This window comes from Panthera tigris, chromosome D3 (assembly GCF_018350195.1).
Source record: "Panthera tigris isolate Pti1 chromosome D3, P.tigris_Pti1_mat1.1, whole genome shotgun sequence".
Lineage (NCBI taxonomy): Eukaryota > Metazoa > Chordata > Mammalia > Carnivora > Felidae > Panthera > Panthera tigris.
The window spans coordinates 32,672,069-32,950,936 of record NC_056671.1 but is presented as its reverse complement, the minus strand read 5'-3'; the positions used below and the strand labels follow the sequence as shown (position 1 = coordinate 32,950,936).

Here is a 278,868-nt window from a genome sequence, read left to right as displayed (position 1 = left end):
GATGGCTGTGCCTCACATTGTTCAGCCCTGCCCTGAGCCCGCAGCAGTTAATAACCAGCTTTTGTCCTGCATTGCACTTGGGACAAGAAACCCAGGAAACATTTTTTTTAAATAGGGGAAAAAACAAAAACAAAAACATAATAATGCCAGAAAACAAAGAAAAAACGTCTGATGTAAGTTGATATACTAAAGTAAAGCCTGTCTGCAGAACAGACAGAACAAAGACGCTTGCAGACAGCAGTCGGCTTGGGAGCCTAACCGTGCCACCAGGCTGCCTCCCCACGCTGGGGTCTGGCAGAGAGAACGCACCGGAGTCAGGCAGGCTCCACAGAAACACCAACACAGGATCGGGCCAAAAGCTTCACGAGGCAGAGGTATAAACATGAATCAACAGACTCAGGGCTGATGTATGGGACCCCTCGTGAGAATAACCTGGGAAATGTGCTCCAGCAAAGGGAATGCATATTTCAGGGAAGGAATTAGAAGGAGGAAGGTTTACAAGCTAGGAAAACATCTCCACTACATAGCTCGTATTCCTTTCTCCCTCATCACGACGGTGTGGCTGAGGGCCACTGTGTGCTCCCAGGTGCTAACGGGGTCCAGGTAAATGAAAGAGCAGGCAGGTGCTGTGCAATCTGGCAAGACACAGCCGGAACAGCTAATTGCTAGTACAAGTTTTTGCCCCACAGAGATCCGTCAAAACAGCTTCCGAGGGGAACAGATTTTGCCCGATTGTTTTGGCCTCAGATGTCGGCTTGCCTTTTTTGAGACAGCATGGGCTTAGGAAAGAGCCCAGACTTTGAGGTTCTGGTGCGGGATCCATGTATGCTGGAGTAAATCGGGAATACCAATATGTCTATGGCCTCACAACGATAGCGTTAGGGTAAAATGAAAGCATGTACATCAGCAACAAATAGCTAACTAGTGCCAAGTCCTGTCAGTTAGGGACGATCGCCAGATGGAGGAAATTTATGTACCCTTTTGATCAGTAATTTTATCATTTTTGGTAGAGATAAGCATACAGAGCCAAACGACATAGTAATAAGTGGACCTAATCATATCCCCTTCAAAATATAGAAACATGATTGCAAGGAGAAATTGATAAAACCAAAGTCCCAGCCATAGTGGGAATTGATCCTACAGCTCTTTTAGAAACTTACAGACCAAGTGCAATAAAAATAAGATTTGAACAAGGCAGCTCAGAAGTTTGAGTGTGTCCGTTATTTATGGAACAAAACCATCTACAGATAGAGAATATATAAACTCTCCAAGGACCCATGGAACAGTTACAAACCAAGAGCGCGGAGCCTTGCAAGGCCACAGTGAAAAGGCAACTTTCCTCCTCCCCTCCAACTCAGCACATTCAGTCTTTTTTTTTTTTTCCCACCCTCAGCCCATCTGTAAATGCTGGTAATTTTCTAAAGGACTTTAATAATATGAATACACTTGGAAAATCAACGAAGAAAAGTCAAGTTTATAAAGTTTAGGTTTCCTGCCCTGAAATACCTAATTATTGCTTCTTGCTTGGATTGTTCACCATGAAAGCTTAGCTTTCAACATCTCTAATGACTTACCCTTAGTTTACCCCTCCCTTCCTCCATCAAAGACCCTAGCAGCAAGAGTCACACGTTCAAATCACTGCGGGGCCAGGCAAGAGACGGAAAGGGGTCCAGCCATTACCCGTGGCAGCCATCACCCAGCAAAGAGGTCCATTTTTGGCCTGTGCACATACATGCCCCAGGCTTCCTGGTCTTCTGGATTTTTCAAGGGAAGTCAGAAACACATATTTTTGTGTGGAATGCCCCAACATTTAAATGTCTTTAGCCAATTCACACTTTCTTAACATACTCTGTGAATCAACCAACTCATCTCTGCTGCTCGGGTGGACAGGTGGGGTGCCAGCTTACGAATTGCTACTGAGGCCCCTCACGTTGCCTGTGGTTTAGGTTGTTGGGCACCCACACACTTCCCCACCCCAAGGGGGATGATTTTCCTATGGTAGGAACTGTGGGAGTCCATTCCCACAGAATCATGCAATTGAAATAGGGATCTATTCTGTCTCTCTTTTAAGAGATATTGAAGGCTTGTCCTGAAATTTATTGATCTTATTTTCATTCAGACTAATGTTTTTGTTAATGTCTTCCATAGAAAGTTAAGAATCCCACCCCCTTTGTTTTTCAGAAGGATGGGGAGCAAGGTGGTAGCAAAGGGGTAGATAAGTTTTAGTTCTAAATTACAGCTCCCAAAATACAGGTGTTTTAGGACCACAAAATTCTTCTAATACCATTGTAAGATGAAGGACGAAAGGTTGTCCTTTTCAGTTCAGTTCAAGGAATATTGATTCTGCTCTTACTACCACGGGCCTAAGTATGTGCCCCAGGACTGCCCCAATCTCAGGGAAGCTCACAGAGTCACAGATGACTTCTGACCCATCCAGCCACCACGCGACCTCATGTCATACTGGTGCCGTGGGAGACTCATTCCAAGGCAGGAGGAGGACTGAGTCCTAGAAGTTTTTTAAATGTATCCCGATGGATTTCAGAATTGCTATGGGCCAGTGACTCCCATATAGCCCCCTTCTCCCCGGTTTTTGGACAGGAATGTCTATAGCAGTTTTCCTGCACCTGCTGCCCCATCACTGAATGTTGGGTGTGAGAGGCAAATAACTTGTCTCTTTACTTCACAGATCTTCAGACTGTGAGGAACTGGGCCTCATTTCGATAATGAGACCCTGGGTTCTTGGAGGAGATCCTTGGGTGGGATGAAACCCTTAGGGGGCCTTGAGAAGAGAGGTGTATATTGCATGTGCAAAGGACATGAGTAACATTGGGAGGCCAGAGGGTCAACTTCGGTGGCCAGCCTCCAAGATGGCCCCAGTGCTCCTCAACTCCTGGTGTTCATGCCCTTGTGTCTTGCCATTTCACAGTGAGCAGGCCCTGTGTGTGGAACCAGTAGAAATCACAGCATATGCCTTCCAAGACTAGGTCATCAAAGACAATTTTGAGTTCCCCTGAGCTCTCCTGTAACACTCATTTTGAGGGAAGCTAATGACCGTGCCATCAAAACGTGCAAGCACCCCTGAAGGGGGGTCCATATAGCAAGCAACTAAGGGCTCCAGCCAACAGCCAGCCCCCACCTCATGGTCATGCAAGTGAGACACCTTGTTGTTGTAAGCATCTAAGTTTTGGGGTAACTTCTTACACAGTCATAGATAACTGATAGACTTTGGAACTCAGTAGTAGGGCACTACAGAAACAAAAACCTAAGATGCAGGGGCAGCTGTGGATTTGGCAGTAGGCAGAAGCTGGGTCCTCCACCCCCTCCACAAAGCTTTCTGACAACTGCAGGGCTGGCCCGGGCCTTGACTACACCTTGTGAGCAATTTCAAGCTAAGCCACTCCCAAATCCCTGACCCCTCCCCGCAAATCAGTGTCAGACAATAAATACACCCCTGAGCATTGTTTAAAACCACTGAGCATTGGGGTAATTTTTCATGCAGCGACAGATAGTACGTCTCATAGGAATCATTTTACAAGAGAACAGCTTTACTGAAATGCAAGGGAGACGTAGAATAAAGTTGGGAATCAGTAACAGAGACGGGGCACGTGGGTTGCAGACTTGTTTTACACAAATAAGATCAAACTGCACTTTTCTATTCTGTAGCCTAGCGTGCACCCGAAGCTTCTGTGATTTTTCAGAGGAGAAGGACATGCTACGTCAGTTGTATGTTTTTGAAGAAAGCAATTTTTGAAGGAACGGCCACTGAAAATTATATTCTGGGTGGTTTGCAAACAGAAACACTTGCTCCAGTGAAAGAAGAAAAGAAGTGTGGAGTGGGATGCCCTACCAGAAAACAAAATGGAAATAGGACTTCCACTCATCACCTTAAACATACCATAATTAATAAAATGAATCCGTTAATAGTTTCATTTTATCAATAATACAAACTTTGTAAAAATCTATCTATGTGACCATGGCACTGGTAGCTTCATCTCCCTGTATTTCTTTCCAGATTTTTACTCAAATGCATATAATTTTCAGTGGTTAAAATCAAATACAATGTGTATTCTTTGCTCACTTAATATCACATCCCATAGGGTTTTTTTGTGTTGATCCACAGACTATATTTATTGTTATCATGAATGTATATTTTCAAGTATTTTAAAGGCCCTTTTACAAGACACTTGTCTTGTAAAATGTATAAATTTCTCACATCACACTGACGTGTGCAAAGAAAATGTGGGGTTTTTTTAATCTTCTGAAACTACTTGAATATTCTCAACACGCTACACCTCCGTGAGAACAGGGACAACTTTCAACCTGACAATTTATGTCGCCACGGTCCCTGCCCAATGATATGAGCTCTTGTGGGTGACTTTTGGGGGTGTATCAGAGTGACCATGTTCTCCCACTCCCTTGCTCTTATCCAAGAGGGAGTCAGCACTTGGAGGGGTCCTGGTGCCCTCATGGCATCGGAGGCCTGCCCATGCCTTCACCTCGGACTCCACCTTGGACTGGACGTGCTGGCTGGGGTGCACATTGGGGGGGGGGGTCACTTAGCAGGGTGGGCTGGTCTGGCCCCTAGCATCCAGCTGGGAAAATGAGCCTTTCCTTCAGCGTGGGCATTCCTCTCAAAGGGCCTGTCCACTGGCTCATGCTGATACACCCCTGTTCAGCCCTTGCTGGCACTAGGGGCCCCTTGGGGTCCCCTGTCACAATTACAGTACAACCCCCACCCCATCCCTTCTCCAGGCAACTCACCCGGCCACCTTCATCTACAGGGCCCCTTCGCCACCCCCACTTTGGCAGCCGTCGCGCCTCTGTGGATGTGGGTGCATGTCTGGGCCCCAGCCCCCTAGGCCACACAGGAGCTGACGGGGTGCAGGCATGCTGACTGGTGCTTTTCCTATTCATACACCGTTCCATCCACCCTAATAAATGTCCCCCGACCCTCCACCTACAGTTTGGAACTGAAAACAAGGCCAAGTTCCCTCCACTTTTGCTTTTTATAGCCAACCTACCCAAGACACCTTCCTCTCTGCTCTTGCTTCCCCCTCCTTCTGTCCCCGTCTCAACAGGAGAGGGTGTGGAGCAAACCAGAAAAGCATCTAGGACAGAACCCAAAGGAAAGACGAAGGTGGCAGGACCCCAAACACCAGAAATAAACAGCCAAAGAGAGAGGAGAGAAACCGGTAGCATCCAGTGTAACCATTAGTCAAGCGAGGAGAGAGAGGCTTGCGGAGGGAGAGCGGAACCATCTAGCCTTGGGAAGACAAGAAATGCCAAGTATCCACTGGCCTTAGCAACATGGAGGTCAGTGCGGACCGTTTCAGGGAGTGGAATGGAGGGAGAAAACCACACTGAACAGGGGGTGAGTGGGGAAAAGGCCCTCAGGGAGACAGTGAATGTAGACACTGCTTTCAAGACATTTGGCTGTGAACGCGAGGAGACGGAAGATACAGAATGGGGATGTGTCCTCCAGGGAGAGGCTTATTATTTTTTTGGATGGGGCAGACATGAATAAGTTCAATACTAGTGGGAGCGGGCCAGCCATGAGAGGGAGGCTGGCAGTGTAGGGGCATTCTTTACCAATAGCTTCTGTCTTCCTCTGTGAAGCAGGAGGGAGGCAGATTCGTCTGTGAAGAGTATGGTAACAGGCGACAGGATCAAAGGACTGGGGCAGGGAAGCTTTGAAAGAGCTCTCTTGCTCAATGGAAGGGAACGCTGTGTAGGGATGCACACAGGAATTGGGAAGGAGTGCTGGATGCCCAGGTGACCTCAGCCAACGTTGAGTCTATAGGATCAGTGACCAGGAAGGAAGCATGTGTGCCCGCACGTGTGTGTGTGTGTGTGTTCAGTCACAGACGTGGCCATCCATTCATCACGTCAGATCACGTCACCCAACCAGCCATGCCAGGCCATGCACGTGCTTTACCGCAGTAGGTCCAGTAAATGTGCTACTTGGATTATAAATTCCTGGAAGGCAGGGATGGTGCTGCCTCCAATAGACACAAAGCTGGAAGGATCCTTAGAAATCATCTAGTCAAACGACTCTATTTTTCACAAGGAAAAACCCAGCTTAGGGAAGGAGCCAGGAATCCAAGGCTGACCTCCCCACTGCTAAGCCCAGGACCCTTTCCTCAGCACCAGCCACCCCCGTTTCCCTCAGGGCACACTGCCCCTGATTTGGCTTCTAGGTAAGTGTGGCTTTTCAAAGGACACCTTCGCTGAGTGCCTGGGTCTGGTAAAATTGTAAAGCAGAAATACCATTTGATTTCTAAAGCAACACGGCCTCCCCCAGTCATGCTACGCGACTTACTAAAATAAAACCTACAGCTTTGGAGAGGCGGCCCAAGGGACATTAACCTACGTCTTCGCATTCCCAAGAGGCTAAGTTTCTAGATTCATGAGAAGCCATTTCTTCTTCCATTAATGTGACACAGAGCGGGTTAAACCAACCCTCTCTGCGGTTCTGAGTGATGCCAGCAGAGGGCGCTCTACATCGCTGTGTATTACCTTGCCAGCACCTGTTTTCCTCCAGGATGAAATCATTCCCTTGGCATGGGTCACGCTTTATACAGATGGACCGCACTTCTCGGCTCACCTCTTATTAATTCAACAGTAGAAAGGTGATGGAGAGGACAAGAGGAGAACGGGCGAGCTGGGTCTGGACAACGGGAAAATTACGAGGGTGCTGCTCTTTATCTACTAAAAGCTGATAGAAAAGAGAATTTGCTGATGTCACAGTAAAAGGGAAATTTTGTTAGCAAGTTCAGTGTCTGGTCTTTACAGCTGAGCAACTCTTCTGAAAATCCGAGGAGTTCCGTACATCCAGAAAGTACTCAGTGGGAAACCCTGGGAATACAAACACATAGGAGGCGTTGTCCCACTCTTCAAGGAACTGAGGACGTCAAGGGGAAAGAAGACATGGGGTCCAGAGTGCTCCTGAGGGCAGTTCAAGGCGATTCTGCCTCATCTACTCTGCAGAGCTAGAGTGGAAGTTTCCCTGCCAGGAATCAGAGGTGAGACCAGCCCCGTTGCGAGGAGTCGGAAGTCAAGAGGGAGCCTGCAGCAGTGATCGTGTTTATGAATAACTATTATCCTTCTATCTACTCCCTAATCGTAACTCCGAGGCACAAAGTTTATATCCCTCATAAATGAATTCACTGGAAGTCCCACAGCACTAAGCCACAGCTTCCAGATCAACACTACTCCCTCCCACAAGGGCTTCAGGCCCACTAGTGGGGCATCTCAACCAGACACAGCTCAAAACTAGGCCATTCACCAATAGAGTGGTTTGCGACAGATTTTATTCCAAACTTCTAAATCCCTTGAATCTCTGTTTTCCTCCAGGATGAAATCCCAGGAGGGGATTCCTTCCTAGGAGGGCCAGTGTCCCTTAAATAGCTTCTCATAGAAAGCTGTCTGTGAATGGCAAGACTTCATTCATTTTTGCAGCTGAGTGGTTTTCCAGTGTATATATACCACTTCTTTGAATTTAAGAAACAAAGTAAATGAACGCAAGGGGGTGGGGGAAGGGGAAAGAGGCAGACCAAGAAACAGACTCTTAATTGTAAAGAACAAACTGATGGTTACCAGGTGGGGGGTGGGGGGGTGGGAATGGGTGAAATAGGTGATGGTGTTTAAGGATGGCACTTGTTGTGATGAGCCCAAGGAGATGTATGGAATGATGAATCACTATGTTGTAGACCTGAAACTGACATTACACTGTATGTTAACCAACTGGAATTTAAATAGAAATTTGGAGGAAAAATTGTCTGTGGTTTGTCCAGGTATAGAGCACATTTAGCAAACTCAAGCCTCCAGGTGTGGCCCAGAGAATGTTACCATCTTTTCTACAACAAAGGAGCACAGACAAGAGATAGGGCCAGTTTTCCCCTCTGATATGCATGCATTTGGGGCCTTCCTGTGCCAATGAAATCGAGCTCTGCCTCCCACCCCTCCCCACCCCCATCCCAATGTACAACTACAAAAAACAAGAAAATGTACTTTGTTCTAAAGGGTATGGGGGCGCCTGGGTGGCTCAGTTAAGCATCTGCCTTCGGCTCAGGTCATGATCTCACCTTTCATGGGTTCAAGCCATGCTGTTCAAGCTGTGCTGACAGCTCAGAGCCTGGAGCCTGTTTCGGATTCTGTATCTTCCTTTCTCTCTGCCCCTCCTCCACTCACAATCTCTATTTCTTTCTGTCTCTGTGTGTGTGTCTCTCTCTCAAAGATAAACATTTTTTTTAATTAAAAATAAATAAAAAATAAAGGGTATGGGCTTTGTCGCTTCAGCTATGAGGTCATGGGCATTCGCAGAAAGCGATTTCTTTTTTTTAAGCCAAATTTGAGATCTCTCAACAGGGGGCAGAGAAAAGTAGTTTGTGAAAACGTTTTGAACGGAAAAGCTAAGAAGGTGGGAACAGTGTCTCAGCTGCTCATTAGTATACTTGAGCCCAGGACGACCTTCGGTGATAAGGCAGGAACATTGTGCCTCAAATATCTGCACACACTCTTGAGAAAGTGACCACCGTCTGTGCTGCTGGTTGAGGTGGCCAACTTCTCAGGGAACATTTAGGAGCTGGCTAACTCCTCTGGGTCATCTTTGTATCATGGAACCTAGTAAATACCTCCAAATCTCCCCCCACCCCTCCAGCATTTCTTGCCACCATGTAGTGGGTGAACTTATCTCAGACGTTTCATCGGAGGCCACCAGTCAGGAACTCCATCAGATCCTGCCCACCACCTTATCCGAACAAAAGTGCGGCCGTTTCTTGTACACCCTCAGCCTCTCCTTGCGAGCTCTCTTCCCAGCAGCCTGCGGACATTCTCCTGTCTCTCCCGCCGTGCGCCTCCCCAGTGGCCCCTGCCGCCAGTGCGACATCCCCATCTCTCCTGTCTCAGCCTCCGATTCATGCCCACTCCCCGTTTGCTCTTCCTCAGCCCCCACTACTTCTCCCGCCCTCCCCAGTCGGCCTGCCCTCCGCTAAAGTTCTCCTTTAGGTCAGCAATGACTTTGCCTCTTGATAAACCTGCTGCCTGGAGGGTCTCGATCTTCTGGACCTCTCAGAAGCCTTGGGCACCGTTACCCATTTTGTTCCTTCTTGAAACACTCTTCCCCCGGCTTCCTGAGTGACCACTCTCTTTGTTTCCCTTCTGAATCTCCGGCCAGTGTTTCTGAGTTTCCTCTTGAGAGCTCTTCCTTCTCCTCCAAAGCTTTAAACATCGGAGTTCACCGAGATGCTGTCCTAGACTCCTTTCTCTCTAGGGGCTCTCCTTCGAAGGTCGAACCACTCCCGTGGCTTCACAGAGATTCATAATGTCCCGATCCCTAACTCCAGGCCAAATCTCTGCTCCATTTCCAGTCCGCCCCATGAGCTACCTAATTTGCCTCTCCACGGGAGGATTGCACATCGCCCCAGCCTCTGCAAATCTAGAACGCACACATGGCTGGGTCTCTTCCTTGCACACAAACAGCTCCTCCCTCTCCGCCCTGCTCACCTCCGTGAAATGGCAACTCGGTGCCGAAGCCCTTCGCGCTAAAACCTGGAGCTCATCCTTGACCCTTCCCTGTACCTCCCCACTTGCACCCAACAGGTCAGGTCGTTGAGCTCTGCCAGTCCTGTCTTCTAAATATCCCCAACCCGTCGACTTTTCTCCATTTCCGCCCCCTCCGTCCTACCCAAAGCACCTGTAACTTTCACTGTAGGACACTCCCAGAAACCTCCTAGGGGTTTTCCCCTGTGCACATGCTGCCACATGGCAGATGGTAGTGAGAACCCAGCTTCCGTTTCAATCACCGAAGACGTGATCCTTAGCATGGTGCCGGGAGCAACCTGGCCCCAGCCTCCACGTGCTCTCACGCCCATCTAACCCTCCCCTTGGGTGCCGGGCCCCAGGCTCACGGCTGAACTTCCTGTCATCTTGGACACCAAATTCCTCGCAGCCAGGAGTCTTCTGCCATGGCACCTGCCCTGCCCAAGACACTCTTCTCTCCTGCCCTGCCCCTTCCCTCCTCCCTCCTTCATGCTTTCCTCCTCTGCCCAGCCCAGCCTGGCCAATTCCGCTCACACTTTAGTGTCTCGCCTTTAACATTACTCCCACAGGGACATTTTCCTGATTGCCACTAGCCCCAGAAGACATTATAACCTTCTATATATTTACAGCATTTCTCCACAGCACCAGACGGGTAATTAAAAAGTTACTTAATAATTGCGAAGTGGGTATGTGCTCTCTTAAACTACAGACTCCAGGAAAGCAGAAACCTGTGCATGGCTTTGCTCATTCCTGTCTCCCTAGGACCCAGTGCAACACTGGTATTAGAAGACACTCAATAAATATTTGTGGAAATGAATGAATGAACCCTCAACTCACACTATCATGTGGATGAGAGTCACAGCAGAGCCTCTTAGGCACCTCTTCAGAGCCTCGAGACCTCGTGAGTCCTGGAGCCTGCTCTTCATGGGCTCTGAGGAGGATGGGCATGCATCCCAGTTTGCCCAGAACAATCCCAGTGTATGCCTGATGTTCTGACATAATTATTGTGTCCCCTTTCACTCTCAAAGGGGTTCCTGGTCTGACCTTTAAAGCCACGATCAGCAGTACACCAACCATCTCGATGCAGGCACAACCTGACAGTGCTGCCCACATGCCTCTTGTCCCCAACCCTGGAGAGGTCACTGTTCTATACCACCACGCGTCCACACCAACACATGAGTGGCTGGCGCCCAGAGTGTAAGGGAGCTGTCCCCCCAGTAGGAGACCCAAACCAATGCGTGGATTCTCCCCCTTTCTCATTGCCAACGGAACATCCTAGGGCTTGGCCGGCGTAGCCCCTCAAAAGCATGGTCCTGTGGACTGGGACATCAGTCATGATCAAGAACAAGTTCCCGGCTATGGACTCCCTTGCCTCATTCCTCTTTATCCTCGGCCCCTCTTCCTTCTGCGTCCAGCTTTGATCTCTAGAGAACCCAGGCTATTTCCACGGTGCCCCAAAGGGAAGAATTAAATTCAAACAGCAGGGAGAGAGCCAAGTATGAGAAGATGCATTTGGGCTGAGTAAAAGACCTGCCTAACACCAAGCTTAAGCCTGTCTTTCTTCAGAGGTAATGAGTTCTCTGTCATCAGAAGTGTTCTCAGACAGAACACCAGAAGGGAATTTCAGCACCAGGTAGGGCTGGGCAAACGTCTAGCTGCCTTCCTCCCCGAGAGCCCCGTGGTTCTACATCGAGTAAAAAATTATCTCCCACGTTTATGTGGTTCGAGACAGTGTGGATAAACAGCTCTTTGGTTTGCAAACCTTATCCACAGAGCTGGATGTTTTCCACAAATATTCGTGCTTACCGCGGGCCCACGTAAAAGTATAATGGCCGAAAGATCCAGACTTTAAGATAATGAAAAACACACATAATTTCCCAAACACTCCCAACTGGCATAAACATGCACAATCCATCTAAAAAACAGGATCCTGACCACCCCATTGGCTGATGGGGTGGTAACAATTCAACTTTTTTTTTTTTTTTTCAATGTAACAATCCTAAAGTCGCCAATTCATTTCATTTTTAAGTTCGTTTGTCTCAGGCCTCGGACCGTCAAACGATAAAGTTCAAGTCAACCTCACCTACGACTAGTGAGGCGTTTGGGATCGCTTTCAAACGTGAGGTTAATTTCCTTTCCCGGGGAAGGTTCGCCCTGAAGCACAGTGTGGATGCGAGGACAGTTGCCACGTGGCCTCAGCGCCTTGAACTTGGGGGAAGGGAAAGGAAACGAGTCCTGAGAGTGCGCTGGCGGCCACGAAGCCGACCCCCCCACCCTCTCCCACCCCCCTCCCCCACGCCCCCAGCCCCCCACCCCAGCCTCAGCCAGGGAGAAGTGGTTGGCTGCATCTGTCAGGAAAGGACCACTGCACTGGGGGGGCGCGGTGGCAGCGCTGTTGTTTACACAAACGGCATTCGTGGCCGGACTCTGACGGCAACCAGAGGGCGGGGCCCGCACGGTCCTGCCAAGGGGACCAAGAAGTTAGGCCAGGGCGTCAGGATCCGGGGCCAGCGGCGTGTGCTAGACAGGGAATGGGAGGGAGAAACCTACTTGAACAAGACGCCATGACTTGACCTGGGGGCGGGGAGCACCCAGCACCCTGGATAGAAGGCTCACCAGGACTGTTTCAGAGCCCCCAGCTGTGACCTGAGAGCACGCTCACTAGCTGGGCCCCCGGGGAAGATTCGCCAGGAACGGAAGGAAGAGGAATGAGTAGGTGGGAACCAGCAGAGGCACGGTGGGAGCAGCTGAGGAAGGCGCGCTGGCACTTTTTCCAACCCCAGGCACTTTGGGCATGTGCCCGCATCTTATTTTCTATCCATGTTCACAAGGAATACGACTTAAAGCCATCCAGAAACACACACACACACACACCCCCTTAGGAAGCATACGATTCGTGCTTTTGAAGGGTATCGGCTGAAGCATTCGTTCAAACAATTTCGGGAATCAGCTTTTCCTTTCCCTCCACGGAGTCTGTGTTGAAATTGTGCACCACGATGTGTCCCGGAATTAAACTTTTACTTTTGTCTTTTCTTTTTTTTTTTTTTTTTCAGAATTAAACTTTCTTTGCAGAATTAAACTTTTTCCCATCGGTTGCCCTCCTCACCTCCATCACCAGGTTGCTTTTCAAGGTCAGTTCTCACGAATGAACGATACGGCACGTTGAGAGCATTCACTTGAGCAACCAGCAGGGAACAGCTGGGCAGGACCCAGCCGGGCACCTCTGCTCGCCAGCTACGGGGTTCTTCTCTTGCCTACACCTCCGGACCCAACTTCTCAGTGACGTATCTATGCCTCTCGCCTTTGTACCCGTTCTCTGTCCTGGAAAGAACAATGCTTCCCACAGCATAGGATTAAGCTACCAATATCAGTGAATATTCAAAGAACCAAGGGGAAGAGACCTGATGAGGGGATGTGCTGGCCTCAAAGGACGCAGGTCAGAATGTAGAGCTGGGAGGGGGCCCAGATCCTCCCTCACCTAATTCCCATATTCAGAGGTATGAGAACTGAGGGCGTCAGGCTAGGAGTCTCACTCCCTTGCAGAATACATGAAAATACTTCCTCAAGAATGCACAGCTGGCTAGTGGTAGCAATGGAACTAGAAGCCAAGTCAAAGCTTGCCCCGTGTCACATGCTCCCAATCTGTATGTGTACGAGCAACTTCACAGCACCACCGGGAAACTTGTTACCCAGATGCCTTCCTCTCCACCAACCGGTGTCCACCAAACGAGAGCCAACCACGTTCGATAACCTATGAACGAATGCATGCTCACCGGGCACTGCCTGTGTGCCAGGCACTTTGGAGAAGGAATCAAAGCAAGGGCAAGCTGTTCCAGTGCTCAAGAGCTTACAATCTAGTTGGAGAAGCAAGACATTTGTCCCATAGGGTTTACTGAGTGATTACGTGCCAGGCACTGATGCAGGCACCGCCGGAGAGAACTAAACCAGACCTCTCTCTGCTTGCCACCCCACAACGGGGGAGACGGGGCAAAGGCGGACAAATAAGACGGGTCAAGGCGGAGATGATGAAGGCCGATGCGGTGGAGAGCATCTGCACCACTCTCAAAAGACTGGGGTGCTGAACACCATCTCTCCTCTGAGGTGTGATGCGTGAGTTGATGGAGCTCATTACCACAAGGGGAATGGCCTGAGGGGAGAGCTTTCCCAGGGACAAGGACGCACAGGTTGGCATGGCCCACATATAGGCCAAAGGCCAAAGGAGAAGGTAACCCAGGAGAAGAAGAGTCTGAGTTGACCTCAAAGAGTCAGGCACAAACCAGACCATGCAGAGCCCTTAAGTCCAGGCAGGGAATTTGGATTTTGTGTAGGGGAAAGGGCATCATCTGACCCTACAGTCACAAAGTCAACCGAATAGAAACCAGCATATGTACCGTGACAAAGGCACCTGCCACGTTCAGGGGAGGGACTGCGTGGAGGTGACAGACTGGCTGGCGACGGGGCACTGATTCCAGCCACAGGGAGCAAAGCCAAAGGCGTCGGAAGTAAAGCGCACGCCTGTCTGACTTTTGCAACGTACAACACACATTTATTACCGGTTTGGCAGGGAAGGGCAGCTTTTTATGATCCCCTGTCAACTCTACATACAGGACTTACATATACAGGTCGAACAATTATTTTCACTTTTTGTTAGAGGTGGTAGCACCCGGAAGAGGTTGCATTTGGGAAGAAGAGGTAAGCGGCCTTCTAAAATGTGAGGAGAGCGTGTGCAAAGGCACACTCAGCAGAGGGGCCGTGTGCGGGGCGGGGGGCGGAGGTGGTAGTGAACCGGAGAAGCGGGTGCACTGCCCAAAGTCCACAGCCAGGTTCCCACTGAAATATCCACCTGGGCGTAAGGGGTGAGGTACGTGTGTTCGGATATCATCGTGGCCGTCGCAGAGGCGACTGGGCCACCTGAGGCAGGATGGAGTCAGTGAGGGCCGCGAGGAGGCAGAGCTGTGATTCAGGATGGAGTCAAGGAGGTCTGAGCTCAGGCAGCTCACAGGTAGTCAGTTCATCGCACCCTCAACCACCGGAATATCCCACTGCTTGCTTCGCGCGGGTCCCCCAAATAACTAGTACGCTTTGCACAGCCACTTGGGACTCTTTTTAAAGCACCACCTGGCACTTATTGTCCCCTTTGCTGTTCAAACAACCCTGTGGGGTAGAGAGAGCCTGTCCTTACTCATGGTTTGCAGGCAGAGAAGGAGGCCGGAGCAACAGCCCCCCCCCGCCCCCCCGGCCCCCCCGCCCTGGGGAAGAGCCAGGCCCCGGGCCTGTTTGACAGCTAAAGCACATTTGGACTGTCCTCAACAAAGACGACGACTGGCAGAATCTCAGTGGGTGAGACTGACACTAAACTCTACTTTTAAACGAGGGGAGGAGAAAGCCTCTACAATATGCTGGTGTTGCCACAGGGTTTCAGACAACAGGACATGGGTAGCGTGGACACTGGACCACCTTTGACCCCCTTCCCCGGCTTCCTCGCCGACAACCACCCTGACTTCCTTATTCTTTCAAACCCCGAAAATCAAGAGCAAATGTGACAAGCATTAGCAGAAGGCGGCTTCGTACATCTGCAACGCCCTCTCTGAGACGACAACCTCACAAGACAGACCTGGAACCACATCCCATCCCCCGCCATCCCTTCAAACCTACCACAGGTTGGAAACCTAAGCCTCCTAACGCTCGTTTGTGGAGACTCCCAGACAAGTCCCTACTTCGCGAGTGCTCATGCTGTCTGCCCCTGTGGTCCCCATGCCCCCAGGGTCACCCCACCTTCCCCCCACACCCCGCCAACCCAAGTCATGAACCTTAACGTTTTCCCCAAGCTGCCCTGAAAGAACCAACTTACACAAAAGCCTTGGTGAGCCATATGGATTCCATAAACTATTCCTCTGTAAACATGGGAGTACGATCTTGATAGGAAACCCAAGGCCTTTGTTCTAAGCCCCTTCTCATTCCCTCAGCACCCAGTCTGGTAGGCTCCAAAGTCTTCCCTTTCCAGCCCTAATGCAGAGCCCCCCAGCCTTCCCATTCCCTCAGCCCAGGGCCACACGTGAAAACCCCACCATCCATGCAAGACGCACCGGGGTCCCCTCCACACAAGGCAGTTGTGGTCTTACGTTACAAATAAAGCTTCTAACTTTTATTATCCTATTTTTGCCTCTTTTTATACGCAGAAATACAGGGTTCGCTTTATTTCTTGCCCAAAAAACAAGTCGGCACGTGGAGGTCCATGGCTACAGAAGAACACACAAAGGCTAACAGTCAGATCATCACTTGGCAAGTCGTATTTAACTGTCACTTCTCCTAACTAGGAGGAATTAAGGCCTTCCAACTCCAAACCCAAGGGGTCTGCTGAAGGGAACAGGCCTTCGGGGTTCAGGAAATTTTTCTATTGTTTCTCCTGACCAAAGGGCAAGTTGAGATTTCGAGAAGTCAGACAGGAAAGAAAAGTGAGTGGGCTTGAAGGGCCTTTGGAGAAAACATTTGGAGAGAGACCCAGAAGAGGCGTGACAGGGATTTAAGAAAGAGCAAGACAGAGAAAGGGGTGTTAAAAGTGAGGGAGTCCCTTCATTTCTCCTCAGAACCTAAGTAAGAGCCAGATTGTTCATCTGGCTCAGTAAATGTTTGTTCTGCAGAAGCAAGAACACACCAGATCTGCCCTGAAGGTGGGCAGCGGGTGCAGAGTGGAGGCAAGGAGGGTGAGGCCTTGCGCTTCCCTAACAGGAACTGTCCCTGAGCAAACAGGACCGGGCTACATGTGGGGTGGCGTTCGCCTGGGATGGGCACCGGTACCCATTAATTCACCCACACAAGCACTGAGCTAGGATTCAATAGCAGTCACTAAATGTCCATCCGGGGCTAAGCCAAATCTTGACCTATAAAATTATTTCAAGGTTCTTCCTGAACCGCGAAATTAAACCGTTACACCCTGAATAAGTGAGAAGTGAATTCCCAAGCCATATTATCAATCTCTTCTCTTCTAAAAAGTTTTAAATAAGCTTGGAGTGCTCCCACCACAGCACATACACCCCTCCCCGCTATGAAAACATCTCAAAATCTTCCTAAGAACACGAAAAAAGGAACTTCTTGCCTCCGTTCATCTGAGCTTCCATTTTCCCTTCGGGTTTTCTTTCTTTTATATCCTTCTCTGCCCCAGTCTCCACCAACCAGGTTTTCTCTCTGACAAATGTGAATAAAGGAAAACTGACCAAAAAGAGAGGCTAAGAGGACCCTCACGTCTCCAGTGGCAGGGAGCAAGGAGGTCGTGTGCGGCGCCCCCTGGCGGCTCCCTGGATCCTTTCTGAACCAAGAGTGCGGAGCCTTGCAAGGCCACAGTGAAAGGGCAACTTTACTCCTCCCCTCCAACTCAGCACTTTTGGTCTTTTTTTTTTTTTTTCCCCACCCTCAGCCCATCTGTAAATGCTGGTAATTTTCTAAAGGACTTTAATAATATGAATACACTTGGAAAATCAACGAAGAAAAGTCAAGTTTATAAAGTTTAGGTTTCCTGCCCTGAAATACCTAATTATTGCTTCTTGCTTGGATTGTTCACCATGAAAGCTTAGCTTTCAACATCTCTAATGACTTATGCTTAGTTTACCCCTCCCTTCCTCCCTCAAAGACCCTAGCAGCAAGAGTCACAAGTTCAAATCACTGCGGGGCCAGGCAAGAGACGGAAAGGGGTCCAGCCATTACCTGTGGCAGCCATCACCCAGCAAAGAGGTCCATTTTTGGCCTGTGCACATACATGCCCCAGGCTTCCTGGTCTTCTGGATTTTTCAAGGGAAGCCAGAAACACAAATGTTTGTGTGGAATGCCCCAACGTTTAAATGTCTTTAGCCAATTCACACTTTCTTAACATACTCTGTGAATCAACCAACTCATCTCTGCTGCTCGGGTGGACAGGTGGGGTGCCAGCTTACGAATTGCTACTGAGGCCCCTCACGTTGCCTGTGGTTTAGGTTGTTGGGCACCCACACACTTCCCCACCTCAAGGGGGATGATTTTCCTACGGTAGGAACTGTGGGAGTCCATTCCCACAGAATCATGCAATTGAAATAGGGATCTATTCTGTCTCTCTTTTGAGACATTGAAGGATTGTCCTGAAATTGACTACTGATCTTATTTTCATTCAGACTAATGTTTTCGTTAATGTCTTCCTTAGAAAGTTAAGAATCCCACCCCCTTTGTTCTTTAGAAGGATGGGGAGCAAGGTGGTAGCAAAGGGGTAGATAAGTTTTAGTTCTAAATTATAGCTCCCAAAATACAGGTGTTTTAGGACCACAAAATTCCTCTAATACCATTGTAAGATGAAGGACGAAAGGTTGTCCTTTTCAGTTCAGTTCAAGGAATATTGATTCTGCTCTTACTACCACGGGCGTTATGTGCCCCAGGACTGCCCCAATCTCAGGGAAGCTCACAGAGTCACAGATGACTTCTGACCCATCCAGCCACCACGGGACCTCATGTCATACTGGTGCCGTGGGATCCTTTAGAGCTCCTCACCAAGATGACCTGTTAATCTTTTGCTTCTAGAAAACACCTTATTTATTTATTTATTTATTTTTAACGTTTATTTATTTTTGAGACAGAGAGGGACAGAGCATGAATGGGGGAGGGTCAGAGAGAGGGAGACACAGAATCTGAAACAAGCTCCAGGCTCCGAGCTTTCAGCACAGAGCCCGACGCGGGGCTCGAACCCACGGACCGAACTCACGGACCGCGAGAGCATGACCTGAGCCAAAGTTGGCCGCCTACCCGATGGGCCATCCAGGTGCCCCAAAAACAACTTTTTTAAATAGTCCCTCCAAATGGAGAAATTGACTGAGGTTTCTGGAATTCACATGTCTCTTATAGAAGTGGTGTCCTCATCTCAGCCAGACCCCAGCCATGAGTGACTCCTTGGCCTGTCACACATCTGCTTTAGATCTGGTGGGGTGCCTAGACCCAAGATGAGAAGCTTTTGAGAGCCCCCAGTCATCCCTGTGGGCTCCCTCCCCTGCATGGGCTACTCTGCGCCTTGCTCAGAATCATGATGTGCTAACTTATTTAAGCAGCAAAAATAGGGTGTTATATCTTGACTGAACAGAGATGTGGGCTTTATAAAGTGGACAAAACATTTAAACCACTTAAGATAAGTTCATTCACTCACACAAACACTTGGGGGCATACCATTTATATATTAGTTTAAATTCTTAAATATATGACCTTTATCCATGTAACTATTTGATTTTATGAAAGCATTCTCCCATGCATAATCTCATTTGATCCCCACAAAACCCTCTCAGGTAGAGGAGACTGATGGGCCCACCGCCATCTTACCAGTCGGGACAGAGAGGTGAAATGCCCAAGCAGCAGTTACCCAGATGTGAAAACAGAGGCCTAAATGTGACCCCCAGGCTTCTGACTCGAGAACTCAGGCTTTCCCCGCTTCACTGGGCAGTCTTTGGACACAAAATGGCACCAAGCTTGTTCTTAAACGTTTATGAGAAAATGCACTGACCCCGCTTGCAAAGAATGTCTGTCCCACGGTTTGTTGCTTCTCAACAAACACTTTGGGAGCTGAGAGAACAAAACACCTGAAGGAACACATGAGGCACCACAGGATGTTAAGCCCGTCCTGGAACCTTGGGCACCTCTGCCTTCCTCCTCAAATATCAAAACAACTATAACCTACGGTGCAAGAGCATCTCCCATTCCTGGGGGGTTTGAGAAGAGGCATCAGATTCATTAATTCTATAACTAGGGATGTAACCACTTTGCCCAACCCCCATTTGGGGACCCGCCCCCTTCCCATTTAATAGTCCTTGTGCCTTTGGAGTGGCTGAGCCCCCTGCTCAGTGGATGCGTGCTCCGCCGGGCCCCACTCTACCCTACCCCCATGTTACGGTTATTATAAATGGCCTTAATCCTTCCTATTAATAGAATTGTTACTAGAAATGTTGTCTTGGTAAATTAGGGGAGCATGATTACAAAAATCATGCCTCAAGCTTGGCTGTGCAAAGAAAAAACGTCTTTCATCTCACCAAAGGAAGGAAGGAACGGAGGCAAGATCGGGAGTCAGTCCTTCGTGGAAAGGACAGATTTTATATGAGGACACTTTTGGTTGTGCACGAAAGGGGGATTGGTGGCCAAGCAAGCTTGGGAACCTGTGGGGCATCATATCTGCCAGTATGTTCTATCAGTAACAGACAAGTACTCTGGATGCACAAAGATTTCTCTCCGAACTATCACCAATAAAGGAGGCCCTAGGCTGAGAGATGAGCTTCTCTGCCCAATAGCATTCATGCAACCATTAGCTCTGCAGCGCGGTGGCCCTTCACCCTCCGCTGAGCCTGCCACCAACAAAGAGTATCAAGTCACCATCCCAAAGAGGGTAAGATCAGGTCAAAATGCATCTGCTACCTAGAATTTCAGGGATGTGAAATTAAATCACAGATCAGTAGAGCTGAAAGGGAGGTTGAGGACCGGCTATTCCAACTCCCTTACTCTACAGGAAACCTGGTCGAGAAGTGTCATGTCTGAGTGAATTGCGCCAGTCACAACTCTAATGCCATACACTTAATCGTGAAATTGGGGCGCGGCCTGTCACAGGGTAAAGAATTAAATTTAAAATACTATATTCCTCTTTTTCCCTGCTGCCTTTCTTTTGTAGATTGTTTTAATTAACTATGTGCCATTCTGCACATGGCTCACGTCCCCGAAATCTTTGGAGGCCTCATCTTCGCTACCTCCTGGTGGAACCTCAAGGCCTAAGGTCTGGTCATCAGCTATATAGGCCCAGAAACTCAATTTTAAGGTTAGCAAGGGCTAACTTCATGTCTTATCTGTGCATTATGGACTTCTGTACTTCTAAGTCCCTGAGGTTAAGCTTAAGGTCCCGGTATGTCTTACTGTCACCCCACGGTCTCAAGGGTCCTGGATCTCAGTCCAGATATTTTTCCACTACCACAGGGTCACCTTCAGAAGGAGCTTATATGATCCAGAAATAAACTCCCCAAAGTTAAAACTAGACAGAATCTAATATAACCCCCTCATCTTCATGAGGCAGGAGAGTGCCAGAGAAATTAAGTTCTTGGTCCAAAGTCACACAGCTGGTTCACCACAGAACTCAGTCTGGGACAGGTCTCCTGACTCAGACCACAGTGCTTTCTCACGAATCCCATTCCCCCTCTCCACCAGACTGTGTTAGCTACACACTACTTGCCCATCGGCTTATAATGTTGGACTGTAAAGCAAATTTCTATAACCAAAATGCTACTTTTTCATTGTCCTTTTTGACAGAAATGGCAAAGCAACGCTGTTAGCCGATTCGACATGATCGAGATGAGCTGGTACATTGAAGGGACATTCAAAATAAATCAAAACTGTGGAATGTTACTTCCATATTAATTTCTTATTATTACAAAATATGAACATTTTATGGGATAAGGATATTTTCCCCACCACATTTTAAAAGATTAATTCATTCAACCGATACTTATTAGTGTACCAGGCACGACTCAAGGTTCCAAAGATACAAGAGCGATCAAAACAGTTTTGAAAATCATTTTTTTCATGCGACCGCATGCTCTTATAGTCCAGTAGGAATCACATTTTTTTTTTGTTTTCCTAAATTCAAGGTTTTATTGAGGTTTGATTTGCTTGCAAGCACTGTGAAAAGTACAAAATTCATAGCCTTTGCCCTTTAAAAACTTAAAAGTACTGGAGGGAAGATAGACAAAGCACACAGTCACAGAAATAGTTATCAATGAGTGATATGTGACTGGGCCACCAAAGTTAATGGTCTCAAAATGAATCCTTAAAATAATTCAGAGGAGAGGACATCAGAGAGCAAATTTTAGAAGCAACAGGCTTGTCAAGGGAAGACAGAGAGGAGTTCAATATGGGAAAGGCACCGCCAGAAGACATGGTCTAGAAGAGCTAGCTCGTTCAGAGAGGGATGGGAAGATGTCACCCCTCTCCCCAGCCCAGCGGGCCAGAGTGGGAAGAAACGCCCGGACCCCTTGCAAGCCTGACTGAGACGCTGCAGATTCAGTCTGTAAAAATCAAGGCTGCCAACACTTGTAAGCACTCGGCTAACACAGGAGTGGAGCCTTCCTCCTGGCAGAATGCATAGGTTGTAACGTAAACAGGAGACCCAAGAGTCCGGGTGCCCCCTCATCAGACACATACCGTGCACGCTGCGTGCCGAGTGCTGGCTGAGAAATCCCGTGTGACGGCCACCGCCTCTAGGGACACAGACTGAGCAAATACACGGCACACCTGGTGAGGGGTGAGAACAAATTAACAGGACACCGAGACAGAGCCTCTCAGGGAGACGCTGCCAGCTCGGTCACAAAGCCTCTAAGGGAGTGGTGGTTTTGCGGGGACCCAGACGAAGGGTGAGGAGCCCCAGACAGAGGTAAGGAAGGTTTCCGGGACAAGGCAGCAGACTTGGAGGTCTGAGGCAGGAGCAGCGGGGTGGTTCCATCAGTGGTGGACAGCCCCAGACCACCGGGGGGCCACGTCAGACCTGGCCTACAGGCCCCATGGGCCTAAGAGGACGTTAGGGAGATTTGATAGGAAATGCCAGGACTGCTTCTTGGGTTTTTTGGTTTGCTTTTTGATGTTTAATTTTTTTTTAAGTTTTGAAACTATTTTGTAGAGAGTAGATTGGAGTCAGGAAAAAAAACAAAACAAAACAAGAAAGAAAGGCAGTAGATATATCCCCATAGAGAAGTGCGTAGAGCCCAGGGATGGCTGGGAGAATCAGGGAACGGTGGGTTTGAATCACCCCCGTGGCTCTGGCTCCCTTTTGGCCAGCCTCATGAGGAATAGAGGCCAATGCTAGAGTCCAACACACCCAACAGGTGCTGTTGTCCAAGCCGGGAATCTCTCTAGAAACGGCTCGTCTGCCTCTTCACTCCACTGGCCAGCGGCGCTGGGGGTGCAGAGAGCCGGCCTGATGGTGAGAGGTGAGAGAAGAGGGGAAACTTGTCTTCTGAGGCCTTCACCCCACCCAAGCCCTGCCGGCTGCGTGGCCAGGAGGAACTGCCTCCCAAGCCTGTGACAGTGGCAGGAGCGCTCTGCTCCCGGTTCCCCGCCGCCCCCCCCCCCCCCCCGCACCGGCCCCCAGCCCTGCTCTTTCTCGGGTCCTTGCAACACCAAACTGTGAGTCAAAGACTGTAAAGCGCAAAGAAGGAAGAGTCAACGCTCTGCCCTCCGCCTCTGCCCAGCCCAGCTCCCCGCAGGCTGCTTCTGGCCTTGGAACCGCCTCTCCTAACTGCCTTGGGGTTCCAACGGCTGCCCCGCCCATCAACCGCTTCCACCAACTGCCACTGACTCAACCGCCTCCGGATCCTCGGGGCCCCACCCCGGACCAGCCCCGCCCTGGGCTAGCTCACTTCCTGAGACGCTGTCAACCCTGCCCGGCACTGGTGATTGTCTCCATCCGAGCCTGGAGCCTTTTTTTTTTTTTTTTTTTTTTTAAATATGAAATTTACTGTCAAATTGGTTTCCGTATAACACCCAGTGCTCATCCCAACAGATGTCCTCCTCAGTACCCATCACCCACCCTCCCCTCCCTCCCACCCCCCATCAACCCTCAGTTTGTTCTCAGTTCTTAAGAGTTTCTTATGCTTTGGCTCTCGCCCTCTTAACCTCTTTTTTTTTCCTTCCCCTCCCCCAAGGGTTTCTGTTAAGTTTCTCAGGATCCACATAAGAGTGAAAACATATGGTATCTTTCTCTGTATGGCTTATTCACTTACCATCACACTCTCCAGTTCCATCCACGTTGCTACAAAGGGCCATATTTCATTCTTTCTTATTGCCACATAGTACTACATTGTGTATATAAACCACAATTTCTTTATCCATTCATCAGTTGATGGACATTTAGGATCTTTCCATAATTTGGCTATTGTTGAAGGTGCTGCTATAAACATTGGGGTACAAGTGCCCCTATGCATCAGCACTCCTGTATCCCTTGGGTAAATTCCTAGCAGTGCTACTGCTGGGTCATAGGGTAGATCTATTTTCAATTATTTGAGGAACCTCCACACTGTTTTCCAGAGCGGCTGCACCAGTTTGCATTCCCACCAACAGTGCAAGAGGGTTCCCGTTTCTCCACATTCTCTCCAGCATCTATAGTCTCCTGATTTGTTCATTTTGGCCACTCAGACCGGTGTGAGATGATATCTGAGTGTGGTTTTGATTTGTATTTCCCTGATGAGGAGTGACGTTGAGCATCTTTTCATGTGCCTGTTGGACATCCAGATGTCTTCTTTAGAGAAGTGTCTATTCATGTTTTCTGCCCATTTCTTCACTGGATTATTTGTTTTTTGGGTATGGAGTTTGGTGAGTTCTTTATAGATTTTGGATCCTAGCCCTTTGTCTGATATGTCATTTGCAAATATCTTTTCCCATTCCGTCGGTTGCCTTTGAGTTTTGTTGATTGTTTCCTTTGCTGTGCAAAAGCTTTTTATCTTCATGAGGTCCCAATAGTTCATTTTTGCTTTTAATTCCCTTGCCTTTGGGGATGTGTCAGGTAAGAAATTGCTACGGCTGAGGTCAGGTCTTTTCCTGTTTTCTCCTCTAGGGTTTTGATGGTTTCCTGTCTCACATTCAGGTCCTTTATCCATTTTGAGTTTATATTTGTGAATGGTGTGAGACAGTGGTCTAGTTTCATCCTTCTGCATGTTGCTGTCCAGTTCTCTCAGCACCATTTGTTAAAGAGACTGTCTTTTTTCCATTGGATATTCTTTCCTGCTTTGTCAAAGATGAGTTGGCCATACGTTTGTGGGTCTAGTTCTGGGGTTTCTATTCTATTCTATTGGTCTATGTGTCTGTTTTTGTGCCAATACTATGCTGTCTTGATCATTACAGCTTTGTAGTAGAGGCTAAAGTCTGGGATTGTGATGCCTCCTGCTTTGGTCTTCTTCTTCAATATTACTTTGGCTATTCGGGGCCTTTTGTGGTTCCATATGAATTTTAGGATTGCTTGTTCTAGCTTCGAGAAGAATGCTGGTGCAATTTTGATTGGGATTGCATTGAATGTGTAGATTGCTTTGGGTAGTGTTGACATTTTAACAATATTTATTCTTCCAACCCATGAGCATGGAATGTTTTTCCATTTCTTTATATCTTCTTCAATTTCCTTCATAAGCTTTCTATCGTTGTCAGCATACAGATCTTTTACATCTTTGGTTAGGCTTATTCCTAGGTATTTTATGCTTCTTGGTGCAATTGTGAATGGGATCAGTTTCTTTATTTGTCTTTCTGTTGCTTCCTTATTAGCGTATAAGAATGCAACTGATTTCTGTACATTGATTTTGTATCCTGCGACTTCCCTGAATTCATGTATCAGTTCTAGCAGACTTTTGGTGGAGTCTGTCAGATTTTCCATGTATAATATCATGTCATCTGCAAAAAGGGAAAGCTTAACTTCATCTTTGCCAATTTTGATGCCTTTGATTTCCTTTTGTTGTCTGATTGCTGATGCAAGAACTTCCACCACGATGTTAAACAACAGCGGTGAGAGTGGACATCCCTGTTGTGTTCCTGATCTCAGGGAGAAAGCTCTCAGTTTTTCCCCATTGAGGATGATGTTAGCTGTGGGCTTTTCATAAATGGCTTTTATGATGTTGAAGTATGTCCTTCTATCCCGACTTTCTCCACGGTTTTTATTAAGAAAGGGTGCTGGATTTTGTCAAAGGCCTTTTCTGCATCGATTGACAGGATCATATGGTTCTTATCTTTTCTTTGATTAATGTGATGTATCACGTTGATTGGTTTGCGAATGTTGAGCCAGCCCTGCATCCCAGGAATGAATCCCACTTGATCATGGTGAATAATTCTTTTTATATGCTGTGGAATTCGATTTGCTAGTATCTTATTGAGAATTTTTGCATCCATATTCATCAGGGATATTGGCCTGGAGTTCTCTTTTTTTACTGGGTCCCTGTCTGGTTTAGGAATCAAAATAATGCTGGCTTTATAGAATGAGTCTGGAAGTTTTCCTTCCTTTTCTATTTTTTGGAATAGCTTGAGAAGGATAGGTATTATCTCAGCTTTCAATGTCTGGTAGAACTCCCCTGGGAAGCCATCTGGTCCTGGACTCTTATTTGTTGGGAGATTTTTGATACCTGATTCAATTTCTTCACTGGTTATGGGTCTGTTCAAGCTTTCTATTTTCTCCTGATGGAGTTTTGGAAGTGTGTGGGTGTTGAGGAATTTGTCCATTTCTTCCAGGTTGTCCAGTTTGTTGGCATATAGTTTTTCATAGTATTCCCTGATAATTGCTTGTATTTCTGAGGGATTGGTTGTAATAATTCCATTTTCATTCATGATTTTATCTATTTGGGACATCTCCCTTGCTTTTTGAGAAGCCTGGCTAGAGGATTATCAATTTTGTTTACTTTTTCAAAAAACCAACTCTTGGTTTCATTGATCTCCTCTACAGTGTTTTTAGATTCTATATTGTTTATTTCTGCTCTCATCTTTATTATTTCTCTTCTTCTGCTGGGTTTGGGGTGTCTTTGCTGTTCTGCTTCTGTTTCTTTTAGGTGTGCTGTTAGATTTTGTATTTGGGATTTTTCTTGTTTCTTGAGATAGGCCTGGATTGCAATGTATTTTCCTCTCAGGACTGGCTTCGCTGCATCCCAAAGCATTTGGATTGTTGTATTTTCATTTTCGTTTGTTTCCATATATTTTTTAATTTCTTCTCCAATTGCCTGGTTGACCCATTCATTCTTTAGTAGGGTGTTCTTTAACCTCCATGCTTTTGGAGGTTGTCCAGACTTTTTCCTGTGGTTGATTTCAAGCTGCATAGCATTGTGGTCCGAATGTATGCATGGTATGATCTCAATTCTTGTATACTTATGAAGGGTTGTTTTGTGACCCAGTATATGATCTATCTTGGAGAATGTTCCATGTGCACTCAAGAAGAAGTATAGTCTGTTGCTTTGGGATGCAGAGTTCTAAATATATCTGTCAAGTCCATCTGATCCAATGTATCATTCAGGGCCCTTGTTTCTTTATTGACCGTGTGTCTAGATGATCTATCCATTTCTGTAAGTGGAGTGTTAAAGTCCCCTGCAATGACCACATTCTTATCAATAAGGTTGCTTATGTTTGTGATTGTTTTATATATTTGGGGGCTCTCGTATTCGGTGCATAGACATTTATAATTGTTAGCTCTTCCTGATGGATAAACCCTGTAATTATTATATAATGCCCTTCTTCATCTCTTGTTACAGCCTTTCACTTAAAGTCTAGTTTGTCTGATAGAAGTATGGCTACTCCAGCTCTCTTTTGACTTCCAGTAGCATGCTGGATAGTTCTCCATCCCCTCACTTTCAATCTGAAGGTGTCCTCATGTCTAAAATGAGTCTCTTGTAGACAGCAAATACATGGGTCATGTTTTTTTATCCATTCTGATACCCTATGTCTTTTGGTTGGAGCATTTAGTCCATTTACATTCAGTGTTATTATAGAAAGATATGGGTTTAGAGTCATTGTGATGTCTGTAGGTTTCATGCTTGTAGTGATATCTCTGGTACTTTGTCTCACAAGATCCCCTTTAGGATCTCTTGTAGGGGTGGTTTAGTGGTGATGAATTCCTTCAGTTTTTGTTTGTTGGGGAAGACCTTTATCTCTCCTTCTATTCTAAATGACAGACTTGCTGGACAAAGGATTCTCGGCTGCATAGTTTTTTCATTTATCACATTGAAGATCTCCTGCCATTCCTTTCTGGCCTGCCAAGTTTCAGTAGAGAGATCCGTCACTAGTCTTATCGGTCTCCCTTTATATGTTAGAGCACGTTTGTCCCTAGCTGCTTTCAGAATTTTCTCTTTATCCTTGTATTTTGCCAGTTTCACTATGATATGTCATGCAGAAGATTGATTCAAGTTCTGTCTGAAGGGAGTTCTCTGTGCCTCTTGGATTTCAGTGACTTTTTCCTTCCCCATATCAGGGAAGTTCTCAGCTATGATTTCTTCAAGTACACCTTCAGCACCTTTCCCTCTCTCTTCCTCCTCTGGAAAACCAATTATGCGTATATTATTTCTCTTTAGTGCATCACTTAGTTCTCTCTGTAATTTTCCCCTCATACTCCTGGATTTTTTTTTATCTCTTTTTTTCTCAGCTTCCTCTTTTTCCATTGTTTTATCTTCTAGTTCACCTATTCTCTCCTCTGCCTCTTCAATCCGAGCTGTGGTCATCTCCATTTTATTTTGCAGCTCATTTATAGCATTTTTTAGTTCCTCCTGCTGTTCATTAGTCCCTTGATCTCTGTAGCAATAGGTTCTCTGCTGTCCTCTATACTGTTTTCAAGCCCAGTGATTAATTTTATGACTGTTATTCTAAATTCACTTTCTGTTATATTGTTTAAATCATTTTTTGATTAGTTTGTTAGCTGTTGTTATTTCCTGGACGTTTTTCTGAGGGGAATTCTTCCATTTCGTCATTTTGGATAGTCCCTGAAGTGGTGCGGGACTGCGGGGCACTTCCCCTGTGCTGTCTTGAACATCCTGCGTTGGTGGGCGGGGCTGCAGTCAGACCTGATATCTTCTCCCAGCCCACCGCTGGGGCCATAGTCAGACTGGTGTGTGCCTTCTCTTCCCCTCTCCTAGGGGCGGGATTCACTGTGGGGTGGTGTGGCCATCTGGGCTACTTGCACACTGCCAGGCTTGTGGTGCTGGGGATCTGGCGTATTAGCTGAGGTGGATTGGCAAGGTGCACGGGGGCGGGAGGGGCAGGCTCAGCTCGCTTTTCCTTCGGAGATCCGCTTCAGGAGGGGCCCTGCGGCACCGGGAGGGAGTCAGACCCGCCAGAGGGATGGATCCGCAGAAGCACAGCGTTGGGTGTTTGTGCGGTGCAAGCAAGTTCCCTGGCAGGAACTGGTTCCCTTTGGGATTTTGGCTGGGGGATGGGCGAGGGAGATGGCGCTGGCGAGCGCCTTTGTTCCCCATCAAGCTGCGCTCTGTCGTCCACGGCTCAACAATTCTCCCTCACGTTGTCCTCCAGCCCTCCTGTTCTCCAAGCAGAGCTGTTAGCTTATAACCTTCCAGATGTCAAGTCCCGCTTGCTGTCGGAACACACTCCGTCCAGCCCCTCCACTTTTGCCAGCCAGACTCAGGGGCTCTGCTTGGCCGCCGGGCCGCCCCTCCACCCCGGCTCCCTCCTGCCCGTCCGTGGAGCACGCCATGCCCCACCGCCCTTCCTACCCTCTCCCGTGAGCCTCTCGTCTGCACTTGGCTCTGGAGACTCCATTCTGCTAGTCTTCTGGCAGTTTTCTGGGTTATTTAGGCAGGTGTGGGTAGACTCTAAGTGATCAGCAGGACGTGGTGAGCCCAGCGTCGTCCTACGCCGCCATCTTCCTCGTGAATCTCCAGCCTCGAGCCTTTTGAAGTCACGCTTAAATACTTTTGTCAAAGACTCAGGATCACACAAAAGCTATTTCTTAAATACTTTTGTCAAAGACTCAGGATCACACAAAAGCTATTTCTTAAAAGGTATTTCTTAAAGAAGGAATCCAGTGCTGCAGGGCTTTTTTCTGGCTAGGCTGGCCACCCAGACGATTTGTCTGAAGTCTAGTCCTGGGCCTGCCATTCCCTTCGGCCCCAATTCCAAGGTGGTGACATCTGGACTCAGTGTCCAGAAATCTATCATTTCAAATTTTGCACAGTCAGAAATGGGGCTTCCAGGTAGCTGTGCTCTGCCACGGTGCCACCAACTTTCCCCAGGCTGGACTCACCTCCTGGCCATCTCTGTGTCACCGACCCTCCACCTTCACCCGGGTACTACATTCTCTTTCCCACACAGCCAGATTTCTTGAAAATTTTGCTCAGTTTATTCTCCCCTTTCCTTGCACCCCTCCTGACCTCTGTTGAATCCACTGCATCCTGGCCTTAACCACGTGGCCAACACCAGCTTCTGTCAAAGACACCAGTGAGCTGCTCATTGTCAAAAGTTATGGATACATTTTGTCCTCATCCTGGGACATCCCTTGGGCCACTTATTCTGTCAAGCACTCTGTTTTAAAACTCTTGTTTGACCTCCTCGTATTGCCTAACTCAAGAATACACAGTCGGGCTACAAAGATGAATTTAAGATTTAGGCCCCTTTAAGGAGTTCTGAGTCTGGTGGGAAACACAGACTGTTTTGTGGTAACACAGAAGGGGAGCAGCAGACCCAACTTAGAAAGGTCTGGGAGGCTTTTCTAAAGGATGAGGAGGAAGTTCTCAAATAGAGAAAATGGGAGAGACAAGAAGGAGGGCTTTCCTTGCACAGACAGTGGTCTGTCTTCTAGACCCCAAAGCCAAAATCACAGCTGGGCCTCCAACAGGTCCTGGAAACAACCTCTGAGAAGCCCTCGGGCTTCTCCGATCTTACCTGGGATCCTTTCTGAACGTCTGTTATGCTCTTTTCTTTCTGCAGACTGGCTTCCTCTGACTACAGGTCCCTTGGCTGCCTTGAATCAGCACATTAGATATCAAAACAGAGAATGGCCATCTTTCTTGATACTAATTCTTGACTTTGTCATTGACTCATCCAAAGTCAAGGCTCCACACAACCCGTTTAGGCGCGGAAAAGGGAAGAAATCACACGGTAGGGATGTGCTGGCCAGAGCCCCCCGCCCCACACCAGTGGAGGGGGGACCACGGCCCACAAGCTAGGGTGACCAGAAACTAAGTCCACCTATTGAGGTCAATGGTAGACCAGAGCTACCACCAAGTAGGTTTTGAATTGATCTTGTTGCTAATGCAATAAACTATCTCTTAAGGAATAGAATTAAGCTCCTATGCCTGTCACCCGCTCTCACTCTTGAGTCTTCTTGGCCAGCAGTCACTCCTGGGAACCACTATGTTAAGAGTGAGCTGAATCTCTGTTCGGTTCCAGGGGCCTGGGTTCTTCTTGATCTCCTCCTGGGAGTCTGACTTGATTCCTGGGACCACAGAGTCACTCAGGCAGCAGTGCTGTGGTGCACGGGGACAGGGAACCTTCCCAATATCTTTGCAAACCTGCTTCCTTGCAGCGGAGTTGCTGTAGGCTAAGGGTGCGGCTGCTATCAACAGCAATTCTAATTCAGACCAGAGCCATCCTGGCTTCCACAGAGAGCCCGGCCATGAGTTTTCCTTTACCATGCCCCACGCCGAATGGGTACTCTGCTCTTGACAGCTCCCAGAATTCTGCCAAAGTATGCCCTACCCTGCAGACCCGCCACAATGCAGACTGCCCAGGCTCGTCTCGGAGTCCCCCGGGGCCAACTTTTGCGGCAGGATGCGTTTCCTCTATATTCCTAGGGAGTGGGTTTCTGCCATGCTCCTTCTCCCCTCTGGGCTCGTGTGGTCCCTTCCTAAAATCAAAACCCACCTGTGCCACTGCAACTCCCCCAGCACACACACACAGGTGCTTCGGGTAAACCTGTAATCTTCAAGCATGCTACGTGTCCACATGTTGTAATTGGTATCAATCTCCATCCGACACGTTCAAGTGGGCATTTATGGGGCACGTGGAAGTGTGGGGGTTGGGGGTAAAGGAGGAAAAATGAGATAGGGACCTTGCACAGAGGTAGGGACCTTGCACAGACCAGTGACGTTAATGGGCCAAGAACCAAAGAGGATGAATAAATCAGTCTCGTCTTCCAGGTGCTACCCTGAGTAGGTGCTCTGCTGCTCTGACTATATCCTCAGGACACAAGCCTGTCCCAGCTTCTGCTTCTGTAAGCTTCTTCAGAAGATGGACTTTGGGCTACTAGAATGGCTTCATTAGACATGCTGATTGCTAGAAGTACCTGGGAATTTGTGGCCCTCTGAGCAGCTCGTGGCCAGTGGCTGATCACTGAGGTGCAGGAAAGCCCCCCAGGCCTCAAGGCAGGAATAAGACGGTGATGCGACATAGGCTCCAGGGCTTCCCTTGGGATCAGGCCAAAGATGAGCCATCACCTAAAATCCCACCTGGCCCGGCTCCTTCCTACCTCACTTCCCCTGCTCTCTAACCAGCTTCTCCGGAGAGCACTGCCTTAACAAATCACTTGCATCCAAATCTCTGTCTCAGGGTCTGTCTGCCGTTGGGTAACCCCACCGAAAACGATTGCCAAAATGAAAATTGCTATCACATGCTTGCAAAGAATAACAGGTATTTTCTTATAACCCAATGAAATTTCTATTGGGAAATTCCTTCATTCGACCCAGATTGAAGGAATTCCTTGGTCAATTACTGGTTTGTTCCCAGTGGTGTACAAGTAAACCAGGATGTCCAGGAAAAAGAAAAAGCAAAGGTCTTGATCTCTAGCATTTACTATTTTCCATGATATAAATACTCCCATTATGACCAATCCCAGCCTCCCAATATGATGTCACTGAGTGCGAGCTGGAAAAAGCCCCACAAAGTGCTCTCACCTGCTCTCACGGAGGACCAGCCTCGTGCCACCTTTCCATCCCCACCTCCTACTCCTGGGGTTTTGTCCATGTTACTGGGAACAAATATCAAGCTTTGATTCCAGGTGTGGTGGCTACCTGCCCCTGAGTGCCCTCAGAGACTTCTCACGTGTGGCCACCGAGTCCCTTGGGTCTGCTGACTCTGTCTGAAACTTACAGACAGAGCTGTCTGTGGCCCTGTTTTCAAACTGCAGCACCACCCCGTAACTCTCTCCCTCTGGGTTTTGCTGGCATCCCCGAGTTGCAGCCAGAAAGCAGGACACTTCTCCTAACTCCTCTGTCTCTCCTTCTCCATGCATGGAGAGTCTACTCTGGGGATGGAAAGTGAGGAGTAGGGGCAAGGGCACCCCACTTTCTTTCTGAATGCTCCTCAGTGCTTTCCTCCTTGTCTTCTTCCTTTGAGACACTGTGGTTAAAACAACTCTAGTTCATTCATTCACTGACCTAGACACAGGGGATACAGGAAATTAGAAAAACTGGCTTCTTCCTCCCACAGAGCCTACATTCAGTTCCCATTCCTTACTCCTGGCCATTCAGCGATGCTAGCTAGTGAAAGGGCGGGACTATGCCGGCCGACTCCATCTTGTTCTGTGTCCTTCACCTTGACCACACCGCCTCCCCTTGAGTAACCCCCCCCCCACCTGCCTAACAGGACTCGGACCCTTCCCCAGGACCCTTCCCCAGCCAATCGGCTGAGGCCATAGCCATTACCTCACCAACTGCCCCTAGGCCCCAATAAAACCTTTGTCCTTTTGAAACTCGCTCTCTCTCCCTGGTATCTCACCGCTGCGTCGGTGCAGGTAGGGGATTGAGCTCGAGCTAGCTCGAATAAAGGCTCTTTGCTTTTGCATCGGACTCGGCTCCCTAGTGGTCTTTGGGGATCACGAATTCTGGGCATAACAGCTAGTAGCTGCCTGGGAACGCTATCTAGGCAGAGGAAAGGGCAGTTGCAAAGGCCCTGAGGCAGACATGAACTTAGTGTTTGAGGACCAGAAAGCCAGACACACTGGAACTGCGCATGTTATAGGAAAGTAGTAGAAGACGCAGAGAGGTAGGCAGAAACCAGATCATGCAGGGCACATAAGTCGGGGCAAGGAGGTGGGAGCTTTACTCTCAATGCAAAGGGAAACCACTGAAGGCTTAATAGAGTGACATCACTGGATTTATGTCTTTAAAAGATTGCTGCCGCCACATTGTAGTGGAAGCCAGGAAATCATTTTGATTAGGCTCCTGCAGAAAACCAACTGAAAGAAGGCAGTTGTTTGACCCAGGGTGCAGGCGGTGGAGACAGAAGTACTTGAGGTACACGTGAAGGTAGAAGTGACAGGACTTGATCACAGACCGGTGTGGAGCATGAGGTAGAGGGACAGAGGAGGCCTCCTTAGTCTCTGTCTTGAGCAATGGTTGGTCTGTGGTCTCCTTATCTGACTTGGGGAGGACAGAAAAAGGAATCCGTTAAGGGGGCAGGAGTTTCATTTTGCACAAGTTAAAATAAGTTGACTAGTAGACACGCAAACACAGTTGCTGAGTAGTTCATTAAGTGTTAGAACCTGGAAGTCGGGAAGAAGGGTGAGCTAGCACTAGAAATCTGGGGTCACAAATGTGGAGGAAGGATTCAAACCGTGGGCTGGATTTTTTCAACGTTTTTTTTTTTTGGTTTTTTTGTTTTTTTTGTTTTTTTTTTTTGTTTTCGTGGGCTGGATTTTAACCACTATCTGGGAAGAGAGAAAGGGCTGAGCCTGAGGACTCACACCGTTTAGAGATTAGGTAAAAGAAGTAGGGATGGCAAAGGAGAGTGAGACAGAGCAGCTAGAGAAGAAAATTGGGAGAGAGTAGTCACAAAAGATGAGAGAAGACAGACTCTAAGAACTGTATCGAATGTAGCTGAACTCGATGTTGACACGGGAAATGCCTGATGACTGTGTTGCATCCACACGACTCCTGAAACAGAATGCTACGGGCACCAGTGACAGTCACAACAAAGTTTATTGCAATGAGAGGCAAGGCCGACTGATCAGGACCAACAATCTTGATAAGAGTGCGGCCGGGAACAGCCGGAGTACAGAGTTTTTATGGCCGATCACATCGTTTTATCATCACCTGGGAACAGAACAAACAGTTCCCACATGAGTTAGAAACAGTTGCCGGATGAGGTGATTATTTTAAGTTGCAACCAGTGGATCTCCTTGACCTTGCCTCTGATGCTCTTTTCTTTGAGCTTTTGTTTCCTTCATTGGCGAAGCCTGATTTACAAGAGTATGAAGCGTGATTTACAAGAGTAAAGCAAGGCTGTTACCTTTTGACCTTCAGAGTCAGAACAAAGCCGTTATTTTTTAAGCTACCAGTTAGCCCTACACTACAATTTAACCCTAACAACTGTAGCAACAAGCGGGTCCCTGCTGACATTGGCCAGAGCTGTTTTCAGTGGACAGTGGGCACAGGTGCCAGAAAGCATGGGGTCAGAGAAGGAATTGGACCTGAATTCCTACTGAGGATGATTGAGTAGAAAGCAAGACATGCGGTGCAGGAAAGAGAGGCGATAATTGTGGGAAAGATGCTAGAGGGCGTGAGAAGGGAGCAGACACAAGGACCTTGATAGAAGCAGACACCCCTCCCGAGGAAGAGAGGAAGCACAGGTATCGATGAAAATGGGTTTACACCTTTGTCCGGGAGAAGATGAGGCTTCTGTTCATTGTTCTCTAGTTTCTTGGTGAAAGGAAGCAAGATCTCAGAATTCATCGTTCTCACACAAAGAAGGACCTATGAAGGACCATCTTTAACAGTAGAAAAGTCCTTCTCCCTTCCCTGTTTCCTCATCACCACTGGCACCTCACTCAAGACCTCCCCAGGGTAGTCGGCAGTAAATGTTTACTGAACACACTGCACCTGTGCTAATCCACAGAATATATAGCTGTAGGTGGGCCTAAGGTCACTGTTTCATAAATCTGAATATCATTTACGCATAGGTTATTGTACTATTTCTGGGTGAACCAAACTGGCCCCATAGCCATGATTGTGAGGACAAAAGCTATCCTTGACTGAGTTCACTTCACAAGTTAAAAGGAGCAAGCTGGGTCTGACTGATATTATTGCCAGATGAGAAAGTCTTTTTTAAAAATGGAGTCACAGGAAGGCATTCGTCAAAGCATTACATGTGTGTGTGTTGTGGTCCAAGGTGCACAGAGAATTTGATACTTGCTCATTTTTATCTATATTTTGAAACTGACCAAGTGTGCTTAACATCTGCTGCCTCCCTAAACTCCACTAGGCTGAAATAAAAAAAGAACAAGACAGTGGGAGCAAAGAAAACAAAACTTTGGAAGCCAGATCAGAGGGATCAGCTCAAAGAAAGCTGTACCATAAAACAGCAGTGGGAAATCAAGGAAAGCACCTGGTTGACGTCATTAGACACCCAAAGACTCAGGAATATAACAGACATGAACATAAATCTAGAAATGAGGGTAATCTTAGTGCTAAAAAGTTTTTAAAAAGCAGTAAAACCCTTGGAAGGCCTGGGTGACTCAGTTGTTTAAGTGTCCCCACTTTGGCCCGGGTCATGATCTCACAGCTTGTGGGTCCAAACCCCGCATCAGGCTTTGTGCTGATAGCTCAGAGACTGGAGCCTGCTTCGGATTCTGTGTCTCCCTCTCTCTTCTGCCCCTCCCCTGCTTGCACTTGCTCTCGCTCTCTCTCTCTCTCTCCCTCTCTCTCTCAAAAATAAATAAACATTAAAAAAATTAAAAACAAAAAATCAGTGAGACCCCAAATCCTCTCCCCCACTTTACACAGTTAAACAACTGCTCCTCACCCCTCCTGGCAGAGGCCTCAAACCTTGTTCTTTGCAGAGGGTAAATCAGGACATCTGACCTGGGCACAGCTGAAAGATGGATTATGGAACTGAAAATAGGGAAATTAACTGAAAGTTTACACACTGAATGATAAGATTTCCCACTCAACCATCACAATGCCAGGAGCCAAGCTCAAGCTTAGACCCTCTGGGAAAAACATGGAAGAAACTTCTGGAGAATCTAATCATTCAGGAGAAAAGGCCTGAAGATACTTAATTGGAAACTCCCCCCGCCAACCCCCATAAAACGTTCCAGCCACATCACCCTACAGGCAAGACAGCACAGTTGTATAGTAATGCCCATGTGCACAGAGATTCCAATACACTTTTAAGTTCAAAGGGTGACCACATAATTTGGAGGAAAATATACAGAATGAAAGACACTAAGGCAAATATATGAAGAGAAACATGGAAAAAAAAATTCAAGACTAAGAAAACTTTGAGCGCATCTGGGTGGCTCAGTTAGTTAAGCATCTGACTCTTGATTTCAGCTCAGGTCATGACCTCATGGTTCATGACATCGAGCCTCACGACCAGCTGCACATCGACAGCATGGAGTCTGCTTGGGATTCTCTCTCTCCTCTCTCTGCCTCTCTCTCTCCCTCTCAAAAAATAAATAAATAAACTTCAAAAAAAAAAAGCATGTGGAGAAATTGGGACTTCCATATATTACTGGTAAGAGTATAAAATGGAGGCAGCCACGGAAAAAAACCAGTTTGGCAGTCCCTCAAAAAATTAAACATAGAGTCACCATATGACCAGCAATTCCCGGGAGAAATGAAAATGTGTGTCCACACAAAATGTGTACAGAAATATTCATAACACTGTTATTCACAATAGCCAAAAAGTGAAAATAATCCAAGTGTCCATCAACTGATGGATAAATAAAATATGGTGCACAATAGGTGGAATGAAGTAATGATACATGGATGAACCTTGAAAACAGTATGCTAAATAAAAGAAACCCACACAAAAGGCCACATATTATATGATTCTATTCATATGAAATGTCCAGAATAGGCAAATCCATCGAGCTAGGAAGGAGATGAGGAGTGGTTGCCAGAAGCTGGGAGGAGAGAGGAGCAGGGAGTGACCTCTAATAAATACACATTTCTTTGGGGGATGATGAAAATGTTCTGGAATTAGGAAGAGGGGATGGTTTTACAATTTTGTGAATATACTAGAAAAAAACACTGAATTATACAATTTAAAAGGATAAATTTTAGGACATGTGAGTTGTATCTCTACGTATCTGTGTATTTTTTTAAAGCAATGAATAGGGAGTTAAAACTCCCACAAAAAGTAAAGCAAAAAGACAAATAGATGGAAAATAAAAGAGGAATGGGGTGCCTGGATGGTTTAATCATAAGCGTTGGGCTCTTGATTTTGGATCAGGTCATGATCTATCTCACAATTTGTGAGATGGAGCCCAGTGTTGGGCTCTGAGCTGACAGTGCAGAGACTGGTTGGTATTCTCTCTCTCGCATTCTCTTTGTTCCTCCCCTGCACTCTCTCTCTCTCTCTCTCTCTCTCTCTCTCTTAAAAATAAACATTCAAATTTAAAAAAATAAACTGCATGCCTTAAACATTCTAAGAAAAAATATTTCAAATACGGAATTCTATATCCAGCCAAACTAGCAATTAAGCATGGTGAAGAAGCCATTTTTAGATACACAACTGCTCAGCAAGTTTACATCCAACGTACCTTTCTAAAAACGCTATTACCAGATGTTTTCTACAAAATAGAGGAAGTAAAGCAAGAAAGAGAAATTCATAGCATCCAGAGAATAGGGAATCCTACATAAAAGACACATGATATCACACAATTTAGCAATTTTGCTCCTTGGTATTTTTACCCAAAGGACTTGAAAACATGTCCACACAAAGACCTGCACACAGATGTTTATAGCAGCTTTATTTATAATGGCCAAAATTTGGAAGCAAGTAGGTGAATGGATAAATAAACTTGTGTATCCAGACAATAGGATATTATCCCGTGCTAAAAAGAAATGAGCTATCAAGTCATGAAAAAACATGAAGGAAACTTAAATGCGTATTTCTAAGCAAAGAAGCCAATCTGAAAAGACAACACACTGTATGATTCCATCTATATGAAATTTTGGTAAAGGCAAAACCACAGTCAGTAAAAGGATAGTACTTGCCAGCAACTGAGGGAAAGAAGAAATGAATAGGCAAAGCACAGAGAACTTTTAGGACATAGAAAGTATTCTGTATGGCACTTAGTGGTGGATACATGGTTGTTATATATCTGTTAAAGTCCACATAAAGTACAGCACCAAAAGTGAACCACCATGTAAACTATAACATATAGCTGATAATAATGTGTCAAAGTAGGTTCACCAGTTGTAACAAATGCATCACTCTAGTTAAGATGTCAGTAATGGGAGAGGCTACCCATGCATGGGAACAGGGGATCTATAGGAAATCTCTGTAATTTCTGCTCAGTTTTGTTTTGAATCCACAACTGCTCTAAAAAATAGTCTTTTTATAAAGTTAATTCATTTCAACCAGTAACACTGCTTCTAACGATATTTCCTAAGGAAAAAAATCAGAATGATTAAGAAAAATAATATCCATCGGGCCACCTGGATGGCTCAGTTGGTTGACTGTCTGACTCTTGATTTCAGCTCAGGTCATAATCCCGGGGTTGTGGGATTGAGCCCTGCATCCACACTGAGCATGGAGCCTGCTTATTAAGATTCTCTCTCTCCCTTTGTCCCTCTCCCCTACTCACAAGTGTGCTCTCTCTCTCTAAAATAAAATTTTTTTAAAGAAAAAAGAAAATGAATGTATGTCTAAATGATGAAATGCTATGTAATAATCTTTGTTTTTAAACATTATGTAATAAAATAGGGGAGGGGAGGGGAGGCCAAAAGAAGTGAAATAATACCTGGGCTGAGGAATTTTCTAGCAAAGGGAAAGCCCCAGCAGTACCCAGGCTGAGAGAGAGAGAGAGAGAGCAACCAGTCCAGATAGAAACAAACAGTGGAATTGATAACACTAATATGTTTGAATGTGTTTGGAGGTGATTCCTACAATGGAGGGGAGAGGAGAGCAGAAGGTAGAGTGGAATTAGTGATGAAGATGTAGAAAACCAGAGTAGACAGGATTATGCACTCTAGAGGAAATATAACATCATACAGAAATGGAAAAGTGATACTAGTATAGTCAAGTGGCTCAACTATAAAGAGAATTTACCTAGTCATAATGATGTAAATGCTAAATACTGACCTAAATTTTAATAAAATGCTATGGGATTTTTGAGAGGGAATGAAGAATGGTGAAAATATATTTGCACCCCCATGTTTGTTGCAGAATTATTTACAATAGCCAAGACATGGAAGCAGTCTAAGTGTCCATGAATGGATGAATGGATAAAGAAAATATATATACAGTGAGATATTATTCCACCATAAGAAAAGGAAATCCTACCATTTGCAACAATATGGGTGGACCTTGAGGGCAAAATCCCAAATGAAATAGGTCAGATAGAGAAAGACAAATACTGTCTGATATTACTTATATGTGGAATCTAAAAAACAACAACAAAACAAAACAAAACAAACAGGAAATGCAACTCATAGATACAGGGAACAGATTGGTGGTTGCCAGAGGTGGGTATTGGTAGGGGTGGGGGGCGAAATGGGTGAAGGGAGGCAAAGGTACAACAGGCCTGGGGATGTAACATACAGCATGGTGACTGTAGTTAGTAATACTGTATTGCATATTTGAAAGTTGCTAAGAGAGCAAATCTCAAAAGTTCTCATTATGAGGAAAATAATTGTAACTGTGTATGGTGACAGATTTTAACCAGACTTACTGTGGTGATCCTTTTGGAATATACATACAAATTGCAAATCATTATCTTGTACACATAATGAATGTTACGTGTCAATTACACATCAAGTCTTTTTTAGAAGAGTCAATGTGAGGGGTGGAGGGAGCAGGCAGGGGGTGTTAACAAGAGCTGAAGTCCCAACTTCCCTTCTGGGAAGCCCACAGACTGTGCCTGAAATTGAACAATCGAGGAGTAGCAGTGGAAATTACATATGTAAATTACAGGAATAAGATAAATACTAAAAAAAAAAAAAAAAAAAAAAGCTAAGAAAGTTGAAATTGGCTGCCTCCTGAGAACCAGAAATGGGTGGGAAGATTGGCAAAGGAAAGCCGTTTTTCATAAATTAGAGAACAATTTCCCTCTAAAGTATGTGTATATGATTTTGATAAAAATAAAACTAAACAAAAAGGAGTTTCTGAGAGATGATGTGTCACACACAGATGGCACTGTAGTGGATAAGCACAAATGCTTCCTGAGTGCTCACTATGTGCCAGGCGTTGCTCTAGAGGCGGGAAGCAATCACACACTCACACACACTCTTCCAGAACACATATACATACACGTATTATCCAGTATGTTCACACCGTGGATGATGAGCCAGTGGTTAATCCTGTCTGTTGCATTGTTCAATGATTATCTTCATCAGACCCAGCATATTCATGGCTGAATGTTTACAGTCAGTGGTTACATTTGAAGACGGGTAATCAGTGAATACCTCATTTTATGAATGCAGTGCTTAAGTAGTATCTTCATGCACAATTCAACCAGATAATCTCGGAACAGGCAAATGAAATTGCAGGAAAACATCTCATTTGAGATTGTATTGTTCTAATGTTTTACCAATCATTAAAGGACAGTATGGTAATTATGTTCTCCCTTTATTTCCTGATTTCTTTCTTCTTGGAGCTCTAGAGTTTGGTCATTAGTTTCAGTTTTCTAATTGTTGTTTTCTCAGCTGTGTCTAAATATGAAGAATATCAAGAATATAGGTCCATTTCCATGAATGTCCTTTGATGTGAGTGACTTCACTTCTTTATGCTTCACTTTATCCATCCATTACCCAACTGCAGAAGACTGTTGAACCATTTGGGATACTATTTTAAAACATACAGCTATTTTGTGTAGGAAATACTATTGGCTTTATTATTAGAAATTAAGTTGGCTACATGTGGGTGTTTTAAAGGGGCATCAAAACTGCTTGTAAGATACAAGCTATTCCACTTAGCAAGATACACTTGAGCTCCATTCATGTCACTACAAATGGCAATATTTCATTCTTTTTGATGGCTGAGTAATATTCCATTGTGTATATATGTGTGTGTGTATATATAAATGCATCTTCTTTATCCATTCATCAGTTGATGGAAATTTGGGCTCTTTCCATACTTTGGCTATTGTTGATAATGCTGCTACAAATATTGGGGTGCTCATATGTGGAATTTAAGAAAACAGATGAGAACAGAGGAATTTGGGAATATGGTGGCGTAGGAGGACGCTGGGCTCACTGTGTCCTGCTGATCAATTAGATTCCACCCACATTGGCCTAAATACCTAGAAAACCGCCAGAAAACTAGCAGAACAGATTCTCCAGAGCCAAGCGTAGAAAAGAGACCCACGGAAGAGGGTGGGAAGGATGGAGAGGCGGTGCATGCTACAAGGACTGGCGGGAGGGAGCCGGGGCGGTGGAGGGTCACCCGCCCGGCAAGACAGAGCCCCCAAGTCTGACTTGCAAAAGTGGAGGGGCCGGACAGAGTGAATTCTGACAGCCAGCAGGACTTAACATCTGGAATGTTATAAGTCAACAGCTCTGCTGAGAGAGAGGGAGGGCGACAGAACAACAGGAGGGAGAGTTGTTGAGCCCAGGAGGCCAGAGCTCAGCTCGGAGAGGAACAAAGGGGCTAGGAAGCACCATCTCCCTCATCCATCCCCCAGCCAAAATGCCAAAGGGAACCAGTTTCCGGCACCGAACTTGGATTGCACCACACAAACACCCAATACTGTGCTTCTATGGATCGTCCCTCCAACGGGTCTGCCTCCCTCCGGGTGCCACAGGGCCCCTCCCGAAGCTGACCACTGAAGGCAAAGCAAGCTGAGTCTGCCCCTCCCGCCCCTGTGCACCTTGTGGATCCACCCCGGCTCATATGCCAGATCCCATAAAGCCGCACCACAAGCCTGGCAGTATGCAAGTAGTCCAGACAGGGGCCACACCACTCCACAGTGAGTCCAGCCCCTGGGAGAGGGGAAGATAAGGTACACACCAATCTAACTGTGGCCCCAGCGGTGGGCTGGGGGCAGACATCAGGTCTGACTGTGGCCCCGCCCAACAATGCAAGTGACTCCAGACAGCACAGGGGAAGTGCCCTGCAGTTCCACACCACTCCAGGGACTATCCAAAATAACGAAACATAAGAATTCTCCTCAAAAGAAATGCCACGAAGTAGTGACAGTTAATGAATTGATCAAAAACGATTTAAGCAATACAATGGAACAAGAATTTAGAATAATAGTCATAAAATTAATCGCTGGGCTTGAAAAAAGCATAGAGGACAGCAGAGAATCTATTGCTACAGAGATCAGGGGACTAAGAAACAGTCAGAAGGAGCTAAAAAAAATGCTATAAATGAGCTGCAAAATAAAATGGAGGCGACCACAGCTCGGATTGAATAGGCAGAGGAGAGAATAGGTGAATTAGAAGATAAAATTATGGAAAAAGAGGAAGCTGAGAAAAAGAGAGATTAAAAAAATCCAGGAGTATGAGGGGAAAATTAGAGAACTAAGTGATGTGATAAAAGGATTCCAGAGGAGGAAGAGAGAGGGAAAGGTGCTGAAGGTGTACTTGAAGAAATCATAGCTGAGAACTTCCCTGATCTGGGGAAGGAAAAAGGCATTGAAATCCAAGAGGCACAGAGAACTCCCTTCAGACGGAACTTGAATCTATCTTCTGCATGACATATAGTGAAACTGGCAAAATACAAGGATAAAGAGAAAATTCTGAAAGCAGCTAGGGATAAACGTGCTCTAACATATAAAGGGAGACCAATAAGACTAGTGATGGATCTATCGTTTGAAACTTGGCAGGCCAGAAAGGAACGGCAGGAAATCCTCAATGTGATGAACAGAAAAAAATATGCAGCCGAGAATCCTTTATCCAACAAATCTGTCATTTGGATAAGGAGAGATAAAGGTCTTCCCAAACAAACAAAAACTGAAGGATTTGGTCACCACTAAACCAGCCTTACAAGAGATCCTGAGGGGGATCCTGAGAGACAAAGTACCAGAGATATTACTTCAAGCATGAAACCTACAGACATCACAATGACTCTAAACCCATATCTTTCTATAATAACACTGAATGTAAATGGACTAAATGCTCCAACCAAAAGACATAGGGTATCAGAATGGATAAAAATACAAGACCCATCTATTTTCTGTCTACAAGACTCATTTTAGACCTGAGGACACCTTCAGATTGAAAGTGAGGGGATGGAGAACTATCCAACATGCTACTGGAAGTCAAAAGAGAGCTGGAGTAGCCATACTTCTATCAGACAAGCTAGACTTTAAGTGAAAGGCTGTAACAAGAGATGAAGAAGGGCATTATATAATAATTACAGGGTCTATCCATCAGGAAGAGCTAACAATTATAAATGTCTATGCACCGAATACGAGAGCCCCCAAATATATAAAACAATCACAGACATAAGCAACCTTATTGATAAGAATGTGGTAATTGCAGGGGACTTTAATACTGCACTTACAACAATGGATAGATCATCTAGACACACGGTCAATAAAGAAACAAGGGCCCTGAATGATACATTGGACCAGATGGACTTGACAGATATATTTAGAACTCTGCATCCCAAAGCAACAGAATATACTTTCTTCTCGAGTGCACATGGAACATTCTCCAAGATAGATCATATACTGGGTCACAAAACAGCCCTTCATAAGTTTACAAGAATTGAAATCATACCATGCATACTTTCAGACCACAATGCTATGAAGCTTGAAATCAACCACAGGAAAAAGTCTGGACAACCTCCAAAAGCATGGAGGTTAAAGAACACCCTACTAAAGAATGAATGGGTCAACCAGGCAATTGGAGAAGAAATTAAAAAATATATGGAAACAAACGAAAATGAAAATACAACAATCCAAATGCTTTGGGATGCAGCGAAGCCAGTCCTGAGAGGAAAATACATTGCAATCCAGGCCTATCTCAAGAAACAAGAAAAATCCCAAATACAAAATCTAACAGCACACCTAAAAGAAACAGAAGCAGAACAGCAAAGACACCCCAAACCCAGCAGAAGAAGAGAAATAATAAAGATGAGAGCAGAAATAAACAATATAGAATCTAAAAACACTGTAGAGGAGATCAATGAAACCAAGAGTTGGTTTTTTGAAAAAGTAAACAAAATTGATAAACCTCTAGCCAGTCTTCTCAAAAAGCAGGGGAGATGTCCCAAATAGATAAAATCATGAATGAAAATGGAATTATTACAACCAATCCCTCAGAAATACAAGCAATTATCAGGGAATACTATGAAAAACTATATGCCAACAAACTGGACAACCTGGAAGAAATGGACAAATTCCTCAACACCCACACACTTCCAAAACTCCATCAGGAGAAAATAGAAAGCTTGAACAGACCCATAACCAGTGAAGAAATTGAATCAGGTATCAAAAATCTCCCAACAAATAAGAGTCCAGGACCAGATGGCTTCCCAGGGGAGTTCTACCAGACATTGAAAGCTGAGATAATACCTATCCTTCTCAAGCTATTCCAAAAAATAGAAAAGGAAGGAAAACTTCCAGACTCATTCTATAAAGCCAGCATTATTTTGATTCCTAAACCAGACAGAGACCCAGTAAAAAAAGAGAACTCCAGGCCAATATCCCTGATGAATATGGATGCAAAAATTCTCAATAAGATACTAGCAAATCGAATTCCACAGCATATAAAAAGAATTATTCACCATGATCAAGTGGGATTCATTCCTGGGATGCAGGGCTGGTTCAACATTCGCAAACCAATCAACGTGATACATCACATTAATCAAAGAAAAGATAAGAACCATATGATCCTGTCAATCGATGCAGAAAAGGCCTTTGACAAAATCCAGCACCCTTTCTTAATAAAAACCGTGGAGAAAGTCGGGATAGAAGGACATACTTCAACATCATAAAAGCCATTTATGAAAAGCCCACAGCTAACATCATCCTCAATGGGGAAAAACTGAGAGCTTTCTCCCTGAGATCAGGAACACAACAGGGATGTCCACTCTCACCGCTGTTGTTTAACATCGTGGTGGAAGTTCTTGCATCAGCAATCAGACAACAAAAGGAAATCAAAGGCATCAAAATTGGCAAAGATGAAGTTAAGCTTTCCCTTTTTGCAGATGACATGATATTATACATGGAAAATCTGACAGACTCCACCAAAAGTCTGCTAGAACTGATACATGAATTCAGGGAAGTCGCAGGATACAAAATCAATGTACAGAAATCAGTTGCATTCTTATACGCTAATAAGGAAGCAACAGAAAGACAAATAAAGAAACTGATCCCATTCACAATTGCACCAAGAAGCATAAAATACCTAGGAATAAGCCTAACCAAAGATGTAAAAGATCTGTATGCTGACAACGATAGAAAGCTTATGAAGGAAATTGAAGAAGATATAAAGAAATGGAAAAACATTCCATGCTCATGGGTTGGAAGAATAAATATTGTTAAAATGTCAACACTACCCAAAGCAATCTACACATTCAATGCAATCCCAATCAAAATTGCACCAGCATTCTTCTCGAAGCTAGAACAAGCAATCCTAAAATTCATATGGAACCACAAAAGGCCCCGAATAGCCAAAGTAATATTGAAGAAGAAGACCAAAGCAGGAGGCATCACAATCCCAGACTTTAGCCTCTACTACAAAGCTGTAATGATCAAGACAGCATAGTATTGGCACAAAAACAGACACATAGACCAATAGAATAGAATAGAAACCCCAGAACTAGACCCACAAACGTATGGCCAACTCATCTTTGACAAAGCAGGAAAGAATATCCAATGGAAAAAAGACAGTCTCTTTAACAAATGGTGCTGAGAGAACTGGACAGCAACATGCAGAAGGTTGAAACTAGACCACTGTCTCACACCATTCACAAATATAAACTCAAAATGGATAAAGGACCTGAATGTGAGACAGGAAACCATCAAAACCCTAGAGGAGAAAACAGGAAAAGACCTGACCTCAGCCGTAGCAATTTCTTACCTGACACATCCCCAAAGGCAAGGGAATTAAAAGCAAAAATGAACTATTGGGACCTCATGAAGATAAAAAGCTTTTGCACAGCAAAGGAAACAATCAACAAAACTCAAAGGCAACCGACGGAATGGGAAAAGATATTTGCAAATGACATATCAGACAAAGGGCTAGGATCCAAAATCTATAAAGAACTCACCAAACTCCATACCCAAAAAACAAATAATCCAGTGAAGAAATGGGCAGAAAACATGAATAGACACTTCTCTAAAGAAGACATCTGGATGTCCAACAGGCACATGAAAAGATGCTCAACGTCACTCCTCATCAGGGAAATACAAATCAAAACCACACTCAGATACCACCTCATGCCAGTCAGAGTGGCCAAAATGAACAAATCAGGAGACTATAGATGCTGGAGAGGATGTGGAGAAACAGGAACCCTCTTGCACTGTTGGTGGGAATGCAAACTGGTGCAGCCGCTCTGGAAAACAGTGTGGAGGTTCCTCAAATAATTGAAAATAGATCTACCCTATGACCCAGCAGTAGCACTGCTAGGAATTTACCCAAGGGATACAGGAGTGCTGATGCATAGGGGCATTTGTACCCCAATGTTTATAGCAGCACTCTCAACAATAGCCAAATTATGGGAAAAGCTTAAATGTCCATCAACTGATGAATGGATAAAGGAATTGTGGTTCATATACACAATGGAGTACTACGTGGCAATGAGAAAGAATGAAATATGGCCTTTTGTAGCAACGTGGATGGAACTGGAGAGTGTTATGCTATGTGAAATAAGTCAGGCAGAGAAAGACAGATACCATATGTTTTCCCTCTTAGGTGGAATCTGAGAAACTTAACAGAAGTCCATGGGGGAGGGGAAGAAAAAAAATAAAAAGAGGTTAGAGTGGGAGAGAGCCAAAGCATAAGAGACTCTTAAAAACTGAGAACAAACTGAGGGTTGATGGGGGGTGGAAGGGAGGGGAGGGTGGATGATGGGTTTTGAGGAGGGCACCTTTTGGGATGAGCACTGGGTGTTGTATGGAAACCAATTTGACAATAAATTTCATATTTAAAAAAATAAAATAAAACAGAAGAACGAAAGAAAGAAAGAAGAAAGAAAGAAAGAAAGAAAGAAAGAAAGAAAGAAAGAAAGAAAGAAAGAAAGAAAGAAAGAAAAAGAAAGAAAGAAAACAGATGAATGTAGGGGAATGGAAAAAAGAGGAAGACAAACCATAAGAGACTCTTAATGATAAAGAACAAACTGATGGCTGCTGGAGGGGAGGTGGTCAGAGGATGAGCAAAATGGTTGATGGGTATTAAGCAGGGCACTTGTTGTGATGGGCACTGGGTGTTGTATGTAAGTAATGAATCACTAAATTCTACTCCTGAAACCAATATTACACTATATGTTAACTAACTAGAATTTAAACAAAAATTTGAAACAAATAAAAAAACCAGCTATTGAACATGTGGATTTAGGTGAGCTTAGGGTAGAAGCTCTCCTGATTTCTGTTCTACCTCCATCAGGTTGGGGACAGTCCTCATGACACCAGTTTGACTGTGGCTGTGAGCAGCAGACTAATCTCTGTTCAGGGACCAGCAATCAGAACCCCATGTCATTTCAACTCCCCACCAGAGACCCACTCCCAACAGCCCAGGAAGACCCCACCCACTTCCCTGGGCCTCCCAGAGTGACCAGCAAAGAGATGCCCAAATGGCATAGCCGGCCAAATATCCTCTAAATCAGTATCTCCCAGTGGTTTTGTTCCCCCAGTCAGTGAAAAAATATTTCAATTCAAACCTTTGACATGTGCATGCTATCAGTCATACTAATATATCATGATCATTATAAAACACACACACAAAACTGATATTTAAAAAATTGAGATATAAAATACAAATTTGGGGGGCCACCTGGGTGGCTCAGTTGAGCGTCTGACTTCAGCTCAGGTCATGATCTCACGGTTTGTGGGTTCCAGCCCCGCATCGGGCTTTGCGGTGAACTCTTTGCTCAGAGCCTGGAACCTGCTTCAGATTCCGTGTCTCCTTCTCTCTCTGCCCCTCCCCCACTCGCGCTGTCTCACTCAGTCTCTCAAAAATAAAGAAATGTAAAAAAAAAAATTTTTAATACAAATTTTTAGAGATGTCTTTTTTTTTATTTTTTTATGTTTATTTATTTTTGAGAGAGAGAGAGGATGAGAGGTGAAGGGGCAGAGAGAGGGAGACACAGAATCCGAAGCAGTCTCCAGGCTCTGAGCTGTCAGCACAGAGCCTGACGCGGGGCTCAAACCCACAGACCATGAGATCATGACCTGAGCCCAAGTCAGAAGCTTAACAATCTGAGCCACCCAGGCGCCCCTAGAGATGTCTTTTTATTTTCTCCTGGAATTCCAGCAAACCACTGTGCACACTCCATGGGTATATTAATCCACTACAGGCATACCTGTCTTACTGCACTTCACTTTATTGTGCTTCGCAGATACTGTGTTTTTTACAAATTGAAGGTCTGTGGCAACCTTGTGTCCAGTAAGTCTGTCAGCACCATTTTTCTGACAGCATTTGCTGGCTTCATGCCTCTATGTCATATCTTGGTAATTCTCTCAATATTTCAAACTTTTTCATTATTATCGTATTTGTTATGGTGATCTGCGACCAGTGGTGGCCACTTGGTGAAAGGTCAGATGATGGTTAGCATTTTTTAAAGTTTTTTAAATTTATTTATTTTGAGAGAAAAGACAGTGAGAATGGGGGAGGGGCAGAGAGAGAGGGAAAAAGAGTGAATCCCAAGCAGGCTCCCCGCTATCAGCACAGAGCCTGATGTGAGGCATGAACTCACCAACCATGAGATCATGACCTGAGCTAAAACCAAGAGTCGGATGCTCAACCAACTGAGCCACTCCGGCGCCCCAATTGTTAGCATTTTTCAGAAGTAAAGTATTTTTAAATCAAGGTATGTACATAATTCTTTTTTACATAATGCCTGTGCACACTGAATAGACTACATTAGAGTGTAAACATAATCTTAGATGCACTGGGAAACCAAAACATTTATTTAACTCAAATTTTTGCCATATTTGCTCTGTGGTGGTCTGGAAATGAACCTGCAATGTCCCTGAACTCTAATTCTCTCAGTAACCTAGAATCTGGTTAGGAGAAGCAAATACAGTAAAACCTTGCTTTGCGAGCATGATTCGTTCCGGAAACATGCTTATAATCCAAAGCACTTGTGTATCAAAGCAAATGTCTCCGTAAGAAATAGTGGAAACTCAGACGATTTGTTCCACAACCCAAAAATATTCAGATAAAAATGATCACAATACTGTAACAATAGTATAAAATAATAAAGAAAATACAAAATATAAAGAAAAATAAATTAATCTGCAGTTACCTTTGAAAACCTTCGTGGCTGGTACAGGAGACCAGAGAGAGGAGGGTTGTTGTGTAGGACTATTTTCACCATCACTAATGGATGTTGACTACAATACAGTATTAATAAACTCTTGTAATACACTGTATTTAATGTAAGTGGCAAAAAGGCAGCTGAGGAAAGGGTCTATAACTGCAGGCAGCCTGACCTAGAATGAAGCAAAGCATTCCTAAGCTTACTCTTGCATAGAAAAGCAAAGGACTGTCCATAGGTGCGTCGAAGTGACAGAAAATACACTCGTACCAGTTGTGGGCACCTTCCAACATTCTGAAAAATCACTGATTTCTGCCAAACACCCTTGCGTGAGACTGAGCATCTGAGCATGGGAGATGATCACCCACAATCCCAAAGAGAGAGAGAGAGAGAGAGAGAGAAGTGTGAGGGAGACAGAGAAAGAGTGATCATGTGACGTTCAGCGGTACATAGTACTTGCATTGCAAGACATCACTCCTTTATCAAGTTAAAATTTATTAGAAATGTTTGCTTGTCTTGCAGAACACTCATAGAACAAGTTACTCGCAATCCAAGGTTTTACTGTGCATACCTCCTGGGTCTTAGGTTCACCTCAGGGCCCTTTTCTGCATCAATAAAGATACAAAATAACCAAATGCCCAGACCAACTTTGGATTGAACTAGATGTCAACTACCTACATGAATTACAAGAAAGATATCAATAGAATGATGAAGCTATACATGCTCACTGAGGGGGGGTGGGGGGAGAGAGATAGAAAAGAGCACAAATAACAAAAAATTACCTGTAATTCAACTATTAAGAGAACATTGCTTACACTTTAGAATGTAATTTTTCAGTGACTTTCTATGCACTGAGTTGTTTCTTTTCACAAGGTGTTGCTGTAGAAGTTCCTTTTTTTCATTTATAATATTTGTGTGTCTTAAAATTTGTCAACATTTTTCATTGTCATAATGTTGCATAATATATTTAATCTGTATCTGTTCATGATTTTTAAACATTCTATTATGGAAATTTCAAACATACACAAAGTAAAGAGAATAGTATAATGAACCCAAATGTATTCATCACCCAACTTCAATAGTTATAAACATTCTGCTATTCCTATATTATCTGTATCTCTACCCACTTCCCAACACTCCACTAGACTTTAGGGGTTTTGTGGAGGGGTGGGAGGTGGGTTGTGTGTTTGTTGTTGTTTTGGAGAGACAACACATGAGCACTTGAGGGTGGAAGGAGAGGGGGAGGTTTGGAGTGGGGCAGAGAAGGGAATCTTAAGCACGTTCTATGCCCAGCACAGAGCCTGGAGCCCAACACGGGGCTCAATCCCTCCACCCTGCGATCATGACCTGAGCCAAAATCAAAGAGTTGGACGCTCAACCAATGAGACACTCAGGAGCCTGATTTTTTTTAAGTAAAATTTACATACAATGCACTCTCACATCTTAGTTGTACAATTTTGAAAGATGTATAACCCCACATCCCTATCGTATTGAACCTTCTTCATCCCCCTGAAAATTCATTCAACGCTGTCCAACAGAGGCAACCATTGTTATAATTTTTTTCAACTTTAATTAGCTCTTTTCTAGAACTTAAACTAAGCAGAGTATGTGGTCTTTCGTGTTGGCTTTTTTCACTCAGCAAAATGTCAGTGAGGTTCATCCACGTTGTAAAATTCATTAGTAGTTTCTTCTTTTTTTTTTTTAATGTTTATTTCTTTTGATAGAGATAGAGAGTGAGAGAGAGAGAGAGCACAAGTGGGCAAGGGGAAGAAAGGAGAGAGAGAGAGGGAGAGAAGCCCAAGCAGGCTCTGAGCTGTCATCACAGAGCCCAACATGGGGCTTGATCTTACAAACTGAGAGATCATGACCTGAGCCAAAATCAAGAGTCAGTAACTTAACCAACTGAGCCATCCAGACACCCCTAGTAGTTTGTTTCTTTCTAGTCAAGAGTAATACTCCATTTTATGAATATCCCACAATTTTTTTAGTAACCATCCTGACGATGGGTATTTGTGTCAAGTCTTTCTGTGGACACAATCTTAAATCTCTTTTGGACGAATACCTAGGAGTGGAATTACTGGCTTAAAAGATAAGTAAATCATTAAGTTTATAAAATAAAACTTCAAAACTTTTTCTAAAGTGATTGGACCATTGTAGTTTCCCACTAGAAAAACATTAGTGTTCTGGTTTCTCCACATCTTCACCAACACTTGGTGTTGAGTATCTTTTTAATTTTAGCCATTTCAGTTGATATGGGCTAAATTATCATTTTGTGGTCGACTAAAGATGTTGATCACTTTTTCATTTGGTTATTGGCCAAACACTCTCCTTCATAGAGTGTCTAAGTATTCCACACATTTCTTAGGAATCTTATGTTTGTTAGTTTGTGGGAGCTCATTGTCAATGTAACTATTGCAAATACTTCATTTACTCACTTAATAGCATCTTTTGGTGAGCAGTTTTTAATTTTTTGAAGTCCAATTTTTCTTTTATGGTTTATTTTTCTTTGTCCCACACAAGAAATCTGTCTACCTGCATGTCACAAAGATATCCATTTATGTTTTCTTTTTAAAAGGCTGTAGGTTTTATACGTAAGTTTACATTTAATCCCCATTTCTTTTGTGTATGTGATGTGAAGTAGGGAACAGGGCCCATTTTGTTCTAATGTGGACGTCCACTTGTTCTGTCACTATGTGTTGAAAAAACTTGTTCCCATTAAATTACTTTGGCACCTTTGCTGAAACCCAACAGACCATGTGAATGTGGGTGTATTTCTGCTCTCAGCATTCTATTTCACTGATATATTTGCCTGTCCTTGTGTGCTACACTATCTTGATTACTGTCTTCTTACAGTGAGTTTTGAAGAAAGGTAGTGAAAGTCCTCCAGCTTTGGTCTTCTTTACCAAGATTCTTACGGACAATCTTGGTCATTTGCATCTCCATATCAATTTTATAATCAGCTTATCAACACCTATAAAAATGGCTTCTTGATTATAACTGATATTGCATTGAACCTATAGACCAGTTTGGGGAAAATAACAATACTGAGGCTTTCATGTTGTGCCTCTCCATTTATTTAGGTCTTTAATTCCTCTCAGCAACGTTTTTATAGCTCTCCGTGTAGAAGTTTTTTACATCTTTTATCAAATTTATTCCTATTTTGTAGTTTGGGGTTCAACTATAGATGGAATTTTAAAATTTCATGTTCCAATTGTTGTTGTTGTTGTTGTTGCTGTTGTTGTTGTTAGTATATAGTAATATAATTTATTTTTGTATACTGATCTCATATCCATAGACCTGGATAAACTCACATTTTAGTTCTAGAATGCTTTTAAGATTATTCCTTAGTAATTTCTATGTAAACAATTATGTCACTTGGAAATCCAGAGAATATGTTCAATCAACGTTTCAGCATGGGGATAAATCCCACTCGATGGTGACATATTATTTTTCTACATTGCTGGGTAAGATTTTGAAAGCTTTTTTGCATTTATACTGATGAGCAATATTGGCCTAAAATCTCCTGGTCTTATATAAAATCTCCTACATCTGTCAAGTTTTTGTATCAAAGTTGTGTTAGCTTCAAACAAGTCACAGAGTTTTAAATGTTTTTCTTCCTCTTATTGTGAGAGAGTTTATTTAATATTGGTATTATTATCTTCCTTAAATGTTTTGTAGAATTCACCAGTGATCAGTACTCGGGAGTTTTCTTTGTGGGGACATGTTCAGTAACAACTTCCATTTATTTGCTAGATACACCACTATTCACATTTTGTTTCTTCTTGTATTGATTTTGTTAAACTGCATTTTTCAAAGAATTTGTCTATTCCACCTAAATTGCCAAATGTGTTGATATAAATTTGTCCATAATATTCCTATTTATCATTTTGACATATCTAGTTCCTATAGCATTTTTCCTCCTTTTTTACCTGGTATTGATAATTTGTATTTTCTCTACCTCTTGCTAGGAATTTATTACCCTTATTGAACTAGTCTAAGAACTATGGCTCACTCAAAAGTTGGTTGTTTGATTTCAAATATTAGGGGATTTTTAGATACCTTATTGCCCTTCTGACATAATTCCATTGTGGTCAGAAAGCACGCTCTAGAAGACTTTTAGTGTTATAATTTGGTGATAGGGTTTTTGGTCTAGTTCTGGTCTATCTTGGTGATCATTTCACTTGAACCTGGGAGGAGCATTTTGCAATTGTTGGATATAGTGTTCTATAAATATCAGTTAGATAAATGTGGCTTGGGATGTCATTAGGACCTTTCAGTTTTTTCTGTTAATGAGACAAGCATGTTCACCTAAGATTGTGGATTTTTTACTTTTCTATGTTTTGTCAGCTATAACTTCATGTATTTTGAAGCTCCGTATATATATTTATATTTATGTCTTCCTGATGTACTGGTCCTTTCATCATGATGAAGTAGTGCTCTTTATTTTCAGTGAACCTCCTTGTCTTGAATGCTATGTTGTCTGGTATTAATGTAGCCATTCCAGGTTCCTCATGACTCATATTTCCATATGTAGTGAGTTAAGCAGTGTCTCTCCAAAATTTGTGTCCCCCTAAAGCCCTAGAACATGGCCTTAATTGGAAATAAAATCTTTGCAGATTATCATTAAGGGAAGGATAGAGATCAAATCATATTAGATTAGGGTTGGCCCTAAACCCAATGAGACCATGTTTATAAGAGACAGAAAAGGACACTCAGAGACACAGGGCAGAAGGCAAGTGAACACAGAGGCAGAGACTGCACAGTTGCTGCCACAGTCAGTAGGCACCAGGAGCCACGAGAAGCTGGAGGAGGCCAGGAAGGACTTTGCCCTAGAGCTGCAGAGAGAACGTGGCCCTGCCAACACCTTAAGTTTGACTTCTGACCTTCAGGACTGTGAAAGAACGAACATCTGTTGTCCTAAACTTCTCAGCTTGTGGTAATTTGTTCCTGCAGCACTAGGAACCTCACACACCATCTATACATTTTCCCTTCTTTTTACTATCTACCTACTTGTGTCTGTGTTTACAGTGTGTTCCTTATAAACAGCAGAAAGTTGGATCTTCTTTATTCACTCTGACATTCTCTGTCTTTTAATTAAAAGGTTTAGTCCACTTACATTTACTACAATAGTTGGATTTACATTAGCCATTTTGCTACTTGTTTTCTATTTGGTTCATTTGTTTGTTCCCTTTGTTTCTTCTTTCTTTGGGCTTAATTGAATACTTCTAGGTATTTCAGTTTGTTCCCCAACTGGCTTTCTAGGTATCCTAATTTTCACTATTTTTTACTGGTTTCTCTAGCGCCACGTTGTGCAAAATGGTAGCCACTAGCCACATGTTACCATTTACATTTATTTTGATAAATTATTGAAGTATAATTGACGTACAGTGTTCTATTCGTTTCAGGTGTACAACACAGTGATTCGACAATTCTATACATTATTCACCACGGCAAGTGTAGTCACCATCTGTCACCATACAATGTTATTACAATATTATTGACTATATATTCCCCATGATGTACCTTTCATCCCCATGACTTATTCATTTTATAACCGGAAGTTTGTACCTCTCAATCCTCTTCTCCTAGTTTGCCCATCTCTTCACCCCCTTCCCCTCTGGCAAACATGAGTTCTCTGTATTCAAGAGTCTGTTTTTTTAATTAATGAAAATTAAAATTGAGTTCTCCAGTGACAATACCCACATTTCAAGTCTGCAGGAAGTAAATACGACTAGTGGCTACCTTAGAGAGCAATGCAGATATAGAACATTTTATCAGTGCAGAAAATTCTATTGGTAGTTTATCATAATCTACTTATGGTTAATATTATACTACTTTCCATAAAACATTAGAACTTTGTGAGAGTCTAGTCCCTTGCCCACCCCACTCTTTGTAACATTTCCATAGATTTCACCTGAGTGCATTATAAATCCACAATACACTATTAATAGTTTTCCTTAAATAGGCGTGTTTATAAAAGAAATCTTAAAAAGAAAAATACAGATAGTCTTCATATTTACCATTATGCTGATCTTTATATTTCCTCTGGATCTGAGTTATCATCTAGTGTCACATCCCTTTAGCCTGAAGACTCCCATTTGGCATTTTTCCACAGCACAGGTCAGCTGATGTTTAGCCTCTCTTATTTTCTTTAATCTTATTTTTTTCACTTTTATTCTTGAAGTAGAGCTTCAAAAGATATAAAACAGTCAGTCGGTAATATTTCTCTGTATTTCAGCACTTCAGCCATCCTGTTCTGCTGCCTTTCAGCATCCACCATTTCTGATGAAAAGCCAGCATTTTACATATGCTGCTTTTTATACATAATGTCTCTGTTTTCTTTGGCTACTTTTATTCTCTCATCTCTCTTCATATTTGAAGGTTCACTGAGGTTTCTTGGATTTGCAAATTAATGTTGTCTCATCAAATATCAGAAGTTTGGGGCCATTACTTCTTCAGATATTGTTTCTATCCCAATTTCTATCTATTTCTAGGACTTTAATTGCTCTTAGTTTAGACCACATAGTATTGATCAACAGTTCTCAGAGGATCTGTTAGTTTTTCTTCAGTTGTCTTTTCCTCTCTGTTCTTCAGATTGGATCATCTCTATGGATAGATTTTTAATTTCATCAATGTGTTCTTGTATCTTCAACCGGCTGGTAAGTCCATCCAGTGATTTTATTTCAGTTGTTGTACTTCTGAGTTTTATTATTTCCATTTGCTTCCCTTCTACAGTTTCGGTTTCTCTGTTTCAATTCTCCATGGGTTGCTTCATGATGTATACATCTTCTTTTAACTCTCTGAACATGTTTTTAATTGCTACTTTAAAACCCTTGTCTGCTGATTGTTACATCTGGTTCATCTAGGCATCAATTTATATTATTGCTTTTTTTCTTAACTATGGGTCACATTTTTCTGTCTGGGTGCTTGTCTAATGCTCTTCATTGGATGCCAGGAATTATAAATGGTATCTTGTAGAGACTTTGTTTTCTGTTGTATCTCTCTACTGAGTGATTTTTGTTTTCTTTTGTTTTGTTTTGTTTTGTTCTATAACCCAGTAATTGTGTTGGACTCAAACTCTATCTGTCCTGAAGAAAGAAGACCATGAAATCTTTGCTCTGTCCCTTTGTATATTTTAGGTGTTTTTGTCAGGCCCCCAGGGTCTCCTCCTGCATTATTGTTTAATAGTCAGCCAAAGATTTGAGTGGATTTTATATACAGATTTGTGGGGCTCACATTTCTAAAGTTCCCTCCCTTCTAGGATTTCACTACTAACTTTCTGGCTGTTTCCCAAATTCTATTCTCTAATATCTCAAGCCCATAAGTAGGCCCAGCTCCACAGGCAAAGTCACACAGGACTTCAGGCCTGGTTTAATATTCTGTTATTGTCTTCTAATTAAATTTGCAACAAGTGGCATAGGATTTTCATTTTGCCCTGGGCCCCATAATTGTGGCTTTCTGCTGCCCACTGATTACAGATTGGGAAATGTCCTCAAGCAAAAAGCCTTAAAATCGCAAATCTTATCCATCATATTTATCTTTCAAGGGTAGGTTCATTCTGGTTACTCTCTAGTACATTCAAATGGGAGATATTTTTAATTGATTAGTCCAACTGAGTTGGTTCCTCTGCCATTCTATTGCAACCATGGTTTTGAACAAGGGGCAATTTTGCCTAAGTACATATTTAGCATAACTGGAGACATTTTATTGTTGTTGTCACCATTGAGGAAGAATCCTACTGGCATCTACTGGGTCGAGGCCAAGGATGTTGCTAAACATCCTACAATACACAGGACAGCTCCCCGCCACAACAAATTATCTAGCCACCAAAGTCAATAGTGCCAAGGTTGAGAAATCTTGTATTATAGGAAATTAGTCCTCTTTCATTTTTAATGGATACATTATTACCGCATTCTTGAGGATGTATCATTGTTTAATCAATCCTCTATAATTATACATCATACTATTCAAATATAGCTCCAACTGGGGTGAGAAATGCCACTTTCATCAACTGAACATAATTTCCATACAAAGACCTTAGACATAATGTTTCACTACATCTAATTTTGTTTGCTCTTAGGAAGTCCGGAGGAAAATGGATTGAGACTGAAATAATCATATTGGCATCAGTTAAGATTAAACATAAAATTACACCCTAAATTAACATGGTATAATTTTACATTTACTTTAGAGTCCCCTCATAATTTCTATTTTCAGATTCACAATCATTCTTTGACATTAGAAATTGCTTACTGATATGACTCAATTATTCATGAATTAAAAATCAGCCTTGCATTAGAAAACATTAAATTTAATTAACAGTGATATATAAGTATTAAATATTCTAATTGATCTTATGCGGAGAACATGTAATCAATTTTGTATAATTGATATGTAATTAAAAGTGTTGAAAGAAATTGAAATGTGGGCACAATGGGCACAACAGTTTTTCCTAAGATTCTTTTAATAAGAGTTCAAGAATTATTTTCAGTTTATAATATTGGGTACCAATAGAAAACATTGTCTTCTAGCTCTTCTTTTAAATAAATTCTTAAATGTGAGTGAATTCTCATTTAGATACAAATTAATTTATGTAATTTAAAAATCTAGGGGCACCTGGGTGGCTCAGTCAGTTGAGCATCTGACTTCAGCTCAGGTCATGATCTCCTTGTCAGTGAGTTCAAGCCCGGCATTCGGCTCTGTGCTGACAGCTCGGACCCTGGAGCCTGTTTCGGATTCTGTGTCTGCCTTGTTCTTTGCCCCTCCCCTGCTCACGCTCTGTCCCTCTCTGTGTCTCAAAAATGAATAAACGTTAAAAAAATTAAAATATATTTTCTATTTTCACCTGCCTTAAATATATAAAATGTTATCCGTCTCTTGTGATACTAGTTGACAAGGTTTAGCTAATAAGTCACAACAGGAAAGGAATTGGTATATATTCCTCAGGTCTCAGTTCAAATATCCCTTCCTCTGAAAGGCCTTCCCTGTATCATACACAAACTTTTTTTCCCTACCAATTTTTTTTTTTGAAGTATAATTAACATACAGTGTAGGGTCACCTGGGTGGCTCAGTCAGTTAAGTATCCAACTCTTTTTTATATATGTATTAAGTATAATTTATTGTCAAATTTGTTTCCATACAACACCCAGTGCTCATTCCAACAGCTGCCTTCCTCAATGCCCATCACCCATTTTCTCCTCTCCTCAGCCCCCATCAACCCTCAGTTTGTTCTCAGTATTTAAGAGTCTCTTATGGTTTGCCTCCCTCCCTCTCTGTAACTTTTTTTTTCCCTTCCCCTTCCCCATGGCCTTCTGTTAAATTCCTCAGGATCCGCATATGAGTGAAAACATATAGTATCTGTCTTTCTCTGCCTGACTTATTTCACTTAGCATAATACCCTCCAGTTCCATCCACGTAAGCATCCAACTCTTGATCTCAGCTCAGGTCTTGATCTCAGGGCCGTGAGTTCAAGTCTCATGTTGGGTTCTGCATTGGCCGTGGAGCCTACTTTAAAAGAAAAAAAAAAAGAAAGAAAGAAAGAAAGAAAGAAAGAAAGAAAGAAAAGAAACACTGTCATATTAGTTTCAGGCGTACAATATAATGCTTTAACAATTGTATACATTATCCGTGCTCATCATGGTAAGTTTATTCTTCAATCCCCCTCACCTATTTCACCCATCCCCACCATCATCCTCTCTACTATGCCCCAGTGTGTTCTCTGTATTTAAGAGTCTGGTTTTTTGCTTGTCTCTTTTCTTCTTTGTTCATTTGTTTTCTTAAGTTCCACATACGAGTGAAATCATATGGTATTAGTCTTTCTCTGATTTATTTCACTAGGTCTATCCATGTTGTGAATGGCAAGATCTCCTTATTTTTTATGGCTGAGTAATATTCCAGTGTGTGTGTGTGTGTGTGTGTGTGTGTGTGTGTGTGTGTGTGTAGTATTATTTTTCTTGAAGTTTATTTTTAATTTGAATGTTTATTTTTGAGAATGAGAGCAGAAGAAGGGGAGGGGCAGAGAGAGAAGGAGACAGAGGATCTGAAGTAGGCTCTGTGCTGACAGCAGAGAGCTTGGTGTGGGGCTCAAACCCACAAACCATGAGATCATGACCTGAGCCAAAGTCAGACGCTTAACCAGCTGAGCTACCCAGGCACCCTAAAGTTTCTTTTGAGAGACTGAGAGAGAATGAGTGGGGGAGGGGCAGAGTTAGAGGGGAAGAAAGAATCCCAAACAGAGTCCACACTATCAGCACAGAGTCCCATGGCCTGGGGGGGGGGGGGGCTCGAACTCACAAACCCTGAGATCATGACCTGAGCCAAAATCAACAGTCAGACACTTAACTGACTGATCCACCCAGGAGCCCCATAATCTGAGTTTTTATAAGAGGACCAAAGGAAAGAGTGGAAAAAAATGTATTTGGCCTTTTGATTCCTAATGCTGAGGAAAAGTGAAGGGGCGCTTTTTTTTTTAAGTATTTTGTTTGTTTATTTGAGAGAAAGAGAACATCCCAAGCAGACTCTGTGCTGTCAGCACAGAGCCCAATGTGGGGCTCAATCTCATGAACCATGAGATCATGACCTGAGCTGAAATCGAGAGTTGGATGCTTAACTGACTGAGCCACCCTGGTGCCCCATAATTTGAATTTTTAAAAGAGGACCAAAGGAAAAGAAGAGTGGGAAAAAAAAAAAAAGCTGCATTTGGCCTTTTGATTCCTAATGTTGAGAAAAAATAAAAGTTTTTTTTTTTTCAAAGTATTTTGGTTTTGTTTATTTTGAAAGAGAGAGAGAACATCCCAAGCAGATTCTAAATGTCAGCACAGAGCCCAATACGGGGCTCCATCCCATGATCCATGAGATCGCAACGTGAGCTAAAATCAAGATACATATATGATATATAGTATGAAAATATATATGTATACATACATAATGGAATACCATATATTATACTGTATTACTATATAATATATATGTATATATCTATTACAACTTCTTTATTCATCTATTGATGGACACTTGGGTTGCTTCCATATCTTGGCCATGGTAAACAATGCTGCTGTAAACATAAGGGTGCATGTATCACTTTGAATCAGGGTTTTCCTTTTCTTGGCCTCCCTTCCCAATTTAAACTGGGCCTTATAACTTCTTAGAGAACCCTGTTCTTTCCCTTGACAGCATTTGCATAATTTGAAATGTATAATAAATGTATTAAGTTGTGTGTGGATGTGATTGAACATATTTCTACCTCACTAGTGTATAAACACAAGGACCCATGTCTTTTGCCTCACCAGATACGAACCAGAATGCCTAGCATATTGTCAATGCTTGCTAAATACTAAATAAGTGGATGGATAACAGGGAGGATGGGTCAGTGAAGGAGTAGTGAGAATGACAGAGATAAATTTTTTTTTTTGTTTTCTCAAGTTAGATTTTCTATAGCCTCTTTCTTCTACTACTCAAAGATCTAAAATGCAGCCAATTTTGGGGAAATTGGGGGGTTGTTAGATCCAAAACATTACATGGTATATACATTTGTTATTAATGGGGCCTTGAAATAAATGTGAATCTAGATCTCCCAATTTCCTGCTTTAAAAACTTAATCAAATGTAATATTTACACCGAGTGCCAATTGGTACAGCATACGCTTGTTACATGCTGTGTCGCATTTAGCAGACCAATCTGCTGTATTAACGGGATTTATATTAGATATATTTAACCATCAGTTGTAATATTTCATGTCATTTTGCTAGAAATTAAGGACCACATATTATAGCAGAGTTCTTAAAAGCTAACAGAAATCTTCATCCGTTGCAAACGATCTATAAGATGATGGATATTAAAGGGGAAACAATGGAAACTGGGGATTTCTGGGAGGTTGTAGCCATAGGAGGCCTGGAGAAAGGGCACTCCGTCTGGATGTGCCTCTGCTCCTCTCTGCCCTATACTGTGGATCAACAAATAGTATACAGAGTGCAATTTCATAACTCATCTTAGCAAATAAAAATAGCATATGACAATTACATGTTCTCCTTTTCAGTGTTTTCTTAAGTGTAGTTGTTAAAAATGATGTCACGGACCTCCTGATTTGGAGATTTTGTCGACACCAAAGCCATAATAGAATTACGGTAAGGACCAAAAGTGTGTAGACATGTCTGCATGCGTGTAAAATGTAAGTGAGCAGAAAAAGGCGAGGCAAGGTGCGGCAATCTCTGCAGGGAATACATCCGGCAGTTCAAGATCTGAAAGCTGGCATCTCCATCCCTTTCTCCGGCTTCCCGTTCTCTTTTACCACTATCCCAGATTTTAAGTGCTGCAATGGCAGCTCTGGGTGGTGACGGCACCACCACCGCCACTGCGGCACTGTCCGCAGCTGCACTCCGGACTCGGGCAACCGTATTTACGGTATCGAAGTCCCGAGCGCGAGGCGGTGCCTGCCGTCTCGGGGGCCGGGCCAAGGCGGCGATATTTACCGTAATCAGAGTGGACCAGGCGGTAGGATTTACGGTGGAACCAGCACGGCTGCAGTACTTACGGTAACGAGGGTCGGCCCTGGCGGCGGTATTTACGGTAACGGGGGGCCGGCCCCGGTGGCGGCTTTTACGGTAACGGGGGACGGCCCGGAAGGCGGTATTTACGGTAACGGGGGCCGGGCTCGTGGAGGCCCGTCGGCGCGGCGGGCTCGCCGCGTTATCAGGTGATCTCCAGCCCGGGCGGCTGCCACCCCCTGCACCCGGCGGAAAATGCAAAATGGCCCTCCGGGACAGTGAGGGGCCGTGGCCCTCGGCCCGTGCCCGCCGCACCCCCAGCCCGCAGCCTGCGGGCGGTAGCGCCGCGCCGGGTGCGGGTGCAGCCCCCTCCCGCCCCTCCGCGGGGGCCCCGGCCTGAGCCCCGAGCGCCCCGCGCCCTCGCGCCCACATGGGTCTGTGCTACAGTCTGCGGCCGCTGCTCTTCGGGGACCCGGAGGACGTCCCCCACGCCGCCTCGGAAGCGCCTGCGGAGGACGCGCGGCCCGGCCCGGTGCCGGCCCCGACCCCGGCCTCGGCCCCGACCCGGCTAGGGGGAGGCGCGGCCCAGACCCCGCTCCCTCGGGGCGCCGGCGAGAGCCCGGCGTGCACGCGGCCCAAAGCCGCCCCGAAGAAGGAGCGGCGACGGCGGCCGGAGCAGCTACGCGCGGAGGAGCGCGAGGCGGAGCGGGAGGCGAGGAAGGTCAGCAGGAACATCGACCGCATGCTCCGCGAGCAGAAGCGCGACCTGCAGCAGACGCACCGGCTCCTGCTGCTGGGTAGGTGTCGTCGGCGCGCGCCGCGCCCCGGCCGGGCGCGGGGCCCGGGTCCTTCCGCACCCGGTGGGCTACGGTCGCAGACGTGCGCGGGGCGGGTGGTCGGGCTGAAATCGTCGCTAGGTCGACTTTTACACCGACAGTATTTACATCCGTGATTTGGCCGAGAACACACTGCCGGCCTTAGCTGCCTTCCACACCTTGTGATTTGGGCCATTTGCCCATTTATTACTAATTAATGAGCTTCTCTGGGAATTTTCCCCCCTCAATTGATTTACTTCCCCGGCCTGTGATCCACAGGGATGGCTAACGCGAGCATCTCATTTCCTGCAACGGTGTAGTCACGCTGCACTTTGTTTTAGGAACACAAATGGCAGGAGACTGGAAGGCCTTTTAGCGTGACCGCAAACCTTTATTCCAATCGCAGAATTAGGGCAGAGTTGTCGGTGGGTGTGGCTTGTAGAAGTAACTTCAACAGCTGAAGATGTGGCACTTCTATTTCATTGAGTAATTGCAGCCCTAGTGCTCTCGGAACGTTTGCTTCTCTTTCAGAACCAGCAGCAGAATAGCGTGGCAGGCTCCCCGAGAGCTGTGCGTGGTGCTAACTGCCTGCAAGAAAGCGGGCACCAAGTCACCAGCGTTTTAAAGGAACAAACTACTACACGGTTTGCTAGGATTTTCTCAAAGCTTTAGCTGTAGCAAGCATAGCAGTGCTTCTCCAAGTTAACACCCGGAAAGCATTTTCTATGTACTCTACTGGAGAATAAAAATAAATAAATCCTTTAAAATTTTTAAAAAATCATGAATTCCTGATGCGGCTTGACACCTTTTAAATGTTAAGGCAAGGGGCGCTTGGGTGGCTCTGTTGGTTAAACCTTGAATCTTGGTTTCAGCTCAAGTCATGATCTCACCCTTTGTGAGTTCAACCCCGCGTTAGAGCAGAGCTTGCTTGGGATTCTCTCTCCCTCCCTCCTCTCTCTCTCTCTCCCTCTCTCTCTCTCTCTCTCTCTCTCTCTCTCTTTCCTCTGCCCCTCCCCTGCTCGTGTTCTCTCTACCTCTCTCTCTCAAAATAAATAAATAAAATTTTTAAAATAATGTATGTTTATTTAGTTTCTGAGAGAGAGAGACAGAGTACAAGCAAGGGAGGGGCAAAGAGAGAGGGAGACAGAATCTGAAGCAGGCTCCAGGCTCTGAGCAGTCAGCACAGAGCCCCATGGGGGGCTTGAACTCACAACTGCTAGATCATGACCTGAGCTGAAGTCAGGTGCTTAACCAACTGAGCCACCCAGGCACCCCTAAATAAATAAACTGCTTTAAAAAATAAGTTGTAAGGCAAAAAATGTAATTAATATGTGGGCTTTTGACCCAAATTTTATGAGATAATAAAGAAAAAAAACTGTTTACTTCTGTGCTCTGTTATGCATAGGAAAAGAACCCATTCCATGACTTAAGATACCTGGTTATAAATGAAGGTGGCCTTTTTAACATTTAGAGAACCAATTAAGTCTTCAATTTGAAAGAGCTCACTTACTGCAAGAATGACTAGTTAAAACAAGTTAAAACAACACAGCCCTAGCTGCTGTATCCTGGTGAGATATCTGAATTCTAAAATAAAATGAAATGGGGGGGGGGGGGGGGGCGTGGTTGGTGAGAGAGAAACAGAGAAGAAAAAACTAAACAAGCAAGCAGGTTACCTGAACAGGGTAAAGGACCACATCAGAAGCAGAGTTCTCATCAACAGTGCTAACTTCTACAATATGACAGAGCAGCGTTTCCAGAGTTCCGAAAATATGGAATTGTAATCTTAGAATTTCATATCTCATTAAACTGTTGTTTGTGTATGAGGGTAAAATAGATTTTCAGAAATGCAAGTGCTTAAAGCATGCTCCCACCCACTTATTTGTCTGGAAGGAAATTGATTTGAAATTGCTCAAGCCAAAATTTGTAAATGCATCAGATTAAGATAACTCAAAAAGGAGAGGATTGTGGTCGCAAGAAATAAGAGAAGAATAAAATAAGGTCTAGGGTTGTGGCAATGTAATGTTTTAATGTGAATGTGCAGTTGAACAAATTTTTTAAAAAATAAAAGGATAGGTGAAGCAGAGCTTGTCTGATATATATAAAAATGAATAAGCTTATGATTCTTTGAAGAGAAACTGGGAGATCTATCTAATGAAGGGGTTGATGTGCGCCAAAGAACTAACTTCTAGTAACACATATTGAATGCCTATCCTCTTTAAAGATATTGTCTCATAGCCTAATGTAACTTGTATATCAACCTCATATTGAAAATGGTGTTGAACCAAACTACTCACCCTTTGGGGGAAAAATACATTGTATCTGTCACCCAAAGATGTCAACATTAAAACATATACTGTTGCATCAGGTTGACATGGTTTATCAGATTTTGTATAGATTTGAGTTAAACTGAGAAAGGTTCTTGGTTTTGTTAGGATTTAGAATGGATTTAGCTGGAAAACTTTGAATCAAAAGCATGTCCTCAAATGTTTGTTTTGCTGCTATTGTGTTGAGTAGCCATTTATCTTGCTTGCAGACCCCATTTACTTATTCCGGAATGTGCATCAGAGAACTCACAGGCTCAGGAAGGACACATGCACTTCAGGGCCCTTCCTTACTCCATGCTCCCTGGTCCAAGGCTGTCCCATCTTCCATGTTGATATCTCCTCCAGGAGACATGCCCACAGTCCTCCATGGGAATAAATGTTTAACTCACTCGTGTCCATATTGAATTCTATTTGCATCTCTTGTTTGGCACTTTGTTACAGTCCACAGGACTTCATGGGTGCTTTGATGCATGCTGATGCCCCCCTGGGTCCGTGCCAATGACCTGGGCTTTGTTTCTTGCACAGGACTTAGCACCCCACATTGTGCTAAGAGCACTAGAGTCTGGGAGCCAATGCGACCCGTGAGGGCTTAACAATAAGAGGGATGTAATTCCATTGTAACCTTTAGATGGAGCATTCTTTCAGGCATGGGGTGGCTGGATTTTAAGAGGGTGCAGCGACGGTGTGGAGATAAGATGGAGGTTCCAGTTAGCAGGCCACAGATCCAGAAGGGATCCTGGAGTCAGAGCTAGAGCAGTGGAGCAGGAAAGGGGAGGGAATGGTCTCGGAGAAGTGGGCATATGTCAGGTGTGTAGGGTGGACCATGGGGAGGAGTTCTCAGAGAACTCTGTTCTCCAGAGCATGAGCTGTATGTGAGTAGGCTTGAACTGCCATAACAAGTACCAAACAACAGCCATTTATTTTCTCACGGTTCTGGAGACTGGAAGTCCAAGTCTGAGGTCCAGCAGATTTTGTTTCCTTTAGACCTCTCTTCCTGGCTCGCAGATGGCCACCTTCTTGCTGTGTCCTCACATGGCCTTTCTTCTGTACACCTGTACACAGGGGAGATGGAAAAATCAGATTAGAGACCCACGCTATGACCTCATTTAACCTTAAGAACCTCCTTAAATGCCCTGTCTCCAAATATAGGCTCTTTGGGGTTTAGGGCTTCAACTTATGAATGAGAGGTAGGGGGAGGGGCACAATTCAGAAGGAGGTTTCAGAGACAGGCCACGCTCTGACTACAAGGGACAGTCGTGTCCTAGCTTCATCCCACTGTTGCCTTGTGAGAACTCAGGCCCACTGTTGCCAGGTCTTCTGAATTTCCGAAACAAGATGAAAATGCCCATTTTCATCTGACGCCTACTTATTTTTAAGCATTGGCTCAAATTAATAAAACACAACCTATGTGCCTGATGCAGTCCACAGGCCACCAGTTCTTATCTCTGATCTCTATCCCAAGCAACACAGACGTTTCTAGTCTCCAGTGGTAGCGGCCCTGGGTCTACACCGATGAAAACACAGTCGACAAAACTGAAGGTAGGATCAGAATATTTATCCAAACACCTTGAGCAAGGAAAGCTACATTCACCATTGTCCGAGCAGATTTTTCCACCACTATGCTCATGGGGTTATCATATAGTAGATGCCACTGTCTTTTCTTCCACAGCTTTTGTTGACTCTGATGTGAACCTTGTTCACCACATACCTGTTGGGGCAGAGCCGTCATGTACGACCCAGCTACTCATTTGATACTATTCCTTTTCCAGATTGTTACTCAATTTTCCAATTCTCAGTGGTGGGTAGGATTTATGTTTTTTGCTGTATTCAACTGTTTCCTGTTCTGTTTTTGTATGATTGGTACTTCTGTGCCAGGAATACACCTTTCACCAGGGAAGTGATCCCTTTGGGGCATTTGCTGATTTCCCTCTGCACCCGGCTGTTAGTACAAACCAGAATGACCTCAGTCCAAGTGTTCAGTTGCTCCAAGAGGAGGCGCTTGGTATAGTCACAGAAACGTGGAATATTCTCCACTGTAGGGTTTTGATCACTTGTTTTTTTGTTTGTTTGTTTTCAAATAAATGGCTGGGATTTTTTTTTCTTTTTTGTAATAATTTTTGTTCGTGTTTATTTATTTTTGAGACAGAGACAGAGTGTGAGCAGGGGAGGGGCAGAGAGAGAGGGAGACACAGAATCTGAAGCAGGCTCCAGGCTCTGATCTGTCAGCGCAGAGCCCGACACGGGGCTCGAACCCACGGACTGTGAGATCATGACCTGACCTGAAGTCGGATGCTTAACCGACTGAGCCACCCAGGCGCCCCTGGGTTATTCCCCCCCCCCTTAATTCATGGTAATGCATACAGTGGCCAAGATAGCCATTGAGTTGTGCAGTAGACTTGAGGTTCGTGGCTGTCTGCAGCACATCCTCGTCAACTTGCTGCCTTCCTTTTGCCCCAGCTTCCCGTAGGAGCGTGGCTCTGAAAGTCAGTAGAAGTCCCAGATAACCTGACTACACCTTCACTTTCCTAAAGTCACAGAAGCGTCACACTTCCTTACAGCCTTGGAAGGGGATGTCATGCCCTTATGGTATTTTAGTCACAACTTCTGTATCATTCTACTGTTTAATTCATTAACTACAGTTTTACAGGCTTGACACTGACATTGTTTACATGAAGCCAGATTTCATTCCCAGAATTCAAGCTGTTCTTTGACCTGTCAAAACACCGGAAGGTCAGAGCACTCAGCCAAAGCTGCTTTCTTTGACTTGGGTCGTAGTCAGCTCTGGCTGCGATAACACCACAGACAAGGTGGCTTACACCACAGAAATTAATTTTCTCACAGTTTGCAGAGGCTGGAAATTCCAGGTTCAACATCCAGCAGAATTTGGTGTCTGTGGAAGTCTCCCTTCGTGGCTTGCAGATGGCTGCCTTCTCGAATGCTCTGTCATGGCAAGAGAGGGCACTGGTCTCCCTTCCTCTTATGAGGACACCAACCCTATTGGATTAGGGTGCCACCCTTATGACCGCCTTTAACTTTACTCCTAAAAACCCTGTCTCCAGACAGTCACGCTCAGAAACACAGCTTCAACATATGACTTTTGAGGGGACACCGCTCAGTCCATAACGACTTGCAAACCCATTCATGTTTATACAGATGATTAGTACTGGCTCTGAAACTGGACTCAAGCTAGATGTCAACTACTGTGATTGTGTCACTGGAATATGTAAGTCTTTTTATGAATACTCTCAAAACTTGGGGATATACTTATGATCCACTAAAAGATGCATGGTGTTTAAGAACATGGCATTGGAGTCAGACAGAAATTTTGTTTGAAATCCCAACGTACCCATTTACCAGCTATGCGACCGTAGGTGAGGGCTGCAGTTTCCGTATCAGTAATAATCCTGATGCCACATGCTTACTGACAGGATTAATTGAAATTAGTTGAAAAAAAAAAAGTATGTAAACTTACTTGGCATAGAGCTTAGCACCTGGTGAAGACTCCATAAATTGGCACAATCTCTGAATTCTATATTCAGCGGAACCACTCCTCCCTGTGATACCCATACTCTAAATTGTAAACTAAATAGTAACACGAGATCACACGGTCTAAAAACACTAATCCCATTCCAGATTCACACAACCTCTGGAGCCCAGGATTCCAACCCAGCAGTCTGGCTTCACTGCACCACACTGGTAAACAGCCAGCTGGAGAAGGTTGCAATGGTCCAGTCAAGAGAGGTGAAGAAGTGAATGCAGGCCGGTGTAGTAACAACAAAGAGGAAGGGCCAGAGGCGGTCGAGATATAGGCAAAGTAGAATCCACCAAATCTGGGGACCGAGGAGGTGGTGGAAAGGAGGGGCGGCGGGCGGGGGGGTGGGGCGAGTCTTGGTGAAATCTTAGATTTCTCTCTCGGGCAATATGGCAATGGCACCCCCCACAATAGGGGACTTAGGAGGAAGAGAGAGGCGGAGTGAAAGAACAAAGAGTTGCGCTTGGAATGTGTTGAAGGTGAGTCACCCATGAGAAGCCGGTGGGCATTGTCTGGGAAGCAACAGGCCCTGGGGGAGGGGATGCCACCCCAGGAGAATATTCAGAGTAGGAGAAGGGCCCAGGACAGGGCCCCAGATCAGAAGAGTGTTGCAGAAGGAAAGGTATAAAGAATAATAAAGACATCTGGGAGAAGCCAAGGAGTTTCAGCTGGGAGTTCAAAGATAATTAGGACCAAAAAGGAATCCCCAGCGTTTTCCACTTTATGCAAAGTGGTACAGGAGGCTGGAGACAAGAACGCAGGAACAGTGCAGCTGTCACAGAGCCCATTCTGGGGAGGACAATACAGCAGTGACCACAACTTTCAACGTGGGCCTTAAGGAAAGGGTTTGGAAGGATCCAAATGAAATTGCAGGATGTGTACAGGTGATTGCCTCCTGCAGGTGAAGAGAAAGACGTGGGGAAAGGAATGATCAGGTGTTTGTGCTCACAAGGGTTCCTGAGAGAGCCCGGGCTCGCCTTGCACTCCCATGAGTCTGCTGTCTCGCATTCAGGTGTGTGGGCCCTGCCCACCCCCACCCCCCCACCCCCCCCCACCCCCCCACCCCCCCCACCCCCCCCACCCCCCCCCCCGCCTCTACCCCAGGTAACTGTTCTCTTGACATTGTCAGACACATTTGCAATCTAGAGTGAAATTCTTCAGTGGCAAGCAGGTTGTTCAGTTCAGTTGAAACCAAAAGATCGAGCAAATTCTCTAGCTAATTCGGTCTATGAAAAGTTTCCAAGTATAAGCATTTTCAAAGGTAAGACCTAACTACGAGGGCCTCAAATCAGCTCATGACTTTCAAAGATAAGCAGGAGCTTGTCAAAACCCCACGACATCAACAAAGCAATTGGAGTAAACAAAGAACCCTGAATGATTGTTCCTTACCCCACAGCACCCAGAATAATTGACTTCATGTCTACATTTATTAATACTCAGTTATTTTTTTGGTTGGTTTCAAGCCAAAACAAACTCTTTAAACTGAAAAAAAGAGAAGAGAATCAGACTGTCAGCTGAAGCAGTGGTTCTAATTCTATTTAGGGACAGTGAAAACTGCCTAGTGTTTTAAAATTTCCTTACTAGGGATGAATAGACAGAGCACAGAGGAATTTTAAAGCAGCTAAACTACTCTGTATGATGCTGTAATGATGGATACAGGTCATTATCCATTTGTCCAATGGATACAACACCAAGGATATACAACACCAAGGATAAGCCCTAATATAAACTGTGGACTTCAGTGGATCAAGATGCATCAGTTGGGTCATCAGCGGTAACAAACAAACCACCCTGTTGATCTAGGAATGTCAGTGATAGGGGAAGGCTGCGGGGAAGGCGGGCAGGGGGATATGGGAAGTCTCTATACTCTCCAATTTTGCTGTGAATCTAAAACTACTCTAAAATTAGATCTTTTTTTAAAATTCCCTTAATAGAAAAGGAGAAAAATTCTCATCCCTGAATTAGGATCCCAAGAGGAAGAGCCCAGGACCACAAGCATCAGGCCCTCCTCTTAAAAAGCCCAAAAAGTTGACCAAAGCAGGAGAGATCGTGTCTCATTACCAAAAGCTATGGCTTATGAATAAAAAAGCACCACTTGAATACATTTCCTCCTGCAGTACTAGGGGGTAAATTATTGGCAACCAAGAAGGCTTTTAGAATGCAATCCAGCCCCTCCGCAGTGTGGAGAGTAGCATGCTGCGCCCTAGACCTCCAGGCGGCCTCGCATCTGCTCTGTAGGGCTGCCCGATCTCTGTGTCCTAGTCAAGAGCAGTCACAGCATCATTATGCTGCTGCTGTCAAAAGGGGTCATACCCAGTGTCACTGAAGACAGGATGTTGGGGGCGCCTCCCATCAAGCCTTCACTTGCTGCTGTGAGGGCAGTGAAGATGCAAAGCTGTCCCAGGGTAAGTGTGGGCCGCGTGCCCAGCACAGCTGCAGCCGGATGGTGGGTAAGGACGTGTGAAAGCAGCCCACTGGGTCACCTTCTCTTTAATCCTAACAGAAGAGACAGACCTAGGGGAGGCCCGCATCCCTATACCTTGTATTAGGGCTCACTCGGTGTATTTTTCTGCAGCAGAAAAGTGAGTTTTCTCTCCCAGGAAGTCAGATATGCCCTAAAAGTCGTCCAGGACGAACTCAGCCAGAGGACATTCGGCGTGAGAGGAAAACAAGGAGCAATTGTGTCGATACCCTGAGCCACGAGGGAAAAGGGTGCTTTATCCATTGAATCACTTCTACTGCTCACTTACCACACACATTTCTTTGAGAGCCTACTGTGTGGCAGTTGCTCCTCTGGGTAATATCACGGAGATTCCAAGGGGCAGAGGTACAGTCTCCGCCCAGAAGATACTCACAGTGTGGTCAAAGAAAAAGGGCATGAGCCTACAAAAGAAATAGCAATGTAAGCGTGCGCGTGCTATGTGCTGAATGGCAACAGCATGGGTGAATAACACCAGTAGTAGGGGTCACACAGAAATCTAACAGTGTGATAGGCTTCCCCCTTCCTTAGGATGCATCCTTAGCAGGGGAGCACAAGGAAGGCAGGAACTTAATTGCTTGGAGGAATTTTGGCGTTTGCACATAAATGTGTATAATGCTGTTACAGATCCTGAAAGCAGACCACCAGCAGAAGCATCCTGAAACCCGCTGGGAGTTTACACCTGGCAGCCCGGTTTCCGGTTTCCCTATTCATCGTAGAGCCACAGAAAGAACCCAGAGGTGCTCAGGAGGTAGCGGAGACCTGGGGTACTTACCAAATAGGACGGATGGTTTGAGAACATGAAGAAAGTTTGAAAGGCAGTATAAATGCAGTGTGAAGTGAGAGGGAGATGGCTCCTTTTACCCCCAACCATCAAAGTGCTTCATAAATCAATACTAGAAGCTGCATCTTGAATTACACCATCGTGGGAGACTGACTGTAAAGAGGCATGAAGAAAACAAAAGTTTATCTTTTTTTTTTTTTTTTTAATGAAGAAACATATTCATTGTGAAGTTCAGGGCTGTTATTTGACCCTCAAAAACGGTCCACATTTAAGCAGTGGACACTGTTTATTTACTACTGTCATAAGGACACCCTTCTTTTTTAATGTTTTTAATGCTTATTTATTTTTGAGAGAGAGAGAGAGCACGAGCAGGGGAGGGCCAGAGAGAGAGAGGGAGACACAGAATCCGAAACAGGCTCCAAGCTCTGAGCTGTCAGCACAGAGCCCGATACGGGGCTCGAACTGATGAACCAGGAGATCGTGACCTGAGCCAAAGTTGAGAGCTTAACTGACTGAGCCACCCAGATGCCCCAAGGACAACAGTTTTTAAGTTTTGATGAAAGTGGTTTTAAAACGTGCGCAGGTGAGGGGAATAGCTTACCCAGGATCCAGGCACTGGCAATTCTTCCCCCCGCCCCTGCACAGTGGGGGGTAAGGAGTTTTTGATGGTATAATTCTAATTAACTGTTGTTTTATAGTTTGAAAGAAAATAACTGTAAAAATAAATGCCAAGCCATAATGTGAAACCTTTAACTTCACTGCAGAGAAGCAGTTGTGTTTTGCAGGAGCTTCTAGAAACATCTAGAGAGTATAATTTGGCATCTCCATGCATGCTCCAGCTGGGAGGCCAAGACCTAAATTTCTGATTCTTCTTTCCCCACAAGTAGCTTCTCAGTAAGAGGCATCAGGTCGAGTCAGAATCATGAGGCACACGTGCACTGAGACCCAGATTGTATTTCTTTCTCAGGGGAAAGACAATCAGAGGTAGGCCAGCTACCAAGATCTATGTAGACACAAAAGTCGCCATTCTGAATGAGCAGAGCAAGACTCGGAAAGTGGATTAGGGCCCACAGCATGAAGCAGGACAGAATAAGAAGGTGGGTGCTAATCCCTGGGAGTGCTTGGGCCTCACCCTACCTGAGCCCCCAAGGGTTGGTCGACCTTAGAGACCACGTAGACAAACCATAAGGCCACAGCTCCCTGAGGAGGAAACCTAGAACAAGGCCAAAGCCAGCATATCCCAGAGGAGTGTAGGTTCCAAATCAATCAGCTCTTTGACCTTATTTGTTTGAGTCACTTGTGTGCTCAGAAGGAGGTCAGTGCTATATGATGGGCCACTCCTTCATTATTTCGATCACAGTCAATGGTACCTGCGACCTGCCAGGTCTGCCAAAGGCTGGCATACGAGGTCATCCTCAGAAACTCATGGCTTTGTGCAGGAGACAAGGATATAAAGCACCCGAATGACACAGCATAACCCAGTACCCATGATGCACTGAGGACAGAGGGACGAGGCCGTACAAAGGAGCTTCTGGGCAGAGGTCACCCAAGTCCGACCTCCAAAGAGCTTTCTCACTGAAAAATGAAAATACCCTTGTTGAATATTTCCGTTTATAAAGTTAAGGGATTTGCTTTCTATTTTGAGGGGTTTGTTGGAATAGAGTATATTAAGGTTCCACTTAAAACAAACAAAAAGTAAAAAAATCACACGTTTTCCAGAGGTGCATTAAAACTCTGGGTCCACTGCAAAGTTCAAAGTCCAGTTCAGATACATTGTAATCGACATATGTGACATTCTTGGGACATGAGAGAGTAACCCTCTCTTTTTAGTTATTACAGGTTTTCGTTGTACTAAGAAACCCAATGTGCTAAAGAAAACCAATCAGATGCCATGAGAGGAAGACAGCCATTTAATACATTTCTTTCCTTCCTGGGCCAGTAATGGACAATTACATAATTCTTTATCTCTGAAATTATTTTAACTGGTACTTCATTGTAGAATTATTTTTTAATGGAACAGCATGCTGAACATCAACTATTTATATATGCTGCATAGAAATAAAAAGCAGCCAGAGAGGAAGTTGGTCTGATATACTTTGCTGTGCCTAATGGAGAACGTTTCTTTAATATTCAGATCCACTTTCCTCTTCTGGTCTAATGGTATTTTCTTAGAAGAAACCGCTCCCATTTGGGCTTGGAAACAATAATGAGCTCATAACAGGGTGCAGGGGGACAGGGTCAATGGTCTCGCACGGGCGCAGACGCAGGAGTTGTGTGGCCCTGTGGATGGAGGGAGAGGAGGGATCTGGTGTCAGTGAGTCACCAAAGTGGACACAGGGAGGCGTGCTTCCCCCGATACTGCCCCATCCCAAGGAAGGCCTTTTATTTCTGCCTCAGCTCTCCCTTGACGTAAATTCCTATAGGTTATCCTATGTGTAAATAGTCCCTGATTTAAATCAAGCATAGCTGAATGTTCACTTAGGAATATAGATGATGGGTTTCAAAATCCTGTTATTCAAACCAAAATGGAAAAAAAAAAAAAGCAGCAAGCCATTCTTCAAAAGAACCTGAACATCATGGATCACTGTGGGTCACACGGTGGGTCACAGCCTGGATCACGCAGTGTATTGGGAGTTACTCTTTTTTTTTTTTTTTTTTTTTTTTTTGACTATTGTAGGTTTTCGCTGTGCAAAGAAATTCAGTGTTTTGAGGAGAACCAGTTAGACACCACAGGGGAAGACAGCTTGGAGTTCTGCCAAGGAAGTACTAAGGAAGTACTAAGGGCCCAGGCTCTCAGGGCAGAGGGTGGGAGCAGTGAGGACAGGGCTAGGGACAACCAATGACCAATGAGCTGTGAGGACATGTTCCCCCACATGAATATGCACCTGCTCCTGTTAATACACAGGTGCAGAGGGACAGCTCCAGCTGCCTGATCCGCTCACTAGCTCCCTCCCCGGCCCCCAGAACCCACCAAGTGGCCCGCGCTAGGGTCTTTGGGCTCCACTCCTCCATTTTTGCCTCTCTTCCCCTTTCTTGATTATCAGTATTTGCTTTCATTTTCTCCGTACAGCACCTTGCTCTTAAGTGGGGCATTTTAGTCATTCCTGTCGCGTTATTAAATGAAGATTAAGTCCATTACCAAGGATAACATTTTACTACTAGAGAATTGTAATTCAATTGGAGGCCAAAGGATGGTACGAGATTATTTGTAATTTTTTCCATAGAGTTTCCAGTCCAATTGGAAATGCCTGGTCTCCCTCCCTGGTCTACATTTACCCCTTGGCCCTCCCCAGCCAGCGTGGGCTCTGTTACTCAGTTTCCCCTCCAAAAGGAGGGGAGGACTCAGCCGCACCCGGTCAGGGCTCCAAAGGAGCACAGCTACAGGGTCAACAGACTTTTGCACGGCTGGTATTAACTAGCTGCCTTTTAGAGACTCCATTCCCTGTGTCTTCACTGAATAGTCTGTTTCCTGCATCTCCCCCTGCAACCCACCCCCCAGGCAGGGGTGACAGAAGCGGGGAGGGAAGGACCCCCATCCCAGGTTGCTGGGAGCATCCTCTCTGAAGTTCCCAGCCATGGACACCGTGGAACCCAGACTGAATACCGCTTCTTGCGAGACGCTGCTATACTGCAGTCCTTCACGCTAACCAACAATTTTATCACCCCAAACCATCCACAAGCACTGTGTACCCAGAACTCAGCTGCTTCTGTGAACCCACTGTGGAACTTCATGGTGACCACCCAAATGAGCACGAGCAGAGGCTGTTCGTTCAGACCCTGTGACAGCGGGAGAGTCAGCCACCGTCGCTGCACCTGGCAGGCTCAGAGACAGAGGCAGAGGAGCCAGAAAGCTTTTCAGTGGAAAAAAGGAAAGGCCTCAGGTGGAATTCCCAGCAGAAGCTGCTGGTGAGGGGAGGCTGCAGGTGGGCTAACTAGAAAAAGGGCATCCCATCTGATTGGTTAGGAGTACCTATTTGCCATTCTCCAGGTGGTCCTAAGTTGGAGGTTGGGGACAAAAATTAAGGAAGCTGTCAGTTATTAATCAAGTCCTGGCCACTTGGGACCAATTGTTAAAGGGTTATTGTCTGCCTTCTGGAACAAGTTGCTTGAGATAAGGGTTTCACTTCCCGGGCTGGTTAGTGCAGAGAGTGGGTTGGCCTCCTGGGCTGGGTGCTGTGGGTCGGAGTTGGATCTTTACATATGGCAGAACCATTGTCTATATTTTCTGTCTTCTGCATGCACATATCCATAAAGAAAGCAGCTGTGTGAACTAACAGAGAGCCCCTGCCGTGTAGGCCCTGGGAGGTACTCAGCACCTCTGAGCTTCCTTTCCTTCAGTATAACATCAAGATGAGAGTACTTTCCAGAAGGATCATTGTGAAAATTCAAGACACAGAGAACGCCGAAGGCACTTTCCTGCCCCCTGTTCCTGTCGTCCCTTAATTCATACCATGGCTTAAGGGCAAGGTCTTACGTGTTCCCTTCCCCAGGAATGTCTGCACCTTACAGGGGACAAAGCCCAAGTTTTATCTAAATAAAGGAACATCCCAGAATCAGGATTTTCTAAGGCCACCCCCAGTGCCAGCAACTAAACAGAATTGCAAAAATAAGTGACACTAGGATTTTAGCTCTTCCCACCCTTTCTATAACCACTTCTCTTTCCGGGGACCTGCCCACTAGGCACCTCTGCTGTGCCTCATCATTGCCGCCACCTAAATGACATCCGATGAGCACAGGGATTGCTGAATGAGCACTGGGTTGCAATTTTAAATAACTTGTTCAGGAAGCTTTCACTGAGAAGATGGATATTTGCACCAAGCCCTGAAGGAGATAAAAGATAGGACCAGGTAACTGTATGGAGAAGAGCATCTCAGGATATGGAGAGGCGAGTACAAAGGCCCTGAGGTTTGCATGAGCCTAGCGTGGTCAAGGAAGAAGCCCAGCCGGTGGCCAACCACGTAGGAACATACAAGACACTAAAAAGATCTTGGATTTTACTCTGGCTATTGTAATAAATCAAATAGCCAGTGGAAGCCTGGAACGGGGTGGTAGCAATGGAGTGATGAGAAGTGGTCAGTTTCTAGACAGATTTTGAAAGCAGATTAACAGTTGCTGATGAATTGGACATGAGTGAGAGAGAAGGCGAGGACTCGAGGATTATGGTTATAGTTGGGGTGGGTCAGGGGGAGGCCAGGATTATCGTTATAGCTGGTGGGGGGGGGTGGGGAGGGAAAGCAGAGCTACGACTTATTGTCTCTGTGTGTGCTTTAAATTCTCAAAACAGAACATCATAACCAAATATGTGATGCTGTTATATCTGAATTATATGATTATGGGATAAAAGTATTCTAACAATTTAAAATAAGACACCCGGGCCACTATTAAGAAGAAATAGCCTCGGGGCACCTGGGTGGCTCAGTTGGTTAAGCATCTAACTCTTGGTTTCAGCTCAGGTCATGATCTCACAGGTGCAAAGCCCTTGTTTCCAGCACATAAAAAGGAATCCTACAGACTGACATAAAAAGATGCCCAATTAAAACAGGCAAAAGATCTGAAGCAGACATTTCACGAAAAATGATGCATGAAGAATCAGTAAGCTGCCAACATCATTGGTCATCAAGGAAATGCAAATTAAAATCATGGAGATAGCAGTCCACACCCCCAAGAATGGCTTAAAATCCAGCAATACCAGATGTTTATCAGCATGCAGAATAGGGGTCAGCAAACTCTCTCTAAGGGGCAGATGGTAGATATGTTTTGCAAGCCATAGGATCTCTGTGGCAGCTACACAGTGCTGCGTTGTACCAAGAAAGGAGCCACAGACCACACAGAAACACATGAGTGTTGTGTGCCAATAAAACTTTATTTATAAATACTTAAATTTGAATTTCATAGAATTGTAAAGTGTTGTGAAGTATTATTATTCCGATTTTTTTTTCCTCAGCCATTTAAACTTTTCTTAGCTCATGGATTATATACAAACAGATGGCAAACTGAAGTTTGCTGAGCCCTTATCTAGAGCCTAAAGTCTCACTCTTTGTTGGTGGTACAAGTAAAGTTGTACAATTACTTCAAAGAATTATTGGATTTCTGTTGTTGTTGTTGTTGTTGTTGTTGTTGGGGTTTTTTTGCGAAGTTAAACATATACCTATCCTAAGACTCAGTGATACCACTCCTAGGAATTTACCCAAGAAAAATGAAAACATGTGTTTGCACAAAGATTTGTACGTGGGGTGCCTGGGTGGCTCAGTTGGTGAAGTGTGGACTCTTGATCTCAGCTCAGGTCGTGATCCCAGCCTCGTGGCATCGAGCCCCACATCAGGCTCTGCACTGAGCATGGAGCCTGCTTGAGATTCTCTCTCTCTCTCCCTCTGCTCTCTCTCCTGCTTGTGCTCTCTCTCTTTCTGTCTAAAAATAAATAAAATGAAAAACAGCCTTTAAAAACATAAAAATTAAAAATTAAAAAAAGATCTATACAGAATGTTTATATCAACTTTATTCAAGATAGCCAAAAACAGGAAACAACCCAAATTTTATCAACAGGAGAATGAATAAACAAATTATGTATCTTCATGCAATGAAATATTCAACAATAAAAATTACTAATGGAAAACAAACAACATTGATGAATTTTTAAAATATGTACAGAGGGTGGGAATGCAAGCTGGTGCAGCCACTCTGGAAAACAGTATGGAGGGTCCTCCAAAAACTAAAAATAGGACTACCCTATGACCCAGCAATTGCAGTGCTAGGCATTTATCCACGGGATACAGGTGTGCTGTTTCAAAGGAGCACATGCACCCCCATGTTTATAGCAGCACTAGCAACAATAGCCAAAGTATGGAAAGAGCCCAATGTCCATGGATGGATGAATGGATAAAGAAGATGTGGGATATATATACAACGGAGTATTGCTCGGCAATCAAAAAGAATGAAATCTGCCATTTGCAACTATGTGGATGGAACTGGAGGGTATTATGCTAAGTGAAATTAGTCAGAGAAAGACACAAATCATATGACTTCACTCATATGAGGACTTTAAGGGACAAAACAGATGAACATAAGGGAAGGGAAACAAAAATAATATAAAACCAGGGAGGGGGACAAAACATAAGAGACTCATAAATATGGAGAACAAACAGAGGGTTGCTGGAGGGGTTGTGGGAGGGGGGGATGGGCTAAATGGGTAAGGGGCACTAAGGAATCTACTTCTGAAATCATTGTTGCACTATGTGCTAACTAATTTAGATGTAAATTAAAAATTAATTAATTAATTAAATTAAAAAAAATTTTTAAATATATGTACAGAGGGGCACCTGGGTGGCTCAATCTGTTGAGCATGCCCCACTCTTGACTTCAGCTCAGGTCATGATCTCATGGTTGGTGAATTTAAGCCACCATCAATGTGAGCTGACATCAAGGAGCCTGTTTGGGATACTTTCTCTCCCCTCTCTCTTTCTGCCTCTACCCTGCTCACACTCTCTCTCTCTCAAAATAAATAAATAAACTTAAAAATTTTTTTTAAGTATGTACACAGCCCCACACTGGTTTCTGTGCTTGGGATTCTCTCTTCCTCTCTCTCTACCCTCCCCCAAAATAAATAAACTTAAAACAAATTAATAGGGTGCCTGGGTGGCTCAATCGGTTGAGCGTCCAACTTCGGTTCGGGTCATGATCTCGTGGTTTGTGGGTTCATGTCCCACATTGGGCTCTCTGCTGTTAGCGTGGAGCCCACTTCAGATCCTCTGTCTCCCTCTCTCTCTGCCCCTCCCCTGCTTCTTCGCACTCTTTCTCTCTCTCTCTCTCTCTCTCTCTCTCAAAGATAATAAATAAACATTTAAAACAAAATAAAATAAAATAGGGGCGCCTGGGTGGCTCAGTCGGTTAAGCATCCAATGTCAGTTCAGGTCATGATCTCATAGTTCATGAGTTCAAGCCCCATGTTGGGCTCTGTGGTGACAGCTCAGAGCCTGGAGATTGCTTTGGATTCTGTTTCCCTCTCTCTCTCTGCCCAACCCCCCCCCCACTCCTGCTCTGTCTCTCAAAAGTGAATAAATGTTAAAAATAAATAAAAATAAAATATTATGCACATATATAAAAAGTGTGCTGAAATAAAAGAGTGTCTACTTAGGATTCTATTTATATTTAATTCAACAACAAGTAAAACTAATCTATGATGATAGAAATCACAATAGTAGTTTTGGGGGGCAGATTTCTGGAAACAGTCATGAGGCACCTTTCTGGGGTCATGGAAATATTCTATATGTTGATCAAAGTGGTAATTCTACAGGTGTAAATATGTGTCAAAAGTTATCACACTATACACTTAAGATCTGTGTATTTCACTGTAGGTAAATTTTGCTTTTTTTAAATGAAGTCCTTAAAAGTGGTGCCTGCATGTACTTGGTAAAAAGGTAGTAAATGTTTGCTATTTTAAAAAGGATTTTTTAAAGGATACATTAAAATTCAACAAAGACGATTCTAACTGTATAATGAGATCATAAATTACGGCTTGCTGCATCATACCTGAATTTAATATGTTTAATGCAGAAAAAAGATCTCCACCTCTGGCTGGAATGAGTTCTAATGATCCCAAAGATTAAACACCAGACTCTGAAGTGGGACTTTGGTATGTGGGAGGGGGCGAGAGTGGTGTAGCTAATCTCTCTGTCGTGTACTCAGGATTGAAAGAGGAGTTTTGTGTTCAAACTAACTGCCTATTTGGACACTTTCGGAGCTCCTACATGATGCCAGCCATCGTGGCACCATAAACTACTTTGTTATCGGACCCCCTACTGCTTTACTCCTTTTATGCTCTGTTCCCCTCTGTCTTCGCTCTACATCAGGACCCCTAATTGAAGTTACAAACCTGAAACTCAAAGGCAGAAAGCCTGATAAGAAGCCATTCATTGGGCCAACTGTGTGAAGAAATTGCACATTGCTTGTTTTAATCCAGACCCTTTCTATCGTAGTGACAGAATTCCAACTCAAACGTGTAAGTTACAGGGAGAGGAGTAGCGTGGAACCAGGAAGTCCACGTGTCCTGACGGCATTGTCATCCACACTCCGTCACTTCCAGGGCTCCATTCTGCCTGTTCTGGCCACTATTTCAGATATGCTACCAGTGATTCCAACATCACAGTCTTTTTTTTTTTTTAACGTTTATTTATTTTTGAGAGAGAGAAAGAGACAGAGCGTGAACAAGGTAGGGACAGGGAGAGAGGGAGACAGCACAGAGGCTGACACGGGGCTCAAACCCACGAACTATGAGATCATGACCTGAGCCGAAGTCGGGCACTTAACCACTCAGCCACCAGGGCTCCCTCCAACATCACAGTCTTAAGAGCCCAGTGGAAAGAGGTGGAACAATTCTGAACTGGACAATTCAACTGAGAGTTTAGAATTGTTTCTAACTGGCATTTGTTCTCCCAAACCGCAGGATTGCTTTTTTTGAAAAGCCTGAATTAACATACAACATATTACACTACTTGCAGCTGTACAGCAGAGTGAGTCGACATTTATATGCATTAGGAAGGGTGCCTGGGTGGCTCAGTCAGTTAAACATGCAACTTCGGCTAAGGTCATGATCTCACAGTTGGTGGGTTCAAGCCCCACATTGGGCTCTGCTGACAGCTCAGATCCTGGAGCCTGCTTCGGATTCTGTGCCTCATTCTCTCTCTGTCCCTTCCCCACTTGTGCTCTGTCTCTGTCTTTCAACAATAAATGTAAAAAAAAAAAATTATATGCATTATGAAATGATCACTACACTAAGTCTAGTTACCATCTGTCACCATACAAGTTACTTTTTAAGATAAATTCATTTAGTATTTTCTAAAATTATTTCTGACCTTAATTTCACCACAAATCTTTGGTAAGAGACCTTGATTTCTTCATATTTTTATTTCCTTATAGCGATGGAATGAACAGAAACAGATATTTGCTACATCACTGTAAGGAAAGAAAAATGTTCCTGGATTCTGTCTTAGACAGTGAGTTTTATGATACCAATCAATATTGCAAGCTGAAAACACTTACGCATTTTGAAGGCAAATTGTTTCCTTGGGAGCCTACTGAGGAAAGACTGCTTCCTCTCGTGGGAGAAATCACAAATCATCACTTACAGTTCCGAGAGTTTAAACACATTGGTGCGGGTGGACCATTTAGTAGATAATCATTGAGAGATGTCAGAACCTTTGGGGAGGGGGGCGCGGGGAGACCTCTAGTATCATAGTTTTGATTTGTTATTTGGTCTTTGTACAATTTAATATTTGGCAGCAAAGAAGATATGTAAGCCGGTTTTTCTAAAATCCTGGGAATGACATTCAGAATGTGATGTATTGCATCATCTAACACAGAGAAATGGAACATTTTTTTTTCCTGAGAGGTTAGAAAAAAACAAGCTTTCCTGCCTAAAGCGGGCTTGTTTTAAGGCTCTTAATGACCCAACTATGCTGTTTTCCACCCCCCACCCCTGTTTTGTTTTGCTTTGTTTTGTTTTGTGAAATACCACCAGTAACTTAATTTCAGGTGTACTTTATAGATGACTTTCTCTCCACCCCTCTGTCCCTTTTTTTTAAACCTCTTTACACTTGGTATTCCCGCCACTGGAAAATGCGTCTTTTTTTTTTTTTTTTTAATTTTCCTGCATGAACTCCATCTTATTCTTCACATATGAGCTCAATTATCACTTCCTCTTCAGAGGCTTTACTTGCTTGCCCATTTTATTCTTCCCGGGGATTAACTGTCTCTTTTCTTCATAGAACTTACTGCATTTCTCAAGTATATTTTCATTCACGTGTTTGCTTAGTGTTTGACACCAATAAACTCCTAGGACAAGGGACCTCAGCCTTCATGTCTCCTACTCAGTCTCTTGTGTCCTTCATGGTGCCTGCAGGATGTTTTCAATAAATAAATGAACGTCGGATTAAGATCAGAATGGTAATAAGTAAGGGGGGGGGGGGTCCTCGGCACCACGTGTAAATGATTTCCTCTTGTGCCCCAGCAGGTGGGTGCTATGGGGCATGATGCTATAGACCACGAGTGCACGTTTAGATGACAAACCTGTTTTCTTGGAGGTTATTTTGTTTTAGTATTTTTTATTGAGGCATAATTTACCTATAGCATATTAGTTTCAGGCGTACAACATAATGATTCAATATCTGGATAGATTGCAAAATGATCACCATAATAAATTAACATCTGTCACCACACAGAGTTACAAAAAGAAATTTTTTCTTCTTTTTTTTAATTTTTAAAATAATATCCAAGTTAGTTAGCATTTAGTGCAACAGTGATTTCGGGAGCAGATTCCTTAATGCCCCTTACCCATTTAGTCCATCCCCCCCTCCCACAACCCCTCCAGCAACCCTCTGTTTGTTCTCTATATTTGTCTCTTATGTTTTGTCCCCCTCCCTCTTTTTATATTACTTTTGCTTCCTTGCCCTTATGTTCATCTGTTTTGTCTCTTAAAGTCCTCATATGAGTGAAGTCATATGATTTGTGTCTTTCTCTGACTAATTTCACTTAGCATAATACCCTCCAGTTCCATCCACATAGTTGCAAATGGCAAGATTGCATTCTTTTTGATTGCCGAGTAATACTCCATATAGATATATATATATAGATATAGGTATATATATATATATATATATATATATATATATATACCACATCTTCTTTATCCATTCATCCATCGATGGACATTTGGGCTCTTTCCATACTTTGGCTATTGTCAATAGCGCTGCTATAAACATTGGGGTGCCTGTATCCCTTCTAAACAGCACACCTGTATCCCTTGGATAAATACCTAGTAGTAAATTGCTGGGTCGTAGGGCAGTTCTATTTTTAGTTTTTTGAGGAACCTCCATACTGTTTTCCAGAGTGGCTGCACCAGCTTGCATTCCCACGAACAATGCAAAAGAGATCCTCTTTCTCCGCATCCTCGCCAACATCTGTTGTTGCCTGAATTATTAATGTTAGCCATTCTGACAGGTGTGAGGTGGTTTCTCATTGGGATTTTGATTTGTATTTCCATGTTGAGCATTTTTTCATGTGTCGGTTGCCCATCTGGATGTCTTCTTTGGAAAAGTATCTCTTCATGTCTTTTGCCCATTTCCTCTCTGGATTATTTGTTTTTTGGGTGTTGAGTTTGATAAGTTCTTTCTAGATTTTGGATACTAACCCTTTATCTGATATGTCATTTGCAAATATCTTCTCCCATTCTGTCGGTTGCCTTTTAGTTTTGCTGATTGTTTCCTTTGCTGTGCAGAAGCTTTTAATTTTGGTGACGTCCCACCAGTTGATTTTTGCTTTTGTTTCCCTAGCCTCCGGAGATGTGTTGAGTAAGAAGTTGCTGCGGCCGAGGTCAGAGAGGTTTTTGCCTGCTTTCTCCTTGAGGGTTTTGATAGCTTCCTGTCTTACATTTAGGTTTCTTATCCATTTTGAGTTTATTTTTGTGTATGGTGTAAGAAAGTGGTCCAGGTTCATTCTTCTGCATGTCGCTGTCCAGTTTTCCCGGCACCACTTGCTGAAGAGACTGTCTTTATTCCATTGGATATTCTTCCTGCTTTGTCAAAGATTAGCTGGCCATACATTTCTGAGTACATTTCTGGGTTCTCTGTTCTGTTCCACTGATCTATGTGTCTGTTTTTGTGCCAGTTCCATACTGTCTTGATGATTACAGCTTTGCAATACAGCTTGAAGTCCGGGATTGTGATGCCTCCAGCTTCGGTTTTCTTTTTCAGGATTGCTTTGGCTGTTTGGGGTCTTTTCTGGTTCCATTCAAATTTTAGGATTGTTCTAGCTCTGTGAAGAATGCTGGTGTTGTTTTGATAGGGACTGCAGAAATTTTTTTCTTGTGATGAGGACTTTTAAGATCTACTGTCTTAGCAACTTTCAAATATACAATGCAGTATTATTACCTATAGTCACCATGCTGTATATTACATCCCAGGACTTACTTATTTTATAACTGGAAGTTTGCACCTTTTGGCTTCCCTCCCCCATTTCTTATGAACCACACCCCCTTTAATCTGCAGTGTGAACCCACCAGACTAGACCTCCCTGCTTGCTGCCTCCTCAGCTTCCTTTGCCCCTGGAATCCCTTCCCCAAATGGCTAGATATCATCCCCATATTTCAGAAGCCATCTCAAGTGTTCCCTCCTCTTTGAAACATGTCCTCATCCTCTCTGTTGGAAGTCTTTGTTCATTTTATAGGTACTTCCCTTACAATGCCTTTTACTTTATGTTGTAGATATTCATGAGCTTAGCTTAAATCTATTATCAGATTATGTATTCTGTGAGAGTCATGGTTCATTTCTGGGTTCATTTCGGGTTCATTTCTGTGGCCTCCATACAACATGGAAGAATCTGGCACAAAATAAATCAGAAACAACCACTGACAAAACAGAAATGAGAACATGAAAATCCCATTATGCATTTTCATTCCAATCCAGAAAGATTGTTGTGTGTTCCTTTTTTTTTTTCATAATTGAAATATAATTCCTGTACCATGAACTTTATTGTTCTTTACATGGTACAAGTCGGTGGGTTTTAGTGCATCCACGAGGTTGTGGCATCATCACCATTGTCTAGTTACAAAACATGGTCATCCCCCCAGAAAAGAAACCCCATCCTTCATTTTCCACCCCCTCCCAGCCCCTAACAACCACTAATCTATTTTCTGTCTTTATGGAATGGTCTGTTCTGGGCATGCCATATAAATAATTCTACAATACATGGTCTTTGGTGTTGAGCTTCTTTTTCTTAGCATGATGTTTTCATCCATGTGTAATGTGTACCGTTACTTCATTTCCTTGTGTGGTGTAATAAGAGTCCACTGCATGGATTTGCCACACTATTTGTCCATTCATTCCATTGAGGGGAAGTTGGGTTATTTCCACTCTTTGGCCATCATGAAGAATGCGGCCATGAACATTCATGCACAAGTGATTGCCTGCAAGGTTGTGTTCATTTCTCGTGGGTATATGTCGAGGAGTGGAATTGCTGAGTCATATGCTAACTCTTTAACTTTTTGACGAACAGTAAAGGAGTTTTCCAGAGCGGCTGAGTCATTTTATGTTTCCACCAGCAATACGTACGGGTTCCAGTTTCTCTGCATCCTCACCAACACTTGTTATTGTCTGTCCTTGTGAGTACAGCTATCCTAGTGGGTGTGAAATTGTTTTCACTGTGCTTCTGATTTTTATTTTGAGCATCTTTTCATGTGCTGGCTGGCCGTTTGTGTATCTTCTTTAGAGAAGTGTCCAAATTCAAATCCTTTGTTCATTTTTAATTGGGTTATTTGTCTTCCGGTCGTTGGGTTGTAGGAGTTCCTTAAATATTCTGGACACTAGAGCCTTCTGTTCCTAACCACATGCAACTCTGAGCCTTGTGCGCTAGCCCATGGGATATCTACTCAATAGTGAATAATGTCAACTTTCACCCCTAGTTTTTATAATTTTAATTGTGTTGCAGGTTAGCAATATCAAGAGTCTTAATTTCAAGTTTCTAAATATGGATCTTTACCGACATTTACAAATTTAGGGGGAATATATGGAATTTTCAAAACAAATTAAGATGTGAATATACCTTGAATCGGTTTTATCAATGTCATTGTTAAATCAGGAAGTCCTAATAACTGGTCACGAACACGATAATTTAACAGCTAACAGCAATAGGGTAAGCAGAAGTACTGGGACCTTCAAGGAGAGAGAAAACAGCAATATTAGGAAAAGAGAAGGGGAAGAAGGAGTGGATAAAGGAAGTGCTGTGTGTTTTTGAAACCGGTGTTTTCTGAGCTTTGATTAATTGATATCTGAGAAATAGCAAGCAGGGGGAAAAAGAGAAATTAAACTGTGCGCTGTCCTGCTGAGAAGGAAAAAGAGGCGGTGCCTGGCGGTGGTTCGCTGGCGCTTGAAAGTGAGAGATGCTGAAGTTATGTGCTCACAATTGGGTTATTCCTGACCCAGCCGCCAGATGGTGCTGTCGAACAGGAAAGCTGGACTCGTGGCCGAGGGCCCAGAATGGCGGGTAGAGGGTAGAGAGGAGGGGCTTCTTGCAATCTGTCAGCAGGGCTCCAGGGACCTTCAGAGTCCAATACTGGTTACTTGGGGCGGCTGCCACCCAAGTTCTTGTTGTTAGTGGAAAACTGTCATGTATTAAGCTCCTAGATATGACATGGTGAGTACTGGACGATTTCCTCCATTACCTTGTTTGAAAGGGAAGTTCAAGTGGTCCATCTGATGCATGCTATACCAGGTGGCCCCCACAGAGTGCCCATGGATGAGGCCTGGGTGGCGCTTACCTGGACACACAGCAGCATTCTGGAGTTGGAGTTAAGCCAGCAGCAGGTACCATCCCGTCATCTGTATGTTCTTTATTCTCTTCTGGGAATATTTTTTTCTGTGCTAAAGAAATCCAAGCCCAAGACTTACGTGCTCATGTGATTCTGCACATTTCTGGTCAGGTCATGAACCTGTCCACTCTGCAAAACTGCTCGCATGGTCTCTGTCCCAGAGAAAGCACAGCGCCTCCTAACTGCCACCTGATTCCAGTTTTGTCCTACCTGTAATCAGTTCTCCACATATCAGAATCATTTTGAGACTAAACTTTCCCTGTCACTGCCCTCCTTCTGACAGCTCTGTGACTTCCGCCATTCTCAGGATAAAGAACAGAATCTTCACCAGAACCCACAGCTAGTCAGTGTGTGAGTCCCTGACTCCTTGGGACAACACCTGCCACGTCATCAGCACACCATAATTACTTGGGGAGATCAGTGATAAACTCTGCACAAACCGAATCCAAATATCGCAAGTAAGAAGGTAAGGAGCTGACAGAAGTAGTGGTGAAGAAGTGGTTCTTATTTCTCCCTGACTGATGAACTGAGGTGTTTCTGGGCCACGTCGTAAGGAGATTTGCACGGGTGCTGACTTGTAGATCATCAAGACTGCAAGACTTTCCAAGACTTTCATGCTCCCGTCTCACCAGGAAAGATTAAGGCATCAGAGGGGTCTCATGTCCTCAGACAGATGCAGCTGTCTGTCCAGAGGCTCAGTGGTTCCCTGATGGAGTTGGGGGCTTAAGCAAGAGCAAAAACCTTTTCTTTGTGCAAAAGGATCGAAAGTCTGGATCAGGTTGAAACCGTCATCGCTGGAGCTCCGCGGGCCGAAAGCATGGTGAGGTGGTCATTAGACTCACCTGTCTACTTTTGCATATGTTTGAAAATTTCCACAGTAAAACTTTTCTTATTTTTATTTTTTTAATGTTTATTTATTTATTTTGAGAGAGAGAGGGAGAGAGAGAGAGGGAGAATCCCAAGCAGGCTCCACACCCAGTGCTAGCTTGACGCGGGACTCAATCTCACGGCTTGTGAGATCATGACCTGAGCTAAAGTAGACGGGAGAGTCTAAGGAGACCTGAGCTGAAACCAAGAGTCAGACACTTAACCAACTGAGCCACCCAGGTGCCCCCTCCACAATATAACCTTTTTTTTTTTTTTTAACGTCTCTTGCATGCAAGCATTTCAGTGTCATATGAAAGAAACCACACTGGAGAATGTAGAATTTTGATCACTTATTTTAGTTTCCCTAAGATCCTATAAAATTAATGAAAGGTAACTTACTTTAAAAACATTTTATTTGGTTAAGCAGAAATGCAAAGTACTATTTCAGAACTATATTCAATGAAGGTTGAAATATTTCTTATTCTCTATTTGGTGGGGGGGAAGGAATTCTATGCCAGGAAAATTCATATGCAGTAATAAACTTTTTTCCTTTATGGATTATAAACTTTAAAATGATGACAATAGTGTTCATGGAAAATCTGTGTCCATAAATATATTGCTTCAGATTTTTAATATCGTAGGATCATACTTTAGGATGTAGTAAACAGAAACGATTGTGAGACATGAATAAAATTGAAATGGCTGAGTTTCAGGAGTTTTCTGTCCACATCGGTGCTGACAAGAACAACACAGAAAAAAACTAGACATGGCTGGGTAAGAATCCTTATGGGCATCGTGGAGACTGTGGGGATGTCATGGGCTAGCCTGGGATCCTAACCACCTCATGGCATTGGCTTTGGGTTCCAAGAGGAACACCGCTTGTCCCTAAGTGGAGGTTGCCCTGTAGTCTTTCTCTCCTTCAGTCAGTAAACATCGTCGATCTGACAAGTCCTGTGGGAAACAGCCTTTGGAGGGGCTTATTCTAGTAGAGACACTAGGCATTCGCAGAACCACAGCGACGAGGGAGGGAGTTAAAAACCCAGTGGGATTTCCATGAGATGTGTCACTGCAGGACCAGGGTCGCCTTCGGACAGGAGACACTGGCAGGAGTCTAGGGTTGCAAAAGGATTTGCATAGATGTGCAGGGATGCTGTTGAAAACCTTTCCAGACAGAGGGAGAGGCCGAACTAATACAGGGAGGGGAAAACACTGGGCCAGTGTGAGGGTTGATGGACACTGAAGGTATTAGCAAGTGGTGCTCGGAAAGGAGCTGGATTAACTGAAGAGGTGACTACAAGGGACTGATGATTTCAGTAATTTCACTTGTCCATTGGTCTCTTTTGCTTAAAAGAATACAAATTAATTGTAAAAAGTTCAGAGAATGCGGAAGGACAGAACCAAAAGTGAAAACCTTCCCTTCCCCTGTCCCAATTTTTCCGGGTGCCCCTCGGGCCCTCTGCATTGTCGCAGACAAGAATCTGGGGCATACATAACTTTAGACAAGCGGGGAAGTGCACCCTACATTGTCCTGCAGCCCACTGGGGACCTGACCTAACATGTCAGGGTGCCTCTACAACTACTTGGTTTTCTTTCCACCGGCAGGGTAGTTTTCATCAAAGATCCTTGTGTGTGGTTTTCTTTCTTTTTAATGTGGAGGCGTTGGTTTTATTTTTAAGTAATTTGAAAATTAAGTCATGGTAAAAGGCAATCTCATGAATGAGGATCTTAAAAAGCGCCATGCCCCCTTTACAATACCTTTGTACAGCATCCGTCCTAAAAGATTTGCACCGGGATTCTGCACAAGGCCCTGGGGGACGGGCACATGTCTGAGAGTAGATTTTGCCATGTTGTTTGGAAGCTGCTGGAAATCACAGCCTCCTTCGGCACATGAGAAGCATCCTTTCTCATTTTCCCACATCAGCACCAGGGTGGACATTTCTCAGATTAGGAAAAAGACAGACCTAACAACAGAATGCTGCGTGATGGTGGGCTGGCTCCTAGAAGGGGGACGGACAGGATGGCTATAAGGGACATCAATCTTTCTACTGGCAGACTTTGAGTATAGACTTTAGATTAGTTACTAGGACCATGGAAGTGTTTGTAGTTCTATGAGAGAATCTCGTTCTTAGAAAATACACACTGACAAAGACATAATGTCTGCAGTTTACTGTCAGATAGTTCCAGAAAAAGTGTGTGCATATGAAGTATGAAAACACAGATTGTACAATAAAGCAAATCCAGCAACATGCTAACAATGGAGGATCCGGGTGAAGGGTCTGCAGCAAAATGTTATGCTATTCTTACAACTTTCTGTAAGTTCAAAATTAAAAATTGAAAAACATACTAATCTTTGACAAAGTAGGAAAGAATATCCAATGGAAAAAGGATAGTCTCTTTAAAAAATGGTGCTGGGAGAACTGGACAGCAACATGCAGAAGAATGAAACTAGCCTACTTTCTTACACCATTCACAAAAATAAACTCAAAATGGATGAAGGACCTGAATGTGAGACAAGAAACCATCAAAACCCTAGAGGAGAAAGCAGGAAAAAAACCTCTCTGACCTCAGCCACTGCAATTTCTTACTTGACACATCCCCAAAGGCAAGGGAGTTGAAAGCAAAAGTGAACTATTGGGACATCATGAAGATAAAAAGCTTCTGCGCAGCAAAGGAAACAATCAACAAAACTAAAAGGCAACCAACAAAATAGGAAAAGATATTTGCAAATGACATATTGGACAAAGGGCTGGTATCCAAAATCTATAAAGAACTCACCAAACTCCACACCCAAAAAACAAATAATCCAGGGAAGAAATGGGCAGAAAACATGAATAGACACTTCTCTAAAGAAGACATCCAGATGGCCAACAGGCACATGAGAAAATGCTCAACGTCACTCCTCATCAGGGAAATACAAATCAAAACCACACTCAGATATCACCTCACGTCAGTCAGAGTGGCCAAAATGAACAAATCAGGAGACTATAGATGCTGGAGAGGATGTGGAGAAACGGGAACCCTCTGGCACTGTTGGTGGGAATGCAAACTGGTGCAGCCGCTCTGGAAAACAGCATGGAGGTTCCTCAAAAAATTAAAAATAGACCTACCCTATGACCCAGCAATAACACTGCTAGGAATTTACCCAAGGGATACAGGAGTGCTGATGCATAGGGGCACTTGTACCCCAATGTTTATAGCAGCACTTTCAACAATAGCCAAATTATGGAAAGAGCCTAAATGTCCATCAACTGATGAACAGATAAGGAAATTGTGGTTTATATACACAATGGAATACTACGTGGCAATGAGAAAGAATGAAATATGGCCTTTTTTAGCAAAAGGATGGAACTGAAGAGTATTATGCTAAGTGAAATAAGTCATACAGAGAAAGACAGACACCATATGTTTTCACTCTTATGTGGATCCTGAGAAACTTAACAGAAGACCATGGGGGAGGGGAAGGAAGAAAAAAAAAGTTAGAGAGGGAGGGAGCCAAACTGTAAGAGACTTTTAAAAACCGAGAATAAACTGAAGGTTGATGGGGGGTGGGGGGGTGATGGGTATTGAGGAGGGCACCTGTTGGGATGAGCACTGGGTGTTGTATGGAAACCAATTTGACAATAAATTTCATATTTTAAAAAAATTTGAAAAACATGTAGCTAAATATTGACGTGGTGACTATGAAATCAGTTTATTGTACATATCTTAAAGATCTTTGTAGAAGAAAAATAGCTTGCTTCTTTGTAATAATGACCCACAAATGCTTTTACACTGGGTATATTGTCTTCTAGCCAGTTCTAAGGATCTTGAGCACTTTTTCATTTCCCTCTCCCCAAGCCCCCACGTTCTTGCAAGTTTCTCTGAATGTTTCTCCCTTCCGCTCTTCCTTGTAATGTGCACTGTCTTCACCACCCTGGCTGGGCCTCCAGTTCTCTGTTGATTGAGCCACCCCCTTGTCCCTTCACTCATCTTTTCCAGCTTGGGAACGATTCTTCCTTCAAAGCAAAGGCCATGTCAGATCACAGCCCGCTCAGAACCTGACAGTATGCCTGGGCTCCACTCAAACACAGTTGTACCGATTTTCCACTGGACAGGGACACCTAACCAAAATAGCTATGGAGACTGAAACCCAGATGGCTCTGCTTCCCAAACCACAGGCCTGGCACACAGACTCATCAGCTCAGAGGAAGGGCTGTGTTTGGGTCAGGATCCTGGCAGAAAACAAATATCCCATTCAAACCAAGTTATTTCAGGGAGCTTGATGAAAACATTATTTATAAAAGTGTGCACAGGGTTAGGAAAACCCAAAAGGGATGGTGTCGTACCCCAGAGATGGCCAACAGCAGGGAGCCATTGCCAGCCCAGGTCTAAGGGGCAGGAGGCCACAGCAGTTATTGGAGCCAAGGAAAGGGCCTCTGGCCAGGAGCTGCGGCTTTCAGGGGAGGAGAAAGCCACAGCTGGACAACAGCCTGGCAGCGAGAGGACTAGGGCACACACTGTGACCCCCCCCCCCGCCTTTCCATCCCCTCTGCACCCATGGGAGCCGGGAACCCGGAGCCCACATGAGGCGGTGTGCAGAAACCAGGAAAATACCCAGCATAGGATCCTTTCTGATTCACATAAGGTAGTGGACTTGGGGGCTAACAGGCCTGCTGGTATCTCAGCACTTAAGGGATAAAGGGCTGACTTACATTCCTTATTTGAATTTTCGAAACTTCCCACAGACCCAGCTAGCCAACATTATCTCTTCCAGCTACCAGGCTGCAAACTTTGAGATCGGCACTCCCCAACCTGAACACAGCCTGTACCCCCACAAACTTTGCTAGTGATAGTCTCTCTATGTCCTCCAGGGCCCTTCTCCTGACAGGCTTTGGGCCGTGCCTGAGCACATCCCAGACCAAGATGCCCCTGGCTCTTGGCCTCTGTGGCTTCACTGACTGTAACATGTATTGTCACATCTGCTCCTGGCGGGGAGCAGGGCGGGGGTGGGGAGTGTCAAGGGCGCGAGCACTGCATTCCAGTCTTCCAGAGGAGCAGGAGGGTGTCTGGAAGGTCTGACCTCCCATGGGCAGAGCCCAGGTGGACAATGCCTCCAGCCTCCCTCCTCCTAGCCTCGAAGCGCTTTCCCCTTGGACCAGGGACCCAGTAGGGAATTCGAGACCACTCCTTCCAGGCCGCATGGGAAAATTGTATGGTGTGAACCTCACATGAAAGAGCTGTGGACCCGTTTGATGGCCGCAGGACAGCAAGTGATTTTTGAGGTCTCAACAACTGCACCTCTAAAGGAGCACTAATGACCACAGCGGCTGAGGATGGTCACATGTGCTTAGCTGACCCACATTAACACCATGTTCTTACCATACTCCATGCACTAGATGTACTACTAAACGACATATTGTGGGTGTGTAGGTTGTTGACTGAACAAGGCCATGCAGCCTGGAGAGGGCTCTAGACAAACCTAAATGCCCTAGGGGCATTTGATTTTTTAATGCATTTTTGAGCCTTTTGTGGAGCACAGAATCCCTGTGGTACTGTTTTCATGATTTCACTTTTTATTTAGAAGTAATTTCAAACTCAGAAAAGTTTCCAGTATAAGAAGAGTACAGAGAACTCTCGGATACCTGTCACCCAGATCCAGCGCCTGCTAACATTGGCCACACATGCCTCATCACTTGCATTCTTTGTACGAATCTTTGGTATAGATCAAGATTCATGATTCTTTTTTTCCTTAATCATTTCAGACTGAGTTGTCAGCATCGTGGCCCTTTACCCTTGAAAGACTTGAGCGTTCACTTCCTAAGAACAGGGGTATTTTCTTACATAACCACGGTGCAGTTAGCAACTTCGGGGAATTTAACATTGACACCATCAATATATTTTATTTGCAGCCCATATTCTAGTTGTTATCAGTTGAGCCGACTATGTCCCGTATAGCCTTTCCCCTCCAGCACAGGATCCGGTCTAGTTTCCATCTCTCTTTAGTTACCCTTGACCTGGAACATTGCCACAGTCTTGCATTGCCTTTTACGACATTGCCATTTTTGAAGAATACATACCCACCCCCCACCTTCCTTTTGGTAAAATTTAGGTTTGGGGGCTCCTGGGTGGTTCAGTCGGTTGGACGTCCGACTTCGGCTCAGGTCAGGATCTCGCAGTTTGTGGGTTCAAGCCCCGCGACGGGCTCTGTGCTGACAGCTCAGAGCTTAGAGCCTGCTTCGGATTCTGTGTCTCCCTCTCTCTCTGCCCCTCCCCAGCTTTCACTCTGTCTCTCTCTCTCTCTCTCTCTCTCTCTCGCAAAAATAAATTAAAAACATTAAAAAAAAATTAGGTTTGCCTGATGTCTCCTCCTGACTTAAGCTCAGGTTATGCCTCCCTGGCCAGAATACTTACCTAGATGACATGTGTCCTTCTCAGGATCTGCATCTGGAAGTGGATAATGTCCAGCCCCTCCTCCTGTGATGGTGTTCAGTTTAATTACCCAAATAGTTGTCTGGTTTCTCCACTGAGTAGCTCTTTTTTTTTTATTTTGCAACTGATAAGCAGTCTGTGGGGAGATCATGCAGAAATTCTGTTCCTCAAGAAAATGTTACCTGGCGAACACCTGGCTGACTCAGTCGGTGGAGCGTGTGACTCCTGATCTCAGGCTTGTGAGTTTGAGCCCTATGTTGGGTGTACAGATTACTTTAAGTAATCAATAGTCAGCTATGCTGACAGCTCAGAGCCTGGAGCCTGCTTCAGATTCTGTGTCTCCCTCTCTCTCTGCTCCTCCCCTGCTCATACTCTTCTCTCTTTCTCAAAAATAAATAAACATTAACATATTTTTTATTTTTTTTAATTTTTTTTTAACATTTATTTGTTTTTGAGAGGGGAAAGGGGCACAGAGAGAGGGGAATAGAGTATCTGAAGCAAGCTCCAGGCTCTGAGCTGTCAGCACAGAGCCCGATGCGGGGCTCGAATTCATGAACAGCAAGATCATGACCTGAGCCGAAGTTGGACGCTCGACCGACTGAGCCACCCAGGCACCCCTCAATCTAGGGGAACATTAAAAAAAACTTTTTTAATGATGGAGTGCATGGGTGGCTCAGTCAGTTAAGCGCCCAACTTCAGCTCAGGTCATGATCTTGCGGTTCATGGGTTCAAGCCCCGTATGGGGCTCTGTGCTGACAGCTCAGAGCCTGGAGCTGCTTCAGATTTTCTCTCCCTCTCTCTCTCTGCCCCTCCTCCATTCACGCTCTGTCTCTCTTTCCCTCTCTCTCAAAAATAAATGAATATTTTAAAAAAAATTTTTTTAATGTTCCCCTTGATTGAGCCTCTGTCACTGGATCTTGCCTGACCCAGAGTTCACTGTGCTGGTTACAAGTTACAAGTTACAAGCTGACTCTCCCATTCCAGGACTCCGTTCACATTCTCTGGCTGCTAACCAGCAAGAGCCCTCCTTTCTGCCCCATGTATTTATTTATCTATGTGTTATCGGCAAGGACACATAATATTCCTGTATTCTTCAGTGCTTTAGAACTCATTTGTGTGAGTAAATATGTGGGTGCTCATGTCATCCAGATTTGACCAGATGAGAGCCCCTTCGATCTGGCTCTTGTGTTCTGATGACATGACCCCGATGGTTTTTAAGCACTTTCTTACCTTCGGGCATAACAATGTTCCAGGTATAGCTTGTAGCTTCCCTGGCCCCCATGCTGGTACCAGCCATTTCTCTGGAGAGCCCAAGTTCCTTGTGGTCGTAAGACTAAAGACCCAGATCTGGACAGGAGATGCACTCACTGCTGCTGGAGTGTCTTAACTTCTTGGCCTTTTCAGCAGACAACACTAAAAAATATATGCACATACAGTGGACCCTCGAACCACACAGATTTGAACTGCACAAATCCACCAACATGCAGATTTTTTTTGATACAGTACAGTACTGTAAATATATTTCCCTTCCTTATGATTTTCCTAATAACATTTTTTCTCTAGCTTACTTATTATAAGAATACAGTAGATAATATATTTAACATACAAAATATGTGTTTAATTATTTGTTTATGTTCTCAGTAAGGTTTCTGGTCAACAGTAGGCTATGAGCAGCTGAGTTTTTGAGAAGTCAAGTTATACATGGACTTTCAACTATGCAGGGGATCGGCACCCCAACCTTGCATTGTTCAAGGTCGATGATCTGTACATATATATATATATATATATATATACATACACAGGCATACAACTGAACACACATATGTGCATAACTATGAACATATACTTACATATTTGAAAATCATGATTTCCCAGTGGTCATTACAATCTCAACTCATTCTCACAGGCTTTTCTTTGCCTTCCCTCATTCTATATTTTTTTAAGTTTATTTATTTATTTTGAGAGATAGAGAGAGGGAGGCCATGAGCAGGATGGAGGGTCAGAGAGAGAGAGACTCCCAAGCAGGCTCCACGTGGTCAGCAGAGTCTGACATGGGGCTCGATCTCATGAACCAAGAGATCGTGACCTGTGCTGAGATCAAGAGACGGACGCTTAACCGGCTGAGCGACCCAGGCGCCCCTCCTCATTCTGTATTCGTGCATTATTCTTCCCCTCTGAAAATCCTGGCTGTCTATAACCACATCAACACATTTCTGCACTTGCTCAATCCTACAATACATCTAAGATAGTTTGGGGCTTGTCTTCAGTCAGAGACTCTCCTTTGGAATGTCAGTCTTTCATTTATTTACAGTTTAAATCCACTGAGTGGTTCCTACTTAATGACAAATGTAAACAAACCATGTAATGGCAAATATAAATAAATACCAGACTCTATCTTCCTTGTTCTTTGCCAACAGCTCTGCAAGCTTTAGGAAGAGACATTGCAACTTTTCTGAGAAAGCCACAGGTTCCCACCTGTGGTAAAATGAGTTTATGTTCCATTTAATTTCATATACAATTTGACATTCTATTATAAGGAATACTGTTGCTTTAAACTCTGCAACTAAGCCAAATTCTAAAAGAATCCAGTTGCTAAGGCAACTGGGCAAAGAGTTAATTAGTTCATCAGTCATTATATGCAGATTAATCTGCCTAACTGAGTTAGAAAGGAGGTGGACTTGTTTGATTTTTTTCTTTTTGGAAATAGTGGAAGAAGAATGGTGTGATTTTTTTTTTTTTTTTCAGTCTGTAAGGGCCACAGAGTTCCTTCTGGACAAGGCACAGGCTTTGCGATCAGACAGGTGCCCCACCCCTTTCAGGCCCTGGTGGGACCTTCAGACCAACAGCCCTTTCTGCAAAATGGGGATAATAATGTGCATCTTGGAGGCCACTGTGAGGATCAGATGCGATGCTAGAAATAAAGCACCTTTCAGTGTCTTTTCAAAATTAAGATGAAGAGTGAGTAACAAAGGTTAGCATGCATTTCCCTGGGAAAGTAAATGATATTCTTTCTTCACTTTTATAATTGACCACACCACACCACACCTCCCCCCCCCCATGTATCCTTGTTGTAATCTCTATAGAATGCGGAGAACTTGATTGCATTTACTTGATTGCATGTCTGCTCCTCTCTACTAGACTAGTAAACTGCTTGAGATGGGGGGCCGTGTCTAATTAATCCTTATAATCTCAAAGCTATGCGTATATAGACATTTAAAAACATACTTAATGGTGAAAGAATGAATGTCAATGTACCACTGAAGCATCCCTACAGCTTCCATCTGTCCTTCCAGCTCTACATTGCCACCTCCTGGTAAGAATCTATAATTGCAGTAAATGTTTCCAAAGAAATTGAAGTCCCTTAACCAGAATCAGAAAAGTCAAAACAAACATCCTGAAACCACAAAGGAGAAAGATTTCTCTATTCCACATCGGCATGATAAATATTCTACGTGCAAGTTTTTCTTGTTTTTATTGTGTCAAAATACACATAACATAAAATTTACCCTCTTAACCATTTTTAAGTGTATGATTCCGTGGCATTAACTGCATTCATCCCATTGTTGGGCAGCCACTGCTTCCATCCATCCGCAGAATGTTTTCCTCTTCCCAAACAGAAATGTTCATTGCCCTTTAAGCAATAATTCCCCATTCCCTGCCCTCAGCCCCTGGCAACCACCATTATACTTTCTGTCTCCATGAATTGGACCAACTCTAGGTCCCTGAAGTAAGTGGGATCACACAGTAAATGTCCTTTAGTGACTGTTTTTATTTTTTCACTTGGCATAATGTCTTCAAGGTTCACCCATGTTGCAGCACCCTTCAGAGTGTCCTTCCTTCCTTTTTTTTTTTATTTGAGAAAGATCGCGCACACGAACAGGGGAGAGGGGCAGAGGGAGAGAGAGAAAATCTTAAGCAGGCTCTACACTCAGCACAGAGCCCAATGCAAGGCTCAATACCATGACCCTGGGATCATGACCTGAGCCAAAATCAAGAGTCAGACATTCAAAAGACCGAGCCACCCAGGGGTCCCCAGAATGTCCTTCCTCTTTGAGGCAGAATACTATTTTATCCTATGTGTAGACCACGTTTTGTCTATCCATCCACCACTTGTGCTTTTTTTTTTTTTTTTCTGATTCCAACATGTTGCCTTTATGTCCCCAGCCAGCGGCTAGTACTTTGCTCAGCTGAGTGTAGGTAGACCCTCACCCAATTTTTGTTGACTGTACTATATGCCATTGCTCGTGTGTCTGCCTAGTAGAAAAAATCAGGAGCTCATCGAGGACAACGTGTTGCTTCATGTAGAGGAATTAAGTGGATATGTACTTGTTAAATTAATGTTGAATCATAATAATTACTACATTTATTAAGAGCTTGCTCCTTGCCAGCCACTATGATAAGATGAACCGATTCATAACATTCTTGCCGTAACTCTATGAGGTGAGTGCCATTGTCCTCACCCATTTATGGAGAAAGAAACAGAACCACACAGCAGAAAATGGATTTGAGACCAGCCATTCTTGCTCAGCAACCCATGCTCTTAACCTCTGAGCTATACAAGCCAAGGGAGAGCTTTTATCTTAGGAAAATTGCCATGCCAAGAGTATGTATTTTCCTGGGGCTCATTGGGTTCACCCCACCTCAGAGACACGGTGCACCGTGCGTCCCTCTGCGTCCTGTGCAATACCTATTCCCTCCCCTTTGCTTTTACTTAAGCAGCTCTTCCTCACCTGTAGTGTGCTCCTACTCCCTACCCTGTCCAACCTGGGGCCCCTCCTCCTTGGTGAAGCTTTTGCCAATTCCATGAACCCTCCCACCCCTTTCAGCCCTGGGCTCATGCATGTTGTCACACATTGATCTCTGAATGATGGCAGTGTGCTAGTTTGATTTCCCCAGCTGCTCGAGAAGGTGAGAAAATGGCTTCAGTGGTACATCTCCACAGATGATGGCCTGTAGGAAGAGATAAACATGTGTTCAATGACATGAATCTATATTGCGTAGATACAAAATTGGATTCTCTTAATGACCTTGCCTTATAGCATATTGTTACTGGATTTGCTTAAATTAGGAGGACAATTGTGAGGCAGGCAGGCATCGCTGAAGTCCAACCCTATGAATAGGCGTGCAAAAACCAGGATTCATGTCACCAAGCCTCCTGAAGCTCTGGCATCCCATAAGGGCACCTCACTGACACCAAGAGAACGTTTGTAAGCATTTAAAACGTGCATCACATTGTCTCTTTTTGCTCCCAATCAGGGGAAGAATGTGATGCACTTTACAAAAAACTAAATTGGACGAGAGCTCTTAATCACCGGGCGCATTCTTCTAACCCCAGAGATTGCATGAGATTGAATCTTTAAAAAAAGTGTTGGTGGATATAGTTAGCTGAGGACTAGAAAACTCATGGTATCTAGAACTAAATGCTAAAACTATTTTTGTCATAAAATGTTCCTTAGATTTAAACATTATTCAAGAAACTGACTCCTAACTATAGAGAACAAACTGATGGTTACTAGAAGGAGGTGGGGGGGGGGGGGAGATGGGTGAAACAGGTGACTGGGATTAAGGAGTGCACTTGTTGGGATGAGCACACAGTGTGGTATGGAAGTGTTGCATCACTATGTTGTACACCTGAAACTAGTATAACTCTGTATGTGACCTAAGTGGAATTAAAATAAAAACTCTAAAAAAAAATGAAAAAGAAAACATGTAAAATTGATTCACATATGGTAGATTTGTTTGTTTGCAAGCTCTACATCTTACATCTGATGGTTGTTAATTAGTAAAGAAAGAAAGATCTTTAAAACTGTAGACTATCTTTGCAATTTTACATCACTATCAAAATCTATCAATTAAGCAACCTGTGTCTGAAAATCTGCTGTAGTCCCATACTTTGTTAGGCCATCTAAGGTTGAAGATCAGGATAAAATAGCTAGGGATGCTAATCTTTACTGGTGGAAGGCTAATTTTCATTCCGTCCTTCTTGAGCCCCTTATTTGATTTCTGTTTGGGAAATGTGTACTAAATGCAACTTTGATGCATGTGGTTTCTCTTGCGATGGATATACGCTGAGGGTCCACAAGCTGCCCTTCTGATGTCTCTGCCCCATAACCTGACCCTGCTTGGTAGCTTTCACAGATGTTTTGAACTGCAACACTGTAATAGTTTCACGCTGTTTGCAGATTTCCCATTCTGCTTTATGGAGTCTTTGTTGTTGTTTTCTTTAAGGTATTCAGTAGTCTCACTTCTATTTTTATACTGTAATTAAACTCCCGCCTGTCACACTGAGTTGTGTATTCCAATGAGGATATTTCAGTCCTAGGTTTTTGGACACAGGGCAGGGTGAAAGTCAGTTAAGATACCTTTCCTACAGATTCGTTGCTGCTTTAGCTTTTAAAGCTGTCAGCTAAACAGACTGCATCACTACCCTTTATGCATGGCCCTTCCAAATGCTACTTAATATTACTTTGGCTGGAGGAGCAAGGGCGAAAAAAGACAAATTATTTCAATGAATTCTCAAGTATTTGATTGCAGAGTATTATGTACAGAAAGGGTAAACTGAATGTGTCCCTGCTTTTCCATAAAAATGTACAACTTTTTAACCACAGTATTTTTAAGTGTATGGTAATTAGGTCATGCAGTGAGCTCTGTTCTAAGGGAAAATAATCTACACGGGTTATTTGCACCAATGCACTAAGAAAGAAAAGAGATAAAACAACCGCAAGCTGTCTACAGTGGCACGGCTGTGTGCACACCATCCGCTCAGCCGGTGGCCATGCTGGCACCACCCCCTTCCCCCACCCCACCCCCGGCCCTGGGCTTAGCAAAACTGGCTGCAGCTTTTAGTTTCTTGGAACACTGCCCTTGCATGGAATTAGTAACTACGCACCTTTCCTAAACTGTTTTGTTCCTTTTCTTCTAAAACTTTTGATACATCTGTTCTAAAATTCTTACTGCAGTTTTAACCTTCAGGAAGTTGGAAAGCATAAAATGCCACCCCAAGACCAGTTACTACATTTTTCAAATAATCATCTAGGCTTGTCATAAACTGAAACCGTTTCCTTGAATGTTCCAGCCGGTTGTTCATTACACTTCTACCGGCACCTCCTTAAGGGAGAAGCAAATGGTGTCGGTCCTGCTGCCACGATCTTGAGTTCAGCTAACCAGAGAACAGGTGCAGTTTCTTTTTTGTTTTCATCACGTGCCAGCTTAAATCAGAGGGTCGGAGGCAAAACCAAATTTTAAAGTCACTATTCAAAATTCACAAAACTAAGTGTAAAAGAAATTTAAATAATTAAACTTCCAAATGCACTCAGACTTGAGATACCCTGTCTTAAATATCAACAAGAGTGAGGAAAACACCACTTTGTTTGACCTTTGTCCTTCTGCCTCAAACTCTGTGCCTTCTCAGTTCTCCTTGGTGAGCCCAAGGCCTTTCCCAGCCTCGGAGGCAGGCGCAGGCGCTTCCCTGCCCCGCTGCCACCCCCTCCTCTCAGGGCAAGCAGCTGCAGGGCAGCCCTTAGTCTCTGCAGGTGGGTGTGCGTGCTTCTTGGTGAGGGCGATGCTGCTGCATAGCCGTTGCCTGGCAACAGATGCTCGCGCTGCCTGCGCTCCAGGTTACCCTGGGTGCTCCCCAAAAGCTCCTCTCCTGCTGCCGCAACAGAGCCAGCTGGGATTTGGGATTCTGATCCCATGGTTTAAAACACAAATGAGGATTCGCTTCCCAGACCAGACTAGAAAAAGGCCAGATGATTGGATTTAAAAAAAAAAAAAACAAAAAAAAAAAGTGTCTTGAACTCCTACCGGATAACAGACTAGGTAAAACTGGCTTTGTTGCATCACTGTATACGGACGTTGACTTTCTATTTTCGAATGTTTAGCAGTGGACTGTGGGCACACTGTACCTCGTACAGTGCAGATATCGCAGCCAGGACACAAAGGTTTATATCTCAGATACACCTCTTCCTTGCCCTTCTAAGCTTCTGGAAGTAATCTTGGCAATAGTTCCTTACTGCAAATGTTACACAAATTACTCCATGGGAAGGATTAGCACAGTGCCAGAAATCAGTGGACAACTAGTAGAAGCTATTTTACACGGATTATTATTATTTTTTATTACTATTATTATTATTATATTGATATATTAACTTCTTGGGTGTATTATGGCATATTTTTCATCATACCTGTTCACATAAGTCTTTCTGAATTCCAAATATAAGAATTTATCGTTAACCCTGTTTAATGATAAACTCAGGCATATTAAAATGTTTAAGAGCTTATTTGAGCAAAACTTGATTCAAATCAGGCAATACCCCATCTAGCTGATGGAAAGTAGCTCCGAGGAGCAGTACAAAATAAAGACTTCCATATCCAGCCAGGAGCGGAAACAAGGCAATTACACTAGGTTAAAAAGTGGGTTGGTTATTGCAAGGTTCCTTGCCGTTAGGGGATGACAGGAGTGTATGAGGCAGATTATCTAACTAGTGCTGATCTGGCGGTTTCAGATTGACAGGTTCAAGATTTCATTTCTGGGAAAGCCAAAACTAATTGATTCTCAGTTTGGTGATGCGGGGCTTAGCATAAGCGACTCCATTTTGGACCTGTTGTCTTGTCTTGTAACAGCCCTAATTCTTAGATCTGAACAAGTGGAAACTTTTTGCTGTGTTTTTAGGGTCACTGAATTATCAGGCTGCCTTCAAAGTGTGGTTTGGGGGTTCTAACTTAATTCTCCCTTTATAAGTTTCCATGGGATTTGTTTTGAAACTTTTTCTTCCAAGTAACAGTTTCTAAAAATCTTGGCATTACAAAAGTTGGCAAATCCTTATAAACATCCCACTACACTAAGCAATTTTTACTTACCTTTTCTTGCCTCCCGACTTCCCCAGTAGCCACAGTACATGCCAGCTTGCTGTTGCCACGTGTGAACAGTTGTGTTAACTCGAGGTGTGAGGCCTGGCAACAGTGATAAATAGTCCCCTTACACAACACGAGAACTTTCAACCTAGCTCAGAGCATAGTATGGCACTGGAGGTTTGCTTTTGTCGAAAAGAATAATTTCGACATGATACTAACCTGGACAAGTACTCTCTGAACTTAAAACCTGATCACAAAATTCCTTTCATGAGACCCCAGACTTTGAGCAGAGTTATCTCTGGCTTTCATGAATTCATTCATCCATTCCATGAAGGTTCCTGGGGCAGGCAGCTCCTGTAGGCCGGGCCCTGGACTGGATGCAGGTGCTGCATGTGTAAAGGACAGACTCAGACCTGGCCCTTGTAGAGTCACCCATCTAGTGAACTGTGGGGAAAGCTGCAAATAAACCATTACAATGCAAGGAGCTGGTGAGACGATGCAGCACAGGGAAGGGGGCCTAACCTGAATGTGGAGGGAGTGGTGAGGCTTGAAGGATAATTAGGAGGTGGCCAAGTGAAGAAGGTATTCCAGGTATTCCAGAAAGAACCAGCATGTGGACCCAGGGATAAGCTAGGGTGTTCAGGAAGTACAAGTAGTTGGAAGGAGAGGCAGGGCAGTGCTGAGAAGGGGAGAGACTTGAGAGAGCTGTGGCCACAGAGTTTACATCAACCCAACCTTGAAGGATCATGGTCAAGCCCTCATAGGCGATGGGAACATGGCAGATCTGTATTGTCACTGCAGCAACATGGTACCAGCACTGGAGTGAGTGAGCAGGAGCCATTGCTGAAGTCCAGGTTAGATTCGTGATCTAAGACCATGGCAACGGAAGATAGGGTGGAAAAGACAGGACAGATATTTAGGAAACAGACTCTTTGGGACACAATAACTACTCGGGTTTGCAAGAAGGAAAAGGAGTCAGGAACGGCTCCCATGTTCTGGTTTGGAAAATCAGGGGCCCTTATCACAGAGAGAGAGAATAGAGAGGAACAGGCGGGGGGGTGTGGGGGTAGGCTTAGGGGAGGAGCTCAGCCCTTGGCAGGTAGAAGTGAGGATCCCTGTGAGGCATAGAAATGGAGGTGTGCTTGGGGACGGCGTTGGACAAGCGGGTGAGCCGGGATGGAGATGTGATGTGGGCATAGAGCCATGTGCACAGACTGTTGAGGATACAGTCAGCCCTTCCAGGAATGTGTGCAAGGGGAGAAAGAGTGGTGGGGTCTCAGGCACCTCCACCAGGCAGAGGGTGAACAGGACATCAAAACCACAGGACAAGACAGTCTCAAGGAGGGTCAGTGCCAGCTCCCTGGAGAGGTCAAAGAAAGTAAAGACCTAAGTTCATGAATGAAGTTCAGTGCCTGGGAGGCCATTGAAGACCCTAATGAGAATATTTTCAATATTCTGAAATATATTGAATATCTTCAGTAGGGAGGTGGGCCAAAGCCAGGCTGCCAGGAGCTGAGAGGTGTGAACAGGAGGTAAAGAAAGTCAGGCCAGAGTCAGATGCCCTTCCTAACTCTAGGCTGCCATGTGCAGGAGGGAAAATGGTGATACTAACAAGGAGCCTGAGATGTAAGGAGGTGCTGTTGGTTTTGAATAAGGCAGAGGTGAATACGTTTGTCCACTTGAGGTAACAAGCCAACAGAAAAGGGGAGGCTGAGGAGAGAGGGGAGAGCCAGAGGAGAAGAGACAAGCGGACAAGTGAAGCCAGCTGTGCCCCTGGGTGCAGGCTGCAGAGGGGAGGGGGCAGCAGAGCAAGGAAAACACCCCACACCCACCCACCCCCGCCGTGGTGTTTGCTCTCTGCAAAGAAGATCAGGCCTTGGTGAGAAAGGGAGAAATGTAGGCTGGGAGGGAAGAAACTGGGGCACAGAAGACAGATGAACAAGGCCATGTAAAAGAATCTGTGTGCTCGGCTCACCGAGCCCTAACAGCGCTGCACAAGGAAGTGATCTCGGACCTGGACTTCTGCTAGGTCGCCTCTTTTGCCATCTTTCCCTCAAATCCAAAAAGTCGACTGCAAGACTGCGGACGGACCGTCTCTGGGAACTCGCACTCAGCACAGCGAATGAGAGCACAGTCCGGTCTCCTGCCTTCATCAGTTCCACCGCTAAGATGCCAAGTTCAAGGCCATTGAGTCTCCTAGGGAAGTAGTAGAGCTGTTCAGAGAACTGCGAAGGAGAAACGGGGGCTGGAGATAAAGACAAGAGGCTAAGGGAGGCGGCAGCGTGGGTGCGCTGGAATAGTCTAGAAAATGAACGAACAAAGGCGGTGTGACTGGTGAGCCTCTTACAGATCCTCCTCCCTGATAGAATATGCATGATCCTGCGCGAGTCCTCGCCCGCCTTGGAGCAAGGAGGCGTCCGAGACATCGGCGGGGAGCGCACGCCCAGACCCATTCTCCCGGGCTCCGAGTGCGAGAGGGCCACGCGGGCGCGGTGCGGTCCCCGCGCGGGTGAGCGTCCCGCGGGGCCGGGCTCCTAGAGGTCAGCTCCCGACCCCTCCAGCTCCGTTAGCGCTAGCGCCCCTGCCAGATCCTCGCCAGCAGGCCCAGCTCCCCTCCCTTCCTGGCCGGGCGGAGGCGCGGGGGTCGCTCGGAACCGGGAGGGGGCGCGCGTCCGACGGCGGAGGCAGCGCGGAGCGCGAGCCGGCCGCCTGGTGTCCACGATCGCCCTTCGGGGACCCGGCGACGAGTTCCGTCCCTCCGCGCCGCGGTCGGCCAGCAGCCCGCGGGGCCCGGGCATCTTCACGGTCCCGTTGGGCGCTTCCCCGCCGCGCAGGCGGGAGCGGGGCTGAGCGGGGCTCAGCTCGGCGGGCGGCGCGCGCGCGGAGACGCGGGGCGAGCGGAGGGCGCAGCGCCATCCCGGCTGGCTCCGGCAGAGCTCGGCGCTCTCGGCCCCCGTCTCCTATCTTGCCATGCTGTTTGTCCAGCAGAAAATACTAAGCCTTTACCTTTAAAAAGTATTTATTTGGCTCCGCGAGTCGTCCTCGCATCCTTTTGAGTTAGGAATTTGCGGTGGGCAGAGGGAGGGGAGACGGAACGCTTGTTCTGATCGAAAAACACCGAGAGACCAGAGCATCTCTTTCAGCAGCGAGGAGGAGAAGCCGTCGCAGGATCTACACACATCTACAACTCTCTATTGCTTTTTGTGCACATTCCTAACTCTGCCGACGTCCATCCAAGGGGGCAGGCATGGGGTGTTTGGGCAACAGTAAGACCGCAGAAGACCAGGGCGTCGATGAAAAAGAACGACGCGAGGCCAACAAGAAGATCGAGAAGCAGCTGCAGAAGGAGCGTCTGGCTTACAAAGCGACTCACCGCCTGCTGCTACTGGGTAAGGGCGGTGGGCGCTTGGCGGCCCCGGCCCGAGCGGAGCGCACAGCCCAGAGCGCAGCGAGCCAGCGCAGGGGCCGGGCGGGCAGGGCCGGGAGGGGGCCGCGCGCACCGCCGGCTACCGGGGAACCGCTCCTCCAGCCACGAGCTGGCGCGTGCTGGGAAATACCCACGCTGGGTAGGGTAATTGCTGTCTGGGTTGGCGGCAGCGATGGCAACGGTGTTGGGCTACAGATCACAGCAATCTTTTTGTTTGTTTGCAGGCGCTGGTGAGTCGGGGAAAAGCACTATCGTCAAACAAATGAGGATCCTGCATGTCAATGGATTTAATCCTGAGTAAGGAACGATCAGTTTTGCTTTTGCCTTTGCCTCCAAACTGCATGCGAACTTTTTCACTTCTCTCTAGCTTCCCCCAAAGTGCTTTCTTTAAACAGTTAATTTGATCATCGAGCAGACTTTTGAGAGGGAGGAAAAGAGAAGCCTGTTGTTGAATTTGTAATATTTAGCCGAATCCTTTTGGTGGTGTATAGATCAAAAAATAAAATAACTTGCTTAACAAAATATGACTTATTAGATGTTCTTGAGGTGTTGGTCTGTGTTATTAGTTTTGCTCTGAGTACACTTAACCAATATGTCACTAAATATTTTTGTCTATATCCTTTGCTTCTATTTCAATTCCTAACTATCACATATGGTAATTCAAATAAAATGTATTTACAAGTGTAGCTGTATAGCTTTTATATGCAGTATTCATAACCACTTTGCTAGGCTATGTGTAGCCTGCGTAGTTGTATACAACTATATATGGTCTGTAACGCATGCATTCAAGTTTGCTTAGAGTACAGATTAGAAAAAAAGCATGTTTTCCTTTACCAGTTAAAAACTTTGCACCTTTTGTCTTGGGGGTTGACATTGACCCCCAGGAAAACCAGTCTAGCCCCATGCTGCAGCTGGAAGTTTAAAACCCCACATCAACTGATTCAAGTGAGTGCTAAAAGTGAACTAAATTAATAACAATTCTCTTCATATAGGGAAAAGAAACAGAAAATCCTGGACATCCGGAAAAATGTTAAAGACGCTATTGTGGTAAGGGCTTTTTAAAAAATGTTTGTGTGGTATATTTTAGTTGTCATACACGGAGCCTCAATGTTCTATTTATCCATATGCTTTTTTCTTCATTCCATTTTAGACAATTGTTTCTGCTATGAGTACTATCATACCTCCAGTTCCACTGGCCAACCCAGAAAACCAGTTTCGATCAGACTATATCAAGAGTATAGCTCCTATCACTGACTTTGAATATTCCCAGGTAAGTAAATCCTTCTTGAAATATTTTAAATGGTTCAAGAGAGACCCATTTTCAATGAGATAGCTTGAGAATCAATGCTAATATTATTTTATTCTTGACATTCTTTAAAATCTAGCTCTCTGCCTAGAGAAAGGCTTTCCTTCATAACAAAATATTAACCTTTGTTAAAAATATTAAAGACGATGGGGTTGTAAGAAACGCTTTTATGAATGTATTCGTGAGGTCGGTAATCAGGAAAGTGGCATACCTTTAGGAAAATATTGGTAGTACTTTTTCCTATATGTATTTCTAAATTGATAACTCAGCAGTTTCCCAGATAACCAAAGAATAGAATTTATGTAAGCAGAGAGAAATACTTATGGTAAGTGATCGCTTCCATGGGAATAGTAGAACAGAATTCAGGTCACTCTTACGATGCGCATCCTGTAGCTCAAATGAGAAGAGAATGCATGCTGTAAATAACACGGATCCCTTCTGAGTGTTTATTCTATGATGGAAAAATGTAGTTTGCTTCACATCTGCAGTATTTACGGGCACTTTCCTAACCAGTGGGATGGCAGTATGGCTCATGTGAAAGGGGGAAATAAATTGTAATTTTCTTTTCTTTGGTGTATATGCATATTTTCAAAATATTGTTATGTGGTAATTGGATTAAGCATGTGTCAAAGGAAAATATATTTGTGAGATTTCTCAGAAACTCATCTTTCTTATAGCTGTGCCAAAAGAACATATTTGTGCGTGCACCTCTGTGTGTGCGCGTGCGTGAGTGTGTGTGTATGTGTGTACGTTCCCAACAGTAACAGAATTTCAAAGTTTTCATCACCCGGTGTAGGGCTCTTGAGACATTTTTTCTTTCTCAGAGTCCTCTCTTCGAAGGGAAGGTGATGCAAAAAGCAGTGTATACAACAAACAGTGTGTAAAATGCTCTGACTGAAGTCTGGGCCAGTGTGTACCTTCTAGCCCCTACCCTGTCTCTTCAACGGGAGCATCCTGTCCTATAGGCTTTGCAGCAAGATGGCAGATAAGGATTACCCTTTTTTAAAGCTTTTGTTTGCATCCTTTCATTTGATTTTTGCTTCTGATAAGCATTCCAGTGTAACCAGTCAGAGCTCTAGAATTTCTAAAAGGGAGGGTTAGAAGGGGCAAACTGGCTAGAAAAGGGGGCTGGGGTGTCTGGCACAGCAGGAACACATTTTTACTGAACTGTGTCTTTTTTATTTTTTTAATTATTTTTAACGTTTATTTATTTTTGAGAGAGAGAGAGACAGACAGAGCATGAGTGGAAAAGGGGCAGAGAGAGAGAAGGAGACACAGAATCCGAAGCAGGCTCCAGGCTCTGAGCTGTCAGCACAGAGCACGATGCGGGGCTCGAACTCATGAACCATGAGATCGTGACCTGAGCCGAAGTGGGACATTTAACCGACTGAGCCACCCAGGTGCTCCCTGAGCTGTGTCTTTAACTGGATGGCTTAGAGGGGGTAAAGGAGATGATGAGGGAGGAGCGTAGGGGTAGGACCAAAGCAGTGATTCAGCCAGCTAGAGCTATAGGGTGTCCCCTAGTACTCTGTGACACTGTATGTATCGAAGAGGTCCCCCAAAACTACAAGGTCCTAGCTCAAGTCACAGATGGCGTTCCCATGCAACTTCAGATTTACACATTCATAGACATATACTTGAATTCTCAAGTCTGTCTGGGCATGTTTGCTTGCAAGTAAGTAATCATAAAATATCTCCTATATCATTCTGACTTAGGAAAAAAAGTGATTCTTACCATGTAATGAGGAATTAGAATTAAGGTGTGTTAGTCACATGTTTTTCTTCTTCACATGATAGGTTCACACCTGATAAGGGATTTCATATTCAATGCCAAGTTCAGAAACAGTAACTCCTGAGGGGATTACTAAGGAATCCAAAGCACCTAACCTGTGAAAGTGTTTTTGAGCTCTATCGTGAATATTTTTTTTTTAATTTTTTTTTTTAACGTTTATTTATTTTTGAGACAGAGAGACACAGAGCATGAACGGGGAGGGTCAGAGAGAGGGAGACACAGAATCTGAAACAGGCTCCAGGCTCTGAGCTGTCCGCACAGAGCTGGACGTGGGGCTTGAACTCACGGACCGCGAGATCATGACCTGAGCCGAAGTCGGCCAGTCAACCGACTGAGCCACCCAGGCGCCCCTATCGTGAATATTTTTAATAAAAAGAGAAAACTGAAGGACCCATTTCCTTTGAAAACATGTATTTTCACATAGGTGTGTTAAGGCTACTTAAAAATAAGTATCAGAAACCATAATTCATTACAAATAAAATAAAAGAGAATTAGGACCCAACAGTTCTGGGTTGACTGGGATGAATGCAATTATGCTCTTTCAGAGATAATCCTTTTTTTCTCTTTCAGTAGGTTTTAAACCTGACATTCTTTTGTCTTATGTGCCTATGGCGTGTCAAATGTGATTATGTTTCTAATAGTCTACATTTATATAAAGAAGGAAATTAATACCTAAACATATAACGTTCCTTCTGAAGATTCCATTTTTATTTTAATGTCCACACATTTTTCAGTAACGTGTATTCTATCATGCTCTGAAATAGTCATCACTTATATTACTAACTTGAATAGTTCTTGGATTCACATTTTGATGATCCTCACCGAGAAAGATATTAAGATATTGGAGAAAATTAACTTTTATTTAAAGAAACTATATATTATTGTAAAAGACATAAAAGTAGAGCTAAATCAAGTATCTTAATAGTAAATACAGCACAAATTCATTAAATCTAGGACTTTTTGAGATTGGATCCTTGAGAAAGTCTTTCGGTGTCACAAGTGAGGTCTTAGGCTCATTTTCTTGTAGATAGAAAAGGATTTTATCATAAAAAGTTAATTTCAGAGTTCTTTAATTTAAGAAGGAAAAATCAGAATATACATTTAAAATTATACGAGATTGCCCATTATCGTGAAAAGTTTAGCCTTATCTTGAGGTGTCTTAAGGATTTTCTCTAAGAATATTACACTTAAGTTTACCTTTTGGCTTTTTGCTGTTCATATTGCCTTCCATTTGGATGGCAGCTGAATTACTTGAAACCTAAGTTTTAATAGAGAATGCCGAGGTGGACAGGGGATAGCATCTCTCCAGCTAACAGTTGTTCTGGAGAGGTGGGGGGTAAGGGAGAATGTTCAGGGCCAGACCTCCCAGATCTGTACTGATCTGAAGGGCCTTTGGAGAGGAGTTACATGCTCTGGTTGTGATTTATCAGGACCACTCTGGCTGTAGGCGGAGAATGGATAGTAGGAAGCCAAGACTGCAGAGGGGCAACTTCAGGAAGCTATTGAAGCAATTCAGATGGGAGATAACGGAGCAGCCTGGTGTGGGATGGTATTCATTGATAGGTGCCTAGTTCGTTCTTTTCTCATGCATACATCCAAAACTTGTCTTTCTGTGGACTGGGGTCCGTCCAGGAACCCCTGCACTAGTTAGGACCATGCCTTTGCCTCCAGCTCATCTACGCATGAGGTGATTGAAAACTGTCTCAGCTGATGACTGTGACACATTCCCCCTTCACCTCCCAAAAAACTCTTAGCACAATACCAAACCTAAATCAATTAATTAAATTGAATTAGTAATTTGCGTGGTTCCTTTCTTCTTAAAATGTGGGGATTTTATTAGTTCTTTTAAAATTGTGGCTTGCTAGGTTTTTTTTTTCTAAGGGGAAGCTGATAAATAAGGCTCAAGGAGAAATGTGAAAGCAGTCTGATGTGTTGATCGGTACTCTGTCATTACTAGCTGCTATTTCCTAAGTGACCGTCTTATCAGAATTATAGGTCAGCATAAGCCCGGAGAGCAGGAACTATTCTGTCCTCCCCTCCGAGGTAAAAGTACACCAGGAATTTGGTTGAAGAATAGGCTGGCTCCCTGCAGAGCAGAGGGGTAGGGCCCGGGGAGCTGCCCACCTTGGGTCTTAGATCCACCACTCTCAAAAGACGTGACCCCTGGCAAGTGACCTGCCCCTCAGTGAGAACAGATGTGGGAGCCAGGCTTCCTGGAGCGGCTGTTAGGAGGGTGCACGGAAGGGCTGAGAAGCATCCGGTGCTGAGGCACCCTTAGCTACTCCTGACTGTGCGCTTGTCCTGTGTCCTGTGGGGAATGCGTGCAGAATTCGAGAACTCACATCACCCAGGTTAGTGGGCTAGTGTTTTTCTAACCAACTGAACTCTTTCATCCCACCACCCAAAAAGTCTTTAAAGCCCACAATATGTGTCAGGTAGGAGTAAAGTTTCCGTCTGGAGCCCCAGCTGCAGTACCCCCCTAGGTCCCCAGCATTTGCCCTCGAACCTCATCAGGGCCCTCTGAGCCCCCCAGCACTGTCAGGAAATGACAGGCCAGTTGTGTTAGCTCCCAGGGAACAGGCTTCTCCCCTGGCTGTCCTCCTGTCCTCTCCCCCAACAACTCACACCACACAGCTGGGTACACGGAAAACAACTCCTGAGTGCCTGTTAGAATATAACATAATCCTTTGTCCACTCCACTAGGGAGCTGTGGGTGTCACAAGTCCGGGGACTGGCCACCTGGGCCATCACACTGCGTTACGGAAAGGAAGGTTCCCCTCCATACAACGAAACAGTGAACCCTCGCTTTCGCTCAAGATGACATTTCGATCCACGTCCCAGGCACCCACCCTGTTCTTTGCCTTTCGAAGGAGTGAGGTTTACTTTGTGTTGTAAAAGAGAAGGGTAACATGAGGAAGTGTAAGAAGTGGGAACTACCAGTATGTGTTCCACAGTAAACCAGAAACTCTTAGAAATCTGTATATATGGCATCCAAGAGAAAAATCCTCTTGGATAATTTCAGATGCGATTAATAAACAGGGATTACTGCACGGGGGCGCCTTGGGTGCACCCTTCCCAGATCTCAGCCGCCCCTGGTGTGGGGAGCAGCGGGGTGGGGAGCTGACTGCCCTGAACGGGAGCCCAAGAGGAGAATGGCCTCGCGGGGCTCAGGCTGCGTCTGTGCTTTCAAGGGCCAAGGCAGGGCCTAGAAAGAGCATCCTCCTGGGCTAGGAAGTGGACAAGGTGCTCCAGAGACTCCTGTCCAGGATCTCGGAGTCTGTGGACTGGACAGTGTCCTGATCTTGAGGGAAAATACTGGGGCCAGACCACCTGGGCTCCAATTCTGACGTCCCCGCCACTGCAGGACCTTGAGCAAATCACTTTGTTGCCGTCTGCCTTTTCTCAACTGTGAAACAGAGGTGATCACAGTACCTACTGCGTGAGGTCGTTATGAGGACTGAAGCAGTGATCCGGCATTGATTTGGTGCCAGCCCTCCTCACCGCAGTCCTGCCCTGGTGGCCTCCGATGAACGCTCAGCTGCCTGCACACTGTCAAGTCCTCTCTGGGTGCAGGGGGGGAGACGACTGAACCTTCTCACTATTCCGCCACCAGCCAGCTGTACCCTGCAGCCCTGTTTTGAGCCAGCACCTATAAACCATGTCCTCTGTCCACGCCAAGTACTGATGTCCCCAACACCTCACAACATACCTGGGAGGAGGTGTCTCTAATTATCCCCAAACAGCTGTCAAGCCATCCACTGGCCCTGACTGCTCAGAACCCTGGCCTGAGTGTCTCCTCACAGCACAGACACCCCGGGGGCAGGGGGAGCTCCTCCAGGCACTCTCCCACCTGACCTCTGTCACCCACAGCCCCCCGTGTCTCAGCCGTGTTCCTCCTACTCCATCTTACCTCCAGTCAGATTTTCTTGAAGTGACTTCCGGCTTCCTCCTTTACCACCATCTCTGCCCTTCTTGGTCCTCCCCTTCCGTTCTGTGCCTTGCCTAGCGACAGGTTCTCTGAGGCCACCTGTAACTGCCCTAGATTTGCCAGATGTCTGTCACATTTTTCACCTTCCTCCCTGGGGCTACAGTGTCTGCTTGGTTTTGCCACACGTTCCAGCAAGCTTCTGGCTAATTCTTGTAACCCAGTACTCACCCCAACACACCCTTTCTAATAATAGAGAGATGAGCTGTATCCTGAAGCACCCCCTCCCTCCGCGAGGGAAGTTAATACTGAAATACATCACGTTTCAAGAATAGGTTCCTCCTCAGGAAAGTTTTCAGCATTAGACTTTTGCTAAATAAAATATTTTAAATGTCCCAGGATGTGTTTCTCTAGTTTAAAAAAAAAAATCCTAGAAAGATTATTTCTTTAAGTAAAGAATAACCATTCTTTCTCTCATTTGCACCCCTGGATTTTTTTTCCTTTTCTGAAGTTTGCTGGAAGTGGTGAGTGCCTATGTCTCAGAGCAAGGCCGCCATATTGATTTTACAGGGCGTTGTCAAAGTCATATTTTAAAAACCGTGGTGTGTGTTGAAAACGGACTGTTGGTGAGGCCTTAGAGACCATCTAGTCTGAGAGCTCCAGTTGAGGAGACGGCAGGAAACGAGGGAAAGAACTTGCCAGGGAAGCAGGGAGTTTCATGATTTCCCACTGCGCGTGGAGTACCCTGGCTGTTGGCAAAGATGGAACATGGCTTCCCTTTCTCTCCAGAGAGAGGCCTTTGTAACAGAGTGGTCTGAAGAGCAGTCTTCAGTGGGATAGCACTGATGACCCCCAAGGCTTTTTCTGCCAAAACTGAGTGTGAAGGTGCTGCTGAGGGGGAAAGGTGGATGTGCAAGAGGTTACCTTAGCTCCTCTTGCTTCTTCAGTGTTTAGTCAACACACTTAAGTGTCTGTGGATACCAGGATGAATAAGGAGCGCTACTTTTCCTCTAGACGCTTTTATCCTCTAGAGGGAATACAGACTTATGAACAAAGTGGATGTTGTGGTACAGCGCTACACTAGAGATGTTTATGGGGAGCTATTGGGAGTGTGTGGGGGGCCCCACCTGACCAGCTTCATGCTGAGCTGAGGCCAGGGGATTTGGGCCTCCTCCTCAAGGTTCTGGAAAACCATTCACTGATTCTAGTCAGGGAGTGACAAAATGTAAGTTGTCTTTGGCAAGACTACTCCCGAATCCATTAAGAGGCCACTCCTGCATGTCTGCCTTTGCAAGGCTCTCTGAGGCTCTGTCTGCCATTGGGCAGAAGGCACTCCCCCATCAGAAACCTGCTTCCAAGCCTCACTTTGCTTGTGTCAAAATGCTAAGGACAAATGGAACCCCCATACTTCATTTTGCACAGCTGGTATAAAATGAAAGGAATTGCTATTATTTTAATAAAGTATTTTGGTTAGATCCATCGACAAGACTAGCGCTTCCATGAGGATGCTTTTTTAAAATTCCATTTTTGGTGCGCCTGGGTGGTTCAGTCGGTTGAGCGTCCGGCTTCGGCTCAGGTCATGATCTCACAGTTTGTGGGTTCGAGCCCCACATCGGGCTCTGTGCTGACCGCTTGGAGCCTGGAGCCTGCTTCGAATTCTGTGTCTCCCTCTCTCTCTGCTCCTCCCCCGCTCATGCTCTGCCTCTCTCTCTCTCTCTCCTTCAAAAATAAGTAAAAACATTAAAAATAAATAAATAAAAATAAAATAAAATTCCATTTTTTTTTCTTTGAGACAGTATCATAAGGGGCATTCCTAACAAGTAACTTTTTATTTTGCAACACTTTTAATCTTACCCCCAAAATGCAAAAGTAGTACAAAGAACTTCCAGGCACTCATCACACAGATTCACCAATAGCTAGTTGGCCATATTTGCTTCCCCCTTCTGTCTACACTAACACACATTTTTTCATGAACCATTTGAGAGTTGGTTGCAGGCACCGTGTTCCTTTACCTCTAAATACTCCAGTGTGTATTGTGATGAACAAGGACAGGCACTTTGATAAGCACAGTATGGTTGTCAAAATTAGGAGATTTAACATTGATTTGGTCTTGTTTTGTAACCTACAAATGTTATTCAGTTTTCACCACTTGTCCAGATAATAATATATAGTGAATAATATAGTGAAATTACAGTCGTCGTCTTCGTCGTTGTCACCATCATCATCGTCATCATCATCGTGAGAACTCTGGTCAATAGTCCAATCCAGGATCAAGCACTACATTTCATTTCCATTTTTCCTTTATTCTGCATCAGTTCCTCAGCCTTCCTTTCTGTCCTGACCTTGACCAGACATTAATTTTGAGGAGTGCCCTCACTGTGGCTCATCTGATGTGTCGTGACCAGATGCGATTAACGCTTTGGCAGCAAAAGCCCACAAGTGACCTCGTATCCTTCCTAGTGCATCACGGATGTTAACGCTGAAGCTCTTAGTGAAGGTGGGGTCCGCTGCCCTTTTCCTCTTTGTAATTCTTACGTCTGTTCTAGGAATGTTCTTTTTGAGGCCATATAACTACCCTGTTCTTATCAAAACATTCACACTCTGATTTTAGCAGACTAATAAATTTTATCCACAGTAAATATTTAAGGGGGCAAGCTGTTACCAATTTTTTTGATTCTCTCTACATCCTACAGTGAAAACCAAATAGAACATAGATCGTGATGCTGCTCTTCACATAATTAAAAGGCCATTATTCTGTGCTCTTGATAATAAAAGCGTGTGGAGCAACCTCTCGTCTACAACACAGCAAGAAATCCAGGCTTGAGCCCACAAGGCAACTCTTCCCTAGAGTGTTTTTCCTTACAGGGGACACATTTTCAAGGGTCACAAGGTAAAGCAACACATTTTTTTAACTCCTTGAGTAAGATGTCATTGAAACCTCCAATCCTTTGAAAGTGTGAGATTTTTGCTGTCAAGTCTCATCTCAAATTTTGATACGTTGGGAATTTGTCACTTGGCTTACCAAAGCAGAAGTTCACTTCGAAGGACACTTGCTCTTTCCAGGAGCCTATGACATTTAAAAATACCTTAGCATTAGAGCATATTGTCCTTATCGTTGCTAGGTTTATGTAACTGGGAGAGAAAACATCTTGAACTTTACGGCTGTCTCTCAGGAAATGGTGGAAGGAGCAGACAAGTAGGCTATACTTATGTCACATTAAGACTTGAACGAGTTGACACATGTGGTTTGTGAGAAAGGTACACTGAGGTTTTAAGAGGCAGAGCAATGACTTTACTCCTGAAAAGATTCCTTCCAGACACTGATTTTTGAATTTTTTTTAGCTTTGCTTGAGAACCTCATCCATAATGTGTGGGGTTTTTTCCTCACTTCTTAAAATACTCCTGTACATTTTCTGTTCTGCCTTTCTTAACAGCATTGGATTAAATTAAATCCACTGTATGCATAACATTTTCACTACACAAAGCAGTTGCATTTTTTTAAGTTGTATTTGTATTTTTTTGAATAGGAAGTGTTTGTGTATGGCACAAAGTCCAAAAGATATAAGAGGGTGAAAAGTCTCTCTCTTACTCCAGCCCCCAGATACCCAGTCTCGCACCCAGAGACAGCAGATGTAGCATAAAATTGACTTAGGGCCCTCAGAAAGCAGTCCTTTTAACGTCTTTTTATCTCAGAGTGGTAGTCACTTATAAAACACAATTGCAGTTAATCTTTTAAGTGTGGGGAAAATATCTAGCCTGAATTGCCCAGTGAATGTTTTTGAAATAAAATTTGACATTAACGAATTAGCATTAAATTGTAAGGAAATGGTTTTGGTGCTTAGACGAAATGCCAGAGTACTTCGTTACGAAAATATAGGAAAATTTTATTAGGCATCCATGTTTTATTTATTCATTTTTTTTTTTTTTTGCTTTTAGAGTAATAGTTTTCTTTTTTTTCTTTTCTTAATTTTTTTCAAACAATTTATTGTCAAGTTAGCTCACCTACAGCGTAGTCTTGGCTTCAGGAGTAGATTCCCGTGATTCATCACTCACATACAACACCCAGTGCTCATCCCAACAAGTGCCCTCCTCAGTACCCGTCACCCACCATCCCCACCCCCATCAACCCTCAGTTTGTTCTCTGTATTTAAGAGTCTCTTATGGTTTGCCTCCCTGTCTGTTTATAACTTATTTTTCCTTCCCTTCCCCTATGGTCTTCTGTTAAGTTTCTGTCTTTCTCTGACTGACTTACTTCACTTAGCATAGTTCACTCTCCCAACAACGTGGATGGAACTGGAGGGTGAACATCCATGTTTTAAAGTGTAGAAGCCACAGCCTTCATCCCTCCGAGGGGTACCTTACAGTATACAGTTAACCCAAGTGGAACACCTGGAGGGCATTTGACCTTTGGGTTCTGGGTGGCTAATAACGTGTCAGAGCGTTTGGTAGCTCTCTGGGGCTATTTCTCTGACCATTTCCTGTAGGGCCGTGTGCCCTGTCTCACAGGAGTCTCCCGTTCACTCTGTACCCATCCTGTAGTATTCCTTCTTGGCTTTAGGACATTCTGTCCCTCCCACACTTCCCAGTCCTTGAAACTTCTGCATTAGGAAAGACCCCTGGTTTCCTCCCATGTGCCACGCTTACCTCCATCCGCACATCACACGTGGTCCCTCCTTCCCACCAGTTCTTGCTTTACCACCTGCAAAACCTGCCTGCTGTTTCTTAATTCCTCTTCCTGAACGACCACGATTCCCGAAACACAGTTTGGGTGCTATTCGTCTTTATTTAAATACTGATTTGCCAGAGGTTCCTTTTGAGTACCTAGGAAGTTCTCAACTAATGCTGAGTGATATAAGTAACTAAAGAAAGGAGTATTTGCCCCCTTTGAGTTCCTCCGATTAGCAAGGCTTAAACTCACTTAGAAAGTGGATTATGTGTCATGATTTCAAATCTTTACCCGTCCTTCTTATTTAAAGCTCACACGTCATAGTCGTGCTGTGTTTTGCCAATAAACATGTATTTAGTGGGGGTAGGAACCATCGCCTCCTTGCTTGCCATGGCATTTGCCACAGAGTTCTGCTCCAAGATGTGTACTGTGATCACCAAGGTAATTGCCGCACACTCAGCACTGTACTTAGGACTGTGAGTTATGCAAAGTTACGCAAAGATTGTAGCCGCAGGAAACCTACGACTTAGTGAAGAAACAAGACGTACGTACAGCAAGCTATGGTATGTGCTATAGAATTAATGAGCCACACAGTGTTGTATAATTTAATGCTACCTCCTGCGGGATAGACTAGAAATTCTGTAGCCACTCAGAGAAGATTCCTAAGGACAGTAGGGCTCAGACCACAGGCGTCGTGTGGTGGGGCTACTTCCTGGGAGAATAGTGTTTTCATTAGCAGAGCAGCAAGAGCTACGGACCGAGTTGGGAAAAACCAGCCTAGCTGAAGTCAAGGTGGGTGTTGAAAGGAGATGGAGAGTTAGGGAGACAGGACAGAGGCTGCCAACCCAGCTGGAACACTTACTATTCATTTTATTAAAAAATCGGGCACACTGTGGATTTGGAACAAGGCTTCTGGGAGACGGAACAGAAGAACGCAGACAGGAAGAGACATTGTCAGTCCACGGAATCACACGTGCACTCACTTGGTCAGGAAGCACACGCCCATCACAAAATCAGGATCCATCTGCCAGTGTAGCTCCTTCGTTGTCCTGATGGACTGTGGGAGCCATGAGCTTGGCTGGAGCCTAAGGTGAGCCCAGGGTCTACCGACTTGGCTTCATGGTGTTTAAAAAAAGGAAAGAATGTCATCTTTTAGCTTAAGTAGTGAAATCACAGTTGTGGCAGTCAATTTGTTACACATGCACATAATTACTTAGTGTTTAAAGAAGTATTAGTAGTCAGAACTATGTTCAGGCTAATTGTGTCTTTTTTCATTCTATAAAGCATGTAAAATGTAGGAAGAGAAAAGATAAACAGCCACTCATTTCCATTTGAACTTGCTTATCCCACATTGAAGTGAAATGAACCTTACCAAAATCTTGTTTATCCTATGTGTTTATCCACATACACATCTAACTCTCACACACACACACACACACACACACACACACACACACAGGCTGAATCATGCACAAAGTATTACGTAAGTTGTGAACATTGTTTTAAACATATTACACTTATGGGGCGCCTGGGTGGCTCAGTCAGTTAAGAATCTGGCTCTTGATTTCGACTCAGGTTATTATCCCAGGGTCATGGGATCGAGCCCCATGTCAGGCTCCATGCTGAACATGGAGCCTGCTTAAGATTCTCTCTCTCTCTCTCTCTCTCTCCCTCTCTCTCTCTCCCTCCCTCTGTTCTTCTCCCCCACTAATGCACACACCCTCTCTCTATATATAAAATAAAATAAAATAAAATGTTACACTTAGTGCAATGATAATTCTTCAAAAATATCTGAAAAGAATGAAAACTTTTCACGGCAAAAACTCCTCCTACAGTTCTCTCTGAAAAAGGAAAACAGACATTTTCTCCTTATTTTTTCCCCCTTTTATTATCATCCATCAGATAGGAGAGTGATGTTTGGTTTCAAAAATGAGTTTTACCATCCATGATTCTTGATTGGGTTCTAGAACCATTTACACAATCTCAGTCAAATGAGTATTTGTAAAAAACAAAAATTGCTACTTGAGTTTTCATTTTAATCAAAACTAATGTTAGCAGTTTTATGGAATTATTACCAGGTTTCATTTGTTTTTATCCGTAGCAGCATATTCATTACCCTAAAGAATACCTTTAGCGAGAATACGACTGATTTGAGAAATTATTGGGAGAACCCTAACCCCTCTTTCTCAAGCTTCCTCTCCTTACCCAGTCTCCTCTAAATTTTTACATTATTTAAATGTTCGATTGCTTTGCATTTTAAATGATGACATATCATAACCAAGTACTCGTTTTTAAATTTCTTTAGGTTATTTAAAATAATTCTTAAAACGTTGTATTTTTATTTGTTTTGGTGAAACTATGTAATCACTTACCCAAGAAACTCAAAGGACATCAACTGGCATCTTTGTCTGCTTGAAGGAATTAAGCTGATAAAGAAGATCATTGTTAAAAGTTATCTTTAATAAGTAGTACATCATATCATGTGAATTTCTCTCCTTTACTAGAAGATAATTATCTTTCAAATTACCCATTATCAGTTTTCTCTGAATAAGCGTTCAATGCAGTTTTTCAAGAATGGTTACCTGGTATGTCAGGAACTGGGGTAAATACTGGAAATGCCAAGGTACATTTTTGTGTGTCCAGAAGGAGTTTAAATAAACAACTAGGACACGTTGAGGTATGTTGTCTATGCAGAGGAGGGTCGGATTGGCCTGTTAGGGAGCAGTTGGTGGCCCTGTCCCAGGGAAGGTGAGACCTGGACCAGACCTCAGAATGAACGAGTTTGGCAGGTAGACCAGGGATGGAGGGGAGTGGTGCCAGAGCACCTTGTACAAATCATGAAACATCCGCGGAGTCCTGCTCACAACAGGAATGGAGAAAGAGAGTCTAGACCTGCAGAAATATCCTGGTGAGATGTTCTTATAGTCATGGCTGTCTTGGAGCTGAGTTCTAGGTAATTCAACTGGAGACTTTTATACTTACTCCAGTGTAAGATTTTATAGTGTAAGGGTTATGGTAGAAATAAATAAAAACAACTGCACAGATAATAGAAAAGAATTACAAGAACTTCAGAAAATGTATGAGCTTCATTGAAAAGATTGCTTTAAATGGTCCAAGCTAATTTCACTGAGGATAAAGTTGAAACTACTTTGTATTTAAGCCAAATTATTTTTCATGAGACCAAGAAATTTGGGAGATTAACTCTTTCCAGGGTGTCTGTTTCCAGTACTTGCTCTGTACTCGGCACTACTCTTGTCCCAATAGATCATGGGTCATATGCAGTTGACTTCTTCACTTCATTTTGACCACACCTCCTTTTCTCTACTCCTTTTTTTTTTTTTTTACTATTTCTTTTTGAGAGAGAGAGAGAGAGAGAAACAGAGCATGAGTGGGGGAGGTGTAGAGAGAGAGGGAGACACAGAATCTGAAGCAGGTTCCAGGCTCTGAGCTGTCAGCACAGAGCCTGACGCAGGGCTCAAACCCGTGAACCATGAGATCATGACCTGAGCTAAAGTCGGACGCTTAACCGACTGAACCACCCAGGTGCCCCATCCTTCTCTCCACTCTTATTTTGACTTCTTGATTCTTAGCATTTCAGCTGGAAGCGGACTTAAGTGTGTCTAGTCTAGCCTTAAGTGTGAACTTACTTAAAGATGAGCAAGATGTGACAGCAGAACCTTAAGAGACTTGTCTAGGGTCTTCCAAATGTGTTGACCCAGAGGTCAAGCCAGGACTAGACACAGAGTCTCCTAATTCCTCATTTGCTTTTCATCTTATTGGCTTCATTATGTATGGTCCAGATCTGCATTTATATAGAAGACTTGTATTACCTATTAGATTGAATAATAAGAAATTGCCAGTGGGACGACATCAAACTAAGAGGTTTTTACACAGAAAAGGAAGCCATCGACAGAACAGAATATTTCAACGAAATGAAAAGGCAACTAACTGAATGGAAGAAGAGATTTGCAACTGATATCACTGATAAGGGGTTAATATCCAAAATATATAAAGAATTCACACAACTCAACACACACAAAAATTTAATTAAAAAATAGAGGATGGGGTGCCTGGGTGGCTCAGTGGGTTGAGTGTCCGACTTTGGCTCAGGTCATGATCTCACGGTTTGTGGGTTCAAGCCCCATATCGGGCCCTGTGCTGACAGCTTGAAGCCTGGAGCCTGCTTAGGTTTCTGTGTCTCCCTCACTCTCTGCCCCTCCCCTGCTTGTTCTCTCTCTCTCTCTTTCTCAAAAATAAATTTAAAAAAAAAAACTTAAAAAAAATAGAGGATTTGAATAGACATGTCTCCAGAGACATCCAGATGGCCAAAAGACACATGTAAACATGCACAACAGCACTCATCATCAGGGGAATGGAAATCAAAACCACAAATATCACCTCATACTTGTCTGAATGGCTATTACCAAAAAGACAAGAAATACCAGATGTTGGTGAGGATGTGGAGAAAAGGGAGTCCTCATATACTGTTCGTGGTAATGCAGACTGGTACAGCCACTATGGAAGGGGTATGGAGGGTCTTCAAAAAGTTAAAAATAGAACTACCCTATGATCTAGCAGTTCCACTTCTGAGTGTTTATCTGAAGAAAACAAAAACACTAATTTAAAAAGATACATGCACCACTGTGTTTATTGCAGCATTATTTACAATAGCGAAGATACGGGAGCAACTTAGGTGTCCGTGAATAGATGAAAGGATAAACTATGGAATATTACTCAGCCATGAAAAGATGAGATCTTGCTCTTTGTGACAACCTGGATGGATCTAGAGGGCAGCATTATGCTGATTGAAGTAAGTCAGAGAAAGACAAATACAACTTCACTCACATGTGGAATCTAAAAAACAAAGCAAATAAACAAAACAAAACAGAAACAGACTTATAGATACCAAGAACAATGTGATGTTTGGCAGAGTGGAGAGGAGGGAGGTCGGGGGGGAATGGACGAAACAGGAGAAGGGGGTTAAAATGTCCAGTTGTAAAATAAATAGGACAGATTATAGGAAGAGGGATTGCCAGTATGCGGCCATTTTTGACGTACAATATGCAGTTTCCTGTGGTTTAACCTTACGGATTGGGTGTCGCCGACCAGCCTTCAGTCCCTTATATGCCCAGGGCCCCGATGAGGGGCACCATCAGTGGCCAGGTTGCAGCAGGGCAAGGTTCTTTCCTAAGCCTTCCAAGGAGCCTGTGGGCCAAGAGGTGGCAAATCCTCCCGTCCCCCCTCCCCGTCGGTGTCCCTGTTTCCCCCGCCCTGATGCATTTGGTCAGCGCTGCCTCAGTGCTTATTTGGTCCACGTTACACATCCTTGATGGCTGAGGATGTGACATGTTTGCTTGTTTACAGTCGTAACAGCGAGAACTTCAAGCAGTTTAAAGGATTTTGTGTGAAGTCACCCTGAAAGAGTCTCAGTACATGTTGGGGGTGGGAGATAAACAGGATGGTGTGCTCTGTGTAATCAGTCTCTGAACTCGTTCTCTTACTCAGCTTGGTATCCTTTCTTCAGGCTCTTTTTTTTTTTTTCTTGAAAAGAAAGGAAGCAAAATTGCACCAGAAATCTAATTATAATAGCTCTACATATATAGTTCCATTAAAACAGGGGTGCCTGGGTAGCTCAGTCAGTTAAGCCTCCGACTTGGGCTCAGGTCATGCTCTCATGGCTCATAAGTTCGAGCCCCATGTCGGGCTCTGTGTTGACGGCTCAGAGCCTGGAGCCTGCTTCAGATTCTGTGGCTCCCTTTCTCTCTGCCCCTCCCCCACTGCATGCGCGTGCTCGCGCGCTCTCTCTCTCTCTCTCTCTCTCTCAAAAAATAAACAAAAACTACAATTGTATGTGAGTCATTTTGGTGACTAGAGGAAACTCCTTAAATGTTATGGAGACTCTTGTCTTATCTCTGTCGTCTACTATATAACCTCGGGTGATTTAAATGACATTTCTGTGCTCAGTTTTCTCATCTTAAAATGAGGATAATAATAATAATAATAATGCCTACCTTGTGATGGAAATGAAATACACTAATGCATCTCAGTGCTTGCCACTGTGGCTGGCATCCTGCAAGCTTCCAACAGATGTTAGCTGTTATCTAATAGCCTTTCTGGTGGCATTTATTTGACGTTGCCAAGTGCTGAAGCTTTGGAAACTTCGCTTAGGGATTTTGCTGTCAGATACCTGTGCACCAGAAACACGCAGAGTACTGTTGCTCCCCGGGGGGAGGTGGGGAGACGCTGCCCCCACTCTCTCCAGAGAGACAGTGCAGTGCTTGGGATCCTTGCTGAATTCCTGAGACCAGCAGGGCCCTCAGGAGCAGGGCGGTAGGAGCTGTCACCGACATGGGACAGCGCCCATGCACCGCCCCCCCCCCCCCCCCCCGCCGTCAGATGCGTGCACTGCGCCCAGGCTGCCTGGCACTTCTGGGAGCCACCCCAGAGCCAGCGTGGCTCCCAATGAAGGGTCAGGCTGTGCTGTGTGCAGAGGACTGTCTCTCTTCTGTACCTTTTCAAGGCTTGGGGTTGTACGGGAAGAGCTAAAAATACTATATGCTGCAGAAAATGTTTTCATCTGGAGTAAATTATATAGTTTAGATGAAAATATAAGAAAAATCAAATTGGAATCTTAAAATGCATGATACCTAACCAAAAAAATTTTCTGCCCCTCACTTTTCACTTTATCATATATATATATACACACATATATATGCGTATATATATACGCATATATATGTGTGTATATATATGTGTGTATATATATATATATATATATATTTTAGTGATGTTGGTAACTTGAGTTGGTAGCAATGAAAATAACGAGTAACGCTCATGCAACTCTGCACGCCAAGTGCTGCCCTAGGTTGTGTGTCCACAGCAGCACTCTGGGGTGGCCGCTGCTCTCCCCACTTCACACATGAGGACACACAAGTACAGAGAAGCAGGTGACGTGCCCAGGGGGCCATGGAGCTGGTGGGCACGTGGTTCAGGTCAGGAACCCAGGGGGGTCTGACTCCAGAGCCTGTCGTGTCACCTTCCTGGGCTCAGGGACCGCTGGTCCACGTCACACGCTGAATCAGCCTGATTTCAGCCGCAGGGTGTGACTTGAGCAGGGTGTCCCTCATTTTGATCTTTGTTTTCAGAGTTGAGGTCGATGAAACTTGGTGACGCATTTGTACGTCTCAGAGAAGACGTAAGCAGTATATGAGCGGGGTCCTATATCTGACTACATGATAGTCTGTCTGGGGGTGGGCAGGGTCCCCCCAGCCGGGGCCATCGTTCACTTCCTCATCTGAGAGGTGACAGCTCTTCCCACAGCACAGGCCTGGCTGCTTTCTCTCGGGAGAGCCCAGTGTGTAGGCAGAGACCTCCTCCTGCATCTGCCCTTGACTGGGGCTTCTTTCTGGTTCTTGATCACTGAAGACGAACCTTCTGCCTTAAAGGAACCGCCTGTATCATTTCCCCACTCTGAGGGAGGGGAATAGCCAACTGCTGACACTCACGGTGATGGTGACGGTGGAGAGGGTGGCCAGGCTGGGTTTGCTCCAAGTCCCCATGGCTTAACCATCCTCACATGAAAACATCTTCAAGCCATTGGTTTGGGTATCGCTGAATACTTAGCTTTGCAGCACACACCATTCTGAGGTTGTACGTAGATTATCTCATTACACACACACACACACACACACACACACACACACACACACCTATGAGGTAGCCACCATTACAAACCCCGTGAAGTGGATGAGGGGGTTCAGTGGAATAACTGGCCCCACATCACATAGCTCATGCTTGGAGGGCTGCTACTTGCCTCTAAAGCCTGCACTCTAAGCCTTAACGTCCAAGAGTCTGTCTACGACCGAAACCCTAAGCCTGTATCAGATTGGAAATTAAGAAGGGGCACCTGGGTGGCTCAGTGGGTTGAGTGTCCGACTTCAGCTTAAATCATGATCTCATGGTTCATGAGTTCAAGCCCCACATTGGGCTCACTGCTGTCAGCTTTGGATCCTCTGTCTCCCGCTCCCTCTGCCCCCCTGCCCAAAATAAATAAACCTTAAAAAAAAAAAAAAGTACTACAGGGGCGTGTGGGTGGCTCAGTCAGTTGAGTGTCCAACTTCAGTTCAGGTCATGATCTCGTGGTTTGTGGGTTCCAGCCCCGTGTGGGTTTCTGTGCTGACAGCTCAGAGCCTGGAGCCTGCTTCGGATTCTGTGTCTCCCTCTCTCTCTACCCCTCCCCTGCTCATGCTCCATCTCTCTCTCTCTCTCTCAAAAATAAATAAACGTTAAAAAAAAAAGTACTATGAGCAACTGGGAAAAAAAGACAGAAATGAGTAGAACATATGCATAAGAACTCAAAAAACAAATCCTCTGAGACATCCTATGTAGGAACAGATTCCCTTGGGTGTCACTTGTCTGTGTCAGATACAATAATTGATTGATACTCATAATCTATATCCTGAGTCTTTAAGAAGCAAGAAGTGAAACACCAGACTTTCAAGAAGGCAAGGATATATGGACCGCTTCAGAAAGATTTCTATCCAAAAGTCATTGATATGGGGAAAATATGTTTTGCTGAAAAAGTTAAACCCATGAGTATCTAGAAATCTTTGATTTGGATTGATAGGCTGTTTGGAATCTTGTTAACTGTTGGTTTTACCTAAGGTTTAACTGTCATAGTTAACGCCCAGAGAGGAGAGTCTGGATGGAAGTGACGTATAACCTATCCATCCGTTGTCATGGTCTAGTGATGTCTAAAAATCAACAGCTTTGGCTTCTAGAATTGCTCTTTGTTTATTAGAATCTTGTTTTTCAATACAGTTCTGTAGGATTCACATTTTTGCTGCTGTTTCATTAGCTACTTTTCTCGTTCTTAAATTCAGGTACCCATGTTGTTCTTTTGATTTCTCTAGCCACTCTTGTTTTGATTATACAAAATGTTATTTAGATAACAACCTTATTCTAATTAGCTCATTAGGAAAAAAAATTCCATACTCTTGAGAAAAGAAGTTTTTTTTTATGTAAAGAGTATGTTAATGAAGAGAGGGTTCACATTTTTTAAAATTCTTTTAGTGTTTATTTATTTTTGAAACAGAGAGAGCGTGAGCGGGGGACGGGCAGATAGAGAGGGAAACACAGAATCCCAAGCAGGCTCCAGGCTCTGAGCTGGCAGCTCAGAGCCCGATGTGGGGCCCGAACTTGTGAACTGTGAGATCATGACCTGAGCCGAAGTCAGACGCTTAACCTACTGAGCCATGTAGACGCCTGGGGTTCAAATCTTATAAGAGCAACACTTTCTGGTGTGTTTAATAAGAAGAGAGAACTCCTATGATAAGATTTTAAAACTTAGAAATACTACAATATTCTTTTCATCCTTTGGCTTTGTTGAAAACATTAAAGTAATTTTGTTGAGAATTTACTTTTCATCACTAAGACTTGTTACTGGATCATGGGCTGTAGGTTCCTTCACGGTTTGTCAAACTTCTTCATCTGTTATTCTGATAGTCACTTGTGCCTGCCAGGAGGGCACCCCAAAAATGAAACCTCAAAAACAAGTAAATCATAAAAGCATAAAGGATGTATCAAAATAAAAAGCCATTTTGCTGGGGTGCCTGGGTGACTCAGTTAAGCGTCCGACTCGATTTTAGCTCAGGTCCTGACTGTCATCACAGTCATGAGATAGAGCCCCAGGTCAGGCTGTATGCTGACAGCCCAGAGGCTGCTTGGGATGTTCTCTCTCTCTCTTTCTGTCTCTCAAAATAGATAAACAAAAAAATACTTTCAAAAAAATCCCTTTTACTTTTCCTCATCATTAGGAATCAGAAGGCCAAATGCATTTTTATTTACTCTTCTTTTCCCTTAATCCTCTTATAAAAACTCAGTGTATGATGTGCTTGTGTAAGTTCAGAGAATTCTGAAGAGTCAGAGATGAGAAGCAAGAATCCTGGGGAGGGGGTAGGATTTCCCCAAGTTCATGGCATGACTAACAGTGACAGCCCTTTCTTCTGGGATCAATATTCTTCCTAGTCGTGTGTCAGATGACACGGAATTAGTGAGAATTTCTCACTTTAAAGTACAATGAACCATACAGCTTAAAATCACACTCAATTCCCCATTATTCCAGCTGACCTACTTCAGGAGCTCGGTTCATCTGGCACCTTCTGTGTCTGTGAAGGCCTGGGCAACAGGTATTCAGACTGCTACTGTTTCATTTCATACTACCGTGTATTCAGAATACAGCAAATGATTTGTCACAAGACCTCTAAGAGAGGCATATAAACGAAGAGATCTATGAATCTAAGCAACGTGTTCATTTGAACGGTGCATTTGGAATGGGAAGGGCATGCTCACGAAAAGCGTCTTCAAATCCGAGTAAGAATGACGAGACGATAGAACAATGTGTTGCTCTGCCTGTAATATAATTAGCGTCTGGAAATTTTCCCCCCCGCATCCCTCTCTTCAGTCTCTTCTTTGCAAGTTGCTGAATCAAAACCCAGTAGGTAAGCTGGACGGGCCCGTTTCCCTGTTGTGAAGGTTGCCAAAGATTTCAGCCTTCCCAGAAGAACAGGTGCTTCTGTGCTCACTGAGGGCTTCAGACACACATGCTCACTTAATGCTCACCACAACCCAGCAGGGGGGACTCTTGGTGTCCCGTCTTCTATAGACCAGGAGACTGCAGTGCAGGAAGGAGGGCCACACCACTAGTCAGTGGTGGGTTCAGGTCCGGAGCCTGTCTGCATATCTTCACACTGCTGCCTCTGGCCCCAGAATCTACACCTCCCTACCAGCTCGTCTGGTACCTGAGATTCCCATTTACTGGCTTGCTTCCCACAGATGCCGGTGTTGCCTCCAAACACGTTATTCAGGAAAGGACTGTCACCGCCACCCATGACGTAGATAACGGGACTAGTGACTGTTGAGGCAGGGAAAAGAGCAGCTGTTTAGTTACCTGCCTTCGGAATGGAAAAGGTTTTCTTTTGACCCATCCTTGGGACAGATGAACATAGTTCAGTATCAAAGAAGAGTTGAATTCTCTGGAATGTCTGAACCCTGACCCATCTGTGGTTCTATAGACAAGGTTACTTTTGTGTCCACATTAAGTTCCGTTTATTTTCCCAGTAATTTTAATTTAGTTTCAGTTATTTCTTCAAAAATGCTGCTAACTGTAGACCGAGTGAGCATCCCCTAGATCGTTATGCCAATATTCAGAGCCTGGAGTCACATCTGCAGAGGCAGGGTGATGTGACAGAGAAGCTCTGTAGGAGGGGGCTTGGCTTCTCCTCCCCTCAGTGAGTACAAGCAAAACATCACTCAATATCTGGGGGTATTGTCACATCATCTGTAAAAATGGATGCCAAGCAAGGTGATCCCTGAAAGGCCGGTTCAGCTCTAAGAACCAGTAGAATTATGACAACGATACTATTTAAGCAATGCAATAGGAACACTGGTGAAAATTCATAGAGAAAGTAAAAATCCCTTTTCTCAAGAACCTATTTTTATCAGTTGCCATCATGAATCAGGAGACACACTGACTGTTGACTATGGAAAGAACTAGAAACAGTGTGTAGATGTCGCAGGGGGACCTGTTCTTCCTAGCCCAGTAACCGTGGCATTGGTTGGTGGCACAGAGACAAACACACTTTGGGTTGGAGAATGACGTCTCATGCTATTGCCAAATGTAGGGCAAAAGATTACAAGCAATCGTTATGATGGAAGCAACTTTCTTGTTTACCAAATCTGTACCTTTAGTAGTTTGCCATTAGTAGTTTGCCATCCTCAGTTTATATTATTAGGTCTCTTCAAGTTTCAAGTATGTGGTATCCTTATTATGACCCATCACTGCCCTTGACAGATAGTGAGATTTCTTGGTGGACACTGGCTGGAATAAGTCCTCTGATGAAGTGCCACTCTTACACAGAGCGACCTGCTGACAGGAGCTTGTGTGGCAGGGGCTCCACCTCCTGTAACAGCATAAGAGGGGGAAATGACCTGGAATCACAGAGCATTCTTTCAGTTCATTGTGACCTACCTCCAGCTATTCTGTAGCTAATAGTCACTCAGGTTTTTTATAGGAGCAAAAATGCAGGTAGATAAAGGGAAGTGTGGGAATGACCGGATCATTCACTCATTCAAGTAGAATTTCCAGAGGTCAAGTCTAGGATGGCCTGGAAACTGGATATCACAGTCCCTGCCCTGAAGGACAGTGCATCGGCCAAACTTTTGCTGAAAGTCAGCCATTTTCACTTGAATACGCCTGCAGTTTTATTCATTTCCCTGCATCCTACTGGAAAAATTTAAAAATTTAGTCAGGAACAGAGATCAAGGGGCAAAGTGTCAACCAGGCGTTCTTTTTCCACTCACTTGAAGGATTCTTCGGCTTACTGCATCTCAACGGCTTTCACGTTGAGAAAGGCCTTCAATAAATATGTCGTTGTGGGAATACATACACCATTAGAACATTGATCGTTGACTCACTTCGTGCCTTTTTACAGTGTTTGGTTGTGTAGTTTTTTTCTTTCTTAGAGTCTCAGGTGGTTTGTGTTACCTTTTTGGTTGTACTATAAAAAGATCTCTGTGATCAGTTTCTATTCTCAATTTTTCTAACTTCTTTTCATGTGCTGTTACATAAAATTATTCAGTAGGGACTCGAAACCAGTCCCTGAGGTTGAGGGAATTTTCCGTCATCACATTCCTGCTCTCTTATCCAGAAGTTTAGCCTTGTGTACTGTTTTTACATATGTGAATCCTGATACATAGGCCTTCTTTTAGAGCGCATATCTAAAATTTCTTATTATGCCCCTTCTACCTAGAAAAGAATAAGTTTTGTCAAGTTGAAGATGTGCTAACTCTGGATCTTTAAATATTTCAAGGTCTTCAAAAAAATAAATTCTTGCGGTTATGTTGCAGGAAACTCCTTAGCTCCTTTTTTTAAGTTTATTTATTTATTTTGAGAGAGAAAGTGCATGTAAGTGGGGAAGGGACGGGGGGGGGGGGGGGGGGGGAGAGGGAGAATCCCAAGCAAGCTCTGCACTGTCAGCACCAAGCGCTAGGCGGGGCTCAAACCCACAAATCGTGAGATCATGATTTGAGCCAAAGCCAAGAGTTGGACACTTAACCAACTGAGCCACCCAGGCACCTCAAGGAAGCTTTAGCTCCTTAAAATAAAAATATTCTAGCTATATGGAAGATGAATGTCCTGTCTAAACAGTTTTTCAAAATTATTCCAATCAACCCCAGTGAAGTGTGGTACAGTGAACCCAAGATTAAAAAGACTGGAGTCAGTTCTTGGCCAGACACAGTCTCTCAGCCAACTTGCCTTTGAATTTTCCAATCTGTACGATGGGGATAGTCATACCTACTTCATGGAGTTGTGCTGGGAAATGAATTAGATCTCATGCATGAAAAAGCTTGGTAAGTTAAACATACACACGCAAACACACACACACACACACACACACACGATGTAAATTATTATTATATAGATGTTATTACTGTTGGCTAAGTTCAAATGCCAGCACCAGAAAGGGACTTGAATTACAATAAAAATTAGCAGGAAACACAAAGACGTATACAATCCTGACAACTCCATGCCAAACCTGGAAGACCTAACTAAGCCTCACCAAGGTGTGAATGACTGATAGCAGACTACTAACATGTTACCTCTACCAGGTATCTTTGCATTTTAACCAACTCAGAGCCCGTGGTACTGGAGCGATAGTCTACAAGTTAAATTTTAAATATCAACCGATAAAAACTGAGAACAAACTGAGGGTTGATGGGGGGTGGGAGGGAGGGCAGGGTGGGAGGGAGGGCAGGGTGGGTGATGGGTATTGAGGAGGGCACCTTTTGGGATGAGCACTGGGTGTTGTATGGAAACCAATTTGACAGTAAATTTCATATATTAAAAAATAAAAAAAAAATAAAAATAAAAATAAAAAAAAAATAAATAAATAAATATCAACCGATAGGGGCGCCTGGGTGGCTCAGTCGGTTAAGCATCCTACTTTGGCTCAGGTCATGATCTCACGGTCCATTAGTTCGAGCCCTGCGTCGGGGTCTGTGCTGACAGCTCAGAGCCTGTAGCCTGCTTTGGATTCTGTGTCTCCCTCTCTCTCTGCCCCTCCCCTGCTCATGCTCTGTCTCTATCTCAAAAATAAATAAAACATTAAAAAGAAATTTTTTTAATAAAAAAAAAATAAATATCAACCAGTAAATGACAGAAACTTATGAGTGATCTTTACGGCTGTTTCAAATTAAGACTTTGGGTTGGGAGTGTGGTTTGGCTGTGACTCCTGTCACCCCACTGATCCCCAGGGTTGATTTGACTGATCACACTGGCTAGGGGGTGTCCCTTTCCTTCCTCACTGCTCCATGCACGTCCCTACTTATCACAGAGGACAACCTTCTCCCACAGAGGAGGACCATTCGTTGGTCAAGGATGTACAAGCATCCGTGTTCCTCTGCTAGAACCTCCAAATAAGTTCTCAAAGTAAGACTTCCAGTGTAGGGAAAAGGTCTTTTATTTTGCCTTACTGACATTTACTCTTATATGCATCTTTTCAACATGCCATACCTGTGGTCCTTACAAATAAAACATTCTCTGTCTTATACATTAAAAAATGGACTTAGAAGGGCACCTGGGTGGCTCTGTCAGTTAAGCATCTGACTCTTGATCTCGGCTCATGGTCATGATCTCATGGTTCATGGGTTCGAGCCCCACATCGGGCTCTGTGCTAACAGTGTGAAGCCTGCTTGGGATTCTTTCTCTCCCTCTCTCTCTCCCCCACCCCCAGTCTTTCTGTCTCTCAAAATAAATAAACTTTAAAAATAAAAAATAAATTTAAAAATTGGACTTAGAGGGGTGCCTGAGTGACTCAGTCAGTTAAGTGTCCAATTTTAGCTCAGGTCATGACCTCACAGCTTGTGAGTTCAAGCCTGGCATCAGGCTCTGTGCTGACAGCTCAGAGCCTGGAGCCTGCTTCGGATTCTGTGTCTCCCTCTGTCTCTGCCCCTTCCCTGCTCACTCTCTCAGAAATAAACACATTAAAAAAATTATTTCAAAAATGTAGAATTCTGAGGTTGCCATGTATCTTATAATCGATATGCACATTTAATGTGATAGCATTCTTCTCCCATACTCCCCCATACCCTCAAAAGTCTATTATTAAAACATAGAACCTCAAGAATGGAGAAAATACAGCATTTTGTGAAAAATTAAACATCAGATTGCTTTGAAAAAAGAGAAGAGCAGTCGTAAACATTTCCTTGGCTAATTGCATAATTCTTTAAAAAAACATCATTTTACATAATGTACAAATTACAGAGTTCTTTGAAGATAAATTTTGTCTTTTGTGAGGATGGTAAAGTACTTTGTGATTTATATATAATTTATATTTTATATATATAAAGTGATTTGTATGTGTTATATTTGTAATTAAAGGGACTGAAAAGCTTTATTTGGTAAGTAACATGGGTAGGAAATTATGAATTGGACACAGTAGAATCGTCAAACTCCTGGGTCTTTGTTTATTTTGCCATTTTTAAGGAAAATCTAAGAAATACTGCTGCCAGAAGGGCAAGGATTACAGTGGATTTCAAAGTTAAATTTGTTTTAATAAATAAATGTTATCATTAGAAATGTGTAACAGGAAACATGTTTCAACATGTTATTCTTCAGAATAAATAGTGGTACTGTTAATCAGAACAAAAGACTGGAAATAACCAAATGCCCAGTAATAGGACGATGGATACATAATATGAGGAATAGCCATACAATGAAGTATGCAGCAGCTGAAATGAATGAATTACACCCATACCATAGCAGATGGATGGATCTCCGTATCTTAATGTTGAATGAAAAACTACAGTGTTGAAAGGTGATATATAATACAATACCCTTCTGTAAAGTTCAAAAATAAGCAAAATTAAATATCATATTGTTTCAGTATGCATATATTTGTGCTGAACTTTTTTAAAAGAGGAGAGAATGGTCATCACACTATTCAGGGTAGTGGAGAGGAGGCAGAGAAAGGGCATTTGGATGAGCACCTGGGTGAATGTCCATTATTGATCATGCCTAGTGTGGGGGAAGAGAGGGCGTTCATGGTGTTCACTGTATTATTTAACAAATAGATAATAAGATAAAAGAAGACCAGGTGAGAACTAACGGTGACCTTGTGTCATTAGCCAGTGCTATTCACCTGCAGTCCGCATTAAAAAGAAATTCGAGTTTTCTTCATTCATTGACATACATTCTTCTTTGTGTCATGCCCCATCTTAAAGGAAGATTTTACATAGATCATATGGAAGGGGCTAGGTGAGCATACTGCACAAGAAAAAGTCATAAATCTCGGGAATTTTATTTGAGATCTGGATTTATTGTCACAGATGGCAGTGCTTTCAGATTCGCTGGCACAGTTACTGAGGGTATTACCTTCATGAAAACAGACTCCAATTATGCAGAAGATGTGGTACAAAAATCGATGCTTGTAAAAGTAATTAACTATCATTGTGTAAATTTCATATCGCTTTCTATCAGTCATGCTTGCACTTAATCAGACTCCAGTTCCAGAGATGGATGCCTCTTCTATTTCTTTTTTATTATCAATATAATCCAAATTCTTTTAAAGGTAATTTAAACTTTCAACATTCAACACAAAGGGGGGTGGAGAGAAGGCTGCTCCCTGGAGCCAGGCTGCCTAAGTTTGGAGTCCAGCTCTGCCCTTCCCAGGGGAGCACCTCAGTATGCCTCAGTCTTTTCCTTTCAAAAATGGGTCCTACCTCACAGAGTTGTAGTGAGGATTAAATGAGTTAATATACATGAAAGATTGGGCTCAGTGTTTACACATTGTAAGTACTCCATATTCGCCATGCAGAAAAAAAAAATTTTAAATCAGACTTTTCATGTTATATGTTTGCAAAGCCAAGATATTCTGCTGAGCTCACAGTGACTGCATCATTACATGGAACTGTGGCCAGCACGTTTTTAATGAATGCATTCTCTAGACCCGCACTGAACAAATACAGAAAATGGAAATACCATGTGAATGACACGTGACAACCACATATGTAATTTTACATTTTCTAGTAGCCGTACTGTTCCAATGCCAAAAGGAACAAGTGAAATTTAATAATATATTTTACTTCACACAGTACATCCAAAAGACTGCTTCAGTGTGTAATTTTTAGAAATTATGGAACTATTTTAGAATCTTTTTGTGTAATCAGTCTTCAAAATCCAGTGTGTATGTTAATGTACAGCACACCTCAGTTTGAGCAAGCCACAGGTGAGGTGCTCAAAAGCCACCTGTCAGTAGTGGCTATAGGCAGGGCTGATCCAGAGGATGTGGGCAAGGAGACTAATGATTTCTTCTTAACTAGCCTCAGCATTAACGTTACTGACACACACGGGGTCAGATGGGAAGACCATTTGCGGCTGTTCGTGTGCTTCTCCAAACCCCACTGCACCTTTAGAAGGTGGAGGCTGTCGTGAAGGGAGACCCATCTTGGGTGGTGTTCACTAAGGAGTGGGCACAGCCTGGCCCTGGTAGCCATGCGTCCTCCTTTGCCCTCCAAGTGCTGACAAGAACATCTTACTCTTTTTTTTTTATTTTATTAATATTTTACTTATATTGAGTGAGGGGGGTAGGGCAGACAGAGAGGGAGACACAGAATCTGAAGCAGGCTCCATCCAGGCTCTGAGCTGTCAGCACAGAGTCCAATGTGGCACTCGAACCCACGAACCGTGAGATCATGACCTGAGCCGAAGTCAGACACTCAACCCACTGAGCCACCCAGGCACCCCTGAACCTCTTACTCTTGTAGAACCTTCTCTGTGACACTTTTCTGTCTTTAGGTCCATGGGTGAGGTGTCCAGCCAAATGGACGTGACCCCTTAATCCAGCTGACTGTTTCTAAATCTCCTATGCCAATACCATGGCCTGACATTGGGACTAAATCCAACCACCTGGCCCTTTTCCACATTGATGGGCGGTGTTGCTGACAGCCTTGTTCTCTGTGTACAGGTGTAACCGTGCCACCTTAGTTACTGAAAGCTGTAGTAAGCCTAATACTGTGCTCTCTCAATGTATTCTTGATGCCTTTGCTTACAAAGAGCCACAGGATTATGTATGGCTAGAGATTGTGGAGTTTTGTTCTTTCCGTTTTTCTTTTGTGCATGCACTTATTAGGGCATTTGGTAATTCACTGGTAACATACAGATTAGCATGTTACTTCTGAGACAAGAAATTGGATTCCGGTCTGTGCGTTTAAAATGACTGCGTTATGAATCTGAATGGGATGCACGAGGGAGAAAAATAAATCTTTTTCAGCCTCAGTGGAATGGGGAGAGAAAATAAGTCAGTACCTGATTTCTGAGCCTTAAAGGAACTCATTGTGCATGTTCTGTTTAATTCTGAGGCAGCTGTGCGGGCCTGGGTGTCCTGTACGTGAGGGAGTCAGAAAAGTGGGAGGAAATAATATGATTCACGGTGTACAGAGAAGTCAGGTTTAGAAAAAGGGAATAAACAAGAGGCATTACTCAGTCACTACTATTTAAAACTGAGAACCAGAAGACAATTAGCACAATAGTGTTTGAGGAGAGAAAGTTCTAGATATTGTAGCATTTTTAGTTCCTCTAAAGTCTGGAATTACTGTGATTCATACTCTTTGTCAAGCCCCACGCTCAGGTCCCGTCTCTTCTCAGCCATTTGAAATTTCTTCCCCTGCTTCAATCCAGAGAAGTCTGCTAGACGGGGTTTTGTGAGATTTGCCCCAGTGGAATTTGGAAATTAAGTCCAGAAAGCTGAAAGGTGAAAAGGTCCGTGGAAGCCGACGCGAAGCTTATGCAGGTGCACCCGGCTTCTGCCCATTCACGTGGTTCCAGCCCCTAGTGATCCTCTAGAGGCGGGGGGTGGGGGGGATTGGGGGGGGGGGGTTGTCCATACAGCAGATGGAAGTAGGAATGCTCCATAGTAAGTAGGAATGCCTCGACCCTCCCAACAAGTACAACAAATGGAAAATATAAAGGTCTAACAGTTAGAAGAAACAGGATGCGGGGCCACTCTGGAATTGTCAGCGCCAGTGCCCAGGAGCACTCCTCCCTGCAGCCCGGGCGCCGTGCGGGCCAGCAAGGACCGACCCGGTGCGGCCATGACCCTTCAAGAACTGTTGTCCAGGGAGCGCCCCATCCAGCCTTTCTAAGGGTTTTGTCTTTTCCCTCCCTAGCCTATAATCGATTCTCTTAGGTAAGAGAAGTCAGTGCCAGGGAATTTAAAAGCGAACTGCATTGTTTTAGTTTTGTGTTTTTGCCACACGTCTTTCCTAAATTGGGTCCAAGCTGGTGTACGTGAGGCCCTAAGGGGTCATTCTGACCAGAGCCCTCGTTTCGTTCCCTGCCTCCAGCGAAATGCCAGAGATTGCCTCGGCTCCGAATGGGTTACAGCGCCAGCTCAGCTCTGTGTCAAGCTGTTATTGAAGGTCTTTAAAGATTTCCACCCACCTTCCTCCCACTCTCCTGGCAAATGAAAGACATTTGAATTCCTCTCCCAAGGGAGGAAATTATGAAAGTGAAAGAAAAATGGCTGTTCCCTGTTCTCAAAAGGAGAGAGAAGAAAAGTGGGTTCTGCCCCTCCTTTATTATTCCTCACCCGTGAAGGATGTGATCAGAAGCAGGGTGAAGAATTCTGGCTCTCAGAAATCAGGAGAAGGGGAAGTTTATCTCATCCTTTTGTGTGCTTATTCCAGCTTACAATTCAGAGTCTGAAAATGCAGGACATGCTCTAATACAGAGTACGTGCTCGCCCTGGAGGGGGTGTCCATTCTGGAGGGCTTATGGCCCCAGAGGGCAGTTTACTCCAAGACCCCAAATTACTGAAATACAGAGAAAAATGTCTAAAGGGAACAGAAACTCGGTTGATTTTTCCTATCCCACTGAGCACTAGAACTTCCGCTGAAAAGAAATCTATTTTGGGGGTCAGCTCTGAATGTGAAGTAGTGTTTGGTAAGGATTCTTGCCATGTGACTAAGGAAGTGTAGTGGATAGATTTTCACAAGTTTCCATTTAAATCTTTTTGGACTTTTCAGAACATCATTTCTGAATTTCTCTGTTCATTCAACTCACTAACTCACTTTTGTGCATACCAGGCTAACGAAACTATACAACGTATGTTCATTTCACTCCGCCAGTGTTCAAGAAGTTGGGTTAGGGGCTTTGAGGGGTATGGAAAAGATTTTTTATATAAGCTCTGCTCTCATTGAGGAGGGCACTTGTTGGGATGAGCACTGGGTGTTGTATGGAAACCAGTTTGACAAATTATATTTTTTAAAACACTGAATAAATAAATAAATAAATAAGCCCTGTTCTAGAGCTTATGGTCTAATAAGGAAGATAAGACTGATATTCATGGGAAGCTAAAGACCAAGAGATCATGGCATTTAACAAAGTCCTCGTTTAGAATTGTCTCTACTTCCTATGACCAAATAGAAAGGAAAGTAAGAATCTGACGATGGCAAAAGTCTGTTCTGGACAAACTTCAAAACAGCACATTTACAGGTCTGTGATGTATAGATATTAGAAGTCTCTGCTAATAACACATCACTTGTTTGGCAACCATTCTTGTGCCCAGAGGCAACGATCTGATGTTCAGAAAGATGGTCTGAAGCTGTTCTCAACATTTACAGCATCATCTAATTTTATCATTAGTGACTTTTTGCAACATTGACATAAGACATAAGATCTAGAACACTCTAGACTTTGGCATCATCTGACAGCCATCCCTTAACTCATAAACTTTCATCCTGATTGGATGATTTCCTGTATTTGAGATCTGTCGGCCTTGGTGAATTTTACTTACCTCATGAGGTTTTCATGTCTATCTAGGGAATATCCACTTAATAGCATCCTGGGCAACCTGCACCAGACTGGCCTGATAATAAAGGCACAGAGTGCGTTTTAGCTCCTGGTCTTATTGACATTGCCAATTTCCCACTTTCTTCTGCAACTTTTTCTTTTCCTTCTGTCCCCATCAAATTAATCCTTGATCACACCTGGAGCCACTCCCATATTCAGGCCTTTGAGATCTTGGAGAGTCCTGAGAACTTCTCAGCCACGCGGTCAGTGCATTCTTCCCAAAGCAGGCCGCACTCCAAAGTCATCTGGGGAGCTTTTAAACCAGGATTCCCAAGCTGCCCTCTGAGATTTTGATTGAGGAATTCTTGGGGGAAGGTTCGAGGAACCTATTTTAAAAGCTCAGCGATGTTCAGTGGATGTGCAGGAACTGTCTAGTCACGTGATGAGTAGTCACTGGTGCGGGTTGCCCTGCTTTCTCTGCAGGGACCGTTCACGGTCACAGTAAGAACCGCACTTGCCCACAGCTCTTTTTGTGTTTACAATTCAGAACAAATCTTGACTCACTAAAAGTCATCAATAGCATTTTTGCTAAAGCAGAATGTATATGGTAAAGTAAATGCTCAGGATTGGCTACAAAGAAGGCTTGAAGCCACAGTGGCTCCACCAGCCCTGTGTCAGTTGGGGCACCTGCCCCACCTCTCGCTGGCCTCCAGTGTGGGGACAGGACCTGGGCCTTTTTCCACCTGTTCTTTCACTCCCCACCCAGCCAGGCCTGCCAGACACAGGGGACGGCTGGCGCGGGGTTTGGTGGGAAGCTCCCAGCTGCAGGCACAGGACTGGGCTAATGCTACGGAGTGCCAAGAAGTCAGCCAAGGCTAGCCCCAGGCAGAACGATGGAGCCCGTGGAAAATGGCCAAACATGGCCCAGAATAGTCCTGTTCTTTCACTGTGTATTTAAGCCTGAGGAAGCTGTGAGTGATTAAAGAATCTTAAAATGGTGGTTGAAATTCTGGCACCAGGAAGGGTCTTTAGGTTTAGAGACTCTGAGTAATAGATTCCCACCATGTTGGCATTGCTTCCAGGTGTTTGTTGACCCCTGTTCAGCGTTTTCTCACAGCCTCATGGCTGGCTTGGGGGACTCGTGTACAGGTAGCACCAGGTGATGGCACCTGCGAAGCATATGGTGAGGAGACTCTGTATAGACAGATTCCCCACAGATCGGATAACACAACCATGCTCTTCTGGATTACAAACATAAACAAACATATCCTTTTTTAAGTGCATTTTTTAGTAAAGTACTCTGTGTATCTCCTTCATCCCACTTACATTTCATCTCCATTTTTATCTTGGCATTAACTAACATACTTTGGAAGCAAGCTTATGCTGACACAGAGTTTCACATGCTATTTATACAAATAATGCTCATCTAACTTTGAGTTGTAAATGGAAAGTTTAGACCCAGGATCTGTAAAAGGCCCAGTTCTTAAATTCCAGTGTGACCCCTCAACAAGTACACAGAGATCGAGATCATACCGTGCATATTTTCAGACCATAATGCTGTGGAACTCAAAATCACGCACAAGAAAAAAATTGGAAAGATAACAAATACTTGAAGACTAAAGAACATCCTACTAAAGAATGAATGGGCTCACCAAGAAGTTAAAGAAGAAATTAAAAGTACATGGAAGCCAATGAAAATGATAGCACCATAGCCCAAAATCTCTGGGACACAACAAAGGAGGTCATAAGAGGGAAGTATATAGCAATCCGGGCCTTCCGAAAGAAGGAAGAAAAGTCACAGATACACAACCCGACCTTACACCTTAAAAAGCTGGAAAAAGAACAGCAAGTAAAACCCCAAACCAGCAGAAGACAAGAAATAATAAAGATTAGAGCAGAAATTAATGCTATTGAAACCAAAAAACCCAGTAGAACAGATAAATGAAACCAGAAGTTGGTTCTCTGAAAGAATTAACAAAATTGATAAACCACTAGCCAGTTTGATCAAAAAGAAAAAGGAAAGGACCCAAATAAATTAAATTAAGAATGAAAGAGGAGAGATCACAACCAACACAGCAGAAATACAAACAATAATAAGAGAATATTATGAGCAATTATATACCAATAAAATTGGCAATCTGGAAGAAATGGACAAATTCCTAAAAACATGTAAACTATCAAAACTGAAACAGGAAGAAATAGAAAATATGGACAGACCCATAACCAGTAAAGAAATCGAATTAGTAACCAAAAATCTCCCAAAAAACCATAGTCCAGGGCCAGATGGCTTTCCAGGGGAATTCTGCCAAACATTTAAGGAAGAGATAACACCTACTCTCTTGAAGCTCTTCCAAAAAATAGAAATGGAAGGAAAACTTCCAAACTCTTTCTATGAAGCCAGCATTACCTTGATTCCAAAACCAAAAAGGAGAACTATAGACCAATTTCCCTGATGAACATGGATGCAAAAATCCTCAACAAGATATTAGCGAACTGGATCCAACAATACATTAAAAAAATTATTCACCATGACCAAGTGGGATTTACATCTGGGATGCAGGGCTGGTTCAGTATCCACAAAACAATGTAATTCATCACATCAATAGAAGAAAGAACAAGAACCACATGATCCTCTCAATAGATGCAGAGAAAGCATTTGACAAAATACAGAATCCTTTCTTGATAAAAACCCTCAAGAAAGTAGAGATAGAAGGATCATACCTCTAGATCATGAAAGCCATGTAAGAAAGACCCAACGCTAATATCATCCTCAATGGGAAAAAACTGAGAGCTTTCCCCCTAAGGTCAGGAAAAAGACAGGGGTGTCCATTCTCACCACTGTTATTCAACATATTATTGAAGTCTAAGTCTCAGCAATCAGACAACACAAAGAAATAAAAGGCATCCAAATCGGCCAGGAGGAGGTCAAACTTTCACTCTTCGCAAATGACATGATACTCTATGTGGAAAACCCAAAAGATTCCACCAAAAAACTGCTAGAACTGATCCATGAATTCAGCAAAGTGGCAGAATATAAAATCAATGCACAGAAATTGGTTGCATTCCTATATACCAATAATGAAGCAACAGAGAGAGAAATGAAGGAATCAATACCATTTACAGTTGCCAGAAACCATAAAATACCTAGGAACAAATCTAACCAAAGGGTGAAAAATCTATACACCGAAAACTATAGACAGCTTATGAAAGAGATTGAAGACACAAAAAAATAGAAAAACATTCCATGCTCCTGGATAGGAAGAACAAATATTGTTAAAATGTCAATCTTACCCAATCCTACATACTCAATGCAATCCCTGTCAAAATGTCACCAGCATTCTTCACAGAGCTAGAACAAATAATCCTCTAAAATTTGTATGGAACCAGAAAAGACCCTGAATAGCCAAAGCAATCCTGAAAAGAAAACCAAAGCTGGAGGCAATACAATCCTGGACATCAAGCTATACTACAAAGCTATAATCATCAGGACCATATGATACTGGCACAGGAACAGATACTGAGATCAATGGAACAGAATAGAGAACCCAGAAATGAACCCACAAATATATGCCCAACTATTCTTTGACAAAGCAGGGAAGAATATCCAATGGAATAAAGACAGTCTCTTCAGCAAGTGGTGCTGGGAAAACTGGACAGCCACATGCAGAAAAATGAACCTGGACCACTTTCTTACACCATACACAAAAATAAACTCAAAATGGATGAAAGACCTCAATGTAAGACAGGAAGCCATCAAAATCTTTGAGTAGAAAGCAGGCAAAAATCTCTTTGACCTTGGCCGCAGCAACTTCTTACTCAACACGTCTCTGGAGGCAAGGGAAACAAAAGCAAAAATGAACTGTTGGGACCTCTCAAAATTGAAAACTTCTGCTCAGTGAAGGAAACAATCAGCGAAACTAAAAGACAACCGACAGAATGGGAGGAGATATTTGCAAATGACGTATCAGATAAAGGGTTAAGATCCAAAATCTATAAAGAACTTATCAAACTCAACACCCAAAAAACAAATGATCCAGTGAAGAAATGGGCAAAAGACATGAATAGACACTTCTCCAAAGAAGACATCCAGATGGCCAACCAACACATGAAAAAATGCTCCACGTCACTCATCATCAGGAAAATACAAATCAAAACCACAATGAGATACCACCTCACACCTGTCAGAATGGCTCACATTAACAACTCAGGCAACCACAGATGTTGGCAAGGATGTGGAGAAAGAGGATCTCTTTTGCACTGCTCGTGGGAATGCAAACTGGTGCAGCCACTCAGGAAAACAGTATGGAGGTTCCTCAGAAAATTAAAAATAGAACTACCCTATGGCCCAGTAATTGCACTATTAGGTATTTATCCACGGGATATAGGTGTGCTGTTTCGAAGGGGCACATGCACCCCAATGTTTATAGCAGCGCCATCGACAATAGCCAAAGTATGGAAAGAGCCCAAATGTTCATCGATGGATGAATGGATAAAGAAGATGTGGTATATATATATACAGTGGAGTATTACTCGGCAATCAAAAAGAATGAAATCTTGCCATTTGCAACTATGTGGATGGAACTAGAGGGTATTACGCTAAGCGAAATTAGTGAGTCAGAGAAAGACAAAAATCATATGACTTTACTTGTATGAGGACTTTAAGAGACAAAACAGAGAACATAAGGGAAGGGAAGCAAAAATAATATAAAAAGAGGGAGGGGGACAAAACATAAGAGACTCTTAAATGTGGAGAACAAACAGAGGGTTACTGGAGGGGTGTGTGGGGGGGTGGGCTAAATGGGTAAGGGGCATTAAGGAATCTACTCCTGAAATCATTTTTGCACTATATGCTGACTAACTTGGATGTAAATTAAAAAAACAAATTAAGAATTTAAAAATAGTAATAATAATAATAAAATAAAAATAAAATGCCTTTGTTACAAGATGTAGCTTGTGACCCAGTGACCCTACTGTGTTTCACAGTGACAGTCTCAAAGGAAATATTTTGTTTGAAGTATATCATGAATCTGATTACTCGTAATATATAGCAGTAGTTGAAGAAGGAAAGTCTCACTTGGAATATATAAAAAAATCAAAACAGTATGTCGTACACCTGAAACTAATATAATGTCATATGCCAATTATATGTTAAATTAATAAGGAAGAAGAAAAGGCTCAGGTCATTGGTATTGAAAATGAGAAGAAAATTCTAGAAAGCCAAGCTCAAGGCTTCAGTTTTCTAAACCTCTCCAGTGGCCAACGAATGGTGCTTTTACTTTATTTTGTTTTAGAGAGAGAGAGCAGGGGACAGAGGCAGAGGGAGAGAGAAAGAGAGGGAGAGAGATTCCCAAGCAGGCTCCACTCTGGGCGTGGGGCTTCATCCCACCATGGACCATGACCTGAGCCAAAATCAAGAGCCGGATGCTCAACCAGCTGAGCCACCAGGCGCCCCTGGTGCTTTTATGTTAAAGTAACGAGATGCCAGATGTACTCAAAGTAAAACATGTAAGTGGAAGAATGGTTTTTGATAGTTTAAATATAAGTCACTCGAACCATTCCTGTGATGAGGAACTGAGCGCTGGGTCTTGGGTAGGTGGGTGGGGGTGCGATTTGTCCCCCTGGGACCTCACAGCACCGTAACTGGAACGGGAGAATTCTCCAGGGCATTTGTTAGTGCATCATGATTCCCCAGCTTCCAACAGTCTGACATCACTGTGCCCCTTGGGGGGTGTTGTTTGGAGAGAGACCTCATTGTTAGTGCAAATGTGCCAAGAGTTTGTAACATTTATTTTAACTCTGCAATTCTTAACGTTACAGTGGCGCTGAGGGGACATGCTGGGGGTGGAAAAGAGTCTGTTAACACGTTCAATTTTTATGTCTGAGGCTCCTTTGGCATTTAACATAAAGTAAAATTCTGTGGTTTGCAGCCTATTGATTTTTCTATCTAAACTATTTCAATGCTTAGTACAAGAGATAAAACGATGACTCAGAACGTATAGAGTAAGATATCCTGATTTGGGAACGATGACGATCTCCAACGGAGCTGTCCCTTCGGTGACTATGAAGAAAAGCTCTGTGTCGTGAAGCTTGTGTGGATTCGTTAGCCATTGCCGGCATCCTAATGAAGGTTTCCAAGAAAGTGATGCTGACACTCTGTAAGAGATCTCTCAGCCACAGTTATTTTTAAATTCCCCGTCCATTTGTATCTTCGTTGCCAGCTACAGGAGTGGGAACAGCTAGGTGTTTTTTGTGCAGCCACAACTCCCTTGTTGGGCAACAGAGACACGCAGGCACGAGAGGTGATCAGAGAAGCCATAGGGGACTGTGTTTGCCTTCTAAACAGAAGGTTGATTACCAAGAGATCATGCTTGTTTGTTTGGAATAAATGAGGTGGTGTCTCCTGGGAGTTTTTCTTGGTAAAACATTTCAAAAGCTTTTAAAAATGAAAACAAAACAAAACAAAACAAAACCCTATGGTCAACTCCACTGCTATCTAAATAAGATACTGTGTCCATATAGTAACCACCAAAAAAAAAAAAAAAAAAAAAAAATCAACCTACTGTGCATGTGATACATTTAGGTAAAACACTGTTACTGGGGAAAAGGAGGTTGGCTTCTGGGTGCCGACCTAGACTCCTGAGCCCCACCAGCAACACGTAGGTATAGAGCTTTCTGATGCATTGGGTTTAATGATCAGGACACAGAAGACGATGCTACAAAGGCCTCTGGGGTCAAGTAGCTTTCCTGTGTCCATCTCTGCAGTAATCCAGGTGTGCAGGGACCTCTCTCCAGCCTCCACGGCAGCACCACCAGCCTCCCCCTCGAGGTGCACTGGTATCAACGTCCCACCCAACACGTTAGGCCTGTCTGTTCAAAGGCTCCTGACAATTTCCACCTTCATTGTTCGCATCCTGCGGATTCTCTGAAGTTTAAGCCTGCCTTCTTTGGAGACCTTTCTGATCTGATCTCTCCCTTTCCCGAGTCCCTGCAGTTTTCACTTCCTAGGGCTTCCCCAGGCACTGTAAATTCAGTCATTATATTTTTTTCAGTACTTCACTGCCTTTTATTATTTTCTCATTACTTGGTATATCTGAGCACGGTCTCCCTACTAAGGAGTTAACTTCTTGAGACCCGGGGTGGGGGCTAATACTTGAGATCCGTCTCCCCAGCACCTTGCCTTGTGCTAGGCACATAATCTGCAAAACTTCAGATTATTTCCCACTCACTGTGGTCTCACTAACCCCTAACACGGTACCTAGTACAGAGTTGGAATTCAGTAAATGTTTGTTGAGTGACTGACTGATTGTTGGCACGTAGGGAATACTTGAGCGGTGAAGACAAGTTTTGAGGGAGAAGGTAATCCTTATTTCAAAATGTCTTTGGCAAACTACCGTCTCAGTGACATACTGATAAAGATTCTGGGGGCGCCTGGGTGGCGCAGTCGGTTAAGCGTCCGACTTCAGCCAGGTCACGATCTCACGGTCTGTGAGTTCGAGCCCCGCGTCAGGCTCTGGGCTGATGGCTCGGAGCCTGGAGCCTGTTTCCGATTCTGTGTCTCCCTCTCTCTCTGCCCCTCCCCCGTTCATGCTCTGTCTCTCTCTGTCCCAAAAAAAAAAAAAAAAAAAAAAAAAAGTTGAAAAAAAAAAGATTCTGTGCGAGAGTCTTCATATTCTCTTTGTGGGAAAGAGAGCACTACAAAATTCCTTGATAAAGTTAGGTATGTTTATGTAGTATGAACTTGTTAACAGCATTGAAATATGTCGCTTTCCAACAAATATTCACATGGGTTTGAGGAATAGTCTAGATTAAACTACCTTTCTTTAAATTATTTATTTTGAAAGAGAGAGAGCGAGCATGGGGGAGAAGCAGGAGAGAGGGAGAGAGAGAATCCCAAGCAGGCTCTGTGCTGTCAGTGCAGAGCCCAACTCAGGGCTCCATCCCACGAACTATAAGATCATGACCTGAGCCAAAATCAAGAGTCGGATGCTTAACCAACTGAGCCACCCACGTGCCCCTGCATTGAACTACCATCAAACAATGTATGTAGCCTCACACCATACACAAAAGATAATTCAAAATGAATCAGTGCCCTAAACATAGAGCTAAAACTATAAAGAGACTTAGAAGATTAAATCTTCGTGACCTTGCAGTTGGCAGTGATTTCTTAGCTGTGACACCAAAGGCCGAAGCAACAAAAGAAAACACAAATAAATTGGACGTCATCAAAACTTAAAACGTTTGTGCATCCAAGGGCATTATCAACAAAGTGAAAAAAGAACCCACAGAATGGGGAGAAATAGTTGCAAATCGATATATCTGATAAAGGTCTAGTATTCAGAACATCTTACAACTGAATAACAAAAAAGATGAGCAAAAAACTTGAATAGACATTTTTCCAAAGAAAATACACAAATGACCAATAAGCATATGACAAGATGCTCAACGCCACTGGCTGTTAGAGAAATGCACATAAGAACCACAATGAGATACCACTTCACACCTACTAGATGTGCTGTCATTAGAAATAAAAATTACTGGGGCGCCTGGGTGGCTCAGTCGGTTGAGCGTCCGTCTTCGGCTCAGGTCATGGTCTCGCAGTTCGTGGGTTCGAGACCCGCGCCGGGCTCTGTGCTGACAGCTCAGAGCCTGGAGCCTGCTTTGGATTCTGTGTCTCCTTCTCTCTCTGTTCCTCCCCTGCTCACGCTCTGCCTCTCTCTCTCTCTCTCAAAAATAAAATAAACATTAGAAAAATTTTTTTAATAAAATAAATAAAAGTTACCGATAATAACAAGTATTGGTGAGGATGCGGAGAAATTGGAACACTCATATACTGCTGACGGGAAAGAAAGACACTGCAGCCACTCTGGAAAACAGTTTGGCAGTTCTCAGAAGGTTAAAAGAACTACCATGTGACCCAGCAGTTCCAAAATAATTGAGAGCAGGGAATCGAGCAGATATCCATAAGCTAACATTGATAGCAGCGTTATTCACGATAGCCGGAAGGTGGAAGAAACTAATGTCCATCAGCAGATGAGCAGATAAACCCAACGTGGTCTGTACGATGTCTGTACGATGGAATATTACTCGGCCACAAAGGAGTGACACGCTGACTCATGCTGCAACGTGGACGAGCTCTGAAAATATTACGATGAGTGAAAGAAGCCAGGCATGAAGGCCATGTGTCGTAGGGTTCCAGTTCTGTGAAATCTCCAGGACAGGCAAATCCATAGAGACGGAAAGCAGACCAGTGGTTGCCTGGTACTGGGGAGCGGGGAGGAAGAATGGAGATTGATTGCTTCATGGGCACAGGTTTTCTTTTGAACTGATGAAAGCTCTAGAACCTACTTAAACAGAGATGGTGGGTACACAGCCTTGTGAATATACTAATACCACTGAATTGCACGCTTTTAAATGGTTGATTTTATGTTACACAAATTTCAATTCAGTTTTCTTAAAAAATCTTAAGAGGTACATAAGAGGCACCTAATGTCTGTGCCCATCATCGGGAAAAATTTGCTTTCTTGAATTTCTGTTGAGTGAAAAATAGGCTAAAACAACTTAAAATACTGCCGTTTTTCCAAGGACTGTCATGCTAAACTACAGATTTATGGATAGTGACAAAAGGGCAGATACGGTGAAAGACTTTATACTTAAAATAATATAAATTCCATCACGGGAAAAGTTTAACTGAGATCCGTTACAGGCAGCTATTTCCTTGAAACTTGATCATGGTGTAGCTTAGGGCTCTGTCTGCACATCTGGGTCATCTGGCTGTGTCGGGAGCTGGTAACAGCAGGACCCTGCCTCTGCCGGCCAGGCTTCTGGTCTCCCACACACTTCGGTTGCTTGGCTGAGAAAAGCAGCCCTCTGTTGAAGGTCTGGGTTTCACCTGGGTTCTTTGGATCTCCTCAGACTCCAGTAAGGAGGAGAACAGCCTTCTCGAAGGAGAAGGGGTACCCCCCCAGGGTAGGGGTAAAACAGTTCCCATTTCATCAGCTCCAGATGACTGAGGACCAGGAACCGAGGGGCCAGCAACGAGGTTGATCAAAACTGCAGTCTGCTTTTAAAGACACCAGAACATTTCCCTGCAAGGACACTGTTACTGCATTAGAGGAAAACAATCATTCCATTCTGTCCCATTACGTCTGTGCAGACCTGCTGTGTATTCAGAAGTGAACATAATTAAGCAGAAAGCCAGCGAGAGGTAACCCCAGCACCCACAATGTGCTGACTAACGTGGTGAGAGTGCATATGTTGTAGGATTTCTTAGTTTTAATACAGGAAAGTACCGTGAAAGAAAATAACATCCTTCCACAGCCCCAGTCCCCAGAGATAAACACTACGAACCCTCGGTGACATCTTTCCAGTATCTTATGGACAAGCATGCCTATTTTTTATTAAATTGGGATCTTAGTTTGCTACTGATTTAAAACCTGCTTTTTAAACTTATTAGAAACATTTCTCATTTAATGAATATACTTTTACAACCTGATTTTTAATGGCTGCCCTCTACTATATATAGTATTCATCATACGAGCGTCCCATTACTCATTTGGCAGACTCCCTATTGTAGACATTTAATTTTTTGCTATTACGTAGTATATGAAATTTATTATATATGTAAAATACTGCATGTAACTTTTCACAACTCTTGATTTAACTTAGGATAAATTCCTTTTTTAATTTATTTTTATTTTTTTAATATAATTTATTGTCAAATTGGTTTCCATACAACACCCAGTGCTCATTCCAGCAGGTGCCCTCCTCAATGCCCATCACCCACTTTCCCCTCTCCCCCACCCCCCATCAACCCTCGGTTTGTTCTCTGTAGTTAAGAGTCTCTTATGGTTTGCCTCCCTCCCTGTCTGTTTGTAACTTTTTTTCTCCTTCCCCTCCCCCATGGTCTTCTGTTAAGTTTCTCAAGAGCCACATATGAGTGAAAACATATGGTACCTGTCTTTCTCTGACTTCTTTCACTTAGCATAATATCCTCCAGTTCCATCCATGTTGCTGCAAATGGCAGGATTTCATTCTTTCTCATTGCCAAGTAGTATTCCATTGTATATGTAAACCACGTCTTCTTTATCCATTCATCTGTTGATGGACATTTAGGCTCTTTCCATTATTTGGCTATTGTTGAAAGTGCTGCTGTAAACATTGGTGTACATGTTCCCCTATGCATCACCTACCAGTGCTATTGTTGGGTCATAGGGCAGTTCTATTTTTAATTTTTTGAGGAACCTTCACACTGTTTTGGATAAATTCCTAACAGAACTGCTTAAAGGTACAACATCCCTAAGGCTTTTGATTTATATTGTCATATTTACTACTTTGGGGGACTAACCTAATTGTAACAGAAAAAAAAATGTTTTGTTTATGGTATCCAAAGTTCCGTCCCTTGAATTACTTGATTATTTAGTATTCCTTTTTGAGAGCCCTTTGGGGACAGTGTTATCAGAGAAGTAAGCTTTTGGTTGAATTTAGGGGTTTGTTGTTGTTGTTGTTGTTTTGAGGGGGAGGAGGGGCATAGAGAGGGGTGCAGAGGATCCAAAGAGGGCTCTGCACTGACCGCAGAGAGCCCAACGTGGGCTCAAACTCATGAACCATGAGGGCATAACCTGAGCCAAAGTCGGATGCTTAACCAGGTGCCAGGTGCCCCGCTTCCAGTTGAGTTTCGAAATGAATCTGTCAGAATCTGCTATGTATTTTTTGCAAGCAGGCCCACCCACACAGAGAAACACAAAACAGAAAGGTCCCAGTGGTTTCAGACCAACCATGAAGTGACATCATGAAGTAGAATTGGAGCAAGGAGTTAGTGAATGAATTGCACAGTGCTGGTGTAAACATTATAACCTAAATGAGTAAGTTAGATTTTCTAGCACATACTTCCCCATAACAGATAGACAATGAGCAGGTACAGTGTTTGGCAACAGACATGTAAAGCACGCTGGTGATACTCCTACCCTCAGGTTAGTGTTATGTGCCTTGAGACCTACTGCGGGACCTTTGGGGTTGATGACCGGGGGCTTCGTGCACATCTCATTCCACAGGAAGTTCAGCTTCGTGGTGACAAAACACAGAATTGGATGGATTGGATCCAGAATTGGATGGACCTTCCCCTACGTAGCTAATTCTCTTTATTCCTTGTGCCTTTTAAGTAGTTAGTATTTAAGGGGCGCCTGGGTGGCTCAGTCGGTTAAGCATCCAACTCTTGATTTCAGCTCAGGTCATGATCTCACAGTTTGTGGGTTCGAAACCCATGCCGGGCTCTACACTAACAGCATGAAGCCTGCTTGGGATTTTCTCTCTCCCTCTTTCTCTCTGCCCGTCCCCTACTTGCTCTCTCTCTCTCTCTCTCTCTCTCAAAAGTAAATAAATATACTTTAAAGTAGTTAGCGTTTAAGTCTTCCCGTCTTCTGTGATCTTTACAATAAAAGGCAAGTACCGATCCAGTTCGTCAAAGATGTATAAATTGTGTTTGTATTTACAACATGCATACATAAAATGGTTTGCTGATATTTGTCACATTCAGAATTCTATCCTTTGAATATAACTTTGATATATTTGTTGTTAAATGCCTTCGTGGATTTTAAAGACATTCTCTCTTAATTAGCAGTGTTTATATCAAAAGATGGAACATTCAGAATCGAATGTGGATGTCAGATCATTAGCTAAAAGCACTTAAGTAGCTTAACATATTTTAAATGAATATACCCTTTCCAACAACATCTTTAGAAAATACACCTCAAACTAATGAGCCCTATGCTCCCAAGCCTATTTCCCCAGGCACAGAGGCCATCAGTCCCTCTGAGACTGTGCTTTTGGGAGAGGTACCTCTCTGGCCCAGGAGCAGTCTGAGTGTTTTGCTGTGAGGACCATTGTCTCCTTAGGAGGTGTTAGAGCAATCATTTTTCAATGTCTTGTGGCATCTTTTGGTTGCCCTGCCTTAAACACAAATGTTCTATTATTTCTACGGTGAGGATGTCTCCGTGGTTTTATACAGTAACACAGTGATATAACAGGGTCACTATCCAGCCCATGCAGCTTTCTGCTTGTTATCAACTGACCTACCCTTAGTTAGTACTACTTTTGCTTATGGCTTTTTTTAATCACTGGTTTTAAAACGTTAGTAGCCATGTCTGAAAATGACACAATTTACAAAACATCCCACTGTCTCCTTGCTGCCAGGTGTGTGCGAACCCCTGTCTCTCTGTGCCCCTGGGTCTTTCTCTTTGATTCTCATCCTCTCTCCTGCCTTCCCCTCCATCTGAAGCTATCTTTCTGTCCCTGTTCTGTGTCTGTTTTCCTCTGTCCCCTTCCTTTCCTTTTCTCCCATCTCTCTCTACTCTTCACAGACCATGAAACCAAAGTGCTGTTATTATGATCATGGCCGCTTGTTTTATTTTGTAAGTTGAATCTAATATCCCATGTTCTGATTTTTCCCCTGTGGACCAACAGCCTTAAAATTGATGACTATATATATATATATATATATGTATATATATATGCTTATTTCTATATATTTATTTCAAATGTAAACATACACAAAATGGACAGATGATAGATAGATGGATGGGTGGGTGGATGGATGGATGGATGGTGGATGGATGGGTGGATAAAATGAAAAACAGCAAGTGTCCTACCAACCCCGGCAGTGAGGCCCAGAATTTAAGAATCACGTGAGGGTTGTGTGACCAGTTGTACGGAAGAGTAAATTGAGGGTATAACTTTACGCTTCGGTTGTTTGTTATCCATGAACATTGCTGGTCATAATTAGGAATTTGACGAGTATGGAATAAACGGTTCTTGCTGGAGATTCTGGGGAGATGAGTAAGTGGCAGGGGGCCATTTACTACCATGTAGAAACAGCATTTGGTGAGAAGAGAGTTATAAATCCTGGCGGAAGCCAACAGAAGGAAAGGGGCAACCGCGTCAGGAGAATGTCCCTCAAGACACAGGCCCGGGTAGAACTTGACCATGCCAGATGACACGGCCATGGGTTACAACCCTCAGGGCAAACAACCACCCTGAGGATCAGGGGGTCAGAGCTCGGCCCGGAAAGGGCTGGGCAGCCTCGAACTTGCAGGGCGCATCGTGGTGAAGCTCCCGTGTGGAAGGCTGAGCTCCGTCTGTCCTAGAAAGGAAACGCCTTCACCTGTCGTGCTCAACATGCTGTCAGTTACATGAGTTCTTTATAACTTCCTGAGGACAATAATGTTCTTGGGATCGAGAAAAGTTACTTTTTAAATTATTCATAGGAGAGAACCGGAAGAAACGTGCCTTTAAACGTCAAATGATGAAACCCACCTGTAGACACAAACCAGGTTTCCATCAATTCAAATTTACTGACAAATAACGTGTATGAATGCTTAGCTTTCTTTTTTCCCTAAGCTTTTTTTAAGTTTGCTTATTTTGAGAGAGAGAGAAAGTGGGGCAGGGAGCAGAGAGAGAGAGAGAAAGAAAATCCCAAGCAGACTCTGCACTGGCAGCACAGAGCCCAACGCGGGGCTCAGCCTCACCAACCATGAGATCATGACCTGAGCTGAAACCAGGAGTCGGACACTCAACTGACTGAGCCACCCCGGCACCCCAGATTTTCAGCTGTCAATTAGCATAAACTTTTGCTATGGAGGTGAACATTGACAGAGCGAGAGGAGGGGACTTCCCATAACAGTTTATTTGTCCACTTGCTTGTGAAACAACCACGTCTCGAGCCCTAGTGTCAGGACTATCCCAAGTGCTTGACATACATCAGGGAAGAAAACATGAAGATCCCTGCCCTTGTGGGGCTTATAGTCTAGCAGGGAATGCAAGGAATAAGTAGGACATGATAACTGCATTTGTTAAAGAGTATTAGGAGGTGCTAAGGACTGCAGAGACAAGAATGGTTGGGCAGGCTTAGGCAAGGGCTAAGGTCCTGCCCCAGGATGGGAGACCCCAGGGGTGCAGGGAAGAGCAGGAGGCCAGCGTGGCTGGACAGTGAGCAGGAGGAGGCTGATGGCATGATACTAGAGAGATATATGGAGGGAGGGGTGCCGAAGAAACAGGGTCTTACGGTTACTTTGGGGACTGTGAGTGAGTAGCGCCCCGTAGGAGTGACCTGAGCTGACCTTCACTATGAAAGCGTCATCCTGACTGCAGTTTCAAAAGACGCCGTAGGTGGAAGCAGGGAGACCGGTTGGGGGAGTCTCGCCATAACCTAAGTGGCAGGTATTAGTGGTTAGAACCATGCACATGGTGAGATATTCAACCCCAGCTACAGTTTGAAAGCAGAGTCACGGTGACAGATCCCAGTGTGGTCGGTGAGGGGAAGAGGAGCATCAAAATGACATCACGCTTGGTTCCAATCAACTGGAAAGACAAAGTTGCCATCCACCCAGACATGAAGGCTGTAGAGGGGGCAGGTTTGGCCAGGGGGTGGGGGGTGGGAGTCGGGAGTTCAACACCGACCGTGTGGAGTTTAAGACGTCCACTAGACACCCAAGGAAAGACATTAGAACTGTTCTTCTCCAACTTTAAGTACCAGGTTCTTCCAAGGACAGTGCTCTGTGGTCAGGGAATAAGGAGACACTGTCATATAAGTGAGCCCAGGCTGTCCTTAGAACAGGCACAGCAATAATCAGTGCAATGCTTAACCATCATATATAGTGTTTATTTTTCAAAGCTTTTCCAAATATAACTCAGTTACCTGTTTCCCTGAAAGTTGAGGGACATTTTTCTTGTGGTAGGAAGAAAAGTGGATTTAGGATAAAGATTATATGAAAAATGGGGCGCCTGGGTGGCTCAGTCGGTTCAGCGTCTGGCTTCAGCTCAGGTCATGATCTCACAAGTCATGAGTTCGAGCCCTGCATTGGGCTCTGTGCTGACAGCTCAGAGCCTGGAGCCTGTTTCAGATTCTGTGTCTCCCTCTGTCTCTGCTCCTTCCCTGCTCGTGCTCTGTCTCTGTCTCTCTCTCTCTCTCTGTCTCTCTCTCGAAAATAAATAAACATTAAAAAAATTTTTTTGAAAGATTATATGAAAAATATTTCTTCTTCCTGTAATCTGACAGCTGCCTTAATTTATTCCCTCTTACTGTTCCATTTGCCATGAAAATATCATTTTCTTGATATTTGGAGTCAAGGTAGGAAAAAAATTAATAAAGATCCTCCTTGTTATGGACTTCCCCCTAAAACCCTGTTGCTGGCTGCTCATTAGATGGTTTGGCTCTAAGAGATTCACGAGAGCAAGAACCAGAGCCGTTCTGTTTGTTGTGTTCCTTATGTCTTGCATAGCCCCTGGAGGTTGCTTTCAATTCTTACTGGAATAACTGCACTGATTCTGAAGGAAGCCATGTGTCTACCGTCTTGTTGTAAGTGGTTTTTCACTTTGACCTCGGTAATCGGCTAAATTCCATCTTGGCTAGCGGCCCTGCTCCCACAACTACATCTTGGTTTTCATTTTACAGTACACTTTTTAATCTTCTCCTGGCTCTCCTCTTCCTCCAGATCTCCAATCTGAGGTCCCACCCTTGCCATCCTTTCTTGCTTTATCGCTCCTTCTCTCCTCTGGCAAGCTCACTCCAGGCTTGCTGTATACAGTGGTGTATTCCCTGTCGCCCCTGAGTTCACATCCCTAGAGCAGAGCTCTGGGGTTCTCTTGATCCAAACCTCCAAAGACCTCCCATCCATCCATAGATTCCGAAAATGGCCGTCAAATGTGTACGTGCCAGGCATGATTCTAGGTGCTGTGAACACAGCAGCAGATAGAGGAGCTTACTTTCACGGAGCTGACATTCTGGTGGCGCAAACGAGAATATTGGGCCTGGCCCAGGAACAGCCAGGCCTGTGTGTCCGGAGAAGACACAAGAAGACTCGAGAAGGCAAGAGGTCCAGGAATGGGGGAGGGGAGTCAGATAATGTGGGGACTTCGGCTTTAACTCTGGGATGGGAAGCATTGGATTGGATTGGTTTGTTTTGGCTTTCTTAATAAACTCTTTTGTGTGGTAAATACACAAAACGTAATATTTGCCATTTTAACCATTTTTAAGTGTATGATTTCTGTTGCATTAAGTATGTTCATGTTATTCTGCAGCCATCACCACCATCCGTACCAGAACCTTTTCATCCTCCCAAATTGAAACTCTGTTCCCATTAAGCACAAACTCCTCGTTCCCCGTACCCCACCCCCTGGCAACCGTCATTCCACTTTCTTCTCTACGCATTCCACTACTGTAGGTGCGCCATATAGGTGGAATCGTGCGGTGTGTGTCCTTTCGTGTTTGGCCTATTTCACTGAGGCTAATATCCTCAAGGTTCACCCATGTTGTAGCATATTGCAGAATTTCCTTCCTTCTTAAGACTGAATGATTTCATTGTATGTGTATACCACATTTTGTCCATCTGTGCACCCATCTGTGGAGACTGGGTTGTTAGCATGGGATCGTTTTGAACCCAGTTGTAATGTGACCAGACTTACATTCTCAAAAACTCCATGGTTCCGGAGTTGAAGAGACTGGTAAGAAAGGGTGGAAACAAGTCAGGTGGGAATCAGTGGCAATACCTTCCTGTCCCGGGTGACGCCTGCCTTCAGGAATGCAGCGGCACAGTTCCAAGATGTGATCAGAATCTGGGTGTATTCTGAAGGTACAGCCGACAGGATTTCCTTGAGGATCACACGTCGGGTGTGAGAGAAAGGGGTCAAGGATGACTCCGGGGGTTGGGCCTGCGCAACTAAATTGTGGCATTGCCAGCAACTGGGGAAGACTTAAAGTGGGGCAAGTTTTAGGGGGATAATTAGGCATCCCGTTCTGGACTTCCTGAGTTGCGGTCGCCTGTTAGAATTCAGGTGTTGATGTCAAGCAGGCAATGGATGCACAAGTGCAGAGTTCAGAGGAGAGTTCACCTGGAGACATCAGTGTGAAAATCACAAGCATGTTCACGGTACATAAGTCTCAGGATGGAGGAACTCATCGAAGAAGTGAGTTTAGCCAGAGAAGACGACCCAGGAGGATCCGTGAGTCCATCCAGTGGTAGGAGGCTGGGAAGAGAGAAGGACCGAGCAAAGAACACCAAGCAAGACTGTCCATGGGGTCAGAGGAAAGTCAGGAGAGAGGGAGATGTCTTGGAAGCCAGGAGTACAGAGACTGTGGTCAGCTCTGTTGGACGCTGCTTATGATAGGCCAGGTAAGAGGGGACTGAGAATTGACCACTGAACCCAGCAGCTGGGAGGTCACGAGCTTAATCCTCACCTGCACAAGAAATCCCCCTTTCTTGCCTGCCAGGCCCTTTTCATTCCTTTTTTTTTAAACTTTGTCTTTTGTTCTTGCCCCTCACAACGCTTACCCATTCTGGGCCCTCGATAACATTGGCCGAATCACACCTGTGGATGAATAACATCTATTGTTTGAGTCCACAGTGGAGGGTGTGGAGGGAATAATCACTCCCTCCGCCCCACACAACTCTCCTTCCAAACACTCACTTGGTCACTGTAAGCTCCAAAGGAAGAGAACTGGCTCTGCCCTTCCCTGGTGCCTCCTGTTTCCCCGGGGCACGGCCCCAAGTGAGCTCAGGAGATGACTGCCAGCCGCTGCAGCAGAACACAGATGTGGGGCCCAGGCGGGAGGAGCCGGGGCCTCAGGTCATCTTCGAGTCTTTTTATTTTGCAATTGTCAGGAGCTCAAGAAGGCCAGGTCTGTCTGCGTTCAAAGTTAAATCTGTTTGACGTTCATTATTTATTTTTTGAGAGCAAGAGACAGACAGAGTGTGAGTGGGGGAGGGGGCAGAGACAGAGGGAGACACAGAATCCGAAGCAGGCTCCAGGCTCCGAGCTGTCGGCACAGAGCCCGACGCGGGGCTGGAACTCACGAACTCACGAACTCACGAACCGAGAGATCATGACCTGAGCCTGAGTCGGACACCTAACCAGCTGAACCACCCAGGCACCCCTGTCTGTGTTCACATTAAACCTGAAGTACATTCAGAAGCTAGATGAGATTGACCATCTTGTAATATCTACCACACTGTCAGCCTCCGTTAGGACACATAACTGTTTGGTCATCAAATGCTGAGATGAATTAAACACGTGCAATTAGAAATTCCAATTAGTAATTCTTGTAAATGGTTCCAGATGTTTCCCTGGGGAAAGAAAGGAGGCCCACTGCTAGGTGTGTGCCCAAGAGAATTAAAAACACGCATCCACACAAACACTCGCACACAGATGTTCGTGGCAGCATTGTTCACGGTAGCCAAAAAGTGCGAACAACTCAAATGTCCACCAGATGATGAATGGATGAACAAGATGTGATCCATCACACAATGCGATATTGTTTGGCAATAAAAGGGAATGAAGCACTGATCCGTACTGTAATATGAATGAACCTGGAAACATGCTGGGGGAAAGAAGCCGAACACAAAAGACCTTGTGTTCTACGAGTCCACGTATATGAAATGTCCAGAATAGGCAGCTCCGAGGAGAGAGAAAGTAGATCAGTGATTGCCACAGGCTGGGGGGGAGGAACGTGGGGGGTGACTGCTGACAATATAGGACTTCGGGGGGTGGGGAGAGGTCACGTTCCAAAAGCAATTGTCGAGATGGCTGCACAACTCTACGAGTATACTGAAAACCATTGAATTGTACACTTCAAATGGGTGAATCGTGTGGTGTGTGAATTATATCCCAGTAAAACTGGTGCATAAGAAATAAAAAGAAAGAGGAAAAACACAACACTTAAAATCAGAGTCCCCAAAATGGAAGAAATCCGAAAGACGATCTTGCACAAACATGCACGGTGTTTGGGGTTTGGGGACAGTTTTCCTTCCCTTTTATGTTGGTTGTCTGTTGTCAGATTGGCAGCTGCTGCAGAATCGCCAAGGAGCTCCGTGGTTGCCTTTGAAATACCTTCTTTTATATCTACATCGAAATTTGAATCACCAATGCCTCCAATGTAGTGCGAGGTCCCGAAGTTTCTGGTGGCTGTTTGTCACCTCCCAGAGAGCGTTCTCACTGGTCCACCCAGCAGAGCTGCGGGGCCCCACGTTTCCCATGACAAAACCCCGCATGATTGTGTTCTTGCCCACTCAGGACACCGTCAGCTAACTTTAGGGTCCGGGTACACACGTAGCTGCCCCCATGGCAGCTCCTGGCTGCACCCTGTTTCTGTTGCAGGGGAGAGCTGTTGGTCCTTGAGGTCACTGGCAGGCACCCTACCCCTGTGCAAAGGACTCGGAAGCTCAGTTTGCAGCACAAGACCATGAAGGCACATTTCCCAAGTTGTAGCACACATTCTTATGTAAATATCCTGCACCCTTTTCTTTCCTTCCTTCTAGTAATCTTACACAGTATTCAGCCAGCTTCATTCCCTCCCCAGCTGTTAAATGGGTAAATCTGGACAAGCCACATTGGCTGGGGGGGGCCTTTCTGGAAGGGTCTGCAAGTCTAGGGTAAATCCAGGATCAGAAGCACTGGGTGGGAAGTTAAGCACTGCTCTTGGTTCTTTGCACAGCCGCACCATCACCTGCCTTGTGCTGGTGACCCGGCTCATCCCTCTCCTTACGTTCTGAAATCCCGAGCCCTCTCTTTCCCACACCAGCGCCTGGTGTAATGCCTTATACCAGCAAGTGTGTGGTAGATGTTTCTAGAACTCCATTCTGGAGCCTACCCGTGACTTCTGTTTCCTCGCCGTGTGTTTCCCTCTTGGCCTGTTGGAATCTGACGGCTCTTGCCCCATTCTTACAGAAACGCTGCGCTGTGTTCTGTGCTGTCCTGTGTCAAAGGACTCTCCCGGACCCTCACCATTCACCGGCACCTCACGCTGTTGGTCGTCACTCTCTTGGCTGTCTTGAGTCAGGATTGGCCCCCCCACGTCACCCCATCCCACGTCTCGTTTTGTCTTTCCAGCCACCTTACTTCGTCTCCTTCCTCCCCTCACCCTTCACACGTGCACCTCCTGTTCCCCAGATACTGACCTGTCCCAGCCAACCTCTGCCCAGAAGAACTGTTGTATCCTGTGGAGCAGAAAAGGAAACTGAGTCTCAGTCGCTGGGATTTGATCCCAGGCACTCCAGTACAAAAATCCATGCTCAAACCATGAGTATTTTCTGATTCCTTATTAGATACCGTTAGTATGTTTTACACTAAAACTTTCTCAAAGAAATGTGTATCTAATTCTATAATTGTTGCCAGCAAAAATATAGCAAACGCACTTTTAAAGACATTTACTTTAAATCTCACTTTCTTCCCAAAGAGGAGGGGTCCTCCTTTCATGTTGCCTCTCAGCACAAAAAACAAAGAATTCAGAGTGACTAAGAAGACCAAGAATAATACCTTAAAGCGTTATGTAATTATGTTCCAACGAGAACTTGTGTCAGAAAACTTGATAGAGAATTGTCTGGAAGCAGTGACTAAAGTCGTGATTCTTTGAGTCTTTTATCCCTAATGAAAATACCTAATTATTTTATTTCTGTTCCCACACAAATAAGTTTCTCTGATGAGTCTCTTAGACATTTTCCAAGTGCACAATTTTCTCAGAGAATTAGGATTTTACAGAGAGACTCTTAGGTATAAGAGTGGGAGTGTTGTGAAGGGGAAATCAAAAGCTCAAAAATTAAGTTTGTGGAGAAAAATACTTGAGGAATATTATGTTCTCATCACTATGAGGTCGATTTATTTAATTCTCTGCTATGGTTCGTGGATCTGATTAACTAAAACTTTATACTTACCGCAGTTGTTTTGTGAGATTATAATTTGGAAATAAAAGTAAAATCCCTAGACAAATCTTAGTGTATGTTTTTTAAAAACTTTTTTAATGTTTACTTATTTTAGAAAGAGACAGAGTGTGAGCAGGGGGCGGGGAGCAGAGAGAGAAGGAAACACAGAATTTGAAGCAGGCTCAAGGCTTTGAGCTGTCAGCACAGAGCCCAACGTGGGGCTTGAACTCACAAACCACGAGATCATGACCTGAGCCAAAGTCAGACGCTTAACCAACTGAGCCACCCAAGCGCCCCTTAGCGTATCTTTAAAACAAACAAACAAACAAACAAAAAGTGTTTGAGGGCAGCAAAAGCCATGAAACATGGCCACAGCAGGGAGTGAAGTCCCCGAGGCTCAGCGCTCTGTACTTGGAACCACAGAGAATTCTGATTCTGCTCCAGGGTATGATTCTGCCTAATGGGTCACACTTTAGGAAGAGAGAGGAGAGACCAGAGCCATGTGGCTGTTTCTATACACAGCTGCACTTTAAAGCACCTAGAACTTACAGGTGAGATTAACAAGGTTGCAGGCTATAAGATCATATACAGAAACCAATTGTATTTCTACATACTAACAATGAAAAAGAAATCCAAAAATGAAATTTTCAAAACCTGTACATTTAAAATAACATCCAAGTGGGGCACCTGGGTGGCTCAATCAGTTGAGTGTCCAACTTTGTCTCAGGTCATGATCTCGCAGTTCGTGAGTTCAAGCCCCGTGTCAGGCTCTGTGCTGAGCTCAGACCCTGGAGCCTGCTTCGGATTCTGTGTCTCCCTCTCTCTGCCCCTCCCATGCTCATGCTCTGTCTCTCTCTATCTCTCAAAAATGAATAAATGTTAACAAAAATTTTTTAAATAACATCCAAGAAATCTATAGAGGAAAAAATTTAACAAATGATATGAAAGCTCTATACCCAGTAAATTACAAAAGAATTTAAATAAGACATAAATAAACACATCATATTCATGGATTAGAACACTTCTCCCTTAAGTGAACTATATATTCAATGCAATCTCAATCAAAATACCAGCAGGATTTTTATAGAAATTGACAAGCTAATTCTAAAATGTATGTGGCAATTCAAAAGACCTAGAACAGCCAAAATGATGTTGAAAAAGAAAAGTGAAGCTGGAGGAGTTCACACTACTAATTTTAAGACTTACTACATGTTGCAGCAATCGAGACAGTGTATTGTTGGCGAAAGAAGGGACTTACAGTTCAGTGTGACACAGAATTGAGAGTCCAGGAATAGACCCACATGTATATAGTCTATCTCAACAAAGATACCAAAGTAAGTCAGTGGGGAAGGTTCTTTGCAATAAATATGCTGGGGAAGCTGGATACCCATATGGAAAAAAAATGAAACTTGACCCTTTCCTCACACCATACTCAAAAATTAACTCAAATGAATCATAGACCTAAACGTAAGAACTATGACTCTAAAACTTACAGAAGAAAACTTGAGGGAAATATATATATATATTATATATATATTTTTATATATATATTTTTTATATATTTTTTATATATATAATATATATTATATATTTTAATATATAATATCATATATATAATATATTATATATTTTAATATATTATATAATATCATATATATAATATATTATATATTTTAATATATTATATAATATCATATATATAATATATATTATATATTTTAATATATAATATCATATATAATATATATATTATATAATATATATGTATTATATATAATATAATATAATATAATATAATATAATATATATTTTATATATATATATATATTTTTTTACTCTGGGTTAGGAAAAGATTTCTTAGAACACACAAAAAAAGCATAAATGCTAAAAGGATAAAATTGATTCACTGGGCATCAGAAAATTTAAAACTTTGCTCATCAAAAGATACTTTAGAAAATTAAAATGCAAGTTCCACTTTAGGAGGAAATATTTGCAACACCTAGAGCTGACAAAAGACTTAAATCCAGATAATTTTTTAAATCCCTTATTCTTGTAAAAGAAATAAAACTCCATACTAAGAAGGCATACAACCCAGTTTTTTTTTAAGTGGGCAAAATATTTGAACAGACACTCAAAAAGAAGATACGCAAGTTGCTAGCAATCACATGAAAAGATGCTCAAACTCATTGGTCGTCAGGGAAATGCAAACTGAAGCCACAATTAGATGCCATTACACACTCACCAGAGTAATTCAAATTAAAAAGACTGACAGAAGCAAGCATGGGAGACCATGTGGCGAAACCAGAACCCCTAGACACTGACCTCTTGACAATGTAAAATGGAATAGCCACTTTGGAAAACAATGCAGCAGGTTGGGGGTGGGGGGAATGCTGTTGGGGGTTTTTTTGGTTTTGTTTTGTTTTGTTTTGTTTTTGAAAGACAGCACACATGCAACTGGGGGAAGAGCAGAGGGAGAGAGAGAATCTTAAGCAGGCTCTGTGGCCCAGTGCAGAGCCCCACGTGGATCTCACGACTGTAAGATCATGACCTGAGCCGAAATCAAGAGTCGGACACTTAACCGACTGAGCCACCCGGTGTCCCAGTGCATCAGTTTCTTAAAGTTAAACACCTACCGGGGCACCTGGGTGGCTCAGTCGGTTGGACATCTGACTTCGGTGCAGTTCGTGAGTTTGAACCCTGCGTTGGGCTCTGTGCTGACAGCTCAGAGCCTGGAGCCTGCTTCAGATTCTGTGCCTCTCTCTCTCTCTGCCCCTCCCCCACTCACAGTCTGTCTGTCTTTCTCTCTCTCTCAAAAATAAATAAACATTGGGGCGCCTGGGTGGCTCAGTCGGTTAAGCGTCCGACTTCAGCTCAGGTCACGATCTCGCGGTCCGTGAGTTCGAGCCCCGCGTCAGGCCCTGGGCTGATGGCTCAGAGCCTGGATCCTGCTTCCGATTCTGTGTCTCCCTCTCTCTCTGCCCCTCCCCCGTTCATGCTGTGTCTCTCTCTGTTTCAAAAATAAATAAACGTTAAAAATAAATAAACATTAACAAAAAATTTTTAAGTTAAACACCTACCATATAATCCAGCAATTCCACTCTGGCTATCAACCCAGTCTGGTACACAGATATTCCTAATGGCACTATTCATAACAGTCAAGAACTGGAAATAACCCAAATGACCATCAACTGGTGAATGAATAAACAAAACAAGGTATATTCATACAATGGCCTAGAACTCAGCAATTTTTAAGAAGGAACAGACTGCTAAAATACACATAACAAAATGGGTGAATCTCGAAAATAATCATGCTGAGTCAAAGAAGCCAGACACAAAAAGACAAGGTGATTGCATCTATATGAAATTTCTAGAAAAGGTAAAGCTGTGGAGACAGAAGTAGATGAAAGGTGTCTGAGACCCGGGGTTGGGGCGGAGCTTGGCACCAGAGAGGGGTGAGGAGATGATGGAGGCGTTCTAAAACTTGATTGCGTTGGTGGTTGCACGACTTTGTAAGTAAATGGGTGAATTTTGTAGTATGTATAGTATACCTCAAAAGCTGTTAAAAATGATTCTAAGAATAGTTAAAGTAGGCTGTCCTAAAGGAGAAAAAAATAGACGAGTGTGGGGTACGTTGTACATTTGCGTTTGCCCTCACTGGAAACAGCCATCCAGCAAAGGAGAAGGAAGCCAGCTGGCCTCAGAGCAGGTTTTGGAATCCAGGGTCGACCACTTCCTAGCCAAGAGAGCTTGAGCAAGTATCAAGTGTCCGTAATCAACTCATTCTGTCCTCAGTAAATGGGAATGGAATCACCTACACGGCAGGGGTGTCTCTGATGAGAGCTTGTATATAAGGCCCTTAGAATACTGCCTAGAACACACAAGGCACTCAGTAAATACTAGGTATGACCTCTTTTTTTTTTTTAATCTTTATTTATTCTTGAGAGAGAGGAGGGGGCAGAGAGAGAGGGAGAGAGCATCCCAAGGAGGCTCCGTGCTGATAGCAGAGAGCCCAACTCAGGGCTCGAACTCATGAACCATGAGATCATGACTTGAGCAGAAGTCAGAGGCTTAACCGACGGAGCCACCCAGGTGCCCCAGCATGACCCCTTTTCATATGTGGTAACCTGCTGAGATTGCTGCCCAGGGTGGTCATAGGACATGGATGAGGGGACTGCTAGTGATTTAATGTTTGGCTTTTCTTTTAACATAGTTTCTAAAAGCTGTTTCTCAATAGAATTTTAGACATACTGTATTGAATTAGATTTGAGGACGGACAGAGATTACGAATAACAGAACGATAGTGTCGGCAGGCATGATATCCACCAGATATATCTGGGAAAAAAAATGACAAAAACCTATTCAGTCTTTCTGTTAGCCAAGGGATAAAATTGAGTGTGTGTATTTTAAATGAATCAGACCTCAACTTGAGCTTTAGAAAATCCCATGTAAATAAAGGACTTCTGACCTTCCCACTGCCTATTCCTAAGGTCCGTTCGATTGTGGTGGTGGACATTATCCACTGTGTTCCCATATAAAGATCCAGCAAACATTTGTTTGTGCTTCAGCTTGTTCCAGAAAGGATTTAGTGCTGCTTACAAAGTTGTAATACAAGGTAATGAAATATGTGAAAACACAGGAGAAGGAAGTTAGGATCAGGAGAGTAAGTTATGCGGAACCGAAAGTGGAGTTAGAATCCAAAGTGTAAGGCTTGGAGACCTTGTATATAAGGCTCTTAGAATACTGCCTAGAACATACAAGGCACTCAGTAAATACTAGGTATGACCTCTTTTTTTTAATCTTTATTTATTCTTGAGAGAGAGGAGGGGGCAGAGAGAGAGGGAGAGAGCATCCCAAGGAGTCTCCGTGCTGACAGCAGAGAGCCCAACTCAGGGCTCGAACTCACGAACCATGAGATCATGACTTGACACGCATGAAGACTGACCCCAGAACAGAACCTCAGCGCTTTCGTGCGGTCAACTCAGTGACATAAATGAAAACAGCCCAAGAGCCAGAGGGTCCCTGTGATTAAAAATTAATAATAAAAGATAAAAAGCGGCTTTGAGAGATGCAGAAAAAGTATTCCCGATACTAATATTGGAGAGAGATTTTCCGTAGTCGTCTTAGAAGGGATATTAGGTAATGAGCATGAAGAACATCTTAACACTCAACCCAGGGAGGGGTTCCATACACACCACATGTGAAAGCTCTCCTTCAAGACCTGTGTGTGTATGATTTTTACTTTCTTTTTTTTTTTATTTTTTTTTAATGTTTATTCATTTTTTAAAGAGAGAGACAGAGCACAAGCAGGGATGGGGCGGAGAGAGAGCGGGACACAGAATCTGAAGCAGGCTCCAGGCTCTGAGCTGTCAGCACAGAGCCCGACGCGGGGCTTGAACTCACAAACCGCGAGATCATGACCTGAGCCGCCGAAGTTGGATGCTCAACCGACTAAGCCACCCAGGCGCCCCTGGTTTTTAGTTTCTATAACACAACTCAAACCCCTTTGGATTTTTTTATTTTTTTTTTTTAAATGTGAAGAGCATTGACACACAATGTGACATTAGTTTCAGCTGTACAACTCAGTGACTTGATAACTTTATAGGTTATGCTATGTCAAATCCCTTTAAATAAGAATAACATAAATGTGTATTTCAGTTGCTAAATATATGAAGATCACAAGGCAATTTTTGTTCAGTAATACAGAAGAAAATTAAGAAATGTCCGTAATTTTCTTTTTTTAAGTTTATTTATTTATTTTTGAAGAGAGAAAGAGAGAAAATCCCAAGCAGGCTCCATGCTGTCAGCATAGACCCCCCACCCCCACCCCCGTGGGGGCTTGATCTCATGACAGTGAGATCACGACCTGAGCCAAAACCAAGAGTTGAACACTCAGCCAACTGAGCCACCCAGGTGCCCCAAGAATTTTCTTTTTATACTCTCAACTTCTACATATTCTCAGTTGTCAAAAGCAAATTACATTTCTCTGTGAATCATCCTTCTTTTTTCAGACACATACACACACACGCACAGCACTGAAATTATTTTTATTTAATACTATTCATCTTAGTTGCTAATGGAGGCATACCAAAATTATTCCTCATATTTATTTCCCGGTTGGTTTAGCAAACACGTGAAAATTCTAGCCTGGCTCTGGACAACTGTTTAAATATAGCTGAAGAAGCTGAATTGGCTGACTGAATAATGATGTTACAGAATCATTTCTTTATTTGTTGTGATATTTTTCATGGAGATAGTGATACTGTGGCTATGACTTTTAAGAGCCTTTATCTGTTAGAAACAATGTTGAAATAAAATGATTCGATGTAAGAGATGTGCTGCAAAATAGGAAATGTGGGGGAAAAGCCATGAGTTACTAAAAGAGAGAGAGAGAGAATTGGCCATGTGTTGATAAACGTGGAGGCTGAGGGATGAGAGGCCTGGGGAATTCTTCTCTCTCCTTTTGTAAGTTTGAAATTTTCCCTAATAAAAGGCAGAAGCAACAGCAGTAGCAGCTCTGGAATTTTCCATGAGGTTTTTAGAACCCCTTAAAAGTAAACACGGAGTGGGGTGCCTGGGCGGCTCAGTTAGTTAAGTGTCTGACTTCAGCTCTGGTCACGGTCTTGTGGTTGGTGAGTTCAAGCCCCGAGTCGGGCTCTGTGCTGACAGCTCGGAGCCTGCTGTGTCTCCCTCTCTGTCTGCCCCTCCCCCTGCTCTCACTCTGTCTCTCAAAAATGGACAAACATTAAAAAAAAATAAAAGTAAACATGGAGAATCCAGGCTCTCTGTCGATCTCTAGCTCTGTTCTAGTCCGACATCTTTGGTCACCAATTAGGAAGCTGAAACAGAGAGACTGTTGTTTTTGTGTTCATCTGGTGTTGTCCAGATCATCTGCTTTAAAACCACAGTGCCCGCAATTCCTGTTCTACTACTGCTATGAACACGGACCTCAGAAATCCTGTATCTTGGATCTTGATTCAAGCACTGCTTTGTAATTCTGTCTCAGAGGCTTCAGCTCAGACTGCTGACAGAAAAAAATGATTCTGACACTTGACAAAGACAGTCAGGAACTTTATTCAAGAGACTGTTGCACTTGGGGTTTGCAGGAGGGGGAGAGAGATGGGGCTTAACTCCGAATATCACCATGACACGGGAGTTATCCCTGTCTTCCAAGACCAGACCATCTTGACAATATCAAGTAGAGTAGTTTTCATTTGGGGTGTGTGTGTGTGTGTGTGTGTGTGTCTTCATATGGCTCTTAGAAGGAAAAAAAAATTTTAAGGATACTGATAAAAACTCCGTCAATGGAGTGACAAGAGCAGTGGTGGGAGACACCAGAAGGAACCACAAATCGAGGGAGATAAAAATTGAGAGGTTCAGCATCTCTCCATATGGAGTTCCCTTCTTTGTCAGCTGTGGATAGTTTGGATTTGTTAATGACAACAGGCAGCCAGACAGATGACACGTGTAAAGATGTGGCAAACCTTTAAAGATTGTTCCTGATTCTAGGCAGTCAGAACCTCATGAAGCTTAAGCTCAGGGCCCCTCAGTCCTACTGCCCCTTCTAGGGTTTTGTACTGAATTGCGTACTCATGATTTTCTTCTTTTTTCAAAGAGGCCCCCACAGTACTTGGATCCGCCCTTGTATGGAATCGTGAATCTCCAACAAAAGAACCAGCCCTTTATTTTTTTTTTCTCCAAAAAATCAATGCTGATTCTTAGAGAACATGGCAGCCACAGTGAACATAAGGCATCAGAAGCCCCAGACCCATTTGTGCAGATCAGAGATGGAATTGGGTGCTGCCTAGGGCTGCCAGGAAGGGCTGATGACTGATGTGGGAAGGGATATAAATATGCTAATGAACGGGTTTGTGAAATTTTACATAACTTCTTTTATATTTAGCAGCTGATGTGTTGTCATTTGGTTCCATAGCACTGCTAATTTAATTTGGGTAATTTTGGAAATAAGAATTCATAAAGCCACCTCTTACTTCGAGAGAAGGAAAGTTCTTGGCCTCCTTTTCAGGGAGGGTGCTCCTTGCCGTAATGGATGAAATTGAGCTTTGCGCTCACATGGGCTTGAGGGAACCAAAAGCACAGTTCAACATTTAACTCACAGTTTTAAAAAATGCCAAAAAGCGGTGAATTAACATCCCCGAAGAGTGAAATTTTAAAGGTTTCCTTCTGGTGTACCTAATGCTTCTGGGCCGAATTTGACCCATCTGTTCAGTCACGCCCATTCCTAATCATGGCTGAGCAGCTAAACAAACTTATCATTGTAATAGGCATGATTTTTCATTGCTGAAGTGGCATTACCACTAGACAGGTGACTGAGTACTAAAAACCTTAAAATTATTCTTAAAATGGCTGTCGTATGTATAGTTGGTGAATGCCAGAAAATTACTTTTGACTTGTAATTTTCATTTGGGGGAACTTCCTGGAACAACAAGAATGTTTGACCTGTTGATGTGAGCGATGATCACAGAGGTGCATGTTTTTGTCACGCTGATCGCAAGCCCTGTGTGGTGTATATGGCGTGTCACATCGACTCCTTCAAAGAAAACGGTTCATGCGGTACCTGCAAAAATTTTTTTGGCAGTTTCTTTTTACTTTTACCTTTTGAAAAGATGATAACACATGTGCTTCCTTCTTTGTAACTTTTTCCGATTTTAGGAATTCTTTGATCACGTGAAGAAGCTTTGGGACGATGAAGGCGTGAAGGCGTGCTTTGAGAGGTCCAACGAATACCAGCTGATAGACTGCGCACAATAGTAAGTCAGCTTCTGATCAAGGCCTGGCCTGTCTGAAGCCCCCCTTGCACCCACAGTTCGCTGCCCTCCCAGGGTCGATGATGTCTCTTCAGTGCAAGGAACAAAGCATTAACATCTTACTACAGAAATCAGCTTTTAAAGTGGCACACATTTGGTGGATGGAAAACTAAAAATCCAATAGGAATCAGAAGCAGGTGTATTCATTTTACCCTGATCAGTGTTTTTAGTTCTGTTCATTTTTTTTGCTTTCTATAAAATTACGGGTATTTCCATAAATTAGACTGCACTTATTCACTGTTATATATTCATTTTGGAGCAGGGCCCCCAAATTAAATTGTAAAATAATATCAGGGCACCTAGGTGGCACAGTCCATTGAGCATGTGACTTTGGCTCAGGTCATGATGTCATGGTTCGTGAGTTCGAGCCCCACATCAGGCTCTCTGCTGTCAGTGCAGAGCCCGCTTCGGATCCTCTGCCCCCCTCTCTCTCTGCCCCTCCCCTGCTCACATTCTCTCTCTCAAAAATAAATAAAACATTTTTTTAAAATGTTAATAAATAAATAAAATAATATCGACATCTGCAGTTGTGCCCAAGCTCTCACTTAAAGTACTAAGTGATCATCTTATACAGTTAGAAGTAGACTAGAACCTTGAAAGTAGGTGGTAATTAATATAGTAAGTAAAGACTTGATGAAAAAAATGTAAGAAGAAAAACAAGAAATAAGGAAAGGGGGGGGCGCCTGGGTGGCTCAGTCGGGTAAGCGTCCGACTTCGGCTCAGGTCATGATCTCACAGTTTGCGAGTTCAAGCCCCGCATCAGACTCTGTGCTGATAGCTTGGAGCCTGGAACCTGTTTTGGATTCTGTGTCTCCCTCTCTCTGCTCCTCCCCCACTCATGCTTGTGCGAGTGCTCTCTCTCTCTCTCTCTCTCTCAGAAATAAAGAAACTTAAAAAAAAAAAAAAAAGAAGGAAGGAAAATACTGGTGCCTAGGCTGACTCACTGTTTTTCCCTGAAATGCTCATTTTCCTGTTTCATTTTGCTATTTTAGCCTCATTCTATATCTGTTAGTCAATAACGGACCTGAGAAGAATGTTAATCAAGAAGCTCTAGATATGTTTGCTATTTTGATAAAAACTGTATTTAAAGTTGTTTTATATAACTTTTGGGGCGGCGAGAAATGAGTGCTTTTACATTTTAAGTCTGTAAACTCTAAAACGTCATACGTGTGGAAGAGATTTCATGAGCATACAATCTGGGAATTCACAATATTTGTTACCCACTGATGGAGCTACGCCGTGAATACTGATTTCAAGGAGAGGGTAGTTGTGTGGCTGCCCATAGGAGTTCAGGCAGCAGCATCTTGTGACGGACACTGAGAGAAGCCAATAAAAAGGGCCCAAGGAGAGGTGCTGGGTGTGTCCCAGGCAGGGACGGGAAGCCAGTCTGAAGGCAGATGGGTAATGGAAGAGTAGCCGTAAACAGATGAGAGAGGTCAGTGGAGCCAAGTGCCAAGGTCGTGCCAAGGAACTTGGATTTTCCTCCAAATGCAGTGAGTGAAAGCCGACTCAATAAGTGACGTTGTCAGGGTCACTCTGACTGCTGTGTGGAGAATTAAAAGAAGGAAACAAGGACCCGAGTGGGATGCCTCGGGTCGTCGAGGCGAGCCCTGGGGCACAAACGGGCAGATCTAGATGGTGGGTCAAAATGCAGGAGGCGGAGGAAAGTGGGGATCAAGGATGACAACAGGATAGGTCATGGTGCCATTTATTGAGGTGAAGGAACCTGGGACGTATTATGGGAGGACAGGGGACAGTATCGAGCGCCGGTTTGAAGAAATTAAGTTAGCGATCCCAAAGGCAATACCCGAGGGGAAAGATGAAGCAGGAGCCTGGAGCTCACAATTGAGACTGGCAGGGTGTATAGAGAAGAGGGTCCTGGACATGGAAATTCAATCCTCAAAGGTTGGTTTCAGGAAGAGGAAGAGCCTAAAACCACATCTGAGAAGTAGATGGAGAGGGAGTCCTTTAGAGGACGGAAGAGGATCTTGGGGTTGAGGTGGGGGAGGATTGATGGCGTTACAATTTACTTAACTTCCTTCTTACGATGACCAAGAACTGGCTCACCCCCCGACCCCAGCCCACAAGCAGGTGGTCCTCAAGCATTTGGTGAGCAGCAGGTACATCTAGGGAGCGGTCTCGGCGTGGCACACACCTGTTGCATACACCCTGAGGTGAGCATTAATGACCCTCCACTGTATATACTAAAGAAACCCTTCACTGATTGAAATTTTTCATGAACTAGAAAAGTATTTAAAATTCCTCTTCTTCAAGTCCTGCCTTAAATCAACATTCCCTTTTCAAATTGGTGTGCCCCTTAGTTTACATTGGTGAATACATCACTGTGGTTTTTCTCACGTCGTGTGGTGCGTTCAGACTGGTTTAGATTTGGGTGTGGAGTGGGGCAAGCTTCCCAGGGGAGCTCGGACTCACCCTGGGAGGGTCTCAGGAGGCACTCCACTTCCCAAAGGGCCTTTATCTTTCCTTCCAGCTCTTACTCGCTCTTTCTCGAACATATCATCTCAGAGTCATGTAAAGGCCATGGCAGTGTTAGACAGATGGAAAGACTATCTGAAGTCAATGCTAGCAATGGGAATTTCAAGCACAGCTCAAAATAATTTTAAAATTCGCATACGTTGGCATTTGAAGTTGATGTGAATATGTGCTTTATCATCGTTTTCCCGTATTTCTTGAGCAGGGACATCATGAGCAAACACCACAGTGCTACTCGGTGTCAAGTTAGGAATTTCTCTTTCTTAAAAAAAAGAGAAAAAAAAGAGAAACTGGGGCGCCCGGGTGGCTCAGTTGGTGAAGCATCCAACTTCAGCTCAGGTCATGATCTTGCGGTCCGTGAGCTCGAGCCCTGCATGGGGCTCTGTGCTGACAGCTCAGAGCCTGGAGCCTGCTTCAGATTCTGTGTCTCCCTCTCTCTCTCTCTGTCTCTCTCTCTGCCCATCCCCCCTCTCGCGCTCTGTCTGTCTCTCTCTCTTTCTCAAAAATAAACATTAAAAAAAATTTTTTTTAAAGAGAAACAGACAACTTAGTCTCCTACCACTCCAGGAATAAAAATCATGACTTAATTTAAGGTAGAATATGCAAATATAAATTTTTTAAAAGGAAGAAGTAGAGCCTTGACAAGAGGCAGGATTCAGATCTCAGCTCTGCCACGACCATTGTGTGAGACTCTGGGCAAACTCATGGGAACAGACATGGGTCCCATTCTCATTCAGTTCCCATAGGATTAAATAGGTATATACCAAAGTCCTCTAAATGGTGCTTGGCACATGGGTGAGCCCCACATAAGCTCCTGATGTTATGTCACCAGCATGGAAGCTGAAGTCCAGAGAGGTAAACTAAGGCACTTAAGATCACAGTTTCCCAGAAACAGGTGGCACACAGCCACGACCTTCAGACCCGTCCTTTCAGATTACCGAGAGCCATGGCACAAAGTGCTTGTGCGTGAGGTCAAGACTCCAGGCTCGTCAGGAATGAGGCACCAGTGCTTCATTATGCTTTCTTGACTCGGGGCCTGGCAGAATCACAGGAAGCGATTCCCCCTCTAGACCTCACTAATCCTAACTTCTCCAACATTGCTTCCTTTATCTATTTTAATGCATGTGGGAATCCAGACGGATCAATACCCTTTGTCTCTTAATAGCTGTTGCTTTTCGTCTAAACTCAGGTTTTGAGGTGGGGGTGAGGGATTTAAAATACAAGGAATGTTTCAATAACATTGGTTAGACCCAACATACGGCTACCAAATTTCATGCTGCCAAATTGGATTTTAAGGAACAGAAGCTGGGGCGCCTGGGTGGCTCAGTCGGTTGAGCGTCCAACTTCAGCCCAGGTCATGATCTCACAGTCATGATCTCACAGTCTGTGAGTTCGAGCCCCACATCGGGCTCTGTGCTGATGGCTCAGAACCTGGAGCCTGCTTCCGATTCTGTGTCTCTCTCTCTCTCTGCCCCTTCCCTGCTCATGCTCTGTCTCTGTCTCAAAAATAAATAAAAACATTAAGAAAAAAAATTAAAAAAAAAAAAAAAAAGGAACAGAAGCTGCCTTTATCAGCCATGCCCATCCCTCCAATAAAAAAAAAAAAAAACATTTCGGCATCAAAACAATGAAGGGACATGATCTCAGAGGAAATCCCTGGAACGATGATCCTCAGGTCATCTTGTCCAACCCACCCGACTTTAATTCCTCAAGGAATGTGTCTTATTCGTCCTTAAATGCCCAGCCCTTAGGTGAATATTGTTTCATGAAGTCGCTGCTCAGTAGGGGCTATTTGAAATAAATGAGTTAGCAAAACAGGAGCCTGGTGTTCACTATGGTACTGATAGGAAAAGCTGGCCTGTCCCTTTAAACATACGCACCCTACCCCGGATTCAGGCTCCGTGGCCTCCTTCTTCCCCCTTGCAGATCCCCAGTGTTCTGATGCATTTTCTTTTTCCCTCTCATTAAAATTGCTCAGAGAAAATATAGAACTTATATCTTGGTGGAAATTGAAGTCACTGTGCTACCTGGCTCAGCAGAATTGTATTTTGAACGTTCATGCTTGTTATGAAGGGAATAATTCTCAGCCCGGTTAAAGTAACCTCTTCCGTGGCAAAAACCCTGGGAATATTTTGAGGGAAGAGGTGCTTCTCAGTGCTGCTGAAATTCTGTAAAGGCCTAGCTGCCGGTGAGGAATCTGGGAAGAGTCTGGCGGTTCCTTAAAAGCTTAAACACAGAGGTAGCCGGCAGTTCCACTCCTGGGTATTTACTCAGAATTAAAAACATACGTCCTCACAAAAACTCACACACGGATGTTCATGGCAGCATGACTCACAATAGCTAAAAAGTGCAAACAACCCAAATGTCCCTCAAGTGATGCACAAAACCTGATGCATCACACAACGAAATATCATGTGGAATAAAGAGGAATGAAACGTTGATTCATGAGACAGCATAAATGAACCTTGAAGACATTCTATTAAGTGAAAGAAGTCAGACACAAAAGGGCACATATGATATGATTCGGTTTACATGACACATCCAGAACAGGCAAATCCACAGAAACAGAAAGTAGGTTAGTGATTGCCAGGGGCCTGGGGAAGGGGAAATTGAGAGGGACTGCTACTGGGTATAGAATTTATTTTGGGGACAATGGGAATATCCTGGAATAGTATTGATAGTTGCACAACCTTGTGACTGTGCTAAAAACCACTGAATTGTATAATCAAAATGGTGAATTTTATGTTATATGAAATATATGTTATGTGGGTTATATTGAATCTAAAAAAAAGAAAGATTGTGGAGGTGGGAGGGATTCAAGGCAGGAAAGGCAAAGGGAACACTCGTCAAGATTGGCCAGGGAACAGGGGCCCCTGGGTGGCGCAGTCGGTTAAGCGTCCGACTTCAGCCAGGTCACGATCTCGAGGTCTGTGAGTTCGAGCCCCGCGTCAGGCTCTGGGCTGATGGCTCGGAGCCTGGAGCCTGTTTCCGTTTCTGTGTCTCCCTCTCTCTCTGCCCCTCCCCCGTTCATGCTCTGTCTCTCTCGGTCCCAAAAATAAATAAAAAAAACGTTGAAAAAAAAAATTAAAAAAAAAAAAAAAAAAAAAGATCGGCCAGGGAACAGTCTCCTCGATGAGTCAGGGGTCCTCTTGTCAACATCAGATGAAAGTCTACACATGTGCTTACAAGGCCTGTTTTTTAGAAGGCCTCTGTCAATCACAAATGCATGCCACACTCCAGTTCTGCAAACACATATGAGCAAATGGGAGCCCCCAAATTATAAAGTGCCTATGGTATAAAAACAAAAAAAAGCTATGATCTATATTATGCTATTTGGCATGCAAAGAGTAGAAACTTGCTCAGGCTTCTTCAAAAAGAGGGGAATTTGTTCTGAGTTTCTCTTGGAAACCACTGTTGAGTCAAAGATGCTGTGGGGACCAGCTCTTCTGTTCCTGCTGTGTGGACATTTCAGCTTGGCTTTGCTCCTAATGGCAGGTCCACTCTGCAACTGCAGGCCAGGTCCCAGAGGAAGCAGAGAGATCAGCTTTGCTAAAAGGGAGACAGCCTGCATCTGGCCATGATCCCAGCCTGCTCACATGGTGGCCCCACCTGCTGTCCCTGGGCGGTCAGTGGCCACACCCACATCCCTGAGCAGAGGCTGCGGTAAGGCAGGGCAACCAGGCTGCACTGTCTAACACCAGGACAGACCGATTTGGCTAGAGGATTGTGGGAACAGTCATCATAACTGAGCATTAAGTATTGTACTTTGGGTAAAAATGAATGCCTTTGAAGCACCAAGCAAGCCGTACAAATAAGTAGAGATTATATTTTATACAGAATTGCCCAGTTCCCACTGTGAAAATTAAAAGACAATCTCTCCTGCATTATCCCCCAAAATGCATTTCCTCTAAGTCCTAATAATAAGTGATTATGTAGCCATGGAAACAGCTATTTTGGGAGAAAGCAAATCAGAGAAAATTGGATCTTTAGAACAGGTTCATAAAATCAGACTTCGCTTAATGTAGCTTGAAACTCTGTTGCTCAGTGCAGGTCCCAGTGCTTTGTACTGATTGTTTACATGATAAGCACCTCTGGGAGTGCATCCATTTGAATAATGGGTTTTAGAATACTCTCAGAGAGAATATTCCAGAAAAAAAGGAAAGAATTGCAAGAAAGGTACAGTGATTTTCTGCTATGCCCCTGTCTGCCTTTGGCCATCTCTCAGGAGTCTTGGGGACCACATTGACCGCATTGACCACATTTACTCTCTAGGACTGATTTTGTTCTCATGGCTCCCAAGTCCCCAGATTTAAGCTTTCAGGACAATCAGGAAATTATTAGCAAACATGAAGTCTCAGCTGCAAAGCTGTTTTTTTGAGGTCATCTTCAAGTCAACGAAGCTGTAATTTAAAATGTCCATGTTACTACACCCTGTCGAATCCATTGAATATATAATCAACCAACTGGGTGCACCTACACGTTGTCCTTAACACTCACGTTGATCTTTATTTCTAACCAAATGTATTGTCAGATTCATTTTCTTGATCTGCAGAATTGGACGCGTTCCTTTTATGGGCAGTACAGTCCATTTCTTGTGGGTATGAAGCATGGCATCAGTGGCAGGACAAAGTAGATGGACCAAATACCCCAGAGTCAGTCGGTCAGCCCCTGGTTGTTTCCATTTTCTTCCGTGCCCGTTTGGAAACCCTGCCCTGAGAAGGAATTTTTAAGAGGGCTTGCTTAACACCAGGGCTTCTGTGTGAGTAGGAAGCCTGCACTTCTTCTCCTGTGTCTCCTTCTCACACTCACCTGATACACATGCACAACACTGCTCACAGCAGATGTGTGGGGTGTTTTCCCACACCAAGTGATTCCCCACGACACCAGCTGGGTGTCCTACAATTTAACTCAGTGCAGATGCTGTCTACCCCGAGACCGTGTCAGATCCCACAGGTTGCGGGCTCAGTCCCACGAGGCTGCCCCCGACTTCAGACGCCAGTCCCAAGCGATAGGTCTCCAGGTTATCTATAGCTTCTGCTCTACTACTGACGACTCACAGAACTCAAGGTCACTTACTTCCATTTACTAGTTAATTAAAGGAAGTGATAAAGGATATACATGGACAGCCACACGAGGAGATACACAGGGCGAGGTCTGGGAGGGTCTCGAGCACAGGAGCTTCTGTCGCCATAGAATTGGGACGTGTCACCCTCCCGGTACATGCATGTGTTCACCAACCTCTCCAAGACCTTGTACTTTGGGATTTTTATGGAGGCTTCACCATGTAGGCATGAACTGTCCTTAACTCCAGCCCTCTTCCCTTCCTGGAGGATGGGGTAGGCAGGAGCTGAAGCCAAGCTTCTAGTCATGGCTTGGTCCTTCTGGTGACCAGCCCCATCAGGGACCCCACCCAGAGTCGCCTCACTGAAACAAAAGACACTCCTATCACACGGGAAGGTACAAGGGATTTAGGAGCGCAGTGTTAAGAACGGGGGCCCATGACCAAATATTAGAATGGAAAATGCTCCCAGTGCTCTTATCACTTAGGAATTTACAAGAGTTTCAAAAGCTCTGTGCCAGGTATCAGGATCAGAGATCCTGACTATCTCACATGTGTAAACAAATGTTTCAAATCTTTCAGGAAAACTACTCCCTTGAGTGGAGGATCCTAGTGGGTTCCCCTGCGTCATCTCATTGAATCTTCAGGCTTCTTATAAAGAGAGGATGCTGAGATGGGGCTCCAAGTCCTGTCCCTTCTGGCACGTCATAGTAGTTTCTGGTGTTTCCCATTCAGTAGATATTGTTAGATTCATTTTGAAGCTGTGAAGATCAAGCCTTTGAACTATATATGGTAAAAAAAAAAAAAAAAAAAAAAAAAAAAGTGTTATAATAATGTTTTTGCTGCCTTAGCTGTATGTCCCCAATTATTTCTAGAAATAGGACTTTTGTCAGTGTCCTGTGAGGGGTGCCAGTAGTGAAGGGGGGTCAGCAGCAATGAGGAACCTCGCAACACCCTTAACCTCTCCCGTGCTCCTTTGCGGTGGCTCAGTGAGTGCCAAGAAACACTCCCGGGGCCCACTTTAAAGACTAAGGCTAGGGGCGCCTGGGTGGCTCAGTCGGTTAAGCGTCCGACTTCAGCTCAGGTTACGATCTCGCGGTCTGTGAATTCGAGCCCTGCGTCGGGCTCTGGGCTGATGGCTCTGGGCTGAGCCTGCTTCCGATTCTGTGTCTCCCTCTCTCTCTGCCCCTCCCCCATTCATGCTCTGTCTCTCTCTGTCTCAAAAATAAATAAACGTTAAAAAAGAATTTTTTTTTTTTAAATAAAGACTAAGGTCAGCTTCCAAAGCTGTAACAGCAGGACCAAAGGCAACTTGCATCAAATACCAACTCCAAGTGGCATTTTATTAGAATAACTGTATCAAACCAAAGTGGTATTTTATTAGAGTGAAAGTTATTTTAGATGTTCGCATTGATAACATTTACTTATCATAAGATCTATGTGGCCATTTTGATAAAAACGAAATTGAAACTCAGTGCACATAGATGACCGTTGAATCTTTCACGAGGGCTCAGCATCCGGTTTCTTCCTGCTGGGGGCAGGGTGTTTGGAAACGCTCTGGTTTATGCAGATGAGTAATAACAAATAGTAGCAAAAATAAGGGTTGTTTTTTTTTTTTTTGCTCTGTAATCACAAGAAACATTTTAAGTTAAATTATGCAGCATGTGAAAAGGAGAAGAGCAAGAAATTCTCTTCCAAATTGAATTCCTAATAGCCCACTCACACTTCTAAAAAGTGTCTGATAGACACTTAAGTTCTTAGATCTTTAAATTTTTAAATGCACAGATACAGTCTTTAAGACAGAAATCTATTCTGTGCCACATTTTCACCTGTGACAGTTGCCGTGTGATGAGAGCCTGGGCTCCCCTGTGGGCTGGACCTCTCTGCAGCAGAGGTCCCTCGTCTGTGCCTCACGGGGACCTACCTTCATGGTTATACTGCTGGACAGGTGCTGTGCCGTCTACACAACGGTCAGTGCACTGCCACAGCCCCTCTCCCAGCACAGCAGCACATCTGCAAGAAGTTGAAAATGTGTGCAGAATAGCTTGGTGAGGGATGGGGTCACACAGGTGTTCACATGTATCAAAACTCAGCAAATGTGCACTCAAGATTTGTGTTTCTTTCAACCTAAATTTTACATCAACAGAAAAAAATTGTGAACAAATGCTGATCTGTAGACAAAAATCTGCATGCTGAAGTATTTAGGAGGAAGCGAACTGATGTCTGCAATTTCTTTGAAATGTATCAAAAATAAGAGATAGATGATTTTTTAAGTATGGTAAAATGGTAATCGCAAAATCTAGATGGTGGGTACTCAAGCATCCACTATGAAATTATTTCAGGTTGTATGTTTAAACGTTTCATAGTGAAATGTAGGGGGAGGAAAATACATGTGTAAAAATGTGATCAGAAAATATAGAAGAAAATAAATTACATAGCAACACAGATTAACACATCAGTGATACTGCATAAGTATAACATGCCACATAAGACATTTGCCTGTAAGAGGTTTTTATTGCAATTCTCTTAAGTATTTGATGAATTCTTTGAAATATTTCCAAGGAACCCAAGGACCTCAGATTGAAAACCACCAAATACAAGAATTAACAAAGTGTACAGCTTCAGAAAGACTTAGAGGTATGTCTTGTATTTCTAACCTTCAAAAGGTAGCTACAAAATAGCTCATAGTTACAGAAATTTACCATGTGGAGCACTATTCTGTGCACATTTCATAAGTTAACAAATTAATCCTCGTACTTATCCAAAGAGGAGGAAACAAAATCACCTAAGTTTACACAGGACTCTATCATGCCAGATTATTACTTGATTTATCCAGTATTTCAAATCTTAAACCTAAAGATGTAATGGGGTGCCTGGGTGGTTCAGTTGATTAAGCTCAGGTCATGATCTCTGCGTCTGTGAGTTCGAGCCCCTCGTTGGGGGCTCTGTGCTGACAGCTTGGAGCCTGGAGCCTGCTCCAGATTCTGTGTCTCCTTCTCTCTCTGCCCGTCCATGACTCACACTATGTCTCTCAAAAGTAAATAAACATTAAAAAAAAAAAAAACAACCCAAACCTAAAGATCTGAGAGATTATTTCTTAAAAGTTCAAGTTCACACGTGTGTGCCAGACGTGGCCAAATGCTAAATTGTAAAAGTGATGAGGCCTAGCTCTAAGCTTATAAATAAGTGGATTTTCACAAGGGCACCCATTTTCTCAGAATCTGAAGCCACTCCATTTACCTTCCATTTCCATCCAATTCCTATCATGAGTATGGTTTGCAAATGAAAGCCGGGATAGTTTTTTTATAGAGGTCCTGGGGGTTCAAGAAAGGGAAAGACAACTCACAGCCGAAGGGGGGACATATTTGTAAATCATGTATCTTATAAGGGACTTGGATCCAGAACATAGAAATAACTCCTACAGTTCAATAGTAACTATAGAAATAACTTTAACATTAATACTTTTATCAATTTTAGAAAGAGCAAAGGAGCAGAATAGACATTTCCCCAATAAGATATGTAAATGGCCAATAAACTCATGAGAAGATGCTCGGTAGCATTAGCCATTGAGAAATGCAAAGTAAAACCACCTCACAGCCACTGGGATGGCTATAATAGAAAAGCCAAATAAAAAACAAACGTTGGCAAGCATGTGGAGAAATTGGAACGCTCACATATTGCTGGTAGGAATATAAAATGGTAAGACTGCTTCCAAAAGCAGTCTGGCAGTTCCACAAAAAGTGAATCAGAGTTACCATATGACCCATCAGTTCCCCTCCCAGATATATATTCAAGAGAACTGAAAACACATCCATACTAAAACTTCAAGACAAATACTCATAACAGCATTATTCGTAAGAGCCAGAAAGTGGAAACAACCCAAATACCCATCAATTGATGAATGGGTAAACATTATGAATGGGTCTATCCATATAATGGATGATTAGCTAGCTATAAAAAGGAATGAAGCACTGATCCAAGCTGCAACCTCGGAGAACCTTGAAAACATGATGCTAAGTGAAAGAAGGCAGACACAAAAGGCCACATGCTGTATGATTCCATTTATAGGAAATGCCCAGAATAGACATCTAGAGACAGAAAGTAGATTAGGGCTGCATAGCGTTGAGGGAGGGTGAGGGGACCGATGAAGAGTGACTGCCTAATGGGTACAAGGTTTCCCTTTGGAGTGATGAAAATGTCCTAAAAATAATCATGGAGATGGTTACACAACTCTGAATATGTGAAACACACTGAATTGTGCATTTCAAATGCACTTTATATTCAGATCCTCTGTTGCAACTAGCTTGTTAGATCTTAACTTGGACTCCTGAGTAAAATTCATTTGGAGACTGCTGATAATTTGAATTTCCTAATTTCAGGGCCTTTCTATTTAATTCCAAGGCAAGGGGGAGAGACTCCATCAAAAGTAGTGAACAATTGCTCTATAGAACTTCATATTCCTTTCCCTATACAGTGAATTCCGGCATATCTGTGTGTTTGAATTGAGTGTGGTCACAGTAATTACGCTGTGGATAGTTTTCAGTATAAGACTCCTAACATTTCACATTTTGCATATTCTTACTTTTAAAATCAGTTTAAAAGAGGAAAGAGAGGAAAAAATGAAAAAGCAAAAATACGGATTCAGAATATGATTCTCATGCTGAAAATATGTCTTAATTTCTCTAAAAAATAATCATCATGGAAATTGGCAGGTAATTTTACAAACAGTTACTTCTGTGGCATTTTGAGTTATTCCTCTCCATGCAGGGCCTGATACAGTAACGTCTCATTAAATGTTTGTTGAATGAATAATAAACCTAACCACGTTTTTATTTTTTTTTTAATATATGAAATTTATTGTCAAATTAGTTTCCATACAACACCCAGTGCTCATCCCAAAAGATGCCCTCTTCAATACCCATCACCTCCCCTCCCCTCCCTCCCACCCCCCATCAAACCTCAGTTTGTTCTCAGTTTTTAAGAGTCTCTTATGCTTTGGCTCTCTCTCCCACTCTAACCTCTTTATAACCACGTTTTTAAAGTCTTCCTTGTGGATGGTTCGTGTGCCAGTTCGACTGCTCACATGGAATTATTGCATACGTGCCACTGTGCCTGGAGCCATGCCTGCCTCATAGCAGGTGTTCAGAAAATAGTTAAACGAATGGACTTTTATAACTTTCCTTTCTCTGTGTTCTGTACCATTCATAGCCTGCCATTCTCAGGTATACAGAATTGATTTTCCTGTAAAGCTCGGGTAAAGGCACGCTCTCTGTTCATGACAGCATTATTCAGCATAGCCAGAAAGTGGAAACAACACAAATGTCTGTCATGTGAATGGAGAAACAAAATGTGGTCTGTACATACGATGAACTATTACTCAGCCCTTAAAAGCATGAAATATTCATAGCTACTACCTCGTGGCCTCCTTTAGGGCAGACGTGTTCACTGTCTCAGAGAAAACTGTATATATCATGGCAGAACGTCGTAGAACTACTTCCCTCCGCCCAGTAAACAACAAGAATGTGTTCACAGTATCAAGAAATTTAGTTAAAGCCTTTAAATCGGATTTAGCCAGTAAGGAAGCTGCCCTTTGACAATTTCACATTAAAGAAAGCCCTCAAAACAGGAAGAAAGGAAAAAGCCTTCCTTGAGATAGTGCATGGTGTCAGTGGTTAGAATTACATATCTTCTTTTACACTGGACCACATCGATCACATAATAATTAGAATGCATGATATCAATGAAAAGCTACCTTTCAAGTCCAAGTTTATTCTATTATTATATTAGATTGAGGAAATCTAAGCATGAAGAGAATTTCCATTTGCTCACTAGCAGTTTTATTCATATAACAACAATTAAGTGGACAGTATGCCATTGTTTCTTAATCTATTTTATATTATTATGAATCTGGAATTAATATTTTGCATTAATGTGAATGTTCTGCATCATTTCTGGGAAGAAGAAATGAAAGAGTCTTCATACCAAGCTACCTGAGGCAGGTGGTAACTGCTAAGAAAGAAATTACTTTGCTATACTTTGCCAAGATCCATGCAGGGACTAAATATAACTTCTTCTAAAATCTACGAGACTTAATAGGTCATTTGTGAAAAAAAATTTATTATCCTGCATTGAACATGTTAAAAACGTCTCAGATCTCTTTTCAGGTAAGAAACTCAGCGTCAGGTAAATGTAGATTGGAAGGGCCAATCCCATTTCTTCCTCTGACAAATGGTGTGGTCTGAACAAATCAGCATATACTTGGTCTCTGAAAATAGAGAGCCCAGGCGGTACCCCTTCTCAGAAGGCTTGCCTCGTCCAGAAGTCCCTACTCCTCCTTTCTCCACCCTTGTTCAACCACACGCTTCCAGTTAGATTCTAAAGGTCAGCTTTCTTGCAAGGACCTGGGGCAGATAGTGGGACCTGCCAGGATGGTACCGTCACAGACACACCATTGTGAGCAGCTGCAGAAAGGAAACCCTAGGATGCTTCCAGTGAGCAGGAACCATGTTGAATGCAATTTGTGTTGGTGTCCTTATTCTATTTCCTGTAAATGACTTGGAGGAATTCACAAAGTTTCACCCTGTAGCATAAGTTGCAATTCAGTTAGCTTTGAAAATTCTCCTTTAACCCCTAAACTACTCATAAAAATACATTTTCCTTTTCCTGCAGTTTGCTAAGATTTACTATTAGGTCTTATTTTCCAGATGTTAATCTTGGCTGGGACTTATTATATTTAGGACATGGTTAATCATGTCCTGAGGCAGTCTGGTAGTTCCTGGAAAAGAAACCACTACATGTTGAACTTATCTTAGTGGAAAAGCTCAGCCAGCACCTTGATGCCCCAGTTGTGCAGAACCTTCCACGAGAAGAAACACCGGGGGAAGTAAATACCTCTGCTTTATGGAACATTAATACATGCATCGCGTTTGCTGATTACTTGTCTCCCATCCCTGAGCCATGAACTCACTAAATATTTTTGGGCACGAGCTGGAAGATTCTAGCCCAGCCCCATTGAAGATTATAGAACAAGAATGCATATCCATTATATTTTAGTTGAGGTATCTGGCACTTGATGGCTTAGTTCAAAACCATTTTAAAGTTAACACTTACAAGATATGTATCTATCTTTGGCTTGCTTTAATTAAGCCACCAGTGTTCACTGTCTCAGAGAAAAATGAATCCTGTAATAGTACGTTGTAGTAGTATAGAAGCAACAAGAAATATTCTGCTTCCCGTAGGGCTTTATACAATGTAAACAGAGGATTAAAAAATAAATTATTTCTAGTAGGACTCCCTGAATTAAGTTATATTTGGTTTCTTTTCTTTATTTTGTTTTTGTTTTTGTTTTAGAGAAAGAGGAGCAGAGAGAGAGAATCTCCTGCAGGTTTCACATTCAGCACAGAATCCGACTCAGGGCTCAGTCTCACAACCCTGAGACCATGACCTGAGTGGAAATCAAGAATTGGATGCTTAACCAACTGAGCCACCCAAGCGCCCCTGTATTTGGTTTCTAATATGGTTTTGCTTAACTAAAGATACCAGCTTAAACTGACAGTCTTTATGTTCTGGCTCAAAAGCTGAATTGCAGCTTTTCCTTGACCAAAAGGAATTCCCAGGCTCAGCCTTGCAGGGGCACTAATGGCCAATGACTCCTTCCTTTTTGTATATTGTAGGGGTTAAACCAGAATTGAAAAGACTTCAAATGGTTCTCAGAATATGTGATTCCTTAGAACTAGTACTGTCTATTCTGTGGACATGAATATTTTAAGTCACTTGACTTAAGTTTCATTTAACTGTGAGATGATGTGACTTAAAAGCTGTGTCACATGGCAGATCAGATCCAGCACTGATGAGGGATACGGGTGCGTCAACAGCACACACTGGTTCCCGGAAGCAGCAGTAAAGACCCACCCCCACCCCCACCACCTCCCCCTACTCAGTCCAAAATAGCCCTGGGGAAGCTCTCAGCTTCTGATGATCTGTTTACATTATACACACAGGGTGCACCAACAGGAAGACAAGAAAAGGTTTTAGTGTGCAACAAAATTCGCTGTCTTGTGTGCACATTAACGATTTTTTAACTCGCAGGTTGTAAGCTTAATGCTCAAGTTTTTTTTAAAGTGATGTGAGAACAGCCACTTCCTGCAGAGTGGCCCCGCACGCAGCCTGGGCAGGCCAGTGTGGCCCCCCTGCCCATTTGCCCTAGATCTTTAGCTGTGAAATTGCTTTCCATCCCACACTGTGTCTGCAGGACGACCTACCAGTGTCCCATTAGACAGCCAGGCAGTACTAGATATTACCGTGTGTTTCTATGCAGGGAAATAAGTTTTTCTTAAAAAGAAAAAAAAAAGCATAATAAAGATTTCTGGTGAAAGGGGGAACGGTGATTGGAAAGAGGAATATATTGCTTGTTTCACAGACAGAAAATATTTCAGGTCTTTGTTTTCCTTCCATAGTTTAGTTTCTACTCATATTCTTGTCTCCCTCTGAGGCAGGAACCCCATCGAAGGAGTAGGTTTTCTTTCTACAGAACATTCTGTAAAGGGAGGAGTAACACAGAAATAGACACAGACTGCCTTCTCTGTTTTCGCTGAATCTACTCCACATGTCCCCTGTGAGATCTGCAAACGTCCATCACAAATTGCTGGGAAAAGGACAATTTAGATAATACACATTTTTCTCTTAGTAAGTTGTACAGTGAATCTGTGCAGACTGTTTCAGGATTTTTTTTTTAATGAAATTAAGCAGCCTATACCATTTTGGTCTGATTCTTTTGCTCAAATTAAGGTTTTAAGATTTATTCATATGTTGAGTATGGTGATAGCTATTTATTTTCATTACTATATAGTATTCGATTATAAAAATACACCACAATTTATTTTTCTGTTCTGTTCATGGACGATTGGGTTGTTTCCAGGTTTGGGCTATGACGAATAATGATGCTGTGAACATTTTGTTCTGTAACCTGGTATACAGGTACAAGAGTTTCTCTAGGGTGGATAATCAGATAAGGAATTGGTGCTTATAGGGGATGCATATTTTAACTTTATTAGGTAATGCTATTTTTCCCAAGGAGATTATATCCACTGACATTCCCAGCAGGAGTGTTATGAGAGTCTTCGTTGCTTTATATCTTTGCCAGAACACGCTATTTCGAGACTTTGCCTGAATTATTCTGAGGGATTTTTTTTTTTTTTACTTTAGTGGTTTGGAACAGTCCTTCCTGGTGCCAAGACCTGATGCAGACCTTATTACCCACTGTTATGATCATAATTTCTCCCTTTCCAGTTTTATAAATGAAGAAATGAGGCCCAGCAAGGAGAGCTGATAGCGCTGCCCAGGACAGAAAAAAAGAGCCCCAGGCCCCTTGCTCAGTCAGGACCACACTGCACGCCTCTCCCTCTGCTTTCCCATTGCTTCCTTTGCTGAGAAGATCCAAAATCATCTTAAAATAAGACTGAACTAAAAAGAGTGTAGAGTTATGCTTTAACAAAACCCAAGCAGAAAAATTAATATTTAGAGATTACTTAAAAAAAAAAAAAAGTATTGCCATTGATTTTTTTCTAAATCTAGGTCTTTCTTTATTGCAAAGAGGACTGGGAAGGAATCTGGAGCCTCCCACCCAGTTCTCTGAACATCTAGAACAAGGTGATCATTGCCCCACTCGACATCAAAAGAAATCCTGGACTATCCTTAGAAAGCCAGGAGTATCTAGATTTAATTTCCAGCCTGTCATCACACGGGTAAGTTATTCAGTATAGAGAGGAAACACGAGCACCCCCATGTCAGTACAGTTGGTAGATCCCAAATTAGACCATCAGGACATAGGGAATTCGGGTACTCCTAAGAGTGTTAACTCCCTGCACCACCATCGGGACTAAAAATCTAGGCGTTACCAGCCTGTATGCACAGCAATGCAGAAGTCCACTCAAATGCAACTCTTCTGTTTCTAACTCTTCCTTGTACTCATTTTAAAACGTTGACATCACGTTAACATAGTTTGAGGTACCATGACTTTGCAATTTCCCAAGGTGTGAGGAGTCTCGGAGTTTTTAATTATAGCCGTGTTCCAAAATTAAAAGGTGATAGAAACAATTATATATATAATATATACAGTAATACGGTATATGTAATGTAGCCCTTAAAATGGTCACCAAGAAGATATATATCCAATGCCATGTTCTTTGAATGCATTCATACATTCAACAGGAATGTATTAAGCATCTGTGTGTCCCAGAGGTTGACTGGTACCAGGCCAAGAAACAAAATGTCACCATGGGAAAATCGGAAAGGACACACTGCTGCTGAGATAATCACAGATACATACATAGGTACAATTGTGGGAAGTGAAGAGGAACTCTAAAAGAGAATCAAGGCATAACGTTTCAACCCCCCTGGAAAACTACCTGTGAGAAGTAGGATTTTAACACGCACAATAAAATTATTTTCCATATATATTTAGTTCCTTCTTTTATTTTGGAATGTCTTTAGATTTAGCAAATGATTCTCTTCCAATGAACTCAAGCCGTAGGACCCGCTTAAATATCTCAAGTTTAGCCATTGGTATTGGTTCAAAGGAAGAAAGAAACAGAATAGGCCGTATGAACCAAATTAAAACAATTTTCTTCCCCATTTTATGGTGAAAATAATTAACTGGCTTGACTCACAGTTTTCTAGAGATATCTGTACTCTAATCAAAATTTTCTTAGAGTCCCTAAGAAGAAAGTTTCTACTTTGGATCTGGGTGTTATAAGGTACTGCAGAAGCTTTGACTAGTCCCACGATCGTACACTGTTTACAGAGGGTCCAGGACTTCCGATGTTGCGACTCAGGACTTTTCAACTTTACAATGATGTGAAAACAATACACGTTCGGTAGAAACCATACTTGGAATTTGGACCTTCTCCCAGGTTAGCGATGTGCAGTAAAGTGCCTCGCAGTGACACAGCTCCCAGACAGCCACATGATCACAAGGATAATACCCTTGCAGCCATTCTGCAGCCATTGTGTATGTCTCTTTCAGTAGAGCATTCGGTCAATTACATGAGATACTCAACACTTGATTATAAAATAGGTTTTGTGTTAGATGTTTTGGCCCAAATACAGGCTAATGGAGGTATTCTGAGCACGTTTAAGGCAGGCTCGACTAAGGTATGATGTTCAATACGTTAGGTGTATTGGGGCACCTGGGTGGCTGGTGGCTGGTTGAGTGTTCGACTTTGGCTCAGGCCATGATCTCACAGTTCATGGGTTCAAGCCCCATGTCGGGCTTTGTGCTGACAATGCAGAGTCTGCTTCAGATTCTCTCTCTCTCTCTCTCTTTCTGCCCCTTCCCCACTCATGCTTGCTCTCTCTCTCTCTCTCTCTCTCTCAAATAAATAAACACTCAAAAAATTTAAATAGGGTAGATGTATTAAATGCATTTTCAACTTAGGGTATTTTCAACTTATGATGGGTTTATTGGGATATAGCACATCGTAAATCAAGGAAGGTCTGTATTCTTTCTTTACACCATGAATTGAGTCCAGAAGATTCCCATGTGCAGTCAGAATTGCCATAGGACAAAGGTTCCTTGATAATCTTACATAAACTCAAAATAATCTCCCCTATCCTAGATACACAAAAAGAAAGCATGCTAGTCTGAAACAGACCCTGAAGGCTTACACCCTCAATGGAATGGAAAGAATGGAAAACTTAGCAATAGAATGTAGATAGATGTAGAGAAGGGAGTCATCAGGATGATTCCTAAGAATCTGGCTCGAGCAAGTAACTGGGTGAACAGAGGTGCCATTTCATAGGTAGGATGAGCAGGTTTTCGGGAGAAGGACTGCAAGTTCAGTCAATTGGAGGAGTTGCCAAACAGTCTGGCACCCCAAATTCTCCAGTGTCAGGAGACAGTTGGGGATACTGGAGCTCAGAAGGAAACTTGCTCTAGAAATGCACGAGTGAGTGTTAGCTATAGATCATACTGAACACAATGGGGATGGCTGGGGTATTGATAGAGGAGAGAAGAGGATGAGGCCTAAGGACTGCTGCTACCCAGCTCAGGGGGAGGAGGGGCACTGGCCAAAGGTGAAGTTGGCCCCTCCTTGTTCCTGCTGTCTGAAAATATGGCTTCTGGAACCCTACCCCATGCTCTAGACTGACCGGCCCAGAGAGGAGACTTGCCATCAGTCAGTGACAGTAGCTTCAGGGGGCGTTAATTGCTTTTAGCAACCTTAACTTAGGTCACATCAACCTTAGAGTCCATGCAACTCCTCAGTCTTCTCAAAAGAACAGCTAAGTCACCTTATTCTTTTAAGCCAAAGATGATCAGTCTATTATTCTTATTAACTGCTTGGAGTCCTCCTTATTATACTGGTCTCATTATATCCATGGATTCTTCTTACTTTTTTTTTTTAAGTTTATTTATTTATTTTGAGTGGGAGGAGGGGCAGAGAGCAAGGAAGAGAGAGAATCCCAAACAGGCTCCACAACGTCAGCACAGACCCTGACGTTGGGCTCTAACTCACTAACTGTGAGATCCTGACCTGAGCCGAAACCAAGAGTCGGTCACTTAACGGGCTAGACACCCAGGGGCTCCCACAGAATCTTATTCCAAACACGTAGCAGATGTGTGGTCACAGGCCAGTTGCCTAGCTCTCTGTACTTCAGTTTCCTAACCGGTACATCGGAGACGTTAGTAGCATCTACCCCAGAGGGTTTGTGAAGGTGAGATGAGCTAATTCATGTGAAGTGCTTGGAACAATGCTTGGCACACCAGTACTTAATAAATGTTTGTTGTCCTCATCCTCCTCATCTATCAGAGTTTCTCGTGATTATGCTCCAAACCCTCTCACCTGATTAGAATTTGTCATTGGGCAAACTAAAGAACATGTCAAGGAACCATTTGGCTAACTGAAAGGAAACCAAAAGAAAGGGAGGGTGAGTGGGGGTGGGAGTGAGCAGAGAAGGAGACGTAGGTCCTCTACCCCCACTTCAAACAGATTTCCTTTTATTTGATTTTTTCTATTGTTTCTAGAAGTGTCCCATGTGAAGAAAGAGTTCTGCTTTGGGGAAAAAAAGTAATCTTGGCTAAGCTGCTAACTAGGATAATGTTCTAGCTCCTCTCAACCACAATTCAATTTAGCAAAGTCTTACTGGACTCAGTGCCTATTTTGTGAAGAGAGCTTGCTGGGTTCCTTAGGGGGAAAGGAATAAAACTGTTCTCTACCTCCATGTGGTTCATAATATAGTAGTGCCCTGAACCCACAGACCCAGTTCCAGGAGTTATGCCCTGTGTGCTAAGGCAGAGGTCCAGAGTACAGAGGCAGCACAGAGGAGAGGGATCCTGGAAGGCTTCATGGAGGAGGGGGCTTTTAAGAAATGTCAGGATCTCAATAGGCAGAGGTATGTGGGGTGGAAGCTCAGGCAACAGGGACAGTGTACACAGAGGGAGGAGCGTGCCTCATTCCCCACACTGATCAAGTGACACAAATGATCATAGACTTCCATGCTTCAGTCGGGTTTGACTGGCACAGAGGGGAAGGAAAGAAAAAGAAGGTGGGGACCCAGTATGCCTCACAGAGAAGTTCAGCCTTTTTGCCCAGATTTTGGAGCACATGAGTGATCTAATCAGAGCTGTGGTTTAAGAAGATGCATGTGACACGCGCACCCCCTTACTTTGTGGTGCAAGACGGTTTGCAAGTTACCACAGGAAACCGAACGGGATGGTATGACTCTGGATTAAAATTCTCTGAACAGAACTAGCTCTCGCTCTTCATTTTCAACCTAGCTCATTAGGGCAGGTTGGGCCTTCTTGTATTTTGTTATTGCTGTATCTGAGGAATCTTTCTAAAACAAAAAAAAGCTATAGCACACATTGCCGCCATTGCAAAGCCTGAGTTTTTTAAGGGTATAATACCAAGTGACAGTTTTGATGTATGCCAGTGGGTGTCGGTCCCAATACTTCACCATCCTCTGCTTGCATAATTTAAAATGACAATGTAGCCTGTCAAATTTAAATGTGAGTGAAGTTCCTTGGATATTTATAAAACATCAAATAGATAGAATTGTGTCAGCAAAAGATGGATGACAGTTGCTGGCAAAGCACCTAGAAGCTGAACTTAAAAGCTACCGTATGAATATGGTGGTCCACGGTTCTGAAGGTATTTTCACCCATTGCAGTAAAAGGATATCACAATATTCCCTTCCAAACTGTAGTCAGAAATTGAGAAGCAAGTCGGTGATGCAGGTTTGTTTTGTTTTGTTAATGAATTAATGAACCACGGTTCAGGTTCCCCTGAGGAAGTGGAAGTTACCTGGGCAAATAAAGCGCTGGTCTGCAGACCTGGCTGACGGTTTTTAGCCCCCTGACCAGACACACCTGAAGCCCTGCCAAGTTGGACCTCGGAGATTTTTTTTACGGGGAGTTCTAGACACAGCCTGCCTGCGTCGGTAGATTAATTCCCAAGTGTGCATGGACACTCATTTTTGTCAATTTACTAATGCTTGAATGTCTGTAAAACGGAGCGTAGAAAACAAGCGCCCTGGTCGGCACCGGCAGCGTCCACCCGTATGCGTCCGTCCGCGTCTGCGTGGTGCGGCCCGAGCCCCGCCTCAGAGGGCGTCCCCCGGCCCCTTCGGTCCCGCAGGCCCCGCCCCTGCCCCACCCCCGCCCCACCCCCAAGCGCCGTCCGTCCCGCAGGCCCCGCCCCGGCGCCGGGCTCTGACGTCACCGTCTGCGCCGCGCGCCGTAGAAACAGGAAGTGGGACCAAAACAAAGGAGCGGCGGCCGGGAGCGGACCTGCCTTTTTCTCCCTCTTCCGCGCTCATATTGGCCCTGGCCACAGACCCCTAGGAACCGTCCGACTATGTCCAACATGGAGAAACACCTGTTCAACCTAAAGTTCGCCGCCAAAGAACTCAGCAGGAGTGCCAAAAAATGCGACAAGGAGGAAAAGGCCGAAAAGGCCAAGATTAAAAAGGCCATTCAGAAGGGCAACATGGAAGTGGCGAGGATACACGCCGAAAATGCCATTCGCCAGAAGAACCAAGCGGTGAATTTCTTGAGAATGAGTGCGCGGGTCGATGCGGTGGCTGCCAGAGTCCAGACGGCGGTGACGATGGGCAAGGTGACCAAGTCGATGGCCGGTGTGGTTAAGTCGATGGATGCGACGTTGAAGACTATGAATCTGGAGAAGATCTCTGCTTTGATGGACAAATTTGAGCACCAGTTTGAGACGCTGGACGTCCAGACGCAGCAAATGGAAGACACGATGAGCAGCACGACTACGCTGACCACTCCCCAGAACCAAGTGGATATGCTGCTCCAGGAAATGGCAGACGAGGCCGGCCTAGACCTCAACATGGAGCTGCCGCAGGGGCAGACCGGCTCTGTGGGCACGAGCGTGGCCTCCGCCGAGCAGGATGAACTGTCCCAGAGACTGGCCCGCCTGCGGGATCAGGTGTGACGACAGAACCCACTCTGAGGTTTCCTGGCCGTAGCCACCTTCTGAAATGCTCTGTAATTAATGAGATACTATACACTAGAAACTCTGAACATGCCAGAATGCTGAAATGCTCTCTACTTAAGATGCTTCTACCTTTGGGTTTACAGCGCTCTCCAGATACACTAAGAAATTCCAGGCTCCCTCCATCTTAACTGGATTTTAAAGTTCCGTATAGCTTGTGATGATGTGTATTTTTATAGCTGCCTTTTAACAGAACTAGTTAATTTGGTGTGTATGAATCTTTCTCAAAAATTTGGTCCAAACTCTTGTTCGGTGTATTCAGTTTTCTGCCTGAATTTTCAAAATTGGGGATTTTTTTTTTTTAATTTAGTGTAATTGGTAATATCTAGAATTGACAGGTGGTGCAAAAAAGTTAAGAGGAGAAGGATTACTTAGATTGATTATAGGGCTATCAACACCTCATTCAACTTAATGGACCGTGCTATTTCTGTGGGGTTTGGGGAGTCTTTTGTTTTGTTTTGTTTTGTTTTGTTTTGTTTTGTTTTGTTGCCATCGCCTCCAGACTTCTGTTGATCTGTTCACATAATTTATACTGAAATTATGGTGGGACATTGTGCATAATATTTTCTTACTGTTTATGTTCTATAAATTTTTCATGTGGTAGTTACGTTTTTACAACTGGAAAAAGGCCACATAATTTCATTTATTATAAGGAAAAATTGTTTGCTCATTTATATTTTTATTTACTAAGGACTTTGTCAAAAGACAAGGTTTAACGTGACAGTTTCAAATGAACGTCTTGAACACACTTCTAGTTATTTTCCTATCTCAACACTTCAATTAGCCTTGTTATAAAGTATGTTAATTAGCATGGCAGTCATATTACTCTAACATTGCCAAAGAACTGTTGATTGGTTTAAGAGAACTCCAGGGTGGTGTGTTTGTAGGTTTTCTTTTGATTTTAATAACCAAAAATAGACATCAAATTAGAACTGCATTTTAGGTTCTAATTACTTGCATTTATTATTTTCTTTTAGAGGAACAACTTGTTGAAAAGCCTTGGAAGTAAGTTGGAATGTTTTATTTAGCCATGCAAATAACTTAAGTATATGTGCAGCCAGCTGGAAGTCTGGGAAAGAGGAAAGATGGAGAATTTAACAGTAGACTTGACCCTCTTAAGGCTAGAGCCCATCTGTGTTGCCTTTCATCTTTCTAGAACAGCAGTGTGTGTTTTCTGGCTGCAAAGTAAAGCATGTAACCACCACTTTCTCATAGCCTCTGAACATGGAGAACAGCAACTTGCTTTTATTTTGGCAAGTGTATTAATCTAAGGTAAATACTTGCGGATATTTGAAATTTCCCCTTTCCTTCACTGGTAGATTTCTCCATAAGAGAATTCCAGTGTTCCAAAAAAATAGTTATAGGGACTCTTTCAAGCCCCTTGAAAGATTCATGGCCAAATAATCACCATTACATTTTCCAGTATGAATGGGTGTATTAAAGAAAAAAAAAAAAAAATGAACAGGTAAATGCAGATGAGGACTGACCCTCATTTTTAAGTGTCTTTACATTTGGATGTTCCGAAGTCTTCCGTAAGGGATACCTGTCGGTTGATTATCTGTCCCTGCCTCTTCTTTCTAAAACTCTTCCCTTTTGGGGTCTCTTCTTATCCACATGGTTGCACAGAGGCAGCTATGTGAGCATAGCATGAGTCATAACCGCCTCTTTAGACTGGGAAAAATAATTACAACTTAAAATATAGCTTAGTGTTGAATCCTTTGGTAAATTAAAGACCCTTTTATAGTGCAAATACTCCCAACAAAATTAATATATTTTGTGAGATTAAACAATGCTTGTATATGCTTGAACTTTCTTAAAATACGTTCATTTCAAACTATATGAATGTACATTTTTATGAACCATAAATATTTTCAAAAGCATACCAGGCCCATGAATTATTTCCTCACTTTTGCAGCTGATGAAATGCTGAAATGTAAGCCACAGAAGTTTGTCAAATAAATCATTTTAAACTGCATGTTATTGCATGTGAGTGTACATCCTATTTAAAAAAACTATATAAGAAAAAAGAATTCAGAGGTAGATTTGGTTCAGAAAGCATGGTATTCTTCCACACTCTCCCTTACCACCTTAATTTCTGTTTTGTTAGCATGGAATTTTCATGTATATTTCTAGAAACTCTAGCTATTACTTCTTTACTGTAATAGTTTCTTCGTGGCAGCAAGAATTGTTCCTTGTATTGAAACTTCCTGGACTAATGATAGATCTATTTTATAAAAGGCTTCCGCTCAGACATCCCACAGAAATAGTTAATCTTCCATGCAGGTACTAGTACAATTTTTACTCAAATCTCCTTTTTATTTTCTGCCTTCAAATGTACAGTTTCTAACATGGATTTAGAATATACTTTTAGTTTATTTTATGAACGATTTAGCTTCCTTCATTTCAGATGATACATGTGCAATTTAGAACTCTTACTAAAGCTGTTTCTTCCAGAAACGTTAATGAGTATGTGCCTTTCAGGTGGAGGCATGCTATGAGTCTTGTACACTGGGTGCCTATCCTGCTGTCCTTGATTTGGAAAAGAGCCACCTAAAATAAGCACCCATCTGATAACCTTACTAACAGAATGTAGTCTCGGGTCAGCCAAACAGACCTCACATCATAAAGCAGAAGGGAGGAACCTTGTGTCTTAGATGCCTCCTCTGTAATACACACAACATCTTCTAGGAGCCATTTCTGTAGCCAAAAATCCAAAGCTCAACACCTTCTGTAATACTGGCAAAAAGCTCCAAGCCAGTGGACATTTCAATGAACTGAGGAACAGGCACACTTGTCATCATAACAAATCATAGCAGAATGCCTGCCTGGTTTACCTAGGTTTGTTTTTCTACAACTAGATGGTAAGGCAGTGTCTGTCTTGGTCACAATTACTGGGCCTGGTGTGGTACCCAGCTGAGCTGGCTCCTGGTAGTGTCCCTGGTGTGAACGCATGCTCCCTTGGGGTTCTCAGCTGTGATCCTGCCTAGAGTTCTCTAATGACAACGTACACAATGGGTAAAGAGGGTGCAGGGAGCACTCAGCCAGAGCCCTGTTATGTCTCCTCAGAAGCACCGTGTATCCTTTTCTTTCAGCACGTTTCTTCAAATTGAAATGTTTGTTCCTACTTTTTGAGGTTTATATATCCTCCCTCCCTCTTGAATAGTAGCAGGACAAACAATTCAGCAGTGTTTATTCAGAGTGACTGAATACAGTAAAAGATTTAGACTAAAGTATATCAGATGTCGACTAGATAGATCTGGGGCTTCTTTCTAGGGAAAAGACACGCTTCTGCCTTAAACAGTACTCCATACATTTAGGTAGGTAAAGCATACACACAGAGAGAAAAATGGAGACGAGTGTATACGAATGTTAAAAAGTCATCAAAATGAACACTAAGCTTAGTGCACTTGACACACATGTGTTTTATACTTCAACTTTTAAAAAGGAAGTTAAGTGGGGCGCCTGGGTGGCTCAGTTGATCGAGCATCCAACTTCGGCTCCGGTCATGATCTCGCAGTTCCTAAGTTCAAGCTCCGCATCGGTCTCTGTGCTGACAGCTACAGATTTTGTTTATCTGTCTCTCTCTGCCCCTCCCCTGCTCAATCTGTCTCTTTCCCTCTTTCTCAAAAAATGAATAAACATTTTAAAAAAAGGGAATAAGTTACAGTATAAAGCAGTAGCCCATACTAATCAAACCATACACACTGAGTACACAGAGAATGGGATCACGGTGTCCGTTGTGGTTAGAGTTGGCTTTTTGCAAGAGGTAGGGTTGAATCTGGGGCTTCAAAGAAAATAAAGTGGGAATTACACAAAGGTCTGAGAGGCCCAGAACCACACGGGGATTTGAAAGGAGTGGAGGGTTCGTTTGGCATCAAAAAGAGGGAAGAGATTGGACAGATTGCGAAGGGCTTGGAGGCTGGAATGAAAATGTGGACTTTACCCCGAGGAAAGGAGCAGGAGTGTGAGTCATCAGATATTGTATTGTCCTGCTGACACGAGATGAAGCCTAGAGCAGGATGGCAGTAAAAACAGAGGAAAAGATGCGTGCACAGGGGTCACTGAGGCACCGGGGATGCTGTGGGTCAAAACCACCTAGGGATGTGGCTCAGCTGGAAATTCCGATTCCTAAGGTTGGCACGTGCTGCCGGTCTGAGGACCGCCTTCTGGGCAGCGTGGGTCTTCACCTGCTGCACGGCAGAACTGCCTGGTGCTTTGTCACTGCGGAGGTCATATTTTTCTCCTCCAACGGTATCTGTATGTCTTGCACATTAGCATCATGAAGTAAACTTCAGTAACGCTGAGAAAAGTTTCTCACTGACCTTTGCCAGAATTCCAGATTGCCACTTCTTCACAAACAAAACAGTTTGTAATACATTTTAATTAAATATAGTTGGTGCTTTTTCTCAGATCTCAGTGTTTAAAGGTGTTTAAACAACAGTTTTCATCTTTTCATACTCCCTTGTCCTGCTTCATGATCAACGCCATGGTCATAAGAACTCTGTGACTTTTGAGTTATAGTGGGGTGGCGGACAGCAGCTGAGAAATAGACCATGAGCTGCTGTTTTGTGCCAGTATCCAGCAGAAGGGGGGATCGAAATGGAAAGCATGAAAATGTTTCTCCAAGCACGAATATCCTGAGCTGTAGCTGGAAATAATGGGGGAAAAAAATCAAAATAAATTGCTTTCTAACTACTTTTTTACAGCATGCATATCACTATGGTGACTTTTTATAATTCTAGTTTGGTATTGTCTTGCAACTGAATCCAGTGTGAGTGACTGGTCTCCAAGGTTGAGTCTTAACTCTGGTTAATTTTTCCACACAAGAGGCAGTGGCATATTTAAGAAGATAGTTTTAGTAACCCTTTAAAACGTAGTCATGCGAAATTCTGTGTATGATTTAGAAGACCCTTTTAAAACTCAGCTTTCTATAGATATTATCTTAGGAGCTCTGATTTGAAGTACTTCTAACAGCATGCTGGAAAAATACAGTGATTGAATCAAAGATTAAGGCAAAAGGCTGGCAGAAATCCACAGTATAGATTCTTCTGTCATTCCTTTATGCCTTAGAGGGTCTTTCAGAGAACTGGGGGGATGCATTTACCTTCAGGGGAGAATTTTCACATTTTATTTTCATTGCACAGATTTGAAATGCATGAACTCACAATACCGTTCGGCGTCAGTAACAATTGAGAAGATACTCTTGGAAATGTTCGGATGCCTCTCAGGTCTCACTTAGATCATTAAGTACCAGAGCCGGGTGGAACTTTGAATATCTGCCCTGGAAATTAGGGATGGGAAAGAACTCGACATCTTTTGCCTTTGTCATTGGCACCTCAGAACCCCTTATTTTTAATAGCGTTCGGTATGGTACTCCCACCTCTTCCTTTGGAAGACAGTCTTTAATCACATCTATCAAGAACTTTTGATGTATTTTTTTAACCACATTTCATTGTTTCTACTTATACTAGTTATTACCATCTGAATTAATTCACCCACCTACCTCCACCCTCTTGCATCCTGTTTGAAATTGGTTGCTTCCTAAACTCTAACTATACCCAAAGGCTCCATATTTAGGTTAATTTTCTAGCCCCTTTCACCCGAGATGATTGGTTTTTGTATCACATGTTCAGTATTATGTGTCTCCTGCTGGGAGGATAGACCATCTCTGAATCGAATTACTGTACAGTGTGGGGGCGGCACCCATCTCCCAACCGGACCCGCCTGGTCGGCTGGGCTACAGACCAGAGCCCCCTTTCTAGGAGCAGAAACCTGTCTCACTCTGACTCCATCAGAGTCTTTCCGCCCCTTTTCCACTAGATGGTCAGGAACTGGGTGTGTACTTCTGAGATGCTCTCCACCATACCAAATTCAAGGGCAGCAAGGACTGAGCCAAACTGCACTATGGCTCTCAAACCAGACCTCAAGCAAGCTAGGCCCCTCCCTGAGGCTCCTGTGTTTCCCCAGCTCCCAGGCAGGCCCTCCCGCCCCACCTGCAGAATTGTTTGTGCCCCGTCCGAACTCCTCCTGCTCAGGGACCAGCTCTCCCCACCGGCCAGTTCACCCATCTTCTGGAAGGCACACAGCAACACCTACCAGGGCTCACAGTGCCCGCTCCAGAGAGGCCACAGGCAGATCCGGGTCCCTTTGGCTTCTCAGCAGCCCTGCCACCTAGCCACAGTTCTGCAGATGACTGACGACCGCTGCCGTGACAGGCAGTGCAGTCATGAAGGGCCCCGGAAATGTCACCCCAGCACCAGGCCACATCTCAGGCCACTGGGGGCTATCTGTAGCTCTCTAGGAGGGAGGAGATAACAATAGCCAAGGGAATTGAGTAGCCTTAATGTGCCTTCAGCCTCCCTCTTGCCAGGCTGGAAGCATCTTACGGGCCTGCCATCCAGGCAGGTGGGGGGAGCATGTGGAGATGGGGAGGTGACAGCATCCTGCACTGTGCAAAATGCCCACAAGCATCAGAGCATTAGAGGAAGGCCCAGTAATGGAACCCAAACCATCCCGGCTTGGACAGACAAGGAAGTCGGCCATGTCCCCCCTAGTCTGGGGCACATTCACTCTCCCCAGGGCTGGAGCCTCACCCACAGCCAGGAGACCAGGGGCCACTCAGTCCCCTCCCTCACTTGTATGTCCTCCCTCCCTTTGAAGCCTCCGCTGCCCCCTCTCTGTCCAGAAGCAGTCCTTACTCCCCAGGTAACCAGTCCCCAGGTCTTCCTGTGTCTTAAAAATCTCCACAGTGTCCATTATGGGCTGGGCCTCTCAGCCACCTGCTCACTTACGTCTTCTAGCTGCGGGAGGAGGAGGGGGGCAGACATTCGTTCCCCGAACAAAAATTTAGGGGCCAGGCCTGCGCTAGGTGCCGGGGATACCTGGGCCAGCGAGACAAAGACCTGCCCTGGGGGTCTCGCGTTTTGGAGGAAGAGATAGATAATAAACATAAATAAATGTGACTCGTGTCAGGCCGTGGTAAGTGCCACGTAGAAGAATAAAGCAAGGTTGGCGAGGAGATGGACAGGGCGGCCTCTCTGTGGGGAGAGAGAGCAAGTGCCCACGTCTCCTTCCACGTACACATACAGTGCGATTTCCTTCCTCTCCTTTCCTTTCATTTACTTCTCCCTCCCTCTGTGAGTCCCTCCAGGTGAACACACCAGGTTAAACCTGCTGATGTGTGCGCGCTCGCACATTACTTGGATCTTATTAGGAACCCGTGACGCTAAAGGAACGACTCTGACCTCCCGCGTTGTGTTTACGTTGCAACATGGGCTTCTGCTACTAGCGTGGCTTTGAAGGAGGCCCTGTGCCCCTCCCCAATTGCTGAGTGGCCCCTCCCCCCCAACTCTAGGGCGGTGGGCAAAAGGGAAGAGGGAAGGTAAAAAAAAAGAGGTAAAAAAGAAAAGAAAAGTCAACCTTGGCCCCTCCATCGGGAATGTTCTGCTGTCTGGGAGGACACATATTCAGGGAAGGAAGGGGGAACTTACCCCAGCTTCTCTGCCTGCCCCTGCCCTCCTGTGCTTGTGTGAGGATCCCATCCCCTTGGCCCGCAGTCCCGGAGAGAAGCCATCAGAGAACACTACTGAGCCCATGCTGGCTTTCTTTTCAGCTTCCTGGAAAGAATCGACAGTGTCAGTCTGGTGGACTACACACCCACAGACCAGGTATGTGAAGCGGGAGCCCGCAACCACCTGTTTGAACTTTCTGGGACTAGAGGAAGTGCCAGTTATCACTCAATGATTACTTTAACATGGATTAAGGAGGAGGGATTCCACAAGATAGCTACTTCTGGCAAATCATTTCCACTGTCCCTGCACGTACACGCAGCGTACCCACCAGAACCTGTGCTGTGCCTCCTGACTTAGCTCTCTAAAACCTACTAGATTTCTAAACTGCAATATCAAAGTAATTTCCCCTGTGGAATAGGAATGTGCCACTCCCATGCCTCTGGGAGCTGTGAACGGAAAACTGAACCTGTGCTTCACCAGCTTGGTAAACTCTGCCCATTCTGCTTTGGGCCCTGGCCTGGCTCACATATCACAGGCACGCTCTCCGGGTGTGACCCAGAGCGTCGTCTTTGGGTTGAGCTGGATAAAAGCATCCCACTGCACATTCGTAAGTAGAAGAGAGGGACCCTCTGTGCCCCCTCGAAACCTTTGGCACTCAGGCATCTGCAGAGACTTGGAGAAAACCCTGAATTGCTCAGCTTAGGAGGCTCCCAGCAGCCTCTAGAGCTAGTGAACTCCAAAGAAGTTAGGGGGCTCCGTTCAAACAGCCTCTCCAACACCCCCGCCCCCAGTGTCCTATGTCCCCTGGAGGGCCTTGGCAGTGGGCTCCTCCTGGCATCTCTCTCCTCTCTGCCTCTCCTGAAGGCCTGAGCTCCTCTCTCACCCCAAAATCCATCTCTCTGTGAGGCTGACCCCAAGAGCTCAAAACTATCCAAACCTTTGTTTTCGAGCCTTTGGTTTCTCCCACCCAGAAGGTCTGCACCCGGAACAGGTGGCTTTGCAGGTAGGTGCAGCAAGCAGAGAGCCGCGGGGTCTCCTGTCAGGTGCAGGACAGGCATGGACATACATGCAGAAGTGATAAATTAAAAACAACAACAACAACAACAACAACAAAAAACCTACTAAAGGAAATTAAAGCACAGCTACTAAGTCTCTAAGACAAAACTAATACATTAATTGTGACTTTCTGCTGGGAGGGAGGTGGTGAGACAGAGTATTTGTCTGACTTTTTAGTTATTATTGTTTCTCTTACAATTAGAAGAGATGGTCATCTGAAAAACTCCGTTATTATGGTTGCATTCAGGGCTTTTCCTTCTGAAGAACAGTGCTGCCACTTGGTTTGTCTTCTTGTTCTCAGGACCTTCTCAGATGCCGAGTTCTGACATCGGGGATTTTTGAGACCCGATTCCAAGTGGACAAAGTAAACTTTCAGTAAGTTGTTGAGAGCAGACCAGCTGCGGAGACAAGGGCAGGACGCCCCCTGCCCTGGCTGTCTGCTGGCGTCCTGATGGGGTCGGGGAGCCCAGCCTTCCTCCCATGGGCCCTGGGACATCAAACATCCCAAATGTGCCTCGCTGTCCTTTTGGATAAGTCCGTACAGACTCTGTGGCCCTAAAGGGCCTGCAGTAAGTTTAGGGCAGGGAGGAACATGGGAACCAGAGCCACCTGAGAAGGTGAGAAAGATCCAGTGGCCTTTGGGTAGGTACACAGGACCCGCTCAGGCAGGGGGATGCCCGGCACAGGCTGCCCTGAGAAGAGGGGCCCAAGCCGGCCTGGTGACCACAGAGTGAGGGCTGTGACCCCAAGGAACACCTTGGTGGGGACTCCCGGGTCAGGCAGAAACTTAGAGCCAGTGGAGCAGTCTGCGGGGGCCACCCATGGGGCAGTGCTTCAGGCCGGGAGCCTCAGCCAAGGAAAGAAGCACAGAGGTGTCACACCCCCCTCCCCAACCCCGTCATCGTGTCCTGTTGTTCTTCCACAGCATGTTTGATGTCGGCGGCCAGAGGGACGAGAGAAGAAAATGGATCCAGTGCTTTAACGGTGATTTCTGTGCTTTGAATCAGATTAGACCACCCATCAAATGCCTTAAATGTGAATCTCATAAAGAATTTAAGCATCCCAGGGCACCTAGGTGGCTCAGTAGGTTAAGAGTCCGACTTCGGCTCAGGGGAGGATCTCACAGTCCGTGAGTTCGAGCCCCGTGTCGGTCTCTGTGCTGACAGCTCAGAGCCTGGAGCCAGCTTCAGATTCTGTGTCTCCCTCTCTCTCTGCCCCTAACCCACTCGCTCTCTCTCTCTCTCTCTCTCTCAAAAATAAACATTAATTTTTTTTAATTTAAAAAAGGAATTTAAGCATCCTAAATTTACATTTGTCATTTGCTCATACGGGTGCATTACTGAAACAACCACACACACAGTGCTTCTTTAAGTCGTTCTTATAATCACGGGATGAAAATGAGTAGCAGCTGGACGTGTACTTGATCATAACCACACAGTGGCTCTCTAACTAGGGGGCTTCCCTTTTTCTCTCTTCTTCCACAAAGATGTCACGGCTATCATTTATGTTGCGGCCTGCAGCAGCTACAACATGGTGATTCGGGAAGATAACAACACCAACAGGCTCAGAGAGTCCCTGGATCTTTTCGAAAGCATCTGGAACAACAGGTTATAAAAATAAGAAATTCAGTTGCACCTCTGGATCGCAAATTTTCTTTCATTAAAAATACCTCTCAGCTCACTTTCATTTTTATTCTCCAGATATATTCATTCTTTTCTTACTGGTAAACCCAAAACCGTTAGCAGGATCTCTTTTGGTCCATCTCGTGTATAGACCCACTTAAAATGGGCAGTAGTCCTCAATGAAGCTCTCATAGTGCTCTGTTAAGAAAATTTAAGGAGCGTCTTTGTGACTCAGCCAGTTCAGTGACTGACTCTTGAGTTCGGCTCGGGTCATGATCTCAGGGTTGTGAGATCAAGCCCCACGTTGGGCTCCATGCTGAGCATGGAGCCTGCTTAAGATTCTCTCTCCCCTTCTCTCTCTGCCCCTCTCTCCCTCTCTAAAATAAAAAAAAAGAAAGAAAGAAAGTTTAAATATCTGTTTTTAAAGCTCAAGATTATATCGAGGGTTAAAAAATGGTTTTGCTTGGTTTTTAAAATTTAGAAAGTACCATCCACAAATAACTAGATGATCTCTAGAAGATCCCTTACAGGTCAAAGGCACAGCATAATCATGTTTGAAATTGCTACTAGTGCAAAGGGGTGATTATTTTAGAAAGGAACCCAGCAAACACACACACACGATACATACCTATATAAAAATCGAAGTGTCTTCTGAACTATTTAAGAAGAAATATCACCAAGGAGGACAGGAAACGTAAGCTGACCTTGCAAAACATTCGGATTATCAGGAAAGTATTTATCAAGTGTTTAACACTTGTTCTCAGTAATATAGTATTGAGACAGTTAATGAGAAAGAAAAAAAGTCAGGAAATACTGGGTACATGAAGGAATACTTTGGAGTCATTAAAAAATTTTATATAAGCGTATATATAAATTTTACATTTATACATATTATATATTTATATATAATTTATATATATATATAAATTTAAATATATATATGTAAGCACACACACACATACAACCACATGAGAAAATGACCACAATACTGTTCAATGAAAAAGCAGATTAAAAAACACCATGATCTTATTTTATAAATATGTCTGAGAATAGGAAAAAACCTGGAAGTAAAAACATAACAGTTCTAATAGTTGCCTTTGTGTGTAATTACATTTGATTTTTTTCTATGTATTTTCTGTAATTACAAATTCATTTTTACCAGGATTATATATTTTATAACAAGGAACAGTAAAACTATTTCCACTTGGAGGAAGAATGGATTGTGTCTCTAATTCATAGTAAGATTCCTGTGCACTAGTCATCAGCTTGATTCCTTTGAAATAACAGAATTTACAAAGGCTTTGCTGATGTGCATACTGAGCTCATCTTAAGCCAGTTCTCATGTCTGTTTAGGAAAAAAATGAGAGAGAACCTTTCCTTCACTGTAACGGAGCCCCTCCCCTTAACTTGTCCAATGCAGCGGTCATGACCGATATCTGGTTAACAACCTGCTCCACCTCTGGAGAAATTCGGCCTGTTCTGACTCAAGCCAGCTACAAATTACATTCTGTGTGATTAGCTAATGACTCATGTATTTTATTGTTATTATCGCTCTAACTTCTAGTTTATCTGACCCTTTCTTAGTAAGACTCCGGGTGTATTTTTTCCATAAATAAACCTTAGCTTTGGTACCAGTAAATTTATATTCTCAGTAAAGATTAATTAGAAAATACTGAACTGCTAAATTAACTCTATTTATTTATTATGAGGTTTACTTACTATAAGAATGTCTTGCATCCAGATGGAGTGGGGGTCCACAAGATTGGTACATCAAATCATTCTAGATCCTGTACATTTCAGGAAGATGGAAATGCTGTTCTTTTCACTGAGTACCTCCTCTGTTAGAGGTATTTTCACGTACTAGCGGATGTGAAGTTTGTATGTTTATTTCTCTTTTCAGGTGGTTACGGACCATTTCTATCATCTTGTTCTTGAACAAACAGGATATGCTGGCAGAAAAAGTCTTGGCGGGGAAATCAAAAATTGAAGATTATTTCCCAGAGTATGCAAATTATACTGTTCCTGAAGATGGTAAGATTTCAAAACCAGTTCTGATTCAGGAAAAAATTTGGTTATTTTTTCATTAGCCCTGTAACTGTAGTTCCAACAGATGTGATGAAAATTTAGGAAATTCAATTAATTTGCATCAGCTCTCCGGACTGCTGCCCCCACCTTCAAATGCTAGAGTGTTAAAATGTCCTATTTAGGATTCCATTTGTCGGGGTTTGACTTTCCATTCAAACTGTGCAGGAGAAGACAGGGCACTTTTGGGTGTGTGTCTATTAAGTACTCTCTCTTGGTGTCTTGGCTGGGTCTGTCCTGAACTTGGCACTGTGTCAGCCCTTTACATCGACCTTGACTCTCACTGTAACCCTACGCGGAAGTTTGTTATTTGCATGTTTTCCTGTGGAAAGTGAGCTGCTAGAGGTAGTCAGTCGTTCAAGGTCACTCAGGTAGAGCTTGCCAGAACGAGGCAGCCTCTGAACCTTCATGCCCAAGCCCACCCTTCCAGCCACCACGGCCCAGCAATGACTTTGGCTACCAGTAGGATGGCCTGGCGACCAGGTGCGGGGTTCAGGGGCAGGGGGCTCTCAGTGCTAAAGCCCTGGGCCGGGGTACACCCCGTTTCCAACTGCGGCTCCTCGGTTCTCGGCCCACCTTGTAGGAGGGGTTCATTGGCAGTGAAATGCTACCACTTCCTAAAATTTGAACCCCCAGCAAGATAAAGCAGAATGAAAGGGACTGTCCTAGAAACTTAGATAAGAAGTGAAGAAAATTCTTCATCCTTGTGCTAACGTTGGCCAGTCTGGTGTTGAGCCCCTGGTGTAAGAGAAGTCAGCAGAGCTCGGCTTGCATTGCCCTCTCATCTCTGGACTACGGCCCTCGGCAAGCCAGGCTCCCATCCCCACACTCTGGACAGTCAACACTGAAGCGTCCACTGTCATGTGCTCTCCCTCCTCTCTGTCTTGGTCCGGGCCCTCCTTCCCCTCTTCTCAGTTCCGGATCTGGTCAAGGTAGCATCCTGCCCAGGCTTCCTTACTCTGCTCACTCAACTTTCCAGAACGGTCTTTGGATTGCTGCCAAAATCTTTCTGAAACACAACCACAACTCTACTTGCGATCCCTACCAACACAGACTTAATCTCACCACAAGCTGAGGCCACACGTGACCCGGCCAGAAAATATTACAAACTAGGTTCCCCACCACAACCCTCCGTGGATCCTGTGCTCCTTTCCCACACACATTTAGGGGATCCTGTGCTCCAAACCCTCAACCCTCTGTGGATCCTGTGCTCCTCCCACACACACCCTCAGTGGATCTTGTGCTCCTCTCTCTGCCTGCTCCTCCCTCCCTTCTGCACCTGCCCAGGCACCTGCCCTGGGTCAAGCATGGCAGGTCTCCAGATCAGGGCAGACTCAGCACCTGTAGAATTCCCCATCACCTGCTCCGCGTGAATAATCATATAATCATAGTAGTTGCAATAGAGAAGGAAAAGAGCGATGAGACCATGCAGGGAAGCCGAGATTTTAGGAACTTGGAATCTGCATGGGAGAAGAATCAGGTTACTACAGTCAATTTCACAGAAGGGCTCCGTGGTAGGAACAGTGAAGGGGAGGGTCTCCCGGGAACAAGGCTAAGAGAATGCAGACCGGATGAGCACAACCACTGCTAAAACCACAGCCCCTGGAACCTTCTCTCTCAAGGGAGCTCTGAAGGGGATGGCAGCTGTGGGATTGGTCAGTGTTCAGTGGCATGCTTTCATTTTCTCTGAGTGGGAGTCATCCCCCATCATCAGAAACAAAACCAAAACTTTCATCAGCTGCTAAATGAGAGAAATAAAGTTACATTTCAGCTTTCTGCTTTGCTCTGAGTGTCTTTTAGTGCTGTGAGTGCACCGCAGCCCTACTTTGTAATTCCTCTTCCATTTTCCATAGAGTTGTATTCTCATCACCTAAACAAAATTCCACTTGTAATTTTTACAGCAACACCAGATGCAGGAGAAGATCCCAAAGTTACAAGAGCCAAGTTCTTTATCCGAGACCTGTTTTTGGTAAGCAGTTTTATTCTTTGCTTTCCTACCTCCTTAGAGTTGTATTGTTCTTTGCAATTTGCATATCACTTACCCTTTCATGATCTGATTTAATCTCCACCCAAATTATGAGAGGCGAAGGAATTATTACTTCATCTCACCACTGACCATACTGGGGTTCAGAGAGGTGGGGCTTTTCACCTCAGATCACACAGCGCCCAAGCGCCCAAGGGAAAACAAGGAGCACAGCACAAGGCCCCAGAGAATGGCACTGAGACCCCCACCAGACTGTGTTCACTTGTGTTTTCCTAAAAGGAAAGAAGCCTTTAGCAGAGTCTGAAATACCAGCACCCACACTGGGTGCCCCTCCCCCTTACATTCACTCACCAATAAGAGGCTAATTCAGACATTCAGAAAAATTCAGATCTCTCTTTTTTTTTTTTAACTTTTTATTTTGAGATGATTTCAAATTTACATAAAAAGTGAAAGAATTGTATATACGTGGACTGTGTGCTTCTGGAGAGGTGACAATCGGCCCAGTGTGCAGCAGGGACGGTCCCACAGTCTGCCTGACATTTCCACGGGGATCAGGTGCCTTCCTGACTCCTCAGGGGAACCTCGTTATCCTATTCCCACCACCGTCCCCCATCGGTTGCCTCCTGAAATCTTATACTGAGTGAGAAGGTAACAAGGATAAGAAGTCAAGTCCCCAGGGTGAGTTCTGAGGAACAGTATTCCCCAGGAGGTTAACAGGTAGCACAGGGAAAGGGCTCTGCAAGGAGTAAATCTGGGAAATAAATCAAGTGAGACAGGTTTCTCCGTTGTCAGACTTTCTAGAACCTTTGCTATGCCCGTGTGCCTTGTGAATCTCTTGGATAAGGTAAATCGGTTTGTAGTTTATCACAGGCTTCCTTTTGGAGGAACATCTTGCAAGGCCATAAAATATAAAAACACACAAAAAGCTGTCCTAATGAGGACTAAAAGTTAACTAAGTGTGCCTATGAGGCATTTAAAGATTAGAAACAGAGCTCCCCCCTCCCAAATGAATGGCCGTGCCACCACCATTTGATGTTGGGAAGAAACCTTTGATTCTCTAACAATGGGCGAAATCTGGCTTGTATGCAGTTTGCAAGTCAGGGAAATAAACGCCTAGGGGTTATTGATTTAGGTTTTTTTTATGGTGGAATTTGCCTGGGCCAGTAAGTCGTGGGAGGAGTTTTCAGTTGGAAGCCCTAACCCCAGACCTAGAAGGCAACGGGGCAGGTTACAGAAATGGTTAACAGTATCGAATCTGGACGGGAGCAAATTCGGGCGAAACAATAACTTTGGTGATAGAAGGCTCTGAGACGGGGTGGGGAATAGAGGCCGTACATGGAGAGGGAGAGGTCTGTGGGGGGACCTGGCCTTGAGGAGGTAAAGGTGGGCTTGGGGAGAGAATGGCAAGGGCATAATGAGATAGACCCCTCTGTAAGAAAGAGCCACATGCTGTCTGAGCATTCTCAACTGTCATCGCATGAGGAGGGCAAGGACCACCAGGGTCACTTCCTCCCACGACGGGGAGGCCCAACTCATCCCCAGAGCAGGAGGAACTCAGAACGAAAGGGGCCAGGAGCCAGGAGGAGGGAAGGCCAGGTGGTCAGCCCCCCGTGTTCCCCTAGTCACCGTCAAGTGGTCCTGTCCCTCACACTGGAAACCACCTGCAAGCCCACGCCCAGACCTGGGCCAGAGAGTCCTCCGGGGCAAGTGTCACCAGACCTTTTAAAGCAGGTGGTAAGCGTGAGTGGCACCCTGTGTCTTGATGCCTTAGGCATCTGTTAGAAGCCTGTATGCTTTAATCGGGCTTCTCTTTCTGGTATTGTTGTATGAGCTCCCCTCTGATTTCTTTTACCTTGAACATCATCTCCTGACAGGGGACGTCAGAGATGGGCAAAGCCAGGGGACCCAATCAAGCACAGTCTGGAACTGCCCAGTTTTCCTTGACAAGCTTATTGCTGTCATTTAAAGTGAAAATCAGTGTGTTTAGAGATAAGCAGACGGCCACTACCTTTGTAATGACTCTGCCTGACATTCTTGTTGCCCCAGGCGGGGACAGACTGGTCAGATCATTACAGAAGAAAGCCTGTTACTTATTCGCCCACTCCGTGTGACACGGCTCTTGCTCCCCATGTTCTAGGGCTATAAAGATACCTACCCTACACGTTTCAGTGTCCTTAAGTTTTTTAAAAATTATAATTGCTCAAGAGAATCCTATTGCTAAAAATAAGTCTGTGCTCCCAGGAGGAGGTTCATAACCTGATGAACATCTTTAACCCAGCCCAGCAGGGGTCTCATCTTGATTCCCAAGATGCTTTGCAAGAAAGGGGATGGGAGGGGGGACGAGGAGGACGTCCGGGGATCCCTGTGGGCACCTATGAAGAAAGCTCCATGTGACCTCTACATTCGCTGGCTGGAGAGGCCGTAACAAAGCACCACCGACTGGGGGCTTAACACATTATTTTCTTACCGTTCTGGAGGCTAGAAGTTGAGATCAAGATGTCGACAGGGTTGGTTTCTCCTGAGGCCTCTCTCCTCGGCTTATGGATGTTCACCTTCTCATTGTGTCGCCACATGGCCTTTCCTGTGTGTGTGTGTGTGTCCCAATCTCCCCTCTTCCTATGAGGACACCAGCCTTACTGGGTTTGGGCTCACCCATATGACCACATTTTAACTTATCTTTTTTCTTTTGTACTGCTTATTTATTTTTGAGAAGGAGGGAGAGAGAGAGGGAGCGGGAGAGGGGCAGAAAGAGGGAGACACAGAATCCGAAGCAGGCTCCGGGCTCTGAGCTGCAGCACAGAGCCCGATGTGGGGCTTGAACTCACAGACCACGATATCATGACCTGAGCCGAAGTCGGACACTTAACCGACTGAGCCACCCAGGTGCCCCGTAATTACCTCTTTAAAAAGAGATCCTATCTCCAAATACAGTCACACTCAGAGGTGCTGGGGGTTAGAGCTTCACCACAGGAATTGGTGGGGGAGAACACCATTCAGCCCATGGCAGCCTGTCTCCACACTGCCCCACCTGACTTCCCAATGCACATGACGTATCCCTCCAAGATGTCCTTCTGAATCCTCATCAGTCATGTTTTTTCTCCTGTGGGAGAAAGCCCATGAAGCCTCCCACTGCTAACCAGGGGACCCCCCCAACCCTGCCCCAGGAAATGCTCAAGTTGTTACGTGGAGGAGGGCTCAGTAGGACGGATGAGCCATCCACGTGGAACCACTAGTGATATGTGGATATTTAAATTTAAATTAATTAAAATTAAATAAAACTAAAACTCCAGTCTCTGTTGCGTCAGTTAGTGATAGTGGCTCCCGTAAGAAGAGGGGAAATACAGAACATTTCCATTAGTGCAAAAAGTTCCATTGGACAGTGCTGGTGTGGGACTGACATTTATTTCCGGAAAATTCTACCCTGACTTCTTTGAGAGGCTGTCTTTTATTTATTTTTTTTTAAACATTTTTTTATGTTTATTTATTTTTGAGAGACAGAGAAAGACAGAGCATGAGTGGGGGAGGGGTAGAGAAAGAGAGGGAGACACAGAATCCGAAGCAGGCTCCAGGCCGTGAGCTGTCAGCACAGAGCCTGACGCGGGGCTCGAACTCACGAACTGTGAGATCATGACCTGAGCTGAAGTCGGATGCCTAACCGACTGAGAGCCACCCAGGCACCCCTGAGAGGCTGTCTTTTAAATATATGTCCTCTCTCAACTGAACACTAAGCTTCTGTGGCCAGAGGTAAGTGTGACGTTCTTTGAGTTTCCAGCAGGGTATTCAGTATTAAAACAGTCACAATCCCAGCTCCTCTTGTCTTTGATCAAAGTATTGCCCAAATTCTTCTCCAAGAATTAATGGAGTAGCAGCAGTGTTCCCATGTACCCCTGGGCGTGGTGGTCAGGGTCCCACAGCATAGATGGCTTTTTTTTTTTTTTTTCCAGAGGATCAGCACAGCGACAGGGGACGGCAAACATTACTGCTACCCACACTTCACCTGTGCCGTGGACACCGAGAACATTCGCAGAGTGTTCAATGACTGCCGTGACATCATCCAGAGGATGCACCTCAAACAGTACGAACTCTTGTGAGGCAGCCCTGGGGCAGGTGGGTGCGCCTTCTGGCACCTTCTCTCCACCTGCCTCTCCTCCCTTGGCCACCCCACCAGGTGGAACATTTATTCCAGGATTGTCTGTCAGCCCCAAGCCATGGTAGAAAGTAGGGAGTTCCCGGTTTCATCCAGCTGCCGCCCTGTCCTGTTCTGACCTGTGTGACCACCAAGCCTCTGGCTACCTCTGTTCCCCTCAGGTTTGGTTTGTAGCTTTCGTTTTCACTGAACACAACCTTCCACAGCCTCCCCACCCCCACCAATTTGTGTCGCTGCAAACCAGCACTCTCACTTGGGTGGTGCTGCAGTGAAACCCCTCTGGGTGAGGGCCCCTTTCAGTCATCCATTCAGTGATTTCTTGATTCGGCAGGAACTTGATAAAGGGGGGAGAAATGGCACTTTTTTCTGGCTTATCAGGCATGATTGCAGTGGCAGGGGTATGAGGCAGTGAGCCACATGCGTGGGCAAGTGGCCACCTCTCCCGAGCTGCACTGGCCCAGGAGCGAGGCTAGACCCCAAGTCACAGGGTGGAGAGAAACCCGTTTCAATCATATCTGAGTCGCTGCCAACCTCAGGCATTAAGTTAGACCTACTCTGAGCAGACAACCTACTACATTCACCACTGCAAAGTGTGTCCTGTCTACACATGATTCTCTAGAGTGTGATATGCTTGGACAAGAGTCTCCCTTCATATATTCTTGTTGTTTTACTGCTGGTTTATTATAACTGTACAGACCACAAAATGTAATATTATTTTCTATAATTACTCAAAAATCCTTGTAGATCTTTGTGCCTCGATCAGGCTGTATCTGTAAAAGAAACGTGTTTTTATCGTGCTGAACCGCTAAATGTCAACATTACCTGCTGCTTGCTCTAAAAAAGAGAATGGTGTGTGTAGAATTTAGGATATTCTTCAGGTTAGTGCTTTTAAAAATATCTTTGATTAAATATATATATGCATATATATATAAATTATCCACATTAATCATTCACCTCTTACAAATAATTTTGTACCAACATCACAAGCTTTTCAAGAACCAAGGATTTTTTTTCTCCAGACAATATGTCTTTTGATTATTTTCCTATTTAAAGACTTTTTACAAGTTCCCTGAGTGGAAATAGGTCAACCATTCCCTTTAGTCAAAGTTTTCGAACCACTTACTTGGGCCACAGCTTCCAGTGTAAACAAAGAGCAAGAAGATGACAGAGGTGTCCGTGTTCGTGTCCAGCCCAAGAGAGTCAAAGGATGGCATCTCCATTTGCCTGCTCTCAAGAAGAAATATTACACAACCTTTATTTGGAAGACAAAGTCAAAATATATGGCTGTTTCTCACACTCGAAAGATTTGTAAATGCAGCGTCAGAAGTTACCGTACAGCGCAGTATCTAGAAAGCAAGAATCACGATAGCGGTGATGCTTCATATTCTACCCACAGCCACAACTTTGAGGGTCGTTGCCTTAGGTGCGAGATAATCTGCAAAGATGTCCAAAGGTGGATTTCAACAATACAAACCCAGAGGTGACAGCCTCGCTGACATGACTTCATTTCCTTTTAGTCTTTAGTATTGTCAAGTTTACTCTATAAGTAGGCATTTTGTAATCCTTTATAAATGCATCCAGACTAAAAAAAAGAAAAAAGAAAAAAATGCATCCAGACTGAAATACTACTTTTCCATGAATGAAAGGATAACTTTGTAGATAGTCAGTGTAAGAAGCACACCGTTTATGTCAGCATCCCTAAATTCCTGGACCTCTCTTCCCTGTTTCATAAAACCCTGATCTGAAATGAGACACATAAAGACACATAAAGTAGAAATTACTGTGTTTCCATTGCACTTTCCACATAAAATGTGAACCGAAGAGCCACACACACCCCCATATGCACAAAAAGCAAAAGCTGCATACTGTTATATATGTTATCACTCAGCAGTAACTCAACTTCCTCTTCAAACACAGAGTTGGACTCTTGGAAAAGAACACGTTTTACCTGGTTTCAAATTATCAAGACATATTTATTTTTAAGTACCAAAAGCCCCTTCCCAGCTCTTTGTCAGGTTTCTTTTGATCACGGACAGACATTAAATTCAGATTTAACAGCTTGGCCTGCTGGAGAGAAAATTACACTTCGCTAAAAATCTGATTCCATAATGAGCACAGAAGCACAAAAGTCTGTGAAAACAATATATTCCTGCTTGTGGCGTCTGTACTTTTATTTTAAGTGCATAGCTTTATAATATATAGGAGTCTGAGGCCCACTTCGTAGGGGGACAGAAGCAAGCCCAGTGTTTGTGCGCACATAATCCCAGGTGCCGGCTCCATCTTGGGGAAGAACAGACAGCATAGTGCATGCAAGTGAGACTTTAATAGCTTTACATATTGTACAGACACGATCTTTGGTTATACATATATTTGATAAAATGAGAAAACAGACTTGTTGTAGAGTACATGTTCCATTGTTATAGCATGAGAACAGTACAGTCAACTATTTATCCTTGCAGGAGTTCGCATCCGTGATTTACAGTTCCTGTGATGGGTGTAAAGACCGCCACCCCCTTTGTCCCCTTCTCACATGAGCACTACCCAGAGTTCAGTTTTCCTGCCTTTGTTATTTGTGACGAAATGCAAAAGCGTCTCCTGCGCTTTACGTTGTCTTAAGTTTTCTGAGCAAGTTCCAACCAAAGAGAAGAGGCGAGGCTAGGAGCTTAAAGTGAGCTAACATGAGGACCACAAGGAACCCAATTGCTACACAGTATGTGGCCAGAACGGTGTTCTCGTAGGGGAGGTAGCACTTGGCAAGGGCGTACTCTGTGGGGGTCAACATGCCCTGGAAAGGAAATGAGAATAGTGATGCTGCAGTGAGAGCCCTGCTGCAGCACCAACACACCAGTCTTAGACAAAACAGGAGACGCAGCCTTCTTGGTCCCCTCAGGTGAGGCCAGGAAGTGGCTCTCCTCCCCTGAGACTGTGGGGCACAGCTTCCACGAGCCAGCCACCCACCCCAAGCACTGATCGGAGACACAACGTGGAGGCTCCCAATGTGCCGAGTGGAGCTGACCTCTCCGTTGAAACCAGTCCCCGGCACAATGGGTTCCTCTAAAGTGCAGTGGGCATACATGCCAGAGATACAAGAGGCATGGAGATCTATGTAAGTGGCCATTGAGAAATGGGGAGTGACTACAAGGCCATTTCTCATGGCACTCGATGCTAAAGTAAGCAACCTGTTACCCAGAAATGCATGTGCCAGGGGCACCTCAATGGGTTTTTCTGTAGACATGTTTGCTGTGCGGAATGACACTGGGGAATGGTTTCGTTTACTCTGAATCTGAAAACATGAGGGTTTCCCCACCTTTTCATGAAGTAAAAGTACCTGACATAAAAGCATTATGACCTGGGTAAAATAAACACCAGGTGGCCACTAATTGAAACATCTTGAGCCAACTTACAAGAGCCGTAGCCTTTTTCTGCCAGAGCAAATGGGCACGTTTGGAACCTAAGACAAGATGATGGAGTATAGCTAATGAAGACATGATCCTGTTTCCTTAGAAAATTAAAAACGCAGAGCCTCAGACCTGAGAACAGTGCTGTCCCTGGAGAGGAAACACTCTGTAAGATGCCCCCCGCCCCCCACACAGGAGCAATGCCATGTTTATTTGTCCCCAGGGAGGTGTTTAGACAGGGGTCAGTGTATCAAACTAAGTGCACGTGTGGAGCAGGGGAAGTTTGTATTTACAGCTTTTGTATGTGTTTACGGATCGCAGCAATTAAATAGTTGATTACTGTGTTGATGTCAATACTTATATGAAAGCTTTCAGATGAAAATAAACGTCCACATTACCATGATGAAACTGGGGTTGTTTCTGTTCCTCCAACTGAAAGATGGCACGCTGATCTCCATGGTCCCCACCCCGTGGAGCACCTCGCAGGCGCTGTGCGTGTGGCCGCTCAGGACCAGCCGCGGCCGGAGCCACCAGAGCAGCTACCGCACCCGGGGGACAGCATAGGTGGTTAGTGCTCTGACAGAGCCCCATCGGGGCCCATATTCAGTAACATAAATATAAAATCCCTACTTGGTAGAATGCTTCATTTTTTTCTTAAAATCCTATCAAAAGTTAAGTTCGAGCTTTTAGGGAAAATCTATCCTTCTCATTGCAGATTTTATATTTTTATAAATATTTTTGTAAATGTATTTTATAAATATATTTATATCTTATCACATAGTACAGCATATCATACATTACACAAATATGTATTTATATGATATAAATATTTACATTGTTTTATTTATAAAATAACAAAAATATTTTCATATACTTATATATCATAATTATAATTTAAGTATTATACAATACATATTTGTGTAATATATAAATACATATTTGTATTATATAAATACATCTAAGTCAGCACATCCTAAGCCCCCAAAGTTAACTCTAAGTTCCATTCACATTTCCAAATACCTTTAAATTGGTGGAAAAAACTTCGAATAAAGTCTCTTAAAGCTGAGGATGTTCATTAACTTGATACTAGGCAGTAGAAGTACTGGGGTTGGGGTGCGGGAGGGACAAAAAGGTGATAGGAAAAGCTGATGTTGCCAAAGCCCTGCCCTCCGCCCTCAGGTGGCTAACTGTGACAGCCATCTGTCTGTCTGTTGGGGGGCATCGGGGTCCACAGCAAACCTTTTGTGAGGCCTCCCGGGAAAGTGCATCGTATCTCTCCTTAAAGGGGATGTCCCGCTCTTCCAGAGGTGCGGCGTCGTCCCCGGAGCAATTAGCATCGCTTCTCCGGTAAAGGGGGAAATGCTGCCAGGATTTAGAGACGGTCAGATGTGACCAGGAGGCCCTGGTTGGTCCACCAGATATGCAGAGCCACCTTCTCCCGGCTCACCTGCAGAAGCACCGGGGCTGACGCCGGCAGTGGCTGCTCATCTATGCACCTGCTGGAGTGATGTTCCTGCTGGGGAGGAATCAGTTAACCCGGCAACCCCAGCAGGAAGGGAAGAGGGAACTGAGAGGTGGACAAAACACAAAGTGCAGCAACCACACCGCAGAAGATGCCAGAACAGAAGCACCTGTGCATTCAGATGCTCTCCTACCTCTCGGGAGCAATTCAGTTTGTGAGAAATGTCGATAATTTCAGCTTCTGCTTCAGAGCAAAGGTTGCAGCCATCCCCTTCCAGGGCAACACTGTTGACCATCACAAAACTGAGACAGAGGGAGGAGGCAAAGAGTCAGGGCCACTGGGCTTCCCGTGTACTGTCTTCTCACAATGCTGTTCCCATGAAGCAAAAGGAAAGCACCCATAGTGTGAAGAAACATGCTCCAGAACAGCTTTAAATCTCCACTCGACTAATCTACGTTTTTAGGTACGAGTTGAGTTAAGAAAACAAAACAGCAGTATACTGGGAGTGGAGTCTAAGACATCATAAGAAGATTTTTAACCTTGAACTTTCAGAAATCCCAGATTACAGAAGCTCTGAGGTCAGACTACCACTAAGCCTCGCATCTGACCACGTGAAAAGACAGGGATATAAGAGCACACCCATTCCACTGACTTGTGGTAGGGACGGAATGAAATACTACCACCAAGCCTGCCACTAGGAAGTACTCGGTAAAGGTTAGATACTGTTATTATTACATAAAGCAAACCACAGGCAACATTTGCTAACATCTGTGCACGCAGAAAACAAGGCAGGGTGGGAGGGGGTTTGCAGGTCACAGCTAACTGGTATGGATAATCCCAAATTAGGATGATGATAAAGTCAGTTTTGGTTGCCCTTTACAACCACTTTACCTTAATTATATTTTTATAGACTCCCATTAAATACGCTTTCATCTCCTACACACGTATCAACTGGGCGCGAAGAAGGCACCTGTCAGTAAAGATTGCTTGAAATTTAAAGAATTTTAGTGAGAAGGAGCTAACTAAACGATCTGAAATATGGTCAGTGCACTTCAAGTTTCCTAAACTCTACTCCCTAGGGAAAAAGAACTACAACTATGTCAAGTCTTCATATAACTCAGGAAAGGACGCTACTAGAAACTTAGTCCTATGGGCAAAGGGAGGGAAAGAGCGAGCATTTGTAGAGAACCCCCGACCTGGTCTCTGGGAGTGTCACAGATCATCTCTTGAGACGGGCCCAGTGAGCTATCACGGCCAAAGTCACAAGTGCTGGAAACCCATGGGGGCCATGACCTAAAGAGGAAGAGCCTTCCTCTCCCACCTTTTTTCTCTCCACTAGGTCTGCAACTAGAACACCATATATGGTCTCATCCACTGTGCTGCAAACATACACACGGACTCGACAGGGTCCAGACACAGCACGAAAATGGCCATGCAGAAGGAGAGCAGGTGCTCATTTGTGGTCAGACAAAAGGGCTGGGACACTTTGGTCCACAGATCAAGGCTGATGGGCGTGGGGATGGGGCACACAGCTACACAGTACAGTGGACACACCTGCACCCAATCCTGGGATAACATGATGTCAATAGTATCCTTTATAAAGGGAAACAAGTACATTTTGAACAAATGAAATATACTCCTCTACAAAGTGGCCTGATGGAATCTCTATCACCCAGAGACACGGCACACAGGAAGACGATGCCCTCGGTGGCTAGGCAAAGTCAGAGACTGGCTGGTCCACCAGGCTGGTGACTCTGACAGTGACCGTCAGGCAGGATGAGGCCTGTGGTGCCTTCATCAGAAACCGTAAACCACGCCACACAGAGCCCGGTGTGGCAGGCGAAGACAGTTCCCTTAAAAAATTAAGTTTCCAAGGACTGAAGGGCTTCTTAAGAATTCACAAATAGGGGTGCCTGGGTGGCTCAGTTGGTTAAGTGTCAGACTTTGGCTCAGGTCATGATCTCACAGTTCATGAGTTCAAGCTCCACATCAGGCTCTGTGCTGACAGCTCGGAGCCTGGGAGCCTGCTTCAGATACGGTGTCTCCCTCTCTCTCTCCGCCCCTCCCCTACTCATGCTCTGTATCTGTCTGTCTCTCAAAAATAAATGAGCGTTAAAATTTTTTTTTTAATTCACAAATAATACTCACTTAATTCCTTTCCAAGAAAACAGCCTTTCAGGGTTGAAAACTTTCTCAAATCGTTTTATTTTGTATGTGCTCATCCTACGTTCAATTGTAAAAAGAAACATTTTTCAGAGCAAGCCATCTTAGCACCTCTTCAGACTCAGCATAAACACAAGAAATAACTCAGGATTTGAGTGCCGGACTAGCTTTTTGAGGTGAGAGCTCCAGCTGGCCCAGGCTATCAGGTGCAAATCTCAGCTCCACCACTGAATGGGGCAAGTGACTTAGTCCCCAGAGCCTCAGTTTCCTCACCAGCACAATGGTTAAAATAGCAGGACCATCAGAAAGATTAAATGCGTTACTATAAGGAAGTAAAGCGCTTAAAACAGGCTGGCACATCATAAGCACTATATAAATGCCATTTACAAAAGTGTAAATGGTCTTGTTTTCTGAGTCCCAAAGAAAACAATTGGTCATTAAATGTAAGTTTCAAGTCAGAATCCCCCAAGGGCACATACAAATCATTTATTCAACAGAGATTTGTTAAGGGTGTACAAGTGCCAAGACAAAAATCTTTGCCCTTGTGGAGTTTATGCTCCTGGGCTTACATCATTCAAGGGCAACAAATGTCCCCCACACAGCATAAGTAAGGCTTTCACCAGAATGGTAGGTTTAAAGTTACAGTTAACGAGAGCCCTCAGGATGCAATGCTTCACTGAACTACTTACTGATAGTGGAAGCCAATGTCATGGTTGCCAGCAACCACCTTCAGCAGCACATGACGTGGGTGTCTGAATATTTTCTGAAACCGCTCCACATCATCTGCCCAGGCCTGTGGGAAAAACAGGTCACTGCTGAGAGCTACAGAAACCTCTCTTCCCTGTGGCTAAAAATATATGCTCCTTATTCTGATAAGTTAATTACCCTGTCCAAATCAGATGCTCATAGAGCTAATGTAGAACTTAGAATTTCCAATTCTATGTCATACTTCTTTTTCTAAGACTTAATATTTTATTTAATCTGATACCAACTTTAATTAAGTGATACTCCCCCAGGGGCACCTGGGTGGCTCAGTCGGTTAAGCGTCTGACTTCGGCTCAGGTCATGATCTCACGGTTCGTGAGTTCAAGCCCCACGTCAGGCTCTGTGCTGACAGCTCAGAGCTTCAGATTCTGTCTCCCTCTCACTCTCTGCCTCTCCCCCACTCACATTCTGTCTCTCTTTCTCTCTCTCTCAAAAATAAATAAACATTGAAAAAAATTTAAATGATATCCCCCCGTATTAAAACATTAGATGGCAATCCTCAAAATATTTGATTCATACATCCATTGTTTTAAGATCCCCTGAAAAGATCCCCCAAAGCCCAACCATGGACTCCAGGCTGATGATCACTCCAGATCTGGACACATTGTAAGAAGAGGCTCTTAGGAAACGCCAAGCAAATTCGTGTGTCTCAACCAAAACAAGGATGAGTACATCCCTCATCTTAGCATTTCCCCATGGTTACAACTGTGGGAATGAGAACGGATGGGATGTGGGGGAAAGACAAAATCCAACAAATATTTCAAGATTCTGCTGACATTTGCTTTAACTATTAAAGCTTGAGAATTAGGTTTGTATCATTCTGACTTTTATTAAGCCTAAAAACATCACTTGGACAAACACTAGGAAGACAATACTTAGTTGAATAGTAATTAACTTTATCCTAAAAGTTTTAAATAAGATCCACGCTAGAGAAATATGCTGGATAGAGAGTCCTTCAATACATTTACAAAGACTTCACTTTAACATATAACATTTAAAGGTAGAATAACATAGGGGCACCTGGGTGGCTCAGTCGTTGAGCATCTGACTTGATTTGGGCTCAGGTCATGATCCCAGGGTCATGGGATTGAGCCCCACATTGGGCTCTGAGCTAATAGCACAGAGCCTGCTTGGGATTCTCTTTCTTCACCTCACTCTCTGCCCCTTCCCCTTCCCCACTCGCTCTCTCAAAGTAAACATTTTTTAAAGAACACTAAAAAATAAAAATAAAGTTAGAATAACATAAAGTTAGAAAAACATAAAAACATAAAATGCTGCCCTTAATTTTCAAAATTAAGCAAAAGCAACATGTACATCAACCTCATTTTATAACTAGTTTTTTGTCGCATATCCAACATGCAAAAGCAACATGTATATCCAACCTCATTTTATAACTAGTTATTTGTTGCATATAGTATTTCCATTACCTTATATCTAATTACAGACTAGATTCTAACGAACAAGGCAACCTTATAAATAGTGGGTTTCTATCAGATCTGGACCAAGACCTTCTTTGTATGCCTTTTGGGTTATCCTGGGAAATGCCAATGGATTTTTTAAAAATATCCCACCCTCCAAAATCCCTTCTAAAAACCATTTGTGACTAAACATTTTCAACTAAGCAGCAAAACAGCTTTTTTCTTTTTTTCCATTAATTCCAGGAATATAATAAGCCAAATATTTTGACAGCTAGGGTGAGAACAGCCTTTCTCTTTGGTGATGGAAAGGCTTATGCCACCTCACTACCCAGATGGAGACCCCTACAGGCACAGTAGCCTCACACCAGGCCCCCAAGGCCCCTTCTGCACCTCTCCCTCAGAAGAAAGAAAAAGGAGAGTAGCAAGTAACTTTTATAGCACAGTTCTCATAATTTCGTGGTTAAATAAAAGAGCATTAAGTCAAATTATATTTCCATATGCATTCTGTAATTCTGCTGAAAAGCAACTTTGCACCCACCTTGCCTCTTTTTCCCTTTCTGAGAGGATCATGGGAATACACATTCCAACAAAGTAAGGTCTGACTAAACTACCTATTTCCTACATAAACAAATACCATTGATATTTGAACAAGAAGAGTTTGAACTGTGTGGGTCGACCCATATGTGGATATAGACAGGACCATACTATATATATATAATATATATATAATATATATATATTATATATACTGTGTATATATACTATATATAGAGATATAAAGACAGGACCATACTATAAATGTATTTTCTCTTCCTTAAGATTTTCTTCATAACATTTTCTTCTCTTAGCTTACTTTATTGAGAGAATACAGTATAGAATACATGTAACATAAAAAAATATGTGCTAATTATGTTAACAGTAAGGCTTCCGGTCAATAGTGGGACATTAGTAGCTAAGTTTGAGGAGAAGCAAAACTTATCCACAGATATTTGACTACACAAGGTCAGCACCCCTAACCTGGCATTGTTCAAGGATCAACTGTCTAAGATTAGTTTAACTCAAGGTACAGACCCTAATGACCTTCAAGATAGACGATACATTTTTAATATTGGTAGTAAGCAAAACTTCCAACTCTCACTGATACTGCTTCATGGATTTTCTGGGCTGCCTGTGCTGCACCCTGAAAGCAGGATGGGATGAGGATGCCCGGATCATAGGGTCCTACCTGGGGGGAGCTCCACTTCCCTTCATCAAAGATGTCCCCTAGGATGAAGACGACTTCTGGCTGCAACCACCACAGAGCTGTCTGGAAGGCTCTCTCCATTTGCCACTCCCTTGAGGCCAACAGGAAAAAGCACAGCATCAGTCTGTTTCTTAGGAGAGCCCAGATCTGTCTTATGGGCCATTTAAAAAGTGAGCTGAGGGTCGCCTGCGTGGCTCAGTTGGTCAAACGTCTGACTTCTGATTTTGGCTCAGGTCATGACCTCACAGTTCGTGGGTTCAAGCCTTGCATTGGGCTCTGCGCTGACAGCGTGGTGCCTCCTTGGGGTTCTCTCTCCTCTCTCTGCTCCTCCCGCACTTGCTCACACTTGCGCATGCGTGCTGTCTCTCTCAAATAAATATTTAAGAATAAAAATTAAAAAAGGAAACTGAATGGTCCCATTCTCCTTCATGGCCCCACCCCTGCTTCCCATCCATGCTTGGAAGGGTCAGAGTCCATATCTGATGAAATGTGGGGAACAACAGCCCCCAGGGAGTCGGACTGCCCCGCCCACACGTCTTAAAGGCTGACTTCCCCCTATGTGACACCCACAGATCAGGCCCCACACACACTGTGCCCCAGAAGCCATCCCTCATGACAGCCCGGGAGGTCAGGGAGGGCTCAACGCAGCTTCCAAAGATGCCTCGCATAGACTGATTTTGCACCACACCAAGGAGATGATAGCATCTGGCTTAAGTTTCACTGTCTTCTTGAAGGGACCTCAACTTCCTACGTGCCTTCAGAATTGGGAGGAGATAATGAGAGAATCAGACTAGCTAATACCAAAACTGTAAATCCTAGAGACTTCCGACATCCAAGAAATCATCCCATTGGTAAGACAAGTAAATGAAAAGAGCTGGGGATCTAGAACCTGACAGGCACTCCAGCTGCACCCATTAACCACTTGTGTGGCCTTGAGGATGCTGCCTACTCTCTCTGATTTCTATTCTTCATTAGTAAACAGTAATAATAAAACCTATGTCTCTCATAAGACAGTTATGGGATTAAATGAGATAGCATCTGTTTTTTGTTTTGGGGTTTGGTGTTTTTTTTAGTGTTTTATTATTTATTTTAGAGAAAGAGAGAGTGCGAGCAGGGGAGAGGCAGAGAGAGAGGGAGACAGAATCCGAAGCAGGCTCCAGGTTCTGAGTTGTCAGCACAGGACCCGACACAGGACTCAAACTCACGAACTGTGAGATCATGACCTGAGCTGAAGTCAGATGCTTAACTGACTGAACCACCCAGGCGCCCCTACATGAGATAGCATTTGTAAAGTGCCCAGCACAGCACCAACACACAATAGGTGTTCAAACATGTTAGTGCTTTCTCGACCCACCCTCCCCTCTCCCTGACCAACTATGACCTGTGTCCTATTCCTCAGGATTCCAATTCTTCCTCCTTTTTAAGGCATCCTCCTGGCTGTTTTTCCTCTACCCAAGGGGACTGTGACATCCCGGGGCACATAAATAGGGGAAGGTAATTTGGGGTCAGAGAAGACTGGCCAGGCCCCATGTAAACTGCTGCGTGGTGCACCCCTTCACTCAAGATACCTCCCAAAATTCATTTCTCAGTTTTTCTTGATTGAATGTTAGTCACCCTGGAGAAGAAAGCACCTAGAAACAGCAGCAGCAGGAGGGCAGGGAAGAAAGCTCAACTGGTAAAACCCAAATGAAGCCCAAGGAAATCTCACCCTGGCCCTTCTCTATCTCATGCCTCCTTTGGTTTAAAACTCTGAGTAAAGAAGGAAGGCCCCATCCATCTTTCCTTCTTTTGTCTCGCCTTTGTCACTCACCTCTAAGGACATTACACATCTCACCCCCTCCCCACCCCCAACGTAAGGTTCCTCCATATCCGAAGTGCTCATGGATATTCCTGATAGTAAAGGTTAAAGACCTGCACAAATGCAGTCATGATGAGGAAAAGGGGGCAGCGTAGTGCGTCACCAAGAACAAGAAGAGAGCTCTGATGCCCTGGGGTAGAAAGCCCCATCAGTCGCCTTTCGGTGGGCATTCTTCACAATGGCCAAAAGTGGAAGCATCCATCAACAGGTGAATGGAGAAACAAAATGTGGTCTACATATACAACGGATATTATGTAGCCTTAAAAGGGAAGGAAATTCTGACACATGCACAACATGGATGAACCCTGAAGACATCATGCTAAGTGAAATAAGCCAGACACAAAAGGACAAATACTATATGACTCCATTTATATGAGGAACCTAGGGTGGAGACATCCATAGAGAGAGAAGGTAGAATGGTGGCTGCAGGGGCTGGGGTGGAGGGGGAAGGAGGGGTCAGTATTTCATGAGGACCAAGTTTCAGCCTGGGAAGATGAAAAAGTTCCAGAGACGGCTGGCAGTGATGGTTGCACAACAATATGAATGTACTTGATGTCACTGAAATGTACACTTAAAATTGTTTACGATGGTAACTTTTATGTTATGTGTACTGTATCACAGTTAAATTTTTTAAAAAGTCTTCTGATGGGAAAGCAGATGGATTATGCTAGGCAGGTCTAAGTGGGATAGACAGGACCTGATCCTCTCCCCAGGGTGAAAGCCACATATCTGCTCAAGTAGGCTCAAAACTACACACCATTGGGGCGCCTGGGTGGCTCAGTCAGTTAAGTGTCTGACTTCAGCTCAGGTCATGATCTCACAATTCATGAGTCTGAGCCCTACATCAGGCTCTGTGCTGATAGCTTGGAGCTGGGAGTCTGCTTCAGATTCTGTCTCTCCCTCTCTCTCTGTCCCTCCACTGCTCATGCTCTCTTTCTCAAGAATAAACATTAAAAAAATAAAAAATAACTAAAAAAAATAAAATCATAAACTACACACCATTGCCTGCAAGAGAGGACCACCAACCCAGCTCTGTTTCTCCCCATGCCCAGGAGAAAAGGGAAACCTACCTTGACCGGCCATACCCATGTGCTGGACCTTACTGTGGGCATTTTCCTCATACAGCCCATAAGGTCTCTGTTACTAACAAGGAGGCAGAGACAGGCTTGGAGGAGCCCTAGTAACCCGTCCAAAGTCACAAGACTCAAACCCAGACCTGCTTTCCAAATTCTGGGTCCTTCTAAATAACAGATGCTCAGCAAATGGTATGTTTAAGGAAAAGTCCAATGTCCCATGTGTCCTTCTTTGAGAAGAAAATAACTAATGAGTACCTTGACCTATGGAGAGAGACTCTCTACCAGAAAGATTCAGAATCAGAAAGATTTCTGACTGTAGCTCCTACCTTCGTAATTTGTCTAGCCAATGGCCTCGTATTTCCCCAAGCAAGTGAGTATCAGCCAAAAACATGGCTTTCAGAGTCTCTTGTCCACTGTTGTGGGCTGGAGTTTTCACCTCAGGCCAATCGCATCGAAAGATCACTAAGTAATAGATTAAAAATTCGCAGAATAGAAGCGCAGCAAAGACAACGGCTATGAGTTTCGACAGCAAGAAACTCCTCCTCCTTAACAGACAAAGATGCTGCCTTCCAAACCCCAGCCTGATCAGGGCCATCTCTCCTGCCCAGGAATTGCCAGCAATCAGGAGTGAAATCCATCAAGAATTCACCAGGGGGGACTGTGGAATCCTGCATAAGGTGCGGCAGGTGTCCAGGGCTTAGCCATGTACCTACAGGGAAAAGAGAAATGATTGGATTACGTTCCGTAATAATGCCACACACACTATCTCGTTCTTTTAAGAACTAATGAGTTCCAGAATCCTACCTATATTGCCAAATACATGAAGTGTCCAATACTTGTACAAGAATACTATGTCAGATTATGCTAGAAGAATGATCTTCCCGCTAGAAAAAGTTTTACTACCACTTTGGAAATCATTAAATAACAATCTGTCCAGACAATGTTAAGGTAGGACACATAATAGGGAAAGTCAACAAATATTAAGTAAGAGTAACTTGAACCCCAAAAGGATTCACTGCCCTTCCTGGACCTTACAAATCAACAGGCCAGAAGCCCCCTGCATTGCGTTGCCTCTGGTATGAATTCATCACTTTTCCACACTGCTTTTCCACAAAAGAAGTGAATATTCACAGACAATGTGCTTCAGGGATCCGAGCAATCCATTCCACTCTAGGCTCGGAGGCCGGAGCCTCACAGAGCACACATCTGTCAATGATGCATTCGGATTATATGTTTCACAAACATGGGTTTTCACTTGCAAATTGGCCTTAAAATTCTGGATGGCCTTCTGTCAGAAGACATTTATGTGCCATGGTTTCTCTATGGGAAACTTTAAAATGTTTATGGATTTTTGGAATCATAAATGAACTTTGCATCCTATTTAAAAAAAAAAAAAAAGCATTTACTTTTGACACATATGAAGAGAAAGGCTGGTACATGGACGACCTGAAATGGGCTTTAAAAAGTGGCATGTTGGTGGGGAGGGTAGGGTCAGGGAGCGGTGCACCTTGGTGGCTCACTCAGTTAAGCGTCTAACTCTTGATTTCAGCTCAGGTCTTTGTGTCACAGTTGTGAGTTGAACCTTGCAATGGGAGGGGAGTGAAGTCCACTTAAAAAAAAGAAAAAGTGGAATGCTACTAAAGTTCTTCATCTTATGCTCAAGATGAGGATCTTAGGGGCGCCTAGGTGGCTCAGTCAGTTAAGCATCCAACTTTGGCTCAGGTTATGATCGCACAGTTCATGGGTTCAAGCCCCGTGTCAGGCTCTGTGCTGACAGCTCGGAGCCTGGAGCCTGCTTCGGATCCTGTGCCTCCCTCTCTCTTTGCCCCTCCCTTGCTTGTGTGTGTGCGCACGTGCGCTCTATCTCTCTCTCTCTCTCTCTCAAAAATAAATAAATAAACATTAAAAAAAAGAAAAAAAAAAAAAAGGATGAGGATCTTAAAGGGTAGTGACCTGGTGGCTGCAGAGAACTCAGATATGGGAAAAACTCCAGAAGTCTCAGAGTGGGTGGGGGCTATGAGAGACATTGACCACAGATGCTCACTGAGCTAATATATACAGAAAAGCCCTTTCTGGGGAAATGATGTTCTAAGATGAATGCAGGAACCTTCATATGGTTGACAGACAAGCGGTCACGAACAGTCTCATTCCTGGAGGGTCTACAACAATGTCTGCAAAATTCCGTTTCCAGAGCTGTTCATGTTTGCCTGTAAGCCCAAGTCCCTATAAAAGGCCCTCGCTTACTGCACAGCAGAGTTCTATATACCCATTGAGATACAGGACTTTTTTTTAATCTTACCTACAGGGTAAGATTAAAGAAAACTAAGTGGGGGTAAACATAAAAATTACCTAAAGAAAAATAAGTGGGGGTAAACATGTATTTTGAGCCATTACCAAAGGTTCAAAACATAACCCCAGAATTGAAAGTGCCTTCAGAAACTGAAAGATGATGGATACACTTCACGCTTCTCCAAATGGAGCTGTGACAATGGTCTGCTGGACTACGAAGCCCTCACTCCCATCTATGGCTTTTCAGAAAAGAAGAAATGAGAGGATAGGAGGGGAATGAATGGCTCTGTGCCCAAGGCTTCACTTTCTTCCACCTGCTCTCGAGTGGCATTCTTACTGGGAAGTATTTGATTAAAGAGGGAACAGGACTCGAATGCCAGATTTTAAATGCATCCTTTCAGACAGAGAGGTCAAAAGCAGCTGTGCATGTAACCTGGGCTCAAATGCTCTTCCTGGAACTCTACTCAGAACATCCATAGTATCTTTGTCAAGCCGGTCTGACCACCGTGACCATGTGCCATACCTTGTCCTTGTACTTAGAACCTCCTCGCCCCCTCTGTTTTCTCTAAGGTTGAACCCCTGTGCCACATAACTAAAATCACCATACTTTATCTTCTAACTGGGGACTCCTCTGAGAGTGAAAGGTGGCACTAACAATAATAAAAAAACAGGGCAGTTCTGGGCAACTCGGGGGGTGCAGCCACCCCATAAGGCTCCAGCCCATAAGGCTGGTGCTTAATCTGATGCAGGTGAGGAGAAAGCAAGGACTCCTGCTGTCATCCACTTATCAGCAAACTCCAGAAGGAGGTACAATTGCTGCCAGTAACAACTAAGGGTATGGATTTTGTTTGGGTGATGCTCATAAGAGAGAGACAAAGACTCTAAGGAACAATGAATGTATTTCTTAATACCATCCAATTTCCTTTGTTTTGATTCAATCAAATATGTCTGAAGCAACCATTTGGTCTTAATGTCTCATTTTCTTTCAAAAGGTGGAAGGATCTCCTGAAATCCTAAAAACAGCGGCTGAAACTTCCTAAAACTTTAATGTCTCCTCACGCCGCAGAGGACAAGTTGAGAGGAAGGAATGCCAGCCTTCTGGAGTTAGCCTCAGAATTCTCTTAACATGCAAAGCTTTGCTCTTTATAGGCTCCAAGTTCCCGAGGTAAAAACCAGAATGACAACTTTCTAATTGTTTCTCTACACCCACCTCCTTTCATCAGAGAAGCTGGTTTCGGTGGTGATAGCTAAGATCCAGGAACACAGCAAAGGAAGATGGGTGGCCTGGAGCACCGCAGGCCCACCCTGCCCTCGGAGTGCAGCAGAGAGTGGGGGCCAGGAGCCGAGGGGACACAAAGCTGCAGTCTGTCAGCTTCCCTGGACCAAGGGAGCAGAACAGGACCCACAGAGACAAGCCACAGGTTTGCACTCACAGGTGGCGCTGGCTCTCCCCGACCCGGTTCCCAGGTTCCCACTGGATCCTGCTGAGGCTCAGCCTGGCCCCTGCCTCCAGGCTGACTGCAGCAAAGGCAGGGAACAATTCCTCAGCTTAAGGAAGGCCACGTGGCAACAAAAGGTTGGGGGAGCCCCTGCCCTTCCCTCAAGCGTCTGTGTTCTTTTTTCCACAAAGAAATAAAAGATACTCCACACAGAGCCATTCAGCCAGAAGACTCAGAATGAAGGAAGGGAGGGAGGGAAGGAGGAAGGGAGGAAAGGAAGGAGAGAGGGAGGGAAGGCGAGAGGGAGGGTAGGAGGGAAAAAAAAGGAAAGGCAAAGAGGGAGAGCAAGCTGGCTGGTACTGTTCCATACTTTCTTGAGAAAACCCTAACATCATGTCAATCAGCTCTCCAGTATAGTGTGATCACTTTTAAGAAATAGAACTCCTCACCAGAGTGAAAACCATTATTTGACAACCTCTGACACCAAATCCTTAAATCAAAAATTCCTTTTGCTCAAATCTTGGGAAACTACTTCTCCTTCTCTATCCAAACTCATCGTGTTACTCATCCAAGTAGTATCTCCAATGTGGTCTTCAATGTTATGGTCAAAGCATATCCCCTTTTACCTCCTGAAATGAATACAGTAATTTTTAGGGCTGATGGGGTGGGGAAGGGATCCAATCTCTCCCTAGAACTGACACAGCAAGGCCCCCATGCCAGGTGCACATTACGTAATGAGATGCCACTCCTACCTTATGGCTGCTTCCAGATGGGTATAAAGTGACCTCCTCCTTGGGTTCAAGCTAACTTGCACTTAAGCCAACCCCAGGGACAGCTCTGCGTCCTCGTTTTCTGATGCAGCTGACCTGTGAAAAAAAGCATGCTGACCACCAGTCATTGGGAGCAAAGGACACTCCACCCCTGGAGCAGACATGGGACAACTGAGCCTACCTTTCTTGGTAGGAAACAGGAAAACCGAAGAGCTCTATAGGGAATCAGCAGCCACTTATTCCTCTTCCAGTATTTTCTCCTACGTTATGAATACCCACCAGCAGAGAGAGTAGCTACGATGAATTGGACAAAACTCCACCTACTGCTCAGCTCTGCTACATGTGACCTTGGGCAAGCCACTTACCCTTTCTGAGCCTCATCATGGGGGTCACAGCACTTGCCTCCACTGATGTCATGGAGATTGACAGAAATAATGTTCACAAATTTTTTTTTAAATGAAGCAGGTATATCAGGATTAGACTAGACAGTAAACCTTACAATCTGATGAATTTCAACAGGCTCAAGGCAAGGGAACTCAATTCAAATGGCCATAATCAGATTAGGGAGAATGAAGCCCAGTGGAGAATAAAGGCCAGAAATTAGAATCTAGAAGCTGTGGCCATCTTCGGCTGTCTTCCCCACTCATTTACTGAGTTGGACTTTCTAATGCTTGACATCCAAAATCCCCATACCCTTCCCTTACTAGAAGTAAACTTGAAATTTTATCTCAACTGTAAGGGTTAAATTGTAGTGTAGGGCTAATGCTTAGCTTGAAAAATAACAGCTTTGTGTTGACACTGAAGGTTAAGAGATAACAGCCTTGCTTTGCTCTGGTAAACTACGCCTCATACCCTTGTAAATTAGGCTTCACCAATTAAGGAAACAAAAGTTCAAAGAAAAGAGCATCAGAGGCAGGGTCAAGGAGATCCACTGGTTGCAACTTAGAGGCAGAAAGTCTAAAGTAAACACCTCATTAGGCAACTGTTAACTCATCTGGAACCTGTTTCTTTGTTTTGTTCCCAGGTGATGATAAAACGATGTGATTGGTTATAAAAACTCTGTCCCCCGGCTGTTCGGGGCCGCACTCTTATCAAGAGTGTTGGTCCCGATCGGCCTTGCCTCTCATTGTAATAAACTTTGTTGTGACTGTCACTGGTGCCCGTAGCATTCTGTTTCAGGAGTCGTGTGGATGCAACACAACCATAATATGTAGGCCAATGATTTAAAATCTCCACAGCCACACAGCCTGAATAACTAAATGCTACTATATCTTCCACATCCAGGCTTTTACAGGCTAACGGAGAGAAACTGTGTTCTTTCTAAGACAAAATGGAAGGAGGGTCTGGTCCTTTATCAGAACACTGTGGAGTGCTCCACCCAGGCCCAGATATGGCCAGCTCTTCCTGCCTCCTCAGTGAATACATGAGGGGAAAAGATTTTTATCCATCTTATATCACTAGATGTAAAACTAAGCTATGAGGGGTTTCAATAAAGAGGATATTCTCTGCGTGTTAAGTGCTTGTGGTTAAGTGATGAAGAATTCTGTCCAAATGAGACGCTTTCCTTTGCATGTAGCAGATTTGGGTTCAAAACGCAAAATTACTGAAATGTTCGTGTTTTCACCCCCCAAGGTCAATTTGTCAGTTTTATTAAACTCGGTGAATGATATCCCAGTGGTGTGGGGGGCCGGGCCCCGGTGCCAGGCTGAGACCAGGTCGAGCAATGTTCCCTGTTGACTCAAGCCAACCCGGTGGTTCCCCCTCCCATTCATGTGGGAGGCCGGGCCCCGGCGCCAGGCTGAGACCAGGTCGAGCAACGTTCCCTGTTGACTCAAGCCAACCCGGTGGTTCCCCCTCCCATTCCCCCACTCTCAAGGGCATACGAAAGCCTTGTCAAGGCTGAGAAAGTTAATTCCTGAAGCCTGTGGTCTGCAGGTGTTGGCAGTAATGCTACCTCCCTTTTTCTACCCCGAGTCAGATAGAAACAAACATGGGAATTGTGTTTTGCTAGCAATCTTATCAACAAGGTCTTGTTGTGACCCGTCTAGAAAATGCACAAGAAACAGAACTAAATGTTTTGGTTGGCAGCGATTATGTGAAACCTGTTTATTCTTAGAATGGCCTGACCCATAAGAGTCTGGATATAAAAGATTGTGTACAGCAACAATAAAGCCGTCACTTGGGCCATCAGCCCAGGGGACCCTCCTGTTCCCAAACTTTCTCTTCTCTCTTTTTTCTTGCATTCCCCTACCCTCAGGACCCTGACCTCGGTGTTTGTCGCGCCGATCGCGACACAGCGGGAAAACTATACAGGCCTCCCAACAATGTTCAGTCTGGCTGGGATCAAAAGGCAGATGCACTCCCCTCAGGACCCCTCCCGACTTGTCTCTAAGAGAGCTACACTTGATATTAAAGGTCCCAGAGGGCCCTGGTAAAAACTAAAGTGCGGAATCTGGAGATTTTGATTTCTACCACCGACACACTCCGTATTCCTGACATCACACACGATGGCATCGGTAACATCTCCCAACCCAGAATTTTTCAAAAAGCCAAAAGAAACCCATCTCTGGTTCATGAAATCAGTTTGGCGGTTTGTGACCAGAGTTTTAAAAAATTAGATAGAAGAAAACAGAATAGAAAAAATTAGCCTGCACTGTACAGAGTCAAGGCAAGGCACCATAAAGTTTATTTCACCAAACTTTTGCTTCCACTTTTCAGTACACGGATCTGTGTGTCCTGATCATGATATAAAATACATTTCTCATTGCACTAGTCACCGTCTTCATATCCCGCCTCTGCCAGTGCCCAGGATAGTGCCTGCAAACAGTAAGTGCTCGATACACATCCACGGAGTTAACGACCCCCATTTAAAGCTTACTGTCTCAAACATTCTAGAATTACAAACATATATTATCACTCTTCTGGTCTTTAAATGCTTCACAGTCTCCAGTCATAGGAACAAGAGGAACAGCTAAAGAAGATGTACCTGTTCCCTCTGGTCAAAGGGCCAAGCAGGAATTTAAAGATGGGCAAAACAGGTGGCCAGAACATATTTCCTCACCAGCCCCTGTGTGGAACTCTTCCAAAGAAAAGTTTGGGTGGCCCTCTGATGGAAGGGAAGTAATCTTCCCTGAGCCTTTTTGGAGAAAAGAGCTTTCTTTCTAAAAGGGAAGTACATGACTTTCATGTACTTGCTTGGTAGCTCCTGGGTTCTCTCCTAAGCCCCGGGGATGGCATGATCCAGCAGCTGGGGAAGTCTATATCCCAGTTGTATTATTTCCTAGTATGTGATCTCATGCAAGTTGCTCAAAAACAAGCAAACAACAGCAAAAAAAAAAAAAAAAAAAAAAAAAACAGAAAAGGATGAGGGGGAGAAACAAGATCGTTATTATGAAAAAAAAAATAATAATAATAAGCATTGATGAGAATGTGGAGAAACTGCAATGCATGTGTACTGTTGGTAGGAATGTAAAATGGTGCAGCCACTATAAAAAACAGTGTGGTGGTTCCTCAAAAAATTAAAAATGGAACTGCTACATGATCCAACAATTTCACTTCCAGGTAAACATTCAAAAGAACTGAAAGCAGAGACTCACATATTTGTACACCCATGTACACAGCAGCATCATTCACAACAGTCAAAAGGTGGAAACAACCCAAATGTCTGTCAATTGATCAATGGACAAACAAAATGTGGCACATGTATATATATAATGGAATATTCCTCAGTCCTTTAAAAGGAAAGAAATCCTGACACATGCTACAATATGAATGAATCTTGAGGACATGATACTAAGGGAAATGAGCCAGTCACAAAGAGACAAATACTATGTGATTCCATTTATAAGAGGTAACTAGAGTCATCAAATTCATACAAACAGAAAGTAGAATGGGGGTTACCAAGGGGCTGGGAAAAGGGAAAACGGGGAGTTGTTGTTTCATGGGTGTAGATCCAGTTTTGCAAGATGGAAAAGCACTAAAGATTGGACAACAATGTCAACCCTACTGAACTATACACTTAAAAATGGAGTACAGAGAGATTCAGAAGCATCAGAAGACAAGCCTCAGACTGGAAGAAAATATTTACAAAACACACTTCTAATAAAGGACTATTATCAAACATATACAAAGAACTCCTAAAATTCAATAAGAAAACAAACAGCCCAGGGGTGCCTGGGTGGCTCAGTCTGTTAGGCGGCCAACTTTGGCTCGGGTCATAATCTCGCGGTCCGTGAGTTCGAGCCCCGCGTCAGGCTCTGTGCTGACAGCTCAGAGCCTGGAGCCTGTTTCAGATTCTGTGTCTCCCTCTCTCTGACCCTCCCCCATTCATGCTCTGTCTCTCTCTGTCTCAAAAATAAATAAACGTTTAAAAAAAGAAAAAAGAAAAGAGAAAAGAAAAACAAGAAAAGAAAAGAGCCCAGTTAGAAAGTGGGCAAAAGTAAGACAATAGATCTTACACATTCTCATCACACACCACAAACAAAAATAACCATGTGATTGGATGGATGTTTTAGTTGATGGTTGTGTAGACTGTGATAACCACTTCACTATAGGGACGTATCTCAAATCATCACATCATACATTTTAAATATGTACAATTTTACTTGTCAATTATATCTCAATATAGCTGGGGGGAAAATGAAAAATTAATAATTGAAAATAAATTTAAAACGGGCCGAAGACCTTCAAGGACAGCTCACCAAAGAAGTATAATGGCAAATAAGTATATGAAAAGCTCCACATCATAGGTCATTAAAGAAATGCAAATTAAAACAAGAACAAGATACACACCTATTAGACACACACACAAATTAGAGTCACCCAAATCCACAACACTGGCCACACCAAATGCTGGCGAGGATGTGGAGTAATAGACCATCTCCTTCATTATTAGTGGGAATACACAAGGGCACAGCTACTTTGGAAGACTGTTCGGCAGTTTCTTACAAAACTAAACATACTCTCACCCTGTGATCCAGCAATTGTGCTGCTTGTTATTTTACCCAAATGAGTTGAAAACTTACATCCACACAAAAACCTGCACACAAACATTTACAGCAGCTGTTTTCCTAACTGCCAAAACTCTGAAGCAACCAAGATGCCCTTCAATAGGTGAATGGATAAATAAACTGTGGTACATTCACACAATGGAATATTATTCAGTGCGAAAAAGAAATTAGCTATCATGCCATGAAAAGGCATGCAGGAACCTTCAATGCATATTACTAACCAAAAGATGTCAATCTGAAAAGGCTACATACTATATGATTCTTTCTGTATGACATTCTGGAAAAGACAAAACTATGGATACCATAAAAGATCAGTGATTGCCAGGGAGCTTAGGGGAAGGAAGGGAGGGATGAACAGGCGGGGAACAGGGGATATTTAGGGCAGTAAAAATACTCTTGGATATTTTTATACGTGGATATTTAATATGTGGATATAATATCACTATACATTGTTAAAACCCTTAGATGTACATCACCAAGAGCAGACTTAATGTGAACTAGACTTTGGGTGATTTTGATATGTCAGTGTAGATTCATCAATTGTAACAGATGTATGACTCTAGTGGAGAATGATGATAATGGGGGAGGTTGTGCTATGTGGGGGCAGGGGTATATGGGAACTCTCTACTTTCTGCTCAGTTTTGTTGTGAACCTAAAACTGCTCTTTAAAAAAAAAAAGTCTATGAAAAGTTGGCAAGATAGTAAATTTTATGTATATTTTACCACAATTAATTTTTTTTTAATTTAAGGTAATGATATTCTGATACATGATACAGCACGGAGAACCCTGAAGACATTATACTAAGTGAAATAAGCCAGACACAGAATGACAAACACTATATGCTTCCACTTACATAAGGGACTAGAGTAGACAGTTCATAGAGACAAAGTAAAATGGTGGTGGCCAGGGGTCAGGGTGGGTGAGGGGGGAAATGAGCAGTCAATATTTACAGGGTTCAATTTGGGAAAAAGAAAAAGTTCTGGAAATGGATAGTGGTGATGGTTGAAGAATAATGTGAATGTACTAAACATCACCGAACTGTACACTTTACAACGGTTAAAATGGTTAAGTTTTATGTTATGCAGGTTTTGCCACAATTTTCTTTAAAAAGGAAGCAGCACACAAACACAAAACACACACACAAGACCCTACAGCTAACAATGTCCTATAGCAAAGGCTTCCTTTTGGATCTAAATCCACTACTTTTATATTTAAATTTTTTTTAATGTTTATCTGTTTTTGAGAGAGACAGAGTGCAAGCAGGGGCCGGGCAGAGAGAGAGAGGAAAACCGAATCTGAAGCAGGCTCCGAATCTGAATCTGTGCTGGCAGCTCAGAGCCGGATGCAGTGCTCAAACCCACAAACCACGAGATCATGACCTGAGCTGAATGGGACGCTTAACCGACTGAACCACCCAGGCACCCCATAAAGCCACTACTTTTATATTTAAAAAGAAGTCTTGGGAGTCTGTGTTCAAGGGAATATCACTAAGTCACCTTCTCACCTTTTAAAGGATACAACTGGTGGATGAGACTGGTATGAAGGCTCTAAGTTGGTTTGTGTTCCCCCAAATCAGAGCACCTTTACCTGAAATAAAACAAAATGTGTGTGTTACTGAAGAATCTTTCATTTGTTTAGCTATTTAATTAAAGTGGAAGATGCATCAATTCCCAGAGGGCAGTGACTGCTGCCCTGTGGCACAAGGAGAAGGAAGCTGATTGGTCGTTACAACACAAAAATAACCTGAAAACCACACACTAAACAGAAATGACTGACATGTTATTGTTCTAGAATAGCTCTTTTAAATTATAGCATAAAATATTAAGATTGCTCTATATTATTACAACATTGTTCTATATTGTTCATATTGCAACATTGTTCTACATTGCCCAACACATAAGAACAGTAGCTGCAATCCATAACTGGGAACAAAATATTTTATCCGTTGACTGACTTTTAACTTCAAAGCTATCATTAAATATCTAAATTCCCTCCACCCAAAAACAACATTAAAACATGTTTAACATGCACTGACCTGTAGTTTTTTTCTCTTACTTGCCCATTATCTTAAGCATATTACCACAGTGTCATCAATGGCTATTTGCGTGTTAAATGTTCCATCTTAAATGGTATTTTTTAATAAGACGTATTTTTTTTGTCAGTCTACATAGGTAAACTAGAGAGAGGCCCCTACGATGTAATACAGGGGCCTTAAGTAATCGTGATTCGCCAGCAAAGAATGACTAATTCCCAGAATACCGTTTTTTCAATAGGCTAACTTGCAATGCTAAAAAGGCAAGGAGGTTCCAGTTTGCAGTTAACAAGAAATAGCAATTAACCTAGAAGCCTAAATATTATATAACACGGTCATAAGAATTCCTGGAAAATCTTGCTTGCTGTGGGCGGAGAGCAACAAGGGAGGCGGATCAGAAAGCAAAGGCTTCCGGGCAAGCCGGACCCCCATCACTTCACCTGTCCTGGAGCCTGCCGACCATCCCCGCCAGCTTCCAGTTTCCGCGCGGATGGCCCGGCGGGTTCCCGGTCGGCCCTGGAACCCCGCCCCGCCGGCCTCGGGCGGGCGGGGAAACGCACAGTCGCCATGGAGAGGCCCGCCCTAGCCCCGCCCCTGGCACGCCCCCAGCCGCGCTCCCGCCCGGGGCCGGCATTCTGGAACGCTGGCTCCCGGCACTCTTCGGGCGGTGCGGACAGACCAGCTGGTAGCGCCTCGGCCCTGCGGCTCACGGCGTTCCTAAACAGTCGGTGCAAAGAAGCAAAACCCAACACTTGGTCGCATCTTCCGCAACGACTCGGTCCTTTGCGCCTTCCTTAATGTCTTCTAGACTTTTCTCTCCCCGTGAGTCCTTAGTGCTGCAGCTTCCCTGGAACCCCCAGAACAACCTCCGGGAAGGCGAGGGGCGCGCGGCGGCCACGAAGTCTTTGGCGCACCGAGCGCCCGTGAGGGGAGGAGGGGTGCGCCGGCCGTTGCGGGTCAGGGCGGCCCTGCGGCGGCCCCGGTGCCTCGCTCGTGGGTCGGGGCGGCCCCGGTCTCGCTTCCGGTCTGCACGGCTGCGGCTCGAGGCGGGCTCCGCGCCCCGGGCGCCGGGGAGCTGCCTGCGGCGGGAAGCCGAGCCGCCGGACCTCCGCGCGGCGTCGATGGGTGGCGCTGTGATTGCTCGCTCCCTCCTCCTGCCCCGCTGGACCGCGCTCCGGAGACCCACGCTGGGTCTCCCTCACCGTCGTCTTCTCCAGGGCCTGGCAAAGTGCCTTCAGGGAGTGTGTGATGAATAAATGAGGCCTTCAGAGCGACTGTTGGGGACTTAGTTTTCATTTCTTTTCAAACTAATGTTAATAACAGTGTAGCATGGCATGGTCTACTTTTCAAAGGGCCTTCACATCCATTACTTCAAATAATCCTCAGAATAAGCTTGTAAATTAAGAGCAAGAACCATTACCCCACGTTACAAGAAGTAAAACTGAAGCTCGAAGCAATAACACACAGGGTCTCCCAACCAACGAATTCTAGTATATTTTTGCTAACTGAGTATACTTAATGTGCAGAGATACAATAGAAATCGTATAGAAAGCAACCAGCTAGGGGCGCCTGGGTGGCTCAGTCGGTTACGTGTCCGACTTCAGCTCAGGTCATGATCTCGCGGGTCCGTGAGTTTGAGCCCCATGTCGGGCTCTGTGCTGACAGCTCAGAGCCTGGAGCCTGTTTCAGCTTCTGTGTCTCCCTCTCTCTCTGACCCTCCCCCGTTCGTGCTGTGTCTCTCTCTGTCTCAAAAATAAATAAACGTTAAAAATTAAAAAAAAAAGAAAAAAAAAAAAAGAAAGCAACCAGCTAACTGCCTGCTATCTGGTAAGTAAGCAGTAAATGGAAACATTATTATTGATTAAGAATATTGTAATATTTTCTTTAAAAAAATTTGTTAACATTTATTTATTTTTGAGAGAGAGAGACAGAGTATGAGCAGAGGAGGGGCAGAGAGAGAGAGAGAGGGAGACACAGAACTCGAAGCAGGCTCCAGGCTCTGAGCTGTCAGCGCAGAGCCGGATGCGGGGCTGGAACCCACGAATTGCGAGATCATGACCTGAGCCGAAGTTGGACCCTTAACGACTGAGCCACCCAGTTGCCCCTGAATATTGTAATATTTTCAAATACCTCCTGGTTAACAATTTTACCATCACAACTTGCCACCATATGCACACCGACATGATGCAACAGAAGTACGCATCATCTCTAAAGTATTCTCACTGACTAGAAAAAAAAAAGTAAATATATCCAGTAAAGCCTATAACTAACTCCAAGCTTAAAGAAATATAGAACCAAACGAACAGGTTAAATGACACCACCAGGAAGCAATTCCCTGGATCCAGAATGTGGAATTTTTACAGCCCAAATGGCCTACCTTCTTTATTCAACAAATAAACAGCATCAGGGGGGAAAAAAAAAAAAGGAGAGAGGAGGGGAGGGAAATTTGTTATAAAGCAGGCTTGAGAGACACATTGAGCCAAAGGCAAGTATGTGGGTCTTGTTTGGGTCAGAATTAGGACAAACTAGCTTTCAAAAAAAAGAATTAAAGATTGGGAAACTTGTACGTGGAATGGATGTGCAAAGAATTGTTGGTGATTTTGCTGTGATAATGCTATTGTGGTTAATTTTTTTTTTAAGGTTAGAGAAACTAAAGTACAGCCAAATTATAAGATTTCTGGAATTTGCTTTAATATTGCAGGAAATTAAAAAACAAACGGAAGTAGGAGAAGAAACAACATTGGCAAAATGTTGGTAATGTTGAAGCAAGAAGAGGGGTGCATGGCATAGTGGGTAGAAGAACAATGGCCCCCCAGAGACTTTCACATCCCAATCTCCGGACCTGTGACTATGTTACCTTGCATGGGAAAAGGGACTTTGCAAGTGTGATTAAGGTTAAGGACTCTGAGGTGAGAAGTTCGCCTGGGTTATCCAGTCTAATCAGTGGGTCCTTCCCTATGGAAGGACAGCTGTGTCAGTTAGGGGAGGTAACACAGGAGTGTGTCAGTCCTATAACAAAACACAAAATACTGAGTGGCTTATCAACAACACAAATGTATTTCTCAAACTTGTGGATGCTGGAAATATAAGACTGAGGTACCAGTATGGTTGCTGAAAATTGGGAGCCACCTTCCTGGTTCATCACTGGCACCTTCTCACTGTGCCCTCACATGGTAGAAGGGGTGAGGGAGCCCCAGGAAGTCTCTTCTATAAGAACACTGATCCCATTCATGAAGCCTCCACCCTCAGGACCGGACACCTCCCCAAAGCCTCACCTCTAAACACCATCACCATGGTCATTAGGATTTCAACATGTGAATTTTGGAGGGACACAAACATTCAGTGCGTAGCAGACCGTCAGAGAGATGCAGCCTAACAAGGACTCCACCTGCTGTTAGTGATGTTGAAGATGGAGGAAGGAAGGGGCCACAAGCCAAGGAATGTGGGCACGTAGCCCCCTAGAAGCTGTAAAAGGCAAGGAAATGGATTCGTTCACAGAACCACCTTGATTAGCCCAGTGAGACTTCATTTGGACCACTGACCTACAGAACAATAACAAGTTTGTGTAGCCTTAAGTCACTAAATTCATAGTGATTTGTTACAGCAGCAATAGAAAACCAATATAAGCATTCATTATATTTCTCTCCACTCTTGTGTATGGTTAAAATTTTTTGTAATGTTGCTAAGTCCAAAAAACATAGACCTAACTATGAAATACATTTTAAAAGTACTTCATGGGGTGCACAGGTGGCTCAGTCAGTTAAGCATCTGACTCTTAATTTTGCCTCAAGTCATGATCTTGGAAGCATCTGAGGGGAGTGTTGGGGCCTGAGGAGAGGGTGGCTGAAGTGGAGGCTGCAGAGGCAGGCCCGGGACATACGGGTAGGACAGATGTGCCAAGGTGTCTGGTGTTATTTGGCAGCTGGGTGTTTTTCTTCAGTGCCATGATTTGGGACCCCCATGGACAAGGTGGCGAATGGTATGAGGTAGGCAGGAGTGTAGAGCGAGCAGAAGGGCTCGGGGACTTACCTTAGGGAAGCAGGATTAGGGAAAGTACACAGGGAATAATTGTCATGGGGTACCTCTGGGTCTGGTCTATGGATGAGGATGGGCCCCATGGGGTACGTGTGTGGGGTGCAGCCTTGGGACAGCTGGGTTCAGGTGGCAGCCAGGTGGGTCTCACCCCTGTAGCTAAAGCTTCCACAGGGAGGGACTCTATGGTCACTTCCAACCAGAGGCCACGGTTTTGTGACTGTCCTGTGTTCTCTGGGTTAAGAGAGCTCTTCTGGGCAAGAAGCAGGAAAGATGGCAGGGGGTAAGGGACAAGGTCATCCTCAACGAGAATGATCAGCTCACAGTTGTGAGACTGAGCCCCATGTCGGGCGCCATGCATTGACAGTACAGAGTCTGCTTGGGATTCTCTCTCCTTCTCTCTCTGCCCCTCCTCTGCTCATCCTCTCTCTCTGTCTCCTTCTCAAAATAAATAAACTTAAAAAAATAAAAGTACTTCATTTATACCTGAAGCATAACAGAATCCGACTTAACAAAATTATTATGATGCATTTTAATTTGAAAAAGAATTATATGATATGTCCTTTTAAAAAGTATCATTAAAAGTATAATTAATATGTGAAGGGATGGAAAAGCATTTATCATACAAATGGAAGTGACAAGAAAGCCAGGGTAGCAATACTTATTATCAGACAAAATAGACTTTAAAACAAAGACTGTAACAAGAGACAAAGAAGGACACTATATAATCATAAAGAGAACAGTTCAACAAGAAGATGTAATAATTATAAGTATTTATGCTCTCAACGTGGAAGCAACCAAATACATAAATCAGCTAGTAACAAACATAAAGGAAGTAATTGATAGTAATACAATAGTACCAGAATTTAATACCCCACTTACATCAATGGATAGATTATCCAAACACAAAATCAACAAGGAAACAGTGGCATTGAATGACACAATGGACCAGATGGATCTAACAGATATATTCAGAACATCCCATCCTAAAACAGCAGATAACACATTCTTTTCAAGAACACATGATACATTCTCCAGAATAGATCACATGTTAAGTCACAAAACAAGTCTTAACAAATTCAAAAAGATTGAAGTCATACCATGCATCTTTTCCAGGCACAATGCTATGAAACTAGAAATTGACCACAAGAAAAAATGTGGAAAGACCACAAATATATGGAGGCTAAATAACATGCTATTAAACAATGAATGAGTCAACCAAGAAATAAAAGAAATCAAACAATATATGGAGACAAATGAAAACGAAAACACGATGGTCCAAAATCTTTGGGCTGCAGCAAAAGCTTTTTAAGAGAGAAGATTATAGCAATGCAGACCTACCTCAAGAAGCAAGAAAAATCTCAAACAACCTAACCTTGTATCTAGCAGGGCTAGAAAAAGAAGAAAAACAAAAACAAAACCAGTAGAAGGAAGGAAATAATAGATTAGAACAGAAAGTTAGCAGAAACTAAAAAACAATAGGACAGATTGTTCCACATAGAACAATAGAACAGATGAAACCAGGAGCTGCTTCTTTGAAAAGATCAACAAATTGATAACCTTTAACCAGACTCAGAAAGAAAGAAAGAAAGAAAGAAAGAAAGAAAGAAAGAAAGAAAGAAAGAAAAGAAGACTCAAATAAAATCAGGAATGAAAGAGGAGAAATAACAACTGACATCACAGAAATACAAAGGATTATAAAAGAACATTATGATAAATTATATGCCAACAACTTGGACAACCTAGAAGAAATAGGTAAATTCCTAGAAGCATATACACTCCCAAAAGTAAATCAGGAAGAAAGTGAAAATGTGAATAGATCAATTACCAGCAAAGAAATTGAATCAGTAATCAAAAAATTCCCAACAAACAAAAGTCCAGGACCAGACAGCCTCAGGGACATAGTTGAGCAATCATTCTGGCACTTTAACCATAATTGCCCTATAGAAAAATATTTACCTGCATCCTGTGCATGAACACCTTGGAGAAAAGTGAAACACATGAAGCAGAAACTCCAGAGTATCCAGCTATTTGCATTCTTGCCTTCGTTCACCCATGCAATGCAACAGACATGCACTGAGACTTTCTGTTCCTAGGGGCTAAATTTTCACAGATTATTCTAGGGATTGTGCTGTGAGATAGAGACGAAGCTGAGGGGAGAGACAGTATGAATCCTGACATTCAGCAGAAGGACTTTTGTGTATTTGCTTTCTATAGCTGGGTAACAAGTTACCACAAACTGAGCAGTCTACAACATTCTGCTTCGAGTCTTCCTCCAGTTCATGGTTGCTGGGAGAATTCAGCTCCATGTGATTATAGGACTAAGCTCTCAGCTCCCAGGACCTCCCGCTGTGCCTGCCCCGTGGCACTTCCCATAGCATGGCAGTTGCTTCTTCAAGGCCAACCAGAGGGCATCTGCTGCTGTTGATTCAAATCTATCTGACTTCTTCTGTTTCTTCTCTAGACCTAAAGGAGTCCCATGATAAACCAGGCCCACCTAAAATAATCTCTCTTTTGATTGACTTAATGTCAATTTGTTAGGGACCTTAAATACCTTTACACTTCACTATTACAATATATCACACCCTACTCACAGGAGTGGTAGTCTGCCACATTCGTAGGTCCCACCTTCACTCAAAGGGAAGATTCAACAGGATGTATACACTGGGAGTCATGTTGGGGGACAATGTAGTGTTCTATCTGCCCTACATGATATTCTGCCCTCATTTCAAGAGAAAAGCCAAAGTCCAGAGAGTCCCAGGATATCTGACAGAGCAGACTCCTGACTCGGCTATACACAGTACTGAACTCTATAGACAATCACCAGAAAAATTTTAAAAAAGGCACCAAAACCAAACTGTGAAGGGCTGGGGGAGGGGGAGGGAGGGAGAGGGGGAGATACAAGTATGCAAACAGCAAAAAAGCAAATCGAACACAAAAGCAGAATGAGAGCTCACTAACAATTTTATAAATGAGAGAATTGTTTTCATGTAAATTACTATTCTCAGTTTATCTGGTTTATCAATCTTGATTTGACACATTGAGTTCTTGCTCAAGATGGCAAAAGAGCTTAAAGGAGCCATTTCCTACCTCGGTTATCCATTTGCAACTTAGATTTGGTTCTTTGACCATTGCGATTTTTTTCTTAAGGTAAACATCCTTTGGGGGATGGAAACATTTTCCCTTCCTGTACTGTAGGTTCTTTAACTGGTCGAATCAAATTGATAAGAACAGATTAACAGGTAAAAACAAACAAATTTCAGGGCGCCTGGCTGGCTCAGTCAGTAGAACATGTGACTCTTGATCCAGAGTCATGGGTTCAGGCCCCACACTAGACATGGAGCCTACTTACACACACACACACACACACACACACACACACACACACACTTTTTACTATTAAATAACAAAAATTCAACTGAGGAAATTTTAAAGATCTAATTGGCTTTATTCATGAATTCATGAATCACCGACAGCCCATCTAGCAAGGAGAGGAGAGCTCCAAAGGGCTACAGAAAGGGAAAGTTTTTAAAGGCAGGACAAATAAGTCATAAACAGGAAAAAAAATTATTTCAAGTGAGGTCACCTTCATTTGGGGACAAAAGGGTCTTATTAGGTGGGTACTTCATCTTTCTTTGGGGGCAGAGAGGGCCTATGTGCCACATTACCTTATTGATGCTGACCACAAAATTCCTGACTGCTCAGTTAAGACTACATTTCTGGTGAAGGTTGCAGCCACAATTAGATTAGGTATTAAGCCCTGGTTTGGTGACATGGCCTAGCACAAGTGACTCCATTTTGGGCTTGTGGTTTCTTTTTAACAGTATTTACAAGAGCCCCATAAAAATATAAGATCCAGGGGCACCTGGGTGGCTCAATCAGTTAAGCATCTGACTCTTGATCTCAGCTCGGGTCTTGATTTCAGAGTCGTCAGTCAGTTCAAGCTCCATGTTGGGCTCCATGCTGGGCATGAAGCCTACTCAAACAAACAAACAAACAAACAAAAAACATACATATATATATGTATATACATACATGGCTCAGTCGGTTAAGCGGCCATGTGTCGGTTAAGCGGCCATGTGTCGGTTAAGTGGCCATGTGTCGGTTAAGCGGCCGACTTCGGCTCAGGTCATGATCTCATGGTCCGTGAGTTCAAGCCCCGCGTCGGGCTCTGTGCTGACAGTTCAGAGCCTGGAGCCTGCTTCAAATTTTCTCTCTTCCTGTCTCTCTGCCCCTCCCCTGCTCATTCTCTGCCTCTTTGTTTCCCTCTCAAAAATAAATAAACATTAAAAAAAAAAAAAAAAAAAAGAGGAAACCTGAAACAGCATTGAGTTTCCCCTATGGAAGGAACATCATCAAAAAATAGGAAGGTCATCCATCCAATAACAGTAAATGCAAGAAGCCCACGAATAGACCTGAAGGGTTAGAACAATCCTTCCTTCTCCACAGGGATAAAGATAAGACCCTCCATGGGGTGGAAACTCCTAGGATGCAATAAGAATTTTTCAGGACAAGGACAAGAGAAATGTGGAAAAGAGAAAGGACAGAGAAAAGAAGGAAAAGAGAAATTTCAGTAGGCAAGCTTGCATATTTTAACATACTCACGAAAAACAGAAGGCATTGTTAAGTGAACTGGCAAAAGCGCTCCTTTTGGATACCGAGAAGTAAATTCACGTAAGAATGTGCATTAGAAAAGAATCATGGTTGGGGAGCCTGGGTGGCTTAGTCCATTAAGTGACGGACTCTTGATTTAGGCTCAGGTCATGATCTCACCGTTTGTGAGTTCAAGCCCTGCATCGGGCTCTGTGCTGACAGTGCGGAGCCTGCTTGGGATTCTCTCTCTCCCCTCTCTCTCTGCTCCTACCCCACTTGTCCTCTCTCTCTCAAAATAGATAAACTTAAAAAAAATTTTTTTAAAGAATCATGGTTGAAAACTATCAAAGTTATCATCAGAAGAAAATTGGGCAAGAAGTAGAGTAACATCCCTACAGACAACAAAAGCCACAAAGACATGCCCACGAAACACACCCGAGCCAGAGCCTCTGATTTCAAAACAAGCTAACGGCATCACGAGAATGAAGGAAGACTAAATCAGGACTAGGGAAACTCAGAAAGGAAGTAACAACTCAGGAAAGAATTGGAAATAAGAGAAGAAAAATGAAGAAATAGAAACTAAAAGGACCATGAAAGGAAATCAACAATGATCTTAGAATCAAAAAGAAATGGAGGAAAGGTAAAATGAGCTTCAAAGAATATGACAAATATGGAGGACAGGCAAGAATATCTTACAGATAACAGGAGTCCCTAAAGATGAAAAGTAATAGCAGAGAACAATTCTAAAACCTGTAATTCAAGAAGGTTTTTCTGAATTAAAAAATGCACATATTCGAAGCATATTGAAAGCACTCCCTATGTACCTGAGAATATTAATTCAGAATGTTCAGCATTAAGACACATTCCAGTAAGATGATGAGATTTTTAAACAAAAATGCTAAGAAAATATATTTGGGCATCTAGGCAAAAAGTGATTTATGAGGGAAAAATATTGATATTGTAGGAACTAGGGCAGGCCACCCCAAGATGGGCTACTTTGGCACGAAGATTATTGTGAGTCGAAAAAGCAATCAAAACCCAGCAGATACATAAAAAAAAGCTCTTTACTTCCCCCACAAGTGCCTAAAAAGAATTCGAGGACCTGTTCTGGGAAGGGAGCTATCACCACAGATCACCACATTATACTACCAGGTGTGGTTGACAAGAAGGAGCCTAGCAAGACCTGTTGACCAAAGTCCTCTATGTCCCATGTGTCCGAGTGGCTCAGCAAACATTTATTTACCAAGCATTTACTCTTTTTCATTATTCCTGAGGATTGTATGTCTTCCCGTGAAGTCCCGGACCCCTACCCCCTTGAGGGACACATGCACGCCTCATTCTGAGTGTCTTTGGAATCTCCGTGTTTCTGTGGATTCCCCGTTAAGTACACTGTTACATTTGATTCTCCCCTGTGGATCTGTCCCATGTCAATTTGATTCTTAGTCCAGCTAGAAAGACCTTGAAGGGGACAGGAGTTCTTGCTCCCTGACAAAATTATCGTCCGACTTTGACAGGAGAAAACAGAGTATACCTACTCTGATTTCATGAGGAAAGAAAATGTGACCAAGGATTTTTATATGCAGCAAAATGGAATTCAAGTGTTAGAGTCATAGACAACTGTTATCAACATGCGAGAATTCAGAGAATTGAGTTCCCATGATTTCTTCCAGAAAACAAGCTTTGGACAATTGAAGGGACGAGGAGAGACATTGATGTAAAAGCATTGATGGTGAACATCGGAGATACAGTTCCTTTTGAACTCAGACCAAGTTCTGGTTAAAAGAGAGAGTATGGTATGTAATAGCTATGCACCCTGACAAAATAGATGTAGAACAACTTTTTTTTTTTTAATAGAAGAATGGAGAGCACAATGCAAAAACAAATTGCTGTTTTCAGTAAGCGTATTGCTAACAATGGTATTTATGGTGTTACTCTAACAGTTTTGCATGTATAACAGGGGTAAGGCAACTTAATAATTGTGGGATATTCTAATCTATTAGGCCCTGTGCCCCTTACACCAGGACTCTTGGCATGGAAGAAAGGAGATACAGACAGGGGTATGCTGAAGCCATGTGCGCTGTTCCCAAATCCACAAGCAGTGACATCACACTGGTAACATCACTTGGAATCAGCCATGCTGGGGGTGTGTACCCCACTGTCAGGGAGGAAGAATATCCTGCCCCCTTCAAGGTCTCCCTAGCTGGACTAAGAATCAAATTGACATGAGACAGGTTAACAGAAGAAAGTCAAACTTAATGCCGTATGTTCCGGGAATCCACACAGACATGGAAATTCCAAATGAGGTATATATGTCATCCTGAACTAAGAAGAAAGCGGTAAGGGTCTGGGACTTCAGAGGGAAGGCATGCAATTCACATATCTTTGCCTCACCATACACGTGGGTCACTCAGATAAAGTTTATCTCTGGTAAGAATTCTTATTCTTGGAAAGAGCCCCAATTGAGATTCTTCTACATAGTTAAGGGAGGAGCAAAAGTTTCTCTTGAGCCCACAGGGTCTCCATCACCTTCAGCCCAAGATAGTCCACAGGCGAAAGGGATACATTTGGGGAAACCTGCCCCAACCTCTTCGCTATGGAAACTTGTGAAGGAGACCAGAACATGCCACTTTGGCATAATGATTATTTTTACCTTGAAGGCACTGAGAAACAACAAACACGGCAAGAGTCTACACCACCACACCCCATCTGACTAAAAGCAGGGCATACCTTTCACTTCCATTCATAATGGAAATTTCCATTTTTAAAGACGTCCCCTTCTCCTGTACTGGAAAACAAGTCACCTGAGACTGCCTAACAAACCTTACTAATATATACTTCTCCTAGTCACCTTCCCACAATTTACCAAATCCCCAGTTTGCTTTGTCTAGCATCTACCCCACAATTATCATCCTTTTTTAAAATGACATACAAGCCCCAGGCCTAACTGCTTCTCCAAGTTTTTATTTCTTTTCTGAGAAGGCGCTGTGTGCCTGCAAAATAAACTTTTCCTGTTACTCTGTCTCATAGCTTTAAATCACAGGCCCCACTCACCGAACCTCAGAGAATAGAGGAAAAGATGGTTGTTTTTTGGTTTTTCGGTTTTTGGTTTTTTTGTTTTTTTTTGTTGTTTTTTTTTGTTTGTTTGTTTTTTTACTCCACTAGAGTTTTGACTATCACAAAGGACAGGTGGGACACCTCAATCATTTTAGAGGTTGTAGCTGAGAACTCAGGATGTCTGACAAAGCTGGCAAAAAGTAAAAATTCATACCAAGTCAGCCTCACAGATTTCTGATCAAATGAGGACAGCAAGAGCCTCTCTTTATCTATATTTGGATTTGCAGGAGGAAACACTTGGAAGAACCAGTTCTTTGGGTATTACTCTTGGGTGACTCTTGGTTTTGAGAACTCTTTGGTTATTGATCCTTGCTCTCCCAAGGACAGCCATTGCTTTCCTTATTGTCCATTTCGTGTCAGGCTGTCAGACCTGCATCTGCAAACAGCCAACCTTCAGGTTGGGGAACCCCAAGAACTTGTAGTTGACCATACAGAGATGTGGGCTGCACTCCACTGTTGCTGATATCCTACTGACTATTGCCAGAGATCAGGAAGCTCACTTAAGTCTTTCTTTCTTTCTTTTTTAATTTTTTAAAATGTTTATTTATTTTTGAGAGAGACAGAGCGTGAGCAGGGGAGGGGCAGAGAGAGAGGGAGACACAGAATCCGAAGCAGTCTCCAGGCTCTGAGCTGTCAGCACGAGCCCGACGTGGGGCTCAAACCCATGAACCCCACGTGAGATCATGACCTGAGCCGAAGTCGGAAACGTAACCAACTGAGCCACCCAAGCGCCCAAGTCTTTCTTTCTTCTGGCTGCCTTTGGGGGTAGCTCTAGATCATGGTAGCTGCGTCTTTTGCACCCACTTTGGAAATCCTCTTGGGTCCCTGGTTAGGCTATAAAGAGGCATAATTATTGACTTTGGTTTTGAGTCACATTTGTAATAGGTATGCCTTTGGAAAGAAACAAAGTGGGAGGGTCAATACTGCCAGGAAAATTCAACGTTTGTCTTCACCAAACCTGATAATAATACATTTGAAAGGATTTTTTAAGAGTCTGTGGTCAGAAGTTGCCCAATTGGAGGCCAGCATTCAGGGCCCAAGAGGAGCTGTTTTTAAGGCCTCCTCACCTATGAATAACTGGGCTAAAATGGAACTATGTACTCAGAGGAAAAGAAAACAAACTCTAGCCTTTGTGGAATGACTTAAAAACATCCCAAAGGCACATAGCTATAAATCTGGAATTTGGGAATCCTCAGATTTTCATCTTAGTCAGAAATCTTTCTGAAATAAAGAAACAAATTCAAAACAATGTAGTTGGATGAGAGTCACCCCCTTGATATTATCATTGAGGTGACCGAATTCTTTGAGGAATTAAAAACAACTGACCCCATCTTACTAATCGAATCTTTACAAAGACAGAAAGTGACACCCTAGAAGTAATTCAAAGCCCAGACATCCCTCTTACCAATTCCCACATCTCCCTTGTTCATCTGAAGACTCTTGCAGATACTGTGAAAGGTCAGGACATTGGAAATAGAACTGTTCTGCACCTAAGAAAAAAACAAAAGGGGGGAACTTTCTAAGTATCAGTTGCCCCAAACCTCTGATGATAGGAACTGTTGTTTCAAGAAGCCAAGAAACCTCTCTTAAATGGAAACTTCCAAGGAGGTAACTGTTGGTCCCTCAACTGAAGGGCTCCTTACTCTAACTTCCCAAAAATGAACTAGATATTTTATCCACTCAGATGAGCTTTTAAAATCCTCAATCTGTTGGTGTTTCCAAAAGAGCTCTTGCCCAAAATTCAGTCCACAGCCACTATCACTACATATCAGGGCAAATGAAAGTCTTCCCCCCAAATATTGGTAGGCTTCATTGAGCAGGTAGCCTAAACCTGTTCCACCTGCCAGAAACACAGTTTGGATCCAGCCATTTTATATAAACCTGTGGGATTTGAATGCTATGTTGGCCTGACTCATGGCTAAAATTTTAGGATGCAAGCTTTAAGATTCTTGTGTCCGTCTGCATGTTTGTGTCTATGTATGTACGATGCGTGTATGTGGCATTTTCTCCCTCCAGAGGGTATTGCCAGAATTAATCTAAAATCCCATATAAGAGATCTATTTTAATTGGCTTAGAAAAACACAAGCACTTACACCAATTAGATATTGCTAAAACTTTCAGAAAAATTGGAACTAATCCAAGTACCTTTTAAGTTCACGTGAACTGGAATCATCTTTGGAAAATGGGGCTAATTTAATATTACTGGTTTAATAAAAACAGGCATGTCTTCAGAGTCGTCAGCATTTAGGATAATGGAGGCATGTGTTTATATTCTACTTGGGTTTACTACTCAAATAAGCTTAAGTTATTTCTACTAGATATTTAAGATTGTTGAATTCATTAAACAAGGAGCCCATCACACTGAAGTGACTCTAATGCTCTTGGCAACTCACCTAAGCAAACTAAAACCAAGGTCTATAAATAGCTCAGGGTTGTGAATTTGAAACCTAAGGACAACCAAGCACCAACAGCCAACTAGACTTTATGCTGTAAACAATCAGTGATTTTCTGACTTGGTTTCCACACCTTCTCTGAGTCTTTCCCCAGGCTCCTGTCCATAGAGTGCCTTCTAACCCCTTCCAGTTTGATGCTGCCCCATCTGAATAGACTTTTGCTCAAATAAACTCTTTTCTTTTTTTTGTTGAGGTGGAGTCATCACACAACATTACAATAGGTTCAGGTGTACAACATAGTGATTCAACAACTCTATATACATTATGCTATACTCACTGCGAGTGGAGCTGCCATCTTTCGCCAGACAATATATTATACTACCATTGACTATATTCCCTGTGCTGTACCTTTCATTCCCATTACTTATTCATTCCATACCTGGAAGCCAGTCCCTCCCACACCCCTTCAACCATGCTACCCCTGCTCCACCCCCTTCCCTCTGGCAACCATCAGTTTGTTCTCTGTATTTACGGATCTGTTTCTGGGCTTTTTGTTTGTTTGTTTTCTAGATTCTACATATAAGTGAAATCATACGGTATCTGTCTTTCTCTGTCTGACTTCTTTCACTTAGCGTAATACCCCCTGGGTCTATCCATGTCGTTGCAAATGGCAAGATCTCATTCTTTTTTTTTCACAGCTGAATAATATTCCATCGTAAATATATGCCACATCTACTTTATCCATTCATCTATTGATGGACACAGGTTGCTTCCATATCAAATAAACTCTCAAAATTTTTAATATGCCTCACTTCATCTTTTAACAAGATCATAAAATTACAATTTATCCTAAGAATAAAAAATAGAGCAAATTAATTGTCTGATGTATGTCAAACACAGCAATAAAAAAAAAGGAAGTCGTATGTTTAAATTTTTGGTTCTTTACTTCTGTGACTTTTTTTTTTAATATATGAAATTTATTGACAAATTGGTTTCCATACAACACCCAGTGCTCATCCCAAAAGATGCCCTCTTTAATACCCATCACCTACCCTCTCCTCCCTCCCACCCCCCATCAACCTTCAGTTTGTTCTCAGTTTTTAAGAGTGTCCTTATGCTTTGGCTCTCTCCCAGTCTAACCTCATTTTTTTTTTTTTTTTTACTTCTGTGACTTTTGATACTTGCCAAACAAGCATATGTTACACAATTTGTCAACAACACCAAAATTACTTAAGATGATGGCTAGCTTACTAATGTCTCGTACGATTTTCATGAGCAGTCCAAAAATAATCATTAGGAACATATGAATTAAATAGATGTAAGTGGTATAAAAGTTTATAAATGAATCCTTCAACAATACTTCCGTTTTATAATATGTCTGCTTGAAAATAACTTCCAAAATCTTTCTGGTAACTTAAAACCTTAGAGTTATACTAGGTTAAGTTAAATGATAGATATTTGTTGAGTATTTAGATCATTTCTAAATAAGATAAAATGTGAAAATATTATTTTTTTCCTAATTCATTTTATTTATTTATTTATTTATCTATTTATTTAGTATGCTTACATTCTGTTTTTTTTTAATTTTTTTAATTTACATCCAAATTAGTTAGCATATAGAGTGACAATGATTTCAGGGATAGATTCCTTGATGCCCCTTACCCATTTAGTCCATCCCCCCTCCCACACCCCCTCCTGTAACCCTCTGTTTGTTCTCCATATTTATGAGTCTCTTATGTTTTGTTCCCCTCCCTGTTTTTACATTATTTTTGCTTCCCTTCCCTTATGTTCATCTGTTCTGGGTCTGTTCTGGGTCTTAAAGTCCTCATATGAATGAAGTCATATGATATTTGTCTTTCTCTGACTACTTTCTCTTAGCATGATACCCTCTATTCCATCCATGTAGTTGCAAATGGCAAGATTTCATTCTTTTTGATTGCCGAGTAATAGTATATATATATACCACATCTTCTTTATTCATTCATCCATCGATGGACATTTGGGCTCTTTCCATACTTTGGCTATTGTTGATAGTGCTGCTATAAACATTGGGGTGCATGTGCCCCTTCGAAACAGCACACCTCTATCCCTTGGATAAATACCTAGTAGTGCAATTGCTGGGTTGTAGGGTAGTTCTAATTTTAGGTTTTTGAGGAACCTCCATACTGTTTTCCAGAGTGGCTGCACCAGTTTGCATTCCCACAAGCAGTGCAAAAGAGATCCTCTTTCTCCGCATCCTGGCCAACATCTGTTATTGCCTGAGTTGTTAATGCTACCCATTCTGACAGGTATGAGGTGGTATATCATTGTGGTTTTGATCTGTATTTGCCTGATGATGAGTAATGTGGAGCATTTTTTCATGTGTCGGTTGGCCATCTGGATGTCTTCTTTGGAGAAGTGTCTGTTCATGCCTTTTGCCCATTTCTTCACTGGATCATTTGTTTTTTGGGTGTTGAGTTTGATAAGTTCTTTATAGATTTTGGATCCTAACCCTTTATCTGATATGTCGTTTGCAAATATCTTCTCCCATTCTGTTGGTTGCCTTTTAGTTTTGCTGATTATTTCCTTTGGTGTACAGAAGCTTTTAATTTTGATGAGGTCCCAGTAGTTCATTTTTGCTTTTGTCTCCCTTGTCTCCAGAGACGTGTTGAGTTAGAAGTTGCTGCGGCCAAGGTCAAAGAGGTTTTTGCCTGCTTTTTCCTCGAGGATTTTGATAGCTTCCTGTCTTACATTTAAGTCTTTTATCCATTTTGAGTTCATTTTTGTGTATGTTGTAAGAAAGTGGTCCAGGTTCATTTTTCCACATGTGGCTGTCCAGTTTTCCCAGAACCACTTGCTGAAGACACTGTCTTTATTTCATTGGATGTTCTTTCCTGCTTTGTCAACAGGGGTTACAAAGTAAACAAAAAGGTCTATCCAAGATTACTAGGGTGATATCTAAAAGACTTAAAGGCAACTTGAAAAGGCTCGGGTCAAAGATCAGGATATCTGAACCTCAACAAAGATAACAATTACAATGAGTTAAAACCCATGAGATACCTTGAAATCCATGAGTTCATATTAATATTGTTTTAAAAAATTAATTTGGGGGGCACCTAGGTGGCTCAGTCAGTTAAGCATGTGAGTCTTGATTTAGGCTCAGGCCATGATCTCCAGGTTTGTGAATTTGAGCCTCACATTGGGCTCCATGCTGACAGAGGAGTCTGCTTAGGATTCTCTCTGTCTCTCTGTCTCTCTGTCTCTCTCTCTCTGCCCCTCCCCCATTCAAGCTCTTTCAAAGTAAATAAACATTTTTTGAAAATAGATAATAAAATAAGAAACTAATTTTTGAACTGCACCATGAAAATATAATCAACACAGCAAACAAATAAAGAGAAAGAATTAAAATGTACCCTGGTTTTCTTATATGAACTGTACACTGGGTTAGTAAAGAGTTGATCTCGAAATGTTTTATGGAAGTACTCCAAGTGAATAGATGAAAAAGACAGGATATAATTAGATTATGTCTACTTTGTAACTCCTGTTGAATTAATATCACTGAGAAGTGACAAGTTCTAGCATTACACATCAGGCATTAGGTCTCTTCTGCCTGAGGAAAGAACACACCATCTTCTGTTCTTGCCAAGGGGAAGAAGCCGATCAAGCTTCCGATCAAGGTGACAACGTGCATGGCATACTGAGGAAAAAGGAACATGTTAAACTGGGTGTGAGTGTGCTACCAGCAAAATCCAGGCTGTGGGAAATTCTACAGGACAAACTCTACGGGCCTTCAACAAATAGATTGTAAGGAAAGGAGAGGATGGCAAATGGAGCTTGAAAGAAAAATTTTTTAATCTTGATTCACTTTTGAGAGAGAGAGACAGAGACAGAGCATGAGCGGGGAGGGGCAGAGAGAGAGGGGGACACAGAATCTGAAGCAGGCTACAGGCTCTGAGCTGTCAGCACAGAGACCAACGTGGGGCTTGAACCCACGAACCGTGAAATCATGACCTGAGCCAAATTCAGACACTCAACCGACTGAGCCACCCAAGTGCCCCACAAATGGAGCTTTTAAATTAAAAGAAACTATGACGAAAACCAGGGGTCATATATAAGTGTTGAATCACGAAACTGTAAACCTGAAACTAATATTGCACTGTGTTAACTCACTGGAATTTAAATAAACACCAAAAAAAACCCAAAAAACAAACAAAAAAAAACCCACCTGAGTGGCTTAGTCAGTTAAGCGTCCAACTCTTGGTTTCAGCCCAGGGGATGATCTCATAGTGGTAAGATCTGTGCTGACAGCAAAGAGCCTGCTTGGGATTCTCTCTATCTCTCTATCTCTCTCTCAAAAATAAACAAATAAAAACAAAATAACTTAAAAATAAATTAAAAGAAGCTCAAAAGACCTATAAAAAATGGACAAGACCAAACTACATTGTCTATGTGGGTAGTAAAATGACAAAGACACATAGGAAAGTGATTATTATGAAAGTCAAGATAATGGTTATTTTGGGGGGGCAGAGTGATGTGACTGAGAACAGCAACTGGGTAGGGGGTTCTGGGGTGTCTGGAAAAGTTGTACTTCTTGACCTGAGTGGTGGTTTCAAGAGTGTTTGCTTTATAATAATTCATAGCCCACACATTTGGTCTGTGTGGTTTCCTGTGCCTGGGTTTTATTTTATAATAACTTTTAATTCTAAAATACAGAAAGGAAAACTGTGAAATTGGAGTTAATGTGTTTCATTAACACTATAAAATGTATCCAATTTATTCATTGGAAACTTGAGTTTTCATAAAAACGTTATTGCTCATAAAAACATTTTTTCTCGCTTTGATCAAATCCCTGAGTGTGCCCAAAGATTGTCAAGAAATCGGTCAAGTATAGACTGAATATTATTCAAGATTAAGTAATTTCAAGAGCAAAAGTGCTCTTTTTGAAATCCTTCCAAATGTATTACAGCAACAATACAAATACATATATAGTTTTTAATATGGGTGTGGAAGCATTTTAATGTTTAATATAATGCAATGGGATTTTTAATTTGAAACAAGCCTGGAGCTTACAAAGTTCTTGAAATGGCCTGGAATGGGTGCCATCCGATGACTTGGAACTGGATATAACCGGATATGTCGCCATGACTCTACGCAACCTTATGTTTAGTGCAGTAGTTAGGCATTTCAACTGTGGGACTAACCTCCTGGACCTAAGGCCCAACTCTACTGCTCATTAACTGTGTGGTCTTGGACAAGTTCCTTAATCCCTTGTTCTGGATCTGTAAAGTGGGAATGATACCACTATCTACTTCATAATATTGTTGTGAGGATTAAACCCTTTACTAGATATAAAATGTTAGATGGGGCACCTGGGTGGCTCAGTCGGTTAAGCATCCAACTCTTGATTTTGGCCCAGGCCATGATCTCACAGTTCATGAGATGGAGCCCCACATTGGGCTCGCTTTCACTCTCTCTCTCTCTCTCTCTCTCTCTCTCTCTCTCTCTCTAAGAAAGAAAGAAAGAAAGAAAGAAAAGAAAGAAAGAAAGAAAGAAAGAAAGAAAGAAAGAAAAAAAGAAAGAAAGAAAAGTTTTTAAAAAGCTTTAAATCTTGGGTTTTACCAATTTGACAATAAATTTCATATATTGGAAACAAAAAATAAAAAAAATAAAAATAAAAATAAATCTTGGGTTTTATATGAAAGAGACCTCAGATTGCATTATGACACATAAACTAGCCTTTGATACTGTGTTAATCATCGCCAATCCCTGTGGCAATCCAGAGTAATTGAAACAATTTAATTAGTTTATAGGTCATGTCATGGTTCAGTTACTTTTCATATGTAGACCCAGCCAGTTTCAGAAGAAAAGAGAATGCATTTTCAACTATGGTAAATGAATCAGAAGAAAAATATATTACTAATTCCAGTAAGTAATTACCTTTTTATTTTTTAATATTAGCTTCTTATACTGTTTGCTGTTCCTGTCATTTTTCTCTGCCTGTTCCCCCTTTAGTGATGATCTCTTTCTAGGGATATTCTTGTCCCCAATGTCACCACTAGGAAAAAGAACAGGCTGTAGGAGTATCTTAAATACTTTATTCACTGCTGTATCCCCAGAAATTAGCACAATGCCTTAAACAGAATTTAATTGGGCCATCTTAAAATAATTCATCTTGAATTAATTATTAAGATGAACTTGGATATTTCACTCAGAAAAAAAAAAAAAAAAGCAACTTATCCTGATACAGATTTGAAAATGTCCTTTCTGTACCCAAGCGACTCCAGCTTGGTGGCCCAGGTACTCCAACTCCTGGTGGCTGCCCTCTTCCTAAAAGTCCATGCATCAACTCTGCAAGCACTGCTCAACAGTCATCTTACTGTTTTCTACATGTGAGTCTTGCCTTCCCAAGAAAAATGCATTCTCCTTAAGGATACAAACCATTTCTCATCAACCTCACTCTGGATTACTGGAAAGAGATGATTAAATACCTAAAGCCTAATGGTTAGAGGAGACTTTCTAAAGATTGAATTTTCATTTATATACATATCTTCATGTAGAAATCAATAAAAGACTTTCAAAAACAAGTGTATGTAATAGAAATATTATTTCAAGAGGAGAAGAAAATGTAAGATTTCTGACTTTAAAAAGAGCATGTTAGGGGCGCCTGGGTGGCTCAGTCGGTTGAGCGTCTGACTTTGGCTCAGGTCATGATCTCTCTGTCCATGAGTTCAAGCCCCATGTTGGGCTCTGTGCTGACAGCTCGGAGCCTGGAGCCTGTTTCAGATTCTGGGTCTCCCTCTCTCTCTGCCCCTCCCCCACTCTGGCTCTGTCTCTCTTTCTCTGTGTCAAAAATAAATAAACATTAAAAAAAAGAGATAACAAAAGCAAAAATGAACTACTGGGACCTCATCAAAATTAAAAGCTTCTGCACAGTGAAGGAAACAATCAGCAAAACTAAAAGGCAACCGACAGAATGGGAGAAGATATTTGCAAACGACATATCAGATAAAGGGTTAGGATCCAAAATCTATAAAGAACTTATCAAACTCAACACCCAAAAAACAAATGATCCAGTGAAGAAATGGGCAAAAGGCATGAACAGACACTTCTCCAAAGAAGACATCCAGATGGCCAACATGAAAAAATGCTCCACATCACTCATCATCAGGCAAATACAGATCAAAACCATAATGATATACCACCTCATACCTGTCAGAATGGGTAGCATTAACAACTCAGGCAATAACAGATGTTGGCCAGGATGCGGAGAAAGAGGATCTCTTTTGCACTGCTTGTGGGAATGCAAACTGGTGCAGCCACTCTGGAAAACAGTATGGAGGTTCCTCAAAAAATTGAAAATAGAACTACCCTACGACCCAGCAATTGCACTATTATGTATTTATCCAAGGGATAGAGGTGTGCTGTTTCGAAGGGGCACATGCACCCCAATGTTTATAGCAGCACTATCAACAATAGCCAAAGTATGCAAAGGAGCCCAAATGTCCATCGATGGATGAATGGATAAAGAAGATGTGGGATACACACACACACACACACACACACACACACACACACACAATGGAGTATTACACGGAAATCAAAAAGAATGGATTCTTGCCATTTGCAACTACATGGATGGAACTGGAGGGTATTATGCTAAGTGAAACTAGTGAGTCAGAGAAAGACAAATATCATATGACTTCATTCATATTAGGACTTTAAAAGACAAAACAGATGAACATAAGGAAAGGGAAACAAAAATGATATAAAAACAGGGAAGGGGACAAAACATAAGAGACTCATAAATATGGAGAACAAACTGAGGGTTATGGGAGGGGTTGTGGGAGGGGGAATGGGTATGGGGTATGGGGCACTAAGAAATCTACTCCTGGGGGCGCCTGGGTGGCTCAGTTGGTTAAACGTCTGATTTCGGCTCGGGTCATGATCTCATGGTCCGTGAGTTCAAGCCCCGCGTCAGGCTCTGTGCTGACAGCTCAGAGCCTGGAGCCTGCTTCAGATTCTGTGTCTCCCTCTCTCTCTGACCTTCGCCCGTTCATGCTCTGTCTCTCTCTGTCTCAAAAATAGATAAAACATTTAAAAAAAATAAAAAAAAAAAAAGAAATCTACTCCTGAAATCATTGTTGCACTATATGCTAACTAATTTGGATGTAAATTAAAAAAAAATTAAAATAAAAGGAAAAATTAAAAAGTAAATAAATAAAATTTATAAATAAATAAATAAGCGTGTTCATTTTTTTAAATGTATATAGGTGGGTATAAATCACAATGACACTTATATTTCCTTGGACATATTTAAAAGACAGATGTAACAGTTTCATTTAAATGTGTTGACAATTGCATCAGATTAGCAACTATTTAAACTTATAAAGAAATTATTCGAAGACTATTTAATGTGGGTGAGGGGGTACAGTTTTTCAAAATCCCTTTAAGGTTATATGATTAAAAAACTGAAAATTGGCTTTATGGCCAGTGGCTCAGTTGGTTGAGCATCCCACTTTAGCTCAGGTTATGATCTTGTGGTTCATGGGGTCACGCCCCAGGTCAGGCTCTCTGCTGTCAGTGCAGAGCCTACTTTAGATCCTCTGTCCCCCTCTCTCTCTCCTCCTCCCCTGCGCGCGCTCTCTCTCTCTCTCTCTCTCTCTCTCTCTCGCACACACACAAAAACAAATAAACATTTTAAATAATAATAATACTAAAAATAAAAAGCTGACAATTATTGAGCTAAATGAGAGGAAATATTCTCCCCACCCAAAATGAGAAGGTTGAGCCCTTGATCTTTTAATATAGACACGTTCTAGTTTTATTCACACAAATACATCCTACATAAACCAAAAAGTTATTAGGGAACAGTGACATGTTTGTGAGCACTTCATTCTTAGCCTTAGTTAAGCCAGGCATGGGAGATATTTGTATACAACAAATAAAAATCACTATATGCCAAACAAACCACAAAACACACCACATAACTTCATCACAAAAAAAAAAAAAATGATCTTCTCTGCTTTTCCCCCCAGAATCAATCGCAGTTATTAAGTAGTTTTTATGTATCAACAATGTGTTAGTCTGGGGCACCTGGCTGGCTCAATCAGTAGAGCATCAGACTCTTGATCTTGGGGTGGTAGGTTTGAGCCCCACATTGGGGGTAGAGACTGCTTTAAAAAAATAATGTGTTAGCTTGTATGAGTGAATGCAATAATTTCTCTTTCTTTGAGGCATTCACTGAATTAGTGAATACTGAGCCGTTGTTCTTAAAGGAAATGTTAGGTTAGGTTCCTGCACACCACTGGTCACAACATTTTCATTAGCAAATCAAGGCAGAACCTTGTGTGATGTGTGTTTCTGTTTAAAGACACCTTCTTTAATACATGTTGCTGATTTATTATCCTTTAGGACACAGCCTACAGCACCCTCAGCATCTCCTAAATGAAGCTTATCTAACACAGGCACTTTCTCTATAAGGCATATCACACCTTCTTGCTAAGCTTAGGAACACTGGACCACATTTCAGCATTACACTTGGGGCCTGTTGTAAACAAGACAGCCAACAAAAAGCACAAAGATGCAAAACACAGGCCACTAAATAGACTCCGAAAGGATTCTTATTCACAGCGTGAGAGCTGAAACAAGGCCACAGAGAGGGCCTTGTGTGACCTCAACTGGAAATACATATATTGGGAAATTTACCTTTTTTGTCACTTGCATGTATCTGTGAATGATCTTGGGGGTTACAGATAAATTTTAGGAAGTAGGCAAATTCAGAAATACAGGATCCAAGGATAATGAACATCAATTGTAAATACATGCTCGAGAAATGTTAACTCTGGAAAGAAAGACAAAAAGAAATTTAAGTGTTAAGGTAGGTAGACTTTGGATAAGATAGAGGAAGTAGGGTATTGTCTAATGTAACATAAGACCAAGATTGAAATGGTATCTGTATTAGTTTCCTATTACTGCTGCAACAAATTATCAACAAATACAGTGGCTTGAAAAGCAGACTTATTATCTTACACTTCTGTAGGTTATAAGTCCTACATGAGTCTCATTGGGCTAAAATCAAGATGTTGGCAAGACTGAGTTTTCTGGAGGCTCTAGGGGAGAATCCATTTCCTTGCCTTTTATAGCATTGAGAGGCCATCCATATTCTTTGGCTCATGGTCACTTCTTCCATCTTCAAAGCCATCAATGATGGATCTAATCCTTTTCCCATGACACTATTCTGACTTCCTCTTCCACCTCCCTCTTCTACTTTTAGGGATTTTATGTGATTTTACTGGGCTCACATGGATAATCCAGGATAATTTCCCCTTTTCAAGGTGAACTGATCAAAAACTGAGGATCTTTTTTCCTCCTAACACCAAACATGTAGCATCTTTCCAAACGCTACTGCTCCAATTTTCTAACACCAACTAAGTGTCTTACAACTCAGTTCAATTCTGACACTAACTATCCATAGTTAGCATCAGACTCCACAGGTTTAAAGATTGGTCCCACAAGACTGCCCTCATTTCAGATACCAGTTGCAAGTATCGGGTGCCCAGGTTAGCCTCACTTCTCTTCGACTTGGCTACAAAGTCAGAGGTTCCCCCAGGGTGCCTGGGTGGCTCAGTCAGTTAAGCATCCAACTTCAGCTCAGGTCATGATCTCATGGTTCATGGGTTCAAGCCCCACTTCTGGTTCTGAGATGACAGTTCAGAGCCTGAAGCCTGCTTCAGATTCTGTGTCTCTCTGCCCCTTCCCCACTTGTGTGCTCTCTCTCTGTCAAAAATGAATAAACACTAAAAACAATTTTAAATCAGGGGTTCCCACAATACAACCCTACATATACAATGACTCTAAGAACTCAGGAAACTGCTATCCTTGCTACTAAATTTTAAAGGATACAAAGACAGCCAAATAAAGAGGCACATAAGGCAAGAACCAGAAGTACCCCGAGTGCAGGAGCCTCTATCCCTGTGGAGATGAGATGTGCCACCCTCCCAGCACATGGATGTGTTTGCCAACTTGGAATCTCCTTAGATTTTTATGAAGTTTTACTATGTAAGCATGATTGTGGCCTTTGGCAACAATCTCAATCTCTAGTCCTCCCCTCCTCCCCAAAGGTTGGGGAGATGAGGCTGAAAATTCCAAGATTCTAATCAACTCTTGACTTTTCTGGCAACTGGCTCTTACCCTGATGCTATCTGGGGTAGCAAGAGTCACCTCCTTGGAACACCTCCTCACTTAGGAATTCTAAGAGTTGTAGGAGCACTGTTTCAGGAAGTGGGGACAGAGACCAAATATCTTTCTTATCTTACCACAGCAACTTTAATTGCATCTACAACTGTAATTCCCTTTTGCCATGTAAGGTCACATATACACAGAGTCTAGGGATAAGAATGTGAACATCTTTGGCGGAGGAAGGGGCGTCATTCCACTAACCACAGCATCTATTGCAGTTTGCAAGCACTAAACGATAGTGCTTTAGGAACCTTGATGTGCCAACATTATGGTGCTTGGATGGAGGATCAGCCAAAAGGCTGAAGCCAAAGCACTACATTAGGGTGATGGAGAGAAAATAGAGAGGGAAGAGTCTGCAGGGCATTGTCAAAGCAGAAATAATAATTATGTAACAAATATGGAGCTCGTGACAGTTCTGTTGGATCATACCCTACAATTAGTACGTGGGTTTTCTGATGAACTAGTAAATGCGTTATGAGCATGTTGGTGATCTGCATTAGTTTTAAACAAACACCTAAAAGTCTAATTCTAGGGATCCAAATTTTCCCTGCTGACAAACTACCTTCTTGTTACCATGGAGAAATTTGGAAGCACCTCATTTATATTCCTTACCTCCTTCCTCCCTCCCTCACCTCACCTCACACTACGTCCAACACTAGCTGATGTGGATATGGGATGTGGGGAGGGAGCACAGAGAGAGAGACACCCTGCCCACAGGCTTCATTCTATCCCATGATATCAGTGGCCAACCTACCAGTGACTTGTGGATGAGACTTTATCCTGTGGGCCCATAATCAGCAGCCTTTTTCTCCGTGCCTTCCCAGAACACTTTTACAGGTTTCTAAGCCATCACCTCCTCTTCACCATAATCAACATCCCTTACAACACTTCCAATGTAAAAAATCGCACAATGATAAGTTGGTTTCACAGTTGGTCAGTAATTGCCAAAATCCCTCCAGATGGCAAATGTGCCTAGGCATCTCCATTTTAGATATACACTCATTTTTTTCTAAAAATGAAGATTGTAGCAGTTTAAGAAGTATGGTTCGGGGGCGGGGGGGGGGGGTGGAGATTGACCATGTGACTTTGATGTGATTTAGACAAATGAGAATATTTCTTGAAATCTAAGACATCATCAGCTGTGACATGCACCACTATTTTAGGCTCTGGGGATCTGGGGCAAGGGTCTCTCATGAGGTTGCCGTTAAGCCACCTGCTGGGGCTGCCATCATCGGGGGCTAGAGAATCCATTTCCAAGCTCACTCACATATTTGATGGCAGCGTCCGGTTCCCCCTGGCTATTGGCCAAATACCCCAGTTCCTTGCCAGTAGCCAAACTGTCAGCAACCTGAATGTCTCCCCCCAAATGAGGCGAGCCCAAGATGGTGAAAGCCATAGCCTTTTATAGCCCGATCACAGAAGTAACACACTGACTTCTGCCATGTTCTATTGGTCACACAGATTAACTCTGGTACAATATGGGTGAGGACTCTACAAGGGCATGAATATCAGGAGGCTGACTACCACAGTAACATATTACCGAAAGGAATGTGAAACTAATTTGCTTCATTAAGTGACATTTATTGAGCACTTACTATACACCTTGCCCCATACTAAACACTAATAACTCGTTTAAGACAATTAAGTGAGACCCATAATCCCGTGAGATGAACCCTGTTATTATCACTTTTTTTTGACAATCATGGAAACTAAAACGTAGAAAGGTTAAGTAACCTATCCAAGGTCACTAGCCAGTCAGAGTGAGGGCTGAGACTTCTGATTTTTCACTAAAATGCTACCCAGCCTTCACTTCAATGTATATTATTGAATATGTCAACAAAGAAATTCCACTAGATAATTTGAAAACCTCCAAGATTCTTTATGGTTTCTTGACTATTGCCCTCACCAGTCCATAAGAAAGTACTTGATTGTGTTGTGACACTTTTAAAACTTTAGCTTATTTCATTTGCTTTGGTAATTATTTATAATTGTTTAAATCAACCGTGATGGACTTCAGCTCTGGTGCCATCTATACCTTCACGTAAGAAAGGATCAAAACTGCCTGCTTTGGCTCACACGATAGTAGGTATCATTTCAAAAGCTAGGACAGAATAAAGTGCAGACCTTCAAAGAAATATGACCAATTTTCTCTGAAGACGTAATAGTCAACACAGTTTTAAAATTATTTTCATAACTTTACAAAAGAAATATAAGACAAAGGAGACTACTTTTTATGCTCATGTAGATATGTTCAAATATTAATTATCTCAAACACCTGTCAAGAGTAGACACAATCACTCTCCCCCTATATTCAATAACAGTAAAAAGAAAAAGTAATGTAACTTTTAGACTGCTCTGAGAGCACAAAGTACAGTAAGTCTTACTTGTGACCCTAAGACTCATCACCTCCTATGATGCATTCTAACCCATTCTGATAAAGAAACAGACCCAGAGATTATGAAATTAGTTCACTGGGTTTCCAATTCAGATTAGATAAAGTAATTTTCTTAAATTCCTGCAAGTAAAACCTACTAGAGTCATCAGTATGGAAACTGCCATCACACCAGGAAGAAAATAAGGATTTAAGGTACTCACCGTTGGATCAGCTAGATTGAGTTTGGAATAGCAACCAGTTGTAACTAAGCAAAGAAAGCAGTGGGTCTGGTATTCATGGAGAGTCAGTTCATTGTTAAACTCTTCCTTGAGGAGCACAGAGCTAATGAAGGCTATCCTTGGGTGGTTAGGTGGGGTCTGGCTAAGGCTCAAGAGTAGGAGCAGGGAAGACCAAGCTGAGAAGACCAGTGGTCCAGACCATCATAGAGTAGGGGTGCTCCCAGTACAAGGGTGGGGGACAGAGAGGAGTACAGGTGTGGGGGAAAGGGCGGGGTGAGGGGGCAGGAATCCAGCAGACAGTAGAGAGTTCGGGGACTCAACACTGCTGCAGGCTAGATAGTGCTCAAAGAAACAACTGATACTGACAAGTGTGAGGGCCAAGTTGGAACCTCGAGGCCCAGGTCTCTGATTCCACTCTTTCTGGCTCTTTAGGGAGCAGAGGCCCCAACAGACTGGCTAGTGACGGGGTACTCTGAGCCCAGCACCCAAGAACCACATGAACACTGAGTATTCGGCTCCTTGTGTTTCCTCAGCTCACAGCACAGAATTCTGCAGGAGTCTGAAACTTGGGAAGTTAGCCAACAAAAGAATATACCTAGAGCTATTTCGCTCACAGTTTTTGTTCTGGATGCATATCAGATTCTCAAAAAATTGTTTTGTTCATTAGAGAAAGAGAGAAAGAGAGGAAGGGAGATGAAAAGGGAAAGAATATGGAGAAGGAGGAGGAAGAGGGGGAATGAATGAGAGTGGGTCAAAGGAAGGAAAGAGGGAAAGAAATAGAAGAAACACAAAGATGAAAAAAGAAAGGAAGGAAGGAAGAGAGGGAGGGAAGGACATCAGTTTGGTGGGACGATGCGCATGCACAAACACACACACACACACACACACACACACACACACACCACTGTGATCACCCTAAAGAAATTAGCTATTTCTCAGCTCTGCCTATTATCTGAGCCACTCCTTAGGACATCCTTTGGGGTAGGAGCAGATGTTGGCTGGGATAACGCTATAGATTTTGGTTTAAATTTATTTTGTCTCTAGGGTAATTTATTTTGTCTCTTTGCTTTTCTCTGAAACATAAAGACAAAGGGTCTCAAGGCAAATAATCGTCAGTCAGAAATACTAAAAGTGGTCAGGTTGTGAACTAATTAGACTCATGCCTAGGATACAAGGACTATTAATGTCCCCAGCAGGTGGCGCAAGCTGCCCTCTACTGTGATGAGACTTCCCAGATCCCTACAGTGTTAAAATAAGTTTCCTCTTCACATTATGTTTCAAACAGCAGATCCTAACCAGGTAAGGGGTTGGGTTAGGAAAGAGATCGTTCAGCACGATTCCAAGAGACACTAAGTAGGGAAGACAAAATCTGGAGGCTTTTAATTTTATTTCTCAGGTTAAACTGTTTAAAAACACTCATCGACCTCACAAATAATATTGTTCCATTCATATCATTTTGGGCTCTGAAAACTTAAGAATTCTTTCAAGACAGAGTTTTAGATTAAGTGCCAAAGGACAACAAAGTACCAAGAATTAGGATATCTGAAAATATTTGTATTAATTGGTGAAGAGTTTATAATGGAGAAGGCTTTCCCATAACAAATTGAAGATAAATCAATTCTGAAGGAAACCTCGAGAAAGGGGATGTTGATTAGAGATTGTTGAGATCAGCCAACATAGAAATTCTGCTGCTTCGCTAGTTTCTTACAAATAAATACAGTGTTCCTGCTCACACTTTCAGCTCGGGGCTATGCATTTTTTTTGTGAGCAAGCAAACAGTAGAACTGAAAACATTTGCATCCCTGGGGATGAGGTAACCCTTTTTTGGGAAGGTAGGGAACATAATATGTTATCCTTGGAGTCATCTCCAAAATCTGGGACAGAAAACAGAAACTTATTAATTAAGTCTTCTTAAATGTCTGCCCTCATATGTTTCCAAAGAAACAAGAGTTTGGAATGTTCAGGTCAGTGACTAATTTCCAGTGAATAAGCTGTCCTGCCAGCACCTACTGCCTTCCTTCCCTCACATCCATTGATGTTTTAACTCTGCGTCTGCTTCCCTGTTGGTCTGCCACTAGAGCTTTTACTTGTTAAGGATATTTTAAAATATAAAAGTCGCATGTGCGAACAGCAAGAAATTTGAAAACGCTGAAAGGCATAAAGGAGAAATTTCCCATGACTGAGTAGATATTGGCAACACCTACTTCTCACAAAGAGCTTGTGCCCAGAATAGACAGAGAACTCTGACAAATCAATTTTTAAAAAACGATAAAGAAAAATAAATAAATAAATAAATAAAAATAAAAATAAAATAAAAAACGATAAAGAGAAAAAATTAGCAATAGGTTTGAACAGACACTTCACCAAAGAGCATACTCAAATGGGCAATCTCAATTCTGTTAATAACCAGCTGTCAATGAAAACCATGGTGTGCATGAGGGTTTTAAAGTCCACAAATTCTTTGCTACTTCTCCCTTCAAGACATGGGGACTAGTTCCTTCGAGGGCAGTCTAGGAGTAAACACTGGTTTCCAACAGAGAGAATAAAGCAGATTGAAGTGTGTGGCTTCCCCCTCGCCCCCTCTCTTGGATCACTCAGACAGGACCACGGGCTGCCATGTTAGGTGGCTGCCCAAGGAGCTTTAGGGAGGCCAACACCAAGAGCAACTGGGGCCTCTAGCCAAACTCTGAGTAAAAGACCCTGAGCAGAACTGCCCTGCTAAGTCTCTCCCAAAGAAATGGTGATCCACAAAAACTGTTGAGATAATGAATTTCTTAAGCCACCAAATTTGGGGGGAATTTGTTATGCAGATGACATACACTAGGATACCACTGCACATATACCAGAAGAGCTGAATTTAAAAAAAAATTTTTTAAGTTTATTTATTTTGAGAAAAAGACAATATGAGGAGGGGAGGGGTAGAGAGAGAGGGAGAGAGATAGAGAATCCCAAGCAGACTCTGCACTGTCAGCACAGAGACTTACGTGGGGCTCGAACACAAAACGGTGAGATCGAACACAAACCTGAGCTGAAAGCTTAACCAATTGAACCACTCAGGCGCCCCAGAATAGCTAACATTTTTAAGTTTGAGGTACGGAGAACTCATTACAATGTGCAACATGGCAACTCTCATTGCACTGCCGCTGATGGGTGTGTAACCCGTGCAACCATTCTAGAAAACCGTGTACATGATCTACTGAAGTTGAACATATGCATGCCCTATCATGCGTTTCCACTGCTGGGACACACAGACAGAAATGCACGCACATTAGGCATTGAAAATCACGTACAACAATATTCACAACAGCATCATGTCATAGCTCAAACTGAAAATATGACAACAGTATTTGGATAAATAAAAGGCAGTGTGTCCACGGAGTGATAAGCAGCAGCGACAATCCATGAACTATCGCTGCGTGTAATAAGCCAGCTGAGTCTAACTCCCATGATGCATGAAAGAAGCCAGGCACAAATTAACCCAGAATAGGTTCTATAGTCAGCAACCAGTAAGGAGAGAGAAACCACACCAGCTAACCCAATAGGCAGGAAGTATCATAAAGAACATAAAGAACAGTTAACTAGGTATAAAGATATTAACTAGATGACTAAAAGTCAAAAACAGGTATCAGGGAGGTAGCTACCACCTCCTAGGACTGGGGCACAAGAAGAAAAAAGCTGAAATACCTGAAATACCTGAAATCCAGAAGCTTGGAGGCAGCCCCCTCCCCAACCGTCTGGTGCTGGGACCGGTGTCTTGGGGTGCGCTCAGAGGGGTTCTCTAACTGCTGCGATGCGAAAATTACAAACTAGACTCGATTACTGCTGCCGGAAAGCGCTGCTGGCACTGGGGCGGGGGGGGGGGGGGGGGGGGGGGGGCAGGTTGCTAGGGTGACGTTGGCAGGAAAGGGAGCCAACAGGAAGCCAGCGGGAAGAAGCAAGTCCCTCCCCTCTCCTGCGAGCTGCAGGTTCCCTGCAGCTGGTTTCCAGGGGAGTCTGGCGGATCAAGGGACAGGGGACAGAGGGATGGCGCTGAGGCAGCCTCACCCGCAGCGCGAGGCGGACGGGAGCGTGGGTCTGGAACCGAGAGGCGGCACAGAGAGCATACATGAACGTTCAAAAGGAAACAAAATGGACACGTGGTGTTAATGTTGGGACAACGGTTACCTCGGGGTGGGGGTAGGGATTTCTCGAGCACTGAGCCCTCCTACAAGGGGAGCTTCCGAGGTGCTAGGGACTTCGAGTGCGCTCACCTGGGCGATGGGCATAGCCCTGTGTGGGCAAAGCCTTCCCTTAACAGCCTGCTTTCCGGTTATAAAAGGCAACAAAAGGTTCCAGGAGGTTCAACTCAGTGTAACCCAGTGACTACTTACTGAAATCTCACCTAAACTTGAAGATGGGCCTCTTCTTGGAATGTTTCCCAGATCCTTTTATTCGCATGGGTCTCTTCCTCCTCTGAAGTCTTAGAAAAGCCGTCGACAGATTTCACAACGTAACGCAAATTGGTGTCATGGATTACATCCAAGGAGCTAGTTTCATCTTCCCAAAGAGGTGATAAACCTGAGGCCAGAAACTCAATTACCCCCCGGGTGGCATAGCTCCGGACTGAACTCAGGTGTCCATAAATCCGTTATCTGTTATCTAATAATCAGCTTCAAACCTAACCGAAATGCTGATGAGTTAAGCAGCCTCGTTTGACACGAGCTAACTAGAATATATGAAAGAGGCCACTGTTTTGAGTTTCTTTATCAAGAAAGGGAAGGCCCAAAGATGACCCGGTAAGTGTACCGTCTTCAAGGGAAAAACAAAATCCTTTTATGGAAAATTCTGTTTTCCCTATTATGTTGAGAGTGAAAATGCTTCCGGCACAGGAACCAGAGCGTCTGGGCCGCCGCAGGCGGTGGGTGCCACGCGCGACCTTTGCCCCACTTCAGGCGGCGGCGTTGACGCTTCTCCCCGCGGGCGGCCTCGGCCCCTTCTCCTCCTCGCTCAATCCTCGCTCAAGCTTGCACGAGAGCAGGCACTCGTCCCTTGCCATAAAGAGCCGCTCTTCACACGTCAGCCAGGCTATTTTTAAAGGCTCTCCTGGAGATCCCCAAAGTAAAAGCATCGCGGGGCGGGGCCGCCGCCCCGCCGGGTCCTCCGGGTCTCCACGCTGCAGCCCGGCCAGCGAGAGGACCGTCCCCAGACACCCGGGAGAGCACCGCCCCCGGCCCCCGGAGGGAGGACAGTCCCCGGACACCCAGAAGGGTTACCCCCAGACCCCGGGGATCCGCCCCCAGAAGCCCCCGGAGGGGCTGTCCCCACCCTGTCCTGCTCTCTTCCTCCTTGGCGTGGCCGCCGCCGCCTTCCTTCCACGCTCTCCCGGGGAAAGGCCGCCCTCTAGGCCTCCTTGCTTTCCCCTTTCCCAGGACTGACGATGGCCCTCTGCCCACCCTTGGGCCGCCCGGAAGCTTCCTCTTTAATGGCCAGGGGCCCATACGACTCGAGTCTCAGATTTCCCACCCCTCCCCCGCGTCTGTGCCCCGCCTTCCCCCAACCTGTCACCCAAGGCGGGGGGCCAAGGCGGGCGTGGGGGCGGACCTTGGCGTGGCTGCTGCTTGAATCGCGGCCCTGGACCCTTTTTGGCTGTTGTCTCTGGGCAGCCTAGGCCAGGCGAGTCTGGGACAGGTTCAGGGGTCTTATTTAGCTCCTATAAAGGGAGGACTTCACCCTCCCATCCACCACCCAGCAAAGAGCCTACAGATGTCAGAAAGTCTGATTTAAAACTCATTAGGGGCGCCAGGCTGGCTCATTGCGCAGGTCATATGACTCTTCATCTTGGGCTTGTGAGTTCCAGCCCCACCTTGGGTGTACAGATTACTTTAAAATAATCTTGGGGCGCCTGGGGCGCTCAGTTGGTTAAGCTTCCGACTTTGGACTTTGGCTCGGGTCATGATCTCTGGGTTCCCAAGTTCAGGCCAGGGCGGTGGGCTCCGTGCTCACAGCTCAGAGCCTGGAGCCTGCTTCAGAGTCTGCTGCCCCTCCCCCGCTTGCACTCTGTCTCTCTCTGTCTCTCAAAAATAAATGCTAAAAAAGAAATTTAAATAAAATCTTAAAACAAAACCCTCATTGGTTAAAGAGCAGACTCTTAACTATACAGGACAAACTGATGGTTGCCAGAAAGGGGGGTGGGGATGGTGAAATAGTAAAGGGGATTAAGAGGATATTTCTGATGGGCACTGAGCAATGTATACAATTGTTGAATCACACCTGTACACCTGGAACTAACACTGTCTGTTAACTATCCTGGAATTAAAAATTCTTTCTAAACTAAATAAAACCCACTGGGTGAGAAACTATCAACAATGTTTTTTTCTCTAGAAAGGAGAACTGGGTGACTGGAAAATGGGGTAGGAGGGAGACTTCTTTCATACATACTCTTTTGACCTTTTGGATTTCATGTCACATGCAAAATTGTTCATATTATTAAAATAAAACCTTGCTTTTTATTTGTTTTTTTTTTAATGTTTTAAACATTTTATTTATTTTGAGACAGAGAGAGACAGAGCATGAGCAGCGGAGGGGCAGAGAGAGAGAGAGATACAGAATCAGAAGCAGGATCCAGGCTCTGAGCTGTCAGCACAGAGCCCGACGCGGGGACTCACAAACCACGAGATCATGACCCGAGCCAAAGTCAGACGCTTAACCTACTGAGCCATCCAGGCACCCCTTTATTTTTTTTGTGTGTTTATTTATTTATTTTGAGAGAGAGAGAGAGAGACAGAACCCAAGCAGGGGAGGAGCAGACAGAAAGGGAGAGAGAGAGAGAATCCTAAGCAGACTCCGCACTGTCAGCACAGAGCCAAATGCAGGGCTCAAACCCATGAACCATGAGATCATGACCTGAACCAGAATCGAGTCAGAGGCTTTACTGACTGAGCCACCCAGGTGCCCAAAATAAAATCTTGCTTTTTAATTGGGATTGTTTGCATAGGTATGTTCAGTTGCTGAAAATTCAGTGAGTTCTATGTTTAGGGTATATGTACTTTTCTGAATGTATGTGTACCTCGTAAAAAGTTTTTAAAAATCAAATAAAATCTGTAGGCAAAGAACAGAGTGCAGGCCACCATTGTCCTTGAGAATGTCCTTGAGCACAGGCCTATGTGCCCTTGAGAAGCCATCTAGATGTGCTTGGACACAGACCAGCTCCAGGCGTCCTCTGCCCCTCCTCTTGTTGCCTTCCTTCTCTTAATCTTGGAGTCCTCCTGTGTGCACATTCTTAGTACATTCCTACTTTCTAATCTCTCTATGAAGCCAGCAAAGCCTGGAATGTTAACATTTATATTTCAATGGAAAATCATTCATAGCAATTCAGTGACTCAATAAGTAATCTGTCCCAGATTCCTGCCTTTTCGTTGGAAGGCATTGTTCTCTGTTAAAAGCGTTCCGTGCTATAGCACTTCAGTTAGAGGGATTATATATCGGGAGTAAGGGGACCTCTTTCTGCTCCTACAGTCTCCTGGGGAATTAGAACATGCTTAAATCAGGTTTTGGAAGCAGACATGCTTTAGCTAACAGTGTATTTGCTGGCACTAGAATGTAATCCCAACAAGGATGGGGATCCTGGAGCCTAGAACAGGGCATGGCACGTATGGGAACTCACATGCTTGTTGAATTAATGTTTGTAAGTGAACTGAGCCAAAAGTGACTAAAAAGGCCTGTCCCCTCTCTTTTCTCTTTTTCTGCCACCCACAAGCACAGACACCGCAGTACCAAAACTGCAGTCAGTGGTTTGGTATGTAAAGTAATATTAACAGTCCGTTTGTAAGTATTAATGCCTGATAGTCACAAGGCATCTTATTGATTTTGGTGTTATGAGAGATATGAAAGCATCTTTACATTTCAGTCTTCTGTGTCTAACCCCATAAACTCTGGCTCCTAATAGAGTGTGGTGATTGTCAGACAAATCCAGAACAATGGCCAATGAGACACATAAGGACTTTAAAAGAGCGGGCGATCCAAGTGAGGGTTCCAGGATCTAAATAGGTGCACATTTGTGTGACAGAAAGGTTAGGTGATGTGATTTAATCATGTTGTTGGGGACACTAACGTATAGTATGATGCACTGAAGTTGGCGAGAGGATACGGGTATGTCAGATGAGAGAAGCTGGTGGCTCAGAAAAGGGAGGGAAACACTGAAAATTTTATTTTATTTTACATCAGATTGCTTTAAATAAAGAGTGCTTCCTGGGCGCCTAGGTGGCTCAGCTGAGTATCCTACTCTTGGTTTCAGCTCAGGTCGTGATCTTACGGTTCAAGAGTTCAAGTCCTGTAAAGAGTCCTGAGTCTGGCTCTGTGCTGACATCATGGAGTCTGCTTGAAATTCTCTCTCTCTCTCTCTCTCTCTCTCTCTCTCTCTCTCTGTGCCCCTCCCCCACTCAAGCTTCTTCTCTCTCTTTCTCTCAAAATGAATAAATTTTTAAAAAGTTTTTTTTAAGGAGTACTCAGGGGCGCCTGGGTGGCTCGGTTGGGCATCCGACTTTGGCTCAGGTCATGGTCTCGTCGTCCACAGGTTCGAGCCCCGCGTCAGGCTCTGTGCCAACAGCTTAGAGCCTGGAGGCTGCTTTGGATTTGGTGTCTCCCTCTCTCTCTCTGCCCCTTCCCCACTTGTGCTCTCTCTCTCTCTCTCTCTCTCAAAAATAAAATTAAAAAACATAAAAAAATTTTAAAGGAGTACTCAGTAAATAAAGATGGAGGTAAAATTAGACACATACATATGAATTTCTGATATTTACTAAAGCAGCCTAAATCAGTGTCACGTTCCCAGGGCCTCTCTGCTGCTTTCAATCATAGCAGCTGATTCTGTGTTGTAGAGAAGGAAAATGAAAACCAGCCTGACACAGATTGCTTGCTGTCAAAGATACAGGGTATTTCAAGACTAAAAAGGAGCTAATTTAAATAAGGGACTCCCATGGGCTGCACTTGTGACAGTGTGAGCATTAAAAAGAAAATAATCATTCTGTAAGGCCCCCGAGTCCATTACAACCTCAAAAGAGGCAAACAGTATGAGGCATGCTTCAGGAAAGCTATATAAATTTCTAATAACAGGTTCAGAAAATGATATGTACTGATAACCCCTGATTACATACCAGGCTTGTATTTTGTTTGACAACTGTCGCCATGCAGTGTGCATCAGGGCATGGAGAGTTGATCTGCTGGTGCAGGACTGACTCTGGGATCCTCTGAGGGGGATAGGGGACCAGGTAGAGGCAGCTGGGGACTATGCAGGGGTAAACTGTTATCGGGGGGAAAATCCATAAAGGCAAAGGAGTGAGTTACCAAGTGGTAAGGAGGTCTTTGGGAATGAGGGTGCCAGCCTGACTCACTGGGCCTCTGCTCCAGTCCTGAGACCCCACACCTGCTCTCTCCCCTATGGCACTGCAGGCCCAGGGCCTGGGATGTGGGATCCAACTCCGTGGCCGATAAGCACCTTTTTAACTCTGCGATGAGGAAGGAACTCCAGCCTATTATATGGGGGCTTGTTTAAGTTGCTTATATAGTTTTGCAATCATTGCACTATTTTATGTATGATTTGGCTGCTGTTAGGATGGGTGATAGGGTTAGGGATCCTGATATGTTGGGTTCTGAAGTCTGACTTATCAGATGGACAAGTTAATACTTGAGGGTACAGGGCAATTTTGCCTCTGAGAATTATAAAAACTCCCAGTTGAAGTATTTGAAAGAATTAGATATCATACTCAACTATAGTTTGAACTATCTAAGAGAATTTAGTCAAGTTTGGAAATGCTGTTGTTTAGGGGAATTTAATCAGTCAAATTTACACACAGATTGAGTGCTGATTAAAGAACAAGGAGGGGCACATGGGTGGCTCATTTGGTTGAATGGCCCACTCTTGATTTCGGCTCAGGTCATAATCTCACTGTTAGTGAGATTGAGCCCATCATCGGGCTCTGGGAAGACAGTGTGGAAACTGCTTGAGATTTTCTGTCTCCCTCTATCTGCCTCTCCCCCACTCACATGCCTGCACGCTCCCTCTCAAAATAAATAAACATTAAAAAAAATAATAATGAAAAGTTGTATTTGACGTCCCAACATTATTAGGTGGTTGAAAAAATGAGCACGATTTATCAACTGAACATAAAGGTTGAAGAACATTTTGTTTTTAATTTTATAATTTTAGTTCATTAAGTATTGATAAAAAAAAAAAAAAACCACAATCTTCTTTTCTTTTTGGAGAATAATACTGCCTCCCTACCAAACAACACAAATGACAGCCCTCTACCACAGTTTAGTAAAGTAAAGGAGACGCAGTCGCCCATGTCACAGAAAAGGCCAGGCTCCTTTCTCCTAACAACCACATGATTTCTTTTTCTGACTAATCCAATTTTGGAATATTCATACAACAACCATGTTTTCCAGTGGGCTTTTTTTTTTTTTTTTTTAATTTCCCCTGAAAGGGCATTTTGAGAGAGATGGAGACGGAGACAAAGACAGAGAGGGAGAAAGGGGTGCCTGGGTGGCTCAGTCGGTTAAGTAGCCAACTTAAGCTCAGGTAATGATCTTTTGGTCTGTGAGTTCGAGCCCTGCTTCAGGCTCTGCTTCCGATTCTATGTCTCCCTCTCTCTCTCTCTCTCTCTCTCTCTCTCTGCCCTTCCCCTGCTTGCTGTCTCTCTCACGTGCTCTAAAATAATAAACATTAAAAAAAAATTTTTTTTTTTTTAAAGAAGAGAGGGAAGAAGGGAGGGAGAGAGAGAGAAAGAGAGATTCCTATTTAGTACTTGGAGAAATTCATTGAGACTTGGAAGTTCTGGAGATTCTCACCAATGACTTGTTCTTCTTTCTTTCTTTCTTTCTTTCTTTCTTTTTTTAAAATTATTTATTTATTTTGAGAGAGAGAGAGAGAGAGAGTATGCTAGCTGGGGAGGAGCAGAGAGAAAGAGGGATAGAGGGAACCCCAAGCAGGCTCTGCACTGACAGTGTAGAGCCCAAGGTAGGGGAGTGGGGGCTCAGTCTCACAAACTGTGAGATCATGACCTGACCCAAAATCAAGAGAGTCCGACACTTAACCAACTGAGAACCCAGGTGTCCCCAATGACTTGTTTTTCTGCTTTTAATCAGGCAAGAATGAAGAGTTGCCCTTTGTTGACTAACACCCCCTCCCCCACTTCTTTCCCTCTTGGTTAAGGAAAGACTCAGGAGAGGGGCCCCAGGGACATGCCTTTTATCGAGGTTCCCAGACTTCTAGATTCCACACACCAGCAACGTCTCAAAAAAAATTTTGTTTTTGTGACCTACATAGATTTGTCAATCATGTATGTGGCCAAGCAAAAAAGAAAAGCAAAAAGAAAGCCCTGCCATTTCCCATCACGATCATTTTATTACAGAAATGACATTTTTGACACCAAAATGCAGAAGGGACATGACTTGGGCTAAGGACATTTTTTTTCACATGAAATACACTTAGCTGAATGAAAATCTCACGGAGCTGTCCCTATTACTCTAGTGTGGGTATAAATGTCATGGGGGCAGACCAGTGCCCACCTGGGAGTTACAGCCCCAGAGAATAGGCTGTGCACTGGGTCCATCCCACAGGTCTTGTCACATGTGTGCAAGGACTCACTCTGTGCCATCTTGGGTCTCCTGTCTCTGACCGCCCCCCCCCCCCCCCCCGCCGCTGCCGCCACCACCGAGCTGCCTGGCCCTCCTAGCCTCTTAGTGGGCTCAAGTGTCAGCCTCATATTGTTTAAAGTATCTGTGCCCCTCGATTAATGCGCCCCTTGGTTAATGCGCCTTATTATTGTCAGCATTACTTTACTCTCCAAAGTTGTCACGGGGCCAATCGTGAGTCCAAAGACATCATTTGAGCCCTTCCCGTCCCCAGTGGACAGCTTGGAGAGGGAACGCCCTCTTCAGAACTGAGAAGTGACCTCTGTGGGGCCAATGTGCTTCCCTGGGAGGAAATTTAGCATTGTTTTGCTGTTTCTGTCATCTTCCGTAAAAGAATAACCATCCTTCCCAAAGAAAATGGGAAAAGAACAAAACCCTTCCATATATGAAAACACCTCTGTTCTCAGACCACAAGTATTTTCCATGTGTGTTATCCAACTCATGCAGAGATGAGGACTTCTAAACTCTTCCCGAAAAGTTCCTAATCCATTTGATTACTAAAGGAAAGTTATATTAGAGACTCCTCAAAAGCTACCTAATACATTTAATTACTAAAAGGAAGTTGTTAGAGTTTTCTCTAAATTAGGAAAAATCAAAAACTAATTTTTAAAGTCCAGTGTGCTTCACTTTCCTTTAAAGATTTTCAATTTGTATATTAATGTTTTATATGACCTCTTCCAATTAGATTATCAGTGCCATGACTGGGCAAACATCTACGACATATTCATTCAACAAATGTTTTGTTTGTTTGTTAAAGATTTATTTATTTTTGAAAGAGAGCATAAGCATGGAAGGGGCAGGGGACCAGGGAGGGACAGAAGATCCGAAGTGGGTTCTGCGCAGATAACAGCTAGCCCGATGAGATCATGACCTGAACCGAAGTCAGAGGTCAGCTGCTCAACGGACTGAGCTACCCAGGCGCTCCCTCAACAAATGTTTTTAAAGTATGTGCTATGTGCCAACCATAGCTTTGGAGGCACGATGATGAAAACTCACCCTTTTCCATCAAGGGGCTTCAGGATTTTAACAGGGAGAAACAGACATGTTGATGTGTTCCCAGTGCTTTCTTAATTACCTAGGCAGGTACAACGGAACCCGAGGTGGGCATCATCAGTTCTCCCCAGGAGATGGCAGGGAGGGACCACACCCCCTCATCGGGGAGGGAAGGAGACGAGGGGAAGGCAAGTGTGATCAGCAGACCAGGTGGTGAGGGGTCTGGGTGTCCTGCGGGCAGGTGAGGCTGTGCTAGTTATTAAGTCATTGCCTCGCAGCTCAGCACCGCCCTGCTCTGCTCTGCAGTTTGAGGCCAAGGTCAAGGCTCTGCAAATACACTTCCCTTTGCCAGCTGGCTCCCCATTAGGACCCACCAGTGGGAACACTGAGAGGACACTGGAAGGCTTGAGGAGGGAATGGCCACCTGCTGGCCTGCTGTTCTTGTTACCATCACACTGGCAGACTCCCAGCTCTTTTCCAGACCCCCAAACCAGTCTGCCCCTGTCTTGCAGAGGTGACAGCACCACCAGGCAGCAGTCTGGCCTCAAGGCCCCTCTTCCACGCCTCTGCCCTGCCTGTGCAACAGCTCTCCATGGAGGCCCAGCTCCCCGCCTCAGGCCACCCCTCCCAGCTGGCAGGTTCTGGTGATCCGGCCTCTGCCTTGTTTCCTGAGCCAGCCCCCACTATCTCTGCTCACTAAACACTTTTCTGTGTTTGCCTTCTTACCTGCACAGCCAATTTTCTACATTGAATTTTCTCTAGTGAAATGCCTAGGGTTGTCTCTGCTGTCCCAAGAACCATGATCCATGTCATATCGGGTGTGAGTGGTCCAAGAAAACAAACTTTTAAAGGTCAGAATATGGGATCGATACGGATGTGTTTGGCCTTGAATGCAGTGCTGAAGTTCTTCCTGATGAAAATGGGACGCCAGTAATCTGCAGCATATGACGGCATCACTAGTAGTGAAATGATCGCCAGTGGTTCGTCGTGAGGAAGTGTCTACTGATGTGCCTGAAAGGACCAGTGACCACTGCGCTTGATGGTTCAACAGCAACAAACATTACTGTGATGGTGGGATGCTGGCCACTTCTCTCTATGCTGGAGACCTTACCGAAGGAATACAACCACGCCTCTAGCTGATTTTGAGCAAGGAATCCAGCATCTGGGAGCATGGCTGGAGGAGCAGGAGATTAGGAGTAATAGATTAGGAGTCTATTGCCAACTCGATTCAGTGACTTCCTACTGGTTTGAATATGTTTGAGAAAGTTCATCGTGGAATACTGAATGCTTCTGAATATTTTTATTACTTTTTTTTTTTAATACAGTGACTTAAACCTAGCAAACTATACGTGCCTGGACTTGGGGGTCCCTGCTATTGGACTTGGGGTCCCTACTATTAATACATAGGCAAGAAAATGCTTTCTCAGTGCCCTCTCTGTAGCTTATCTCAGAGACTTTGATTCCTAGAGTTGGGAGAGATCATCAGCCCCTCTTACAACACCCCTGCCTCATTCGCTCCTACCCAAGGCATCCAATGACGCACTTTCTGGTTTTCTGCAGCCCATCCCAATTTTTAATAGCTCTAACTGGGAGAATTTCCAGATCTTGAGCAATGTTTGCCTCACTGTAACTTTCTACTATTAATCCTAGTTTTGTCCCAAGGAATTATGTAGATTAATTCTAGCTCAGGGGTGGATCCAGAATTAGTGGAGCTGATCTTATTCAACTTGGGGTGGGGGGGAGGGCTCTCCTTCAGAAAAAAAAGAATAACAATGATGAACATGATATTAGGTGGAAGTCTTCAAAGAAGATAGCACAGGTGGGGGGCCCAGAAGCTTCTATTCCATGAAAGCCATAGCAAATCCACTTCTGTTCCAATCTCTTTTCCTGAGACTTCTTCATGTTACCTCTTTCTCCACCATGCTGAGAGGTTTTTCCTTCTCCAAGATAAGCATCCTTCGTTGACCCAATTGTTTCCTTGGACGTATTCAGATTTGTCACGGACCCTCCTAAAAAATGGTTGCGTAAAACAGTCACTGCCTCTGGAGAAGGAAAGTGGGAGACAGTGTCCGAGCTGAGAGGAGACCTGTCAATACATGCCCTCATGAAGACTTTGTGTCATGAGCATGCAT

At 43.7% G+C, this 278,868-nt stretch overlaps 3 protein-coding genes and 1 long non-coding RNA gene across 23 annotated transcripts; 2 read left to right on the top strand and 2 right to left on the bottom strand.

The window, feature by feature from the left end:
* Positions 1-62,266: 62,266 nt before the first annotated feature.
* On the top strand, positions 62,267-212,211 carry GNAL (G protein subunit alpha L). Of its 2 annotated transcripts, none has more exons than XM_042961326.1 (12): positions 62,267-62,633; positions 106,905-106,977; positions 107,673-107,727; positions 107,831-107,950; positions 169,571-169,668; positions 200,402-200,456; positions 201,658-201,731; positions 202,282-202,340; positions 202,843-202,963; positions 204,879-205,009; positions 206,962-207,029; positions 210,989-212,211. In XM_042961326.1, the coding sequence occupies exons 1-12, from the start codon at positions 62,267-62,269 to the stop codon at positions 211,133-211,135; spliced, it is 1,368 nt and encodes a 455-aa protein (XP_042817260.1). In that variant the 3' UTR covers positions 211,136-212,211. The 2 variants fall into 2 exon arrangements, with proteins under 2 accessions (XP_042817260.1, XP_007085968.1); XM_007085906.3 differs by lacking the exon at positions 62,267-62,633 and adding an exon at positions 106,282-106,642.
* LOC122232311 lies at positions 119,258-130,321 on the bottom strand. The gene is made up of 3 exons (XR_006209643.1): positions 130,112-130,321; positions 120,742-120,795; positions 119,258-119,484 (listed from the first exon to the last, which is right to left on the bottom strand). It is a non-coding gene; the product is annotated as an uncharacterized LOC122232311 (long non-coding RNA).
* Positions 192,010-194,764, top strand: CHMP1B (charged multivesicular body protein 1B). Its single transcript, XM_007085905.3, has one exon. It carries the CDS (start codon positions 192,130-192,132, stop codon positions 192,727-192,729), a length of 600 nt encoding a protein of 199 aa, XP_007085967.1. The 5' UTR covers positions 192,010-192,129; the 3' UTR covers positions 192,730-194,764.
* Positions 212,212-212,233: 22 nt separating the features above from the next.
* On the bottom strand, positions 212,234-269,162 carry MPPE1 (metallophosphoesterase 1). 19 transcript variants are annotated; one of them, XM_042961328.1, is made up of 15 exons: positions 268,458-269,162; positions 267,770-267,861; positions 259,931-260,066; positions 249,259-249,343; positions 235,587-235,669; positions 229,055-229,168; positions 224,901-225,283; positions 221,623-221,731; positions 218,904-219,007; positions 218,200-218,274; positions 216,245-216,353; positions 216,037-216,105; positions 215,829-215,951; positions 214,988-215,128; positions 213,766-213,976 (listed from the first exon to the last, which is right to left on the bottom strand). In XM_042961328.1, exons 7-15 carry the CDS (start codon positions 225,167-225,169, stop codon positions 213,794-213,796), a joined length of 1,182 nt encoding a protein of 393 aa, XP_042817262.1. In that variant the 5' UTR covers positions 225,170-225,283; positions 229,055-229,168; positions 235,587-235,669; positions 249,259-249,343; positions 259,931-260,066; positions 267,770-267,861; positions 268,458-269,162; the 3' UTR covers positions 213,766-213,793. The 19 variants fall into 19 exon arrangements, with proteins under 19 accessions (XP_042817274.1, XP_042817262.1, XP_042817265.1 ...); XM_042961340.1 differs by lacking the exons at positions 213,766-213,976; positions 268,458-269,162 and adding an exon at positions 212,234-212,773 and having other exon boundaries at positions 267,770-267,903; XM_042961331.1 differs by lacking the exon at positions 267,770-267,861.
* Positions 269,163-278,868: the final 9,706 nt, after the last annotated feature.

What these genes read in the sequence shown, in the direction of transcription:
- GNAL (XM_042961326.1), top strand. Translation starts at nt 62,267, where the DNA reads ATGGGTCTGTGCTACAGTCTGCGGCCGCTGCTCTTCGGGGACCCGGAG. An exon ending in GAAAGCATCTGGAACAACAG is followed by an intron (nt 202,964 to 204,878) that starts GTTATAAAAATA and finishes TTCTCTTTTCAG; the next exon opens with GTGGTTACGGACCATTTCTA. An exon ending in TTATACTGTTCCTGAAGATG is followed by an intron (nt 205,010 to 206,961) that starts GTAAGATTTCAA and finishes TAATTTTTACAG; the next exon opens with CAACACCAGATGCAGGAGAA.
- CHMP1B (XM_007085905.3), top strand. Translation starts at nt 192,130, where the DNA reads ATGTCCAACATGGAGAAACACCTGTTCAACCTAAAGTTCGCCGCCAAA.
- MPPE1 (XM_042961328.1), bottom strand. Translation starts at nt 225,169, where the DNA reads ATGGCCCTGATCAGGCTGGGGTTTGGAAGGCAGCATCTTTGTCTGTTA. An exon ending in CAGCCCCGGTGCTTCTGCAG is followed by an intron (nt 215,952 to 216,036) that starts GTGAGCCGGGAG and finishes AAATCCTGGCAG; the next exon opens with CATTTCCCCCTTTACCGGAG. An exon ending in CCCGGGAGGCCTCACAAAAG is followed by an intron (nt 215,129 to 215,828) that starts GTTTGCTGTGGA and finishes CGGGTGCGGTAG; the next exon opens with CTGCTCTGGTGGCTCCGGCC.